At 49.9% G+C, this 284,921-nt stretch overlaps 3 protein-coding genes, 1 long non-coding RNA gene and 1 pseudogene across 5 annotated transcripts; all 5 read left to right on the top strand.

Annotated features, from left to right (window-relative positions):
- Positions 1-64,472: 64,472 nt before the first annotated feature.
- On the top strand, positions 64,473-64,664 carry LOC127200035 (zinc finger protein 120-like). Its single transcript, XM_051158084.1, has one exon. The coding sequence runs from the start codon at positions 64,473-64,475 to the stop codon at positions 64,662-64,664; it is 192 nt and encodes a 63-aa protein (XP_051014041.1).
- Positions 64,665-79,778: 15,114 nt separating this feature from the next.
- Ksr1 (kinase suppressor of ras 1) lies at positions 79,779-219,645 on the top strand. 2 transcript variants are annotated; one of them, XM_051158086.1, is made up of 19 exons: positions 79,779-80,246; positions 159,585-159,725; positions 185,134-185,281; positions 189,760-190,183; positions 191,881-191,885; positions 194,115-194,175; positions 196,366-196,449; positions 198,990-199,051; positions 199,143-199,246; positions 202,172-202,337; positions 206,617-206,671; positions 207,202-207,250; positions 207,977-208,356; positions 210,795-210,891; positions 214,304-214,437; positions 215,114-215,245; positions 215,419-215,554; positions 216,089-216,222; positions 219,437-219,645. In XM_051158086.1, exons 1-19 carry the CDS (start codon positions 80,016-80,018, stop codon positions 219,513-219,515), a joined length of 2,622 nt encoding a protein of 873 aa, XP_051014043.1. In that variant the 5' UTR covers positions 79,779-80,015; the 3' UTR covers positions 219,516-219,645. The 2 variants fall into 2 exon arrangements, with proteins under 2 accessions (XP_051014043.1, XP_051014045.1); XM_051158088.1 differs by lacking the exons at positions 79,779-80,246; positions 159,585-159,725 and adding exons at positions 173,514-174,139; positions 217,489-217,569.
- LOC127200039 (uncharacterized) lies at positions 196,456-197,491 on the top strand. The gene is made up of 3 exons (XR_007832020.1): positions 196,456-196,593; positions 196,787-196,834; positions 197,316-197,491. It is a non-coding gene; the product is annotated as an uncharacterized LOC127200039 (long non-coding RNA).
- Positions 219,646-229,136: 9,491 nt separating the features above from the next.
- LOC127200325 (phosphatidylethanolamine-binding protein 1-like) lies at positions 229,137-233,945 on the top strand (annotated as a pseudogene).
- A 19,945-nt stretch (positions 233,946-253,890) lies between these two features.
- LOC127200324 (galectin-9-like) lies at positions 253,891-274,839 on the top strand. Its single transcript, XM_051158504.1, has 10 exons — positions 253,891-254,031; positions 257,049-257,137; positions 262,718-262,919; positions 264,243-264,353; positions 266,623-266,718; positions 268,307-268,342; positions 271,544-271,632; positions 271,785-271,947; positions 274,296-274,447; positions 274,752-274,839. The coding sequence occupies exons 1-9, from the start codon at positions 253,891-253,893 to the stop codon at positions 274,440-274,442; spliced, it is 1,074 nt and encodes a 357-aa protein (XP_051014461.1). The 3' UTR covers positions 274,443-274,447; positions 274,752-274,839.
- The last annotated feature ends 10,082 nt before the right edge of the window (positions 274,840-284,921 follow it).

The raw sequence follows: 284,921 nt of genomic DNA, 5'->3' as shown, positions 1-284,921 counted from the left end.
ACCATGAAAGCTTGGACACATTGCTTTTGCTGTCGGCAGAGGAGCCAGCAGCAGCAACAGGGACATTCAACTCGTGGGCAAGAGAGATGGTCAAGAGAGCAAAGGGTTCCATGGTCTTCCTCCTGAGGCACCCTTTGAATCTGGGATGCTACCAGAAGCTGTGGCCAATGATCAGGGTCACCTTCCACATCAATCAAGACAATCAGAACACCTCTTCAGGTGGAGCTCCCTAAAACCATACCGGCTCTCTCTGCCGGACCAACTCTGAATAATGCCGTGGAGCCATGTTTATTTACAATAGCTTTAGTCCTTCATTTACTATTGTTCCCAACTTGCTCTCAGAACCTATGCTTAATCTGTGTTCTTCCACGTGGTTCTTTACCTCTCCTCAGTTTCATGTGGTCAGACTTCCTCCGTGTCTTGTAGGGGAATCTGGCCTCTCGGCTTCTTTTCCCAACATCCCTATCTCTGCTGGAAGTCCTGCCTTTGCTATTGGCTGTTCAGCTATATCAGAAGGTGTTGGAGGGAGTGTTTACAAATACCGAGGCAGGAGATGCTTCATATAAAACGACAATAGCAAAGCCAGCCTGGCATTAACACCCTGAGTACAGAAATCAGCATTTGAATAACACAAACAAGTGCATAAAAGCAGCTGCTCCCTACTCAGGTGATTCTGATGTGGCAAGTTGCTCTGGAAACCAGCCATAATGCTAGTGGGGGAGGCTGTGGTGCACGCCTTTAATCCCAACAGAGGTAGAGGCAGAGGCAGGTGGGTTTCTGTGAATTTGAGGCCAGCCAGGTCTATAGAGAGAGAGTTCCAGGACATCTGGGGCTACACAGAGAAACCCCGTCTCACAAAACAACACACACACACACACACACACACACACACACACACACACACACACACACACACGAAAGAAAGAACCAATCATAATGCTATAGAAATAACATACCCTCCCAGTAAGGAATCATTTGACAGAGAGATTAGTGAAGGAAAGGCTCTCTTATAATCGCTTGTCCAGCCCTGGCTACTGCCCGAAGAGAACCCTACCTTTAACGGATTTTACTCACTTAGGCACGCCTTAAGCACATGCAGTTCACACCCCCAAATCCAAACCCTTTCGGGAGCCTCCCACGCTGCCACATTTCTTTATCCCCTGCACACAGGCACAAGAGTCCAATTGTTTTAAAAATGACTTTTCTCTTTTCAGAAAGTATTTTTAGATTTATGATTTATGACTGTTTTGCCTGCCTGTCAGAGGAGGACTTCAGATGTTTTGGAACTGCATGGTTTTGAGCCATGTGGTGTTGGAGTCCTGTGCAAGAGCAGCAGACGCTACAATTCACTGAACCGTCTCCAGTTTTTCTGTTTTGTTTTGTTTTTGAGTCAGCCCCCCTGACTCCCAAGAGCTAGGTTTCTAGTTCTGTGTTACTATTGCCAGCTTTAATTCTTCATTTTTTTCCTTAAGAATTCATATTGATTTTTTTATATGTGTGCATGTGTGCTGAGTGTATGTATGAGCACCATGTGTGTGCCTGGTGACCAGGGAGATGGGAAGAGGCACCTGATCGATCCCCTGGAACTGGGTCTCCTAAACTGCGGTCACACTGAGTGCAGCCATGTGGATGATGGGACCAAACCAGTGCTCTGAGTCACCCAGTCATCTCTCTCCAGCACCATGCTCTCCTCTTTTTTAACCAACACTCATTGTTTCTCCCAATGGATATGGAAAGGGTATCTCAGTTTTTGTTGTAGTTTTTTGTTTTGTTTTTCTTTTTCAAGACAGGGTCTCTCTGTGTAGCCTTGCCTGTCCTGGACTTGGTTTATAGACCAGGCTGGCCTCGAACTCACAGAGATCCGCCTGCCTCTGCCTCCCGAGTGCTGGGATTAAAGGTGTGCGCCACCACGCCCGGCTTTCATTGTAGTTTTGCTTCCCTGGTGATTAGACCTGCGAGACATCTTTCCACAAGCTTGCTGGGTCGGAGGACAAATGGATGGGATTAGACACCGTGTGGGGTCTAGGGACCAAGCCCTGGCTGTCAGGCCTGCTCACGGTACAGATGAGCCTTCTCTCGGGCCCTTTGTATACACTTTCTGGCCACTTGTGCCTTTTCCTTGGATCAATGTTTATTCAAGTCCTGAATTCAGTTGTTTGATTTTGCTGCTGTTACCACGTTACAAGCGGCCTGTAAAGTGTTGAAGGTCTCAGAGAAACAGTTTGTGGCTATTTTTTTTTTTCCTGGTCTGTGACTTACACTTTCAGTGTTGCTGCTGTCTATGGAAATGACTGTAAAGGCAGAAGTCGACAGGTGGGTCGGTGGGATGAGGGGAGGAGTTTCAGACCAAGGAAGGAACCCTGGAAACACAGGCTCCTCTGTAGGAAGCAGTTTATTGTGTGCTAGCTCACCTCTGAGAGAAATTTCCACAAAGGCAGAGCACGAGATAGCCTTTTCACAGCATTTTGGGTTCTTTGTCTCCTTATAGGGTGACTTGTGTTCGGATTGGCTGGGGTTACAAAGGGAAGGAAGAGGTTTGCATTTTCAATGCGGTGAAGTTGCACACTCAAGGACATTGACCACTTGAGGGCGCTGGTGAGCCTTTGGGACTGTCTTCTGTTCTTCCCTCTGCTCTAGATTTGGGGGGTGGGAGGGGGACTGCCGCTGAAGAGCTAATACTTGGGTGTAGAGGGGATAGGAAGTGTGTGTGTGTGTGTGTGTGTGTGTGTGTGTGTGTGTGTGTGTGTGTGTGTGTGTGGGAATGTAGACCATTTTGACCCAAGGATTTAGTGGCAGCCCACATCTGTTTGGACTGGTTCTGGCCCATGATCTGGATTGGCTGAGCCCCTTCAAGACATTGATAACTTATTGCTCTGTGAGGCAACAGAAAAGGAGGGCATCTCTGAGGGAACTGGATCCTCTTTTAATGTCTTAGCCACCAGAGTCTGTAAGGTCTCTTGGGGAAAAGCACAATTATGCCCAACTAGAGAAGGAACTATAGCCTGAGTTCTGGAAGAATCTGGCGTATTCTAAACTAGCCCCTCCCTCAAACTATAAAGCCACAGATCACCTTTCTAGCTCAGGCTAGACCAGCACCCCAGCAGGTAGGATAACTTCCTAGCTCAGGCTAGACCAGCACCCCAGCAGGTAGGATACCTCAATAAAAAAATTAGACTCAGGGGGTCTGGAGAGATGGCTCAGAGGTTAAGAGCACTGGCTGCCTTTCCAAAGGTCCTAAGTTCAATTCCCAGCAACCACATGGTGGCTCACAACCATCTGTAATGAGATCTGATGCCCTCTTCTGGCCTGCAGGTGTTACATCAGGGAGAGCACTGTATACATACTAAATAAATAAATCTTAAAAAAAAAAAGAGTTAGACTCAGTGGCTCAGGTGGACAGAACATTTGAGAGCCACAATGGCCACAGGACTCCTGAACCTTGAGATGCATAGCTAACCTTGGGACGGCCTCTCAGAGTACATACCACCAAGGCACTGGGAGGATAGTTAACTTTAATGAAAAGGGACAGTTACAGCTGCCAGACAGAATGGTGAAGCACCAGGCTGTTCTCGTGGAAGGTTCCTGAAGTAACACAGCAGCATCCTCCCCTCAAGCCCGCCGCTTTCCTCGCTGAAGGGGGTGGGGGTGGGGCATTGGCATTCCTGCTGTCTATACATACCCTGGCTTTACTATACATCTCCTCACTTCCTGCTGCCTATACATATCCCCCGCTTTACTATACATTTATGCAGGCCAGCTCCTAAGGCGCGGCCTCTGCAGAGTTCAACCTCCAGATGTTTAGGGATGGCAGTTTGTCTGTTCAGGATGGAATCAGGAGACCAGGCCATGCTGTGTCGACAGAGTTTTTGAGACCCTGAGGCTAACACCCTCTTCTAGCCAGCACCAGTGCCCAGTTAGCAGAACTCAGCTCTGACAAGGGCTTTGAAGCCCAGCAAAGAAGTAAATACCTATGTGGTCTCTGAATATGCATGCTGGGTACTGTGTGCACATGGGGCCATTTCGGAAGAGAGGGATGCTGACAGCCCCCGGAGCTATCAGACACGCTGAAGAGATCCTGGATTGATTAGATGCAGCTCTATTCCCCCAGGACATTGCGGTTCTGTACTGCTGAGGCCACCAGAGAGGAGAGACTCCCCCCTAGCACTCTCCTGCCTGGTGGGATACTTACAGAACTCCTTAACAGCCTCAGCTTTTAGGAGGCTCTTGGTGCATCCACACGCCAGCTAGGGCTTATCTCGCATTGCAGGCTGGCATGAGTAGAACCAGATGGACTGAGAAGTCTTCTGGAACAATCTTCATCCAAGGGACTGGAGGACTCTAGGAGCCCCTTTGGCCACGCCCAGACGTTTTTCATGCCTGGAAGGTGTTATAGCTGTTCTCTCTCCAGTGGGACATTTCCAGGTTGTGGGCTCATCACCTCTAGTTGCCCACAGGGCATGACTCGCCAGTAGACCCAGTTCCACTGGTGACTGGTTCAATTCTGGCCAGAGGGAGCAACAGAGGGAAGGCCCTCCAGGAAGAAATGAAACCCACTAGGGGGCACTCAGTGCACACCTGGGGAGTGGGGAGCAACTGCCAGCTTGGAAGAGAGACACTCACAAGGAATGTCCTCAACTTCTGAGGTAGAACGTAAAGTTGACTTATTTCAGGAGAGAGAGAGAGAGAGAGAGAGAGAGAGAGAGAGAGAGAGAGAGAGAGAGAGAGAGAGAGAGAGAGAGAGACTCAATGAAAGAGGAATCCACAACTGGACTGGTACAAATTTTCCAAAAGCATGCCACAACTTCTGCTTGGGAGAAGGAATGTAACAAGCCCAGAAATATCTAAATCCAGATGGGGCCTGAGCTATTTTGAAGCTAAAGGCCAGCTCTCCTAAATCCCCGGGAGAGGAGGGCTAATATCTTTACTCCCAGGGGACACTTTCCCCTCTGGCAAATAGATTCCATAGCTGTCACAGCATGATCTGTTCCCTGGGAGTGTTGGGATGTGCATGGAGTTCGAGTCTTATTCTAAGGGCCTTACAGGGCTCTCAGGAGGTCTAGCTAAGGCTTTAGGAAGTTCCATGGATGTAGGAAATATGACATGGGCCACCCAATGCTCAGCCCACTGTGATGGAGTTCTGGTCGCGATCCCACCCCTCGGTGTGCCTCAGAATCGCGTCATGCATCCCTCCCTCGTCCTGGGAGCAGAGGGTACTGGAGGCTGTCCCACATTCCTCTCACTTCCCGCCATTGTCCCCTGAGTTCCTGCATCCTAATCTCGGCACTCCCCCCAGGCCGACCCCCAGCTGCGAAGAGTGATGACTCATTTCCTTTCTTCCCAGTGACTTAATCCTGCTTTAGCACGGACAGGCCCTGCTCGCGTCGCCGAGGCTCGGCGCATGACATGGCTCTCCCTGGCCGGCAGAGGGCGCCAAAGCCCGCAGCGCGTTTCCCAAGAGCCAGAACTGCAGCCAGGCAGGAAGGGGCGGTAACCACCTCGGCTCAGACCCCAGACCTTACAAGGTCTGGCCCTGGGAAACAAATGAGACTTGGGGTGTTCCCGATAGGGACTGGCAAGAGTCGGTAGGAACTCCGTAATGGATCCCTCAGCTCCACACCGCAGGTAGTGATTTCATCCTCTACTCAGGCTCTTCCTCCCGTGGGGGTACCCAGCACTGTTGGCGGACATAGTCTCTAAAGAGCGGTCATTGTGGGTTATTCTTGGAACCCTACTTGCCTAGGCCCCACCAGGAAGGAGTCCACAGTCATAGATGACCATCCTGACCCATGGCGGTCCTCTAGACTCTCCCTTTCCTTCCCTCTCAGGTTCCAGAGAACCACAGACTTACCTGGTCTGGATAGTCAGCTATTTTCCAAGAGCCATCCTTGGAGTATGAAGTGACAGCTAAGGCCAGGCAGTAGGTCTCAAACCACAGCCATCCTGCGGCGTGCCACCGCACCTCCCTGCATCGCATTGATTATGAGTACAAAAGCTCGGTGTGGTGTCTTAGGCAACCCTAGTGAAGGAACCCAGAAAGACCTAGAAATGAAGGGGGGACACAGGAAAGGGAAACCAGCCCTTCACTAAAGACTCTGATGAACAGGAAGTGATGGCCCACTCCCTTAATCCCAGCCAGAGGCAGGAGGATCTCTGTGAGTTCAATCCAGTCTGGTCTACAGAGTGAGTTCCAGGACAGCCAGGGCTACACAGAGAAACCCTGTCTTGAAAAAAACAAGGAAACCTGGGCGTGGTGGTGCACGCCTGTAATCCCAGCACTCGGGAGGCAGAGGCAGGAAGATCGCTGTGAGTTCGAGGCCAGCCTGGTCTACAAAACGAGTCCAGGACAGCCAAGGCTACACAGAGAAACCCTGTCTCAAAAAACCACACACACACACACACACACACACACACACACACAGAGAGAGAGAGAGAGAGAGAGAAAAAAAAAAAAGAAAAAAGAAAAAAGAAAAGGAGTCTGAAGACGTAAAAAAATTTTAGGACAATTAACAACACGTGTTCTGAAGGTTGCCCACAGAGACAATATTCTTTTGTATAGAGATAGTTCAAATAAGAACATGAAATAGTAATGGACCATGCTTAGGGCCTAACCGTTGCATCCAAGTATGGCCTTTCTCTTTGTCCAGCTGTAAAGCTGCACTTTTCTGGGACTCTTGCAAGCAAGACCCCAAGCTTCACTTGCAGTAGAAGACGTGGCTTAACCCTTCTCCCCTTAGCTTTTGTGACCTGTGGTTTATCTATCAGACCACAGCACTGAGCATCCTATGACCTCACTTACCAGAAGAGGGAGAAGGGAGGGGCAGTCTCCAGAAGAGACAAAAATCCTATGTGTGCCTATTGTAAAGACACTTAAGTCTCCTGAGAGGCCCACACTCATATGTGACTGTGTGCTGTTTCTTTAAGTGTCTCTTTTTCTATTACCCACTCCCCTCCCCGCCCACACACTCTGTGCTTAAATCTCTATTAAAGTCTTTTCTTTCTTTCTTTCTTTCTTTTTTTTTTTTTCTTTTTTGGTTTTCTGAGACAGGGTTTCTCTGTGTAGCCTTGGCTGTCCTGGACTCACTTTGTAGACCAGGCTGGCCTCGAACTCACAGTGATCTGCCTGCCTCTGCCTCCCGAGTGCTGGGACTAAAGGCATGTGCCACCAGGCCCGGCTCATCTAGCTTCTGATACCTGCTAAGGCGTGGCACTGCCCACAGTGGGTAGCGCCCTTCCACACCAATCATTAATTAGAAGGAAATGCCCTACACGGTTGGCTACAGGCCAATCTCATGGAAACATGTTCTCAAACAGGATCCCCTCCCCAGGCTTGTGTCAAGTTGACAGAAACCAACCGGGGCACAAAGCCCTGGGATTGGTCGCTGGCACTGCGTCAAGTGAGTTGTGGTGCAGGCCTGCAATCCCAGCCCTCAGGAAGTGCAGGCGGGAGGGAGGCTCAGAACTCCAAAGTGACCCTGGAGGGGATAGCCAGCTTTAAGACCAGGCTGGGTGGCATGAGACTCTTGGTCACAACACACAATAAATAATTAATGTTTAAGATGTTTCAGGGGTTTATTACACACATGGAAAGAAAATGTATGATGACAATAGCATAAAAGATGGCACACTCGGGAGGCAGAGGCAGGTGGAGTTCTGGGAGTTCAAGGCCAGCCTGGTCTACATAGTGAGTTCCAGGACAGCCAGGGCTACACAGTGAGGCCCTGTCTCAAAAATCAGAAGTAAGGGTGGGAAGGAAAAAAAAAATAAGAAAATGTGTTTGTGGTCCTTAGAGATGTTCAGACAGGACCATGGACCCTGTCTAGGTGTGATGACATAATGGCACTCAATGGTGAAAGGCTGCACAGACTAGAAGGGTCCCCCAGTGCCGCTTTGCCGCCAAAGGCACAAAGCAGAGGTGTCTCAGAAACTACCCCTTCCTACTCTGTTGGCATTGTGCCCTGAAAGCAGGGCCTGGGGGACAACTGTGTGCTCCTTAGAGGCCTATAAAATCAAGAGCTGTCTGTTCTGGGCTCTGTCCTGAGAAACCTTGTCCTAGATAGCTTTGACCTGGCTTGGTGGCCCAGCTGCTCCCCACACCATAAAGAATTGTGTGGAAGGAGCTTTGTCTGTTCTGGAGTCAATCGGATCTGAGTTCAAATCCCATTTCAAATGCAAATTCTTCCCTTCTTTGAACTGCAATTGCCTCAGCCCTGAGAGGGGAATTAAAAGGCTGGAAAGCCACTGGCTCAGCGGTTAAGAGCACTTGCTAATCTTGCAGCTCATCTGAGTTTGAGTTCCAGCACCCACATCAGGCAGCTTACAACCATCTATAACCCTAGTTCCAGAGGACCCAACACCCTTTTCTGGATTTCTCGGGCACCCGCACGGGCCCGGTACACATACAGACATACAGGCACATGCATATACACATACATAAAAATAAGTATAAATAAATAAATAAAAGAGTGAAATATTTGGTTCTTGGAGTTGTTACAGTGTGTAAGCAATGCCTGACCCAGAGGGTGCTTGGAGGATACCCACACTTCCTGACTAGCTTCTGACCAAGAACCAGGCCGTGCCCTCAGTAAGAAAGACACAGCATCACTCCCTAAAGGCGCCACCTGGAGTACCAGATAAACCCTTTAGCGTCTTGAAGAGCATCCAGCCGCCTGCTGAGAGAGAGAGAGAGAGCTCCTGGATTCCTTCTTATGGCATGTGGAAGGAAGTCCTGGAGGCTGGAGGTCACCTCAGAGTGTCAGCTTTCCAATTAGCTGAGCTGTCCTGTCCCCCGGAAGCCTCAGCCCTGCAGGATTACTAGCATGCCAGAAGCCATGGACTTTGGCATCCAACAAAATCCACTATGGCCCTAGCTGCTCCATTCACTCACTTAGATTGAGCTGTCTGAGATACCGCTTCCTTAGTCCAGAGTGAGGGCACCACCAGCTGCTTTGCAAGGTTGCTGGGAGCCCTGAAGGACCCACACACGCTTACTTAATAAATGATCACTGGCCTTTGTGAAGTGCTAAGAAAGGTGCACGGGAGGACTGTTTTACAGTCTCCTAGTTACTAATAACTATAATGAGGAGTGTAGATCGGGGCTGGTGAGATGGCTCAGTGGGTTAAGAGCACTTGCGGGATCCAGCTTCTGTTCCCAGGGTCCACAGGGCACCTCACAACCACCTGTCACTCTTTTGTCCTCCTTGGGCGCAGCACAAACATGGCGCACATGCATACATTCAGGAAAGACACTCATAAACACATGTAAACACAGCTAAAGGAATAAACAGGTATTGTAAAGAAAGTAGTGCTTTTTTCCTTCTGGAAAGTTCTCTGACAACTTCCTCACCTCCTACTCTTGGCCCAACTTCCCTCTGGTCCCCCTGGGAAATTCAAGGTGTGGGGAATGAAAAATGGTCCCTGTTCATCAGGAAGTTGAAGACATTGAATGAAATGGTGATCTCAAAGGTCCACACGAGGTCAGCCTCCTACGCCACTGTGACTGAAAACCCCTGCTGTGCCCTCGCCTCTCTCAGACACTTACTCAAGCTCCTATTTTTGTTTTCTCAAGCCCTTAGAAAGGGTACCAAAGATAAAGCTTTGTCACGGGGTTTCACAAAAAGGAACAGGAAGAACCATGGAAAGTGTGGGGCTTCCCCTTCCAGTCCCCAGGACCAACTGTGTTAATAACCCCTGTGCACTGATGGCACAGACCGCCAAGGCTTTTCTTTCACACATTATCTGGTACCAGGAATCCATGGGTTGCCTTCTATTCCCATGTGTGTATGTGGGTGCTAGTGTCATGCACGTAACGGTTAGAGAAAAGCTTCATAGAGTCATTTTCTCCTTCATCTGAATGCACCTGTGGTCCCCTGTATATAGAAGCCGGAAGTCAACCTCGGTTGCCACTAATTCTTCGGGAGCCGTCCACCGTGGTTTTTGAGACAGGTCTCTCACTGGGGGCTGGATGTAGTGGAAAGCCTGAGGACAAGGAGGGCAGACAGAAACCCAAGACCATGTTAGCTCTTGTGACCTCTGACCTCTATGGAGCATGTGACCTGCAGGAGAGTTGGCGAAGCACACCTTGCCCAGGTGTGCTGAGTTGAGGATCCAGGAAAGTCTATCTGCAGACCAGACTGCTGTCCTGTGACCGGTATAGGAGCCCGGGGCTAAACGACTGGGTGAGTCACACAAGTTACCCTCTCAGCCTTCTCAGCATTTAAAAAGAAAGTGTATCCATTATCTATTACTGTGTAACAAATTATTCCACAGCCCCAGCCCATTACAGCAACGTGAGTTTCCTATTTCACACAGTTTCTGTGGGCGGGAAATCTGGAAGTGGTTTAGCTGAGGGCTGTGGTTCTGACTCAGGGTCTCTCATGAGCTTACCCGCGGCAAGCCATCTGCCAGGCCTGTTATGGAGGGAAGACTGGATTGACTGACTGGGCGTGGTGAGTGCAGGCCAGCTCCCTGATTCCCAGATACAGACCTAACAAACTAAGCTGCAAGCTCCTGATGCCGGGGATGGAGGTCCAGTCACCTTGCCTTCTCTGATGGACAGAGCCCTCTTAAACCACGACCTACAGTAGTCACCTGTGGTGGGTGGCTACAGCCCTTTGCTTCCTCCACACAGCTGCTTGAGGATGCATATAATGAGCAAGGGACAGTCAGGACGTCGCCTGTGACCTAGCCTTGGCTATCATAAGCCACCATTTCTGCAATAGCTTGTCCTGTGGGTTCAGCTGAGTTCTGTTGCTCTGTTTGTGGGGGATGGAGGGTGAGGGTTGAGGCTGAGTGTGGGTACCAGGTGGGATCAGTAGGATCATCTTGGATCTTGGAAACTGGTTAACCTGAAGGGCGTCAGGATGCTACTGGAGTCCTCCGGTCCCAGGGAGCTCTGCCAGGGGGCCCTGCCAGCATCCTGACAGCACTTCCAGTTCATGGGCAGGCTCCCGGACCCTGGCTTCTCCACATGATCTGTGATACCCTGTCATCTCAAAAATCTCCAGATGGAATTGTAAGAGGCATCTCGAACTAACAGGTCCCTCTGTACCTGTAACTACTGTACCCTCCTCTCCCTCATGCCTTCCCCAGAACTTGTCCTGGCTCAGAGAGTGGCAACTCGAACTTCTGGTTACTTAGATCAAATACTCTTGCTGACAATGTCACTATCATCATCATCTTCTTCTTCTTCTCTTCTTTTTTTCTTTCTTTCCGTCCCTTCTTCCTTCCCCCTTCCCTTCTCTTTCTCCTTCCTTCCTCTTTGTTGTGGTTTTTATTTCCTCCCCTCCCCCCTCCTCTCCCCTCCTCTTCCCTGCACTTGCTCCCTCCTTCCTTCTCTCTCTCCCTTCCTCCCTTCTTTTCCCTTTCCTCTTTTTTTTTTTTTTTTTAAACAAGTTTCAGTACGTAGCCCATGATAACCTAAATCTGCCTTCCTCGTGTTGCCGCCCTAGTGCCAGAATTTCGGGGTCACATAACCAGATTCTTCTTTTCTTGCTTCCATCTGCCACATCACCAAGTCCAGCTACCTTTACCTTCAAAATAGACCCCACTTGCTTCTCATCAGCTCTGTGGCTGTGCCCCAACTGTCTACCCCCTTCATCTCTTCTTTGGCCACCGAGTGTTAACTGCCTCCAAGGATGCTCCTATTTCTCTTAAAGTCTGTGTCCACACTGCAGCGTCCTGGTTCCTCTGCCCAAAACCTGCCATAGCTCTATTGGGTGCAATTGTGCACGCCTGTAATCCCAGCACTCGGGGAGGCAGAGGCAGGCAGAACTCTGGGTTTGAGGGCAGTGTGGTCTACAAAGCAGGTCTAGGACAGCCAGGGTTACACAGAGAACCCCTGTCTTGAAACACCAAAACAAAAACAAAAACAAACAAACAAATCACAGCTGTAGGGAACATTCTCGAAAGTGTCTAGGGAGCACATGTGCTCACTGACATTGGTGTGTGTGTGTCTAGGATAAGACAGGGTCTCAGCATGTAGCCCTGGCTGGTCTGGAACTTGCTATGTAGACCAGGTTGGTTTTGAACTCACAGAAATCCACTTGCCTCATCCTCCTGAGTGCTGGGACTAAACACACCCAGCTGCTTACTGACACACATATAATTTAGGAATGCAGCTGCTGAGTCACGGGCAAGGTGCATGCATTACTTACCTTTTTCAAAGCAGTCTTGGCAATTTCCACTCCTAGCAGTGTTGAGTTCTGGTTTGTTCACTGTGTCCACTGATCTGGTACCCATCACTGTGATGGTGGTGGTGTGATGCTGCTGCCGCTGCCACCACATGCTTCCTGCTCCGGTTTGCCCTGCTCTGTTGAGGGTTGTGCCTGAAAAGTTTCTCTGCTTCTGGCCTCTCACGCTGTGGTCTTTAGCTAAAAATATTTCCACACTACAGTCCCGTGGGGGGGGGGGGTCTCTCTTTCTCTCAGAGCACTCCCTCTTCAGATGACAGCCCCAAAGAGGCCACAGGGGCAGGGTAAGGTGAAAGGAGACACATGCGAGGAGCTCCACCCCATAGCCATAAGTCATTTATGCCTTCATCTGAGGACCCTTCTCAGCTTATCAGATGCAAAACGTAGGGTAGGCGCACAGCAGTAACAAAGAGGTAAACATTGTGGCACATGCCTGTAATTCTAGCTCTTGGAGGATCAGGAATTCAAGGTCATCGTCCGGAATATAGAGCTCAAGGCCAGCCTGAGACACTGTTGAAAAGAAAACAAACTCTAGGCGGGTGTGGTGGTGGCGCACACCTTTAGTCCCAGCACTTGGGAGGCAGAGGCAGGCGGATCGCAGTGAGTTCAAGGCCAGCCTGCTCTACGAAGCGAGTCTAGGAGAGCTGAGCTACACAGAGAAACCTTGTCTTGAAAAACAAAACAAATCAAAATAAAAAATTAAAAAAAAAAAAAAGAAAGAAAGAAAGAAAACAAACTCTAAGGGCTCGAAACTGTAAGGGCTAAACTGTAAAGTCCTTAGGAGAGACACAGGGGACTCGCTGGGGTTTGGCAAGTGCCTTAGTTATAGGACACCAAAGCATAAGCCACTAAAGGAGGCCAGCAGGCAGACTGGACTTCATCGACACAGGAGAATGACATGGGTGTTGCCTGTAGCTCAGTGGCAGAGCACTTAACCCGCACACCCTGTCTCTAGAATATATGGAAGCCATCAGAATCAGGAAAAGGCAGACAAGATTTGAGAGGTCTTGTGGTCCAGGCCAAACCAGATTTCAGACTTCTGTCTCCAGAACCTTGAGAAGACGTGTGTCCGTTTTTTGCTTTGTTTTGGTTTTCCCACAGAGTTTGTGGTTCGTTGTCATGCTATCCTGAGTACGTGGCAACAAGGGATTTAGAGCAAAACCTACAAAGCACCTCCACCCCTTGCAAGGCTTCTCCTTCGACTCTTCCCACATCCCCCCAAAGCTTCCTGCCCCCTCAGCAGCCAACTGCCCCCCCCCCGTTGTTTCTTCCAGTCCTTTCCCCTCCACCCCTTACAGCCCCCCACTCCATGACACCACAGGGCGTGGCTACACGTCTCTGCTCCCTCTCCCTCCATCCATACTTCACCCCTGAGCTAAGCAGGCTTTCCAGGACACAGGTCAGAGTGGACCATGGTCCTGCATGGGCCCTGCCAGGGCCTTTCTCCCATTCCCAGGCACATATATGGTAGAGAGGCATACATGTGAGCAAACCACTCACACACACACAATAAAATAATCAAGTTATTTTATTAAAAATTCTCAGTGATTATGAGAAACAATGAAGATGGTCTATGCCCTGTGTATCAGATATTCAGCCAGGATTTAATTTGTTTTAAATAAATTGTTTATTTATTTATTTCATTTACGTGTGTGTACGTGTGTGTGTGTGAGTACACACCAGGGCCCCCTAAGGTAGCCAGAGGAGAATGCATAGGAGTTGGTTCTCTCTTTCAGTCTTTCATGTCCCAGAGAATGAACTCGGGTTAATTAGCCTTAGTAGCAAGAGCCTTAACCAACTGATGCAAGCCAGCAAATTCCTAAGGTCAAGGCCAGCATGATCTATATAGGGAGTTCTAGGTAGGAAAGCCAGGATGTGGAGAGATCCTGCTCAGACAAAACAAGACCAAAAAAATCAAAAACAAAACAACAAAAAATGAACAAACAACCCCCCCAACCCCCCGCAAATCATCGTAATAAACTCCAATTCTGGGCTAGCCATTAAACTCTTTTTTTTTTTTTTTTTTTGGTTTTTCGAGACAGGGTTTCTCTGTGTAGCCTTGGCCATCCTGGACTCACTTTGTAGACCAGGCTGGCCTCGAACTCACAGCGATCCGCCTGCTCTGCCTCCCGAGTGCTGGGACTAAAGACGTGCGCTACCACGCCCGGCTCTAAACTCTTTAAGATTTATTATAAGTTAATATTTTGTTTTAATACACATTTTATCTACCCCATGTACCCAGGCTGTGTAAAGATGTCTCAGACCCAAAGAGGTCATGTATAGAAAAGGCTTACGTCTTTCTATATATAGCAGCAATGACTAGTTCCCAAGCTGAATGTCTCTCATGGTCCTAGCAGTAAGCAAAAGATGTCAGACTCAGAAAAGTGCACGTTGTAATCCTGAGGCTACGTGGAGCACGAGGCTGTGGCGTTACTAATGAGGAGTGCAAACAGTGCTCACCCTGTAGGCCTCAGGGACTGAGGACAGATGGCACGGATCTCCTCACTGGTTTTTTTCTTAGCATAATGCTGTTCACTTCACGAACTCATCCAACAGTCCACGTGTGATTGTGGGGAGGGGAGGCATGTGCGTTGTCTCATAATAACATTTCCAACAGCAGAAACAGGGTGTGTATTATGCTGTGGTCAGGGGTGGGGTTGAGCTGAGTCTCAGGCTCAGCTGGCCGAGCCAAGGTTCTTCCTCCTGGTTGACACGACGCTGACGCTGACGGAAGGGATGTGTGTTTAAAGTGGAAGGGCTCCAGATGCAAAAGTGGGAAAGGCACAAAGCAAGTTAATCCTTCCTCCCTCTCTTTCCTTTTCTCCTTCCTGTGGCAGGACATTTGATCCCACCGTGACCCCTGAGATTGGGAACTGGGAAAACCTGTCTTTTGTTTGGTGTGGCTCAGCCCTAGCACAATCTTTAATCCAAGAGCTTTCTGTACACAGGACTTAATAAAGTTAGCCCTAGGCCAAGAGGTGGAGCAAGAAACCAGCTGACAGAGATTAAAGAGTAGGAGGGACTTTGAGCTGAGGGGTATTTAAGAAGGATAAGAAGAGGCTTTTCAGCTAGGCGTGGTGGCCAGTACTTTTAATCCCAGCACTTGGGAGGCAGAAGCAGGCAGATCACTGTGAGTTCGAGGCCAGCCTGGTCTACAAAGTGAGTCCAGGACAGCCAAGGCTACACAGAGAAACCCTGTCTCGAAATAAATAAATAAATAAACAAATAAGAGGCTTTTTCAGCTTTCAGCTAGTAAGCTTTTCATTTCTTGGCCTTTCCTCCTGGGCTATCAGCTAGCTAGCAAGCTTTTGGCTTTGGACTTTGAGTGTTTTTATTTTCCTCTGGGACGTGAGCTGAGGAGAAAGATCAGCTGGGTGCCTTCTCTGCCTCTCTGGCCTAGCAGGTTTCCCTCCAGCATCTGGCTCCTGAGTCTTCATTAGTAAAAATCAAACGGTTCGGATTTACTTTTTAAAAAACATCTCCCTCCCTCCCTCCCTTCCCTTTCCTTTTTCCTGTGTTTCCCTCCCTTCTTTTATTTGCAGTTCAAAGACCCACCATTTTCCTCCTCCTATGGAGAAGACAACATGTTAAGAGCATAGTTTACCACTGAGCCACAGGGTGGCCCTTGGTGTTCTGAGACAAGGTCTTGATATGTAGTCCAGGTTAGCCTCAAGTTCACAACCCTCCTCCCTCAGCTAGGATTCCAGGTGTGTGCCAGCAATCTGGAAAGACCTACTTCAGAAGCAGCAGCAGCTGCCAAGCCCTAGGTACACTAAGGCAAATAGCTCACAACCTGTGGCCTCAGAGAGCTCAGTCTAGCAGGGATACAGATCTGCAAAGCAGCCTGTGCAATCTTCAGCTAAGGACCCCTGAAAGACATCCATCCAAGGATCCAGGTGGGGAGACCAGCCAGGGAGGACTTCTCAAAGGGACAATGCAGGCTTAGATCGGTGCCGCTCGGGGACTTCAGGGACCCGGTGTTCCTGGCAGAGGTGACAACCAGGTATTGACCTTCTTCCTTTTCTAGCTATGGGGACATTCCTCAGAGGCGAGTACAAGAAGCAAGGGGGACCCAGGACCGGTATTGCGCCCCTGCAATCCCAGCACTTGGAGGCAGGTGGGCCAAGTGTCACACACCTGGAATCCCAGCACTTGGGAGGCAGAGGCAGGAGGATCGCTGTGAGTCCAAGGCCAGCCTGGTCTACAAAGCAAGTTCAGGACAGCCAAGGCTACACAGAGAAACCCTGTCTCGAAAACAAAACAAACAAATGAATGAAAGAAAGAAAAGTGGAGGCAGGAGGATCTCAAGTCTAAAACCTGTGTTGGCTCGAGCGTGTGTCCTGGCTCAGCCTAAATACCTTGGTGAGAAGGGAAAAGAAGGCAAACAGGGCGGCAGCGCAAGAGTAAGGGTGTAGGGTGTAGGCCAGGTCCACAGCTCTGCTGGAAGAGGCAACTATGTCCTTAACTGCCATCTAGACAGAAACCTCAACAGTCCTGGGAGCAGGAGGTGGGGGGGGGGGGGGGGGGGGAGAGGCTATGGGTGCTGGGATTAAAGGCATGTGCTCACATTCCTGCTTGGGGTAGGCTCTTAGCTGGCTGGAGAGACAGCTCGGCAGTTAAGAGCTTTTACTGCTCTTGCCGAGGGCCCAGTTCAGGCCCCTCACAACTCTCTGTAAATCCACCTCCAGGTGATCAGATGTCTTCTGCCGCCTCAGGTGTGCTCATTTTAAGACACACATTAAAATATGTTTTTAAAGAGCCGTATGGGGCTGAGAATGAAGCTCATTTGGTAAAGTGTCTACCTAGCATGCACGCAGGCTTGGGTTCCTTCCCCAGCCATCGGTTCCCAGCAGCACATAAACAGTAGAGATGCTTGTCTATAACCCCAGAAGCTCAAAGGCTCGGAAGCTCAGTGACATCCTCTGCTTCATAAGTGGTTCAAAGCCAGCCTGGGGTACATGAGACCCCTGGCTCAAAAAACCAGAACCTAAACCGGGTGGTGGCGGTGCACGCCTTTAATCCCAGCACTTGGGAGGCAGAGGCAGAGGCAGGAGGGTCTCTGCGAGTTTCAAGGCCAGTCTGGTCTACAAAGTGAGTCCAGGACAGCCAAGGCTATACAGAGAAACTCTGTCTCGAAAAAACAAAAACCAAACCAAACCAAACAACCCCCCAAAAAAACCAAAACCAAAAAACCCCAAAACCTAATAGCTTTAGGGCTCATGCACACAATACCTACTAATTTCATGAACACTGGAGCTCCTTGAAGAGTCAGCTATCAGGAACAGACACACGAATAAGACAATGCCTATCCTCCAAACCGCACAGGCTAATAACCTAATCTGTTCAGTCACCCACTGAAATGGACACTACCAATGCGGTTTTATTAGGATATTTTTGTTACAAGGGACATAAGACCCAATTCAATGAGGCCATATTGAACAGGGAACTTGGGGTTCCTAGGGCTGAAAGTCAGAATGTGGGGAGACCTGGCCTCAAACACGGCTAGTTTTGATTCAACCTCGTCTCTTGGTTCTTTCCTTCATGGGTTTGGCACCATGCTGCCTCTTGGTGGCCGGTCGTTTCTCATGGTAGCTGCAGGCTCATGCCTCAGACTACTAAAGCCAGTGTGACCTGTACCTTTACCACTGGTTCAGGTCACTAACCTGTTCCTTAACCAGACACTGTAGTAAGAGGAAGGCGCTATCCCAGTGATCCGAGGTTCCATCTAACACTAAGTGTTCAAGCCTCAGAGACTGACACCAGGGAAGGCAAACTCCTAAGTGTACGCCATGAGGAGCTGCTACAGGACGTGGGAGGGGAGATGGCTTAGTTACTTTTCTTTTCTTTCTTTCTTTTTTAATTAATTAATTAATTTATTTATTCAGATTACAACTCAAGGGCTGGAGAGATGGCTCAGTGGTTAAGAGCACAGGCTGCTCTTCCAAAGGTCCTGAGTTCAATTCCCAGCAACTACATGGTGGTTCACAACCATCTGTAATATGATATGATGCCCTCTTCCAGCCTACAGGTGTACTTGCAGCCAGAGCACTGTATACATAATAATAAATAAATAAATCTTAAAAAATAAAATAAAGTAAAGTTAGCCTGGTCTCCAAAGTGAGTCCAGGATAGTTAAGGCTACACAGAGAAACCTTGTCTCAGATTACAACTCAATTGTTATCCCATCACTTGTATCCTCCCTCCCACACCCACCCTGTTCTCCTCCCCTAGGTCCATGATGGAGGGGAATCTCCTCCCCCACTTTATGGTCACAGGCTATCAGGTCTCATCTGCCTATTCTTTTTTTGAGTGCCCCCTGGGCTCCCCACCAAGGGGAAGTGGTCAAATAAGGGGCACCAGAGTTCATGTCAGAGTCAGGTCCCAGCTCTCCACATAACTGTGGAGAATGTCCTGTCCGTTGGCTAGATCAGAGTAGAGGTGTCTGCTCAAACTGTTGCACTAACCAAGGTCAATACAAGTGTCTTAGTTACTTTTCAGTTGCTGCAATAAGACACTATGACCACAGGCGTGGTGGCGCACGTCTTTAATCCCAGCACTCGGGAGGCAGAGGCAGGCGGATCGCTGTGAGTTCCAGGCCAGCCTGGTCTACAAAGCAAGTCAAGGACAGCCAAGGCTACACAGAGAAATCCTGCCTTGGAAAACAAAAAACAAAACAAAACAAAACAAAAGACACTATGACCAAAGCCACTTACAGAGGAAAGAGATTATTAGGGCTCACAGTTTCAGAGGGTAACTGCATGACCATTATGGTAGGGAGCATGGCAGCAGGACGCAGGCAGCCAGGAATAGTGCTGAAGCTGTAGCCGACAGCGTCCATTTTGAGATACAACCAAAAGACAGAGAGATCTAATTGGAAGACAGTGTGGGTGTTTGAAACCTCAAAGCTCCAGTGGCACATCTCCTCCAAGAAGGCCACACCTTCCAATCCTTCCAAAACAGTTCCACCAACTCAGGACCAAGCATTCAAATATACAAACATTCAAATATATAAATCTATGGTAGCCGTTCTCATCCAAACTACCATGGGAGGCCAGAGTAGCCAACAGCAAGAGTTCATCACTGTCTTCTCTAGAGGCAGGGTGACATGGCATAGGAAGAGGGCAAGTGACACCTATGGCCAGGGCTGAAGGACACATAGAGCTGACTTAAATCTCAGCTGTTGACTCTGGATAGCTTTTTCTGCAAAGCCACTCTGTCCTAGTCAGTACAGGAAGGTCCTGGGGCTCCTGCTGGCTTTTTCTGAAGTCCTAAGGTGGCAAAGCTGTTGCTGCCACACACTGGGCACAGTCTGTGGCTCTGACAGGAGGTAGAACTCCGCTTCCTGTATCTCCTTTTCCTTTCTTCTGAGAAACATTCCCATCTTTCCCGTCATTGTAGCCAAGGATCCGCATGCTGCTGACTGGATTGCTGCCTCCCGCATGAGGTCATGGGGTGGTACTGAAAGCCACAGTGTCATGCTGGGACCACCCAGGGCTTGTGCACACATGGCCAGCAGAGCTTCTCCTGGCTCCCGCCCCTGAGCACCGCCTTCCCTCCTGCTGGCTGCAGGGCAGAAGGAGCAGCCAGGAAAAGCACAAGACAGTCTGGTGCCTCAGAAAAAAGAAAAAAAAAAAGCTTTCCGTCTGGGCTCTGTCCCTGAGCCCGGGGCAGCAGGCCTTCTATGATTCCTGGGCATATAGCCCACATACAAATAGTTTCATCCCCACGCATGAGAGTTGCTGATAATTTCATCCGCATGCGTGACAATTGTCAGGCGGTTTCCTGCTGCTACACACTGGTTTTGGCAGCATTTGGAGTGGAATTGGATTGCATCCTCCAAAAGTTACACGCACATCGACCCCAAATAGGACGACATTTGTTGACGCTATCAAGCTAAGACAAGATGACAGTAGCCCAGGACCTATGAACTGGTGCCGTATAAGAAAGTATGAACAGATGCAAACAGAGGGAAAACGATGCAGAAATACCGCCACACAGAGAGAGGCCAGTAAAGATAAAGGCAGATTAGGGGGATGTACTCACACCACTAATTAATTGCCCACAAGCACAGAAGTGGGGCACAGGTGAGGAGGCCCTGCCTGACAGCATCAGGTCAGGATACAGGCCCTGCAGGCTCAGGGCTTTGAACTTCCAGCCTCTGGAACTGAGAGAATAAATCCCCGAGTTTGAACTGCTCTGTCTGTGGTTGTTTGCTATGGCAGCTGTGAGAATGGAACATAGAGGTTTGAGAGAGCAGACTGATAGACAGCTGGGGGCATAGCTCCGCTGGGAGGGTGCTTGCCTCACAAGCACAAAGCTCTACACAAGTAAGTGACACAAGCCTGTAACCCCAGCAGGCAGGAGGTGGAGGCAGGAGGATTAGAAGTTCAAGGTCATCTATAGCTGCACAGAGAGTTCAGAACCAGCAGGGAATACCTGAGACCCTTTCTCAAAAAACAAACAAATAAAACAAAAACCCAAACCCCTTCCCCCCCCCCCCCAAAAAAAAAACAACAAAAAAAATTTGTTTGTATGTTTGTTTTCCGAGACAGGGCTTCTCTGTGTTATCTTGGCTGTCCTAGACTCACTTTGTAGACCAGGCTGGCCTTGAACTCACAATGATCCGCCTGCCCCTGCCTCCCGAGTGCTGAGATTAAAGGCGTGTGCCACCACGCCCGGCCATAAAAACCAAATTAATAAAGTTAATTTTTACAAAAAGGAACGAAGAACTGTGTGTTCTGAAAAACAGCATCAAGCTGTGTGGAGCAGGCCAGGCAGCCTCACCTCTGCCTGGATTTCTACAGATGGGTAGGAGATATGAGGACCAGGCTCAGGCCCAGGCAGCGTGCAGGACAAGGACTTGACAGCTGTCCTGAGGATAGGGCCTTCCATGCACTGGGGATATTAAATGGAGGAAGAACAAGCCTGAGTTGGGGCAGAGAACTTCTAGTCAGCAAGAACTGCCCAGGAGTGTCTGGGACAGGTAGATGATAAAGGCGGAAGGATTGAGCAAAGGACGGAGAAGCTCCCCAATCTGGGCGGGGTGGGGGGGTGGGGGGGTGGTGCCATCTGGGGAGGGGCACTTTTTTTTTTTTAATCACAAAGCCAACCCTTTGTCCTGAGGTACCTGACTGCAAAGCCTATTTTCTTACTATATCTCTCAGCTTTCACATCTATTCAGTAGGTGAGTTGGGACACAGAGAGAACTCACAGGCAGTGCTAGATTCTAAGATGTCTTTTTCTCGTGATGCTCCTGTGTCTTAGCATTGGTTCACATCCTCAACTGGTCTCCAGAAGGATGCTCATTTGACAACGGGTACAGGTTTCCTAAGGAACTTCTAGGAACATCAGAACTCCCTAGGCAAGGTCCCTTCAGGGAGATTGACCTACCATCTCCGCCTGCCCCATCTTCTTCCTGTATCCCTAGGAAGGCCCATTGTTCGAGGCTGCTGGTACCTAAGGGGTTTCCTGGGACATGAGATTTTTTTTCACTGATAAAACCAGGGCCCATGGTGAGCCTGGAGGTGTCAGTCAGTCTTACTTGGTGATGAGCCCAATGCAGAAGCCTCCAGAGGGCAGACAGGAAATACTGGAAGGGTCTGCAGATAAAAGCCAGGAACTGTTTTCTTCCCAATCCTGGGAGAAACAGGGTCTATGTGACCCTTCAGCGAGGTCTGGAGAGGAGTGCAGCATACTTCAGAAGAGCGGCTTATCTGGTTAGACTTAGCACTGGCGGTCACAGCAGCTAGAGGCCTCTAGCACCACGAGACCAGGTGAGCTCTGGAACCAAACCTGGGTCCTCCAAAAGAGCAGTCAGTGCTCTTAACTGTGGAGCCATCTCTCCAGCCCTTACTTTTCTTCTTCTTCTTCTTCTTCTTCTTTTTCTTCTTCTTCTTCTTCTTCTTCTTCCTGGTTTTCTGAGACAGGATTTCTCTGTGTCACCCTGGCTGTCTCAGACTCTCTTTGTAAACTAGGCTGGACATGAACTCACATCAATCCACCTGCCTCTGCCTCCCAAGTGCTGGGACCAAAGGCTGCGTCACCATGCTTGGCCTCTGATAGTTACTTTCAATGCTCAAAGAGTAGCTTACTACTCTCCCTTGTTCTATTGTTCAAACCACCTGGTAGATTTTTAGTTCCTAAGCTGCTGAACTGCTGCAGAATATTATGTATTTTTGAATTTCCACTTGATTATACTGGAATACACACACACACACACACACACACACACACACACACACACACACGTTCTCCTGCCAGCCAGATAGCTGCAGAGATGGCCATCAGACGAGGGCCTAAGCAACTCCTACCCTTGCTTTCTTTTGCACCACTTTCTTCTATTTGTACACTGAAAATTCCAGAATGTCTTACTGCTCAGGTGACAGTGGCAGGCCTCCCTGTATCTGACTTTTCCTTTGCATAAAGACCATTCAGACTGAGAAGACATTTCTATTTACCGCCTCTTATATCTTTTCTATCCTAGGGTAGGACACTGAACAAAGTACGTCGGCTCTGAGATTAGAGTGTTCTGGGTTCAAATCTTACCTCTGACATATGTGTGACCCAGGGTAAGTCCCTCCAGTTCCCACATGTGTAGGGTGACCTCAGAAGGTGACGGTGAAGATAAAGTGAGATATAGCACATTACGCTCAAAGGACAGTGGATGACAGAGCAAGCAGTCATTCGGCAGGACCTGGCTGCTCTGAGTCCGGGGTGGGAGGAGTCACAGGAAGGCAAGAGGGGGTACTGCTGGAGAGGCTGGCTTCTGGGGTGTCAGCCCTTGAAGCTGGGTTTCTTGGGCCACTTCCAGTTGAGTAGTGCAGTCAGATGCACTGGCTGTCTCCTGAGTTCCACCAGCAGAGCCAGAGCACCAGGCTAACCCATCAGCAGAGCCAGAGTACCAGGCTAGCCCTCCAGCTTTGCTTCCTCCGTTGGTGCTATCTTCATCCTTTTAAGGTGATCTGTCGGGTGAGGCTGGGAAAAAAGGACACTATGGCTAGAGGGACACTCAGCACCTGGGGCACCCAAGCTGTTTGAATTATGCAGTGACTGGATGGGGAGATTTTGAAGTTCTCTCCAGTCAGGGAGCCGTTTCTAGCTACAGAATACAAAGAGAGGTGAGAGACGCTGAAGGACAAGAATGGGAGCGGGGTGAGCGGCTGCTGCTGGGACAGGGTGGGCCTGCTTCTGCCTTGGAGCTCGGTGTGGGCTAGCAGCCAACCTCGCAGCTGCCAGCCTCTCTCGGGGAGCTGGTACCACATTGTGATAGAAATTGAAAGCAAGGAAGGGTGCTGGGGTGGGGTGACTCTGTGGCCCATTCCCTCCTTGCCAAGGAAATGCCAGTGTGTTCAGCCCTGACTGTGCTGTGCCATCTCGCCAGTGGCTGTTTTGCAAAATATTCTGGCTCTGCTTAAAATGGCTCCCTTCCCCTCCATATCCCCCCCCCCCCCCGTCCATACAGATGGAGATCCTGTGGCTCAGAGAGTAAAGTAGGAGTCTGGGGGTACACTTCCTGAGGTGGATGGAGACTTCTTCCCCTCCGCCATCCAGCCTCTGACACCCCAAGCTGTGACCTGGCCTGGTGTGAGGGAACAGTGAGGACAACTGACCGAGTCTCTCAGCTTTGTTTCTCTGCTCACACCTGGCAGGCTGTCCCTGAAAACCAACATAGGCTCTATCTGTTTTTCAGCACACAACAAAAAACATGGCCTAGTCTGCTTGTGCCAAGTGGCCGTCCCAGGCCTCCCAGCCACCAGGGGGCAGTGTGAGAGTCAGGAAAGGCATTTCTCAGGCGCTGGCTTGCTCTGCTCAGCGGGCCGCTCACTGGCTCACTGACTTCTGAGCTTCCCAGTGGAGCCTCCTGCTAGTCTATTGGGTCATCCTCCTGCTCTGACTATGTGGGGGAAGCCTACCTGCTTTCACCAGGCTGTGTCTTGAAGTTGTCACAAAGCAAGCCACTTGGAGACTGTGTCTTACTGTCATCAGCAAGAATCCATGGGATCAAGTCACGATCTCAACTCCCATCTGGTGCCATGTTCTCTCCCATGAGCCTCTAAATATACACTCCCCTGCCCCCTCCCAACACGCTGAAGCATCTGAGGTCACAGGATCCACCTGGTGCAGCTTCTGCCCTTGACTGTAGGACCAGCTGTGTGACTCAAGGCTGCATGAATGGGAGCCACCAGCCAGCTGAGCAATGGCAAGGCTCTTCCTCCTTTCTCAGTGAAAGCATGGGGGACATAGACTCAGATCTTTTGCTTCCCGTAGTTCAGGTGTGTCTGGGGAGAAGCAGGGAAAAGACAGGCGCAGCAATTGCCTCACCCACCCTGCTCTAGAGAACTGCTCAAGCATGTAGTCATGGCTAGAATGTGGCTCAGCGCTAGAGTGCTTGCTTGGCCCATGTGGAGGCCTGGGTTCCATCCCCAGCACACACAAACACACAAAGCTACCCTAATTCCTCAGTCCTATCAGTGACCCAGCAGTGGGACATAATCTCCTTATTTCACGGAGAGGCCAAGCAACTTTCCCAGGAGCACACAGCTAAGCAGGAGAAGGCTGGGGGTTGTAGGCCAGTGCTCAGGCCGTTCTGCACATTGTGTTGGCTTCTGGCCTTCCCATCGGTTCCCCTGAGCACTGCAGACAGCACAGCCCCCTCCCTGCTCCTTCCTTCTCCGTGGGAGTATTGCTCATTTTCTCCTCTACGTCCCTGGGGGAAAGTCATGGACACCTCACTTCTTACAAGAGGGGGTTTGAAGGAAAAGAATAATTCCCAGGGTCCCCTAAATAAGTTGAAACCCCCATAGTCTAGGTATTTATTTATTTTAAGATTTATTTATTATGTATACAATATGATCAGATCTCATTATAGATGGTTGTGAGCCACCATGTGGTTGCTGGGAATTGAACTCAGGACCTCTGGAAGAGCAGTCAGTGCTCTTAACAGCTGAGCCATCTCTCCAGGCCCCCCCCCCCCTTTTTAATAGTCTAGGTAATTATAAACCAGAGTTCTAGGCCTCTCTCCCTGAACAACATGAGCCGAGCTGCAAAAGCTATTTGATGGCATCCTGAGAGACACAAACGTATACAGAGAAAGCAAGCCAGAGTCTGTGAGACAAACTGCTCCGGTGGGTGCCAGGGGCCGCTGGGGCTGCTGGGGCTGCTGGGGCCGCTGGGGCTGCTGTGGCACGATTGCGGGGCCAGATTTCTCGCCACCCGTTCAGCGTCAGTCTCAGAGTGCTGCAAGCCAGGGTTATAAATAGCTGGGAATAGAACTGTTGAGCAGGGGTTGCAGAATCTGGCTCGCTCCTGGGCTGGGAAACATGGAGCAGGGATGGGAGATGGTAGCTAGCCTGAACCAGGCTCGGGGGTTGCTAGAAAGATGTCTTCTCCACTAGCAGCTGAGAGAGAGATTTAGGTGGGGAGTTACCCCAAGAACATGCCCTAGGTTATCAGGGGACCTTGGGATTTACACTCACTCTGCTTTGGGTACTAAGGGTCCCCAAACTCCACCCTAGAGGCATGCAGTGGTGTCCCAAGGCCTCTGACAAATAGAAGGATGCTCACAGGCTTTGAGCATCTCTGTGGTCCTGGGCGCATCCTGCCACCATCACTGAGATGGGGTTCAGTGGTAGACAGACTGCTTGCACAGTGTGCAGGAGGCCCCGGGACTTATCTCCCATTCAACAAAAATCACTAAAAATGTAAAAAGGCAGTCCCTTCCCCAGGAGCTCTCACACGAGGAAGCAAGATGAGGCTACATTGTAATGCTGTCCTTGTGCCGTGGCAGTCAGGAACAGGGGACAGTGGCCATGACTTTCTGAGCATTTTTTTTTTTTTTTTGTATGTTTGTTTCAAGTGTCAGAGTTGTGGTCACCACCACAAGTACCACTGCACCGGCAGCACTGGGCTGCCACTGTTTGCAGACAACTGCTGTGGTTGGCATCTATCAGAAAGTCTGTGCTTAGCCGGGTGTGGTGGCGCACACTTTTAATCCCAGCACTCGGGAGGCAGAGGCAGGCAGATTGCTGTGAGTTCGAGGCCAGCCTGGTCTACAAAGTGAGTCCAGGACAGCCAAGGCTACACAGAGAAACCCTGTCTCAAAAAACAAAACAAAACAAAAACAAAAACAAAACAAAACAAAACAAAAAAGAAAGTCTGTGCTTATTTAGGTTTTGTTGTTGTTGTTTGTTTTGTTTTGTTTTGAAACAGAGCCTCTCATAGCCCACGATAAACACAATGATCCAATTCAAGCCAAATTAGAGTATATAAATTTAGGTTTATTGGGGGCAGCTCGGGGGGGAGGGCAGGTTCACTGACAGAGGGAGACAGAAAGGGGGAGGAGAAGAGAGAGAGGAAAGAAGAGTGAAAAGCCTCCTGGGGAAGAGAAAGGCCCGCCCCAGGGCTGGAAAGTTCAAGGTAGAGAGTGGGGTATGTTAGCCATGCCCTGTAGCAGGTAGGGACTGAGGGATGCTGGGAGAACCTGGAGGACAGGTCACCTTCCATTAAAAGCTGCTTGTCCCGGGTCCGAATCCTTACTGTCCCGACCAGCCCTGAGTTCAATATGGAGTCGAGACTGGCCTTGGACTTCTGTACTCCTGCCGTCACCTCCCTGGTGCTGGGACTGTAGGCTGCATAACCACGCCTGGCGTATCAGTTATTCTTGTGCTTTGTGTTTAATTTTTATATTCACAACTCAAGGGAGATATTCTTGCCCCCATTTTTCTGATGAGGAATGGAGGCATACAGAGATTAAACTACTTGCCTAGGAGCTGGAGCAATGGCTCGGCACTCAGGAACACTGGTTGTTCTTTCAGAGGACCTGGGCTCAGTTTCCCAGCACCCACCTGTAAGGTTCAAAGCTATCTGTAAACTCCAGATCTAAGTGGATTCTGGGGGCAACAGGCATGCAAATGGCACACAGATATACACGCAGGCCAAACACTCTTACACATAAAACAAAATGTAAATTGAAAAAAAAGTACTTGCCCAAAGTCATCTGGCTAGTAAGTGGTAAATGGGAAGCTGATTGGTTGTTTGGTTTTAAATGTGTGTGCGCAGGGACCACTGAGGACCCTGGTGATGATCAGGCCTGGTCCTGAGCCTCTCCAGGAAAGCCATCAGTGGCAAGCGGCCAGCTTACCACCGAAGCTTATTATTGCCTATTCAGCAAGAAGATGGCCCTATACTGACTGTGGGTCTTGGACCATCCAAGCAAAGCTTCTGGACCACTCCCACTGAGCCTCACAGCCCTGGTATGGGAACAGCTTTGAAAGCAAATAGTGTCTAGTTTTCCTTTTGAGTGGGTTGACTGGTGGTGGTGGTGGGGGGGAGCTGCGCCACATTGACACCCCTTCTGGGCTCTCCCCAGGCCTGCCAGGGATGCCCTACATCTTCTACAATCAGATCCTAGTCTGATGGAGGTGGGGGCAGGGCCTGCCTCAGGCCTCCTGCCAGGATCCCCAAAGGGCGGGAAGTGAGTTGGCACAGAAATTACAGTGTGCTGTTAGCCGGAGCATGAGTAAGGGTGGGACTGGTGCCAAAAGTCTCTGCTCACAGCAACGTGGGAACCCGCGAGAGAAATCCAGTGCTGGGAGGCAGGGGAGCCAGAGGACACCCTGAGGTAGGTCATCTAAAGCCAGGGACCCCAGGTTGCAGGTAGCTGAAACCCCATTCACTCGGGCTTAAGAAAAGATGTTGTTGGTTTGTAGGACCAAGAAGGGCACACAGCATGGCAAGCCCATCAGGGAGGCTCCCTGCTCATCTCTACTTCTCTCCCCATGCCATCTCTCCCCTTCCTCCTTTTGGTAACAGAGGATTGTGTATTGCTTATTGCTAAGATGGGAGCTGTGCTTCCCAGCATTCCCTGCATATAGGAATGGCCACTAGAACTTAAGTGGCTACTTTTGAGCAGGGCTTCTAGAATGTTCTTTAAAGGTTTTGCTTCCCCTTGCCTCTTCCATTCTCTTTCTGTCAACAACATGGATTTGAGGATTGGTCCTAAGATAGGTATCTGGGGGTTAAAGAAAATCACATTGGGGTTAAATATTCCAAAGGAATTTTGCACTGAACCAACCCAGGAAATGGCATCTTCTAGAACTCTTTGCATGTGAAAAGTCACTGTGGTCATGTGGTCAGACCTCCGTGGTCATGTGGTCAGACCTCCGTGAATTGTGGATGAAATCAATGTCCACTTTCACCACTTGGGAAGTGGAATTTTTAGTGGCAGGAAACGAGTTCCCAGAAGCCTCGGGCTGGTTCCTTCAGAGCTGCATTACCAGAAAGAAAGGGGGAAAAAAATTCCTGGGAAAGAGCTGTGATTGGCCCAGCTTGGATCTTGCTGGCACCACCTAACAAACAAGGCCCTCTGATAGGCTTAGCATGAGTCACATGGCTTCCCTGGCGCTGCCCCTTAGAGGATGTGGGGAAACTTCAAGACCCTAAACGAAGCCAGGAGGCTGGGGACATAGCTCTGTTAGTAGAACATGTCCACCAATGGCAAAGCCCTGGCTTGAATCCCAGCACCACAAAACAAAACAGAACCACCAACTACCACAGCCAGATGTGGCGTCCAATAGCAGGCACCCCAGCAATTGGAAGGTGGAGGCAGGAGGATCAGGAATTAAAGGATTTCCTCTACTATGTAGTTAAGTTTGGGATCAGCCTAGCTACAGAAGGCTCTGACCCAAAAAATCTTAACAAACAAACAAACAAACAAACAAACAAACAAAAAAACCCTCACAAAACAAAACAAAAGGCGAGTCCAGTGAGACCTATCTTGAAGGCTGTTGCTACCATTTAGGCGCACGCCTTTAATCCCAGCACTCGGGAGGCGGAGGCAGGTGGATTGCTGTGAGTTTGAGGCCAGCCTGGTCTACAAAGTGAATCCAGGACAGCCAAGGCTACACAGAGAAACCCTGCCTCGAAAAACCAAAAAAAAAAAAAAAAACAAAAAAAACCAAAACCAAAACAAAAACAAAAAAACAAAAAACAAACCCAAAAAACCAAAAGACAAACAAACAAACAAACAAAAGAATGGCATTAGGCTGGGCATGGTGGCTCATGCACTCTGGAGGTGGAGGCAGAGGCAGGCAGATCTCTGTGAGTTCAAGGCCAGCCTGCTCTACAAAACGAGTCCAGGACAGCCAAGGCTACACAGAGAAACCCTGTCTCAAAAAACAAAACAAACAAAAAGTGGAATTAGATTTAGAAGCCGTCCTCCATCTTGTAGGGCATATAATAAAGTCCATTCCTTGCCGGCAGAGGGCTGGGACTTCTAACTGAGCTTCTGTCCCCGCCCCCCTCGCGCCTTTCCTTCCCCCGCCCCCCCTCCAGTGTCTCTTGTGTTCCCTCCCTCAGAGGGAAGAACTTTCATCCTTACCTGAGCCCTTGAGGATTTAGACTCAGGAAGCTCCCCATGAGGAGCCTGAAGGCAGCTGAGGGGCCGCCTCCTGGTCTTCCAGAGGCTCCGGCATCACACACACACACACACACACACACACACACACACACACACACACACACAAGACCAACCATTTAAAAAAAATAAGCGTAATGAACCCTTGGGCCTGTGAAAGCCAGACTTGCAAGGAATTATTCTTCTGGGTTGTCGCTGGTCCTCTGTGTAGTGGACATTGGCTCACAGATTCTCAGGGAAAGCCAGCATTGTAGAGGTTTCCAGAGAACATGATGGACTGTCCTGGCAAAAGTAATATTTTCAGTCATGCATGATGAGATATACCCACAATCAGGAGGTTTAGGACGGAGAGCTGAAAGCTAGCCTGGGCTACGTGGCAAATTTCAGGAAAAAAAAAAAAAAAGAATATCCCTTCATGAGAGTGACAGCCTTTGACCCCCAGTGTCAGGGCCTCTGCCCTAAGAGTAGGACCTTATGCCAGGCGTGGTGGCGCACGTCTTTAATCCCAGCACTCGGGAGGCAGAGGAAGGCAGATCACTGTGAGTTCAAGGCCAGCCTGGTCTACAAAGTGAGTCCAGAACAGCCAAGGCTACACAGAGAAACCCTGTCTCAAAAAACAAACAAACAAACAAAAAAGTAGGACCTTAAAATTCCACTCTAGGTGCTCCCCTACTAGAGGCCCTAACATAGCCTGGTAGGGCACTACTGTGTTGTATTGTATTGTGTTGTGCTGTGTTGTATTGCGTTGTGTTGTGCTGTGCTGTATTGTTTTTGTTGTTGTTGTTTGGTTTTCCAAGACAGAGTTTTTCTGTGTAATCTTGCCTGTCCTGGACTCGCTTTGTAGACCAGGCTGGCCTCGAACTCACAGAGATCTGCCTGCCTCTGCCTCCTGAGTGCTGGGATTACAGGAGCATGCAACCACCGCCCGGCGCTGTGCTGTATTGTATTGTGCTCTACTGTGTTGTAATGTACTGTACTTTTAGACAGTTTTCCTGTGTAGTCTAGCCTTGACTACTCCACCCTCTTCCTTCACCCTCTCCATGCTGACTGGCAGGGTTTTAGATGCTCCGGCCCCTCTTTAGTGGGCCATGGGCTTCAGCCTGGTTCTGAGAGCTGCCCCTGCCCCGTCTCCTATGTTCTAACCCTTTGTCTCTATTTTCCTAAAGGGAATGTACTTTCTCTTTTCTCTCGAACTTTTCCAGAGAGGCCACTGAGTTCTGCTTTCACTTCCTCTCCTCTCCCTCTTCAGCCTTAGAGTTCCTGCCCCTTCGTCCTGCTCCCTCCCCTGTGACTGCTCTGCTGACAGTCCTTCCGGACAGTGCTGTGGCTGTGTGACACTCCCTCTTGCTCTCCTCTGGCCTCACTGTGGTCACCATGGCCATCCCTCCGCACTTACTCTATTTATAATCAAGACAGGGATCTCGCTGTGTAGCCCAAGCTGGCTTCCAACTCATGACAATCGCTCTTGCCTCAGCCTTTAGAGGGCTAGAATTACAGGTGTGTGTCATCATGCCTGCCCAGTATAAACACACACACACACACACACACACACACACACACACACACACACACACACACGCGCGTCCAATATATTTACAATGGACAGGTCTCACTTTATAGCCTAGGTTGGCCTTGAACTCACAGCAATCCTGCCTCACTCTTCCAAGTGCTGGATTTGTAAGTGTGAGCTGCCGCACCCAATCTTACTATTTCTGGTCTTTGTTTTAGATAGGGTCTCTTGTAGCCCAGACTGGCTTCAAACTCACTATGTTTCTGATCTACCCGCCTCCACCTCCCCAGCGCTGGGATTACAGGTATGTGTTGCCAGACCCAGGACTAAAGTCAGGGCTTCACGCAGGCAACGCTCAGCGAACACTTCATCCACTTGTTCTTTTTTTCTTCTTTCTTTCTTTCTTTTTCTGAGACAGGGTTTCTCTGTGTAGCCTTGGCTGTCCTGGACTCGCTTTGTAGACCAGGCTGGCCTCGAACTCACAGCGATCCACCTGGCTCTGTCTCCCGAGTGCTGGGATTAAAGGCGTGCGCCACCACACCTGGCTTGGAGTGGTTTTTAAACTAGAGATCTTTTGACCCATTAATGAGTAATTAAATCAGTGCAGCATGCATCAGGATCAATGCACGTTTTCTCAGTAGAACAGTGAGTTCCTTATAGGAGCGCATTGCCCACAGTAAGCTGGGCATGGGCGCACACTTCCGGTTTGTGGGTCATGAGGGAAGAGTCATTCCTTCCTGTGAGCAGTAACATTTGAGAAATTCTGTTCCACAGCATGGAGGTATCCCTCAAAGCTAAAGGTAGGAGACTAGTGAGATGGCTGGGTGGGCAAAAATGCTTGCCACCAAGTCTATGGATCTGGGTTCGATCCCTTGGATCCACCTAAGGAAGAAACGAATGATTCCCACAAGTTGCTCTCTGACTATCACGTGACCTACCTCCACAACAGCCACAAACCCCTCCCCCCCCCCAAATAGATCTACACACCCTGTTTCTGGGTAGATGTCCTAAAGAAATGATGCCAGCATACTGGACAAATACCACAGGCCCATAACATGTGAAACCAGCCTTGCAGCTCATCACCAGGTTAGTGGATAAAGAAAACGCAGTGCGTAGTATATTTACACAGTGGAACAGTGTTTGCCCGGAGAGACTGGAATCCTGTCAGTTGCAGGAAGATGGCTAGGACTGGAGTGGCATGGTAAGTGAAATATAAGCCAGATGCAAAAAAGACAAATGCCACATTACTTCTCATGTTGGGAAGCCAAGAGTTGACTTAAAGGGGGCTGGGGACACGGTTCAGTGCTTGAGAGAACTTCTTGTTCTTGTAGAGGATGAGAGTTTGTTTCCCAGCACCCACTTTGGTGGTTCACAAACATGGTAACTCTAGTTCCAAAGGATCTGATCCCCCTCTCCTGGCTTTCTGGGGCACCTACATGCATGTTCGCAAAGGAACACACACACACACACACACACACACACACACACACACACACAGTAAATAAAGGGATAAGTAAATCTTTTAATGTAAAATAGGCTAGTGCAGGTTGAGAAGACTGGAATTGAATTTCATCAGTGTATACTGTAGGCATGTGCAGAAGCACAGCGCTGACCCTTATTAACATGCAGTTAATGCACACTTGTCAAAAATGAAAAGAAAGCCATGTGTGGTAAGACATGCTCTTAACTTCAGCACTTTGGAGGTGGAGACAGGAGGATTGAGAATTCAAGGTCCTATTGGCTGGCTGTGATGGCGCACACCTTTAATTACAGCTCTCAGGAGGCAGAGGCAGGTGGATTCCTCTGAGTTTCAGACTAGCCAGGGTACATAGTGAGAATCTGTCAAAAACCAACCAACCAAACAAACAAAACAAAACAAAGCAAAGCATGTGCATTCCCAGCATCTGGTATTAGAGCACTCATGTCATGTGTATGCGCCTGGGTGGTAGGACACTTGCCTAGCATCGTGAAACCCTGAGTTTATCTCTAGCACCCCAGAAAAAACAACCAACCAACCAACCAACCCAAAACCCAACTATGTTTTCAGGCTGGAGAATTGACTTAACTGAGTTCGACTCTCAACAACCATGTGAAAAGCACATGTACCTGTCAACCCAATGTTACATACCACATGAACATTTATGAATGCACCCACTCACATACACCAAGACAGCGTTTTTCTGTGAAGCCTTGGCTGTCCTGGACTTGCTCTGTAGACCAGGCTGGCCTCGAACTCACAGAGATCCACCTGCCTCTGCCTCTCAAGTGCTGGGATTAAAGGTGGGTGCCACCACGCCTGGCCCCAAGCAAACTTTTACAACAACAACAACAACAAATTAGAACAACAGATGTATTGGAGAATAGGTCAGTGGTTAGGAGCACACGTCAGAGGACCAGCGTTCAGTTTCCAGCACAGAACTGGGCAGCTCACAACTGCCTGTCACTTCAGCTCTGGGAGATTCAAAACCCTCTTTTGGCTTCAGAGGGCACCTGCACATATGTGGCACAGACTTACACAAAAACATACACATAAATAAAAATAAATCTGAGAATTAACCTGAACCACTACAAAAATCAGTCCAAGGAGTTTTGGACTGCTTTTATTGTATTTATTTTTATTTTCATGACATTTATTTATTTAGTGTGGGAAGCACATGTGTGGAAAAGCACAATTTGAAGGAGTCAGCTCTTTCCTTTATTTATTTATTTTTTCTTTTTTGAGACAGGATTTTTTCTCTGTGTAGCCTTGGCTGTTCTGGCCTCACTTTGTAGACCAGGCTGGCCTTGAATTCACAAAGATCAGCCTGTTTTTGCCTCCCTGAGTGCTGGGATTAAAGACATGCCAAACTACACACAGCCAGTCCTTTCTTTTTTGTCATGTGGATTCCAAAAATCAAATTCATGTGGTCAGCCGGGCATGGTAGCACACACCTTTAATCCCAGCACTTGGGAGGCAGAGGCAGGTGAATTGCTGTGAGTTTGAGGCCAGCCTGGTCTACAAAGCAAGTCCAGGACAGCCAAGGCTAACACAGAGAGACCCTGTCTCAAAAAGCAAAACAAAACAAAAAAATCATGTGGTCAGGACTGAAGCAAGTGGCTTTACTGGTGGAACGCCTCCTTTTTTCTTTCCTCCCCTCCCCTCCCTTTCCTTCTCTTCCTTTCTTTCTTTTTTACCTTTTTTATTTTATTCTTTTTCAGACAAAGTCTGATGTGGCTCTGTCTGGTCATGAACCCCTTGACCCTCCTGCCTGCCCTGCCTAAGTGCTGGGATTACAGCTGTGAGCCACCTTGCCTAGCTAGATGTGGACAGATGTTTGCAAGAACTTACTTTAGAAACAAAGCTCTATGGTGGTTCATCTGGGGCCCTCTAGTGGCCTGGAGGACAATGTGCTCCTGTGACTCTTGAACATTCCCTGCATGAGATCAAGATGGTTTCCTTTGGGTAGAGGCCTGAGGTCAGAACATGTGGCTGCACCACTGTAACAGTCCCTCCTCACAGATGAGGGGACAGCACCAGACTGGGTAACTGGCACACTCTCACCTTCCTTTAGCTGCACATGACAGTTAGTGATGACAAGCCTGGGTGCAAGGACGGGCCACTGGCTCCCTTCCAGCCTCACCTGGGCACCAGAAGGGGGTACTGGCCCAGCCTGTATTCATTCTCCATCCTGGCTAAGAGAGCTAGTTAAAAATAGCACCAGTTGGGACACCACTTGGGAAGCCAGATGGGAAAGTCTGGGGCTTGGTTGGTGGGGCAGACAAGGCTCTGTTTCTGGTTTCATTGCTTTCTGATGACCTTGGGCATAACACCCAGTCTTTCCTGGTCTCTGAGTGCTGCTTGTGAGGGAGCAGTGCTGAGGCAGGGTCTCTCTGTGTTAGCCTTGGCTGTCCTGGAGTAGCTTTGTAGACTAGGCTGGCCTCAAACTCACAGGAATCCGCCTGCCTCTGCCTCCCAAGTGTTGGAGTTAAAGGCGTGCACCACCACACCTGGCAGAGATGAACTCTTCTTGACGTCCATAAGGATCTCTCAGAAGCTTTTCAGCCTGGGAGACCCCTCCCTTCCTCACTATGGCTGGTGATCCCTCTGAGCTGTCCCAGCCTCTGTAGAGAGCATCTGATGCCACTGACAGTCTCCAGCTAGGTTGACTTTTAGCTATCTGACTTCTGGAGAGTCCAGAGTCCAGCTGCACTTTCAGGGACTTAGATCTTGGAGCCGATTATAGGTGCTGGCATAGTCTGGCCGGGGGGCCATGACCATAGCAGAACCAGGGTGACCAACATTTCCTGCCTTCTCCTTCCAGAAATCAGCTTCCATTAATGGCCACCTGGGTGCAATCACAAATCGAGAATTCCCTTGACAACTGGGAATTCCCATGGGACACTGTTTCCCTGTTCTGTGCCCTGGTGGTCATGAAGTCCCATCAGACCAAGTCCCCAAAGATGGCTCACACCCCCCCCCCATTGTTGTGACTTCATAGGACTTCTTCTCTGCGTTGGGCTCTGACACCTGCGGGCCCCTCTGGCTCTTCAAATAGCCTTAGTTTGTCCCCACCTCACTATCCACAAGCCTGCTGTGTGGAGGGAGCTCAGCCTAGCGCCACCCTAGGACTGGGTGGCTGAAAGCAGCTATGTCCCACTTATGGCTGCTGCCAGTGAGTCACAGGGATGCTGGCTGTTTTTTTAGGACCCCATGAGCTGATTTGCCAACTCTGGAACCATGGAAAGCGGCTAAGTTTAGTATGAGCGCCGTGAGCGGGAGGACGCTGTGTTCCTTCTTGTTCTGGCAAAGCCCGAGACGGGAGCCTTCTTTTCATCTCCCTTCTTCCTGACAAGTCTTTGCTTCACTTACCACCAGATTGGCCTCCTCCCAGCACGTCTCTGTAATTAAGGGGGGAAACACCCCCCCAATTGTGCTAGGCTGGAGAGCCTCAGATCGTTGCAGTGCTTTCGAGAACAGGCTTGGGAAAATAGGATGCTTTAACGCTTGACTGCAGATGCGTGCCTCTGGGTGTCTGTAGATCAGCTTCTTGGGGTGCAGGGACCTCCAGAATTTCGATGGGAGCATGCCTTACCAGAGAAAAGGGCTTCGATGCCTTTTTACATCGACTGCCCTTAGAAGCGGTCATTCTCAGATTGACAGATAGATGGCTCTCCTTGAGTTGCATAGCGCCTTTGATCTTTGGCCCTTCCAGGATTAGGTAGTAGAGCCTTCTCCAGGCTTGCCCCGGAAACAGTCCCTGGAACCTAATTCCAGCTGGGCAGGCTGACGCCATACTGCTGGAGATAAATCCCAGAGGCAGTACAGGAGGTCTGAAGCATTCAGCCTAGCCTGAGGGAAATGATTTCATAGGCAGAAAGAGTCACTGGGAGCTGTTGGGTTATGGAAGAGGCATTTCCGGCTAACTCAGACTCCTAATGTGTCTAACATCAGTGTTGGAAGGGCTGAGTGTGACCCTCTGCTCACTGTGCCTGTGCCTGCTCCCACACACTGGCTCGATCTGGCTCGTCCTGAGAACCTTTCCGCTAGGCTTGACACCATGGTTTCTATTGTCTGTTGCCCAATGTCTCCCATAACTGAGGTTGGCCCTGAACTTGTGATCCTCCTGCCTCTGCCTCCACGCCTCCTTCTTGTTGATTGGTTGCCTTTAGTCATTTGAACTCCTCCTGGCCCCTTATCCCATCTCAAGGACCCCTGTCCCGAAGGCACATGTCACTTGATGTGGAAGGAAGTGCTTGTGAGTATATGTCAGGCCACACGTAACTGGGAGGGGCAGCCATCAGTCAAAAGAAAGCAGGGATATGTTGTTCTGTGTCAGACACTTGTGGTCTAACCTTCTCCCCATGCCCCGTGCCAGGTTGAGAGATGATGTGTGTCCCGCCCTCCCCCAGGGCGGGGACACTGAGAAGGGCAGAATATCCTAGTCAATAGTGATCAGCCGCCCCGTCCCTGTATTGATAGCCCTGCATTCTGTTGTCAGTGGAGGCTGAACTGACTGACAGCTGCTGTGTGTCTCAAAGGCCATGTGGGGTCCCAAGACCCAGGTTCAAGTTTGAAATCACCCATTTGAATGCATATGTGCACACGCACACACACACACAGGGTTGTCGTGAGAACACAATTATAAGGCACGAGTGTCTATAGAGCATTTTATTCTGAGCACTGAGGCCACCGTAGCAAGCAAGCAAATGAATGTCTCTGTCCTGGTGGAGCTGGCACGTGGCGTGATGGACAGACAGACAGGGGATCCCTGGCCTTGAACTCACAGAGATCCACCTGCTTCTGCCTGAGTGCTGGGATTAAAGACATGCACCACCATGACTGGCTTTTTTTTTTTTTCTTCAAATGGCTCTAAAGTTCAGGATTTAAATTTTGTCCTAAAGTCACTGAAGAAAAAAAAAAAATCATCATAAAACATTTTTTTTTCTTTAAAGACATATGTCACAAATAAGCCCAAACTACTTGCTGGAAGAATGGCTGTACACATGAACTGGCACAGTATAAGAAGGTTATCCTGGGCTACATAGCCAACTCTGAACAACAAAGGCCAGCCTGGGTTACCTGAGGCCCTGTCTCAAAAACAAAACGAACAAAAACAAAAAGGAAATGAGTATCTAAGCCAGGGCCCGTGAGAGGCCTCAGCAGGTGAAGGCTCCTCCTACTGAGCCTGATGCCTCAGGTGCCATCACAGGGACCCACAGGGTAGAATCAGAGAACCAGATCTGACAGCTGTCCCCACCTTCCCACACTCTCCACCCGACCTCTAGAGTCCTCAGCAATCCTATCCACAAAGTCCCTGGGTGGAATATCTTCCATGAGATTGAGAGAGTGAAAAGACCATGTAAGCAAGCTCTGGGCCACAGGATGAAGGCACAGAGAGTGTTCTGGCCTTGCAGGAAGAGGGGTTGGCTCACACGCTCACTGACCTGCCTGGCACCCCTTAGATATCATATTTCAGCAAGAGACATAGAAGCTGAGCCATCAGGACGCCTGTCGAAGGCCTATCGTAGTGCTGTGTTGCCATAACAACCTGCCTGAGACTGGGTGAGCTATCAATGTATCCATGTCATTCTAGTGAGACTGTTATTATTATTATTAAATTTCATTATTTTATAATTTTCATTATCCTCATACGTATGCATGAGGATACATGTATCCTGAAAAAGTACATGAGGAAGAGCCAGCTTGGTAATTCCTCAGAGCCACTCTTACGGGTCATTTGACCGAGTCAGTGACATCCAAAGGCCAACCGTTCTCACTTTGCTGAAATGGTTTATACTGGATTTTGTATGACATAAGCAAATCCTTGCCTTGGGCCTGAAAGGCCCTTTGTTTTGTAGGAATTGTAGGTATTTTTGGAAAAGTCCCACAGGCAGCTCCATTTTGTTTGCTTGCAAGTTCTTCTAGAGGGATCGCTGCAGCCGTGCAGTGGCCAGACTGCTTCAGTAGCACATAGCTTGGAAGGGGAAATGGGCTGCCATGGAGTGTTTGGCCAAACTGGTTCCTCCTCGAGTGCCTTTCCAGCCCCTGTGATAGGCAGAGTGCCTTCGCAGCCCTTTGCCCAAACCTCAATGACCAACCTCTCTTTCAGTGTACTGTCACCATAGCCATTTCTCATGTTAGACTGTGAATCCTTGTGATCTGACACTAGTTATCTTGGGCTTCCATGTCTGGGTGGATATGGCATGGTATCTATACCCTTTCTCCTTGGTAACTAGTATTGAAAAGATGTGTTGGCCAGGTGTGATGGTGCACGCCTTTAATCCCAGCACTCGGGAGGCACAGGCAGGCGGATCTCTGTGAGTTCGAGGCCATCCTGGTCTACAAGTGAGTCCAGGACAGCCAAGGCTACACACAGAGAAACCCTGTCTTGGGAAAAAAAAAAAAGAGGTGTCAAAGAAGGTTCCAGAAGTATGGAGACAACCATTAAGCTGATTTGGGAGAATGTTCTTAGAACAGAAGCTCATGAAACTGTACATTTCTTGGTTACTGAGACACCATGACGAAGGCAACTTAAAAAAAAAAAAACATTTAATTGGGGCTTGCTTATAGTTTCAGAGGGTTAGCACATTATTATCATGGTGGGGAGCATGGTGCCAGGCAGGCAGGCGGGGCACTGGAGCAGTAACTGAAAGCTCACATCTTGAGACACAACCATGAGGCAGAGAGAGACCCTGGGAATGGTGCAAGTCTTTTGAAACCTCAAGGCCCACCCCTAATGCCACACCTCCTCCAATGAGGCCACGCCTCCTAATCTTTCCCAAACAGTTCTACCGACTGGGCAATACCAGCACAGATGCACTGATAGAGGTGTAGGTCAGGCTTCTTGCCAGCTGCTTGTTACCTCTGTTTCATCATAAGGAAGAGATGACATGAAGAAAACACAGTAACTGCTAGGCTGGCATGTAGCTCACTTGGGGAGAGCTTACCTAGTATGCACAAAAGCCTAGGTTTCATCCCCAGCACCAAAAGCCTTCCCTCGAGTGGTTCTCTTTAAGAGCGTCTGGAAGTGAAGTGATGAACAGCCAAAACTATCCCAAGTCTCCAAAGGCCCTGCCTCTTTTTTCTGGCTCACTTACATATCTCCTCCCAGAGTCTGTTCACAGATCTTTTCAGCTGGCAGCAATCAAGCCCCCGCATGAGGTGGTTTGTCTTCTAAGTGGATTAACCTCACCTGTTCTCACAAGACTGTTCTGACCCTGCACTTGGGATCATAACAAAAACAGGTTTATCTCTCCTTCAGGCACCTTGCCTTGAGTTCACTCAGGCAGGCACCTGGCAAAGGGTGAGGGTGAGAGGGACGCAAGGGGTGACAGCTGCTGAGAGAGGACAAGTGGCTGGGACAAGTTGGGTGGACCAAGCCAGTCTAGACTGAATGGGGCAGTATAGAGGCCTGGGGTTAGGACAACCAGAGGCCCCACTGTGTGTCAGCCACTTCTGTGCTGGATACCTGACTGGCTGCAGGTCTAGCTGGTTGACTGCCTGAGAGTTTTTCCATACTGAACTGACAAATTGGCTGTTAACTCTCCAGTGCCCCTGGACAACCCTGGAAACGACATCTTTGAGTAGATGCGTCCTCCACTCTCTGATAGGGTTGTTTTCTCAAAGCCATTACCAAGGAGTACAGTGAACAGCTGGAGAGATGGGATCAGCAGTTAGGCACACTTGCTGCTCTTCCAAAGGAGCCAGGTTGGGCTCCCAGGTGCCTCAGCTCCAGGGAATCCAACACCCAGTTCTTGCCCCCAGTGGCACTCAAACACACCCATACACATATATTTTAAAAAGAGAAATGTAGAGTGGTCGATCTAGTCAAGGACGAAATGCTTTTGACCCAGGAAGAAGGCTCAATAGGTAACCTTTGCAACCAAGCCTGACCACCGAGTTCAATCCCTGAGACCAGTGGAGAGAGAACGGACTCCCGAAAGCTGCCTCTGGCTTCCACACCTGTGTGAGCACACACAGATAAAATTTTGGGATGTTGGTTTTGGTTTGTTTTGTTTTGTTTTGAAGACAGGGTTTCTCTGTGTAGCCTTGGCTGTCCTGGATTCACTTTGTAGACAGGCTGGCCTCGAACTCACAGAGATCCACCTGCCTCTGCCTCCTGAGTGCTGGGATTAAAGACGTGCGCCACCACCACCCGGCTACAAATAAAATTAATTTTAAAAAAGATGTTAGAAATGATCACGTGCTTTTAACAACCAAATTATTTCCCAAAAGTTACTAATAATCATGTAATGATCAGAGTTCTCTATAGGCACAGAACTGAATGAATACATATTCCAAAGGGGCTTATAGATGGGCTTACACAGCAGGGGGTAACAATGGCTGCCGGCAGCTGCGGTGGTTCTGAGCCTGGGAGTGTGTCACTCTACAAGATGGGATGTCTCAGCAGTCTCAATCTGGCGCTGAAGACCTGAGGAACTAATGGGCTTTAGTTTGTGTTGGAAAGTGGAAGAAGCTGGGTTCTGATGCCACCAAAGTCTGGAGGTAGCAGCGGCGGCGGCGGCAGCAGCAGCAGCAGCACAGATGCACTCTCCAGCCAGGAGCAAAGCTAGGCAGGCAAACTCCGCACTGTTTTCCCTTGGGGCTGTTTATACTATGGCTCTGACAGGGGGACCTGCCCACTCTGCTCAGTTCCACTTCCTGGAAATGCAGAGTGTCTGGTGCCTTTACCCTTGCCCTCAAGGAAGCTTCTGCTAGCCTCTCCTGCTGTCTACTGAACCTGGGTTCCTTTTTCCTGTCAATAAATATTGCCTCTCTGGAAGGATGTGGCCCACCTGACCACAGCCATCTCTTGGCCTCACTGTCCTCATGCAAGGAAAAAAAACAAAAGTTCATCCTCAGCTGGACATAGTGGCAATCACTTATAATCCCAACAACAGGAGGCTGAGGCAGATTTCTGAGTACAAGGCTAGCCTGGGCTACATAGTGAGATTTGGGTTTTGTTTTTGTTTTTGTTTTTGTTTTCGATACAGGCTTTCTTTGTGTGTAGCCTTAGCTGTCCTGGACTCACTTTGTAGACCAGGCTGGCCTCCATAATGAGATTTGTAAGAAAAGAAAGAAAAAAAAAAAAAAAAAAAAAAAAAAAAAAAAAAAAAAAAAAAAAAAAGAAAAAAAAAAAAAAAAAAAAAAGAAAGAAAGAAAAGAAAGAAAGACAAACAGACAACCGTCTTAAGTCCTGGAATCTTACTTGGAGTCTTCCATACAGGAAGGTTCTCACTTGTTTCTCAACAGTCACATGTTCCACTTAACAACTCCAGTTTTATGAAAGTCAGTACTCTACCTGCCTTTTGTCTTTTAAATAATTAATTAATGTGCTTATGCGTGTGGGCATATGGGTGTATGGGTGTATGGGTGTATGGGTGTATGGGGGTATGGGGGCCTGGGTGTATGGGGGTATGGGGGTATGGGGGTATGGGTGTTTTGCCTGCACCTATGTTTGTACACTATATGTGTGCCTGATATGTGCAGATACCAGACGAGGATGTCAGATCCCCAGGGATTAAAGTTACATATGGTTGTGAGCCCCCATGTGGGTGCTGAGAACTGAACCTGGGACCTCTGGAAGAACAGCCAGTGCTCTTAACTCCCGAGGCATCTCTCCATCCCTTCTCTCTGCTTTTTGTAGAGGCTCTCCCGGGCTTTTCCTGAAGACGTCACGGCTTTCATCTGTCCAGGACAATGACGAGAAAATACAGGACACACAGCGCTCAAGCGTGAGAGATGTGTATCGCATTAGACCTTTGCCACGTGACAACCCTGCGGTAAGTGGGATGTGGTCGTTGGAATAAGATTGGCCCTCATAGGCTCATATACATGACTGCTTAGTCACTAGGGAGTAGAATTAAGGATTAGGATGTGTGGCCTTCCTGGAGTAAGCATGTCATGGGGATGGGCTTTGAGGTTTCAAAAGCTCATGCCAGGCCCAGCCTTCCAGCCCCACCCTCCCTGACTGAGGATCAGGATGTAAAGCTCTCAGCTACTACTCCAGCACTGTGCCTGCCTTGCCTGCCACCATGATCCCCACCATGATAATAATGGACCAAGTTCCTGAAACCCTAAGCAAGGACCTAGTTAAATTCTCTTCTCTATGTGAGTTGCCATGGCCGTGGTGTCTCTTCACAGCAAGAGAACACTGACTAAAAGCATGGGGTCTCCAAGCCTTCTCTGAAAACCATCAGTGTCTTCCTATCTGAATCCTCTTAAAGGATTGATGTAAACTTGGCTTTGCATTGAAAGCATTTTGGAGGGTTGAGGGAGATGGCCCTGTCACTAACATGCTCGCCACCCAAACATGAAGGCAGGAGGATGCCTGGAACTTCCTGGCCAGCCAGTCTTGACGTATCAGTGAGCTCTGGGTTCAGTGAGAGACTCTGATGGTTTAGAAGGTAAAGGCGCCTGACGCCAAGACTGACAACCTGAGTTTGATTCCTGGTGCAAGAGGAAATGACTTCTCTGATGGCACCATGGTGGACACACACACGCACACACACACACACACACACACACACACACACACACACACAAAGTAAAAAAAAAAAAAGGTGGTGCCAGGCAGTTTTTATGTTTAATATAAAAAGTATGACAATAAGGTAATAAGATAATAAGGTATCAGGCAGCAGTTATTATGTTATAAAGGAATTGATTAAGTGAGCATCAGGGGAGAAGGAAAGGGGGGAGGTGTACCCCAGAGAGAGACAGAAACAGAGACAGTGACAGGAAGAGGAGGAGGAGAAGGAGAAGAAGGAAGAGGAGGAGAAAGAGGAGGGGGAGGAGGAGAAGGAAGAGGAGGAGGAGAAGGAGAAGGAAGAGGAGGAGAAAGAGGAGGGGGAGGAGGAAGAAGAAGAAGAAAGAGAGGAGGAGAGGGGGGACAGAGAAAGGGGGGAGGGAGGAAGAGAGAAAGGGTAGAGAGAAGGAGTAGAGAGTGACCACAAAGAGGGTTTGTCCTTTTATATAGCAGCCCTGGGCAGGGCCACGTCCCTGTGGCAGGTAAGCAGTGACATCACAGGCAGGCCGACTGAAGCAGAATCCTAACTGGTGGTGCATGCCTTTAATACCAGCAGGCGGATCTCTGTGAGTTCCAGGCCAGCCTGGTCTACAGAGCGAGTTCCAGTACAGCCAGGGATACACAGAGGTACCCTGTCTTTGGGTGGGGGGGAGGGAAAGTGGCAAGGTACTGATGCTCAGTGTTAACCTGGCCTTCATACCATGCACAAATATAGATGTTCCCTCACACACATGTGTGAGCGCTTATGCATACAGAATTAAACATTAAAAAAAAAAAAAGAAAAAAAAAGAAAATGTCACTTTTGGATGGGTGCCTTACATAGAGTGGTGGACATTGTGTGCCCATGTGTAGGTGGGTGGCTGAAGGTTAAGCAGGTGAGGCGTCACTGCTAGGCCTGGCACATGCCAGGTGCTTCTTCCCTCTCCAGCCTGGAAAGATCTCTTTATATTTATTTCATTGGAAAATGTCCCACTCTCACCAGCTTCCCAGGAACAAGCCGTCTCTGGGGTGGTTTGCAACTGAGTACATCTCTCCGCAGATGGCAGGCTCGAGATCAGAGCAGCACACCATGGGTACAAAGTCACATGGCAGGCTCGTGGGCGGCTGACAAGATGGCCCAGTGTGGAGTCAGTAGACCCCGCTTCCCCTCCCCTCCCTGTCCTCTTCAGCCCCACTTGGGCTGCTCTTTGTGAGTGTTTGCCATGCTACCATGTTCTCTCTCCAAGCGAGCCTATGGCCCTCCACCTCATAGAGGGAACTTAATGTCAGGGCATTGTGGCCCATGCTTGTAATACCAGCACTTGAGAGGACCAGAAGTCTGGGTTATCTTTGGCTACATGTCAAATTTGAGACAATCCTGGCCTACATGAGAACCATGTTTCAAAAGCAACAACAACAGAACTGAAACAAAACGAAAAACCCAAACCCACAAAGCAAGCGAACAAAGGCCAGTCACGGTGGCACTCTCGAGGCGGAGACAGATGGATCTCTCTGAATTTGAGTCTAGCCTGGCCTCCAGAGTGAGTTCCAGGCCAGCCAAGGCTACATGGTGAGGTCCTGTGTGTGTGTGTGTGGGGGGGGGTAGAATTATTTTAAATAAATAAATAAACAAATAAAAGCTCACAGCTGGGTCCTCAGTGTGCCCACGGCCAGATGACTCTTGTTTCCTCCCTTGCTGGTTTGAGTTGTGGCTTGCCTTCTTCTGTGGTGAGAAATCCACCTGGTGTTGCAGGCTATTTGATCTCCTTGTGATCCCTGAGATTGTGAACTGTAAAAACCTATCTTCTGTTTGGTGCAGTTGAGCCCTAACACACACCTTTAATCCAAGAGCTTTCCATGCACAGGATTTATTTATTTTTTAATATTTTATTTAATCTTTAATTTATGTGCATTGGTGTGAGGGTGTCAGATCTTAGAGTTACAGACAGTTGTGAGCTGCCATGTGGGTACTGGGAATTGAACCTGGGTCCTTTGGAAGAGCAGGCATTGCTCTTAACCACTGAGCCATCTCTCCAAAACCCATGCACAGGATTTAATAAAGTTAAGCCTAGGCCAAGAGGTGGAGCAAGAAGCCAGCTGACAGGGATTAAAGAGTAGGAGGGACTTTGAGTTGAGGGGTATTTCAGACAGTGTGTAGAAGAAGAAGGAGATCCTTGGCTTTGAGCTCCTCAGCTCCTCCTCACCTCCTCCTCAGCTCCTCCTCACTTCCTCACCTCCTCAGCTCCTCCTCATCTCACCTCTGCAGCTCCTCCTCAGCTCCTCAGCTCCTCCTCAACTCCTCCTCAGTTCCTCCTCAACTCCTCCTCAGCTCCTCCTCACCTCCTCACCTCCGCAGCTCCTCGGCTCTCCAGCACCTTCAGCTCCTCAGCTCCTTGGCCTTTGGCTTTTGAGCTAGCAAGCCTTCTGCCTCCAGCTTTTTGGCCTTTTCCTTCTGGGCTGTCGGCTGAGCTAGTGAGCCATTTGGGCCTTTTCCCTCAGGACGTGAGCTGAGTAGGAAGGTCAGCTGGGTGCCAGCAGGTTTTCACCCCAGCATCTGGCTTCCAAATCTTTATTAGTAAAATAGAAAACTTGGGACTTTCATTTAAAACAACAACCTGCCAGTGTTCCTCCTGTTTCCAGTAAGTTCAGTTCAAGACTCCAAGGAAAGGCTTCAGTTGACCTGTCTAGTCACATGCGTGTTCCCAAGCCAACAGGTGTGCATGACATATGTAAGTTATGGGGAGTGTTTTGGCTTTGTGCTCTGTAGCTAGAATTGGCCTAGAACCCACCACATAGTCCAGACTGTGCGTGAATACACAGGGTTCCTCCTGCCTTGGACTAGGGAGGGCTAAAATTACAGAAATAGGTTTTAAAAAAACACTTTATTATTTTGCATGCATGTGTGTGTGTGCATGCATATGTGTTTATGTGTATGTATGTGTATGTGCACTCATGCATGTGTGTGTGTGTGTGTGTGTGTGTGTCTGTGTGGATGCATGCATGTGTGTTTGTGTGTCTGTGTATATGTGTGTGCACTCATGTGCACGCATGCGTGTCTGTGTGCATGCATGCATGTGTGTTTGTGTGTGTGTACAGGCACATACTATAGCACACATGTGGAGGTCAGAAGACGTGGCATGGATTCTCTGCTTTCACCATACGGGTTCCAGGGATTGGACTCAGGTCATTGGGTTTCCCTTTGTCAGCCTGAGGTAGGTGCTTTAACAAAGACGCTTATCTACTGTGGAGCTGGGTGGGAGGTGGGCATGCTTGCTTCCCCAGAACCACACACGGGCTTGCACCGTGGCTTGTTGTTGGGAGCACAGCCCAAAGGTTCTTGTGCCCACAGATCTCCAGGAAGATCAGGAATGTTAAGCACACAGAAGTGTCCTCTCAAAGGAATGGACATAAAACCGGCTCTTTCATCCAGAAAGCTGGGCATTGGAAGCGATTAATAGCTGGGTGATCTGCGTCATCTTGTTGGGCCAGGCCACACCAAACTCCCACAGCCAGGACTGGAGGTGACTAGCAATCTAAATGACCCTTACATTATCTGTATAGCCAGAGGCTCCCCTAAGCTCCCATAGCCAGGACGGTAGTTGGTTAATAGCACAAATGACCTCTAAGCTATCTGGATGACTGAGACCCAGCCATTAAGCTAATGCGTGTAGCCTATCTCTAGCACCCCCACCTTGGAAGAAATGGCACGTACTTTGAGTTGAGTTTCGATGTAATTATGCTTTCTTGTGCACCGGGGATTGTATCACACCAGGAAACATTTTTTTCCAAATTGTACTGTGTTTAAATATCCAGGCAATAACCCCTCTGGCATTGGACTCCCTGAAGTCTTGAACCAGGTTGACAGAATCAGAGTTCTCATTTTCACCTTTTTGAGGTTCATTTCCCTGCCGTGACCTCCTTCAGGGACCCCACAGCTTGTCAACAGCAGGACTTCCAGGGTCTCATCCCTGTCCTCACAGCTGTCTATGGCTTTCTACCTCTTATTCAGAGGGCATGGTTGTTGGAGTCGGGTGGATGTGGGCTCACACTGCAGTGCTGCTGTTCATTCAGCTGTGAGACGCTGATCGGATTCTTTTATTTTTATTTTATGGGTTTTTCGAGACAGAGTCTCTCTGTGTAGCCTCGGCTGTCCTGGACTCGCTTTGTAGACCAGGCTGGCCTCAAACTCACAGAGATCCGCCTGCCTCTGCCTCCCAAGTGCTGGGATTAAAAGTGTGCACCACCGTGCCCGGCTCTGATTAAATTCTTTAACCTGCTCAAGCTCGATTTCCTCATCTGTGGCAGTTTCTACTTCACAAACTTCCTGTGGGGATGAAGGAGCCTCAAGCCTGGCATGGAGGGTGTTATGGTTGGCATCAGAAACACCCCCATGGCCTCATGGTTTGAAAGAAAGCTCAGCCCCCAGCGCACAGTGCCACTTTTGGGAGGCTATGGGGTCATTAGGAGGTAGGGCGTGGCTAAGAAAAGTAGGTTACTAGGTACAGGTCTCCGAAGGTTTACCAAAGCCCTGCTTTGCGCCACAGGCAAGTGTGAGGGAGCTCTGCCGCAGGCTCCCACTGCTGTGGAGCCCACCGTGCCCTCTCCTCAGGATACCCTCTCCTCAGGCTTCCTGAAACAGTGAGCTGTCGGAGTTTCTGTCAGGTATTTCGTCATAGAAGCACAGAAGTGTCAACACCTTCCATTGTCTGCACGCCACTGATCCCCCTGCCTCTTCTCCTGACCCCCAGAGTTTGGGTTCTAGGTCTCAGTCTGTCTATCTTTGGAGTTACCTGCCCCCCCTCCCGTCATGGGCCTGGACTCTCAAGGCCTCCCCTGGTGGAGGAGCAGCAGGTGTCTGTAGGACGTGGTACAATGTGGCTTTTTTGTTTGTTTGTTTGTTTCATCTTGAAAAAAATGTGCAGTTTTCACACTGTCACAGAACAAACAGAACCTTGACATATGGGTATCTATTTATGAGCCTGATTTAAAAAAAATGATTTATTTATTTATTTATTATTTATACAGTGCTCTGCCTGAATGTGTGCCTGCAGGCCAGAAGATGACACCAGATCTCACTATAGGTGGTTGTGAGCTACCATGTGGTTGGCTGGAAATTGAAGTTGGGACCTCTGGAAGAGCAGGCAGTGCTCTTAACCTCTGAGCCATCTCTGCGGCCCCCACCCCCACCCCCATTTTTGAGACAGGGTCTTGTTCTATAGCCCTGGCTGGCTAATAGCTCATATTGTGTGTGCGCGTGTGTACATATGCATGCCACCATATGCAAACAGAGGTCAGAAGACATCTCTGGGGAGTTGGTTTGTTCCTTTCGCCACCTACCTGGTTATTGTTTTTTCACACAGTCTCTCACTAAGACCTGGGGCTCACCAATTAGACCAGATGGCCAGCAAGCCTGAGACTGCCTGTCTTTACACCCCTGATGATTCTGGGACTCTGGGCACGCGCCACCCCTCTCAGCTTCTCTCATAGGTTCTGGAGATCTGGGCTCAGGTCCTCATGCTTGCACAAGCAAGTGCCTTCTAACAGCGCTGTCTCCCCAGCCCCTGGGATGCTTCTTTGAACAGTAAGCACAAAGCCCTCATAGGCTGGGAGGTTGCTGCTGTGGGGCTGGAGCTCTCCCGGAGCTTGCTCCTGTCCACACTGGAAGCATAGGCTGCAGCCAGCGCCTCCTGACAAGAAGCCAGGGCACAGTGCCTGTCTGCCTGCCTGCCTGTCTGCCTGTCTGTCTGTCTGTCTGCCTGCCTGCCTGCCTGCCTGTCTGCCTGTCTGTCTGCCTGTCTGCCTGCCTGCCTGCCTGCCTGCCTGTCTGTCTGTCTGTCTGTCTGCCTGCCTGCCTGCCTGTCTGCCTGCCTGCCTGTCTGTCTGCCTGCCTGCCTGCCTGTCTGCCTGCCTGCCTGTCTGTCTGTCTGCCTGCCTGCCTGTCTGTCTGTCTGTCTGCCTGCCTGTCTGTCCGTCTGTCTGTCATTTTAGTGCTCTCACCTCACTATTGTCATTGCCATCTCAGCTGGCTTTCTGACGTCCTTCCAAGACACAGCAGGACAAGAGGCAGCTGCTTTGCTTCTAAAATCAAATGCATCGTCTTCCCCCTCAGAGAGAGGCCTTGGCTTCCACCGATGGAAGATGCAAGATCCTCTACTCCAAGAAGCCGTAGTCTGCTTCCTCGGAATCTTACATCCCACGAAATGGGTTACAAAGGCTGGTGATGTGGGAAAGGGGTGTGGCCTGGGAAAGAGGCTGAGAAAAACTGGTGTATGGTGTTTCTAAGAGGAGGGATTAGGGAGTGTGTCTGCAGAGTTCAGAGTGGGAATTCAGGGTTGGGGCGGCCCTTGTTCCACAATTTTGGCCTGTGGGGTCCCTGCCCTTCCCGCTGGGGTGAGAGAAGGCTAGCTCCTGCAGAGTGGGTTTTTTTGTTTGTTTGTTTTTGTTTTGTTTTGTTTTTTCAAGGCAGGGTTTCTCTGTGTAGCCTTGGCTGTCCTGGACTCCCTTTGTAGACCAGGCTGGCCTTGAACTCACAGCGATCCGCCTGCCTCTGCCTCTGGAGTGCTGGGATTAAATGTGTGCACCACCACACCCGGCTTACAGAGTGTTCTTATAGTCCACAGGTGGCCAGTAGGCCCAGCCCATTCTGTTGAATACTTACTAGCAGGGCACTCAGTCCCTGCCCAGCCTGTGCCAGGCATTTAACACATATAATGACTATGGCTGGAGCTTGGCACGTGGCATGCTTACGGTACAGGAAGGCATCAGCGTGTGTGGGGGGGTAGTCACACCTATGTCCAATAAGTGCAATGAAGGGGGGAAGTTTTGGAAGGCCAGATTGGTGTAGCAGGAAAGGCTCCCTAGAGAAGGCATCTTCTGGCCTGAGTTGTGGAGAAGCAGTAGGGCTTAACCAGGCTGGGGTTATCAAGCCAGGGAAGAGACCTGGGCAGAGGCAGAGAGACTCAAGAGGGCCTGAGGAGCTCCGTGGAGCTCTTAGGAGACTCCAGGCAGCAATAGTGCCCAGGCCTGGGGCCTGCCAGTGGGAGGATGCTCACAATTCAGAGCCTTCCCCTGAAGCTGCTTCTGACTTCCTTTCTGTTCCCACCCTGCTGACCTTTCCCTGCAGCTCTGGGTGCACTCTGTTCCATCCCTTCTATTAGAGCATGGAGCTGGCCCAGCTTCCAGCCTGGGAAGGAGGGGCCAACAGTCTATCCTGGAGCCCAGGATTCTTGACTCCCAGGCCAGGGCTCTCAAAGGAAATGCAATAGCTCTCAGCTCTCTCTGCCCTCTCTCTCTCTCTCCCTTTCTACCTCTCTCCTTCTCTCTCTCTTTCCCTCCCCCTCTCCCTCCTTTTTCTCTCTCCTAGTTTTTTTTCCAAACAGGCTCTTTTATGTATGCAGGTTGTCCTCAAATCCACAAGCTTCCTGCCTCCTAAGTGCTGGGACTACAAGAAGGCACCATTACATCACTGTATAAATGTTAAAACAAAACAAAACACACACACACAAACACACACACACACACAAACACACACACACACACACACACACATATGAATGATTCTCCCCCCCCCCTTTTGTTTTTTATAAGAATGATTCTCTAAAGCAAAGCCACAGGGCTGGAAACAGCACAGCGGCTGAGAACACTTGCTGCTCTTGCAGAGGACCTGGGTTCAGTTCTCAACACCCATTTCTGACAGCTTACAACCACCTAGAGCTCTGGCACAGCTGACTTCCTCTTCTGGCCTCTGGTCACTGCATGCACCTGGCACACAGACGTACATGGTAGGCAAAACACTCATACACATAAAATAAAAATTCATTTAAAATATATTTAAAGAGCAGACACAGTAGTGGTACATGCTTGTATCCCAGCCCTTGCTGGGGTGAGGCAGGAGCATTCCTAGTTTGAGGCTAGCTTGGGCTACAAAGCAAGATATTGTCTCTCTCCCTCCCCTCTAAAACAGCTTCTGGGGGACTTTGAGTCCTGATGAGCAAATAAGAGTTTCCCTCTCTAGCCCCTAGTCAGCATCTTTAGAGCCTTGTGTAGGGAATACTATGATGAGCTGCCCAGACACCCAAGTCAGGGCTGGTGACCTCTTCCTCCCCAGGAGGGCTGCAGGATGCTACTCACAGGTGAGGTTCAATGTGAGGTGAGGAAGGAGAGAAGCTGTGGGGCAATCAAATCTGTCAGCCTTGGAGAAAAGGGAACTAAGGTCCAGACCCCTTGCCTTAATCTTGACAGATGTTGGGGGTCCTCTCCCCTCCAGGTTCCTGTGGGTCAGGGTGGGACACTTGTCACTGTGATGAAGTCAGGGTGGGACACTTGTCACTGTGATGAAGTCTCTCTGTACCTAGTCCTGGCCCTGAAATTCCTTCTCGAGAAATTTCTCTCACCAGCGACACCTTCTATGACCCCCAAACCAAGATAGATTCCTTTACCATATGCTCATGTCTCCTGGGCAAGCTTTTATAAGCAGCATGCTATCTGGCCAGTGTCTGCCTCCTCCATGGACCGGAACAGCCCCACAGATGGGAGCCGTAGCTCATATGATTCTCTACTGCGCTCTACCACACCAGCGTGTGACTGTGAAATATTTGTTGTGTGGTCAAGCAACTTTACTGTCCCATCTAATCTAACCCCTTAGGCAGCCATCATCTTTACTTAGATCTAGAGACTGTCTCCTTCATTCACTCAGTAAATATTTACAAAGAAGAGCAAGGCCCTACCTCCCAACATCAAAATAATTCCAGATGGTTTAAAGATGTTTGTGTGTGAGAGAAAATAAAAGCGGTAAGTCTCTAGGGGAAAGCTGAGTAAGCTTTAAAAAAGAATTTTGAGCTACTAAGGGACTTTATAACCATGGCACAAAAATAAAATAAAATCAGGGTGAAAAAGTTATTGTTCATGATCACATAAAATATCAGACCTTAGCTGGGCGTGGTGGCACACGCCTTTAACCCCAGCACTCGGGAGGCAGAGGCAAGTGGATTGCTGTGAGTTCGAGGCCAGCCTGGTCTACAAAGTGAGTCCAGGATGGCCAAGGCTACACAGAGAAACCCTGTCTCGAAAAAAAAAAATCAGACATTTCTTCATAAGTGGGGGGAAAAAAATAAAGAAGATGGGTGTGGTGGCGCATGTCTGCCACTGGGAGGTGGAGGCAAGAAGATCAGGAGTTCCAGACAACTCTGGGCTACATAAAGCCCTGTCAAAAAAGGGTGTCAGGGTAACAAGAGCAGCTGCGGGTGTAGCTGGGTTGGTTATGCACTTGCTCAGCATCTGCAAAGCCCTGGGTTTGAGACATGACTCTAATCCCAGCAGAGGTAGAGGCAAGTAGGTCAGAAGTTCAAGGTCATCCTGGGACACAAATCAAGCGCAGAGCAGCCTAGGCCTTGTCTCTTTTTCTTTTTAGATTTACTTTATTTTTAAGTGTGTGTGTGTGCGCGTGCGTGTGCACGTGTGTCTGTGTGTGTCTGGTGGGTAAGTACCTACGAGTACAGATGCCAGTGGAAGACCAGAGGTTGTTGGCTCTGTTTTTTAATAATTAAACTTTATTATACAACCCAACTAGCTTACACAAGAAGGAAAAAAGGTTAAAGGGACAAAAGAGTGAACCTTCCGGTATCCGTTCCACGGGACGGGTCCTTAGGTGTCTCTCTGGCCCACGTGCTGGTCCAGCCTGTTCGCTGCTCCACACGTGCTCAAGCCCAGGCTGAACCTGTGGTTTTCTCCTCCCCACCTGCCTGAGTCACGTGGGAAGAGCGGTCTCCTCCCATTGAGGGTCCATTAGAAAAACAATAGCTCAGGTGGGGTTCCCAGGTCTGCTTCCTGAATTCCAGGCCCAGGATGGCTCCACTCAGTTTGTCACAAGGTATTCATGGGGTGTCCCAAGGGTAAAGTCCACCAAGACTGCTCCCACCTGTGACAAAGCTTAATCTTTCCCACACATCCCCCTTCTCTTTTTAAAAAAAATTAAGAACTATATACACACATATACATATATACATAACCAAGTCCTCTTATACTTGTTAACCTGAGAGAAAGTATTTCACTATCCTACCAAAGAGAGTCCTTTTTTTCATGAGAAATTGTAATTATCAATCTATAAATGTGTTTTTAATTCTTAAACTAAAGCTTCTAGTAACACTGTGGCTATCTAGTCTTCAATCCCATCAGAGACCCAAGAAGGAAAATCTATCTAATAAAGGAAGTGCTGGCGGGCAACTTCCAAGTTGCATAGGACAGAGAGAGCAGACCGCTTGGACAGTCACCAGATTCTCTCTTTCATTGGGGCAATCAGTCTTCAGCCTTATCGGCCCAAAACATCCAACAAACTGTTTTTTGAAGCAGGAAATCCGACGGTCTGGTCCATCTAGTCTCTTTAAAGCTGTACAGTCAACTTTCCAGCATCACTGTTGCTCATTGCAGACAGTCAGCCTGTCATCAGCAGTAGAGATAAGAGCAGTTTCTCAGTCCAGTGACCATTCTGTCACCCGCATCTCTTGAAGCCCCCATCTTCAATGATGCAAATGGAGATGTGGCCAGGAGCGGATGTCTCTCTCTGTCAGGAAAGCCCTCATCATTAAATGCCATATTCTGTGGATCTCTGAAGAGTTTGAAGACCAACTCTATCTATTCTTACAGTTATCAATTTATTCATTTGAAGACATATACAAGAAATTAAACAAACCTGTTCTATGACAAAGTAAGTTAATATCTAGTAGAATTTCTACGTAACTAAATACCAACTTTTATCCCCGATCTTCTTGAACAGATTATTAATAGTTTTTTATAAGACATTAGTAGTACATGAATAATACATTAAATAAACATTGAACAAAATGAACTTAAGTTTCTAACATACAATATATAATATTTTGTCAACATATAACATACAATACATAAGGCAAAAATGAATGACAATATGCAATTTAAGTTCTTATCAATGTGAAGCAAAAGTTGAAGTCTTAAATTTCCGCCAATCAAAAGTCTTAAATTTTCATCAATCTACTGAGAAACTGTAAAATTGTAAAATACAAGACGCTTATTCGCTTGTCCAGCCTTGCTCGCCTCTCCCAGTTCTCGTTAATGCTAACTTCAAAAGTTCCACCCGAGGTCCCAGAATAGTTACATGTAAGTTTCCATATATCAGATGACCCCAACGGCTTTCAGTAACCACTCTAGAGACCCACACCCAAGCCCCCACAAAGAGCTTCCCAATGCCAGATGTCCTAATGTCCATATGGTCTAACTTGATAAGTAACCCCACCTGCTTTGTGGTTTTAGCCTTTAAAACTAGCCTGTAACAGCTACTCAGGGTCCTTCACCTCTCGAGTGCTGAGGGACCCTGACACATCAACAATTGGGACTTCTGATGTGTCAGTAATAAATTTTACCTATACCTCTAGCCTGTGTGACTTGAGTGGTCTCTCGTGGCAACCCCCCTTCCTGAATTAGAGTCCAGGGTCCAACATTTGGGGGCTCATCTGGGATTTGGGGGGGGTCATTCTGGGACCACTGACTCACCTTGCTGAAGGACAACGAAGACAAAGTTAAGTTACTTTCGCTTCGTTAAGCTGCTTCCATTTTGTCTACACTGTCTGCATTTCTGTCTCTGATAGCAAGCAATTTGAGTTTGGATCGGGAAAAGAAGGGGGTCAGACGTGGCCGGACCCTTCTCTTTTGGCCCACTGGAGGACGCTCTGGTGGTGGTCTGAATCTGAGTTTTTGATAGTTTGATTTGTACTTTCATTTTGATTTGTACTTTTGGTTTAACACTAAAAAAACAATGCTTTACCACACAGCTTATCTTTATCTTACTCTAGGCTTCATTTTTGTTATTTGTTCTTTTATTCTCCTGTATTACGACTGTTATGACTGGACCAATATAAGACGGACTGTAACTGCCCCCCTAACTTTAACTCTTGACCATTTCTAGGACCTGGCTCTGACTACTGGGGATCCTGATTCCCAGCAAAATCGGAAGCCCATCTTGCCCTCGGATCCTGTCCAGGACCTCCTCCCCGACCTTTCATTTGTACCCTCCTCCTCCTTCTCGTTATTCCGAAAAAATTATAAGACCACTACAGGTAAGGAGCATCTCCCTGTCTATAGCCAGGCTCTGTTGGTGGGTCTCAAAAGAACCGAAAAGTGCCCTACTAATTTGGCTAAGGTATGGCGATTAGATAACATTCAAGACTTAAATAAAATCTTGGCCACAGTAATAGCAGATAATCCTAGGCCTAAAAGACAGGATAAAGAAGGTAGAGGCAGAGGACCCAGGGTAAATAAAGACCAATGTGCCTACTGCAAAGAGAGAGGCCATTGGATCAGAGACTGCCCTAAATGACCCAAAGACCGGTAAAAGGGTCCAGTCCTGGTGCTGCACAAAAATAACGACTAAAACATGGAACACATCACCTTTAATTCCCCGGCCACCCTCAACCCTGCTACGCGCCTCCCTCCCTTTCCGCCACAGTGACTCTCGGAAGGGCGGAGGCCGAGTCGGCCATTCCTACGGCTGCTCCAGCACTGCTGCTCCGGCTAAACACACTCTGAAATAGGCCGCCACACTCTGGACTCACAGCCCCCAGCCACTCCAGTCTACATAGTGGGCTCCAGGTCAGCCAGGCTGCATGGTGAGGCCCTGTCTCAACAACAACAAAAAGAGATGGATGCTTCTCACCACAGGGTCTCCAGTCTCACGAGACCTCCTCTTCTTCATTATTTTGTTTGTTTGTTTGTTTTTTGAGACAGGGTTTCTCTGTGTAGCCTTGGCTGTCCTGGACTCACTTTGTAGACCAGGCTGGCCTCGAACTCACAGCAATCCACCTGCCTCTGCCTCCTGAGTGCTGGGATTAAAGGCATGTGCCACCACCAACCACCCTGCTGAGACTTTGTCTTCAAAAGCTAAAGAAAGTAATTTTAACAGTTATGTGATAAAGCTCTGAGTGAACCTCACCCCAACATCTACCCCATGTATGACCTGCTGGAGCACATGAAGGGGCAGGACCTGCTGATGCAAAGATTAAGGATCTCCTTGACATATGGCAACAACAGGATATCTGACAGCAGTTCCAGTGAGGATCTAGTGATGATAACGTAGGCCTCCAACCAGACCCATGACTCGTAGCAATGAACATTTGAAAGTAAACATATGTGGACAAAAGGCTATACTGCGTGATACACTACAGCTTCTGTGACAAGATTTTTGTTTGTCTGTTTGTTTTATTTTACTGGGGGGAGGAGAGGGATTTGGGTGCATGGCACGTAAATCATAGACATTCAATAAAAGTATATAAAAAAGAATCATATTAATCTACTATAATAAGGAATTCTTGCAAATAAAGTTAAGATATCTGGGGGTTGGTTCAGTGGTTAAGAGCACTTGTTGCTTTTGCAGAGAACCTAGGTTTGATTCCCAGCACCCATGCTGGGTGGCTCACTATTGTCTGTAACTCCAGTTCCAGAGGATCTGATGCCTTTTTCTGCTCTCCTTGGGCACCAGTCTCACAGATGGTACACAGAGATCTATGCAGGCAAAACACTCATACACATAAAATAGAGATACATTAATCTTTCAAAATTTATTTTTAAAAAGAAAGTAAAAAAATTATAGAAAATGTGAATAACTGGACAAAATCCAGGAAACCTGCTTTGTATTCTATACTATCCAAGATGAGACAATCCTGCAATGTCATTTTTTTTCCAAGCGTGACTGAGTTAAAACCATTGCCAATAACCACCGGTTCTTGGCAAGGGTATAGGGAAGCAAAGGATTCATTTACACCCATTGGCAAAGCTTGACTTGTACTCTTTGGAGATCTTCTTGGCAATATCTGTTAAATTAAAGAGCAGTCACGTCCTTTGGCCTGGAAACCATACTTCTAGGGATGTGCCCACAGGCATGCATCTGGACAGAATGCGCAAAGCTGGTATTGCCGGGTGAGAAGGCAGGGGAACGCCTTGTCAGTGAGGATTGTTACACAAGAGGTGGCCAATCCGTAGGCCAAGGTTCCAAATATTTCAAAGAGTGAGGTAACCCCTGTTCTTGATAGTTTTATGTCAGTTTGACACAAGCTACAGTCATCTGAAAGGAGAGAACCTCAGTTGATAAAATACCCTCATAAGATCCTAGCTGTAGGGCATTGTCTTAATTAATGATTGACAGGGGGAGGGCCTAGCCCATTGTGGGTGGTACCATCCTTGGGGTGGTGGTTCTGGGTGCTATAAGAAAGCAGACTGAGCAGGCCATAAGGAGCAAGCCAGCAAGCAGCACCCCCTCCATGGCCTCTGCATCAGCTCCTGCTTTCAGCTTCCTGCCTGGCTGAGTTCCTGCTCTGACTTTCTTCAGTGATGAACAGTGCTATGGAAGTAATAGCCAAATTAAACCCGTTTTTCCCAAAGCGCTTCGGTCATGGTGTTCCGTTACAACAATAGTGACCCTAACTAGGACACTATGTACTGAAATGTCCTGCATTGTACAGAAGGGTGTGCTAGGTATTTCTGGAGACATGGACAGGCTCCTAACATAGAGAGAGGGAAAAGCACAGCAACGATATCTGAGAAGACACAAGGCTGGTGCTCCCCCGGTGAGGAGTCAGGGCCCAGTGAGCTGGTCCAGCAGGTGAGAGCACTTGCTGAGAAGCCCGATGACTTGAGGGCAATCCCTGGAACCCACGTTCCTGGCCTCCTCCCCTGCCTTTTAAAAAGACAGGGTCTGGCTGTGTAGCCGAGGTTGTCTTCAGATGCCCAGTTCTCCTTCCTGCCTCCACCTTCTGATTGCTGGGATGACAGACTTGCGCCAACGCCTTCAGCAGCTCTTACTTTCTATGTCACGCGTTGCACACATGGTGAAGAGTCATTGCTGACTTTTGTGACACTAGAGAACAAGGGTCCGAAAAGACAGTGAACGCTCAAGGCTGAGCTAACCACAGCCCTAAGGCAATTGCAGAGAGGAGACTGGCCAGAAAGGGTAGCCGACAGCCTGGGTAGCCGACAGCCTGGGAAGCCAACAGCCTGGGTAGCCCTTGCTCTTCTGATGTGAACAGGTGGCGCTATCTCTGCTTCCTTCTTCTTCCTCTCAGCTGCTGTGGCCTCCTCACGTCCTCACATCTCTCCTGGCAGCTCAACCCTGCTTCCTTCCCCACCCCCTCTTCTGGCCACACTCTCTCCTCATGGTTTCACCTATGCTCTTGGCTATAGAAACCATCTGCCTCATGTGCAGGCTCCTGTCTTCCCTTCTGCTTGGTGTTCCTCTGCATCCGGGCCCAGCATGTTACTGCCTCCTCAGGGGCCCTTCACCTAGGAGCCATCTGTCTTAGACTATTTCGTGTAGCTGTGATGGAGTGCCTGAGGCTGGATAGGTGATACAGTAAAGAGGTTCATTTGGACCATGGTTCTGGAGGCTGGCATGTGTGGTTCTGGCCCCTGCTTGACATGCGCTATAGCCATGCCTACAAAACAGAGCAAGAGTGTCGTCCCCAATTTCTCTTCTTCTTCCTATAAAGTCATTTGAAAAGGTCACCGGGCTCCAACCTCATGACCTTTTCTGATCCTAACTACCTCCCATCAGTTTGGAGACTAAGTCTCCAGCAGTTAAGTCATAGATGGCCGAGAGCTGACACAGCTCAGTGCTGCTGGGGCCATTGAAGCCCCCACCTGTGGCCCTCGTACTCAGCTGGAGCAGGAAGCCACAGGTCGAGCCTGTGCTGCACGCTAACACTCCAGCCTCTGACTGTGACCCACTGGATGGTCTTCTCCGTGTGTCAGCTTCCTGTTAGTCAGTGGGGCCACTGTCCACCCAGCTGCTCGCTGTGGCCATTCAAATCTGTTCCAGTCCCCGCTTCCCTTCTCTGAAACCCTCCCCCCCTTTTTTTTCTGCTTTTCCATTAGCAATGTTGTTTTTTGTTTTGTTTTTGTTTTCCTTATTTCCAAATAGGTCCAACCCGGCAAGATGGTGGTCTTTGGTTTCAACACTTAGAAGGTAGAGGCAGGCAGGTCTTTGAGTTCAAGACCAACCTGGTCTACATAGCAAGTTACAGGGCAATCAGGGCTACATAGAGAGACCCTGTCATTAAAAAGAAAAATTAGGCTGGCTGCTGCAGGGACGACACCCAGATGTCCACCCACCATTTGTCATTATTACGTGCAAGTATGTGATGGAGAGATGGCAGACTGTGAGTGACCTGCCCCGCCACCTGAAGCCATGGTGAGGTCTCTGTCCTTGCTGCCCCTGAGGGCCATGTCTGGGTTCATGGCCATCCAGCAGCAGGGGTCTGTGTTGATGTCCGTGACTCATGTCACCACCAAAGGCCAAGGGGACATGCCTGGTCCGGGCTGACACCTGGGACCATGTTCATGTCCAAGGGCTGTGCAGAGCTGGCCCAGCCCCACAAATGGTTGCAAGCCCTGCATTACGCCTGGGTAGCACAGTAGAGCTGATCCTGGTGGTGGGGACTCAGGTGAGTCGGCCCCAGGGGCATGGGAGCAGGAGAGCTGGGCCTGCCCCTTGCCCGATGTGTTCAATGTGGTCTAGTCAGGGCAGTGCTGCAGAGCTCGCCCTAGTGGTGTGGGTGTGGCAGAGCTGCTGGGCTGACCAACTCAGGCCCAGATCCAGGGCTTTGAGATGCCCCAGCCCAACATTTACCCCATCTATGAACTGCTGGAGCTGGTGTAGTTTGGTCAGGATCTCCGTGACTCAGGGCAACAGCAGGATATCCAAGAGGAGTCCTGGTGAAGATCCAGTATTGATGGGGTAGCAGAAGCCTGAGGCCTCAAACCAGACCAATGACTCATTGCAATGAGAGAGAGAGAGAGAGAGAGAGAGAGAGAGAGAGAGAGAGAGGGAAAGAGAGTGTTTCCCTGGCTATCCTGGATTCACTTTGTAACCAGGCTGGCCTTGAACTCATAGAGATCCACCTGCCTCTGCCCCCCGCACCACCCCCCCCGCCACCAAGTGCTGAGATTATAGGCCTGTGCCACCACGCCCAGCTGCGACGAACATTTGCAAGTAAAGATGTGTGGACAAAAGGGTATCCTGTGTGACACCAAGACACAGTACAGCTTCCATGCCAAGATTTTTGTTTTGGTTTGTTTGTTTGTTATTGCCTTTTGGGAGGGGAGGTTGCAAGGGCAGAGGGTGCATATGAAGGGATGAGGAGATAAGTGGAATTGGGGTACATGATGTGACATTCACAAAGAATCAATGAAAAGAAAAAAGAAAAAAAAATTAAAAGATCCACTTAATTCCTTGTCTCCATTACTTTTGTCATCTTTAGTTCAAATAGTGGGAATAAATGATGACTGTAGGTGGTGGCTTTTTTAATCACTCTATTGGGTTCCTATATTTACCATGCTTTTCCACCCCAATCCATTCCAACTCCACAACACTAGGTAGGTGAGAAAGAAGGTTAGAGGGGGAAAGGGGTGTAGACCTCCTTAGACTACTTCCTGCTGATCAGGGCATTGGGTTACTTGGGGTAAGTTTGACCTTTGCCATCAGGATATTCAATTTCTTCTTGTCTCTTTGTGCACAACTAGTTGACAAACTGCAACCAACAGCAACAAACTGCAGCCAGCCGACAGCAGCAGCAGTAGCCACAACAGCAGGGGGAGCAGCAACCTCTCTTTGGAGTGTCCCCAGACTCTCTCCGGGCTCTGGCATTTATCCCCTCTGGAAAGTTTCCAGAATCCCAAACGTCACACACTTGAAGAAATTATGTACGTCTGGCAAGGCTATACCCCTGCACGAGAGCAAAAGGCAAATCACAGTCACCCCGTGAAACAGCTATGGCTAATCTAAAGCAGCCCTATATCCCACACCTGAGATAAAAACAAAAACATCCACATACCATAACTGGGCTTTTAAAGAAACCAAAATTCTTGCTACATCTCTCTATTTAGTCCAATAAATGGCTTTTTATCTAACATCAATAAACTATATACAACAATTATGGGAACTATCAGGGAAGAATTATATTTACAATGTCTAGTTCATTGTATTTGGCAACCTTGCAGAAAGCCCTCCACTATTCTATCTTACTGAGTCCAAAGTTCTGTACCTAAATAATTTTCTTTTCTTTTTTGAGACAGGGTTTCCATGTGTAGCCTTGGCTGTCCTAGACTCGCTTTGTAGACCAGGCTGGCCTCGAACTCACAGAGGTCTGTCTGCCTGTGCCTCCAGAGTGCTGGGATTAAAGGCGTGCGCCACCAAGCCCAGCGACTTTTCCTTTTGTATCTGATTACAAAGAAAACTGTCAGGTTATAGCTATCTAGTCTTCTACTGCAACAGAGACCTGAGAAGGATAAATTTTACCTGGGTAAACAGGAAGTGCAGAGCAAGCAGTTCCCAAAACTATAGAAATGATACAAAGTTCCGGCTACCTGGACAGTCATCCAAAGTTCCTCAGTATGTGGTGCATCCAATCTTTTTTTTTTTTTTTTTTTTTTTTTAAGATTTATTTATTAAGTATACAGTGTTTTGCCTGCATGTATTTCTGCATGAGGGCACCAGAGCTCATCATAGATGGTTGTGAGCCACCATATGGTTGCTGGGTATTGAACTCAGGATCTTTGGAAGAGCAAGCAGTGCTCTTAACCTCTGAGCCATCTCTCCAGCCCTGGAGCATCCAATCTTTGACCAACAGGCCCAGAATATCTAATAGACTTTTCTGAGAAGCACAAATTTTGAAGGACAGGCTTACCTTGTCTTGGCAAAGTTGGAGTTGACTTCTCAGTGTCCTGCTTTCCCACAGTTTGGTCAGCGATTGAGATAAGGTCAGTTTTTGCCCAGTGGCTGGCTTTGCCACATTTGAAGCAAACTCCATGTAGAGGTTCCTTGGGAATTGCTGGGAATTGAACTCAGGTTGTTTGGAAGAGCAGGCAGCACTCTTAATCACTGAGCCATCTCTCCAGCCCCAGTTACTGCATTTTATATCTGAGGCTTTTAACAGCTTGGTCACAATTTCTTTTGTTAAAGGCCAAATTCACTGCCATTAAAGCACTGGGCGTTTTGGTATCTGAGACCTCTGGCAGCTTGGTCACAGCTTCTTTGTAAATGGCGGAATTCACTGCAATTAGGGGGAGCCAGCCAGCCACATGGCTGCAATGCTGAGAGCCAGGTGGCATCAGAGTTCAGAAGCCAGCTTATAGACCAGATGGCTGGGTAAAACCTACACAGGACCAAGACCTAGTCCTTCCTGAGGCCGCTGCAGCCAGCAACCGAACAGCGTCGAAGTCCGGAGGGAGCCAGCAGTGAGATGCAGGTAATCTTCTGGAACGTTAACTTCCTTGTAGTAACTAGAGAGTGGGGTTGTAGCGCTTCCTTCTAGAGTGCTAGAGTAGGCTTAGATGTACATGAACAGACCTAGCCAGTGCTTTGCACATGCTAAGTGCTCCCACCTATAAATAACAACCGAGTCTCTGAACCTTGGACCGGAACTATTAAACCTACAGAAAGAGCTTAACTTCTGAGGCATGGGGGTGGGGTGGGTAGGTGGTGGTGGAGGCTGAGGCCACCAGGGGAACAGTGCAGGATTCAGAAGACTGGAGCGGAGGGCTGAGTACCGGCACTGACTGCTGCACATAACCTGACCAGCCTGGCAGGGTTGCATCCCAGGCTCAGAGCCCACAGAGATGCCTGGATACCATCTCGAATCCTGCCATTGGGGAAGCAGGTGTGGTGGTGCATGCATGTAACCCCAGCATTTAGGAAGTAGAGGCCAGTTTTGGCTATCCAATAAATTTGAGGCTAGCCTGGACTACATGAGACTCTCACCAACAACAAAACAAAAAGGAGGCAGGCTGAGAGTTGCAAGTCCTTTATAAATTTGTTATTACTATTGCTATTGTTGTTAAATAGAGATGTGGCTGTGTGTGGTACATGCTTGTGTTCTTAGCACTTAGGAGGAAGGACTGGAAAGCCCAAGGCCAGCCTGGGCTACATAGAGTCTCTAAACGTAAAAAGGGAGGAGGTGGCAGGCTGGTGAGGCAGCTCAGTGGTTAACAGCACTCAATGCTCTTCTAGAGGACCTTGGGTTGATTTCCAGCACCTATATGGCAGCTCACAACCACCTGTAACTCCAGCTACAGGGGCTCCAAAGCCCTTCTGGCTTTCCACAGACCTCGACAGACACATGGCATATGTGCAGTCAGACGCACATCCACATGGTCATTTAAAAAAAAAAAAAAAACTGATTTTTTTTTTTTTTTTTTTTTTTTTTTTACCTTCCTGAGCCTTAAAGCCTGGATACAAGAACTAATCCTCAAAAGGCTGGCCATTACTGCCAACTATATGGTTAGGGAAGCGTGATATAAACAAAAAGTAAATATAAGATTCTGCCCAGCAGCAGTGGCGCACACCTTTAATCCCAGCACTCCGGAGGTAGAGTCAGATGGATCGCTGTGAGTTCAAGGCCAGCCTGGTTTACAGAGAGTTTTGGGCTGGCTAGAGTGACATAATGAGACCATGTCTTAAAACAAAGCAAAGCAAAACAAAACCCTACAAACAAGCCCTTTTATTATTATCATTAATAATAATAATAATAATAATAATAATAATAATAATAATAGTGTATGTGTGTGTGTGTGAGAGAGAGAGAGAGGAAGGGAGGAGAGAGAGAGAGAGAGACAGAGAGAGAGGTGATGTGCATGCCACTGCTCATGGCCAGAGAGTAGCTATATGGAACTGGCTCTCTCCTTTTACCTTTACAATGGTTTAGGGGCTCAAATTCACGTCAACAGGGCTGTATGCTGTACTTGCTGGTTCTGTGTCGATGTGACACAAGCTAGAGTCAACAGAGAGGGAGGAGCCTCAGCTGAGGGAATAGCTTCATGAAATACAGCTGTAGTAATTGTCTCACTTAGTGATCAGTGTGGGAGGGCCCAGCCCATGGTGGGTGGTGCCATCCTTGGCCTGGTGGTCCTGGGTTCTATAAGAAAGCAGGCTGAGCAAGCCGGGAGGCATCCCCTCTCCATGGCCTCTGCATGAGCTCCTGCCTCCAGGTTCCTGTCCTGCCTTCCATTTGGTGATGAACAGCAGTGTAAAGTGTAAGCTGAGTAAACCCTTTCCTCCCCAACTTAGTTTTTTTGGTCATGGTGTTTTGTTGCAGCAATAAAAACCCCAAGACATGCTGGGCATTGGTGGCGCACGCCTTTAATCCCAGTACTCGGGAGGCAGAGACAGGTGAATCATTGTGAGTTCAAGGCCAGCCTGGTCTACAAAGCGAGTCCAGGACAGGCAAGGCTGCACAGAGAAATCCTGTCTCAAAAAACTAAAAACAGCCACTGCTGAGCAGACTTGGATCCTTTGGCTTGATGTGCCGTGAGCACTGCTGCTGGGTGCTGTTCAGGGGCGCTCAGGAGAGGTCCTATGTCTCAACATGGATGCAGTGACCCATGATGATGTGCGTGTGAACTTCACTCAGGAAGAGTGGGCTTTGCTGGATCCTTCCCAGAAGAGTCTCTACAGAGATGTGATGCTGGAGACCTACAGGAACCTCACTGCTGTAGCCTATAATTGGGAACACAATATTAGAGAAAAACACCAACGCTCTCGAAGACGAGGAAGGTAATTGTCATGTGTATGCTGACACAAATATGCCTCTGAGGAAATTCTGCTATGTCCTGGAAATTTTAAGGAAAACAACAGTGTATTGATGATTATTAAATTCTCACACACACACACAAAAAAAAAAAAACCCAAAAAACAAAACTAAAACCAAAACAAAACAAAAAACCCCAAGACACGTGGCACGTACCTTTACCAGCCAAGCATGTGTTCCTGTATGGCACTTTCTGGTAGGAGGACCAATCACCACTTGGATGGGGTCTGAGAACAGGTTCTCTTTGTTGACTAGCAATGGAGTCCCTTTAAAGCATCGTTGCTATCCCCCAGGAACTGTGGGCTTGGGACATCCTGCTGAGCCATGTCACAGCCAGCATCTCACTATCTCACCAGCCATCCCGGCACACAGTGTCTGTGACATTCAAAGACAGGAAAAGAATACTATAACCCCCCAAAGACACCGCCACCATAACGAGATGTGGTGCCACATGCTTGCAGCCTCAGTAATGGAAAGCCTGAGGCAAGATGATCTCAAGTCCCAGGCCAGCCTCTGCCACGTGATACATAGGCTTAACTTGTCTCTAATTAATTCATGAAAAATAAGTTAACCTGGAGCCGGAGCGGTGGCGCACGCCTGTAATCCCAGCACCCAGGGAGGCAGAGGCAGATGGATATCTGTGAGTCCAGGACAGCCAAGGCTACACAGAGAAACCCTGTCTTGAAAAAAACCAAAAATAAATAAATAAATAAATAAAATGAAATAAATTAATCAGTCTAAGAGATGGGGTAAGGAGATGAATAAGAGCAAAGTATAATGACACATATGTGTGAAATGCTGTAATGAAATTACACTAAATTAAGAATGATTTAAAAGAAGCCGCGACCATAACTCGTTAGTAGAATGCTTGCCCGACATACACAGAGCCCACGCAGTGGTCCATACCTGTCAACCCAGTATCTTGGAAGTGGAGGCAGGGAGATCAGAGATTCAAGGTCATTCTCTGCCACAGAGGGACTTAGAAGTCAGCCTGGCACACTCCTTTGATCCCAGCACTCAGGAGGCAGAGGCAGGAGGATCTCTGCGAGTTCGAGGCCAGCCTGGTCTACAGAGGGAGTCCAGGACAGCCAAGGCTGCACAGAGAAACCCTGTCTCGAAAAAAAAAACAAAAGGAAGAAGTCAGCCTGAATTATATGAGACCTTGTCTTAAGATATTAAGGCGGTGGGGAGCAGGCACTGAGAAGAAACACATCACCAACATTTGGTGCAAGCAGCCTGGAATAGGGCAGGCTTGCTGCAAGCCCAGGTTTCTGTCAAGATGCTAGCTGCAAGCTTGTAAGTAACCACACCTCCCACGCCTAGCTGCATCAGCCTGCATCACTCCAACTGCAACCCTCTGGGAAGAAGCGCATGGCAGGAAAGACAGTGCATGGCTGTGGGTGGTGGGGTTCTGGGCTCTGGCTGTCCTGGTGAGAGCTTAGGGGGTGCACTGTCCTGTTCCTTTGCCTTCTTTGTGGACTGAGGTGAATCCTGTCTCTCCCCGGCAGTAAGACAGGCCCTCCTAGGACTGTAAACCCAGCTGCGGAGGAGCTTTTTAGCCTAAATTGGCCCGCTGGGTTCAAGGAGGAACGGCAAGCCTTTCGGAGCACCATGGATCGTGTGTAGGTCGCTTCCCTCAGGGGAGATGCAAAAGAAACAAAGGGTTTGGGGCGGCTCTTTGGCTGAGTTGGTTAGAGTTTCTGTCTAGAATACAGAGCACAGGATCTGGAGGCACTGGGCATGTTGGAGACTTGGAAGAAGTGATGCGGTCCAGCCTGGAGGTGAAGGAGGACTTCTAGAAAAAACCGTGATGCCTGGTTGCTCAGTGATGTCAGAAATGCCGGAGCCAATCGAGAAGGTAATGAATGGCTCGGGACTCTACAGGTGACCTATGGTTACTCTTCTGTAAAACCCAGCGAGACACTGCTTCGCTCCCGCATACATGCGGATCTGATAGTTTGTGGGGCTGAGTGTTGCCTTCATCCCTGTGCTTGTAGGCATGGACGCCATCAAGCTGCTCAAGGCCTTGACCCTGGGAAGGAGGTGGCATTACGCTTCCTCTCTGGTTAAGCCCCATCCACGCCAAGTCCCGGCAAAACCAGCTCCCCAGCCCCTGGACCCAATACCCTGTCCAGGTGTATCATTTACTCCTGCAGCCTGTGCTGGAAGCTTCCGGTTCAGGGAGTTCACGTACATACGCACACTGTGGACTGGTGTGGCCACGGCTTGCTTGCATGCTCCAGGCTCAGGGGCTGGGGGGCTTTGGGTTCACCGTTTACACCGTTGCTATGTACCCTGCTCAGTCTTTGCCAAGGAGAACGCCTAAGTAAAGTGACTGAATTAAGGCCACGTAGGCAGTGGCGTTCTGCAGCCCTGGATCTGTTTGCTTCTACTTCCGCTGGGTCCTAGAAGCAGAGGGGAGAGAGATGATCTCAGTCCTTCATTTGTCTCATTCTGTGAGACTAACATGGGACCTCAATTTCCTCCACGTCTACAGGATCAGATTTTCACGTGCTTTCATGTATACGTGTGTGTGCGCGCGCGCATGCGCGCGCACGCGCAAGGGGTAACAAATGTGTTGATGCAGACCTGTGCCTCCCAGGAACTACATAGAATGACTCTGTCCCCCAAATCAAAACCAAACGAAAATGTAATAGAAGGGGCTAGAGAGATGGTTCAGAGGTTAAGAGCGGCCCTTACAGAGGACCTGCCGTGAGTTCCTAGCACTCACAGGGTGGCTCACAACTGCCTGTAACCTCCAGTTCCAGATGATGCCTTCTGAGCTCCACAGGTGCCATGCATGCTTTTGGTGCACGTACATGCAGGCAAAACACCCAAATGTATACAATGAAATAAATCTTAAAAAAATTAAGATTCACACAGTCTGTCTGTGGGGATCCTGTTCGTTCCCCCACAAACCCCTATAGGTAAACCTATATTCTAGTTCTACCTAGTTGTGGTTTGACTTATAATTTTATTTTATTGTGATTAAAAACTCACTATGCAGCACTCAGGAGGCAGAGGCAGGTGGATCGCTGTGAGTTGGAGGCTAGCCTGGTCTACAAAGCGAGTCCAGGACAGCCAAGGCTACACAGAGAAACCCTGTCTTGAAAACTCAAACAAACAAACAAAAAAATAAAAAAATAAAAACTCGGTGCTGGAGAGATGGTTCAGGGGTTAAGAGCACTGACTGCTCTTCCAAAGGTCCTGAGTTCAATTCCCAGCAACCACATGGTGGATCACACCCATCTATACTGAGATCTGATGCCGTATTCTGGCCTGCAGGTGTACATGCAGACAGACCATTGTATACGTAATAATAAATAAATAAATCTTAAAAATAAATTAGGATTCAGTTGAATCTATACCTATGTATCTAGAGTCATTCTTCTAAAAATATAAAGCAATTCTTAAATTTTTGATTTGATCTTTCTGTATGGCATTTGCCGAGTCCTTTACTGTATATCTATTCAATAGCTACTTAGAGCTCGCTGTGTATGGTGCACTGTTTAAGTATTGAGGACATAGGAAAGGGTGACACCATTGGGCAAGATGCCCGAACGGGCTAGAAGTAAAGCTTAGAGCACTAGCTTAGCATGGACAGTGTCCCAGAGATAATCTCCAGCAATTCTGAAACTTGGTGTCCTGGACAAGCCTATAATTCCAGCACTACAGGGTGGGAGCAGGAAGATCTGGATTTCAAGGTCTCCCAACTCATACTGGATTCAAATCCATTCTGGGATACAAGACAGCCTGTTTCAAAAACCGAACAACCCACTTGGCATAGTGGTGTGCACTGGGTTTTTTTTTTTTCTCCTGGTTTTTCGAGACAGGGTTTCTCTGTGTAGCCTTGGCCGTCCTTGGGTCCAGGACTTTGTCCTGGACTCACAATGATCCGCCTGTCTCTGCCTCCCAAGTGCTGGGATTAAATGCATGCGTCACCGGGCCTGTCTCCAGCCTGGCCTGGTGACGCGGCTTCTCTGTGTGGCCCTGGCTGTCCTGGAACTCAATCTGTAGACCAGGCTGGCCTTGAACTCCCAGAGATCTGCCTGCCTCTGCCTCCTGAGTGCTGGGATTAAAGGCGTGTGCCACCAGGCCTGGCTGGAGACAGGGCTTCTCTGTGTGGCCCTGGCTGTCCTGGAACTCAATCTGTAGACCAGGCTGGCCTTGAACTCATTGTGTAGACCAGCCTTTGACTCCCAGAGATCCGCCTGCCTCTGTCTCCTGAGTGCTGGGATTAAAGGAGTGCACCATTACTGCCTGGCATGGTGTGTACTTTTGATCTCAGCACTCAGGAGGCAGAGGTGGGCAGATCTCTGGGAGTCAAAGGCTGGTCTACACAGTGAGTTCCAGGCCAGCCTGGGCTACATAGTGAGAGCCTGTCTGAAAGGTGGGGAGAGACTAACAGGGCCGATAGGGTAAAATGATGCCACAGAGACAAGGATGCTGCAACTCAGCAGCGTTGCACCTGCTACAAGCTGGAATCGCTTAGATTTACACAGGAGGCACTTCTGTGGTTCAAGCAGAGGCTGGACTCTTAGCCCAGCGGCAGGAAAGGAAAGCTGGCAGATTTGATGTGTTGGCTTCTGGTTTCTCAAGGAAGGATGAACCAGGACCCACAGCAGAGGAATGCAGGGAGCTTTGTGTTGGGAGAAGAGCGGACGGAATGTCTGCCCTAGAGAACGGGAGCACGAACTGTTTAGGAAAGGCTGGTAGAACTGCCAGGCCTCGGAAGTGCCAATTTGAGGTCTGTGGTCACACCTTTAAAGGGCAGTGGGTGGCGGGGCTGTGTACTTTCTTCCAGCATTGACAGCTGCTTCAGCCAAGGCACACAGAAGGAGGCTTGGGTGTGGGGAAGGATGGGCATTAGCTGGCTTCACTGGTTTGAAAAGGGAGTGCAGCCTTGTTGGTGTTCTAGATAGAGTCCGTAGGCACCGGTTATGGTGGAAATGTGATAATAAGGGCAGGAGGTTTGTTTATTTACTTATTTATTGGTTTTTTGAGACAAGGTTTCTCTGTGTTAGCCTTGGCTGTCCTAGATTCTGTAGAGCAGGCTGGCCTCAAACTCACAGCGAGCCGCCTGCCTCTGCCTCCCAAGTGCTGGGACTAAAGGCGTGCGCCATCATCACCCGGTTCCAAGGGCGGAGGTTTTCATGACACTTAGGGGTGGTGAGGAAGCCAGAGCTCCGGGTATATAAGGAGAAGACCCTGGTGGCCTGGGCTCTGGAGCAAACCAGGTTATAAAGGAAATTGTTGCAGGGTGCTGTACCCCAACAAAGGCTTTGAAAATAAAGGGGGATAGATGACCTTTGTCGGAAGCCAAAGGGTCTCATATCTCCTGGATTCTTCTGGCCAGTTTCTCTCTACATGTCCTGGGTTTTGCCTGGATAACTGAAAAGGCAAGCCTGAAAACTGCATGTGTGTGTGTGTGTGTGTGTGTGTGAGAGAGAGAGAGAGAGAGAGAGACAGACAGACAGACAGACAGACAGACAGAGACAGAGACAGAGACAGACAGAGACAGACAGAGAGAGAGACAGACAGAAAGAGAGAGAGAGAGAGAGAGAGAGAGAGAGAGAGAGAGAGAGAGAGAGAGGTCATTAAATTCAATCCTTAGAAGGTTATTTTTCTTTTCTTCCCTCCTTCTTTTTCTCTTCCATTTGGTATTTTGGTACAGTATCTCATTACGTAGCCCAGGCTTACCTGGAACTTACAACAATCCTCCTGTCTCACTCTCCTAAGTGTTGGTTATAATCCAGCACCTAACAAGAAGGTCATTTTTCCAACTTGGCTTCTCTCTGAGCCTGGCCTAGAGCCTGGTTCTGACCACACGTGCGCCAGTGGTCACTGGATGTTTTCTGGAACACATGCTGTGGGTCAGTTTCCCTAGAGAAAAGCCCGGTCTCGGCTAACCGAATGGCTCCCATCTTCCACATACGCAAACACCTCAGCTAACGCTGGGTAGGCAACTCTGCTTTATTCTCTGTCCCTTGGCCACTTGGATGGAGGGGCCCTTAGATTCATATTAAATGTCTAAAAGCATTATTACTTGTATGTGTGTGTGCACGTTGGTGAGCACACATGCCACAGCGTGTGTGTGGAGGTCAGAGGAAAGCTCTGAGGGGTTGGTTCTGTCCTTCCATCTCTCTGTGAGTTTTAGAGATTGAATTCATGGCCTCAGGCTTGTGTGATGTGAGCTTTATCGACTGAACGAGCCATCTCAATCAGCCCTCCTAGACCCACTTTCTACAGGTAAGGAAATAAAACCCTGGAAAGGGAAAAAAGCTTTGCCACAGTGGTGTAGGACCAACTGAGTCCAAGGAGATTCACCATGCAGTAAGGAAGATGGGTTGGGAGCCGAATTCTGGGGAGACGACTCCGCTGTTGTGATGAGGTAGGTGTCTGTGAGTTAGGTCAACAGAACAATTGGAAACATAGAGAAACCAGCTTGAAGCCTGCGCGATGGTGTAGGGCTGCAATACCAGGCCCAGGGAGGCTGAGGTGGGAAGGTTGTGAGGTTGGCTAGGGCCACATAGAGAGTAGAGATACTCTATTAGCGGGGAGGGGCATGCCGGAGGGGTTGGCAAGAGAGCTCAGAGAGTAGAGGTGCTCGCTGCCACACCTGATGATCTGACTTCAATGCCCTAGTCCCTCATGGTAGAAGGATAGAACTGGCTCCCATGAGTGGTCCTCTGACCTTTACGTTTATGCTGTGGTGAGTTTGTTCTCACACATACACACGCAGATGACTGAAGATTAAGCAAGTCATCATGACATGGAAGTCAACCATGTCCCCCCCTCCAGGCCTGAGACTGTTGAGTAAAGGGAGTGAGGACCAACTGTCACATGGGGTTCTGGGGTTTGTGGGGAACCTTCAGCGGCCTGAAACCTCCTTGCCCATATCTTATCACATCTGAGGCTGTCTGTGAGTTGCTTTTTCTTGAGATGTGCTTTTTAGTTCTATCAGATTCTTAAGTCAGGCTCTTGACTTGAAACAGCCTTGGGTAGCAATAAGCTTGAAGACGCCAGCTGGACCCTGGCATGTGTAGGCTTTGACTGGAAATCGCAGTTTGCTCTCTAGTCCTCAGGCAGCCTCTGAAGTTTTCCATTGAAATTACTGTGGAAGGGACTTGGGAAGACAGCACAGGCTCACTGTGAGCTCCATAGCCCAGCCCTGGTTTCCTACCAAGCATTGCTAGGTGTGGTGTGGCTCACGGCTGTAATCTTAGTGCTCAGGAGACTGAGAAAGGGGAACACTGAGGTGGGGGCCAGCAGGGCGTATACAGGAAGCAGAAAGCTAGCCTGGGGTACAGACAGTGAAATCTTATCTCACAAAAGGTTTCAAGCCGGGCGTGGTGGCACACACCTTTAATCCCAGCACTCGGGAGGCAGAGGGCAGGCGGATCTCTGTGAGTTCAAGGCCAGCCTGGTCTACAAAGTGAGTCTAGAACAGCCAAGACTACACAGAGAAACCCTGTCTTGAAGAAAAAAAAAAAAAAAAAAGAGATTTCAAAAATAGATTGTGTCTGAACTGCATTGGTGTGGATGGAACCCAGGGCGGTGTACGTGTTAGGCAAGAGCTCTTCCACATCCCTCACCTCACCTCGTAGACTTTTTTTTCTTGTTACCTGGGTAACACAATAGAAAAGCCCTGTACACAGCGTTGGCACTGTTTGAGTGTTCTAGACAATCTGGAGATGTTGAAAGTGTAGCGGGGTGACCGGAGGCTAAGGTAGGAGGAGACGGGCAACTACTAGTTTGTATTTTGTTGTTTTTAATCAAAGTTGGAGCTTACTAAAAACAAAACAAAACAAAACAACAACAACAACAAACAGGTTTGTGGGCCAGGGCAATGGCTAAGCTGGCTAGAGCTTTTGCTGTGCAGGCTGATGACCCGAATTCAACCCCCGGGACCCATATAAATGTAAAAGGAGAAAACTGACTCCACAAAGTTGTCCCTTTGACCTCCACATGCATGCTTGCATGCTAACAATAATAAACAAAATTAAAAAGAAACGAGTCTGGTTTTTTTTTTTTTTTTTTTTTGGTTTTGGTTTGCTTTTGTTTGTTTGAAATAAGATTTTACATATCCCAGGCTTGCCTTGAACTTGCTTTGTGGCTGAGGATGACCTTGAACCTAATGATCTTCTGGTCTCCACCTGTTCAGTGCTGGTTTTACAGGCATGAGCCACAGGGCGCAGTTTATGTGGTACTGGGAACTGGAATCTAGAGGTGTTAGCTGAGCTCCAGCCCAAGGAATAGTTTTAATACAGATTTAAGCATAAGTGTTAGGAGAGAGAGGGGTACTTAGGCAAAAAACAGTGGACATCCAGGACACTGGCGTGCTTCTTGAGAAAGTCACCCATTTTCTGTTCAAACAAGAGTCAGAGAGATGACTCAGAGGGTAAAGGCAGTTCCTACCTGAGGATCGAGTTCAATCCCTGGACCAGAGTTGTCCTCTGACCTGTACACACACACACACACACACACACACACACACACACACACACACACAAAACCTTTCTCTCTCTCCCCCCCCCACTCCTCTCTCCTTTTCCCTCTCCCTTTCTCCCTATTCCCCACCTCTCTCCCCCTTACACACACACACACACACCACATACACAACCTTTCTCTCTCCCCCCACACACTCCTCTCTCCTTTTCCCTCTCCCTCTTTCCCTATCCCCCACCTCTCTCCCCCCCCCCCCCCCCCCACACACACACACACACACACTCACACAATGTTACTTAGGATGGTCTTGAACTTGCGGGCACAAGTGAGATGACAGGTGTATGCCACTATACGCTGCTCTAACTACACACTTTTCTCTAAGAGGCTTGATCACCTGAACTGGGGATCTGTAGGAAGGCCTGGAGCCAATATGCTGAAGGCATGGAGGGATGACTCTCCTAGCCCCTTCTGTATCCCCAGAGCATGGCCCAGGGCTGAGCACAGCTTTGCACCTCAGTAAATATCAATTGAATGAATGGGATGAGGAAAGTACACACACACAGATATGTGTAAGAACAAGAGAGAAAGTGCAACTTGGCGAGAGATGACTCAGAGGGTGGGAGTGCTTCCTGTACAAGCATGGGGGTCATGAGTTCAATTCCCAGAAGCCGTGTGAAAAGTTGAGTGTGGAGACATGTGTACCTGTAACCCCAGCACTGTGCATGAAGGTTCATGGGGAGACAGAGGAATGCTGGGGCTAACTGGCTGCCAGCTTAGCTTCAGGTACTTTAAGAGACCTTCTTGGGGGCGGGAGGGATGGCTCAGTGGTTAAGAACACTTGCTGCTTTTCCAGAGGACCTGAGTATGGTTCCTAGCAACCATGTTATCCAACTCACAACTGTCTGTAACTCTAGCTCCATGGATTCCAAAACCCTCTCTGGCCTCCCCATGTGACATACATATACACATAAATTAAAAAAAAAAAATCTCTTTTTTTATTTTAATTTTTTAGTTTTTTGAGACAAGGTTTCTCTGTGTAGCTTTGGCTGTCCTGGACTCACTTTGTAACCAGGTTGGCCTTGAACTCACAGCGATCCGCCTGCCTCTGCCTCCCGAGTGCTGGGATTAAAGGCATGCACCACCACGCCTGGCTTAAAAATCTCTCTAAAAGAGAGACTGCCTCAAACAAATAAAGGAAGAGGGTGGTAGACCAGGGCCCTTGATATCCCCTGGCCTCTGTGAGCACGCACACACGGCTGGGCACGCATCACATACACACCACACTCATACACATACAAACATGGTTTTTATTTTGTTTTTTCCTGAGACAGGGTTTCTCTGTGTAGCCTTGGCTATCCTGGACTCGCTTTGTAGACCAGGCTGGCCTCGAATTCACAGTGATCTGCCTGCCTCTGCCTCCTGAGTGCTTCAAAGGAATAAAGGTGTGAACCACCATGCCTGGGTGAAACAGATTATTTTAACATGAGCGAATCTTATAAGCACAACACAAGACTAGCAAGAGATGGGAAAGGACCTAAAAGTGCACTAACAGGAAAAGTCAATCTACACTATTGGAAGGAAATGGTCTTGCTGCTGTTGTTTTGTTTCTGTGCTGCTAGGGATGAACGCAGGGTCTCAAAGTCGCTAGACAAGCACACTTCCCTGTATCCCTATAGACATGTAGTAAATAGCAATAAATAATGCCATTTGCATAGGATGGATGCCACTGCCTCTGCCTCTCTCAATGCTGGGATTACAGGCATGTGCCATCACCTCTCAGTTTTCATGCATACAGTTTTTAAGTGCATCTAGAGGGCTGGGAAAGTTGCTCAGTGGTAAGAGTATTTGCTTAGCATGTGTGAAGAAGGAAGGAAGGAAGGAAGGAAGAAGGAAGGAAGGAATGAAGGAAGGAAGAAGGAAGGAAGGAAGAAGGAAGGAAGGAAGGAAGAAGGAAGGAAAGGAAGGAAGAAGGAAGGAAGGAAGGAAGGAAGAAGGAAGAAGGAAGGAAAGAAGGAAGAAGGAAGGAAGAAGGAAGGAAGAAAGAAGGAAGGAAGAAGGAAGGAAGGAGGAAGAAGAAAAAGGAAGGAAGGAAGGAGAAGGAAGGAAGAAGAAGGAAGGAAGGAAGAAGAGAAGAAGAAGGAAGGAAGGAGAAGAGAAGGAAGGAAGGAAGGAAGAAGGAAGGAAGGAGAAGAAGAAGGAAGGAAGGAAGAAGAAGGAAGAAGGAAGGAAGGAAGAAGGAAGGAAGAAGAAGAAGGAAGGAAGGAAGAAGGAAGGAAGGAAGGAAGAAGGAAGAAGAAGGAAGGAAGAAGGAAGGAAGGAAGGAAGAAGAAGAAGGAGGAAGGAATCTCATACTAGTATTATGGCGCACTCTTTTAATACCAGGAACAAATACCTGGGACAAAAGGACCACTATAAACTTGAAGCCAACCTAGACACTACGTAGTGAGTTCAAAACCAGCCTACGTTATGCAGGGAGGCCTAATGCCTTCTCAATAAACAAACCCCAAGAAAATTCCCCTCTCCAGGGTGACTGCACACATTTCTTGGGTTGAAGATGGAATCTGGGCGCTCCCAGCTCTGCGTGTGTTACCCTTGACTCCAACAGAAACCTGCTGGCGCCTGCTGTGCCACTGAGGTGGAGGTGACTGCCAGGAGAGCAGATGTGAACCCCAGGGAATGCTGCACACCTGGTGCACACCTGCCACACACCTGGCTGTGGGGCAGTACTTCTCAGAGCTCAGTTCTGAGGAATGGGCCATGCCCTCTGTCAGTCTCTCATCCTCGACCCATACGCTTGTCCTGTTGAGTCTGTCTCCGCCATATGTGCTGTTTTCTTTTCCTGCTTTGCTGCTCTATCCAGCCCTGGCCACTGTAGGAGTCTCAAAATGGGGTGCCCTGTTCCTGTTCTGGTCTCTTATTACTACTCTTTAGGCTGTAGTCAGAGGGGTGCTTTCAAGCATAGTAGATATGTGTATACATTCACACACATGTATCTATACATATGTAGCTATACATGTATGTATATATATTCACACATATGTATCTATACATATGTAATGTATATATATATATTCACACATATGTATCTATAGTACAGAAGCAGTTTAAATATATTTTTAAATATACAAATGTTATTGTATTATATATTTTCTATATATAATTATATTTTATGTAAACATATGTAGTGATTTTCATTTTATGTGCTTAGAGAGCTGTGTTTGTTTGTTTGCGACAGGGTCTCATGTAGTCCAGGCTGGTCACAGAACTCTGAAACTGACCATAAACAGATGCTCCTGCCTCTCTAGTGCTGACAAGCCACTATACCTTCCTTCATGCCCTCCACCCTATGTCTTTACACTGTGTGTGTGTGTGTGTGTGTGTGTGTGTGTGTTTGTGTGTGTGTGTGTGTGTGTGTGTGTGTAAATGTGTCAGGGCACACATCTAGAAGTCAGAGGACAACTTTCAGGAGTATGTTCTCTCCTTCCACCATGTGAGTCTCAGGGATTGGCCTTCAGGCTTGGCAGTAAATGCTGTTTTCTATGCACTGAGCCATCTTGCCAGCCCCTGCGGCACTTCTGAGAGGCTCCCAGGTGATGCAGTTGCTATCGCTCTTGTGACACATTAGGAGTGATAAAGACTTAGACACTGTCCCCAGCCTCCCTCCTATGCCCTGCTTTATCTAGGCCTGCCCAGTTTCCCTAGACCATCTCTGCCTGCTCTTTGTCATCATGCTGTGGTGACGTGAGCCTTTCTTCTCTTACTGCAGTATGCTAAATTCCTGCCTCTGGGCCTTGGCATGCACATGATCTCCCACACACGATCTCCAGGCCCTTCCCTGGAGAACCATGCACATGGTTCCATTTCCTTACTCAGATCTCTGTCCAGCCCAGGGCGGTGGAACACACTTGTCATCCTTTCACGTGGGAGGCAGAGGCAGGAGGATCAGGAGACCAAGGTCACACTGTAGGCTACATAGTGAGTTTGAGTCTTGGATACATGAGCCTGTGCCTCAAAAGCAAACCAAGGCTGACAAACCTCAGTTCTACGATCGGAGCATACCTCCTCGGCCACTTCTTTTTCCTCCTTTATAGCACCTGACACTCTCTGAGTTTCTTTGAGTAACATATTGTTGACCTCTGTGTGTGTGCATTTAACTTAGATTCCTTTTTGTTTTTACTCGTGTTTATATGCGTCTGTGTGAATGTATGCATATAGCCAAGAGGTTGACATTTGTTTCCTCTCCAGCCCTGCTGTTGCCACCATGGTGCCACAGATAGGTATGAATGCCACAGGCCCTAGGACAGCAAAGGATCTTTGCCAGGCTTCAGGACAAAAATGGTCCCAAGAACTGGAGAGATGTCTCAGTTGGTAAAATGCTCGCCATCCAAGCCTAAGGGCCTAAGTTTGATGCCCTAACACCCATGTAAAGGGCGAGGCAGGAGGGCATTGCCTATCGTCCCCAAGGCTCCTTAGCCTGATAGTCTAGCCGAACCAGCTGGCCAAGCAGGGTCAGCGAGGGACTCTGCCTCGAAACAATAAGGTGGAAAATGATTGAGACCTTCTGCACTGTGGCTTCTCAAAGTGTGCTGCCCACGCTAGCAGCATCAGTACCACCTAGGAACTTGCTAGAAATGAAAATTCTCAAGGCCCGGGCTTGGATCGGTGGATCAGGAAACTTACATGCTCTGGGCCTATCATTCGAGGACGAACAAGTCCTCTCTCCTTGATTGTGATGCTTGTTAGAGCTTGAAAAAGCCGCCACTGCAGTTTTATTTCAGGGTAGACCCTAAGGCAGGGTCTGGAGTGGGGCTGTGGTAACAGTCAGGGCTGGGGGATTTGTAAGTACAGCACAGGGGTCTTGTTCACACCGTGTGAGAATCGCTGTGTTGTCATTCTCTGAGACAGAGTCTTACTATACAGCTTAGGCTGATCCCAAGTGAGGCATCCATCTGCCTCAGCCTGTTGAGTGCTGGGATTATAGATGTGAGCTACTGCACCTGGCTGTACCAGTGATTCTTTTTTGTTTAGCTCTGTCAGATTAAGTTTATTTTATGGGGGGGGGGAATGAGTGTTTGCCTGCTTATATGTATGTGTACTGTGTGAATACTTAGTGCCTGTAGAGTCTAGAAGGTACCAGAAGCCCTAGAACTGGAGTTAAAGATGGTTGTGAGCCATCACATGGGTGCTGGCAACAAAACTCTGAGTCTTCTGCAGGAGCAAATGCTCTTAACTGCTATCTCTCTACCCCACCCCCTTTTGAGGCAAGACCTCAGTATATAAGGAGAACTTGAATTCCTTATGTAGACCACATTGGTCTCGAACTCACAGAGATCACTCTGCCTCTGTCTCTGGAGTGCTGGGATTAAGTGTGTGAAATATGTGTGCCACCGCACTTCAATTTGATTTCACTTTTTTTTTTTTTTTTTTTTTAAAAGACAAGGTTTCTCTGTGTAACCCTGGCTGTCTTGGAACTTGTTCTGTAGACCAGGCTGGCCTAAAACTCACAGAGATCCTCCTGCTTCTGCTTCCTGAGTGCTACTATCACCCGGCTCATTTTCACTTTTTTTTTTTTAATTGTTAGAACATGAGACAGACTGATAGGAGAGTGAACAGGTGTGTTAAGGCTTAAATGCTGGACTGAGATGTACAGGGACACACTCCTGCTTTGACCACTGACTGCTTAGGTTCAGTTGCTCATTTAAAAAGCCTGGGTCTAGAAAGGACTAGCATTCATGCATGACCACACACCCCAGTAGTTAATCTGGGTGCTCTACAAACGTAACCTCCTTTTTAGAAATCCTCTGGGATAGATGGCTATGACAGCCCCGTTCGATGTGAGGGAGAAAGCTGGGCACTCAGAGGAAAGCTATTTGCCCAAGTTCACACACCAGGCAGTGGTGTGGTAGGAATCAAATTTGAACCCAGGTTATCTCTGTCCCGAAACTCTTAAGTGTTCAACAAATTAATATGCTGCCCACGTGTCATCTGCAGGGGGTGGGACGCTAAACTTACTTCGTTGAGTAAACAGAACATAGAAGAAAATTCTTTTCCCTTGCACATCCAATAACTTTGGATAGACAATTCAAGGTCAAGGGCTATGTGAACACAAACACAACTTAAAGTCAAGTGTTGTGAGGTTTAGATGAGGGTGTGTGTGTGTTTCTTTTTCTTGTCTTTCGATAGTGTTGGGGAATCAAACCTAGGGCCTTGTGTTTGTCAGGCAAAAGTTCTGCTATTGAGCTACATTCTTAGCGCATTCTCATACACCTCAGCCCCAAAGCTCACACAAAAATTTTGGGTCTCTCAGTCTCCCACATGATAGGGTTTATCTGGGTCTTAGCTATCAATCAGCCTCTGCCCCACCCCATTCACCGGTCTTGGGAAGCTATTAATGTGTGTGCGCTTGCGTGTGTGAGAAGTGGGTGGTAGTGGGAGGTGAGGGTAAAGCAACTGAAGACGATTGGGAACCAAGCTCCCACCACGACGCACACGAATTAGAGCAGGCGCACAGCAGCCCCTTCCAGGCATCAGGCGGAACCAGAGTGCGGGCGGGGCCCCGAAGGCGCGGGCCAGGAGACAGAAGCGTATCGCGGACTACAAATCCCAGCATGCGCCGCGCCCACGATCCGGCCCCGGCGGCCGCTTAAAGGCTCCCACAACCGCAGCCGTCGGGTCGCGGAGGCTTTCGCTTTGCCGCCGCGTCTTAGCGGCGGGTGGAGCGGACTAGGCTGCCGGCTTTCGGGACTCCAGGCTTTGGCGGCGCCGAGAGGCTCTCCTATTGCAGCCCGCCCACCCCAGCTCGAGGCTTCCCTGCCGAGGCGCCGGTGCCCCCGGGCTCCTCGCCTCGGCCCCCAGTGGCCCCGATGCCGAGGCATGGATAGAGCGGCGTTGCGCGCGGCGGCGATGGGCGAGAAGAAGGAGGGCGGCGGTGGGGGCGCCGCGGCGGCTGCGGACGGGGGCGCAGGGGCTGCGGCCAGCCGGGCGCTGCAGCAGTGCGGCCAGCTGCAGAAGCTCATCGATATCTCCATCGGCAGTCTGCGCGGGTTGCGCACCAAGTGCTCGGTGTCCAACGACCTCACGCAGCAGGAGATCCGGACCCTAGAGGTAAGGGGCCGCTGCGGCTGAGGTCCCGACCCGGCTGTGCCCCGGGAGCCGCCCCGCTGCTTTCCTTCCCGAGTTGCATCCTGCAGCCGGGTCTGCTGGCTGGAGTCTTCCTCTCTTGCCTGAGCTCGCTGCTGCGGCTGCATGAGGACCTACGACCGGCGCTCACCTTGGAAGGATTTGGGGGAGGGGGTGTTAGTGTGGGACTGGAGCGAGTCTCGAAGACCAGCGTGCCGGGTAGGGGGTGTGCGCGGGCATCCCACGGCAAACCCCTTTCCGCCCTCACCCGGTTTCCAGTGCCCACAGTAGCCATTGTCCCACTGAATCACGCGCTGGACTTTTCTCGGTGTGCTAAAGCCCGGTAGCGTGGGCTGGGGTGATGGGGTGGGGGCGTCCCCTGAAGTGTGAGCGTCGGCCGGTGGCACCGACTTTCCCACACAGCCCGCTCTCCTTTTCCCTTCCTTTTCTTTCCACCAGGTCTTGTCTGCCGCCTTTCAAGAAGTGTTTGCTGAAACAGCATTTTTGCTGTTCGGGTGTTAGGGTGCTTTTCTTTGGCGATGTCACAGCGGTTCACTGATTAAAATGAAATGACCCGTTCACTTCCACTCTCCATCCCAATCAGGGCTCTGGCCTAGGAAGGATTATACTGGGGTAACGAACCGTTGGTAAGAACACACTACTTAAGGGTGTTGCTGGCAGAGATGACCTGGAGTGCAATAAAGAAATAAGGTGTGTGAGCTCTCTTCTCTCAAATTATAGCTGGGAAGTGCAGCATTAAAAGGATTTGGAAGAACCAGCCAGGAAGGTGGTTGGGATTTCAGAAGGGGGAGGACTCCCCCACCCCTTGGAGGAAAACTAGTGCCTTCCCAACTCACTTTTGTCCAGAGACTGGAAGGCCTTTGAAAGTGCAGGGGGTCAGTTAATAACCCTGCTCCGAAGAAGGGTCTTTACCCACGTGGCATTGCCACATCTGGCTTCTGTAGGCCTGCGGATGTCTATTTTATTAGATATGTGATTTTACACGTGTGCACACTCCCGCCAGTGCGCGCACGCACACACAAGCACACACGCACGCGTGCACATATGCACGCGCACACACGTGCATGCACGCACACCATTGCTAATTGCATCTGCCAGCTGTCATAGATCCAGCCGGTGATTGCTGTAATTATTACAAGACCAGCCCTCCCTCCTCTCACACCACAAGCCTGAATCCTTATTTGATCCAAACTCTCTCTTAGTTGTATTTCCATAAAAGCTATGAAGCCAGGGGCATTGGGAGACTCCAACCAGTGCTGGCTATTACTGTTTTTTATTAGAGTTGCTGTATCAGGACTGACCAGGGCTTTGCTTTTAAGGCAACCAACGAAGCCCTGAACCTAGTTTTTCTGCATGTAGATTTCTTAAAAACAGCTGAGTGCGTGTGTGCCCAGCAAAGTTTACGTTTAAAGCTGATACGATAGGAGGGCTGTGTGTCAGAGTTCCTGGGTTGCTGTGCTGCTGGCCTGGCCAGTGTTCTCTGTGTTGGCCTCTGTGGCTCCTCTCCATGTCCCATGGAGGTGCTCCTGGATCCCAGGGTGTAGGTAGAATGGCTTACTCTTTATTCTGCAAATTCTCTTTGTCCTCTGACGTTGCACATTTTGACAAAGTTGTGGCAGCAGGATACCCCAGAGCCTCCGGCTCTTCAGGTCTCTGAGCTGGTCAGGTCATCCCTGGTGGCTTTCGAAGGCCCAGGGGGCCATTTGCAGTGTAAACAGGACACGTGCCCTGTTCTTTGCAGTGTATTTGAAGGGTCCTTCTGGTCCCTGAAAAGGCAGGACTTTGGGTGCTCTTTCCAATGGGAATTTTGACCTTGCAGCTGGTTCCCTAGAGTTGTTACCAGCTAGTTTGGTGTGAATCACTCCATCCCTGGGGCCTCAGCATCCCCATCTGCTCTGCAAGAGGTTGGAGCGGCTCCCTTCAGTCTGCTTCTGAGATACTCTGCATTCTGTGGTTTCGTGACGGGGTGGTGGGGATGACAGGACGGCGACTCCGTTGGCTTGAGTTAAGCATCTGTGTATGTTATTCTATGTAGACGTCCCTGTCTAAGAACAGCAGCACTAAAACCCAGACGAACCAGGCAGATCGCATAGGAAATGGCCTTCATTACCGTGACCATCTTGACCACAGGAGGATGAGGGAACAGGAGGCTCACACAGCTTGGCAATTGGTCCTGTTTCTGTCCAGATGACCTTAGGGCAAGCCTGAGAATGTCTACTCTCAAACTTGATCTGTTTTGGGTTTTGGTGGGTTTTTTTTTTTTTTTTTTTTTTGGTTTTTCGAGACAGGGTTCCTCTGTGTAGCCTTGGCTGTCCTGGACTCACTTTGTAGACCAGGCTGGCCTTGAACTCACAGAGATCTGCCTGCCTCTGCCTCCCGAGTGCTGGGATTAAAGGCGTGCGCCACCACGCCTGGCTCAAATGTGGTCTGTAAAGTGGGAATGCAGTGCTTTCACCTGTAGTGTTTGACAGAGTCTGGGTTCCCTGGTTGGGACCTGGTGACATTCATGCCCAGGGCACACAGAATGGATTTCCTACAGGTGATGGCACAGGGCAGGAAGCAGTCCCAGAAGGCTGCATCAGGGCAGCCCACTTCAGTAGCATGTAGGAAGTCAACTAACTCGGGCCAGTCTCAATGTCTCCTTGAATTTCTGATTTAAAAACAAAACAAAAACAAACAGTATTTGTGTGTGAGCTTGTGTGACTTTATATGCAGCACATGTATGCAGGGGGCTGAGGATGCCAGAAGAAGGCCAAAGAAGCCCTGGAACTGGAGTTGTCGTGTGGGTGCTGAGAAATGAACTTGGGTCCTCTACAAGAACAGCAAATTCATATGTGTGTGTGTGTGTATGTATATATGTATTTGTTTATGTATATGTATATATATGTGTGTATAATCAGATATAGATATCTGGCTGAACTCGGCATGTAGATCAGGCTGTTTTTGAACTCATGGCTATTCTCCTGTCTCTGTCTCCTGAGTGCTAGGATTACAGGTGTTTGGCTGGAGAGCTTGGCTTATACAATTATATCAGACTTCTGTCATCAACCCCAGCCCACATTGTCCCTTCTTAGCTGAGCCCATGGTTGGACTGGCAGTTTGTGGGATGTCCTTTGTGGGGCCCTGAGCAGGGCAGGCTGCTTGTGAAGATCCCAGGTCACAATGATGATACACTGTCTGCTGATGGTTCTGCCCCGTGGAGCAGTTCGACTTGGCTTGAAAAGGGAGTTAAAAGGGATGGGGAGCATAGCTTGGTGGTAGAACAGTTGCTTTGTATACTTAAGGCCCTGTGTTCAAATCTCCAATACTGCATTTAACAGACAGAAAAAGGAGCCAAGGTGCAGTGTTCACTTCCTACCTACCCAGCAGTGTGCTGGCCTCTTCCGAATCTCTTAGAACTCACTGGAGCTCTACCGACTTCATCACACACAACCAGAACTCGGTGTTTCTTCTGCAATGGACTTGCAGGGCTTTGCCACTGGGGAGGATCTGGTGCCCTGTCTCTGGCAGGCTCCCTCGAGGTCTGATTGCTACATGAGGCAAGCGGGGGTTGTCACTCTCCAGCTGTGCTCCTGGAGGGACACCTGGCCTGCTGGTCCCATCTGTGGGCTCCCTGTGGGTACCATCTGTGTACTGGGGAGATGGTGGTGTGCAAAGCAGGTGCTTCCCTGGCCCTACACTCGTTCACTTTGTTGGTGCTCTGTAATCTGTTCTTTCTTGCCAGTGTACCAGTGCCTCCCAGAAACAGGCTCCATCTTGGCTGGGTGTCTGGTACAGGTTGCAGGGCTCCTAAAGGGCTTAGCTCATGAGGCCTTTCTGGAGGGAAGGATAACAGAGACATGGGTGTGGGTATAGGCTGTGCGTTTGGCCACTTCCCTGAGCAGAGGTACCCTGGAGGCTTTGCTGTGCCTGAGAATGCAGAGAGGACTGACCGTCATCCAGTGGCCTGGGCAGAGTTCAGAGAGTCCCCTGTTAGGACCAGCTTCCTCATGGCTGTTGGAAGTGTCCAGTGGAACTGCTAAAAGTGGAGGGGCGTGTTTACTGGCCAGGCCTTCCATCACTACTGATGTGTTTATGGCAATCCTAGCTGGTGGCTCCCTTGACTTTGGTAGGCGGGGTACCATCCTGGTCTTTGGGTATGAGGGGCATGTTCAGTCTAAAGGGGTCACCAGGTAGGTGAACAGCAGGGCTCCACTACCGCGGCTGGCAGAGAGCTCTTCAGTGTGGGCCCTGGATTAGGCATCCCGTAGAATCAGTTAGTCTGGCCTACTGGTTCCCTAGGAGACATTGCCACAGAGTCTTGGTGACTGCCTTCCCCGGAAAAAGCCTAGTCCTCTTCTAGCCCAGGTGGTAGCTGGAGAGTGACATTTCTCTGCCTTCGGTTTAACCTTTTGCCTGAGAGACTGCAGTTATCACCAACGGGACATAGAGCTGAGGGCCTGTCTCCTTTAGTGTCCACTTTCACCTTGGCTACTTTTACCCTGGACAGACCCACTTCCCAGCCTCCCCTCCTAGGAGGCCTAAGGAGGACATGTGTTTATGAAGGCTGTGAGCGGAGGAGGCCTTATCACATCTGCTCCCAGAACCTGTAGACTGGGGCTGCTGCCTCCTAGCTGCAGGGCTGTTCCTTCTCTCAGATACCTGGCTTGGCTCACAAGCCTGGGAAGCACCATTCCATTCCAGATGCTTCCCTGCTTGCCTGCCTACCTTCCTGCTGGCGGCAGTGGTCCAGAGAGGGACCATGCGCAAAGGTGCTGGCCTGTGGTGATGCTGTGACAGTGTCTGCAGACCTGATCTTTAATTTCTGTTTCATTACATTTATTTATTTATGGCATGCATGTGGTGATCAGAGCACAACTTTGTTGAGTCTGTTCTCTCCTTCTACTATGTGGGTTCAGGGAATTAAACTCAGGTCATCAGGCCTGGCTGAAGCCCTTTTACTCCTCAGAGCCATTTTGCCAGCCCCCTAAGCTTTTTTTTTTTTTAACTTAAATTTTATTTTTATTTTTTTAAAAGTTCTTTCAGGGCAGGCTATCTAGACCCTAGGCCCGTTTATACATTTAGTTCAAAGGTGTTCACTGTCACCTGGCAACTTTTACCCTGGACAGACCCACGTCCCAACGGTCCTTCAGAGGAGGCCTGAGGAGAATGTGCTGTTGGTGAAAGCTGTGAGCCGAGGAGGGCAGGGATGCTGGAGAGAGGCCTTATCACATCTGCTCCCAGGACCTGCAGGCTGAGGTAGAGACGGAACACCTCCTAGCTGCAGCCACACCAAGGTTCATGGGAGCGACCTCAGCAAAGAGAGGTCTCACATACGTGAGGACTGCTCTTGAACATGCACCGTGTGGAGTTCTCCAGTAGGCCCTTGGCCACAGATCATTTGCTGCAACCCGTGAGGTAACTGGAACTGGGAGAGCCAGAGAGCCTGAGGTAGTAGATAGCTGAACCTGCGTTTACTGGCATTGAACTTGAAGCAATCTTTCTGCCTCAGCATCCCTGGTACTGGAGTTCCAGGCATATGCCACCACACCCTGGTCTTGAGAAATGCATGTTGCTGCCTCTAGAAACCTTGATGGTGGGAGGGTTGGGGGAGGAGTGGTGGTCAGTCATGACTGCTGACACCAAGGGAGTGAACCGTCGTCACAGGACTGGCCAAGGATTGGATCAATGAGTGACTGCCCCGTACAGCCTTAGCGTTTGAGTGTTGGGTGGCTTCCTTCCCCTTCAGCCCAGCTCATCCTCAACAGCAGTTGGTGAGGCAACCAGCCCTGCTGGTTTCATTCTGAGAAAGGAGAAGCTGATTTAGATCCACTGACTCATGGTTCATTGTTGTTATTGTTCAGGTAAGGTCTCTCTCTATGTAACTCTGGCTGGGACTCGCTCTGTAGACCAGGCTGGCCGCGAACTCACGGAGATCTGCTTACCTTTGCTTCCCGACCTTTGCTGGGACAGAAGGCATGTGGCCACCGTGCTCAGCCCGCTCAGTTTTGTTTTGTTTTGTTTTGTTTTTCTTTTAAACAGCTACCCCCTTTATTCTCTCTGAGCAAGTCTCAGGCAAGGGATATACCCTCTGACTTGCTACGGTTTTTGCTGACTCCCTGCAGCTCTTCACTGTGTATTTGCATGGCAAGGTGCTCACGCAGAGCTCCAGAGCTCTCAGCTGGTGCCTTCTAAGTGTCTCTATCTCAACATATACACTTTGCAGTATCATCAAGTGACTTTACCGTGGGCTCATACCACACGTTCCTTTAAACAGATCCCAATTTTCTCTCTTTTGTCTTTTCAAGACAGAGTTTCTCTGAACAGCCTCGTTGTCCTGGAACTCCCTCTGTAGATCAGGCTGGTCTGGAATTCAGAGATCCACCTGCCTCTGCCTCCCTGAGTGCTGATCCTGGGATGAAAGGTGTGTGCCACCATGTCCAGCTTGTGTCCCAATTTTCAATGCTTGCTTATTTAGACACACCTCTCTCTCTCTCTCTCTCTCTCTCTCTCTCTCTCTCTCTCTCTCTCTTTCTCTCTTTCTCTCTCTTTCTTTGCATGCTGATGTGAGTATCTTCCTACAAGTAATATTTTGTTGAATAAAAATACCTGAGTACATTTAGTATCTGTCCACTTAAAAGTGGAATTAACAGATGCCTGAGCCACCACATAGGTGCTGGGGGGTCAAACCCAGGTCCTCAGGAAGAGCATCCAGTCGTTGTAACTACTGAGCCATATCTCTAGCCATCTGGTATCTATCTTAAAAAGTCTTTTTTTGGGGTGGTGGTGCCTGGAGAGATGGCTCATCGGTTAAGAGCACTGGCTGCTCTTCCAGAGGACCCAGGTTCAATTCCCATTGGTGTGCATGGAGTCAGAGCAATTATATACATAAAATAAACAATAAATAAATCCTTAAATTTCTTAAAAAGTTAAAAAAATTTTTTTTAAATTACATTTAAAAAAATGTATGTGTATGGCTGGGCGTGGGTATGTGTGCCACAGTGCACAAGTGAAGGGCAGGGGACAACTTGGAATTGGTTTGCTCCTAAAACTACATAGGTTCTTGGATCAAGCTCAGGTAAATAAACTTGGTGGCAAGCGCCTTTGCTCAAGCTGAATACCTGTTAGGGAGAATGAGCAGAGTGGTTGGCGAGCACTGAGCTAGAGGCTCTTTTCCCTGAGTGAGACAAGCTAGTGCCTTGAGCTTGCCTGACTGACAGGGAAGATGTAGGCCTTGTCCTAAGGAGTTCCTGTCAGAGAAAGCATGCCTTGGCCCTCTCTACTCCATCCTGTCTGAGGGACCCTGGGGCTTGGGTGGGTTCCAAAGCTGTCTGAAGTATCGAGTGTAGGCCTGGCTCAGCCTAATGGGAGATCTTTTCTTTCTGCACCACCAACGCCCAGGTTGACTGGACTGCCTTTGGCCCGACTGTGTTCATTTATGCTCTCCTGAAAACCTCCCGACCTGTTGAGCCTGGGGTTGGAGACTTTCACGTAGATGTTGGGGTGGGTGGGGTGGGGTAGGGGTGGGTTTTCCTATCCATTGTTGGTTCTGCTGTCGAGATAATTGTAATGGGCCTGGAGAGATGGCTCAGAAGTTAAGAGCACAGACTGCTCTTCCAGAGGTCCTGAGTTCAATTCCCAGCAACCACATGGTGGCTCACAACCATCTACAATGTGATCTGATGCCCTCTTCTGTCCTGCAGTTGTACATGCAGGCAGAGCACTGTGTACATAATAAATAAATACATCCTTTTTTTTTTTAAAGCCTTTTTTACTGGCGTTGGTGGTGCACGCCTTTAACCCTAGCACTTGGGAGGCAGAGCCAGGTAGATCTCTGTAAGTTTGAGGACAGCCTGGTCTACAAAGTGAGTTCAGGACAGCAAGGGCTATACAAAGAGACCCTGTTTTGAGAAACAAAAAAACCAAAACAGAACAGAACAAAACAAAACAAAATGCCGGACATGGTAGTGCATGCCTTTAATCCCAGTACTCGGGAGGCAGTGGCAGAGGCAGAGGCAGGCAGATCACTGTGAGTTTGAGGCCAGCCTGGTCTACAGATTGAGTCCAGGACAGCCAAGGCTACACAGAGAAACCCTGTCTCTGAAAAACAAAAACAAACAAACAAGAAAAAAGATAATTGTAATGACACTCCTGCTTTCAATGACTGCATTCACAGAGTGGGCCGCATCTCTAGTTCAAGGCCCACCTGAACCCTAGGCTATCGAGTGAGTTCTAGGCCAGCCTGTGGGCTGTGAGGTGAGGTCTCTGTCACATGACCTGCTGCTTTCCAGTTACTCAGAAGAGCATAACTTTCCCTTTTCTTTCTCTTTTTTTGGAGACTGGCCAAAAGCCTGCTTTCATGCACTTGCTCCCTGAAGCACCCCTCCCTGCTGCTGCTCGCCAACCTCCATTGCTGAACCCCATCATTTTCTTGAGGGCATGGTTTTTTTCTCCTTCCTCTTCTCCATCTTCCTCCTCCCAGCTGCTCCCACAATTTATAGCCTGCCTGCCTTGTTTTTCCTTTCACAGTCTCATAAAATTGTTCTAGAGTTAAAAGAGATAAAGATGAGGAGAGCAGGGGGGTGGTGGCACAGAATTTTTTTCTTAGTTCTTTCCAGATTTGGTGAAGATCCGGCTGCGCCATAGGGGCTTACCTTACATCTGAGGAAAGCAAGCCCTCTGGGTCACTATGTTGCCAGTTCAAGTGTGAGGTTGCTACTGTGTGGAGACTTGTTTCTGACGCCTTCTTTGGCTTCTTCTTTTATCCTAAAACGCAGGTGGAAATGCAGAGGTTTACTCTGGGGCCAGCTGTTGAGATTAAAAAACAAAACAAAACAAAACAAAAACAAGACAAACCCCCATGCTGTGTATTCCTATGCACTGAGGAAAAGTATCACTCTAGTAGACTGCCACCACTGTCACCACCGTCAAACCTCTGTATTCCAACACATCTGCATTTTCTCTTTCCCGGTATTGGTGGGCAGCGGAGCATTTTTACTGGGCAGATTACCCCTTTGAAACCATCTTTCTTACTTGTGTTCTTTCCCCACCCCATCTTTTTTTTTTTTGCCCTGGGAATAATGAGAAGAATGAGCTAACACTTGCATTCACGATTTTGAGGCGGGGGAGGGGGGAATGGAGAATAAAATATGCAGCACAGGAACCAGCCAGCTCCTATTAGGAAGAATAAATTTCCACCCAGCACCAGCTTGTGTTGGCAGGATATTGACCTGGGATGGATTTGCTTTCCACAGATGTGAGGTGAGAGCTGCTGATGGCGTGCTGGTGGGGTCTTCACCACGTCTGGAAGCTTTGAAACCAACTTAGCTGATTAATTTGGCTTTAGATATTTGTTTTTTCACTTTTAAGAAGACAGTGTCTACCTGTTTAGCCCCCATTGCCTGGAACTTGCTATCTAGACCAGACGGTTCTGTTGTAGTGCTCCCTCCAGAACCTTGGTCTCCTCTGTGCTGGGATTTCAGGCCTACACCACCAGGCCCAGCGCACACAGTTTCGTTGAAAAGAAAAAAAGCAAAAAACAAAAACAAAACAAAACAAAAAAAACATTAGAGATCATTTGTTAAAGGTTTATTATTTTATGTGCATGTCTTAGTCACTGTTCTGTTGCTGTGAAGAGACACCATGGCCACAGCAACCCTTAGAAGAAAAGCCTTTACTTGGGGCCTTGCTTCCAGTGCTGTGTTTCTTTCAACAAAGCCATACCTCTAATCCTTCCCAAATAATGCCACTCCCTCGATGTGATTTAAATAATATAAGCCTATAGGGGACATTCTTATTCACACCACCACAGCATATGAATGTTTGTGGATAAGTGTGTGTGTGTGTGTGTGTGTGCGCGCGCGCGCGCGCGTGCGCACCCGCGCTGTGTGCATGTCTTGTATCCACAGAGGCCAAAAGACAGCATAGGATCCCCTGGGACTGGAGTTACAGGTGATTGTGAGCTGATATGTGGGTACTGGGAACTGAACTGGGGTCTTCCAGAAGAAGAGCCGCCAGTGCTCTTCAGTGTGAAGCCATCCTCCAGCCCCTGTTGCTCGATGTTTTAAAAAAGTGTTTTGAGTGTCTCTGTCTCGCTGAACAGAGCGTTAGACTACTGTCCCACTAAGCCTGGGGTCCTAAAACACTTAAATTTTGTCTCTCCCACAAAGTGGGTTTTAAGTAGAGAAAGTATTCCATTAGAATGTCCCTCCCCCACAACTTCAGACTCTAAGGCACTGAGGAGTCCTGCAGCTGGGTTTCCCAAAGGACTCATCTTTGGGCTCCTTTTCCCCCTACAGCTGAGGGACCGCCTTAGCCTTGAGCAAGGAAAGAGACTGTAGGCCTTGCTTGAACTAGTATCCTAGGTGTTTTATAAACTGGGGTTCCCATTTGAGGTTTGGTGGTGGTGGGGAGCCCAAGCCCCAGTGGACTCAGCCATAGGGAGAAGTGGCTTTTTGTTGTGGGAGGTGCTTTAGATGTGGAGGGGGGAGGGGGGAGGGTCTCCTGGCATCTTAACCCTTCCACCACTGGTGCTCAGAGAGATCTGCCTGCCAGGGCATCCTACCCCCTTCCCTGCACCCCCACTCCCCATTCCTTGTTGGACAGAAAACAAAGCGGGAGACTTACAGATGGCTGTGGGTGCCTTTGAGCCCAGGGCTGGAAGTGGGGGGATGGGGGGGGGATGGCGGGAGGGCTGGGCGGCAGACAAGGAATGCTTTTTTAAAACAAAAAAGGAAATGCTGGCTAGGAACCAGAGGAAAGGAAGCAGTTTCCTGTTGCTGGTGGTGGCTTTTTCTGTGAGAGGGGCGGAGTTCGTTCTGTCCCCTAGGCCTGAAGAAGCTGGCTGGGGTGCACTCCAGCCTTTGCTCCCACTCTGTGGCCCGAGGTTTCAGAATTAGGGCTCTGACGCCACCCCACTTCATCTTCCCCAGATCACCAAGCCGAATGGGTGTGTGGTTTACGCACTGCTCCTCAATACCTGCTACACAATGGATGTGTCATTGTAGCTGACATTTTACTGTCTGCTCATTGCCCTGGCCTCTGCTAGGAGTGTTCTCGGCATGCAGGCCTCACACCAAGTGCCTGTGGCAGGTCCTCCCCTCATCCTCTTTTGCAGAGAAGGACTGTGGTGCAGGAGGAAGGATTTGTACAGCCAAGGAGGTGCAGAGTTGTCACTTGAACCCAAATGGTCTTTTTTTTTCTTTTGAGATAGGGCCTCAGGTAGCTCAGGTTAACTTCAAACTCACTTTGTAGCTGGGGATGACTTTGAACCTTTGATTTTCCTTCTTTCACCTCCCAAGTGCAGCGATTATAGGTGTGTGTGTGTGTGTGTGTGTGTGTGTGTGTGTGTGTGTGTGTGTGCGCGTGCGCGCGCACGCGCGTACACATGCATACACACTTGAGTGAATCTGTTTTCTCCACTTCCACATGGTTTCTCAGCATGGAGCTCAGGTCTTCAAGCTTGCCCAGCAAATGCTTTACCTGTTGAGCTTTTTATTTTTAATTTTGTTTTCAATTATGTATCTGTGTCTCTCTGGTATGTGCAAGTGAATGCAAGTGTCTGGAGGCCAGAGGTTTCAGGTCCCCTTGGAGCTGGGGTTGCAAGCAGTTGTGAGTCACTTAACATGGCTGCTGGGAATTGAACTTGTATCCTTTGTGATACAAGATACATCAGAAAGACGGCTCTTAGCCAGTGAGCCATCTCCCCACCCCTTGCTTGTTTGGGACAAGATCTCTGTGCTGTAGCTTGGGGCTGACCTCTGAACTCAAGATAATCCTTTCTTCTCGTCCCCCTGAGTTCTGCTCAGCTACACATTTTAAAATGTTATTATAGAAATATTCAATCATACAAAGGTAGAGCGAGTGTGTTGAGAGACCCCCTCCCCCAATACACATGCACACTCACTCTCCCTCTCCCCCCCCCCTCTCTCTCTCACACACACACACACACACACACACCCCTCAGTGATTCCCCACCGGAGGAAGCTTTGGCCGATCTTGTGCAAGTTCCCTGTGGGGATTGCCCACATGTGCAGTGGTGGCCCTAGGCAGGTGGTGTCTGGGAAAGAGAGACCTAGGAAGGTTTTGTAGCCCAGCTGTCTGCCTTCAGACAGAGCTCTGCCTGTGTCCCTAGACTAGGAGGCCTCTCCATGCTGAGATCCCCAAGCTTGCTTCACTCCGTCAGTACTACAGGATCGTCTCCTGTTCTAGCCTGGACCTCTCAGTTATGGGGGGGGGGGACTTCCTTATTCTTAGGGCCCTCCCTCTCCCCAAGACCTAGCTAGGAGTCTGTACTTATGTGAATGTGACTCGGGGTATACCCGGATGGCCTGTCTGTTCTTCCCCGTGGCTCAGGCATGTTTTCTTACCTCTCCTTTATCTACGTCATTAGATAGATGAACGTGCTTTAACATACGTGAAGTAAGCATCTCAGAGCAGCAGGCGGATGCTGACCTCTGCCCAGCTCTGCTGGACCTAACTGGCTGAGAGACAGCACCTAGAAGGAGCTCCCCTTGGCCTCTGCAGTTCTGTGTCTTGGCTCTGGCCAGTTGTTCCAGAAGCTTGGTTTTGCTGACTACTCCCTCAGTGCTTTTCTCTGGGGTCGGTCTCTGGACTAAGGCGGTGGCTAGCTTTTTGTCCCATTCTATGGTGTTCCAGGTGCCGGTCACTTTTGTTGGCTGTTGGACACTTCCGGATTTGGCCTTTCAGGCATAGCTATGATGCCCTTATGGGAAGGGCCACTCTGAGGACACAGGGTGTACATGGGATATGGGGCCAATGTGACACAGTCATTTCCTGACTCCTCCTAGCCAGTTCTAATCTTAGACAAGTCGCTAGGCTCTTTGTGTAGAGCCCCCCCCCACCCCCGCCCCAGTAGATAAGGGAAACACAGATACTATTTTGGACACTGTGAGAATTCACCCAGTTTAGAGGGTGCATTGACTAGAACCCAGTATTTAAGAAGAAATTCATTCCACATACACATTTTTTCCCCCTCATTTGGCTTAGCATTAACGAATCCTTTTGCAGGCTCGGGGATTAAACCTAGGGCCTCACAGATGACAGGCAAGTGCTCTACCACTGAGTTATGTTGGTGTGTTGTCCTTGGTTTGAGATCGGGTCTCATCCAGTCACCCAGGCTGACCTTCAGCTTACTCTGTAGCCCAGGCAGGCCTTGGACTTGTGAGCAGAGGTCTCTAGAGTAGCTGAGATTTCAGGACTAAGCCACCAAGCCTGGCTTCTGCTCAGCATTGTTTTAAAACATGGCGCCTTTCACTGTTACCTTCAGCTCTGTCATTTTAATCGCTGTGCGATCTTGAGTTCTGTAGTTGTGCTGTCGCCTTCCAGACGGTAGCCTGTTTTTGGACATGTCAGTTGTTTCCAGAATTGTGCTATTTAAACAGTGTGACTGGAGTCACCCTCACACAGGCACCTCTTTTGTTCCCATCCTGACTGGAATTTTTTGGTTAAAGGGTCTGGAGTGTCTGCCTGCCTCTGTCTGTCTATGTCGTGTGCTCCCTGCTGCAACCACCCCCGCCCCCGCCCCATGATGCCCAGGATGGTCACCTCCTAAATTCTGGGAGTTTGGGGCTTGTCCCCACTCCTGGTTTTCTAATCTGTTTATTTTGTGCATTTCTTTCTATCCACTCTATTAAAAAATTTTTTGGGGGCGGAGGAGGGGGGTAGGGCTTGTTAGATCTTCATCTTGCGTTTGCTTTTGAATGCTCCCCCCCCCCCCCCCGTGCATTCATTCAGTATTGACTGAGCCCTTACTAGCTGTGTGTGAAGCCTGCCTTAGACATTGGAGGAAGACAGGCAGGGAAGGGGCAGCGCTCCTGTAGTGGAGGGAGACAGATGGGGAGGCAAGGACAGAGAAGTGGTTAGAATAGAAAAGTGAGAAGTGAGGAGAGAGAGGAGGTGGAGTTTTGGGCCTTAGTTTGGGGGTGGGGTGTTGGGAAGCGCGGGCTGTCCATGAATGGATGGAGTCTGGAAAACGTAGTCCTCTGCAGCTGGAAAGAGGGACTGTCCTGTGTGGCAGCCTTGAGGCAGGACTGGGCACTTGGGACACAGTGGTGACAGGAAGGGTGTTCTCCCCACACCGTCTTCTTAGCCTTTTTCTGGACCCTGCTCTCTGGCATGGCGTAACCCTGTCTAAGTGGTGTAGCAAGTTGACTGGCTGGGCCGGGCACAGGAGGCTGAGTAAAACCGCAGGAGGTGCGAGTGAGGTGCGAAGGAGGTTGAGGTTCTCCAGGCTGCCTGGCTGACTCATCTCTGCACCGAGGTGAGGTGTATGAGATCTTGGGAAACGCACCTTGTGCTGCCAGCCTTCGCTGTGGGGACCAGCGTACTGTCCCAGCCTCGCTAGGGGCACCGTGGACTGCTGCCAAGGGAGGAGCTGGGAACCGAGATGGTCTGCTCTGCTGCAGGGCTGTGGAGACCAGGTGTGGTTACCTGGCAGCCACTTATAGGAAATGACGGCTAAGAAGTAGACATGGGAAAGCCCCTTCTTCCTCTGCTGCCCTGCCCTTCACTAAGACTGTAGCTTTAGCTTGTACCAGGAATATAGTCCTGGGGGGGTGCTCTCCTCTCCTTCTCTCCTCCTTCCCTGCCTCTTCTTCTTCCCCTCCCCCTCCCATTTAGGGCTTTGTACATGCTAGGCAAATATTCTGCCATGGAACTATATCTCCAGCCCTTGGTTTTCTGAGATAGGCGCTTGCTATGTAGATGAGGCTGGCCTTGAGTTCTTGACCCCCCTACCAATGCCTCCAGTGTGCTGGGCTTACAGGTGGGTGCCACTACCTTTAGCTTGACGTGGTGGTGGTGTTTTCATAGCGTTCTTTCCTTAGGGTGGGCAGAGAGGGCATGTAAAGTCTGAATGGATGCTTCAAAATGTCTTTTATCTTTTTTTTTTTCTTCTCTTTTGAGCCAGAAGCTCATGTATCCCAGGCTGGCCTTGAACTTGCTATATAGATGATCTTGACCTTCCACCTCCATTGCCTCTACCTCCTGAGTGCTGGGACTGTAGGTGTGTACCAACATGCCTAGTTTATGTGGTTCTGGGAAGCCAGCCCAGGGCTTCGTGAATATTAGGTAAGCACTCCGTAAACTGAGCTACAGTCCCAAACCCTTCCCAAATTCTCTTTGGACAGGTGGGTTTCATGACAGTTCCCGGTAGTGGGCTGGTGGTTGCTTGCTGCCATTTTGTTTGGAGGGGCCTAATGGCTCATAAGCTCTGTTGCCATTGGGATGGGGGCAGGGATGGTCAGAGTTAAGCAGCTCCTGGGCTCCCTGCAAATGAGTTTCTTGCTAAGTGGGAGGAGAATAACCTGGGCTCCCTCTTTCTTCAGGGGAGCTCACCTGAGACAGACCTGACTGATTTTGATACAACACACGTTTCCCAGGAGCTCTCTGAATTTTGGGTTCATGATAACTTTGGGAACCCACCTCAGGGATAAAGAAATCAGGCTTGAGTCTAGAGTTGTTTGAGTTTGTATTGGTTTGTTTCATTCCACCCTTCCGAAATCTGCGGTACCTTGGGGGCATATCTGGGCCCAGAGGAGACCGGGAAAGGCTTTGGGAGCGATGCTTACTGCCAAGCCTGACTCCAGAGTTTGATCGTCAGAGCCCACGTGGTGGAAAAGGAAAGCCAACTCCCACAGAATTGTCTTCTAACTTCCCCATGGGTGCTGTGACACATGCATGCCTGTGTGCCCCCAAGCCCCCAGCCATGGGTGCTGTGACACGTGCATGCCTGTGTGCCCCCAAGCCCCCAGCATTTACTACTACATGGAAAAAGGTTGCTAGTGCTTAGTAATTTGAAAGAAATGCTGGGAGAAAGGGTTTGAAAGATCTCCCCGCTTTGTTGCCATTTTTGAAGACTGTAAAATTGTCAACAGACCCCCCTCCCGAAAAAAAAGAAGCAAAAAACAAAAACAAAAAAGCAACACAACCCTCTCAAAATCCCAAACAAACAAAGGCGTCTTAAAACAACAACATCAACAACAACGACACCTCATGGTGTTGGAACCTGAATTTACCAGAAATGAGTCAGGACCAGAGGTGGCTGGCTTCTGGCAGAGATGAAGCTGCAGGGGTGGGGGTGGGTGGGTGGGGTGGGGGGGCGGGGGCAGGGGCAGGGAGGCTCTGGTGAGGAACAGGCTCGGTAGCACAGGCACTGGATTCCACAGAGCCAAGCACAGGTTCGAATCCCGCCATGTATGTTCCCTGTGAAAAGCGAGAGAGAGAGAGAGAGAGAGAGAGAGAGAGAGAGAGAGAGAGAGAGAGAGAGAGAGAGAGAGAGAGAGAGCGCGAGAGCGCCTGGGGGCACATGGCACAATTGTGTTTTGAATGTCAGTGGCTGATCTTACTAAAAAGAAGGTGGCAAGTGCTCAGGGAGAGTCCCCTTCTTGGCCTTGACTCACCCTGGCCAAGGGGACAGAACAGAGCAAAGGATAACTCCATTGGCAAATGGAAACTTGTCTTTGTGGGGACAAGAAACCTTCTCTGTGTGGTTGGCTGGTGGTTTCTGAGGAGGAGGAGGAGGAGGAGGAGGAGACTGAGCGTGCACCCGTGATACCTGTGTGCAGAAAGCCACGTGTGTGACAGCTTGCCACGTGACTAATGGAGCCGTGGTCGTTTGCACTCAGTCCTCCCACTTCACTCAGTGGCTTCTGATTCTTCGTAGAAAGGTTTAGTGGCCTCCGCCATCCAGGCTTCGTCTTGGACATTTTGCATCTTAAACTCAACTTCCTCTCTGGCCCCAGTTTTCCTTCAACAGTTCCTGCTTGGCAGAATAAAACTCCTGGCTTGAGCAGGGCGTGTGGTGCGCGGCCTGTAATCCCAGCACTCTGGGAGTTGAGGCCAGCCTGGTCGATGAAGTGAGTCTGGGACTACACAGAGGAAACCCTATCTCTGATAAAACCAACAAGACAAAACAAAACAAACCCTACCTGGCTTGTTGAAAGCCCCAGTTGCACTTGCTGTAGCCTACTGGCCCTTGTCACTTTGTGGCTGCCGAACCAGGTTCTGCTTGGCTCAGAAGTCAAGTTTGTTGCTCCCTCGGAGGAAGTGGGGACAGATTAGGCTCATGGGCCAACTGCCGGGCCTCACTGCCACTGCCCCCTCCTCTGACCTCTTGTCTTGCTCCGAAGGTCTGCTACTCACGGACCATATCTGTCTTTGGCTGCTGAACCAGGGGGGTGAGCAGCACCCGCCATAGTCAGTGAGATCACCTTCCCTTCTGTCGTGTGAAGAGCTGGTCTCTGACCGTGCTTTGGGACAAGTTGCTTAGCTTGCCTGGCCATTCGTTTCTCTTTAATATCTTTATTGTTTGTTTGTTTGAGACAGGGTTTCTCTGTTGTAACCTTGCCTGTCCTGGACTCACTTTATAGACCAGGCTGGCCTTGAACTCCCAGCGATCCGCCTGCCTCTGCCTCCCCGAGTACTGGGATGACAGGTGCGCACCACCACACCTGACTTTGCTCATCTTTAAATGAGGGTTATAATAGGGTTGTTGTTCATAGCCAATAAGATGAGCCACATGCAGCACAATGCCTGGCCGAGAGTAAGAATGTTTTCATAGGAGAATTTGCTATTTATTTTTTAGTTTCTCCTTTTCTTCTTTCCCTTTCTCAAGCGGCCCAGGCTGGCCTTGAACTGGCTATTTGGCTAAGAATGACTTTGAACTCTGATACGCCCTACTCCATATTCCAAGTGCTGGGATGACAGGTGTGCACCACCATGTTGATTTGATCGGGTGATGGGATCAAACCCAGGACTTCACGCATGCAACTACCCCAGCCTGTATTTTCTCTTCAGGTATTTTATTAGCACCACTTGGGTTGGGCACTATTATGAATCTGGGGTGTAACTGTGCAGACAGCAGGTAAAACTAAGCTTTATGGAACTGATGCTTCCGTGCTGAGAGGAGACACAGTAAACGAAGGGGTAAACTATGCTGTCCAGCAACTGAGGGATGGGAATGCAGAAGCCCAAGGGTGTGGACCTGGCTCACTGGACAACCTTGATGGAGGGTGGGGATGGGGCGGGGAGGCATGCACGGAGCTTGTCACATGCCCACCTCTGTCCCCAGGGTCCAGAGTCTAGAAGAGGAGGAGGGAGGAGCCATGAAAATAGAAGAGTGTGTGAATGCTTCGGTGGGCCCTGCCTCTGTCCGGTAGAAAGCGGTTTTGAAACTTGCTTCGTTCTTTTTTTTTTTTCTTTAGACAGCATCTCACTGTGTTGACCAGGCTGGTCCTGAACTCACATAGATCTACCTGCCTTGACCTCCTCAGTGCTTGGAATAAAGGTGTGCGCCTTGTTGTTTTGAGACAGGGACTCCGTTGGCACTGGCTAGCCTCTCACTTGCTGTGTAGCCAAGTATGCCCTTGAACTACTGACCTCTCTGACTACTGCTCTACCGTGTGGTGCTGGTGGTGGAACCCAGGGCCTCCCGCGTGCTAGGCAAGCCCTCTGCCGGCTGGGCCACATCTAACTTTTTCCCCTACGTTTTAGTAATGAACAGATTTTGGAGCCTAGGACGCAAAGCTGCAGTAAAAAAGGGCTGTGTCTTTGACTTACACTAAGAGCATTTTCTGACTCTGGGCATATGGTGGAGCCCTGGTCTGGCAGGCTTTGGGTCTGCCACCTGCTAGGGCATCATATGAGTGAGTCACCCTTAATCCGTGAGTGTTTGTCGAACATCAGCAGTGTAGATCTCCCCTGGGCTCTTCCGATGCCCCCTTTCCCATGTGGTTCTATAGGACACAGTACAGAGCATCTGGGCCCAATCCTGTCTTCCCTAGGGAGTTCCTCCCAAGGCAACAAAGCAGTATTTGTGAGGACATATTCAAACTGTCTATAATGCAGGAGGGCGAAAAGACAGCAAGACAGCTGTCCAGTGGCAAGGTTAATCACACATGCCGTAGCCCAGCCTGCAGAGCCCAGATGCTGCTTAAGAAGGCGGGGAAAGAACACTTTGGGTTTATGACATTACATTGAGAGAAAACAAATATCCAGATGGCAGAGTTGTATGCCTGCAGCATTTATAGTTATGTGAGTTGGTAGACACGTGTATGTGGATGGGAAAACCGGAAGTTAAATAGATTGGGTGGGGGCCGCTCTTTTGGAAAACTCCCTTCATCGTCCCCATAGTGTCACACTCTTGCTTATTGCTCTATAGCTTGGAGGGAAGGCTCAGTGGTTAATCACACTGGCTGTTCTTCCAGAGGACCTGGGTTTGATTCCCAGCACTCACAGGATGGCTTACAATCAACTGTAACTCTAGTTCCAGGGGATGTGATGCCCTCTTCTGGCACCCGAGGGTACTAGACGTGAACATGGTACACAGACGCATATGCAGGCAAAAATGTTTATATACATAAACTTTTGTTATCATTGTTTCGTTTTTTCGAAACAGGGTTTCTCTGTGTAGCCCTGGCTGTCCTGGACTCACTTTGTAGACCAGGCTGGCCTCGAACTCACAGCGATCCGTCTGCCTCTGCCTCCCGAGTGTTGGAATTAAAGGCATGTGCCACCACGCCCGCCTCACATAAACTTTTTTTTTTTAACAAAGTGATAAATTTGGGTGCCTACAAGTCACTGAGCTGGTGGTTGGATATGGTGTGTCCCAGACTAGAGTCCCCTGTCCTTGCTGAGGGCACACTGCCATAGGCTGGATGGCTTCTCTCCTTGGTGCTCAGAGAGACCACACAAAGTTTAGCCTTTCTGGAACTGAATGAAGACTTGGCCTGTAGTTTTGCCTCTGGCTGTGTAGGTCTGTGTTGAGACAGGCTGTTGGTAGCCCAAGCTGGCCTTCAACGTAGGTTCTCCCTGCCCCTTGACTGCTGGAATGACAGGCCCGTGTCACCTCTGGCCACCCAGACCTTTGCCCAGCTGGTCCTGGATTCTGTCGAGGTGCAGTTCCCACAGTTGCCTCCTCCTGAGCTATTTCTGGCGGGCAGTCCTACGGAACAGAGCTGGCCCCCTGCGGAGAAAGCTTCCCAAGTCTTGCTGCCTCGGTTTGACCAGTGACGACTGTCATCTGTAAGCCAGGATCCCCGAGAAGAAGGTCTCTCTGCATCAGCCATCTTGGAAGCAGGACTGCTGTGGTCTTGGCTTCATTTTCAGGGGGCCCATACTGCTGGAAGCCCGTGCTCTGTCTCTTAGAAAGGCCCAGGGTGTTGGGTACCAGCGATGAGGAGGGTGGTTATAACTGTAGTATACACTTGGGAACTGTACTCTGCTCAGGGCTCTGGGCTCACTGAGAGCACTGTACTCTGCCATCCTTAGCTGCCCCGGGAGTAGAGTCCATCCAATCCTTTTTTTTTTTTTTTTTTTTTTTAAACAGGGTTTCTCTGTGTAGCCTTGGCTGTCCTGGACTCACTTTGTAGACCAGGTTGGCCTCGAACTCACAGCGATCTGCCTGCCTCGGCCTCCCGAGTGCTGGGATTAAAGGCGTGTGCCACTACACCCGGCTCTCCATCCAGTTCTTACCTAGATCCCACAGGAGGGAGCAGAGGTCCAGAAGGGTAGCTACTGAAGAGTCGTCGCTGGTCGTGGTTGTAGCCTGAGATTGAACTTGCAATCTGACCGGGCCCTGTCACGGCATGCTGGACCATGATGGTGCAAGTATGAAACCTGGCCACACAAGGAAGACTGCAACCCCGTGACCCCTGCCCTGCTGTCCACTTCAGCCCTCCCAGGGTACCAATCGCAGCTTTACCAGCCATTTCAGTGATGGCTGCCTGGTCTCCACAGAGGGCGACCTTACCTACAGGGGAATTCCTCTCCCCTTAAGGATGAAGACTGACTTTTTTTTTCCCCGCTTTTTTGATGTTTTCAAGATAGGATTTCTCTGTGTAGCCTTGGCTATCCTGGACTCGGTTTGTAGACCAGCAAGTTGGCCTTGAACTCACAGAGATCAGATTGCCTCTGCGTCGAGTGCTGGGATCACAGGCGTGCGCCACCACTGCCCGGCTTGTTTGATTTTTAAACAAGGTCTTTGCCATGTAGTTGAGACTGTAGAGACTGGCTTGGGAATGGGCAGACCCCTGGAGTCAGCTTTCTGAGTACTGTGATTACAGGCACAGGCTACAGTGTCCAGCATGTGTCGTCATCAGTTCGTGTTGTCCCTGTCCCCTACCCCCTGTGTGTGTGTGTGGTGTTTGTGTACATGAGATTCCATGTGTACACATGTGGAAGCCAGAGGTCAATATCAGGTGGCTTCCTTGGTTGTTCTCCACATTTAAAAAATTTAAATTTTTATCTGGGTGATGGTGGCGTACACCTTTAATCCCAGCACTCAGGAGGCAGAGGCAGGTGGATCACTGTGAGTTCAAGGCCAGCCTGGTCTACAAAGTGAGCCTAGGCCAGCCACAGAGAAACCCTGTCTCTAAAAAACAGCAACAAAACAAAAACAAAAATTAAATTTTTACGTCTATGAGTGTTTGCGTAAATGTACATGCTACACCATGTGCATGCAGTGCTGGTGAGGAACCAGAAGAGGGCGTCAGAGCCCCCAGGATCAGATGTTTGTGGCCTGCCATGTTGCTGCTGGAAACCAAACCCAGGTCCTCTGCTCAATATATTTATTGTGTGTGTATACGAGGAGGGCGGGGGAGGGAGGGAGAGAGAGAGAAAGAGAGAGAGTGAGAGTAGGAGTGGGGTGGGGCACAAGCATGTAGCTCTTTTTAAAAAATGTATTTATTTATTGTATAAGAGTACTTTATCTGCAGAAGAGGGCACCAGATCACATTATAGATGGCTGTGAGCCACCATGTGGTTGCTGAGAATTGAACTCAGGACCTCTGGAAGAGCAGCCGGCATTCTTAACCACTGAGCCATCTCTCCAGCACAAGTATGTCACCCTTTAAGACACAATGGGAGCTCAGGGGAGAAGGCTCAGTGGGTCACGGTGGTTGCTGCCAAGCCTGCTGACCCACGTTCAGTCCCTTGAGTCCACACGGTGGAGAGAGAGCCAGCTCCTGGGGCTTGTCCCCTGACTTCCACACACCTGCCCTGGCATATGTGCCACCCCCACCCTGTCCTATAAATGCATGCATACTAACCGAGGGAAGGCTCTAGCCTTTGCAGTTGCTGTGGTAGACTCCTGTGTCCTTCCTCTCTGCTGATAACCACCTCAGCCTGGAGGGCCCCACTCTTCAGGTTGTTGGGGAAAGCATTTTGTTTCTGAGACAGAGCCTTGCTATGGAGCCCAAGCTGGCCTCGAACCAGATCATTTCTATAGGAGCCTCTTTCCTCTAGGGATTTGTAAACATTTGCAACCGTGCCCACCTGAGGCAAGCTCAGGAGTCATTTGAGTAGAGGCACCAGGGCTTTGTGCTAAGGGCTAATGAGTACTCAGAGAATGTGACCCCCAGGGATCTGAAACACAACATGATTCACACAGATGGGGAACTGCAAGCAATCGAAATATCTAATATCCTAAACACACAGCAGTGGAGTGTTATGCCAGCAGGATGAAACACATTTGGATGTCAACCTTTAAAACACTGTGTACTTGCTATGAAGAATTAAAAAGTGCTCCTGGTTTACCACTGACAGAAAAAGCCCAGAGCCAAAAACCCAAACCAACCAACCAACCAAAACACAGATCATGAAAGAGCTGGAGTCCAACTAATTATTATAAAAATGAAATAATAGCCAGGCATGGTGGTGGCATGGTGGCACACACCTTTAATCCCAGCACTCAGAAGGCAGGGGCAGGCGGATCGTTGTGAGTTCGAGGCCAGCCTGGTCTACTAAGTGAGTCCAGGACAGCCAAGGCTACATAGAGAAACCCTTCTCGAAAAACAAACAAACAAACAAACAAACAAAAAATGAAATAAGCTGGGTGGTGGTTGCGAATGCTTTTAATCCCAGCACTTGGGAGGCAGAAGCAGGCAGATGTCTGAGTTCCAGGCCAGCCTGGACTACACAGTTCTAGGACAGCTAGGGCTATAGAGAGAAACACTGCCTCAAAAACCAAGACCAAAATAAAAACAAAATGACAGAAAAATAAATAAATGCTAAGGCTGTCCAGAGGTACTATTGAGGAATGGCCTTCTAACTGGCTTCTTGTCTTCTTGGCACTTTTTTTAAAAATTTAATTTTATTAATTTATTCATATTACATCTCAGTTGTTATCCTATCCCTTGTATCCTCCCATTCTTCCCCCCCTCCCATTTTCCCCTTACTCCCCTCCCCTATGACTGTGACTGAGGGGGGTACCTCCTCCCCCTGTATATGCTCATAGGGTATCAAGTCTCTTCTTGGTAGCCTGCTATTCTTCCTTTGAGTGCCACCAGGTCTCCCCATTAGGGGACATGGTCAAATATGAGGCACCAGAGTACGTGTGAAAGTGGCACTTTCTTTTTCTTGTTTTTAGCTCTAGAATTCAGCCCAGTGGCCTTGGCTATTCTGTATTCCCGCCCACTTGAAATTTTGAAGAAATTTGAGTCAGGGTGTCACAAAGTTGCCCAGGCAGGCCTTGTACTTTCAGTCCTCCTGCCTCAGACTCCCCAGGAGCTGGGATCATAGGATAGGCCTGTGCCATCACACTTAGTTGGTCATTTTTCTTCCTTTGTCAGGCTTCCTTTGGTAAACCTGCATTTCTCCTGTCAGGGAAAAATCATGCCATATTTATGTGAAAAAATGTTTTGGATGGATTTTCATAGAGTTTAATGCGGCAAACATTTCTCAGGTTTAATTTTGTCCCCACTGTGAAGTTTTAACCATATTGTTGCCAAGACCTGGCCCGCAGCTCACTATGAATATTCATGTGACATGGCTTGAGTCTACAGATCAAAAAATAGCTTTTTTTCCCTCCCAGGTGTGTGAAGCAGGGGCTTGAGCACGGTGAGGAGGAAAATGGAAATTTCACAGAGCAACTTGTCGACAGTTTTTTTTTTTTAAGTGAAATTATGTGTTCTTAAAAATAATCTAAAACCAGGACCGAGAACATTAGATCCTGTCAGATCCATTGTGAGTGACAATGCGCTTCTCCGTGACTGCATGCAGGCACAGTATCTTTCTGAGATCCTTGGACTGATTGATGCTCTGCTCTAGGCAAGAGCCGCTTAGGAGGCTGGCCTTGCTGCAGAGGTTGGGATGTGCTGCAGACCCCCTCAGGAGCCTACTTCCTGTCTCCTGCTTTGTAAGCATTGACTACTGATTTTAGCCATGTCATCTTGGAATTGCCTTCAGCCAAAGGGACTGTCTTTGCTGAGGGAATACCTTCTCCAAGGAACGTCCACCGCCCCACCCCCCATCCAGAAACATAGGAACAAATCATGGCATCTCCACCAAAGACCAATCCAGACGGCCTTCCTTGCTCCAGAGGTCCCCACAGGATTGTCTGTGGCCTGGGTTGTACCACTCTCTGTCTCAGCCTCCCCTGTCTGGGCTTCCTTCCTGATCCCCACTCTGAACATCCTATACACAGACCTCTCTCTCAGAGCTTGCTATCAGGGGAACTTACCTCAGACCCAGGTTTGAGGTGAGTTGTGGAGGGGAAAGTGATGGCATTTCTGTCATTTTGAGTGTATGTGCACTATGTATGGTGTGAGTGTGTACAGAGACCAGAAGAAGACATGGCCATCCTAGTCTGTCACTCTTTCATCTTATTCCCTTAAGATGAGTCTTTCACTAAATCTGGAGCTCACTGTTCTGGCTAGCCTGGCTGCCAGCATCTCCCATGAGTCTCCTGTTTCTGCCTCTCAAGACTCTTTATCTCCATTTCCCAAAGTCCTGCTCATGGGTGTTGGGACTTCGAGCTCTGGTCCTCATGTTTGTGCCCTAAGTGCTCTTCCCACTCAGCTGTCTTCCCAGCCGCTGTTTCTGACATCTTTAAGAAGGAAGATCGTAGTCTGGGGTGGCCATGCCCTCTCAGCCCATTCAGAACGTGAGGTGTAGAGTCTTGAGATGTGCAGGCATGGGTAGGGTCCCAGCGCATCTCAGCCTTCCACTGGGCCTACTACCACGTCCGCCATCTTTGCCCTACCTACTTTGTTCTTCTCAGAAAGTAGCCTTTCACTGCTGGGAAAGACGACCCAGCCATAAGCCCAGCCCTCTGAGAATCTGTGGGTCTCAGTCTGAGGGCCTCTTTGTGCCTAGAGTGCCAACCTGTGCTTCAGCTGAGATGGCACTTTTGTCAGTCTTGTGCACCGGGGCTTTCCAGGCACCGAGCTGCTTCCATCTTCTGTTCCTCATCATGGCACCAAAGGAGGTGACTGTTGATGGGTAGATGGGCATCCTTTTATGGGGGCTGCTCCTGATGCCCTCAGGAGAGAGTCACACCGCTCCAGTGTGTCACTGTGCCAGCTTCTCAAGCTTTTGCTCAGGTCTCCTGGTCCCACCCTAGTGTCTTTGTCCACAACACGCTGGGTTGCCTTTTGCCGTTTCGGGCTTGAGGTTGCCTCTCCACACTGCCTGGAGCTCTTCCTGTCTCACTGGGTATCTTCCCTCATCTGTTTCCTTTCTCTTTCCTGTCCCATGTTCCCTAGCGGGGAGGGCGCCAGGCCTGGGGCCCTGGACAGCTAGGTTTTGAGACTTGCCGTGTCTGTCCCTGTGTGGGCCCTGCCTGGTCAGTGCTGGCCCCTCTTGCTGACCTTGCTTTGCTGTGTCGTTGGGGTAGATGAGATATATTCCCATATGCCTCTCTGTGACACATTCGCATCCCATGCTCGCAGCACGCAGGCATCTTCACTCAGCAAAGCGTAATTGTATATTGCCCTGCCTCTGTGCAGTATCCATAGAATTGTGTGCCTACAGAAACAGGCTTTCAAAGGATAAGCTAATGAAAGGTCTGTTTTTGTCACACAGCCCTTTGTGGCCTCCCGGTAGGACCTCCGACATCAAGAACTCCCTTGGTGTGTAGGAAACTGGGCATAGTCTGGTTGGTTGGTTGGTTGGTTTTTCTAGACAGGAGTTTCTCTGTGTAGCCTTGGCTGTCCTGGACTCACTTTGTAGACTAGGCTGGCCTCGAACTCAGACATGCCTGCCTCTGCTTCCCGAGTGCTGGGATTTGGGCATAGTCCTTTGACCATGTGTGTTCTTTCTGGAGGTGAGGCCAACTTTGCTTCATGGTGAGGAGACGGCGTTTTTGGGAGAGCGACATTCTCTGGGAAGCTGACTGCAAAGGAGGTTCTAGTTTAGTTGTCTTTGGTCTAGTCGATGCCAGCATTGGGATCCTGCCATGTGTCACCTCCAAGGAGAGTTCTGTCCATACCTTTCAGAGGGTGATGATAAGCTTGGAGAACCCTCGCTGGGCATCTAGTGTGTGCCAGACACTTGGATGCAGGTGCACCGAAGCGCATTAGTTACTTAAGGGAGTCCTGACTCCAGAGAGGGTTGACTGGTTGATGCCTGGTACCAGCTCTGGCGGGGTGGGGTGGGGTGTACCTGGGAATTCTCCTCTGCTAGGTGGTGACCCTGGCCTGGTGTCAGTGTATGCCTGGAATCCCCAGGGCCCCTGGTCTGAGCCCAGCACCCAGGTTGCTACATAAGCAGCTGTTTAGACCTCCTGGGAACCACTGTGTTCCCCACTCTCCAGATCCTATCTCTGCCTGCTTGGCTTGCCCCCTGGGGGAGCCCCTTCCTGGGGCTCTGGTGGATTGGAGTCTAGAAGTGGTAAGTCACCAGCTCTGCTGTCTTGCTGCAAAACAGTGGGTTTAGAGGCTGTGTGGTACTCTGCCAATGGGGAACCTCCTTCAGGCAGGGGAGTGTCTTGCGAAGAGGGGGTGGTGGTGGAGGGGGGGGTCTTTGGAGCTAGACTGGCCTACTCGCCTTAGTTCTGGAACCTGGGGTGAGTTAATTCATCGCAGAGCCTTGGTTTCTCCCTCTGTAAAATGGGATCATACAAGATGCTCTTCACAGGCTCCTGGGAGGACTGCCGAGGGCCTGTGTGAGAGGTCCTTCACGGCATGTGCCTGGTGTAGATTAATCTGTGTGGTTCCTATTTTCCAAATGGCAGTCATTCTAATTATCCTTGGAACTCCAACCGTGCCTGGCCCTTGTGGGATAGAGTTTGTTAGCATTGGCTAACTAGGTAATAAGTATTAAAATTTGGACTGAGTTTTTTTCTGGCCACCAATAAATAAAGTGGGGACTGGTGGATTTTTGCTGCAGGGGACAGTCATCGTGTTTTCTTGGTTTCCCTCGGCCTCGGGATTTTATGATCTCCTGCACAGCTCTTCAAGGTTTTTCTTCAATGTAAACATGCTGACAGGAGTGGTATTTAACGAGGGTGGTTTGGCTCTGGGTCGTCACCACAGGCTTGGGTCTGGCATCTGAGGCTGTTCAGTTGCTGGGTTGCTGGCATGAAGGCATCAGGGTGATTTTTGGCTCCCAAAATGTGGTTCTGATTGCAGAGTGGTCAGTTCGTGCACCCAGTTCCCCACTGAGCTTGCTGGGCTGTGGTTAATTGGCAGGATCCCCGCGGAGGACACAGGAGTGGCTGTGCTGGCTGGCCCTGGTGCTCAAAGTGACAGGATTGGAGGTAGCAGCACTCTCCCGCACCGCCACTCCCCCCCCCCCCCCCAATCTGTGTGCTTACTCTTAGAGGCAACAGCCCTGGCTTCTCAGCTTGGTGCTCTTAACCATGACTGTGTCCTGACTTCCCCTCATGGACTTGTGGGCCCCTTCCCTCCTCAGCCTCCTCCATGTGCAGTTGACGCCTGGGAAGGGATGTGGCTACTACAGGAAGGGTTTGACCAGGTCAGGTCAATCGGGCATCAGCAGCCTGAGTCCTTGGTGGAGAGAAAGCAGGAAGTAGCGAAAACGGACGTACACACTGAAGATGAGGTTTCTCTTTCCAAATCTACCACTTGCATGCTACGTGCCCGGTTTGCTGTTGTTTTAAAGTCTCACTGTGTAGTCCTACGTGGTCCGGAACTCACAGAGCTCCCCCTGCCTCTGATTCCCAAGGGCTGGGATTAAATTAAAAGTGTGTGCCACCGCTCCCATCTTCCCACTGCCCTTCTCCCTCCTCTTCCTCCTCCTCCTCCTGCAGGCTTTCAGTATCCCTAGATGGCTTGAAGCTCACTAGACCAGGCCAGACCTGAACTTGCAGAGGTTTTTGTGCCTCTCAAGGGCAGGAGTCATAGATACGCACTACTGCCTCTGTCACCAGGGCACTCAGACCCTGGGCTGCAGCATTAGCTACAAGTGGGGAAACCGATGGTTCGGGTACTTTCCTGTTATATGGTGGTGAAACACTCTTGGAAAATCGCCAGCTACTGCGTGTTGTTTTGTGATGTGTACATATATTCAATTTAGACAATTTATTCATGTAGTAAAAGACACTGGGAAGTTGTAGAAGACTGTAGAATAAAAGAGGAAACCTCCTTCATATAGACATTTTCCCCACTGTGGTGCCACCCCCTCCTGGCCCACTTTCCCTTTTCAGAGATGTTCACGCTTTAAAAATTAATTTTAAATTAATTTTATTACATGTATTTATTGTGTATGTTAACACATGCCATGCTATGGGGGGGTGTGTGCGCGCGCGTGCACGCACGTGCGTGCGCATGTACTCACGCATGCCCTTGTGTGCACATATATCAGAGGATAACTTAAAGGAGTTGATTCTCGCCTTTTGTTTTGTGGGTCCTGGGGATTGATTTGCGGGTGACCACCTTTACCCATTGTGCTATCTCACATCCCCCTACATATATTTTTTGTTGTTGGTTTGTTTGATTTTTTTGAGACAGGGTTTTACTGTGTAGCCCCTGGCTAGGCTGGAACTCCCTGTGTAGACCTGGCTGGCCTTGAACTCATCAAAATCTGACTGTCTCTGCCTCCCAGGTGCCGGGATAAAAGGCGCGTGCCCAAGCCCATCATTTTGTTCTTTTTAAAAAATAGCTGAATACTCTTTCCTCTTTGGGCCTGTGTCATTATTAGCACCAGGGACTTTGTGTCTCGAGACGGGGTCTTGCCAGGTAGTGGCAAGCCTGGCTGGCCTGTACTCAGTGTGTACTTGACGTTGTCTTCCTGCTGCTGCCTTCCCAGTGCAGGACCGTAGGCATCCACCCCGTGTAGCCTGTCTCCAATGGATGTGTAGGGCGTTTCCAGTCTCTTGCAGTTACCATCAACACTGCAGTAATTTCCCTAGCTTCCAGGAACTGACGTTAGTCAAAGCACACTCTAAGAGGCCCTACTACATTGGCGTCAGATCTGTCAGACAGCTACAAACCAGGTAGACACTCAAGGCAAGGGACCCCTCCTGGCCCTGGTCCATAAGGCAATGTCCCTTGGTATTCTCTGCACATCTGTTGGTACTTGTATATTCTGTCTGGTGACGTGTACCTTCCCCAAGGCCTGTGGAACCAGAGATGACTGTGGGACACCCCCCTCCCCCAAGCCAGATTGTCACCATGCTCACTGTAGGGGGGTTGTGGAGAAGCGCACACACGGGGGCTCAGCTGCAGGCTACACTCCAAGGAGAAAGTTCCTGTTCGTGCGTTGTGCAATGTTCCTAGGGCCTCCCTTCTGCTTCTCCTCCACTCTCTGCAGAGGAGCACGGGCGGGAGGGCTGCCGAAGGGTACACGCCAGGGCACCTGTATTTTTGAGGTGAGCCTCATGTTCCCATGTGAGTTCACATGCCTTTTCCTCCTCTGTGCTTTCTCATCTGTCTTCCTCTGGGTCTTCTCCCCTTCCGTTTGCTCAGTAGACTAAAGTCCCTGGCAGCCTGGCTACTTCTGCCATTCACCCCGTCCACCTTTCCTTCCTCCCTGTTCCGTGTGTGGGAGATGCCCACTGTGAAACTATAGCTGCTCTCTCAGGTGAGGTCCCAGTGGGTGACGACAGGAATCTCCACTCTGTTTCTCCCTCTGGACGAGGGCTGGTTGCTGATAATGTAACACACCAGGCACACAGCAATACTGCCTAAATGCTAGCAACTATTAATAACTTTCAAGCGATCCTGGTGATATTTACTGGGGTAGATGTAACAGACTAGCTCATCTGTGATGGAAAATAAAGTTTGATTGTAAAATGTTAAAAAACATTCTGGCTTCATCATTAAGAACACAGGTGAGGGCTGGCGGGAAGGCTCATCCAGTTAAGGCACTTGCCACCATGCCCACGGATGCCGCCATGCCCACGGATGCCGCCATGCCCACGGATGCCGCCATGCCTGCCAACCCAACTTCAGTCTTTGGGACTTACATGGCGGAGACAGGGACTCCACAGGTTGTCCTCTAAGATCTTGGTATGCACTGTGACACACACGCACATGCTTACACAAGTTCTGCAAAACACAGGTAATGACAAAACTTAAAAACCAAAAAGTAAAACCACAGGCAAGAACAACCATAGAGTTTATTCAGGGCTCCATAAAGCACCTTCTCTCCTAAGTGCTGCTCTCAGGTAGCTCAGGCTAGCCCCCAACTTGTGGCTGAGGATGACCTTGAACTTCTGATCCGTGTGTCTCCTCCACCTCCTCAGGGCTGGGATTATAGCCATTCCCTCACCACCATGACTGAGCCTGACAGTGCTTGGGATCGAACTGAGGACTTTGTGCCTGCTAGGCAAGCACCCTAACCAACTGAGCTTTCAGCCTTTTTTTTTTTTTTTTTTTTTGGTTTATTTTTGAAACAAGTTCCCCCCATGCAGCCCTGCCGGTCTGGAACTTTCCATGTAGACTAGGTTGGCCTCGAACTCACAGAGCTTTTCCTGTCTCTGCTCCCCAACTGCTAGCATTATGGTATGTGCCATCATGCCTGGCCCGGCTCAGGCTGGTTCACATTTTATGGTGTAAGCAAGGATGTTCTTGAACGGTTTAACTTCTTGTTCCTAGTTTCTTTGTTTCCAGTTCCAGTTGTTTATGCTTCCCAGGCATCCATTCTCCCTGCTACCACTGCCTCAGCACTGCAATCACAGGTGTGTGCCACCAGGCCCGGTTTCTGTATATTTATTCATTTGTTTTATATTTATTTACTTATTTACTTATTTATTCATTTATTCATTCTTAATGTACATTTGGTGTTTGGCCTCTATGAATGTCTGTGTGAGGGAGTTAGATCCACTGGGCCACGAGTTACAGACAATTGTGAGCTGCCCATGTGGGCGCTGGGAATCGAACCCGGGTCCTCTGGAAGAGCAGCCAGTGCTTTTAACCGCTGAGACATTTCTTTAGCCCCTATTTTTATTTTTATTTTTTGATGTTGTTAGATTTTGAGACAGGCTTTTACTATGTAGCTCAGCTTAGCTGGAAATACAGATGTGAGCCACTGGGCTTGGCCCCGTCCTGCCTCACAAAGCATCCATGTATCTGTCCTTCCTTTGTGGGTCTGCAATATACACACGAACACAGATCACTACCATGCGCCTCACTTTGGTGGGGAGATGAGATGGAAGCTGGACTTTTTACCCCCCCTCCCCAGGCTGCCCATAAAAGGAAATTTCACTTTCTAGTTGAAAGAAAGGGAAATAAAAGGAAGCGTGTCATTTTAGTCCCGAGAGGGTGGTGCCTTTGCCGGGGCGCTACAGATCTTTGCTGAAGAGCCAGCGCTGGGAAAGTGTGCAGGATCTCCTGCTATTGAGATAGTCCTGCCTGCTGAACCAAGGCGCCTCGCCCTGCCCTGCCTTGCCCCTGGCAGGCTGCTCTGTGGGCTGCTGTGCTCTGCTCACCATCTGTTGAGGAAGCAGTTGTTAAGCTGTTAGCTTGCCTCCCTCCCATGTCTAATTTAGCAGGGCTCCCTCCTCTCAATAGGCCTCCACCAGGGCTGTGGGATCGCCCCTTAATTATTTACTGGGGTCAGCCGCCTGATGGGGCTCCTTTGCCCACAGACAGTCAGCGTCCAACAAGCAGTTGAGCTGCACAAGGGGAGGAGGGGGAGCGACTAGGAGGGTGTGAGGGACTAGGAGTAGGTGGCTTCAAAATAGAAACCCGTGAAAGCATCTAAGAAGGTAATTTTAAACTCGGATCTTCGAGAGGCTGTGGTTCTGGCTGAGACGCACTGCAGGCAGCAGCCCTCAGAGGTCAGGCAGCCTCGCCCTCCCGGCATCCCCCGTCCAGCTCACCTTTGCTCTGCATGCAGCTGCTGTCTGCCCAGCATACCCAGCACTGTATTTGTCTGGGGAAGATCCGGCAGCTGACAGCAAGGTTTTTCTCCAGAGTCATAGGCCTGAGACAATATTCGCCTATGACCTGCCATGGCGTCCTGGACAAGTCACTTCCCTTCTCTGGGCTCGGTTCTTGACACTTCTAAGTCATGGGATTTGGTGGTGGTGGGGGGACTGTGTCTCTCACAGCTTTATAACATTTTGGATAATAGACATGGATACTGTTGCAGCCTCTTGCAGCAAGAGAGCCAGAATCCAAGACCAGTAGGCAGACCTGGCTGTGAATTTTTTAACCTGCATTGAAACTTTGGGTCAGTAGGAGGAGGTGGGACAGATTTCATGCCGGGGTACCTCATCTACACGGAAGGGCTAACTGAGGGTTTGGGGAATACGTTTAAATTCCTGGTAGGTGCTCCTTAAGTGGTAACGGCAAAAGGACTTGGCTTTTGAAACTACTTTTTTGTCTTAGCTGGATAGTGTTTCACGTAGGGAGGGAACCGGGAGTGACCTTGCTTTAAGGATGTCACTTGGTTGAAAGCATCCGCGTGGGAGTCTGCCAGCCTTGCCTAGTCTCCTCATCATTTCGGTTCCAATTAGCACTCCGCACAGTTGACTGTGTGTGGCGTGTCTGACACCCTGATCTTTGAGCCTCAGGAAGCTCTATGAACTAATAGGCACCATTGTTTGTTGTGCCTTAAAAAATGACCAAGTTGAGTATTGGTGAACTGCCCAGTTGTGTCTAAGACCACCCAGTCATAGTGGTGTTCAAGCAAGGACTGAGCCCCAACTGTTAGCTCTTCCCCACCCCCCACCCCCCTGAGTTAGGGTTTCTCTGTGTAGTGTACCTATCCTGGAATTGACTCTGTAGACCAGGCTGGCCTTGAACTCACAAAGATCTGCCTGCCTTTGCCTCCTGAGTGCTGGGACTAAAGGCGTGCGCCACCGCTGCCTGGCAGTGGTCAACTCTTATTCTCTACTTCTTATGCTCTTTCTTTTTTTTTTCCTTTCTCTGAGACAGGGTTTCTCTGTGTAGCCTTGTCCATCCTGGATTTGCTTTGCAGACCAGGCTCGTGTTGAACTCACAGAGATCCGCCTGCCCCTGCCTCCTGAGTGCTGGGATTAAAGGTGTGTGCTACCATGCCCTACTTCTTTTTTTTTTTTAAGATTTATTTATTAAGTACACAGTGTTCTGCCTGTACGTGGGGCAGCAGGCCAGAAGCGGGCACCAGATGTTATCATAAATGGTTGTGAGCCACCATGTGGTTGCTGGGAATTGAACTCGGGACCTTTGGAAGACCTGACAGTGCTCCTAACCTCTGAGCCATCTCTCCAGCCCCCTGCTTCTTTTTTTAAAAAAATAATTTATTTACTTTTATTGTATGTGCATTGGTGTTTTGCCTGCATGTATGTCTGTGTGAGGGCGTCAAATCTTGGAGTTACAGACAGTTGTGAGCTTCCATGTGGGTGCTGGCAATTGAACCCGGGTCCTTTGGAAGAGCAGTCAGTGCTCTTAACTGCTAAGCCATCTCTCCAGCCCCATACCTTGCTTCTTATGTCCTTTTCAAGATATGTTTTGAGAGGGGGTGAGAATCTAGTTCTGGGGCTACAGCTGGGAGCATTTGGCCCCCCACAGGAAATCATGCCCTTGAATTATTTGGGCCAATAGGTTTTCTCAGCTACTCTGATGATCACCTCCACACCGTGTCTATTTGTGCCTGCCCTACCAGGCCCACATGTACCACATAATTCAGCTCTTGCCCCTTCCCCAGTCCAAATCAAATAAACTAAAAGAGCTGACTCCATTTTTATGATTATCTCACAATACAAATGAAAATTGCATTTTGTTTGTTTTTTGAGCCAGGGAGGGCCTCACTCTGTAGCTCTGACTGGGCTGAAAGTCACAGACTGTGGAGATTAAAGGCAAGTGCCACCACACCTGGACAAATCTGCACTTAACATTTTAAAAACTTTATTATTCTATGTGTACAAATGTTTTCCCCCCTGCATATATGTATGTGCATGCCAGGTGCCAGTGGGGGAGGGGGTCAAAAGAGGGCATTGGTTTCCCTTGAACTGGAATTACAGATGGTTGTGGACCACCACGTGGGCGCTGGAACTCAAACTCCAAGAACAGCCATTGCTTTTAACTGCTGATCTCTCTCTCCAGCCCACCAAACTGTACTTTTAGCTCCCACTTCTTCCCAGGAAGCAGGGTTAGGAGGGGTGTCTTCCTTGTGACACTTGCAAACATTCAGGTGAGGGACTGTGGTCTGCTGGTGGAATAGGACAAACACTACAGCTGCCCCTGTCACGTCGACAGCGTGACACCTGCCTGGGTGGGCACTGTCATGGGTCAAGTGCGCGATCTCACCCTTGGTGGACTGGTTCTCACAGGCACGCAGTCTCCCATGGGTGGCCTCATTTCAGGAGCAGGTGCCACAGGCATCATCCCAGGAGGAGAACCCATCATTGGCATCAGGGGAGGGACTCCCATGTGGGGCACAGACTTATGCCAGGGTGAGGAGTACCAGAGAGCCTGGGAGGAAGTGGGGACCACGGCCCCTGCCAGGAGGAAGAGCAAAGGCAGGCTGGAGGTGTCTGTTGTTGTTGAAATGCCGCTGATGTTTTGTCAGACGGTGGGTCTGCTCTTCCTCCATATCCGGCCATAGTCTTTCGCATTCTCTTTTGTGTTTCCTATCATTGAAGTGTCTCTCAGATGGAGAGTCAGTGGTAAGTTCTGTATGGAAGTCAGCACAGTAGAACCCAGTATGTTGCTCTGCAGCCTGTTGTTAGCTGGGAGCAGGATCCCCACTTTCTCTGTCTTGTTTCTCGGAAGTGACCTTGAGTTGCCTAAACTCAGGGAAATGTGTTCTTGCTTTGCCCTTCTAACGATGCCTGGTTTTCCTTTGCAAGTTGGATTTAAATAACCCTTCCTTCTGTGTTGTCATGTACTTAAAGAGCAGCATTATAAAAATAAAAAAAATTTAAAAAAAGAAAGAAGAGAAATCCCAACCCTGACCGTTAATTATGGGGTATGTTGAGGAGGGACGGGAGCTCGGGGAGGAAATAATGGGCCCCCCTGGCAAGAGTGGAGACACACTGGGGATCGTCACCAGCAGGGATGAAGGACTTGCCCGCTGCTGGGAAGTCAAAAAGCAAGACAGCCCTAGTCTCAGTGGAGCGAGGTTCTGTTGTGTAAAATGATTCCCTTTAACTTTAGGGGACCCATGGTTTGTGGGGTCCTGAGGCCTTTTGATTGTGTCCTTTCCACTTAAAACAGTTGTCATCCACATGGATTTTGTGGTGTTTTTAATGTCTCTCTGTGTGTGTGTGTGTGTGTGTGTGTGTGTGTGTGTGTGTGTGTGAGAGAGAGAGAGAGAGAGAGAGACAGACAGACAGACAGACAGACAGACAGACAGACAGACAGACAGACAGACAGACACAGAGACCCTATGTGCCACAGAGTAGTGTGGAGGTCAGAAGATAGATAACTCGTGAGAGTTGGTTCTTTCCTTTCACCATGCGGCTTTCCTGGGATCAAACTCAGGTTTCAGGCTTGATGGCAAGCACTTTACCCCACCTGACCATCTTGCCAGCCCCCACAGGGACTTCAGCGGCCACTGTGGTTGGAAGCAGAGGCGTGGACATGCTGGGGCATCGTGAGCGTGCTCCTTCTCTCTCTAACTCTCTCCAACAGCAAGGGAAAAAGTACAGGTGGGATGTGGGGTGATAGCTCCGTTGGTAGATTGCTTGGCGTGTAGGCATGGAGACCCGAGTTCCATCCCCAGGACCCACATACAAAAAAGCCAGACGTGGTGGGATGGTGGTTACCCTGCCAGCATAGAGAGGCAGAGATGAGACGATCTCTTCCACTCACAGACCAGCAAACTTAGCTTACTTGGCAAGCTCCAGACCAGTGAGAACCTTGTCTCAAAAAAACATGGTGGATGGCTCATCCCTGAGCAAGGACGCCAAAGATTTTCCACATGCACCCACGAGAACATACACTCACACACACACCCATACACAAACACACAAGTCCAGAGAGCTTCAGGATTCATATGAGAGGCCATCTAAGGCCTTTGGACAAACACTTGAACTTGAGGGCCAAGCTGCCCAGATTTTGTGCAAGGACTGTGCATTTCTTCCTGCTGTGGGGGTGGCGCCATATGCACTGGGGTCCCAGAGGTATGCAGAGCCTGAGAGTTGGAGCTGGTGGCTTTCTGGGCGTGGGAAGGAACAGCAGGTGGCAGTAACTGGAAAGCTTGAAGTCTGTCTATCCTGGTCATAAAAAGTGAAAGGGCCAACTTACCCACAGTCACGTGCCTGGCCAAGTGTCCTTAAATGGACCAGGGTGCTGAGCCTGCTGTTTCTGACTCCAGCACAGCTAATGTTTGCCCACAGACAGCTGGGGAGGAACTGATATCTGCATTCTAGAGACGTGAATGGACAGGTCTTAATTTACATTTAAAGGTAATAACAAGAGGAAAAGGTTTCTGGCATTTGTGCAGTTAAAAAAAAAATCTTGATGGAGCTCTTTTCCGTGTCCAGTTGGCAGCCCTGTCTGAGCTCTGATAGCCATGCCTGAGCCATTGGGCGGTGTCACAAGCCCTCCAGGAAACTGATTTTGGACCCTGGCCTCTGACTCAGTGTGGCTGGCTGCTGGGTGACTCCCTATGCCTGGTAGGTAGCCATGCCCCTGCACTGCCCTGCCCATGAGCAGGTGCCCCAGGTGATCCCACTCGTGCCCAGACGCCCAAGTGAGAGAGAGACTGCTGAAGTGGCTTGGTGGGCCCAGCTGGGTAAGTGGAGCGGTGGGGGGGGGGGGGGGGATGGGGCACACAGGCAGCCATTGGGTGGAGGCCCAGGTGTTCTCAGTGGGCGTGATTTGTGCACAAAGCTGGAGGCTTTTTACCTGTTGAGCATGGAGAGGAGGCGTTTTAGAAACCGTGTCTGCTGGAAGCTTGTGTTTTAGTCACAGAGGGGACATGGTGGGTAAGGACCGGCATATATAGTAACTATCACTTCCTTGTCCCCTCCCTACTCTATGTCTTTTTTGCCAGGGTGTAGGTCTTTGTGTGACACTCTGCATGTGTCTGTGGGTTTCTGTAACTTGAGAAAAGTGCAAGGGATAAGGGAAGTGGACAGCCTAGCCCAGCAGCCCAGGGTAATCATGCTACCTCTCCCATGATGCCCTAGGCCTGGTTCCTGCTCTCCCCATGACACAGTCCCCTTGTGAGCCTTGACAGGTGCATACAGACCACCAGAGGGAGGCCTGCTGGTTGCTTCTAGCTTCCAAATCCCAAGAACAGTGTTGTGTGGTGAGCTGTCCCCACTCGGTAACACATGACTGCCAACTGGGTGTTTTAGTCTCTGAGTTGAGAGTCATAGGATGAGGCCTCAGAGGGCTATTTCTCTTCATCATCACACAGGCTTTGTGGAACCAAAGATTATGTCAGTCCACAGCTAGAAATTCTCATAGCAAGCCCCGAGGAGTCTCCTGTCTACGTTTGTAGTGCTGGGGTTACCGTGCACACCACCTGTGCACCTGACTTTTCACCTGGGTCCTCGTGCTTGCATGGTAGGCACTTTACTGACTGAGCTATCACTCCAGCCCCTGGACTGTAAGTTACTTATTCTTTGTTTATTTGTTTGTTTGTCTTTTATCTTAGAGGTAGGGGTTTTAGCCCTGGCTGTCCGGGACTCACTTTGTAGACCAGGCTGTCCTCGAACTCACTGTGGCCTGACCCACCGCCTGGCAACTCTGAAAAAATTATTATTATTATTATTATTATTTTCAAGACAGGGTCTCTCTGTGTAGCCTTAGTTGTCCTGGACTTGCTTGTAGACCAGGCTGGTCTCGAACTCACAGAGATCCGCCTGCCTCTGCCTCCCGAGTGCTGGGATTAAAGGCGTGCGCCACCACACCCGGCTACTCTGAAAAAAATTTAAAGGCAGGGTGTTATCTGCCCATTATGGTTGGTAAAACTTGTTTCCTAGTGTGGCCCCAGAAGGCAGAGGGGACAATGTGAAAAGTGCTTCCTTTCCTGGATACCATGTGGTAGTTCTCAAGTACCTTTCTGTAGCAAGTGCTTCGAAACCTTCTGAACTCTGCCCTTCCTCCCACGAGGGAGCCCCAGGCTCTGGCCTATAGGGACCTCATTGGCCAGTGGCCAAGCTCCGTCTACATCTTGAGTGCTTCGCAGCTTAGCTCCCAGGATGGGACTGTCTTTTGTTTAACAAACGCATCCTGGACAGGCCTGCAGTGGGGTGCAGGGCTCAAGGTTTGCCTTTGAGCAGGGGGTCTGCCTGATTTTAAGTCTCTGAACTTATCACAGCCAGAGATCCTGGTGGTATCCTGTCTCTTGCTGTCACCCCCACCTCTAGCCCCACCCCTCACCCCATGTGTTCTTCTGAGGGAGGGGAAGTGACCCCTGTTTTGGAGAGGGATACCACTCTGAGGGGCTATGGTGTACCAGTGAATTTGTTGACACCCACAGCCCTGCTCACTGAACCCCTAAAGCAGTGGTTCTCAACCTGTGGGTTACAACTCCTTTGGGGGGGTGTCAAACAACCCCTTCACAGAGGTCACCATTGGAAAACACAGATATTTTTACATTAAGATCTATAACAGTAGCAAAATTACAGTTATAAAGTAGCAACAAAAATGGTTGTGGAGGGGGTGTGTCACCACGCCATGAGGCACTTTAAGGGTTGCATTAGAAGGGTTGAGAACCACTGCTCTAAAGAGAGCATGAATGGGCAGGTTAGAGCAGTCGGTGCCGTCCATCCTTGTTATGAGAGCCAGCTTCTTTACCTACACAGAAAGTTTAAAAAGTGCCAAGTTTATCTTTATTTTGTCATGAGAGCTTTTTGTTTGTTTGTTTTTGTTTTTATTGTTTTTGTTTGTTTGTTTGTTTTGAGACAGGGTTTCTCTGTGTAGCCTTGGCTGTCCAAGGCTCACTTTGTAGACCAGGCTGGCCTCGAACTCACAGTGATCCACCTGCCTCTGCCTCCTGAGTGCTGGGATTTTTCACGGGGAGCTGTAAGGACTTTTCTGTCTCCCTTGGCACAGGGGCTCTGAAGCTGCTTGGGCCTCCAGTCTCTCAGTCACCCCTTCTGGGGTGAGGGCCTCCCAGGCTTGCTGTTCTGTTGTCGATGATCCCTTTCCGGCGTGCACACCTATGCAAGGTCAAGGGTGTCGGCCTCACGTGGAAGCCCTCAGCCTCAGTGGGGAGGACTGTTACAGCATCCTGGTCTCTGACGTGTCCCATCATAGGAGGGAGTCGGGAGGGACATCAGACTGTTGCCTGAGGGTCCAGACTGTGCCTCCTGCACCCCTCCCTGTGCTCCCTGCTCCATGGATGTGATTCTGCCCCAGCTGTACAATCTAAGAATGTGCTAGAGAACACAGTGGAAGGTCAACTGCGGAAAATCACCCATGTTGGGGAGACTGTTCAGAGATGCACCTGTATTGGAGGCACCCACACTCCTGTAAGTGACCCCTTACCGTGCTCCTGGGAGTCAGCCCAAGAGATCCCCTCCCCCCTTTAAACAACCAAGCTAGCCTTGGAGAAGTTCAAGGAGGAGTGTGTTCACACTTCCTCAGGAAAAGCCTATGCAGGGGAGATCCAGAGTTAACAGCGTGATTTGCCGCCTTAACCCAGCACCAGCAATCCAATGTCTGTCACTTCTCAGTGCTGTTGTTCTTCTGGCAGACCCATGTAAGGACAACCTAGAGAGTAGTACCCAGGTGGTTTAGCTGATGCTTGGATGTGACCCTGATTGTCTTAGGTCCTGCTATGAAGAAGCCACTCCCCTTCCACCCTGGTTGCTGCCGCTGCTGCTGCTGCTGCTGCTGCCGCCGCCACTACTGCTGTTTCTCCTCCTCTCTTCCTCTCCTCCCCCCTCCCTCTTTCCCTCTTCCTTCGCCTCTTCTCTACTCCTCCTCTTTTTGCACAGCACTGGGGGCTTGAACCTATATAGGCTTATGTTTGCAGACCTTGAATGCCTTCTCTCTCTCTCTCTTTTTTTAAATTTTAAATGATTATTTTATATGTATGAGTGTTTTGCTTGCATGCGTGTATTGCACCACATGCAATGCCTGATGCCTGCTAAGGTTAGAGGAGGGGGTTGGGTTCTGGGAATTGGGAGATTCAGTAAGAGCAGCAAGTGCTCTTAACCACTGAGCCAACTCTCCAGCCCTCTTGAATAGTTTCTAACATAAAGTCTGAGTGTGACATTCATTTTCAGAAACCACAATGAGGCTTGGATAAAGCAGGCCTCTGACTCCCAAGCCTTTTGCAGCAAACAGTGCACAAGAAATTTAATAGCATTTTAATTTTGGTTATTATACTTGATTTTCTTTCTTTTTTTATTCCACTTCTTCCTTTCTTCTTTTTCTCTTTCTTCTTCTTTCTTCTTCTGGCGCTGGGGTTCAAACCCAGGACCTTGGGCATGGTAGGCAAGTGTCGTGGTACTGAGCTATACCCCTAGTCCTTGGCTACTTGAAACAAAGTCTCTCTGTAGCTCAGGCTGGCCTTGAACTCATGATCATCGTGCACCAGCCTCCATAGTGCCAGATTTCAGGTGCATGGCCATATCCAAATAGTTACTCCTGATTTTATGGAAATCTTCTCTTTGTGGCATGAGAACTTAAGCCCTTCTATGGGGAAGACGTAAAGTGCATTTAAAAAGTGAGTTGGTCTAGGCCAGCACGATGGCTCAGCGTGGTCAAGGCATTTGCCGCCAACCCCAGTGACCTAGATTCTATCCTTAGGGACCCAAGTGGTAGAAGGAGAGAACCAGCTCCACAAAGTTGTCCTCTGGCCTCTCCCCTTCCTCAGCATTAAAAAAAAAATGAGTACATTTAAAGGAAAAGAAAAGATAAGTAAATGCCAGTACTGGTGGTCTGGTGCCCAAAGTGATGAGCTCTCACTGTTGGGGAAGCCTGCTTGGAAACGACATGCTTGCAGGTGGGGCGGCCAGGATGATTGGTGAGGAGGCCTTTCAGCACTGGTCTGCGAGGGAACACTACCTTTCAGGAAGCTGAGCAGTTAGGCATGTACACACAAGTCTGTCAGGGGGACAGCGGGCTTCTGGGTTGCACTGGCAGGCTGGTACAAGTTTACTGCGAGGAAGGTGTGTGTGTGTGTGTGTGTGTGTGTGTGTGTGTGTGTGTGTGTGTGGGTGTGGTGTGTGCTCATGTGTCCTCTAGTTGTTGTCATAGTTGGCCTCTTGAGCCCCTGTCCTTACTCATGGCTTGCTTGACGATTCTATTTAGGGAAACAGCTGGGTGTTCCCAAAGAGGGTGTCCCAGTGGATCTTTTTCAGACTGACTGACTTTCCAGATAGTCCAATGATTCTTCATCCTTGGTCAATATCAAGGTCACTTGGTGGATCTAGTACATATCAAAAGGACAGGCCTGTACCCCACTGTGCCCTGCTAGCCTCTTATGTCCCTAGGCTGGTGGGGGTGGAGGGGAGGGGGAGAGAACATGGCGACACAAGCTTGTGCATGCTAGCTCAAGGTACACCCATAGCCCAAGCTCTCCCCTTTGCTGTCAGTGTGAGGAGTAGTCTGGTAAACTTAGACCCCACGGGAGTGATATTTCCAAGGCCATGAAAGTGATCGCTGTACAGGTACTCTGATGGACAGTGCAGGTTGGAGGCTGTGAAAAGATGTAGGTCTCTGCAACTGTCACGTTCCAGGTGGCTGTGTACTGCTGTGTTGGGCACAGCAAAGGACATCATGAGCTGTACTGACACAGGTCTGCTGTTCATAGTTGTCAGAGGCAGGTGAGGGCGCTCCCACACCTGGCCGCTCTTTGTTTTTAGCTTAATTTGGCGACATTGTTTGGAAAGAGTATCTAAAGGATCTAGGCATAGCCTTATAACAACTAGAAGTCTAGGGAAAGCTTGGAGGGAAGGGCCATCCTTTGGAAGAGATGTGGCCGAATGGGGAGCACAACTGTGAGCACAGAAAGAACTGATGACCATCGCCGTCAGGAGGTAGGAAGCCTTCTAGTTAGGAGACGAGAGGGAACTGTGGGTCTTGGCTCTGGCCAGTAAGCCTGGTCCCCATTACTTACACATGTGGACCCCAAATTCTCTAAAGGCACACAATCACAGATGAGACATAGGTGGTACCCAGGCTATGGAATTCCCACCAAAGGGCTTGCGAGTTATGCGTGGATAATAATGGCTGATGTTTTTTCCAGCCCTTCCTTCCTCAGTGCCAGACATTATATGAAGATTCTACTACAAGCTGCAGAATGGACTCAGGCCAAGCCTGCAGGTCTGTAAGGATAATTGCTGATGTTTGTTGAGCTAAACTCCCCTCACGCATTGTTCATTTAATCCTTGTTGAGTCCCACCAGGCAGTTTATAGGCATCTTTTGGTTGCTCTGGTGACGGGGCATCGACCAAGGCTATAAATTAAGTCATTGTCATCCATCAGAGGGAGCGATCCTCATCCAGTAATTGCTGAGGGAGGCCCCGATGGACACTTTGTATACGCTGTCATTGTGATTTCTGTGGGAGTCCCCATAGACACTTTGTATACACTGTCATTGTGATTGCCGTGGGAGTCCCCATAGACACTTTGTAAACGCAGTCATTGTGATTGCTGTGGGAGGCCCGATGGACACTTTGTATACACTGTCATTGTAATTGCTGTGGGAGGCCCCGATGGACACTTTGTATACTCTGTCATTGTGATTTCTGTGGGAGTCCCCATAGACACTTTGTATACACTGTCATTGTGATTGCTGTGGGAGGCCCCATAGACACTTTGTAAACGCAGTCATTGTGATTGCTGTGGGAGGCCCCATGGACACTTTGTATACACTGTTATTTTCTTAGCTTGCTTTCTGTTATGACAAGCACTATGACCAAAACCAACTTGGGGAGGAAAGAGTTTGTTTTAGCTTACAGGTCAGAATCTATCATTCAGTGAAGTCAGGGCAGGAAGCTCAAGCAGGAGCCTGGAGGTAGGACCTGCTGCAGAGACCCTGCAGGGACACTGCTTACTGCCTGCATCCCCTGGCTTGCTCATTCTACCAACCTGCCCAGGGAGTAGGCTGGATCCTCCCACATCAGTCGTGAAAATGCCTCACAGACATGCCCATAGGCCAATGGGATGGATGGAATTCCTCAATTGAGATTCTGTCCTCCCTGGTGTGTATAGGTTTTTCTATGACTGTCATAATTCCTTTGATGATTTGGGGAAGAATGGCGGATTAGGCAGGTCACCATTATGCTTGGAATTACAAAGTGTTCCTGAGTGAGGGGCATGTGGGATGAGGCCAGTTTGATGAGACTTGTGTGAATTAGGTTCTTGCTTCCACGTTAGGTCCACGCACTGGTCTGCTGGGCCACTGACTTAATGCCGGGTACAGAGACTGGACCAGTGCTTTCAAGTTGGGTGCTTGGCCAAAGCCCCCTAGGTAGAGATGGAATCTGAAACCAGCTCTGCTGATTCTGGAGCTGAGCCAGAGAGCTATTATGATAGGCTCATCAGAGTGTCCTGGAGGGGAAAGGTTAGCGAGTGCGATGCTTGGGAGGAGGCTGGCCTCTGCTCACTGCAGGAGTGTGGGAGACTGAATGCCTTGTTGAAAGCTTCTCCCTGGGCAGATACTTGTTTGTCTTTCCATGCTTGCCCACATGGGATCACCAGCATGCTCCTGGACCGGCGTCCTCTGCCTGGCAGGATCACCACCCAGATGTTGATTCCGCTTTAATTGTTGGAGCACACGGCAACAGTTCCCCACTAGCCTTCCAGCCGTGGACTCCAACTCAGCTGGTTTCCCCTGAGAACAGAAATCCCCATCTCTTCTCACTCTGGACGCAGTGCCAGAGGCAGGACTGTAATGCGACCATCCAGTCACAGAGTCCTCCATGGTGTACACCAGCCCTCTGCTGAGCAGTTCACCACAGCGGCTGATCTGAGCCTTAGAGTCATCAGTAAAGACAGAGCTGAGCAGGAACCTGTGGGAGAAGGATGAACGTCATCATTCTCTGTTTTCTTCGAAAGATTATTCTGCTTCCTACCATCTAAGGCAGAAGTTATCTTACGCCTCCCCTCCTGCCGGGGACATTGTGTTTTGGTTGTCATACTTCGGAGAGGGGTGGTGGCTGCTGGCTACAAGCCAGGGATGCCACTTAATACCCTGCATTGTCAGGACAGACTCCCGTGACAAGGAATGATCCAGTTTCCAAGTGTTAATAGGTAAGAGACTCAAGTTAGGTGTCCTGGCTCACACCTGTAACCCCAACATTTGGCGTGCTGAGACAGGCGGATTGCACCATCCTCACAGGAATTACAAGTTCAAAGCCAACCTAGACACATATACCCTGTCTCAACAAAGCAACCCCTGCCCAGACGCTCTCTCAGTCACCGAGCTTCTGTCACCGGCTCCTTCTGGTTCTCTTCACTGAGCAACTCATGGTGGGATCATGTTTTTCTGCCTTCCACACTTTAGGTATAGCCATGTGACTTATATTAGCCAATGAGCTGTTAGCAGAAAGAAATATGGTGGGGTCCTTTAAGAGCTCCTGTAATTTGCCAGTTCTCTCTGTGGATTCCATCAGCCTAGACTGGGAAGAGCTGCGTAGAGCCTCCCTCAGGACCCAGTGCCATGTACACCTTTGTCTAAACCACTGAGATCTGGGCATGGCTGTTGTACCGCAGAGCCTCTCCGATCCTGACTGGTGCTCACTGAGTAGAGCAGAAACGTGAGGTTGAGATTGGGATGGAGTGGCTGTCTGCCAGCTGTGTGCAGATGTGCCGGCCCACAGCATTTACCTGTTGCTTTCTGCAGTGAAGAGGCTGTGCTGGTCTCCAAGGATGCTAAGGCCGCTAGCAGGCTGTTTTATAGAAGAGCAGCATAACTCCGCCACAGGGGCTTTCCTTTCGGGATCTAACAGCCGTGCTCGCTCTACTCCTGTGTGAGTGTGGGCCACTGTCAGCCAGCCACGCTTACGCCACTCAGTAAGTGCTGTTCATCAGTTGCTGCACAGTGAGTGTTTTGAGGGCGGAGTTTATCTTCACCTTCCCAGGCTCTCTCACTACATGCCTGGGTAATGTTGCTGAGTGTAGAGCTGCAGGGTGTACCCATCCACAGGTCTGGTTTCTCTCTTGGCCCGAGCAAGCATCCCTGTCGCCGAGCAGCATGTATCTTGGGAGGGGTGTTATTGTGCAGGCAGTGTGCCGAGGGCTGTTAATTCTGCTCATCTCGTACAGAGGCTCAGGCATGATTGCTGAGTGCCCGGAGCAGACTTACACTGGCTCAGCACTGTGGAACAATGTCAGCCTGACTCATGTCCCTGTGAGCCTCAGTAGTCCCATCTATAAAAAGGGCACGATCAGGAAACAGTCTCCACTTGCCTCCTGCTGAGGTCATCATGCAGGGTAGGGATAAAGACTTTGTCCTGTAAAGTCAGGGACAGATAACCCTAACACATCAGAAGGAATGAATGACTGCCCAGTTCAGGTCCTTAAAGAACTCTTGCCTGGAGGGGAGAGTTGGGACAAGAGCTTGTGGACAGCTTGTCCTGAGGGGACCTGCCAGCTGTGTGCAGGAATGCGTCAAGAACACAATGACTGACCCTTTGAGTGTTTGGCAGCTGCTGGGGCACCTGCTTGCTTTTCTGTTCTCCATGCTTCTTACCTCAGGGGTTAGCGGGAACTGGTTGCGGGCTCTATAGTGGCCCACCTGCCTAGCCTGGTACCTTTCCCTGCCACCTGTGGACCTGCCTCTGCCCCTTCCTCCACCCTCATTAATCCAAGAGCAATTAGTTCTTTATCCAGGAAGGTGCCAGTGGCCTCAGCCTCAGCAGGTGACTCACTGGGATATAGGCCCCAGACATTTGTTATTGCCGTGGTCAGACAGTATAGTAAAAATGGCTAGGAGCCAGGCTGCCTGAGTTTGAATCCCAGCCTGCCACACCCTGACAGTGTGATTTTGAGTGAGTTATTTATTTTTCTGTGACTCAGTTGCTTTGTCAATAAAGTGACTCTGAGACTGGAACCTGCCTTAGTAGGGTTGTCCTGTGGCTGGACGAATTAATGTATTCAGTGCTGAACATGGTGGCAGTTCATGGCTTTTTGTGTTTCTCCCTTGTGGTGCCAGGTATTGGTGTCACCAAAGGGTTGGCATCAGCCATACCTACTCCTGCTTCTTTGACATAAATAATAAATGTGTTTCTAATTGTGCCTAGAACATCAGGCCAGCTCTGGCCTCTAGATCTCAGGGGTGAACAGGACAGTTACGTGAATGGCTGGTCGGTCGTCTTGGTGCTTTCCATGTGCTTCCTTTTTCAGAAAATAGTAGCCTCTAAAAGGATGCACTGGGCCTGGAGGTGGCTCAGCAGGTGGAGGGGCTGGCAGCCATGCCTGACACCCTGGGTCTCACATAGAGGAAGGAGAAAGCTGACTCCCACAGTTTGTCCTCTGACCCTCTGACCTCTACACATGCATGGTGTGTGAGCATGTGCTTGTGCACACAGACATATGCACAAGCAATAAGTAAATAAATGTAATTGTAAGACTATTTTGAAGGACACATTACAGGTGCTAGAGAGGCACTGCGATGCTTGAGAACATTTGCTGCTCTAGTGTTGGACTTGGGTTCAGTTTCCAGCAGCCACAGTGTGGCTCACAGCTGTCCGTGACGCTAGCTACAGAGGATCTGATGTTTTCTGGCCTCACAGGCACTAGGCATGCGTGTGGCATAAATCCATCCATCCATTACATATATATGTATGTACACTTGTACACATAAAATTACTTTTTTTAAGAGGGTAGAGTGCATGATCAGCGTAGAAGCGAAGACTCGTTGGCTTGTGGCTTCCTCCCTAACCAAACTGTGTAGTCCTGTGTTCACACTTCCTCCCTGCCCTGGGGTGTGCTGTCAGATGTGTAATGTGACTAAAGAGTAAAAGATACTTCTAACGTTAAAGTCCATCGGGGGGGGGGGGAGGGGGCAGGGAACAAAACAACAACAACCAAAAAACCACTCTAAAGGATAGCGATATAGTAAAACTGAGGACTGGAGTGTGGTGGGATTTGGTCAGTGTGGCCTGGGCCCCCTTGCTAGCTGACCTGTTCTGTGCAATTTAGCATCACTTTGGAGAGGTGGCTCTTGCTGCCTCACACGTTCTAACTCCTGACATTGCAATAATGACAGTGGTATCCTGGCCCCGTCTAGCCACCCCCTTGCTCAGAATGGCAGTTTGACAGTCTTTCTTCTTGTTAGCTGTACCAGCTGGATGGTACAGGGATGTCACACCTCCTCCCTCACCCCAGCATATGTAGCATGCTGTCTGCAGGAGCTTGTCCTGCCAGAGGGCCAGCCTTCACCTCCCAGCCCCACCCTACCCCCCCACCAGAAACCCCCAGGCTTGAATTTGTTCTGGTCTGGGTATTGGTTCAGCTCCCTAGAGACAGTGCTTTGGGCTCTGCAGATGTCAGGGAAACCCCCCAGCCCTGCCCAAGTCCAGGAAGCCAGAGGGGAGAACTTTCTCATAGCCAGACAAACAGGTATTTCCTGTCAGCCCCCAGCTGTCAGAGAAGTCTGCCCCTGTGGGAATTCAGAGGGGAGCCCCACCCGTGTCAGCCTCCTTCCAAGTACTCAAGATTTAGCGGAGAACAGTGGCGCCATCCAACAGAACCTCTGGTGCCCATCGAGGTACCCGGTCTATTCCCCAGGATGGTAAACACTAGCCCCGTGAAGCTGGGAGGATGAACATAAAAGATGTATGGCTGGCCAGGATGGGGATGGGCTGTGGAGGGTGGACTTAGAAGACAGGGGTGACAAAAGCATATAAAATCACTCACTTTTGAATGTCGGGTGTGGTGGCAGGTGGATCGTTCCAACCCAGCCTGGTCTACAAAGTGAGTCCAGGACAGTCAAAGGCTACACAGAGAAACCTTGTCTCAAAAAAACCCAAAAAACAAAAAAAAGCACTCACTCTTGGTGTGTTGACTTTTTGTGTATTGTGTTACCATGTGTAGTGTAGTTAGTATATTGTAGACATTTGATTCCAAACCATGGGTTGGGCGTGTTCGGTTAAATGAAACACATTATTAACATTAGTAAGACTGTAGCTCCGTGGGTACAGTGCACGTCCAGCCTCTGTGAGGCTCTGGGATGCAATCCCTGGAACTGCTTACACTGATTGGGTGTGGTGGCACACACCCCCAATTCCCAGCACTCATGGGATATGTGCAGGCAAGGAGGATTGAAGTGGGAGGGGGTCGCCAGCAGCTGCACGGGGAGCCAGGCCTTCATGGACTGTTGTCTCCGGAATAAATAAACAATAGCTTTTATTCCAGTTCCTGGAGCAGAATAAAGCCCACAGCATTTTCTGTTACATGTTTCTGAGGCAGAGCTGTCTAGACGGTATGGACTGGCATCGCCCATGAAGGGCGAACTGGAGCTGGGGAGGGACTGGGCCTGGGCCTGCCTCCTGGCTTAAGGAGACACAAGGGCCCACCCTGGCAACCATCCTGGGGATGTCTGTAGAATGCTGGGAACAGGAATTCTCTTGGGGGTGGAGCATATGGGGGGTGATTTAGAAAGGACTGGGAAGTTACCAAGAAGCTAGGTGCTCGGTATCTGTCTGAGGTCCCCTCAGGTCCCGTGTAGAATAGATGGGGAAAGGCCAGTGTCCCCTGCTTCCTAGAACATTGTAAAGCCCCCCCCCCCCCCCGCATCAGTGTTTGTGAAAAAGGCAAGCCCTGTGTGTGCCTCCTGATCCTGTCTCCTATAGGCATAAGTGGTAGTGGAACCCAGGAGGCTGGGGAAATCACCCTAATCTGCTTGCAGAGAGCAGGGCTATCTCCCACCACTACTTTCTCGGCAAGGCTCTCTCTAATACTCTGGGAAAGTCTTTTTTATCTCCCTAGCCTCAGTCTTCCTCCTTTGTAAAATGGGGGTGTTAGTGAGGTTCAGACAGACCCTGAAAAGTTGTGAGGATATATAAAAGGCTTGGCCGCCGGAAGAACGTGCCTGGCACCGGTGGTCACTGCACTTAATTCTAGGCACGTTTGTCAGACAGAAGAGAACTGGGGAGAACAGATCCAAACTAAGGCCAAATAGCAAGTGGCCTCCACTTAAGGTAACTTTAAAAACACAAAAACAAAAACATGCTCTCCCCTGCCTTTGGTGTTCTTGTCTGTAAAACAGGCTTGCTGAAATGGTTGGACCAAGACTGTGGTGCCTGGTAGGTCTAGAACAGGGGCTCAGTCTCCACCTTTTCCCAAGTGACTGATTGGAGACGTGGGGTCCGCTGAGCCCCGGGCCACTGGGAGAATGCTGCCCATCATCGCCTGCAAGTGCAGATCCTGCTTCCGAGTCTCCTCTGTGCAGCAGCTGTCAGTGTCCAGGCCTCAAGGTCATGCACGGATCGCAAGTGACAGGGTTATCATGTCCCTTGATACCCACAGCCAGGAGAGGTAGCATGGCCACTGTTCTTGTCTTAGACGGTGGGCGTGGCAAACAGCTCTTGTACAAAACCACGCAGAAGTGTTAAGTTTTTAAAAGCCCCTTAGGCCCGTTGAGATGACGCAGTGGGGAAAAGTGCTTTCTGCCAGGCCTGATAACCTGAATTCAAAACCCGAGACCCACGTGATGGGAGGCGAGAACTGACACCTACAGATTGCCCTCTGACCTCCACACCTATGCCATACCCGTATTAATTAGATAAATGAAAATTTTAGTAGAAGAAGAACCGCTTATTGTCAGTTGCCTTTTCTGCTTGCTCTTGCTCAAGGCAAGAAGATGATGAGGAGGAGGAGTCTCCAGGTTAGAGATCCCGTGCGCTTCATTCCCTCAGAAGTGGCACACAGTGCTTGTGGGACAGCTGCTGCCACCAATTTACTGTGTTCCACAGATAGGGGACCAGCTGTCCCAACCTGACACTGCGGAGCCCTGAAGTGTCTCTTAACCTCCCCTGTCTCTGGGTGTTTTGTAGGTTCTGAGGAGGGCACAGGTGAGCCTGGGGGAGATGAGGCTTAACCCCACCTCCCCAGTGTAAGGAATTAGAGGGTGTGCCTGGGCACCACAGCTGCCTAGCGCTGCTGGGCAGGAGCTCAATGCTCTTCATGGCTCCTAGGGACCCATAGCTGAGAAAGGCAGAGTGACAGTCGGTCTTCTGGAACCCCAGAGGCCAGGCTTCCTGTAGGACCAGAGCTGGGTGGGGGCTCCGGTTGGCCAGAACACAGCTGTGGGCAATGGGTTTAAGACAGCTTGGTGAGCCATAGTTCAGAGAAAGGGGCTCTGGAGATGCCTTAGCAGTGTCACCAAGCACCCCAGGGGAGAGGCCACTAACATGGGAACTCAGGCATTCCCACACCCTGGCAAAAGCCCTGTGCCACAAAACCTGGCAGCCTGGTGTCAGGCAATGATGTTTTCCCAGGAAGCCAAGGCTTCAGTGAGAGTCTGCTCCCTTGGGAGGGTGTACTGTGTAGGTGGGCCTTGTAAGAGAGCAGAAGCCACTGCAAAATGTCAGAGAGGCTCTGTAGGACATGGCCTTGTGACGCTGAGTTAACTGGAAGCCTCCAGTGGGAGCGGGAGCAGGCCAGACTGTGGCCTCGCCCTGTCTTCTCGCTGAGATCCCAGCCGCTGCCTGGGTGAAGGCTTTGTGGTGCTGGTTCTGCTCGCTTGCCCATCTTCCTTACAGTGACCTTCATTGTACTGGGGGGAGGAGCTTCTTTGTCCATCTTTGATCCAGAGAGGAAATACCTGTGCATTTTTCAAACCATTCCATCCTCGGAGAATCGTGTGGTTCCTGCCGGGGGAGCCTAAATAACCTGAAGGTTGGACAACTTGCTGTGCTCTTGTCACTTTCTGGCTGGAGTGACGCGGGTGCCAGCTCCCTGGAGGGGCCCAGTCAAGACATGTTGAGGGCCCACAAAGGCAGGCTTGTATCCAGACACAATCTTTCCCCTTCTCTGTTGTAACTGCTTATCATAAGATACAATACGGACCCAGAGCTCATGGGCTGTTAATGTACAGCCGAGGTACAGTCACAGCATGTGGACCCAGGTGACCTGTCAGAGCACAGGAGTCTCTCTGATCCTCACCCCTTTCCTGGCCGTCACAAGTGACATTAGCCTGGCTCTCAGAGTCATCAAGGTCCTGCTTCAAAGTCGTATCCCTTTGGTGCTGGGATTCCCCTTGCTCATTTCTTATATTTCCCATCAGAAGATGTGTACACATTCGTGGGAGTCTGTCTCGCTCAACACTATAAAATTCATGCAGCTTTGTTGCACGTAGAGCCGTGTTCGCTCATTTTTGTTGCTATGTAGTAAGTAGTCCAGCAAATGCTCACAGTTAAAAACTTTTCTCCATATTTGCTTGTTGAGTATCTATCTTCTTCCCCTCTCGCTCTCCACCTTGGCTTTTCTTTCTTTCTTTCTTTCTTTCTTTCTTTCTTTCTTTCTTTCTTTCTTTCTTTCTTTCTTTCTTTCTTTCTTAAAGAGTATCTCATTGAACTAGCAGCTCACCAATTAGTCAGACTGGCTGGCCGGGAGCACCGGGGGTCTGTTTGTCCCTGACCCTCGCGGTGCTACCATGCCCAGTTTTTCTCTTGGTGCTGGGCTTAACTCAGCAGGCCCTCAAGTTTGCATGACAAATACTTGACTCACTGAGCCATGACTGCAGCCATAGATAGCCTGATTTCTGTGCCATTTTCCTCCTTGATGACTGATTGTTTGGTTCTGAGATGCTACCCAGAATGCCAATGTGATCATTATCAGACATGTCCTGGTGAATCTGTGCATGTGTGTGTGCACATGTATGTTGGCCTGGGCACACACATTATCGGCCACCCCTGGCAACAGGATAACCACCACCTTCTGTTCCAGTTTCAAGTCAGTCTTGTACACAGGTGAAAAGATTGCTCAGTTTAGTGAAGGATCTGCCAGGGCCCCTGGGGACCTCTGCCCACTGTCCTATCTCTGTGCTCCCGGCCTCTCTTCTGAGCTCCTTGGAGGGACACACTTGCTTTCCAGATGTTCTGGGACCTTGAAACATGTGTGCTGCCTGTGTGTGTCGGAGTCAGGGTGGGAGGTGGGGCATGGGACTGGCATGTAGCAGACACAAGAGCCACAGAGAAGGAGAAGTGGGCCTTTGGGTGGTGTGGGGCCCGGCTGGTCCATCGCAGTGCAGTGCTGACCTGTGTGTGGGGCTCTTTAAGCTTTGCTGTCTGCTGGAGTACCGAGCCTGTCTTCAGTGTTTCTTCCTGAGTGGCTCTGGAGGCCTTCCAGGGTACAGGGTCAGGGGGCCAAGGCTTCCTGGCCATGGCTTTTGGGGCAGCTCAGCTTTTAATGTGTTTTCATAATCGAAGTAGAAAGGTCCCATTGTGGCCCTCGGTGTCCTGTCATAAAGCACTTTTTGTTTGTTAGCAAAATTCCAAGTTGCAAAACCAAGCCAGCTCAGCAGATATAATACCCGCGAGTGCCCGTTGCCCCTTATAGCACCAAGCAGGATGCCTCCAGGAAGGGTTAGGCAAGCCTGTGCGTATTTGAGTACCCCAGGGGTCCCCTGAGGTTCACAGGCTACTCACAGGAACAGGGTATGCTACCAGGGGCCATGTTCATCGCCCTGGAATTAGGATTTGATATGGATGTTAGGATTTCTTTGGCCCATGTGTCAGAAACCCTAGGAGCAATACTGGGGAAAGCCAGGAGTTGGTTTCCCAGGAAACAAAAGGTCAGAGGTCAACGGTCCCCAGCTTCCATGCTGCCTCCTCTTGTCTGCTGTGTGGCCTAGTCGCAGGGCTCCACACAGGGCTTTAGGCTCTCAAGGTGGCTGCTTCTGTGTAGGCTTCATTCACATCTGCATTCCAGGTATGATGCTGCTCTTGCTTGCACCTTAGTGAGGAAAAACGGCCTTGCTGGAAGCAGCGCCCATCTCACTGGCTGCAAGGGGCCTTGGAAGCTGAGCACGCTGTCTACCTGAGCAAAATCACAGTCGGCGAGGGAGGGAGGGTGGTAGGTAGGGGAAGGCCAGCTACCAGCAGGTGCCCTGACTTATTTATTGGCTCACATCAACAAGGGAACACTGTGTTTCACATTAAATCAAATTTATTTGGTAGTGGAGAATTACGGCATTTGGTCATTCCGTCAGCGGTCACCAAAATGTATCTTAAAGTAATTTAAAATAGTTCAAGAAGGCATATACAGCTCCCCCCCCACCCACACACTTCCCTACCCCGACCCAACTATGTAACGACTTCCTATCAGGGCCAGACTCTCCAAAGACCATGTTGACGTGTGGTTCTTACTGCTGTTTTGATCCCAGACAATTATGCCCCTTCCAGTTTTTAAAAATAAATTTTTTGGTAGTGCTGGGGTTTGAACCCCGGGGCCTCACATTTGCTAGACCAATGTTTTACTACTGAAATATATCCTCAAATCAAAGGTCATGTACTTTTTTGTTTGTTTTTTGTGTTTTGTTTTGTTTTGTTTTTCTCTTCCCTTTGAGGCAAAGTCTTTTCACGCAGCCCAGGCTGGCCTAGAACTCATGTCTTCCCAGCTCAGTCCCCTGAGTGTTGGGCCACCTACATGCGCCTCCATGCTGGGCTGAGATGGTATTTTCTGAACCTTGTGCTAGCTGTGCAGTGTTTCCCACATCTGTTTGCTGCTGCCTTCCCGCACCTTCCTGTGGGCACCATGGTTCTTTTCACCTTCAAATGTTGTGCTTTGTTGGGGCAGGTTACCAAGCAGACCCAACCACTGGGGGACAAGTCTTGGGGAAAAGAATGACACATTCTCTTGGGTTAGTTAGTTACGGTGTTCGATCAGGCTTTTTCATTGCTCAGGTCTCCTTGGACTTGCTATGTAAGAGGGTATGTAATACCCACCCACCTACCGGCCCACCCACCCACCTGCCCATACTTTAAGAAAGGGAGGGAGTTTCCAACATTCCCTGACCCTGATGATGGTGAACAACCAATTCCCATGGCTGACTTGTTTCCTTTTCCATCTCCACTCAGAGTAGCTTTCTCCTCACTCCCCCTGTCTGCTATAAAGCCCCACTTCACTAAGGGACATGTTGCACCCAGGCTAAATCCAAATGAGAGAGTTAGGAGAGGCAGCTGGGTGGCTTTGGGCAAGATACCCAGTCACTCTATTTCCTCATCTACACCGAGGAGTAGTGGTTGTGTCACAGTCACTATAAGACCCAATATTACAACCACCCGACACCCCCCAAAATTGTGTAAGGCAGCAGCAGTAAAGGACTGATGATGAAACACCAAGAGGAAAGTCTTTGGCACAGGGTTTGAATCTTGCCTCCACTCCTGAAAGCTGTGAGCCTGAGATGCTCTTCCACCACTCAAGCCTCAGTTTCCCCATCTGGGACTTTGGATGTTGGTACTGGGCCTTGCAGGACTTCCCCGTTAGTGTTGTGCTTGGCTGGGGGAGAGAGCACAGCAAGCCACAGTGGCCTCCAGCCCTTTATGTCTGGCTGCCCTTCGCCACTTTGGAGGTAGGCTGGTCTGCTCTCACCTTCCGTAGGCAAGGGTCCATTTTCCACACTCGCAGCCCTCATGGCCCCCTGAGTGAGCTATGCTCTTATAGTCTCTCCAGCTCGCTGTGGGGAAATGCCTCTTCCTACTGAAAATTACAGTAAGAAGTTGAGGTCGTACCCTGGACACATTCCTAGACCCAAGTGGGCCTCTTGAGTTCTGTGGTTAAAGAGTCCTTCTGGGGGGGGGGGGGAGTGGGCATAACCTCTCAAGGCCCCAATGACAAACCAAGGCACCATCCCATCAAAGATCACTGTGGGGGAACCAGTTTGTTTATTGAGCCTAGGTGAAAGGCTGCTTACCGGGGGTTGTAGGTGCACCTCTCTAAACAGATAGCACCTGCAGAATCTTTGCCTAGCAGGGATGAGAGCTTTCCTGTAGCCAGAAAGATGGTGCCCCTTCCTTTAGTCTCTTCTGGTCTGTATCCTTTAGCCTGTTCCCCTAGGCTAGCCCATCCCCCAGGCTGTGTGAAGTTAAGGCAGAATTGAGTACAAGAAGTAGGGGGCGGCTGGGTACTCAGGGGAGGGTCCTCCATAAAAGGGTGTAAACAGTTAAGAAGTCCAGCTAGGATGTAAGGGATACCACTGAACTCTCCAATATGGCAGTTGCTAGGCTCCAAGGACAATCATGCACAAGGCTTCTCACAGGACTGAAAGCGGCAGACCCAACCAGGTAACTGACCCTCCGTAGACGGCTCACACATCTCATAGAGTAGACAGTTTCCTTCCCCTCCCCGGACATGGACTTGGGAAAGCTCTGATTGCTGTCCTTTACTCGACCCTTTCTCTTTTCTCTTTCTTTGGAGGCAGGGTCTCACTGTATAGCCCAGGCTGGCCTGAAACTTACAACCTCCCCACAGCCTCGGCCTCCCGAATGCGGAGATGGCAGGTATGGGCCCGTGCCTGGCATGAGCTACTATTTTGAAAAGACTCAGGACTCTTCCTGGCCTTGCCCACTTCTGGCCTGCACTGCCTTTCCTTGGCTGGGTACACAGATGAGCCACTAACGAGGCCACAGGCCCCTCTGCCCCTTGGCTCTTGCTGCTTTTCCCTGTCCACTGAGCATCACAATGTGGCTTTGTTTCTGTCCCTTTGTCCAAAAACTCATCTCGCCTCTCCTCTCCTCCTGGCTCCCACCAAGCAAGGAGGCTGCCACAGTTTCCCAGGCCCTGTGGATGCAGCTCATCTGTCTTCTTTCCCTGAGAGAGGAGCCTGGCTGGTGCCTTGGAAGGTGCTGCCTGCATCTCATGCTACTCACTGCCTTTTTAACGGTCAGAAGGAGCCAGCAAGCCTTGGCTAACAGCAGGAGGGTCCAGGTGAGCTTCGAGCAGGGTAGCACCCTGTTTGTTGGCTTCCCTAGAGCCCCTGGGAAGGGGACAGGCGGCCAAGGTGGCCCCTGATCATCTTCTGGGAGCAGGTTCTGAGTGGTCTGGGAAATGGGGTTCCTGACACACTAATGGCTGCCACTCTGGGGTGTTGTTTTAGATGGTGGTTCTTTTTCCTTCTGCATTGCTGGGGTGGAGCCCTCCTCACATACCTCAGGTGATTGCTCTGCAACCGATCTGTATCTCCCAGCCCCACCCCTTTCCTCCTTTTATTTGGAGATAGGGTCTCTCATCAAGTTGCCCCGGCTGGCTTTGCACTCTCAACCTCCCTGCTTCAGCCTTGGGTGTAGCTGGGATTAGAGGTGAGTAGCTGGGATTAGAGGTGAGTAGCTGGGATTAGAGGATGTCTGGTTTACTATCCCACCCTCTCACATGGCTTTGGAGTGTTTATTTTCCTTGCTGCAGAGCACGGCTTTGTGCTTGGGTTATGGACAAACACCAGGGCCTGAACTGAGCAAGCATCCAGTAGACCTTGTGACATGGAAGGGTGGATGCTGGCTGTGGCTTTGCGTTGGACAGTCATCTGTCTCTTATCTGAGCTTCTAGTGGAGTGCACGCACAGGCGGCTGCCTCATTTGCGTTTGGGGCACATCCTGATGAAAAGTACGCGGCCGTTCAAGAGTTGGGACACACAGGGCTGGTTTGGGGCTGTGAACATGATCCTGCGAATACTGGCTTCCCTAAAAATAACCCATTCCAAGGCTCTAGCCCCTTCCTAAGACCTACCTCCCAGCTGGCTTTTTGCAGTGAGCCCAGCCAGCCAGCATACATGTCGCAGCTGGAATGTGGCTGCCTTTGGAAATAAACAAGTTGGCCCTTCTCCTTGCCTGGGACTTTCCTTCATCAGGAGACAGCTTCTGAGAGAAGCTGAGATGTATCTGTGCAGCCTACGTGTTCTGGAGGAAAGAGGTGGGGCTCTAAGAGAGAGTTGTGTGGGGGGGGTACCTTGAAAGCTCTTCATGTTGGATAAAGGCTTGAGATCAACTGATCTGAGAGGTGGGGGTATGCAGAGGACTGGTCTCCTCCACAGATGCCTGCTGACAGGGGAAAGAAAGCCCCCCCCTTTTTTTCTTCTGTCTTTCAGGAAGAGTCTGTGTGTGGACTAGCATGTGCACTGGCTCTGGGGTCAGCACAGTGTTGCCAGGGAACAGGCAGGAGGAGGTCTGTATTTGTGTTTCTGCTCTGACTAGTTTAGATTGTGAGGAGAGAGTGTAGAGGCCTGCCACACATCATATGACTGGGGTTGGTGGTTCAGAGCTAAGTCCAGCCTGGTCCAAGGAAGCCCCCTGTTTCTCCAGGCCTGCGTGTGAGGTCTGTGTGTTCCTAAGTGGACAATTGTCTGGTGAAGCTAAGGGCGCACATCTCCCACTACCGCGAAGTGCACTTCGGACGTCAGTAGAGGCAGACCTGAGGTGCAAGTATGAGACAGGCAGGAACATGCACTGTGGCACTTTCTGTGGTGAGGGGAGCTGGGAGCAGCCCCAATGTCTGTGGGCAGGAAGGTGTTATCAGTGAGCAGAGCACAGTTCAACGGCCCCGCCTTCCTCATGAGTCATCCTGACTGTACTTAAGGAAAAGATGGGTAGGAAGTCAAGTTGCAGAGTGTGTGTGGTAACTTCCTGTCAGGTAAAGCAAACAGATACCACCGGCTGCAGTAAAACCAGGGTGACAGAACGGTCAGGGGGGCCAGCCAAGTGCCTCAACGGGGGCAACAGCATCTGCCGGGAAGACTGGAGACCTGGTTAGAGCTCCAGGACACATGGTAGAAGGACAGACTGACCCCTGAGAGTTGAGCTCTCACTCCCTCGTGAAAGCTGTGACGGCCGTGTGCATGCACACACAGTGAACTAAATAAACAAAGAGCCTGGCCAGGAAGGATACACTGCTTGTCATGTTTGAAATAGTCACTTTAAAAAAAACGAGAGACATGCTCCTTCCCTGAAATTGCCTGTAATTAATGAGGAAATTAGTAAATAAACAGCTAAGGGTTCCAGAACATTGATGTTACCGGCCAAGTTAGGGAAAAGACCCAGTTGGATGAAGATTGGTCTTATTTCGGGAAAACAATGTTTAAATGACAGCATTTCAAACAAGTTCCTTTTTCGCACACGTGAAGGAAGCCCGGATGGTAGAAAGCTGATATTGGTGTGGCCACCAAAAAGGCATATCCTTTCCAGTTTACTTCTCTGTCATGTCTTGTCTGTATGTTCCAAGATGGTTGCCAGAGCACCAGCCATCAGATTAGCTCTCCAGCAGTAGACGATGAAGGGCTGGTGTAAGTCGTATCCTTGAAATGCTCTTTCATAACCACCATGTGAGAATGCCATATATATATATATGTATGTATCATTGGCCAGATGTTAATGTCACATGGGTGCACCAGGCTATGAGGGAGCATGGAAGATGGATCGAATGGGTTCAGGCCTGTTGAGTTAGAGGGGGCCTCTGGGCCCTGTACGTGCGTATGGGGTTCCTGGTTGAGAAGGTGTATGTTTGGAGATTGTAGAAGGGGAGCTGGAGAGGTGGAGGGGAAGCCAGACCCCCCAAGACAGCGTATGCGCAGGGAGAGAGCCCCCAGGAAGCCAGCAGCTGAGGTGGGTTCTGCAGCAGCAGGCTATGAGAGGCAGGAGGTCCAGATCCAGGGGGGCAGGCCCTCGAGGGGAAGGAAGGCGGGGAGATGAGGTGGAAGGGAAGTACCTCTTCATGCCTGCAGTCAGGCTTCGTGTCAGAGACTTGGCTGTCAGCTGAGAGGCTTGAGGTGTGAAAAGGTCACGAGCGCCCCCATCTCAGCCGTGGGTTGACCTTTGACCACTCGTATCTGATGGTGTTATTGGGAGGTGTGGGTGGGGCAGTCTTTCCTCACCCCTCTTCTTCTCTGCTTGCTCCATCTATCACGCCCCGCCCTGATGTTCCTGGTAGCCAGGCACGGCCGGGAACCTCTGCAACTGTGACCCAGATCAGTCCTCATCCCATTTAAATGTTTTACCGTTTGTCACAGAAAGGGACTGATACAAGCTCTGTGGCTGAAGGGCAGCAGACGTCTGCTCCCAGCCCCTTCAGAAGAAAGGAGGTGGCATGAGAGGTGACAGGGTGCAGGGGTCAGGCCTGTGGCCTCGGGTGCCTGCAGAGGACCTCGGTGAGCTAGTGAGAGCCCCATATATCACCTGTGCACTGGGAGGAGCAAAGGATTAGGTTGGAGTTACTAAGTGACAAATGGGCTAGCCTGGGCTCAGAATGGCCTCGCTCACCTGTACTTAATAGTTTTCCCCAGGAAGACAATTCACTCAGGGGCAGGAAGGGGCTGAGGTCGAGACTGCTTGAGGGGTGGTTTATGAAGCCGGGTGGAGTCAAGGTAATTAAATGATACCTAGTGAACTCTGCCCAAAAGGCGGGATCCATTTGCAAACAAACATTCCTGTTGGAAATTAATGTAATGTGATGTGGCTGGAAAGCTGACCACCCTGCTGCATACAGATCTGCCCCAGAGCTGTGCTTGACTTTAAATGAGCGGGAAGGTGGTAGCGGTGGCCATGGGGGTGGGGTGGGGTGCACACATGCCATGGCATGCATGTGACGGTCCAAGAACAGCTATCAGAAGTCAGTTCTCACCTTCCACTGTGAGATCCAAGCATTAAATGCAGACCGTCAGGTTGTGCACCAAGTGCACTCACCCACTGAGCTGTCTTGCTGGCTCTGAACTGTCATTTCCTCTCTAGGGCACGCACACATCCTGGGACATTGGAACCATTGAGAGCCGTGCTGTTGTAGCAGGCTGACCGGCGCTCTCTCCTGCTTGTCTCACGTCATAGGTGTGTTTCATAGCATCTCTGATGACCAGGGCACAGTGTGTGGTGTCCTTAGCAAGCACACCGCTAGTTTTCCAAGGATGTTCTTTTTTTTTTTTTTTTTTTAAAGATTTATTTATTTATTATGTATACAACATGCTGCCTGCATGTGCGCCTGCCTACCAGAAGAGGGCATTAGATCCCATTATAGATGGCTATGAGCCACCATGTGGTTGCTGGGAATCGAACTCAGGACCTCTGGAAGAGCAGGCAGTGCTCTTAACCTCTGAGCCATCTCTCCAGCCCCTCCAAGGATATTCTTATTAGGTTGATGGAGTATCTATCCAGTGAGGGCCCTGCCCCCCGCGGCTGCATCCAGGTTAGATCTGGTTTCGTTGATCAGCAGAAACAGTTCTGACTGGGTTAGCTTTCCAGAGAGACCAGTGGACGCTGCATAATCTAACATATCCAGTCGTCAGAGGAGGCGGATGTTCAGGGGTTTCTGCGGAGGGCAGGACTCCAGCCAAGATCTGAGGGAGGTTCAGTCCTTTATTCCCCCAGGCTCTTCGCCCTGGCTTCCGGTATTTGCAAACTTAGGAAGCCCACTCTCCTCCCATTGAAACCATGTTTAGTATTCTTGCGTTCTCAGTGAATGACATTGTTTCATGATTACAAATCTTGCACAGTGCTGGCGAGTTGGTTCAGCAGGTAAAGGCACCAGCTATGCAGGCCTGGCGACCACAGTTTGGTCCTTAGAACCTCTGTAAAGATGGAAGAAGAGAATTGGTACCTCAAAGTTGTCCCTAGTTCTTGTGGCATGTACCTGACATATATGTGTGCTCTTTTAACAGCAACAATTATTATTTTTGTTGTTATTATTACTAGATTTACTAGTATTATTATTATTAACCTTTAAAATTTCAAGACAAGTCACACATGTTCTTTGGAGAAAATGCAAAAAAGTAAAAACATCAAATAAAAGACCCTTTATTTCCTGTTGGGGATGGCTCAGGCTTGCCATCCTTGCATGCAAGTGAAGCTAGCCTGGGCTACATAGAGACACCTCCTCTATTTCCAGTGTTTGTGTTTGCTTTGTTTTGTTTTAAAACATAAATTGGCCTTGATGTAAAAGAAAAGGAAAATGATACATCAAGGTCTAAATACAAAGATGGCCTGAGATTAGTCCGTGAATTCAGCCTTCTCTGCTTGAGTTGGAAATTTGCTGTGGTGCATCTTGTGGGTGCAGCTCCCACTCCCCCTATCTTTAGTCCTTTCCCACAGGACTTTGGTTAGGGGCCTCACTGCCTCACTGTCGCTGTCACAGACGCACATGCCAAAGCAGTTTCTGTGGTCAACTCTTCCCGGTTGCACTTCTGTGACTCTCCCAGTTAGCAGGCTTGTTTCCTTAAGAGAAATTCCTAGAAGTGGATGTGGGGCTCAGAGGTTCCGGCCTGGCTTGGGAAGCTTATGCCGCATGCTGGGGCTCCCATCCCATCTGCCTTGAGGGGGGTCTGCCACAACCCCCCCCATGCATGGGGACCCTTGAAACCTCTGAAGCCTCTGCTCATGTGTTTCATTTTCCACTTGCTTGTCAGTAAGAGGGGCGCTGTGGTCCCTCACACTGCCCCTTTCTTTCTTTGTGAGGCATGTGATCTCCCGGGAGAGCTATACCCCAGATCTTTTTAAATTTCAAGGCTTGCTTCTTGAAGTTGCTGGTCCTGATCTTTCACTCCCCCGCCCTCCTAAATAGTGGGGAGTACAGACCTGCACTCTGCGCTGTCTGTAACTTCCCACTGAGAATATCCCCCCTGGGTTTTCCCTGGCTTTCCATGATCCCAGGCAAAGCCTTCTTTTTCTGTGAACTCATTCCTGACCTGCTATTTTCCTCAAAAGAAGATTGTGTGTGTGTGTCTGTGTGTGTTTGTGTGTGTGTTTGTGTGTGTGTATCTGTCTGTGTGTCCCTCTCAGTGTGTATATGTCTGTGTGTATTGCGTGTGGTGTGTTTGGTGTGTGTCTGTGTGTGTGTGTGTGGTGTGTGTGTGTGTGTGTCTGTGTGTGCTTCTCTTTGTGTATGTGGTATGTGTGTCTTTTTGTGTGTGGTATGTATATGTGTGTGTGTGTGTGTACATGTGCTGACATGCAGCACGGGAGGATGTTGGGTGCCCTGGCCTGTCTCTCTGTCTTACTCCCTTGAGGCAGGTCTTGCTGAACCTGGAGCTAGGATGGCAGCCAGAACTCCCATTAGTTGTCCTGTTAATCACTCCGTGCAGCTTCTTACGGTTGCACAGGGATGCTAGGGATCAGCCTGAATCCTCACGCCTGTGCAGCAAGCACTCTCAGCCACTGAGCCTTCTTCCTTCCACCCACAAGCTCTGTGTTTCAACTTTTGCCTTCGGGTTTTCTCCGCGACAGCTCCTTTTGTAGAGTCCTGTCAGATGCCCTTTGACCTGAGCTGGAGTCAGGGGCTTTGACGTGTGTGGTGGGACTTACTCGTTTTTCTGATATCGCCAGGCCTGGCACAGTGAATGCCGGGAGTAGCCTCAGGGGTGGGGGGGGGGCGGGGGAGGGAGGCCTGGCTTGGCTGTCCTACATCTCACCCACCCCTGCCATGCTGTAAAACAGCTCCTGGCTGACAGGCTGACATTGTATCACCACCAGTAACAGCCTCCTTGCACAATCGGCCCCACGTGATCACAGTGTTCAGAACATGGAAAGACTGAGAGAATAGAACAAGTGCCCGCTCTTCCCACTCGGCTCCCTTGTGCCTGTCAGCCCTCCCTGCCTTCTTCCCTCCCTCCCTCCTTCCTTTACTTTCTTTAAAAAATTTGAATTATTTCATTTGATGCGTTTTGCCAGCACGCATGAGTTGTGCCGCGTGCATACTTGGTGCTCATGGAGGGCAGAGGAGGGTGTCTAATTGATCCCTGGGAACTGGAGTTACAGGTGGTTGTGACCTCCTTGTGGATGCTGGGAATTGAACCTGGGTCCTTTGGAAGAGCAGCCGGTGTTCTTAACCTCTGAGCCATCTTTCTAGCTCTACTTTCTTTTATGTGAGACAGGGTCTTATGTAGCCCAGGTTGACCTTGAACTCACTGTAGCCCAAACTGACCTTGAACTCCTCCCGCCCTGGGCCCCCTGAGTGTTGAGATCTCAGCTGTGTACCACCAGCGTTCTTGCTTTCTAGCCAGAATCGTATGTTAATTTTAAATTTTTATTTTTATTTATTTGCTTATTCATTTATTGCCCCTAACATGGTTTTACTCATCTGCCATGCTGGATTTTTTGTTCTGCCTTTGTCACTTAATAAAATGGCACACAACACTGTGTGTTGAAACTCGGTCAGTGGTTTTGTCATAGTTTAACTAAGTGGTTTTATAGTCACTTTCTTCACATGGCTCCCAGGCTGTGTCCTTAGGCCGGTTCCCTTGTGAACATCCCTGAACAGGCAAGGCCTCACACCCTGTCTCCTTGCTGGCTCTTAGCTGAACCCCAGGTTCAGTTGACCACAGTCGACCTCCCCTTCTCTGCTTGCATGCGTGTACCCCATGCATCTCTTGCTTTTGGCAACAGATTGAGAAATGGCTTCCTTTCTCAGGAAGAGAACACAAGCACTTGGGTCCATAACCTCATGCCCTGCAGGGTCGGAGCCTCAACCCTGCTTTCCTCATGGTCAAGGATGCAGCCCTGCAGGGCAGAGGAAGCCAAGCTTTTGGCGAGATCTCGGGGACAGCCAGGAAGGATTAGTGGTGCTGGCCCAGGGATTGGTAATAAATACTCAGCTCCATTTTCTGCCTCGTCCTGGCCTCCTCTGCCTTAGGGGAAATCTGTTCCCAATGTCTTGTGGATGATTCTTCTTGTGGGGAACACTCTTTGGGGGCGCTGAGATGGGAGCTGCCTTAGGCTTGAGTTGAACCCCACCTCTGTGGAGAGCCTAAGAGCAGGCTGAGAATCCCAAGACCATCAGCTGACTGACAGCCAGCAATCCAATCTGGAAGTCGGCCGGCACAGCGGCGGGACATCATGTGGCTCTTATTCTCCTCTGTTGGCTACTCCATGTCCGAGTCTGACTTTCATCCTGACATGAGACAGGTACCGAACTGACTTGCTCCGTCAGAGCCAGTGAGCACTCGGGTACTGTATAGACCAGCCCTTGACGTGTAGCTGAGCCAGGCGCGGTGGCTCACGCATGCCTGTAATCCCAGCGCTTCGAAGGCTGAGGCAGGAGAATTGAGAGTTTGAGACCAGTGCAAGACTCTTCATCTTTTAAAAACTAAGCTGGCAGGGCTGGGGCATGGCTCAGTCAGTAGACTGCTTGCCATTGCAATCTTGAGTGTCTGAATTCAGATCCCTAGCACCCACAGAAAAAGCCCAGATGCTGGGGAGGCAGAGATAAGTGGCTCCTGGTCCTGGGGTCTTGCCGGTTGGCCAACCCAGGCCGTCAGTGAATTCTAGGTTTGTTGAGAAGGTGATAGGCAGTAGGGAAAGGCACACAGCATTGGCCTCTGGCTCCACACGTGCACACACAGACACCGACATAAAAGCCATGCACATCCACACGCACACAGGCAGAGCTGCTAACCACTGCTCACACAGCAGGTACAACCCAGGCTTCTGATGTCCAGTAATAGGGAGATGCTGAACTGTAATTTTGACTAAGCCACTGCTGTTGTGTGGACCTCAGTTTGCTCGTCAGCTTGTTACCTTGAAGACCATTCTCATATTAGAAACTCCAGGATCTGGGGTGTTAGGGTAATTCCTAATGCTTTGTTGGGTCTAGCCCTGACAGTAGCCCCTGCTGGCTGGCAGATCCCTCTTGGGGCCAGCTGGGCAGACTGTCGGGCAGAGGCTGCAATGCCCTTTGTGGCCCACCAGCATTCCCCCTATACAGGTGAGCGGTTCTCCGGCTGGCCTGTTCATTAGAGTTTAGATCTGGGTCACCTGGGAATGGCTCTAGGCAGTGAGGCTCTTGTGTTGTTGCCTTGTCTGGTGGAGTGAAATTTGAGGTAAGCATTACTTCACCATATGGGCCGCCGTGTGTTACAGCCCATGATGGCGCTTGCTGCTTGCACAGCCTGAGGTCTGTACGTAGATGAAACCGGGTCTTATGCAAGAGTGTGTGCACGTGCCTGCGTGGACCTCAGAAGATTACTCCAGAAGGTTGAGTACACAGAGCTCCTGCCATAGGGATGGGGCAGGAGGCCTTCAATCTGCTTCTTTCTGCCCATGTGTGCGAGGGAGTAAACTGTGGCTTGCGAGCCCTGGAGGGGAGGAGGCTGTACTGACAAAGGAGGTTGAAGCTGATGTGTTGTCTCCAAGGTAGAGAACAGACCTTCTGGAAGGTTCTAGCCACTCCTGGTCATGTGGCAGAGCAGATGCTAGTTGTCTCTCTGGGTTTGTCCATCACCAGTGATGAATCAGTGTGTATGAGTGTGGTGGGGTGTGGCCTAAAGGGTCTGTCCCCAAGGCAGGGGTTTACAGTTGGGAGGCCTACTAGGTCCAAGACGGGAGGCACAACACAGGAGGCACAACACAGGGTATTTATTAGGCATGAGGGAGGGTGTTTGCTGTGGCGAGGACCCAACTGAGTGGTGTTGGGATTCAGTTTCTTGACCTCTGGGTCCTTGTTTACAAGTGATCCTCACATGAAGATGCCCATCACTAGCCCACCACCCAGCAGGTCCCCCAAATTCTGCCATTCAGTGTTGTACACAAACTAGAGTCATTTGGGAAGAGGGAACCCTAGTTGAGAAGCTGCCCCCACCACGCTGACCTAGGGGCAAGCCTCTGGTGCATTTTTCTCCGTTGATGATTGCCGTGGAAGTGCCCAGTTCACTGTGGGTGGCGCCATGCCCGGGCTGGTGGTCCTGGGTGCTATAAGAAAACAGGCCGAGCAAGCGATGATGAGAAAGCGAGTAAGCAGCGCTCCTCCATGGCCTCTGCCTCGGGGTTCCACCTTGAGCTCCTGCCCTGGCTTGCCTCATCGAAGCACCCTTACCTGGAGGTGTAAGTATAAGCTAACCTTTTCCTCCCAAGTTGTCTACTCTCCTGTGGTAAAGAGGCAGGGCGAGGCAGCCACCCTGGCTCTGTTCAGGTCCTTCTTTGCTTATGAGTTGGGTGCTTTAGGACTGTTTGCGGCTCAGCACCGGCTTTGAACTAGCTATGGGAGGCGGGGAAGACAGCATTGTGAGTGTCTAGCTTTGTGGGTTACCTGGACCCCACTGTTTTTTTTGCTTTTTGTTTTTTGTTTTTTAATTTATTATTATGTATACAGCATTCTGCCTGCAGGCCAGAAGTGATGGCTGTGAGCCATCATGTGGTTGCTGGGAATTGAACTCATGACCTTTGGAAAAGCAGTCAGTGCTCTTAAGCTCTGAGCCATCTCTCCAGCCCCACCCCACTGTTTTTTTTTTTTTTTTTTTTTTTTTTTTTTTTTTTTTTTGGGAGGCTGGACACCATACCCGAGGCATGTTTATTTTCCAGTGCGTCCCTCTTTTTGTCCAGGCGGAGTTCCTCTGGGGTGGCAGCTGTATGCTCATAGCTGTGTCTGTATGTCACCCCAGCCTAAGCCTAGAGAACAGCCCCTGTTCCTGTCTGGAGCAAGGCCACCTACGGCTGGGTAACTTTCACGGTTTGTTGGACTCTCCTGCCCAGGACTCTGTTTTACACACTCTGGCTTGGCCATTGAACTGCTCTTGACCTCCTGGGAAGAGAGTGACCCCAGGAAAGTCATCTTTCAGGGTGCTTGTGAGGCAGCTGGGCCAGCCAACCTCCTCCCACCCCCACTCCCCACCCCCTCCCCCACACTTACCCACTGTCAAGGAATGCTCAAAGATAGCTTGAGATGTGGCAGGAGACTGCTTAAGAAAGACCCTGCAGGCAACGATCAAGTCATTCTGTAACCGTCTTCAAAGACATCAGGCTCCCTCTGCCCTCCTTTTTATATATAAGGAAACTGAATGTGCACACAGCAGAGCAATGGTCATGTGAACCCAGGCCTGTAGGACGCCCAGCAGCAAGGGTTCCTGGCTGGCCCTCCCTGAACACCACTAGCTGGAGCGCTGTCTACAGTCCCGTTGTCTCCCCGAGCCCTTCCACACTCTCACTGATGCCTGGTTGGTGAGCACAGTTGCAGCAGGTGGTCAGGACTGGAGGACCGGCCTGCATGCAGCCTTCTGGCTTCCGCTTGCTGGAGTAGGTGGCCTAGCTGTTCTTTTCCTTCCCTTACCACAGCTGACGTCATCGCACTCTTGCCCTTCCTTTCCTTGGGCTTCTGTTTATTTTTTAATGTCACATTTCCCTTTCCTTTAGCTGCCTGATAAAATGGCCCCAAGGGGGGAAGAGTGCTAATGATACCCCCAATGGAGAGAAGATTACAACTAGTTGAGTGGCCTTCACAGGTTCCCTTCTGAAAAGAGGGATGATTGTCTTATCCGCCCACTCCCAGCTTTCCTTATAGCTACTCTTCTTGGGGACTCAGCTTAAAGACATACTTCCTTCCTTCCTTCCTTCCTTCCTTCCTTCCTTCCTTCCTTCCTTCCTTCCTTCCTGTCTCTCAGCTTAGAGCCATTCTTTCTTGTGGGGGAGGGATGGTCTCCTCCCACCCTGTTCTGTGGCTGCAGGGAGATGGAGCTCAGTTCTGACAAGAGGCATGATGAACAAGCGAGCACTCCTTGTGTGGGAAGCATTGTGACTCGGCATGAGGGTGTAACACGTGGCATTGGACACTGTCAGCACAGTGGCTGGTCATGCCACTGGTGGAAGGCGGGGTCCATTTTGGTCTCATTGTAGGTCTGTCTTAGAGGTGCTGCTCAGGCCTTGGGGTGCAGAGTGGACTGTAAACAGGGCACTGTACACAGAGCCACTTGCCTTCCTTGCCCCTCAAGTAGCTGCCACGTGTGTCCACAGCTCAGTAAGCCAGATCCTGCGTTTGGACACCAGCCATTGGAAGTCTGCCCCACCTCCCATCACCTGATCTCCCCGTCAGGCCTATCCCATGATGCAGGCTGCAGAGGTAGAAGACAGGTGGGTACCTGTGGGGTCCACAGCATGCCAGCTGCTCAGAACTCAGTGACATTTTGTTTGCCCACACATCTTTTCCCTCACTTAGAACAGAGGAAGTCAAGGGCCAAGCGGTCTGCCAGCTGTCTGAAGCCACAGGTAGCAAGTGGAAGTGAGACATGAGCTTGGGGCTATGTGGCTGTGAACCCCGTTGGTCTTTGTAACGAAAAGACAGGAAAGATGCTCTTCCCTTTGCAAAGAGGGGTGGGACAGAACGATGTGACAGGCTGGCTAGAGAGGGCCCACTCAGGCCCCACCCAGCCGGCAGGTGTCTGGCTTCACCTAAATCACTGGGAAACATCAGCTTTTATTTTTGACAAGTGCAGGGCCCCTCTGCCTGGGAGGTGAGGCAGGTGCTGTGTTCAGGAGTTGGGGGGGGGGCACCCGGGCTATTGAGTCTGCAGGCTGTGCCCTGCCTGGTTGCCCCACCCCCCAACACACACAAAGTACCATGTTCTAGTAAGTCACCCACCCAACCAGGCTCCACGTGGCTAGCTGTTTGCTCCGAGCCTCTGTGTTCCAGCTTCCTGCATTCCAGAGTGCTGGTATGCCAGAAATGCCGGGACGGGACGAGCAAGAAGGATGTCTTCTCTTCATAGTAAAAAATGCCAATAAAACATCTCTTGGATCTGCTCCTTCATTCCACCCACACCGCCACTAGCTAAATTACCATTTGTTCTCATCTTTTGCCGAGTTGGGGTGGGGTGGCTTCTTGGTTGATTTTTCCTGTCTCTGCTTTCTCCACACCCACTTCAATCTGCTCTCTGCACCGTTTCCAAACTGATGGTCATTCAGAAATATAAATCAGATCACATTTCTCCTAGTGCATGTCCCCTACCCCCCACCCCCCCATACCTACGTGATTGCAGCTATTTCAATGCTGTGGTCTTTCAAGATCTTCTAGAAGTTTCCTGAACTTTCTAGGACATAGATGAGCCAGCATTGTCCTAAGCCAACTCTGCTGCCCTCTCTTCTTGGTCCTTCCTAGTCTCCAGCTATCTCCTCCCCAGCCCCCTACCCATTTTAAATCTTCCATGGCACTCACCTTTGCTCATAAGATGCCCCCACCTGGCATACTCTTCCTGCCTTTCCCTCAGTGTGTGCTACACCCTGGCTCACTCCAACCATTTTAGGAATGCCCTTCTTTCTGATGCCTTGTGAGGGTCCCAGGTACCACTCCACCTCACAGTTGGACCGGTCCCCTGGAGATCCCATAGCATGTGCACCAACCTCCGTGACTGACGAGTAAACTAAATTCTTTGCAGTGTTGCGCTGTCTAATGAACTTCAGACAAGTGCATTGGGGGAGGGGGGTGTTTGAACCAGGACACAGGTGAGCCTGAAGACCTTGATGTCTGTGTAGTACCTGACCTGTCAGCCCTCCTCTCAGTTTCCCCATAGAAATACAAAGCGCCAGGGACCTCTGTGTCAGTGACATTCGGAGGGTGGCATACCTGTGCCCACCAAGGCTACCGAGTCCTGGATGCTCAGAGGGTGGCATCCCTATTCTCCTGTGTTCTGCCTTTTTGCCTCTCTTGTTCCCCAGCCAGGCCTGCTGGTGAGCACACCTGTTGTCCCCACTGATCCTGGGAAGTGTGCTGCTTATGATAAATGCCATACCTGACTCTGGAGGGATGCGATGTGACTCTCGAATGACTCGAATGATGGGCGGATACACTTCTCTTCCTGACCCTGGGCAGTCACTTCGGGACACGGGGAGTTCAAGGGTAAAGTGAATGCTTGCTCTGCCCTGATTCAGTCCAGTTTGTCTCTGAGGCTCTCCAGGGGTGCTGACACTGAGCTCACACAGGGTTTAGAGGTCATAGTAATGAGTCGGGGCAGGAAGCAAACCTTGGAAAAACAGTCTTGGGGCAGATCGCCCACAGGCTTTCCAAGGCTTTGCGAAGGGCAGTGTGCTTGCCTCAGTTCTGGCTGCCCGAGTGGAGGCAGTCCAAGGCTATCAAGGTCAGACAAGTCTTGTAGGAGGCTCACAGTCTCGGTGGAGAATCAGATGGGTCAGTCAGACAAGTCAGATCTGTAGCTGTCCTGTCAGCCTTGCCTGGCTTGCACTTGGGGTTCCTCAGCAAGCCACGCTGGTGCTTTTGTGCAAGCCGGTCAACTTCCTGGCTGCAGTAGGTAGTCTCAGGGCATTTAGACCTTGTGATGTTATCTGCTTGCACTGAGGTGTGAGCTGGCTTAAGCGTTTGTTTCAAGGGCAGGGTCTCTTGCCAGCAAGGCCAGGGTGCAGCCTGGGGGTAGACCCTGGTTGCATGTGCAGCTTGGGATCAGATTGCAGAGTTCAGTGCAAGCAGATGAGGACATGGCACTCTGCTTCGCGCTCCCAGCTGTGGCCACTCTCAGCCTGGGCCTCCTTGGGAACATCTCCACTTGTGGTCTGGGGCAGACGTGTTTGTTTGTGTTTGAAGTTCCCTGACTTGGAGTTTGACGTCAAGGCAGGATTGCTAGTTGGGAGGCTTGCAGGGAGGTTGTCTCTGCAAAAATGCATGGGGCTGGCAGCTTCCCTGAGGAGCCGGCCAGGGAACCAGGGAAGGTTATTGCAAAATGCTCAGCATGGGGTCACTGGTGTTTTCTCTTCTGCTTACCCGTCAGTCCCTGGATGATATGCGCTCCGTCTGTCTGTCTGTCTGTCTCTCCCTCCCTCCCTCTCTCTCTCCCCCCTCTCTCTCCCCCTCTCTCTTCTCTCTGTCTCTCTCTCTTCTCTCTCTCCTCTCTCATCTCTCCTCTCTCTCCCTCACTCCCTCTCTCTCTCCCCTCTCTCTCCCCCTCTCTCCTCTCTCTCTTCTCTCCCTCTCTCTCTTCTCTTTCTCTCCTCTCTCTCATCTCTCATCTCTCCTTTCTCTCTCTCTCCCCCTCCACACTCCCTCCCTCCCTCCCTCCCTCTCTCTCTTTCTCTCTCTCTCCCCCTTTACTGTTAATGTCAACCCTTCAGAGACCCTGCAGGGTTATATTGAGAGCCAAGGGCCACCTCTAGGGCCAAGTGCTGTGGTCAGCCTGTGCTGCTAAGTGGAGCCAGAAGCAGTATGGCAGCCCCCAGCGCCCTCCTTGCATTCCCAGAAATTGTTTTGCAACACGTTGGCCATGGTAGCCAGGCCAAAGTATTTAGCCAGCCGGGTTGGAGGCAGTCTCCAGAAGCATCCACGGTTGGAGGCAGTCTCCAGAAGCATCTAGCTTTGGAGAGGAGCTGGAAGCTGGAAGGGCACATCCTTGCAACTGGGTAGAGGGGGGCAGTAGGCGAGGAACAGGGGCTTTCGGAACCATTGAGGCCGTCCTGGGTATAGCGGGCCGTGGCAGCTTCGTTGACTTCCAGAGGTTAGAAAGCTATAGTCAGGGATTTGGCTGCGGGCATCCACTTAATAGTGTGTGTATGTGGTGCTGCCCATGTGGGAGGAAAGACACAGGGTGCTGGGGAGCCTGGGACTGAGGCAAAAGCCAATGCCTATTGGCTAGAAGGCTATGCTGTGCAGCTCCAGAGACCAGGGATGAGTGAGTGGCCTCCCAGCTCCTTTGCTCAGGCTACAGAATATGCTAAGACTTGAGAAGGGTGGCCACAAGTGCCAGGCAGTGTGGTGACAGGCTTGAAGACACCTGAAGCTGATTCGGGGCCAGGCATCAGGCTTAGCTCAAGGGCTATTGTAAGTCAGACCAAGATGGTGGCCTGCTTGTATGAGTAGAGCTATTTAGGAGGAGTGGGGATGCTATAGCTTTCATGCATAGTTCTGTTGGCTGACGTAGTCCGAGCACTGCTGAATTTGAGTCCCAACAGAAGTAAGTCTTTCCCAGGGCCATCTTAAGTGTAGTGTTCAACAGAGCTCAGCCAAGCTGAGGAAGTGGGTATCAGGAGTCAATGTTTTTGGTGATTCTGTGGGACTCGGGCAGAGCATCAAACTAGATCATTTCTTTAACTTCGTGATTGAAAAATTACAGCAAAGTTCTTGGTGTCCTTGTTCGTAGGCTGGGAACAGTAAAATACAGCTAAATGTCGCGTGGACTTAGCATATGTTGAGCTACTGTGATGAGCTTGTCACTGTGCTAAGCTGTTGGGCAGGTGTCCCTTAGCCGGTGAGGGAGCCAAGCCAGTTTGCTCAGCACCCCTACCTCAGCATGGCTTTGTTAGTCATTACTCAGTTTTGAGTAAATGAGAGTCCCATCCGAAGCAAATGAAGGGGGCTGGAGGGTGGTCCAGTGGTTAAGAGCACTTGCTGCTCTTGCAGAGGACTTGACTACAGTCCCTGGCACTCATGTAGGGTGCCACCTATGATCCTAGCTTCAGGGGCTCTGACACTGCCTGCCAGCCACAGAAAGCCCCACGCACATAAATGCACACAGATGCACACATGTACACATAATGTAAAACTAAGTCCAGGGGTGGTGGCGTATGCCTTCTACCCCAGCACTTGGGAGGCAGAGGCAGGTGGATCTCTGTGAGCCGGAGGCCAGCGTGGTCTACGTACTGAGTTCTGTGCCAGAGGGAACTACATGGTGAGACCCTGTCTCAAAAATAAAGTAAAAACAAGTAGAATCCTTTTAAGTGCGTAGGAGCCCATAATATTTTCAGTTTTCGTGTGCTTGTTTTGTGAGGAAAAAAAATACTCCAGGGATATGACTTGGTCTGGAGTCATGTGACAACTGGGATGTAACTTTGGTATTTATTAGGGATCTAAAAAATCCTTATCTCCTGAAATTGCCATTGAGAATCCAGGAAGAGAAAGAGATGTAGATACTACCTGAATGAGGAGATGGTTCCTACTGCCAGGTTTGTAAGTGAGCATCAATGCAATATTGTGATTTTCATAATGCAGGGAGCCTGCCTCTGTACAAGACACTCTGGTGTCTGGCCCAGGCTGTTCCTGGGATCCATTGGCCCCTGTATATCCCAATACCGGTCACATCTACTGCCAGAGACTTAGTCTCTTGCCCTGCATTTGGACATGGAGACTTGGGCCACAGGGAGGGCCCTGCAACAGGCAACATCAGAGTCAGGGTCAGGATGGCAGGTGGCTTGACATCTGGCCACTCACCTGGTCCAGGTCTCTAGTTTATAACTCTCCTAGGGAAGGGACCTCACAAGCCCAGGCCCTGCAGCCTTAGGGTGGAGCTGACGTCATTTGCACCTGGGGAGGTACAGGTACGAGGTATGGCTCAGACAGACACCCACTAGAGGTACGTGTGCCTCTTCACACTGAGGTGTTCCTGCTGGCTGAGTGGAGTGGCGCTCACAGGCTCCTGGTTCCTGAGCACTTGCCATGCCCTGGGTGTCGGAGAGAGCGCTGGCAGTGCAGTCCACAGGGAACGAAGCAGACAGACAGGGAAACTGATCTGGTCCCATGATGTGGGCGGTGGCCTTTGGGCTGAGGTCTGCCTGCCTGACCCAGTGCCTCCCTCGGGGCATGGATCAAGGGCCTTAAACAGGCAGGTCAGGTGTTAGAGACCAACAGGAGGCTCGAGCCTCCTTGCATGTGGGTAGGATGCTTGCCTGACATCAGCCAGTCGCCTGATAATGGCTGACCAGCAGCCAGCTGCCCTGTGCAAGCCCGTGGGTGCTTTAATAATAAAACTGTCAGAAGAGCCCTGACTCCCAGAGCATCACGGCCCCAGGATTGACCATGACATCTGCTAAACACCCTGTGGGGCCTGTAAAAGATACATTTGTCTTGTGTTTTTTAGGCTTGAGTTTGGGACATACCTGCAGCAGTTAGAGTGTAGCAGGTGCTGCGGGAGCTTGATCAAAATTCTCAGGTGCAGGGTACTCACCCAGGAAAGCAGCATTCCCAGAATCTACGCCATTCCAGGGCAGTCATGCCATCTAGTGCCACGGGTAGATAAAGGAGAGAGCACTCTGGAGAGAGGAGAGAGACCAGAGGTACCTGGGTGAGCCGAGATTTTGGGCTTCCCGCTTTTAAAGGTAAATGCAGCTGGGCCTGGGAAAACGGCTCAGTCAGCAAAGCACTTGCTGAGTTTGGATTCCCCAGAACCTCTGTAAAAAACTGGATCCGACGGTGTACTTCTGTAACCCCGGAGCCTGGGGGAAAGCAGGAAGTGCATCTCCCTAGCTCACTATCCAGCCGGCCCCGCTGGTTTAGTGAGAGACCCTGTCTCAAAAAAATAAAGTAGAGAAGTAATTGAATAAAGGTATCTACCTTTCCTCTAAACACAGGCATACACACATGCACAGAAGTACATACGTCTGTACATAGAGGAACATATGTGACAACACGCATTATAATGAACTATTAAACGTTCTTGATCTGTAATCCCAAGCATTGTTCCGAGGCCAGCATTAGAGCTCAAGTTGTCCTTAGCCCTTAGCCCAGAGATGGGGAGCCCCAGAGATGGGCAAGTGCTCACCTGTGTAGTCTTTGCTCTTGAGGTGATGAAGAGGACCTGAAGACCACTTGACAAGAATGACACCCACCACTGAGCAAGCATTTTCCATGGTCAAGCAATTTACTTGGTGAATTGCTCCCCTTACCCACCCACCCACCCATCCACATACACACCAGGGTCTCATGTGGCCCAGGCAGGTGTCAGACTCATCATATAACCAAAGATGGTATTAAACTCATACGTTCTGCCTTCACCTCCCAAGTGCTAGGAGTACAGGTATCCACCACTACCCTGGCTCAGTCTAGGCAATTTAGCCTTTCAGGTAGCTCAGCCCTGTTGTAACCTGAGGCTGGCGCTGGTTGTCCTTTGGCTGTGTTCTTCACAGGGAAATGTTGCAGTGAGGAACTTCCAGGCCTGTCTCTGGTCTCAGAACTAACAGTATTCTCCATGTCATTGTGTCTTTTTTGTTTGGTGGTTTTTTGTTTTTGTTTGTTTGTTTGTTTGTTTGTTTTTTGAGATGGGGTTTCTCTGTGTAGCCCTGGCTACCCTGGAACTCACTCTGTAGACTGGGCGGGTCTCAAACTCAAGAGACCTGCCCACCCCTGTCTCCTCAGTGCTGGGATTAAAGGCGTGGGCCACCAGGTCTGGCTTATTTTTGGTTGCACACACATGCGTGTGTATGTGTGTGTGTGTGTGTGTGTGTGTGTGTGTGTGTGTGTGTGTGTGTGTGTGTGTGTGTGTGTGTGTGTGTGCATGTGAGTGCTGGTGTCCTCAGAGGTCAGAGGCATGGGCTCCTCTGGAGCTGGAGTTACAGGCAATTGTGAGCCGCCTGGCATGGGTGCTAGGAACTGAACTCAGGTCCTCTGGAGGAGCCCTAAGCTCTCCTAACTGCTGAGCCGTCTCTCCAGCCCAATGGTTAAGTTCATTTGACGTAATTCTGCCTAGCTAGAGCTAACAGTCTTCCTCATGTCACTGTGATCTTCAGAGTTGGCCTGAGTAGCTGCAGCAATGCTGTGGGACTTGCATTTTTCTTCCTGGTTCCATGCATTTTTGTAGGTAGAAGTTTATCAGCCTCAGCCTTCAGTTGTCTCTGTCTTTCCCAGGTTGAAGCTGAGCCCTGGGGCTTTTTTCTAAGATCATTGATCTTAACTGTCAAAACTCTGAGCAGAAGCCAGGCCGGTGGTGCACACCTGTAATCCCAGCACTCGGGAGGCAGAGGCAGGCAGATCTCTGTGAGTTCGAGGCCAGCCTGGTCTACAAAGCAAGTCCAGGACAACCAAGGCTACACAGAAAAACCCTGTCTTGAAAAACCAAAAAAAGAAAAGAAGAAGAAGAAGAAGAAGAAGAAGAAGAAGAAGAAGAAGAAGAAGAAGAAGAAGAAGCTCGAGTAGAAAGTAAATCTTTCAGTCCAGGCTGCTTAATGAATGCTTGCTGTATACAGAACCTACCAATTTTTTTGTGGGCTCACCGAAGCTTTCACACTCCATAAACCTGGCTGTGTGTTGAGAACAGTGAGGCGCATACACTCTTAATGCAAGTGACTATTGAGGTGGGCAGACCGAGGCCCTCGCCTGTGGCCAGCTTGCTAACGACTCCTGACACTGTCGGTCATGTCACTGGAACCTCAGGTGCTTTTAAATTCCGGAAAATTTAGATCTTGTGGGCTTTGTGGTAAAGAGGAAATGGTACCACCAATGAGAGGTCCCCTGGGCTTGGCTGGCAGGCCCTGCTGCGGTTGTCTCAGAAAGTGGACATTTGGTGCTTCTGCGACTGCCCTGACTTTCAGAAAAAGCGAAGGCAGCATCATTTCCTTGTGATGGGAGGCCTCGAGTGCGAGGCGTCACCATTTGGCTATGCATGGGCAGGAGGGACCTCTGCTCCTCAGTAGAGAGAATTCATGGGAGACAGCAGCACCAGCAAGCCAGGGCCTGTGCCATGTTCTTCAGCTCAGGCCCCACTGGCAGCGTGAGTTGTGACCTAGGTGTGATGAGGGGGTCACTTCAGGTTTTATACAGCCCTGCCCGTGGTGGCTTTGGAGTATTTGGTCAGATCTCCAACCGCTTTCTAAAAAAGATGAGATTAGGGTATAGCTTGGTGGAGTATGGAGTGAGTGCAGCTGTGAGGCCTATGTCATGCTGGGAAAAGGTGGGAGGTTGGTTGGTTGGTTGTTTTAAACAGCGTGCTGAGCTTCCTGGCAGGTAGTGGTAATCAGAGACGCAGACTAACCCTCTGTCTCTGTGGGACTCGGGACTAAAGGAAAAGAGGCAGACATGCTGGAAGGACTGAGAGGCATCTGGGCAAGGGCCTAGAGGCTTCCTGGAGGAAGGGGTGTGGTAGCCTAGGCCCAGAGATTCTTGGCAAGGGACATCCTTGACACAAGGATGAGTGGCTGAACAGGGCTTGGGGAAGGCAAGCAAGCGGAACTGGGCACCCACAGGCTGGCTCAGGCCGAGGTCAAGCTGGTGCTTCCTTGCATTAGCTGGCCACAGCCAAAGTCCTGTGGAAACCAGCTAAGTCATTAATCATTCTGCATTGGTCCAGCCTGCGAGACCCACACTGTGATGGGAGGTGGGAGGAGCATTATTGCTGAGCCCAGTCGCGTTCATTAATGTGGAAAAGGGTAGTTTCAAGTCCACACAGGCATCTGCTGGCTAGGCCTGCCTCTGGGTCAACCCTCTGAAGCCGTGGTCGCAAGGCGTTTGGAGTAGAGGGAGGGACTGGCTGGAAGCTCTGAGATTAGGACCTTGGCATTTCTTTCCTCCTTCTGCCCTCAGGCGTTTGTGAGCACACCATCACACCCAGGTGCAGTACTAGGCATGAGGGGACAGAAATGAGTGACAGACAAAGGCCCTGCCTTCATGGTAGGGGGGGACCTAATGAGTTACTTGTGGGGGCTTCATATCCTAGTTCAGTCTAAGCTAGTTATTTGGGGGTGAAGTAAGACTCAGAGAAACGACCCATCTTTTTTTAGGTTACAAGGTGAGTGGCAGATCTGACCTGGTACCTGTTCATCTAGGAGGCAGCTATTCAGCTGCTGTGTGAGAGGGCGGGAGAGGACTGGCCGGAGGTGTGGGGATGAGCTAGGAGGGAGTTTGGGGCTCTGATTTTAGAGTTTTCCTCTGTCCATACTGTAAGGAATGGATTAGAGCCTAAGGGAGGGGTGGGAGTGTCCCTACTTCGGCCTCTGCCTAGCAAAAGTGACGGCATTTGTGAACTCTGCCTCTGAAGATGTTTTCAGGAGCTTAGGTTTCCTGGTAAGATAGCAAACAGATGGGTGGAAGATGCTCAGTGAAGTAAGCAGTGTCTGCCCTGGGCATCGGGGCAGGGTGCAGGACTATCATGGGCTCACCGTGACATTCCAACTGCATACCTGAGTGGATTATTTTGATTCTGTTTTTCCACTATGACTGGTTCCAGTTATGACTGGCTGTCCTGATACTGGTTAGCATGATTTGGGGCCTTGTAAGAGGGCCAGTAACTCTTGAGTGGGCTCAGTAGAGGTTTGGTTTGTTTGTTTTTGTTTTTTAGATTATTGGTGAAGTCAAAATATCTATCTATCTATCTATCCATCTATCTATCTATCTATATTTTTAAATTTTGATTTATGGTGTGTGTGTGTGTGTGTTCTTGTGGGCATGTGCATATGGAAATCAGAGTTGATGTCAGATATTTTCCTCATTTTGTTCTCTACTTTTAGAAAAGATTATTGTCTCTGTGTGGTGTGTGCATGCGCCAACACATTTGCACATGTGTGTACACAGTCCACAGCACACATGGAGAGGTCAGAGGATAATTTTCAATCCGGTTCCCTTCTCCCTTCATGTGGGCCCCAGAGGTTGAACTCAGTGTTAGTTTGTCAGTCTTGGTGACGAAAGTGCATTTCCCTGCTGAGTCATCTGGCTAACCCATCTCTACTAGTTTTCTGGGTTGTATGGTAACAAGGTAACAGACGTCAGCAAATTCATGAGAAGCATGCTGAAATCTTTCCAGGTAGTGGGAAGGGAAAGGCACCACCCAGACGGCCCTGGGCCTGAGTGTTCTAAGTGACAGGGTCTGGCTTTTAGGTGGAGCTTGCCTTTTGGGGACCCTGAAAGTTACAACAGGTCCTGAGAGTCTGCCTTCAGAAAGTCTCCTGGTTTCTGGATACCACGGGCTTGGCCAAGCCAGGTAGCTGCTCTCCTTGCTTCTCTCTGGGTGGACCTGGTCCCCTCTGTTGGAGCCTGCTGGGTAGCCTGAGCCAGAGTGAGCCTCTTCTTCAAGCAGGCCCCAGCTGCGCTCTCCTGTGTGTGTGTGTGTCGTGCCACTGCCCTTGCGTTCCTCAGCACTGGCTAGAGCTCTGTGCTTGACCCGGGTCAGTCCGTCCTTGTTCAAGCTTATCTTACTTGAGTCTTTTGAAAGCTTTGGACATTCTTCCCTTGGGAAACATAGGCCCATGTGTCTGGAATCCACCAACATCTCAGAGTGTAAATCTCCGATAGCCTGCATGGAGGCTCTAGTCAAGGGCTGTTACCACCCGTACTGTCCCCACCCACCTAGTAGTCACAGCCACGTGGGGCGTTCTGTGCAGTGATGGGCTGAGGGCTTGTCTCTGAAACTCTCTGAGAGGGAGCAGCTATGAATATCATCTTGGGGGAGGGGTAGTGTGAGTGTGCGAGTATGTGTCTCTCAGAGGGGAGCATAAGTAACATCGTGCCCAGCATCCCAGAGCCAGGGGAAACCCTCTGCCCTGGCCTAGGCTGTCTGAGTCACAGCTGAAGGATGCCGCATCCTTTCAGGTCCCCCTCCCCTCCCCTCCCTTTTCTCTTTGGTTATCAGTTACCTGTATTTGTTTATCTGCCCCCTGTTCTGACTAGTCATGACCTTTCTGTTGAGGGGCTGGTTTTGAAGGCAGTGCAGTTGGCCAGCCTCAGTGAGGATTGGGGGGGGGGGAGCTCCATGCTTGTGACCAGACCCTCCTAACTCCCCTCCCCATTCGTAGCCTTTCTGCACCACGAGTGACAGCAACAGCAAAGGGTTCCCAGGCCCTGCTGGCTCCATTCTCAGCACATCCCTGGCATCCCTGGGGGCCTGAACTCCCCCAGAGGCCACATGGCTGCCACATGCTTTGTGCTCCCCATAAAGGTGACCTTTCCTTTGCTGGACTTCCCACAGGCAAAGCTGGTGCGGTACATCTGCAAGCAGCGGCAATGCAAGCTGAGCGTGACCCCCAGCGACAGGACTGCGGAGCTCAACAGCTACCCGCGCTTCAGTGACTGGCTGTACATCTTCAACGTGAGGCCCGAGGTGGTGCAGGTATGCAGCAGGACCCAGGCCGGGGTCAGGCAAGAGGGGGACCAGCAGAGGCGACATCCAAACCTGAGAGTGGCAACGTGGGAAGGGGGAGAGGGTGGCATGGGGGCTAGGGGACAGCAGCACCCAGAAGGAACCCATGGTATCAGTGGCTACAGCAGGGGCCCCAGGTGCCGTTGCCTCCTAAACTGCGACAGCTGGGCACAGTGGTCATTCATTTGACCGTCATGAAATGACCACCTTTCTGGACTCCTCGGCTCTATGGCAGACATTGTGTTAATACGTTGACACTGTGTAACATTGGGGTTGGCGAGATGGCTCAGAGGTTAGGAGTACTTGCTGCTTTTGTGCAGGACCCAGGTTTGGTACCAGGGCCCAGCACCCATGTGGTAGCTCACAAACATTGGTAACTTCAGTTCCAGGGGATCAGATGCCCGCTTTTGGCCTCTGCGGCCACCAGATGTGCACGCGGTTCAGACACAACCATGCAAACCAAGCATTTACCACATACTAAAGGGAAGTGAAATTGTTACCTCTCTCTGCCCAGAGTTCCATAAAGAGGGAGAAAGAGCCTGAGCTCAGCTTACTCTCCCGACGGCCCAAACTGTGCTTTCTCATTCTTCTTTGTCAGTCCATCTTCCTGTCCTTCCACACCCTACCCAACCACAACTTACCGCTTAACCAACAGTATAACACGGAGAATGTGTCAGGATGCTGGGCCGCCCTCAGGAAGCTGACATAAGCAGCCATGTGGGGAGCGGTGCTTCGCCAGGTCAAGTCTCCGTAAAGTGTCCTATGTCTATTCTGCAATGTGAATGGCTGGCCCTCGCCAGTCCTTAAAGCGAAGCCCAGTCAGGGTGGGTCCTGAGGAAAACAGAACGGGAGAGAGGTCGCATACGTAGCCTTGCCACTCAGGAAAACCAAACCAAACAAAACACCAAAACAATCCTTTGAGATTTTGATCTTTACTTCCCCACAGTGTAAAAACAAAATCTTTATAACGTTCTTTGAGGGTTGGGACCAGGCAGGCAGGCAGGCAGGCAGGGAGGGAGTCACTGGTCTCATGCTGCTGTTGTGACTGTGCCTTTAGAGATGAGAGCTGTAATCTGAGGCCTGGATACCAAAGAAACAGTATAAAGTTACCATGTGTGTGACTTTTCCTGCCTGTGGCATGTTGAAGGAGCAGTCTTTTTTTTTTTGCACAGATGAGGGCTTAGAACGTTACTAAAGTTAATCTCCTCTGTGTATTTGGTGCGATGTTTTTGTTTGTTTGGCTGGCTTGCAATGCTGTATGTAGGTCAACAGAGTGGCCTCACACTTGAGGCAATCCTCCTGCCTCTGCCTTCCACATGCTGGGGACAGGCGTGCATCACTCTACTCAGCTGTTACTTAGCTGCTCAGATTGGAATGTGAGTGTGCAGCTTGTCTGGTACTTCTGTGGGGCAGTTTCTGTGGGCCCATCCAGAATAACCTTATGTTTTGCTCTCATCACTTGACAGTTAACCCAGTGTATTTTTCTCATGTTTTCCCACCTTGGTGTCTTATTTATTGTTTGTTTATTAATGTTTCCTGGTTTGGTGTGATACATTGGCAGACAACGATCCAACTCCAACCATTGGCTATTAGCTAGGAATAACCAGTATTACTGTGACACTCTTTGTAAATACGCTGTGCTTTTCCTTAGAAGACATTCCTGGATGGGTAATGACACCAACATAAAATGTGCCGGTCCTCTCATGGAGTTGGGGGAGGGGTGAATCGCGCTGTCCTAGGCCCCAGTTACCCTCAAGTGTAGTGTGGTCCATGCTGTAGGCAGAAAGGGGTGGAATTAAGGCAGAGGGAAAACGCTTTGTGCAACAGGCTCCTGGAATGTTAGCAGTTGCACGCCCGCACACACGTGGGTGCATATAGCATACACACAGAATATAATGAGCTACAACCTCTGTCTGTCTCCTCGCCTACCTTCCTGTCCATCAGTCTTCTACCGTACAGGAAGGAGGTTGGACATGCTATGTGGGCACAGACTGAAGTACATAGACTTGGCAGTTGTGCAAAAGCAAGTCTCTCCCCCAGCCCGCCACACTGCACCATCATCTGAGTCTCACTGTACCTCCCCCATCCTCAGGATCTATGCCACTACCTCCTGCTGAGGGAACATCAGCCCAGGCATGTTCACAGGGCTGGTTACAAGGACAAACCCCGCGCATGGTTCCCGAAGTCCAAAATGCTAGACTCCAGAGCGTGCCTTTTCACCTCCTGTGCTCTCTGAAGATACCACTTAGCAGCTGGTCTGTGCCCCAGAAGAACTTGGGAGACTCAGTCTTTGGGGAGATGGGGCTGGGTGGTGTTGCTGCTGTGGCCCCTGGAGAGCTGTGTGATGGCAGCCGGGTTAAAGGCCTCCCAGCCAGGCCCAGCTGTGGCAGATGCTGAGTCAACCACTGGCTGACTCATGTAGCCCCAGAGTGACTCAGCAGAGCTGTGTGCCCAATGAGCAGCCAGCTCCTCTGGATCCAAGGAGTTGATTGATGATGGACGACCGACCGGGCCCCCAAATCAAGTGGATGATGGGAGCCAGGATGGCTGTTGGGCTGGAGAGCTCTGGGAACACTGCCTGCTGCCCGTAACCGCTCACCTGGAGACTGTCGGCACCTGAGAAGGCACGCACTCAGTCAGAGGTTTCGGACTGCCTGTTTTCATGTGTGGATAGAGGCTGTCTCCCTACCTCAGTATCTTGTTAGACAATAGTTGGGACCCTCTCTCTTCCATCCAATCTCTGGGTTTTCCCAAGAAGTTTTGTGCCTCTGTGCACATGGACTCTGTCATAGAGACCAGGATCCTAGCCCTTGCCAGCCCTCCACCCCGCAGGAATAGCACGCCTCTTCCTGCCCAGACTGGCCCTGGGTCATCAACAATAGAAGTTAAGTAGCACTATTTCCTTGGCCTGCCCGAGTGCCTTAGCCCACCTGCCCACCTACCGTTAAGAAAGCTAACAACTCCCACCCCCCCACCCCCCACACCCACTGATGGAGAGGAACACTGAGGTCCTGCTGATGACCTTATGAGATAGCTCCGACCTTAGTATCCCAGCCTGCCACAGAGAGGTCCCAGAACCTGTCAGCCCCTCCAGAGTGCCGGCTGGAGGTCTCTATGTGGAATGTAGATCCTTCTGGAGAGACCCCCTCTGCCTGACCTGGAGAGAATCTCCTCTGAGGAGTACAGACTACAGAACTCAGATCTCTTTAAAAAAAAAAAAAAAAAAAGCCCCTACTGGGCATGGTGGCGCATGCCTTTAATCCCAGCACTCAGAAGGCAGAGGCAGGTGGATCTTCGTGAGTTCGAGGCCAGCCTGGTCTGCAAAGCAAGTCCAGGATAGCCAAGGCTACACAGAGAAACCTTGTCTCAAAAAACGAGTCCCCAGTGCATATGAGCTTATGATTTGGGCAGAATTAGTGGGCCAGGCAGCCACGGCATCTACTCCTTATTCTGGGGAGGAGTTTCACATTCTGGGTCGTCTGGCTGAATGCGCCCGCTGAAGGGAACGGCTGCTGGAGTTACTTTCCAGTGAGATCAGCACACCCCCGAGTTCTGTGGCCATGCATGGGAAGTGTGAGGGCACCCAGAACCCCTCAACCTTCTCCGTCTGTGTATCCCTGAGCAAGTCACCTCATCTCTCTGGGCCTCTGTTTACCCACGTGAGAAATAGTTTAGAGAGAGTTTGCTCAGCCCTCTCCTCAGGCAGGTTCTGTGGGAGACAAAGGAAGGCCCGAGCAGTAGAAGTGTGTACTGTGAGGTGGTCTGGGGGCCTGCATCACTGAGCCCTCCCAATGGGCTGTGCTGCGCCTCAGCTGTGTGTCTAATGACGTCTTTCAGAAAGGATTTTACACTGTTCACCCAGTGGGCTCCTATGGAACATGTGTCATTTGTGTGTCCCCTGGTCATCGCTGGGACTCCTCCCCCACAAGCACATGGTCACCTCACAGGCCCACGCCAGGCCATGGATTCTCATGGGTCGCCTTGTGTGTTTTCGCCCCTTTGTTTTTTGCCATTGTTACTTATCCCACACAAGAGATGATCAGGTAACAAGTCATAGACCCGTGGATAATGGGAGGGACTTAGGGTGCCTTTAAGCTGCTTTCCACACCACCGCAATGGCAGGAGCTGTTAGGAAGTGAGCAAGCGGAGGGCTCCCTGCTCCTGTACCCTGAGATAAGTGCCTCGCTCACAGCTGCCAGGGACCCGGCCAGACCTCCCCGTGTGTGCCGCAGCCATTGAAACTGACAGTCCCCACTTGTTCCCTTCCTGCCTTTTGTTTGCTTCCACGGGATCGTGCAGTGTGCATTCTGCATGGTGTTCAGTCTTGTTCTTGCCTTTGTATAAGTCCAGAAAACCCACTTCACTCTTCTCGAAAAGCACAATAGCGAGAAAGTTCTTTAGGATGTCTGACAATGGGCTGGGGATGCAGCTCAGTGACAGAGCGCTGCTGCCTGCAAAGTGACAGAGCACACTTCCCAGCCTGCTGATGAAGGGGCAGGGACATCCCCAGGGAATTGAAGTTGAAAAGGAAGACCTCTCCAACCCCCTCCCATGACTGCCGGCCACACACACACACGCACACGCACACACTATGAGTCCCAGGGTTCTGTCTCCAGCACTGGAGGAAAGGAAGGAAGAAACTTGTCGTTCTGAATGACTGTGTTTGGATGGGACCACACTTGCTTACATAGATGCTCACAGTGGCACAGTGACATCAACATCTGGATAAGCCTGTGCATGAGCGCGTGCGTGCACGCACGCGCGCGCGCGCACACACACACACACACACACACACACACCTGAAGAAGCCATGTCCTTGGCAGGTAGGAAGCCCTTGGAAAGTCTTCTGGTCAAAGGGTGGTAGAAATGGACACAAGTTAGTGAGGATGGAGATTGAGGGTGTTGGGGTTCCTCCTGTCAGTATCTCTCCATCTCTTTGCATACCGGGTCCAGGATGTCTGGCAGCTGAAGAAGACTCTAGCCTTGGCATCTCAGCACAGGATGATGTGTCTTAGGGTTGCTTCTGAAGCCTGGGAGGGGGGTAGATGGGGTCTTTATATGGTAGGATTTGTCTGTTCCACCTCTTTTGTTTTTTAAAGAGTTATTTATTTTGTGTATATGAGTACACTGCCTTCATGCACACCAGAAGAGGGCACCAGATCGTATTACAGATGATTGTGAGCCACCATGTGGTTGCTGGGAATTGAATTATGGAAGAGCAGCAAATGCTCTTAACCACTGAGCCATCTCTCCAGCCCCCTTCCACCTCTTGAATGTTGTGCTGACCTTGGCTGAGGTCACGTGCATATGAAGCCGTAGGAAGAGAGGCTTCCCTTTACAATGTTACCTTGCTAGGGTTGGCTAACCATCACCTTGGCTTTATGCTGTAGGGTTGGGCGGTGTTTATGGTCACTCTCAGTGCCCCTAGTGGGTGAAGAAAAGGATGTCAAGCCAGCCCTACATGGCAGCACACATCCTTAATCCCAGAATTCAGGAAGATGAGGTAGGAAATTTGCAAGTTTGAGTCTAATTTGGTAACTATAGCAAAACACTGCCTTAAAAAACTAGTTAAGGAAGTCAGGGCAGGAACTCAAACCAGGCAGGAACCTAGAAGAGCCAATGCAAAGGCTATGGAGGGGTGCTGCTCACTGGCTTGCTCCTTATGGCTTGTTCAGCTTGCTTTCTTATAGAACCCAGAACCACCAATCCAGGGGTGGCCCCACCCACAATGGGATGGGCCATCCCACATCTGTTAACTAATTAAGAAAATGGGCCTAGGCTTCATGGCCTGTGGTCCCAGTACTTTGGAGGCAGAGGCAGGCAGATTTCTGTGAATTTGAGGCCAGTCTGGTCTACAAAGTAAGCCCAGGACAGTCAAGGCTACACAGAGAAATCCTGTCCAAAAAAAAAAAAAAAAAAAAAAAAGAAAAGAAAATGGCCCACAGTCTTGTCTCCAGCCTATTCTCATGGAGGCAATTTCTTTTTCTTTTTCTTCTTTCTTTTTTCTTTTTGGTTTTTTGAGACAGGATTTCTCTGTATAGCCCTGGCTGTCCTGGGCTTACTTTGTAGACCAGGCTGGCTTCAAACTCACAGCGATCCGCCTGCCTCTGCCTGCCGAGTGCTGGGACTAAAGGTGTGCGCCACCACGTCAGGTGGGGAGGCGATTTTTAAATTGAGGTTCAGAGGACTCTAGCTCCGGTCAAGTTGACATAAAACTAACCAGTATAACCTGAGTGGATCCTAGCCCTCCACAGCCCAGGGCCTGCTGTGGCTCTTACCTGGGAATCTTGGCGGCTTCTTCTGTCCCCACACCTGTGCAGTCGCTTTGCCCATCACTGACATCCCTCAGTGATGGGCATGTTCTGCCCCGTCCAGTGTGGTAGCCCAGGAAGTGATGCACTGACAACCTGCATGGTTCTATATCCGTGGTCGTGGCGACCCCTCGGGGCTGGCATCAAACGCCCCTTCCACAGGGGTTGCATTTCAGACATCCTGCATATCAGACATTTACACTACGGTTCGTAACTGTAGCAAAATCGAAGTTATGAAATAGCAATGAAATAATTTTGTGGTGGTGGTGGTGGGTGGGGGTAACCAAGACATGAGGAACTGTATAAAAGGGCGGCAGCAGCAGGAAGGCTAAGGACCACTACTGCTCTATATTAATATGAACATTAAATTATGTGGGTGTTGGGCTGTTTTCTGCACTTGATCTGTGCAGCTCTTGAACCTGCCTGAGAGGGCTTGTGCCAAGAGCTTGGATGCTCCGTCCCTCTCTCTGGCCTTCTGGGCCTCCAGGCTTGGGTAAAACACAAATTGAGAGCTGACCAAAGGTGCTCTGATGGAAGCCAGCATAAGATGTGTGCGGCCAGCAGTCAGCAGACAGACCCATCCTGGCCAGGCAAGGAGAGACAGCACCAGGAAAGTCATTGTTCAGCCCCCAAGTAGGGCAGGAAGAGCACAGAGGCAAGGGAACAGTATCCGTGGGGACCCTGAAACCAGAAAAGCCAGAGCTGTGCTCATAGGAGAGAGGTCTGGGAGGAGGCTGGGGAGAAAACCTGGCTACCTCAGGAGCTCTACGTGTGTGGAGGACAGGGCATGCATGGGTTTGTCCTAAGGGAGATGACTGAAGCGTGTGAGAGAGCAAGGGAGGGGAGGTTGACTATTGGAGTTGTTTTGAGGAAAGTAAGTCTTGTACTGGTGAGCAGGCAGAGTTCGCCATGGGGTTGCTAGAGAGATGTAAGGGAGAAGGCAGCCGCCCACTTGGAACTGGGGTCCCTAAGGCCTGTACAGTAGAAATACAAGGGATGGGAAAGGACTGGAGGCAAGTTCGCAGGCAGCCCCCGCTGTACTCCTCCACCCCCGGCTCCCACACTGACCATTTCCAACCACCCCTGCCCCACAGGCTAAGTCAAAACATCACAACTTTAGTTTCCGGCTGCAAGTGGGGAAATGATTTCAGAGCCTGCTGGCCGGGGCGTCATTCTTCCCCTCTGCCCCGCCCCACTTCAGCAATTTCCCTGTTGGAAGTTGGGAAAGGAAGTGGGAAGAAGGGCCAGCTGGGATCAGTTCTAGCAGGCAGAGGTGGAAGCTGCGCAGAACCTGCTGTCGTCCAGCACAGAGCCTCACTGTAGGTCCCTGCGTGAGCTCTTGAACCTGGTACTTCAGAGCTGAAGATGTCCGTGGGTCTGCCCTGGGCCACACAGGCAGGGCTCTCGGCTCCCTTTGCTCTGTCCTCGCAGCCCTAGATTGGAAGAGGCCCTCTCTGGGATGAGCACCATCCTGGCCTCCTACTGGTTTTTGGCTGTGTTGGCCGGGGAAGAGTGGCTCCAAAGACAAGGTTCTCTAAGAAGCAAACCAAACAATCCACATTGCCACTTGGCTCTTGAGTATAGATCAACAGAGTAAATCCCATGGCCCTTTCTCCCAACCTCTTCGCTCTTCCTGTCAGCCCCACAAACCCGCTGGGAGCCAGAGGCCTGGCTGCTCTCTGGCAGCTGGGAGCCTCCCCAGGAAGCAGGCCCACTGTGCTGCCTTGAGGGAGGGATCTGTACAGAAATGTCAGCCCCAGCTGCCTGTGCCAGAGGAAGTGAGATTGTTGCATTGGATGCTGGGTCTCAGTATGGAGGCCGGATCTCAGGCACTGCTTGGTACGCTGGACCACAGAGTCGTCCCTGCTTAGGAGGGGCCAGCAGAGGCCCAGCAGGTGGGCCAGCAGGCTTCTGTCTGTTGGCATGTGGACGGCGGGAAGATGCAATGCCAAGGCTAGCTTTTGTATGTGTGATACATGCACATGTGCACACGTGTCACAAACATGCATACACACACACACACTCTCTCTCTCCTGTTTAATCTTACGCCTGGGGAAAGGGCAAAGGATCCTCATTTCTTGGGCTAGCAAACTGAAGCTCACAGAAATTGAGTGACTTGTCAGAATTGTGCACTGAGTTAGCTGATGGTAAGGTCAGAATTCAAACTCCGGTTGTTGTGATCCAAAGCCATGGGATCTACCCTGCCCCAGAGCAGCCCGGTTCATCGTTACCGTCTGTGGTGGTGTGCCGGACTTGGCTGCCTTTCTCCCGCATTCCTTCCCTCCTTCACTACCCTGTTCCACTCTTCTTCTTTCTCTTCTTTCTGCCTGCTCATCATGGTTATCAATTGTTTACATTTTGTGAGGTATCCAGATAAATTATCTCAGGGATTCATTGATGAAAAAGATAGCGTGCCCCGGGCCTTGCAGCCGGAGAATGCACTTATAACAAATAACCACCATGCAAAGCTAAGTGACTGAGGGCCGTGGATGCCAAGCGGAGGGTGTGCGTGACTCTTACACTAGTAAATTCACTCTCTGAGCACGTGTTTAGCCGTGGTTGTATGCTGGCTCCCATCTAGGTATATGCCACTTTCCAGTTGATAAGAGTAGTGTGTTTTTTCTGACCCTGGACCAAGGTATGCTTTAAGTTCTAGGGTAGGGTTACCACTGGGCTCTGGCAGACTGTAAGGAGTCGCGGGTAACCTTCATAACCTTGTGTTGTGTGCTGTGACCTATGAACCCATCTCCCAGCTCTTTGGGGTTCTAGGTTGTTGAGTGTAGGACAAAGTGACCAGACTGGATGTGCCGTGAGACAGGGATCTGGTGCTTTCAATCATAGCTCCGTTCCCAGCATTTGCACACTGGTATGCTTTCTGTTTGTTTGTTTGTCTGTTTTTCCAGACAGGTTTTCTCTGTGTAGCCTTGGCTGTCCTGTAATCACTTTGTAGACCAGGCTGGCCTCAAACTCACAGTGATCCGCCTGCCTCTGCCTCCCGAGTGCTGGGATTAAAGGCGTGCGCCACCACTCCCAGCTGGTATGCTTTCTGAATGCTTGCGTTTGGATAACAGCCCAAGCCTTTTTGCTTCTCGGGCTGAGATGTCACAGGAGCTCGTCATCTGAACGAGTAAAGGTGGCACTCAGGTGATCTCTGGGGAAGCCTTGAATTTGCCAGTCATCGTGGCAGCTATTTCTAGGCTGTTGTGTCTGAGGACCAGAGGCTGGCCTTGACCAACAGCATGTGCTCGTGGCCCGTGGTTTGGAATGCTTTGTGCTCAGCCTCCTCTGGACACTGCTAGCATCCAAGCTGCCAGCTTGCACGTGTGCTCTCTCCTCCTCTGGGAGGGCAGCGGTGAAGACAGGAGTGCGCTTAAAGAGACCTGACAAGCCAGAAGGAAATGTGTCAGCACTGCTCTGCTTCAGTTATCATAAAGCACAGTTCCTTCCTTGGCTAACTTTTGCGTATGTATAGTGTGTGTATATGAGCTGGTATTGTGCGCATGTGCGGAGGCCCAGAGGAGGCTGGGTATTCTGCTCTATCACTCTCCACTTTACTCCCTAGAGACAAGTCTCTTGCCGAATTTGCTGGTGACCTGCAATCCCGATGATTATCCTGCCTCTGCCCCCACAGTACTAAGGTTCTTGGTATACATGCAGCTGCCCTCAGTTTTTTTTTTATGTGGGTTCTGGGGATTTGAACTCCGGTCCTCATGGTTGTACACACACTCTTAACCAATGAGCCATCTATCCTTAGTCCTTCACCTTTCTTTTTAATAACTAGCTGCAGGCAAATTCCAGGGTTCCTTAATCCCAAAAGCATAAAGGCAGCGGGCTTGGAAAGGAAGTCTGCTTAAGAACGTGACCCCTGGACAGGTGACCCAAGGCCTGCCTGGGGAAGCAGACACAATCCTGAGTCGCCATCGGCCAGCTATGTGCTTGAACAAGTCCCTCCACTTCTCTGTGTCTGTTTTCTCATGGCGTTAGTTGTTCTAGTGAGAAGTGTGGAGTCTGGTCTGGTACCTTTGCCTCCTCAGCCCCCACACTCAGTGAGCTTGCAGTTCCCACTGGCTCTGTTTCCATGTGTGTCCCAGATCCATCTGTGACTTTTCCATTGGTGGCACACCTCTGTCACGCCCATGTCCACTTTTCCCTTCCCTCCACTGCATTTTTCATGAGCCCGGCATGGTTTTGCTTTAACCCCATACGCAGAAAGCTGGCTTTTCTGAGGTCAGCCCTTCATCAGTGTCTAGCCCTGTCACCATTCCCTTTATGACCCCGAAGTGTTCAGTGTCTGTCTCCTTCCACACTTCCTGCCTCTCCTCCCTCTGCCCAGGCATCAGAGCAAGGCAGGCTGTTTCCTGTCCCAGCCATGGGCCCTCGTATGCTTATTTCTTCTGCCCGCATGTTTCTATGTCCCCAGCCTAGTGCCTGCTCTTCCTCTGCAGGGCTGAGAAGTCAGGCCCCAGCGAAACTGCCCTAAACCAGATGCCTCTCATACCCACCAGTATTGCTCAGCACTTTCCTTCCTAGCGCTTACTCACAAATGCCAAGTACACATTAGTTTTGAATGTGTTCTTTATACTGGCTCTTGCTGGAAGACTGTATTGTGCTCATTCTAATATCCCCAGTGCTGAGCAAAGTCTCCTGTACATATAGCTCGTTATTGTTTGAATGAAGGATGGGTAGATTTAAAATAGAGCCAGGGTACCAGGGACATAGTGAGTATTTATCACGTAAAGCTCTTGTGTTCTTCTCCCGTTAGTTGGTGCTTCTCTGTAGTAAATGTAGCTATCAGTAGACTTAAGGCACAAGCCTGGAGAAGCGTGGGTAGAAGGGTGATAGATAGCATTAGGAAGTCCCTCCTGGAAGAACAGCCCTGTGTGGCAGGCGTGCACGACTCAGGGCCATTAGGAAGATGGGGAGCAGGGGTAAAAGGGACTAGCCTGCCCGGGCGGTGGTGGCGCACGCCTTTAATCCCGGGACTTGGAAGTCAGAGGCAGGTGGATCTCTGTGAGTTTAAGGCCAGCCTGGTCTACAAAGTGAGACCAGGACAGCCAGGGTTAAAACAGAGAAACTCTGTCTCCAAAAATAAAATTAAAAAAAAAAAAAAGGGGGGGTGGTGGGGGACTAGCCTGGGTGGAGGAGCCTGAAGGGTCAAGGGCCACCTGCACTCAGAACTAGGCTCCCAATTTAGGTGTAGTGGCACAGCTCTACAATATTAGCTACTTAGGAGGCTGAGGCAGGAGGCTAGCAAATTCAAGCCTTGTCTGAGTGTCTCAAAACTTCAAAGGAAAAAGGAAGAAGAGCCCCGCCTAGTCATCTTCAGTGCCGCACAGGACAGTGGGGCTACCAGAAGGGACAGATGTGTGCACAGCAGGACAGAAGGCTGTGTCTACAGCCTGGTGTGGTAACAATTGCTACTGTAGCTTTCGTGGCATCTGTGCCTCTTGTCCCCCATAGGAGAGAGTCACCTGGAGGCTCTCGTGGCATGGCCATCAGCTTCCACTTCCCATCAGCAGACAGGGCTCCTGTGCCCCAGCAGGAGCCACAGGCCTCTGGCTCACACACATGGCCTAGCAAGGCTTCTCAGCTCCCCTATGGCTCTGCAGAGACCTTGCTCCTAAAAAATAGTTAGCGAGGCCAAATATTTTTTCCTTCCTTAATTAGCATTTCTCTCTGTTTATTTTAGAAAACACAGAAGATCAAAGAAAACAAGACCTATAATCACATTCAGAGGTGCTCGTTGGTTCTTGGGTTTAGCATCCCACCCCCGCCCCCCTTGTGATGGCATCTCATGATTCCGGGCTGGCCTTGAACTCACTAAGTATCCAAGACCAGCCTTCATTTCTCCACATGCCCGAGTACTGGAATTACAGGTTTGCACTACAGTGCCCAGCTTAGAATGTCCTTGCTATTCGGGCCTTAGTCATGTGCTCAAGTTCAAAGTGTGCAAAGTTTAGGAAGCAGTAATAGTTCTGAGTACTAATGGTTTGCCGCAGGGTCTTAGTGCTGCGGGTGGGTGGGTGGTGGTGACACTGGGACAGTGGCCGTTTCCTTCCAGACCGACTTCTGCATTACTCTTCTTTTTCTTCATCCTGTAGCTCATGTGTGGATTTAGGCTGTAATTATTTAGCGAGGACTCCCAGTGCTCCTGTGGCTGATGGGAGCTGTACCTAGATGTCATATTCAGTTCTCCCAGCGACCCTTAAGAAAGCATGCTGTGATGCTCCATGGGCAGAAAACGGGAGGCAAAGGAACCTAAGTGGCATGTCACCTACCTCAGGCCACAGAGTTGGCAAGTGGCAGAGCCAGGGTACAGCTCCAGGAAGTATGGCTGCAAAGCTAGGACACAGAATTGGCCTTCTCTTCTTTGTACTTCTTTGGGCCCTGGTCGTCACTTTCCCCTTATAATGCCGGAGATCTTTACACTATTTAATCTGTTTCTGGTGTGTGCTCGAGTTCACACGTACATGTGTACATCAAATCACATGTCTTCGTCGCTTGCTCTTCGCCATATTTTGTTGAGACAGGGTCTCTCGGGGAATCTGGAACTCTCTGATTGGCCAGACTGTCTGGCCAACAAGTCTGAGACATCCTCCTGTCTGTACCTCCCCAGTCCTAGGATTACAGATGTGCACACCTTGCCTGGCTTCCTCTAGTCGGGGGTCTAGGGATCTGAACTTGGGTCTTGATGCTTGTGTGGCAAATACTGTACTGACTGGTCCATCTCCCCAGTACTCTGGAACCAGGATTTTTGGCTATTTCATTGGGTTCTTTCTCTCTCCCTATACTACCCCTATCCCTTTCAACCTCTAACCACTAGGTAGAGAAAAAGAAGGATTGAGGGGGGAAGGGGGTGTCAATATCGTTAGACTATTTCCTGTTGACTAGAGGCGTCAAGGTCCGTGGGATGTCGAGGTCCTTGGGGCAAGTTTGATCTTTATCGTCAGGCTATTTCCAGCCAGCAACCAGCACCAGGACCAGGAGCAAGCAGAGGCGGCGGCAGCCTCTCGCCAGGATCTGGTATTTATATATACCCTCTTCAGAGTCTCCAAAATGTCAAACAAACTCTTTTCAGCTGGCAGAAATCACACCCCTGCTAGAGCACGAGACAAACCATAGTCAGCTACTGTGGGCAATCTGAAGCAGCCCCATATACCTGGGATTAAAACAAAAACATATTCCCAACATAACTGGGTTTCTTAAGAAACCAAAATTTCTCACTACAGTACCCTTACTCTTTATTTATTGAAAAAAAAAAAAGATTATTTACTGCTTTAGGGAAATATTCCCCAAAATCTAATTCTAAGTGTTCATTCTAAGAAAATTAGAAAGTACAGAAAAACTTCAAAAAGAAAACAAAATCTTCTCTCCCCCCCACCACCCCAGATGCTGGCAGTCCGCCCTGACTTCTTTCTCATTATTTTCTTACTTTGAGAGAGGAAGAGTCACTGGCCCTGGGGTCATGTGTGACTCTGTGACAGCTGTACGTGCTCCTTTGCCCGTCCTATCTGCTGTCCAGGGCAGGCTGTATAACTCTTAAGGCTCTTGTGTGCCCCAAATGTGTTAGAGGCTATGGGGGTTGGAGGGTGGTTGCAGTTCATGTGGAAGTGGGGAGTCCCCAGATGACTCAGGGGAGGTAAGAGATAACCGTGCTCCCCTCTGACTCAGTTCTTGCTTTTGCAGGGGGAAGGTAGTGAGGCAGGGAAAACTGGGTCCCGGCATGCTGGGTCCCCACCCCCTGCTGTGAGGCCACACAGAGCCTTGGTCTCTGCCTCACGCCCAGCACCTGCTCCTGGAACTATGTGCTGACTCCCCAGCTCCCAGGCACAAACTATTTTTGGCTACAGTGACCATTCGCTAGTAATGAAAACAGAAACCCCTCTCCCGGCCTTGGTCTTCCGTGGGTCGGTGCACTGGGGGCCAGGGCTGCTGTGCTCGGGCCCCCTCACCATGCATTGCCTGTGGAGCTGGGTGGTGACGAAGGCCTCAAGGGTCCCAGAAACCCCGCCACCCACCTTGCCGAGAGAAGCCCAAGGCTCAAGCCTGCCTGCACCAGATGAGAGTTATGAGGTAGGCAGCAGAGAGCCTTTCCATGGGTCCTCAGAACGGGTCCCTTTGACTGGACTCTGAGTCCTTGCTTTACCTGCTGGCTATAGAACACACCAGAAAAGTGTGCATTTTAGGGGAGGTGACTGCTGTTCCATATCCCGATCTCTTCCTTTATTATAATGGAGAATAGCTAGGGAGCAGTCAGAGTCTTAGAAGTTGATGGCTCCTATCTTTATAATGAAGAGGTTGGTTGTTTCATGCGTCTGGTTGAAACGGGACACACTTGTTTTGAGTCTGCTGTATCTACAGGAGCTGACCTGTTCCTCCTATGAGCCTGCCTTGCCCTTTAGTCTCCTGGTCGGTCAGGACAGGGAAGCTGGGCCACACAGAGAACCTAAGAGCCGACTGTAGTGAAATGGAGCCAAGGCCCGAATTGCTATGGCCCAAGATGAGTAATTGGATAAGCCTCGCGTTTTATAGCCAGCAAACATTTATGCCTGGGCCACTTACTGAGTGGTGGCGGTACCCATGGTTGTTATTTCTGTGTTTATAATCTTGTTGGAAAGGAAGAAACGTGTTGAGAAGCTGAGTAAGAATCAGTGGGCCGTGGCTCCTGTCCATCTTAGACGTTGTCTTGGAAGCCAGGTGTTGGGTATAGCTGGCGCTTTAAGGTTTCCATCTTCTTGCTATAATAAAAAGTGTACCTGTCACTGAAGTGTGGGGGCGGGTAGGGCGGGCAAGATTTGTTCCCTTCTGCCGTCATCTGTGTTAGGGACTTGGCAGGCTCTAAAATGACACCTCAGGACTGGTGGCTTTGGGTTACATAGAGCTCTGGTCCCACGAGTCCAGCATGTGGCTTGGCACCACTTGGGCAGTTGTCTTTGGAGAAGAGGCTCAGGACAGAGGTTGGGGACTTCCCCTCGGCTTCTGGAAGGAGTGGGGCTTTGACACCCGGGTAGGGAGGGCTGACCGGGAGCTGGGAAAACCCTGAGTGGGTGAAGTCCTGAGTGCATGTGGGCACAGCCATGCCAAGGACAGCAGAGCCTCGGGGTCCCTTCTCCACAGAGTGAGGCTAGAGGGAAATGTCAGAGCCTTCCTTGGGGGATTAAGAGCAAGTGCTAACAGTGCGTGCAGAGACCGCCTACCATAAGCCAACCACCCCCCACCCCATGTTTATGGCTTTAAGACACCTCCCCTACAGACATGGCTCCTACCTGGATTAGCCAAGCCTGACTCCTTGATCTAGCTGTATCCCATAAGCCTGCCTTTTTGTTTATTGTATAGACTAACCCTGCATCGCCGTTCAGCTGGATGCAGTGACGCCTCCTCCCTGCTCAGCTCTGTGTAACAATCACACCGAGTGTCCAAGGTTCTGCAGTTTCTCCATCTACCAGCCCCAGCCACCCGACCCCAGCTGGTCTATCTGTCCGTCTCTGTCTTGTCTTCACTCTCTTGCGGCCTCCATTCGTGCACGGACATGGTGAGGGCCGCCGTGGAAGGCACAGCCTATTCTGGTGTTGATTCCTGTGGGTGCAGATAACCAGGGCCTTGTCCCTGTTTAGATGATACAGGCAGGTTTCCTCCTCTGGATCCTGTTTTGGTTTTTTTCCCTCTGTAAATTCACTTTGGGGCCGCATTATCTCTAGGGTCCCTTTGAAGTCTGCCTTTGATTTTGGCAGGCATTGGGTTTCTTCCCATTTTATTGGGTATCCATTGGCTCCTTTCATATCCTCAGAACCTGGTAGCCATGGTGACAGCCCCCTGGCTTGGGTCCTAGCCATCCTCTCAGAAGCTTTGTTGGGCTCCCCTAGCTTTGGGGCCCAGTGCTGCTGCAGGGCCCTGGAAAACTACAGAGAAGGCTGCTTTCCCCAAGGTCTCCTGAGAGATCTCTAGAGGCTCCCTGTTTGGGTGCCCCTGGGGAGCCTTAGACAATGCACCCCTTGTCTGTAGGCAGAGAGTCTGCTTCTCAGTTCTCCAGCCCTGGGCTCCTGCCTTCATGCTAGTTCATTCCCTGCTGGGACAGACAAACAAACTACCCAGAAGACAGACCTCTCATGCTGGCCACTGATGGTGGCGATCTGCGGGGGGGGGGGGGGGGGGCCTGTGATTAGGTTTCTGGTCCTGCAGGACAAAAGCCGGGTCCAGCATGCAGCCGTGATCCACTTGCCACACTGGCAGGCTGTACGCCAAGTCCTCGTCCTGCAGACCTGGAGGAGGCAGAGGTAGGTGGGGGGATTTGGGGCTGGACATATACATAACTGGTAAAATGCTTGCTTAGCACATGCAGGAGTCTGGGTTTAGTCCTTGGTACAGAGAAAATGGGGGGAGGAACTTAGGCAGGGCCCAGCAGACAGTAAAGATGGCTGGAGGCATGGCCATGTCTCTGTACTATCTCAGGGGCTTAATTGTCTCTTAGGAGGGCTTGGCTGGCCGTAGGAAATGTTTCAGACTAGCTCTTGGCCCTTTGCAGCACCCTGAACTGCTGGGGCAGACCCCGCTCAGGCCTGTGGTACAGCTCCCCACTTGGTGTGGTGGCACAGCATGTGTTTATATGTCATCCAGCTGTCACTCTCTCATTCCTCATGCCTGCTGCATCAACAGAGGAGACCAGGGATGCCTAAAGATCTGGGAAGCTGTGCCCTAGAGCAGGGGAGGGCCGGGGCTGAGTAACTGAACCTGGCCAACTCAGGTCTGGCCCCTCTGCACAACCCTGTTTAGTGTGGAATGGGAGTTTCTCGCTTGCCAGTTCCCCAGAAGCAAAGTGTCACGTAACGGTTAATGTAGCTCTTTGGCTATAGTGTACCCTAACCCCAAGACTTCCTTTCATAGGGTCTTTAATTTAAAAAAATTTTTTTACTTTTATTATTTTAAACCCTGTGTTACACACACACATACACACACACACACACACACACACACACACACACACACACACACACACACACACACACAAATGCGGGTCCCCATGGAGGCCCGAGGTGTCAGATCCCTGTGGAGCTGGAGTTATAGGTGCTTGTGAGCTGTTAGACACAGGACCTGGAACTGAACTCCAGTCCTCTGCAAGAGCAGTAAGTGCTCTTAACCCTCAGCAGGCTCTCATCTGGTCTCTGGCTAGCGGAAAGGGTATTCCAGGGCTGTTGTGGTGTCATCTGCTGTTTCACGTTGTAGATTGAACCCAGTCTTGAACAGGCTATTATATTACACTTTTGGCTTGAGCTTTACTGTGGGGTCTATTGAGACAGGGTCTCCCTCTATAGCTTAAGCTGACATTGAACTTACAACCTTCTCTACTTAAGGAGGGTGGGGAGTAAGGGAAACAGCAGCCCCCCCCCCAAATTTGAGTACTTGGGTGTTTCTCTCATGGGCCGTGCCTGGCCATTTTCAACTGGCAGTAGAATGGGTCTGCTTGGAAATGTGTACCGGTGACGTCAAAGCTGATGGACACAGGCTGTGGGTCTGGCCAGAAGGCTGTCCTGGATGACCCCCTTCTGCGGATGTGCCGCGGTGGCCCAGGGATGCCAGTGCAAGGGGAAGCAGGAAAGGAGGGACAGTGAGGCCCAGGGCTCTGAGAGATAACGCCTAACAGAGCTGGCGAGCATTATGGAGCCACTGAATAAACCCACATGATCAGGACCGAAGAGCAAGCTGTGGTCCATAGGCCAAATCTAGTCCACCATTGTTTAAGGAATGAAGTTTTTTGTTGTTGTTGTTTGTTTCTTTTTTCCATTTTTTTAAAGATTTATTTATTAAGTATACAATGTTCTGTCTGCATGTGTGCCTGCCCACCGGAAGAAGGCACCAGATCTCATTATAGATGGTTGTGAGCAACCATGTGGTTGCTGGGAATTGAACTCAGGACCTCTAGAAGAGCAACCACTGCTCTTAACCACTGAGCCATCTCTCCAGCCCCTCTTTTTTCCATTTTTAACTGGTGGAGGGGGAGAACAAAATATTTTGTGACAGTTGAGTGTCCCTGAGTGTCATTTGACCATGGCCACACCTACATGTTGTCATTGGGATGTTTGGGTACAGCCATGGCAAAGTAGAAGGGGCCTTTCTGTGTCTGTGTAGGGAATTGGAGCTGCGAGACTGCTGTGAGACAGGCCCTGGCAGGTGGCTCAGAGGCTGGACTGTGACACCGTGTGCAGCCTAGAGCTGGAAAGCTGTACCAGGCAGTAGTAGAAAGCAGCAGTAAGGGAGCTAGCAGGCATTGCTGAGGAGCTTGAGGCAGAGGTGGGGCTAAAGGTGTGAGGGGGAGGAGCCCCCACCCTTTGGGAGCCTTTCTTCACCCCCCGGGAGCCCCTCACAACTGCTTTCATCCCCAGTGTACGAACTCAACCTGACTAGGCTCTCACTCCAACCGTCCCCTCAATTCTGGCTGGAGTTCCAGCGCATTTGTGTGTATGTGGCCCTCGCCAAGCAGAACGGCCCCTGGCATACCCACTGTCCTCTCACTGGCCCACATGAGTGTTGGATGGCTCCCTGTGTCAGCCGGCACAGTTTCTAAGTATAGACCCAGGCTGCCCCGTGGCTGCTGGTAAGTCCCAGGACACCATCTGATACCCAGTGTGACCTGTGACCCCAGCCGCTGCCAGCTGCTGGAGACAGGGAATGGGGGCATATGTGGCCAAACCATTCCCCGCCTCCAGCTACAGAGAACAGAGGCTAGCAGGCTTCTCCTGTTGATGGCCTGGCTTAATTGTCACAGGCTGGGGCGACCTCAGTTTGCAGTTGGCCTTGCTTTCTCATTATTACCAGGAAGGAGAATTTAATGTCACTCACTGGAAAACATAAGTCATGGTTTGAGGGAAAGTGGCAGAGCCAAGGAGGCAGTGTTCCCGGTCCCCTACTCATGCGCCATGCAAACCCAACCCCAAGGCATGATGGGCCCATGGCTGGCCATACGGCTTCTCTCAGCGTCTAGTTAGCACATTTTTTCTTGGCTCAGCAGCTGGAGTGAGCAGCAGTTCTTCTAGAAGCAGTGTGGCCTCCTTCCCCATCCCTTCCCTAGCTCTCTGGGGCATGCAGAGGGAGGCCGACTTTGCTCTTAGCTTTCAGATGGCCATAGCTGGGCAGGCAGCCAGGCAGCCTCTCCAGGCAGCCAGGGTTTCCCAGTGGCACTCCCCATGAGCTCGCCTCCAGCTGGAGGCGAGCTGATCCCTAACCTGCTTCTGGTTGTCCAGTGTATATCAGAGTGACTCTAATTTGCGTTCCTTTCCTCACAGACTCCTCTGTGCTGCACCCGTCTTGGGGGGTCACATCTGTTGGTGAGGTCTGGGGGCTTTAAGTTGCTTTGGTTGAGGCATGATAGCAGGACCACTCCTAGCGGGTAAGCTGGGGAGGCTCGCGTCACTGTGGGGACTGGGCAGCCCTAGGTTCTTTCTTCTGTTAGTCCCTCTGATTCCAGCATGCGTGTCTCATGGGCCTTCCCTTGGTTAACATCGGGTCCCAAATCAGTCCTAAGATTGGACTGGCCGCACACTTCCTGTGCAGGGTGGCTGGCTCATTGAGATAGCCTGGCCACCCAGAGTGCTCACGGCTGGGTGACAGGCCTCCTGTGCCAGCACAAAAAGGCTTTAGAAGTCACTGGTCAGATCCGCTATTGGACATCGTCTCAGTCTTCCATCCGCCCGCTGCTCTCTGTCCACAAACGCAGGCTCTTTTCATCTTAATCAGATGCCACCAAGTGAAAAACAGCCACTCGAAGATCAGACAGAACCAGGGCCTCATGTAGCCCAGCTGGCTTTGAACTGCTATCCTGCCTCCTTCATCCTTTCAAGTTGAGGCAACAGGCACTGTGCACCAAGCCCAGCTCAGTTCTGATTTTCTTTCTTTCTTTTTTTTTGTTTGTTTGTTTTTTGTTTTGTTTTGTTTTGTTTTTTCGAGACAGGGTTTCTCTGTGTAGCCTTGGCCATCCTGGACTCACTTTGTAGACCAGGCTGGCCTTGAACTCACAGCAATCCGCCTGCCTCTGCCTCCCGAGTGCTGGGATTAAAGGTGTGCGTGACCACGCCCGGCTGATTTTCCTTTTTTAGTGCCGGAAGTTCTGGCACCCTTCCTGGCTTTCTCCATCCCCATGACACTGAGAGCAGTGGGTGGTTTTCTGGTAAGCCTTTGCACTTTGTGGCAGAAAACCCCTTATCATAAACAGATAGGTGTAGAGATAGCTCCATTGCTGCAACTTCTGAGGACCAGGGCTGCCTCCCCTCAAGTTCCCCATCTGCCTCCTCATGCCAGGGAGATGAAGTGATAGAAAGGACTGTCACTCGGTGATGACAGCAGACTGGTGTAAATGGGAGTGCTAAGCAGCCTGGTTGCATCCCTAGAAGCCGTGCCGAAACACTGGGCAGAAATGCTGAGCAGGTGCTGGGGTAGGGGTGAAGGCTCCAGCGTAAGAGGGGTCTAGGGTGGCTTTCTTGTCCAGTGTTGCTGCTGCCCACAGCTTGGTCATGCCCACCATTTAGCATTGTTTTGAATCATGAAGAGCAGGGGTGAGGGGGCTAGTGAGGGGAGGCTACAACAGCCTCAGCCCTGCCTTATTCAAGGAGGGGCAGTTGATCCCCAGCCTTCAGAGGAGTGAGAAACACGTCTAGCTAATTCAAAGCTATAAAAAAAAAATCCATTTTCTTTTTCTTTTTCCTTAAACAAAATTAATTAAACTAATTGAACATATTATTTCTCTTTCCAGGGAAGTTAGTTAATTCACTCAGATAAAGAACAAAGGACCTTCCGTGTTACTGGGTGGCTTTGTTGGCATGTAGGTAGAAGTTGGTTACTTGGAAGTAACCCTCTCCCCCAGAAGGCAGCTTCTGAGTTCCAGGTTAGCAATTGACAGTGTGGGACAGTGGCAGGAGCCCTGGCCTCTGACAGGCTGCTGTTTAAGTCATGTGTGCTCTTTAGAGCTTTGATATGTGGACCGAGCAGCTTGGATTTCCTGAGTCAGTTCAAGTGGAGATGGCACACACACAGCAGTGGGCATATCCTGCTGGCAAATGGGTGGGTGGTAATGAAGGTAATTATTTTGTTTGATAAATTGAAAGGGTGTGGTTGATGAAGAGGGAATAAAAAGGAAAGAGAAAAAAAAAAAACACCTTTCTACTAGCTTTATAGTTAGGTTGGAAGTTGGGGTTCCCATGCCTGACTCCCTCATTACTGGGGCATATGTCTCTCATCTTCCAGGAAGCTGCTGAGTCAGCTTTCTTGGCAGAATGTGTACATGTGGGTGTGTACATGGGTGCCCATGCGTGGGTGTCTGTGGGTGACCAGCTGAGGACATCCCATGCAAGAAAGAATGTTACTTTGTGTAGTTAGTTGTCTTGGGGGTTTTGTTTGAGGCAGGATCACACCACGTGGCCCAGGCAGGCCTGGGATTTAAGATCCTCTCCTGTGCAGTCCCGAGTTGGGATTACAGGTGTGTGCTGCGTCTCACCTCTGCTGTCAAGTGCGACTGTGTGGAGGTTAAGGTCATCTGTCCCTATCCCAACAATATCGCCAAGGGGATGAAGGGGAAGGATGCCCAAGCTGCACGGGATGACGAGCGGTTGCTGGGGACGTACAGGAAGACTGGAGGGCAGCGGGGAAAGTGCGCCTCCTCTCCCTGAGCTGCTCTCAGCGGCGGTTTCCTGTGGGGTTTCACATGATGGGTAGAAGGATTTCTGACAGCCAAGAGTTCGTCTGACCAGTGATGATGATCTTTCTCGGTATTGCTTCTTCCTCACTGTGGTGGGAACTCTGTTGCAAACAATACTGAGCCCTGGAGGTGGAGTAACCACTGCTGAGACACAGGTACCTGCCACAGGCGCTATTTATGAGTGGAGGGACATGGCCCACGCTGAGTCTCCAAGGCTCAGTCAGTTCAGTTTGACCCTTGAACCTAAGATTTGCAGCATCGTGAATGCACTGACAGTGAAATTATTCTTTTGCAATAATTTGATCTGGGTGTGGTGGTACAGACCTGTAGTCCAGCGCTTGAGAATTTGAAGCAGGGGGATCACCTGGAGTTGGGAAGCCAGCCTGAGCTACAAAATTGGTTCCAGGCCAGGCGGTGGTGGCGCACGCCTTTAATGCCAGCACTTGGGAGGCAGAGGCAGGAGGATTACTGTGAGTTCAAGGCCAGCCTGGTCTACAAAAGCAAGTCCAGGACAGCCAAGGCTACACAGAGAAACCCTGTCTCAGAAAAACCAACAAAAAACAAAAACAAAAACACAAAATCGGTTCCAGCCCAGCTGGGATATAGTATATAAGGCCTGTCTCAAGAAAACAAACAAAGCTAGACTCAAGCTTTCTGGACTTACTTGATGTGGGATGTGCAGTCACCCCAGCTACTGCAAATGTGACAGACAGACAGGCAGACAGACAGACACAGGCTGGGCTATTAGCCCTAGCGGCCATAGATGTTGTTTGTTGTTCTTTGTATCTGTGGACTTCTTGGGTGGGAGAAAAAGCCCAGCTTTGAAGTCAAGGCTAACTCAGTGTTCACGCTTTGTATTAGATGGGTACCATCTAGCAACTTTAGGCACTCGTATGTATAAGTTCACACTCTATAGGGGAAGGGTGGGGAGGAGCCCAGCCCCAGGCCAGTGTTGCAACCTTCCCTGCATAGGCTCTTATAAAGCCAAAGAAGGTGTTAGCCAGGCTAGCCAGCCTTTTTTCTGGAAGCTTTGGGGGGGGGGGGGGGAGAAGAATCCATTTCCAAGTATATTTCTGTTGGTGACAGAATCCAGTTTCTTGTGACTTTAGGGGCAGAAGGAAATTCTTCCTTCACCCCGTAACAGTCCCTAGGAATAAACTGACAAAAGATGAATGAGAGAAAAGCCACAAGAACATATTGTGCACAGAGATGCTGTTGAATTATCTCCAGTAGCCAAAAGATCCCAAAGTCCATTTGGCCTGTTTCTACAGGGGAGGGGGAAGGGGGCAGCTTTGGGAGGGTCCTTGAAGATGACTAGGGACATAAAAGAGCTCCGTATTAAACGATGCTTTTGGAATTTAAGTGAGACCGATGCCATCTTGCAGAGGAGAGGAAGGCGGGTGAAGAGATGGCTCAGTGGTTAAGAGAGCTGGCTGCTTTTCCCGAGGTCCCAGGTTCAAGTCTCAGCACGCACATGCAGCTTACAGTTGTCTGTAACTAACCCCAGTTCCAGGGAATCCAGTGTCCTCTTCTGGCCTCTGCAGGCACTGTTCACACATGGTGCACAGACATACATGCAAGAAAAATACCCATACATATAAAATAAAAATTAAGGTTAAAAAACAAACAAAAACTCTCCTAAGGCCAGGCATGGTGGCTCATGCCTTTAATCTCAGAACTTGGGAAGCAGAAGCAAGTAGATCAATATGAGTTTAAGGCCAGCCTAGTCTACATAGTAAGACCCTATCTCTGTCCAAACAAACAAAAGTGTCTTGTAGCTACTTTTCCCTTTACTTCCAAGGAGATTGTGTGTGTGTGTGTGTGTGTGTGTGTGTGTGTGTGTGTGTGTGTGTGTATGTGTGCACATGTATCTGTGTGTCTGCATATAGGTGCATCCCGCTACAACCTTATGGAATCCAAGAATGAAACTTACGTTGTCATGCTTGTCCTCAAGTTGTCTGAGCATTTTGCTGGCCTAAAAATAGCAGCTGCTGCTGTTGTTGTTATTGTTTTGTGGTTTTGGAACTTGCTCTGTAGACCAGGCTGGTCTTGAACTCACAGAGAGCTGCCTGACTCTGCTTCGTGAGGGCTGGGATTAAAAGCATGCACCACTACCACCTGACTCTAAAATAGCTTTCTGAGTTCATTTTATTATTAATGTGCATGTATAGAGTGCCTGCACATGTGCCTACTACCACTCACACGTGCGCAGACTCCTACTCTCACATGTGTACATACTATCACACATGTGAATGCTGCCACATGCACAGGCACACACTATAGTATGCATGTACATGGGTCTGGGGACATCTTTATGGAGTCTGTCCTCACCTTCTACCTTTATCTGGGTTCCGGGACTTGAACTCAGGTCCTTCGGTTTGCAGGCAAACTCCATCTCGATGCCTCACCCATACCTCCCTCAAGGCATTTTGTCCAGCAGTGTAGCACGTTGAACCTTATTCTCCAGATATAATGTGATCCCAATGACCCTGCAAGTTTACACATCCAGCCCTGTTTCCCCAACATCTACCCCCCCCCTTTTTTTGACAGTCCTATGCAACACAAGCTAGCCTCAGACTTGTGTGAGTGAGGATGACTGTGAGCTGGCGATCCTGCCTCCACCTCCTAAGAGCTGGAAGCCACTGCGCCTAAGTTTATGCAGTGCTAGAACCCGGGCCTTTGTGCCTGGCTAGGCACACTGTCGGCTCAGCCACCACCTCAGCCTTCACTTTCTTGAGACAAGGTCTCACTAAATTGCCTTAGCTGGCCTTGACTTGGCTCTGTGATCCGGGCAGGCTTTGAATTTGGAATCCTCCTGCGTTAGCCTCCTAAGTGGACAGAATGAACAGGCCATGACCAGTCTAGCTGACCTACTTTGACTGAGTTAAATACAAGTCAGTACGTTTTGGGTCTTTGTTATATTGTTGCTGTTTGTTTGTTTTGTTTTGTCCTTGTTAAAAGCAGTTTATCTTGAGATTGCTCTTATGATTCATATGCAGTCAAGTTGTGAAGAGCTACCAAAGGTGTCAGAGCTCCCAACTTTTCTGTACCGAAAGAGTAAAAATAAATAAATGTCTCAGAGAGGCTGTGAGTCTTCATCCAGACTTTTCTGGTGTTTTCTTCCTCCTCTTAACCCCAACCCAAAGGTGACACTCCACCTCAGCTGCTGTTTCTGCCACATACTGAGGGAGGGGGTGAGAGCCCTCTGCCTGTGTGCTCCACAAGTGGCCGCTTCTAGTCAGAGGCTGGCTGAGCCGGCAGCTGGCTCCTGCCACTCAGCTGGGAGGCCAGTCCTGCCCTGGGAGGCCAGTCCTGCCCTGCCTAGGGCTGAGGCTCCTCACTGCTCCCTTCAGTTTTCTTTCCTGCCCCTTCTGTGCCCCCCCAGGAGATTCCCCAAGAGCTCACACTGGATGCTCTGCTGGAGATGGACGAGGCCAAGGCGAAGGAGCTGCTGCGACGCTGGGGAGCCAGCAGTGAGGAGTGTAGCCGGCTACAGCAAGCCCTCACCTGCCTTCGGAAGGTGACCGGCCTGGGTAAGAAGGGCCTGCTTCCTCCCCTTGGGCCTCTATTCCTGCCTGTGCCCCCAGGGAGGTTACCTGCCTGTTCCAGGGACTTCTGCCTTAGTAGGCCTTGGGGCAGGGAGAGAGTGTGCTTCAGGGTTTGGGGGACAGCTTTGGTGTGACTGTTTAAAAAGCATGCTGGACCTTGGCCCTGAGGGAGCCCTCTCAGAGTCCCCAGGGCCTTGGGAGCCCAGTTGATCTGTCCAGTCTGACCTCGGAAGCTTCAACCATTGTTAGGAATCCCTACTGGGTTTTCAGGATTGGGCCGGTATGACACGCCTCCGACATGTACAGGAAGGCATCTGTGTTGCTCCAACCCCCCGACCACCACCAGCCTCCTGCCCCAAACAGCTTCCCTCTTGCCCCTGTCCTCATGAGCAGCTTCGGCTCTCTGCTCACAAAGCCTAATATCATAGTGGCCCGAATCCAGCATAGTTAAAGAAACTGCGCACCCCCAGGGCTGTCCCAGGCAGCGTATAAATCCTGCCATTACTACAATCTCCTCAGGGTTTATTAACAGGCATTTTATGTCCTCCCTTGGAAACAGTTTCTAACGCTTGACTTAACATCCCCACCACCACCCAGACAAGGCACTGGAACGAGCCTAATGAATAAAAGCAGGCCTCATTTGAAAGATCCGAGCTGCCTACTTCATATCTAGTCTCCTGAGACTGAAAAGGGAGGCTCCCAGCTTTATGGCTTTTTTTGTTTGTTTGTTTTGCTTTGTTTTTAAAGACAGGGTCTTACTGTGTAGCGCCGGCTAGCCTAGAACTTCCCGCGTAGACCAGGCTGGCCACAATGTCACAGAGATCCACCTGCCTCAGCCTCCCAAGCCTGCTACCATGCCTAGCTAGTTTATTTTATGCCCAGAAGGGTAGGGTTTGCATTCTTTATTCACGGCGTCTGAGTGTGCATGGCACTAGTTATGTCTGTCTGGGGTCCTCTGTGCCAGGGCACAGCCCTAGGGAAAGAACTTGCGCAGTTTTCTTTCTTGTTCGCTCTCGACTGTGAAACTCCAGCATCCCTATGACAGACTTGGAGCTCCCCATCGTCCCTCACAGCTTCTTCACTGGCCACCAGGGTAGACCGGAGTCAGAGCATCTTGCTTGAACCCCAGCAGGACCTGGTGAGAGGAGCCCAATCACAGCAAAGAGGAGCCACGGAGTCAGCCCCCACTGGCCTCCCTGTGCCTCGGTTCCTCATCCGCACACTTAGGCAGAGCAGCTGCACCTTTGACAGGACTGCCGTGATAATGACATGAACTAAAGGTCACTAAAAGTCAGGCGTGCTTTTCACTATTACACCTGTGTAGGATGGGAAATGCTGCCAGTTTCCCCACCCCTGTGATCTCTGGTCTTTTTCCCCCTATGTAGTCTAGACCGGCCTTGAGCTCATCCTCTTCCTATGTCAGCTTCCTGAGTGCTCTGGTGTGGATAGTGTGCCACCAAATCTCCTATTTGGCTTTTGTTTCATGTTTGTTCTGATTTGTTTTCAAGACAAGGTCTAATTCTATCATCGAGGTCTCTTCAGGCACGCACCGCCACACCCAGCTGAGGTTTGAAGATTTTTGTTTTCTTTCTCCCTTTTTGGCTTTTGAAACAGGGTCTCTTGTAGCCTAGGCTGGCCTTGAACTTGCTATGTAGTCAAGAGTGGTCTTGAACCTTAGCTCCTTCCACCTTTACCCCACTGAATACTGGGATCACAGTTGTATACCACCTCCCACCCCCACCCCCCAGCTAATGTCCTTAAAGCAGAATTTTCCCCTCTGAACTCACACACCTCAGCTTTTTTCAACAGGATCTGTCACCTCTTCCCTTTCTGAGGTCCCACTGTAGGAAGGACATCCCAGTATTCCCTCAGTACAGTGGTATCCCTGGACCTAGCTTAGGCTAATCCCTGGAAGATTTCATGTCTCCCTTTCTGCTCTATAAACATCTCTTTTAAAAGCATAACTAGCTAGATCTTTTTACAGGATCCTTTTACCGGTCAGGTTATTATTGGATTTTTATTAGATACATTTTATTGGATGCGTATGCTGGTACCCCATCACTTTCAATCTGCAAAGGCATCTTTCATACAACCATGATTCCTAACAAATGTGCAACCATACAATCGGTCTTTTCAGAACTCAAGGCAAAAGCCCATTGAAATCTTGAATAGGTATCAGTTGTCCACCACCTTAGCCATTATAGTTCGGGGCCAGGTTTTCATATGGCTGACATAAAAACCTCTCCAGTCTCTCAGAGTTATATGATTTTACGTGGCTCAGTTATTATCTGTTTTATGTAAGGTAAATACGTGCCATAAAATATTATTGCTTCTTATGTCTCTTAAGTCTAGTGCCTCTAATGGGCTGCGTCCCGGATTCTTGGTAACCTTGTGGACTTTGTTCATCTGGAATTAACTCTTTTTGCTGTCGCCATAGGCTTCAGATTGGATTCTTCTGAAGGTTCTTTATTCTGATTTGAAGAATCCTCTAATCTCTGTTCTATGGTCTTTAACAGTAATTCATTCCTCGGGTCTTTCCTTATCTAAGTCTCCCTTATTCTGATATATAAAATTGTAATCATTACCAAATGTATTTTATTTATTTATTTATTATACAGTATTTTGCCTGCATGTATGTCTGTACTCCAGAAGAGAGCACCAGATCTCATTATAGATGGTTATAAGCCACCATGTGGTTGCTGGGAATTGAACTCAGGACCATTGGAAGAACAGCCAGTGCTATTAACTTTGTCTGAGCCATCTCTCCAACCCCCACTTTTCTCCATTTTTCTAACACAGAAAATATTTTCTTTTTAATCTCTCTAACTCTCTCCTTCATAGACTTGACTTTAATTATTTTCAAACTAATCTATTTTCCCCCCGGAAACAAGGTTTCTCTGTGTAGCCTTGGCTGTCTTGGATTCACTTTGTAGACCAGGCTGGCCTCAAACTCACTGTGATCTGATTTAAAGACGTGCACCACCACGCCCAACCTAATTATTTCTTTTTATGATTTCTAAACCCCATTTCTTTATTCTTTTGCTGTTTTCAAACTTAATACGTTACCAGTTAAGAAGTTTGAGGCTTCTCAGTCACCCCCATGGCTCTGGGAAAGCGTTCCTTCTGCCTTTCTGTGTTTCTGTAGGCTCCTCAGGCCAGTCTTTGGCATCTGGCTCCACCCCCTCCTCTTGGTCTGGCAAGCTGCCCTTGCTGGTCTGGGAGCTGGAGGCACCATTTGGCCTTCCATGAGAGCCGCGCCTTACACCTGCAGGCATGGGCGGGCAGCCATGCCTATCCGCCCCAGCTCTGGGCTGCACTTCTGCATGCTGCATTTCTCTGATAGCACCAGCGAGCTCCAGCAGAAAAGGTTACTTGCTATGCCCTGAGGCTCAGGTTCAGGCCTCTCCTCAAGTGCCCAGCAGCTGGCCTTGTTGCTCCAAAGGGGCTCTTAGAGGAGCCATGCCTCCACACTCCTTCCCTGCTGCCCTTGATGGCTGGCTTGCTTGGTTGCTAGGAAACCTCTTCCTAGCTGCTTCCAAGGCTTCCATGCCTGGTTTGGCTTAATGCCTTAATCTGCCTGAGTTTGGATTTCTCTTGCTACCACGTTGGACACCATTTATCACCAGACTGTCTCGAACCGCCAGATCCTGAATAGCGACACACAGGCTGTTCATTATTTATGGAAGCTTAAGCCTTAGCTCAGGCTATTTCCCAACTAGCTCATATAACTTAATTAACCCATCTGTATTCTAGTCCGTGCCTGCCACGTGGCCCGTTACCTCTCATTCAGTCACTGTATGTCTGACTTACTCCCTGTCTGTCTGGCGAATTTCCTGCACCTCTCAATTCTTCCCACGGTTCCTATCTCTGCCCGGAAGTCCCGCCTTTCCTCTCCTGCCTAGCTATAGGCCATCAGCTCTTTATTAAGCCAATCAGAAGGTGAGGGAAGCGTGTTTACGAAACACTGAGAGAGGTGATGCTTCATTAAAAAATAACCATACCAAAGTCCAGACAGTACTCAGCTCTCTGCTGGTACAGAAATCAACATTTGAGTAATATAAAGACTAACTTCATATGGTACACAAAAAGGTTATCCCAGCCAGGCATGGTGGCGCACGCCTTTAATCCCAGCACTCGGGAGGCAGAGGCAGGCGGATCACCGTGAGTTCAAGGCCAGCCTGGTCTACAAAAGGGAGTCCAGGACAGTCAAGGCTACACAGAGAAACCCTGTCTCGAAAAACCACAAAAAAAAAAAAAAAAAAAAAAAAAAAGATTATCCCAACCCAGTGGAGAGTGTGAGGTCAGAGCTGATGGCCTTGTGTCACGTGTGTACCATGGAAGGTAAAGCTGGGCGCATAGTCCGCTTCAGAGTAGCAGTGTCACCTCAGTCAAGGTGTCATGCTTTCAGATAGTAGTGGCACTCCAGAGTCCTTTGTATTTCTGACTGACTCCTTGGCCCACAGGAGGGGAACACAAGGAAGACTCTGGTTGGAGTTCCTCAGAGGCACAACGAGAAAGCAGTTCGGGGCCTTCGGTGGACATGCTTTCCCCACTGGGCAGAGTGGGCATGGGCACGCAGGGCGCTCGCTCCATCTCTGTGTCCGCCCTGCCCGCCTCAGACTCTCCAGTCCCCGGCCTCAGTGAGGGCCTTTCGGACACCTGTATCCCCTTGCACACCAGTGGCCGGCTGACTCCCCGGACCCTGCACAGTTTCATCACGCCCCCTACCACACCCCAGCTACGACGGCACGCCAAGCTGAAGCCACCAAGGACGCCCCCACCGCCAAGCCGCAAGGTCTTCCAGCTGCTGCCCAGCTTCCCCACGCTCACACGCAGCAAGTCCCACGAGTCCCAGCTGGGAAACCGAATCGATGAAGTCAATATGAGGTAAGTTCGCCCCGTGGCTTCCCCTTAGGCACATAGAAAGGACTGACAAAGCATGGAGAAGAAACAGGTGTCTGTCCCTCTCGCCCAATAGGACTGAATCCCAACAGATCTCTTTCTGTTCATACATATAAAATTATGCCGTGTATCAGTCAGAATGGGCTAGACTAAGCCACAGTAACAAACAGGCCCCAGATCTCCAGTGTTTAAAATGCCAGAGACTTGATTCTTATAGGCTAGCAGAACAGCCACCTCCCCACCCACCCCAAATCTGGAACATTACTTATTGGTCACTGGCAGGCTAAACAGTGAACTCTAGATGTTGTTTACTGGCAATTAAACAGAGTTGCTCCTGAGGATCCAACCAATGAAGGATTGAAAATACTGCAAAAGAGCCGGGCATGTGGTTTCATGATAGAACACTTACCATGTCCAACACACAAAAAGAAAACATTTTGGGGGGGGGGGAAATTCCCTGTTGCTGTACTGAACGTGTACCTTTTATCCTTATTTCTTAACCAATACAATATAATAATTTAAATACTTAACTATTTAAACAAATAACTATTTAATTATTGCTATATATTATATATTAAATATATATAGCTATTTAAATAGCATGTACATATGGTCTAAAGGCCATAAAAACTGTGCTTTCTCCCCACCGCCAAATCCATGCTAATCAAAGCACCCGACTTAAAAACCTGTTTGTGGCATACTGTTGTATAACTTAGCATGTCCCTTCCGGTGGCCATTTACATCATTGTGGGTCTTGCTGTTTTCTTTGGGTTCTTTTTCTAGTTTCCCGGGGTGTTCAGGCACCTGGCTCTTCTCTTTGGTATGGCACTCCTTTTCTAGAGGGTTCCTAGGGCCTTAGCATCCCTCTTGCTTTTCTGCTTGCACAAAACTTGTCCTGGGTCCGTGATGTGTCTCATCCTGGATGGCTGAGATGACTTTGCATTATGGAGCAGACACCCAGGAAATCCATGTGCTGCCCTCCCTATCTAACTACGCCACCCCAGATGCAGCTGTAGAGCACAGGATCGTTGTTGCGGGCCTCAGGTCCTTCAGAGAGGGCCTCACAGTGGCCTGCAGCCACTGCGATGCCTTGGTTTTCATTTTCTCCTCAGAAGAGCTTTGTCTCGATCCCATGTTCAAGAAGAGAATGGATCCTCAAGCCAGTAACACCTCTGGCTTTGGACCTTGGGGTTCTGAGTCCATCCCCCACCCAAAACCCAGTCACCTGATTCACCTGACAGGGACTCCCTGGTGAGCTCCAAGGGCAGCAGAAGTCCTTATTCTCCCTAGCTCCTGCCTCCTTTGGGAGAGGGAAGCTCCAGAAGAGAAGCCAGGCTTGTCTCTTCTTGGCCCTTCCTAGAATCCACCCTTCAGCCCTTCATGGCTGATTTTCTGCTCTCCTAACAAGTGCCCTGCCTCTGTGACACACCAACCCATCCCCTTCTTCCTGCACCTTGGGCAACCCCCCCCCATGGGTCACATGACCTGGAAGACCCTGTGTCTTCGGTGGTGAAAGAGGGGGTGAATCTACTATGTTGGGTGGCAAGCAAGGCTTACACAGGGCAAGGTCTCTCTGGCCCTTGGCCCAGCCCTTGGCCTGCTTTATTACCAGATAGTTTTCCAAGCGCCGGATGAAGCAATGTTGTGACTCCACCCCCTTGCTCTCCTTTTTGTCTCTCCAGGTTTGGTAAGAACCATTTACTTTCATCCCTTCTGTCACTGGCAGCCGTGTTCGAGTTGCTGTCCCCATGTGTTCGAGTCGCTGTCCCCATCCAGGCTGGATTTCTCTGACCCCACTTAGCCCTGTTGGCTGTGCCATGGTCCTGAAACAAGTGCTGGAGACCACCTCGTGAAGTAGCTCTGAGGCGGCTGGCCTTAGCCCAGCCCATGGGAAGTAGAGACTTTGAAAGTGTCTCGGTTTTCCCAAGAGCCCCTTGCCAAGCCTGTCTCCACCTTGCCATCGCTGTAGCAACCCCCGTGTCTACTGCTGCCTCAGAAAGCTGTGCCCTGAGTGGGACAGGGCTCCACCTAGAATCCTGCTGATGGAGACAAGAGACAGGAATTCCCCCAGGCACCCTCCAAATCTGAGGGTGCAAATCCTTAAAGGGAAGGAGGCCCAGGCAAGCCTGGAGCCCCCCTTCCTCTTACCCCCTCCCCATCTTCCTCACACATACTCATTCACAAACTGTGGGGTCATGTGACTCCCAGCAGAGGGATCAGCTGGGCCTCCTGAGCCAGCTCTGGGTGGTCTGAGTGTCCCAGGAATGCCTGGGGCTTCTCAGTGAAATAGCAATGTGTTTTTCTACCCGCTAGATAATGATAGAGGCTGGGGTAAGGCCTGGGGAGAGAGGGCAGGCAGGGCTTGGCAGGCAGTAGCATTCCTAGAGGGAGATGCTGCACAGTCCTAGGAAGGCACCTGCACTTCTCTCTCTAGGACCTTACCAAAGCCTGCACGGCTGACCCCAGGACATCCTTGACTATCAGTACTCACTCTCCAGTGGCTGTGGTGGTGTAGGGACCATAGCAGTGAGGCTGTGGGGATCTCAGAACCAGTATTTCGTCTGGATCCAGAGCAGTGCTGCCTGGCACAAATGGTTGCATCCTTGTGGCCGACAGGTCAAATCAGAGGTCAGGCTCTGAGCTCGATGACTGGGCACTCAACTTTCCTGCTCTATTTTCTGGAACTGGCAGCTCATTCACACCTCGCAGAGTGCTGTGTTTTGACAGCCTTGGCTGCAGACGGAGTGGGGTGGCCCTAAGAGGAAGTTGAGGGCAACAGCCTCCTGGGGGACGTGGCAGGAAGTTGTAGGTTCCCAGTCATCCCGAGGGTGGCAGAGGACCTTTTGTCACAGTCACAGTTCTTTGGTGTGTGAGGGAAAACCTCCGCCCCTCCTTGTGCTGTTGGATGTGTGGTGCCTGGCCTTAAACCAGTCAGTGTAATGTGAACACCAGCTGTGTGAAAGAACGTTAGGAGAGAGGGGCAGTAGCTACCCTTGCTTAGGTATGGGCTGACTCAAGGGACATATGTCACCTGAGTACTGTGCCCTGATTTTTCTGGCTTATAGAGCCCTTTGATACATTGGATAAAAGTCTAGATCCTCTCTATTAAGCAAAAGCCAGCAGTAGTCTCTGATCAGGGGAGTCTGGGCCCCTAAATCTTTCCTTAGGGCTCCGAAAATGGGGCACGAGTTGGTCATTTAGGCTATGAGTGATGGACACTACCCAGCTGTGGTGTGCAAAGCCAGCCTTGCCAGAAACACTGGGACATTTGTTCTTAGAGGACCCATGTCTGGGGGGCCGGGGGAGCTCCCAGGGGGACCTGCATAAGGTGAGGAGAGGGGACCTTCCAAGACTGTTATCCTCCTTAGCAGAGAAAGAGAAACGAGTATGTCCCCCAAGGCTCAAGGGATAGCCCAGAGGAGCCATATCTTCTCCTCGCTCTTCCTGCCTAGATCAGCAAGGACTGTTCCCAAAGTGTCACTGGCTGGAAGGGTGCAGGTGGACTTGCATGGATGACCAGCCCAGGGCCCTCCACTGAGGTCGAGTTTCCACCGGTGTAATCAGAATTAGCCAGAACCGAGTCCTAAAGGCGATGCCCGTGAAAGGGGGCAAGAGGCTGGCATGCATATGAACTCCTCTCACCTTTGTACTCCTGCTGCCTCTCACCAAAGCAGACCCAGCATATATAGACAAGTGTGCTAAAGGCAGAGCTGGCCAGCATGAGGGTGACCACTACCTTGTCTAGCTGGGCCTGGCCCATCCCTGTCCGGTGGATGTCAGTTCAGGGCAGCATGCCTGCGCTACGCAGCACAGCCGTGGGCCCCATCTAGCCTGTGATCGCTGAGCTAGAGTGTCAGGCATGAGCCGGCTCCACAGAGCCTTCCCAGTCCACGCAACCTGGCATCTTTTCCCACAGATCTCCCTCATGGGTCCCCGCAGCTGGTACGAAGGGACATCGGGCTCTCGGTGACACACAGGTAGGTTCAGTTGTGAGCAGGTGCAGAGCTGACCTGGGCTCCCCGGGGCACTGTTGGGTCTGTCTTGGTTGCTCTTTGCCCCTGGCCCATCTGCTGTCTTGTAACAAGACTTTCACCTACCTCGAGCTCCTGACTGACTTAGCCAGACAGCTTTTGGGCTTTCTGGGCCCTCTTTGGGTCTTGTTCTCATCCTGCTGAGGGAAAACAGTTTCTCCCCTTCTCCGGGTTCAAGAAAAACAGAATCACAGTCCTGGGAAGAAGCCACAAGCTTCTTACACACTTACCTCCATGCCATGTGTGTCCTCTGCGGCGCGTATAGAAAGCCCATGCTCCCACACCCTGCCCATATGCTTCTCCGCTTGGCCATCTGGATTTATTTTGTTTTATTTTTTTGAGACAGGATTTCACTGTGTAACCCTTGCTGGTCTGGCCTGTCTATGTAGACAGGCTGGTCCTCGTGCCTCTGTCTCCTGAGTGCTGGGATTAAGGGTGTACGCCACCACGCTATGGCGTTCTAAACGGCTTCCAGGACAGTGCCTGTGGTCGCTCATGCTAAAATCTGTTGTAACCACAACAGGGAACACTGTCAGGGACTCGAGGGCATTGCAACTTGCTAGGCCCTGTGGTTTCCATGGAAACGGTGGGGCTCTCTTTCAGCTGTGTTGATGCTGGCCTCAAGTCCTCACCTGAGGGAAAGTTTTAGCTCCTGAGGGTTGAACAGTGCGCGTGAGGTCACTGTTAGAGGGCAGAGCCTAAGCACCAGTGTAGAGGACCTCCGCTTGGAGTCTTGTCCATACCAGAGTCCCACAGCCGCTGTCTGAGGGAAGACGGTCTGGGGCACACACAGCTAGGACAGGCCATTCCCCCCCCCCCCCCCCGCCCCCAAACACACGCCTCTCTGAGTTGGTTTTCGACATTCCTGGTTCCATATAACTCCTGGAGGTGGTGGCATCCTGCTGTTACTTAGACCTATTGTGTATGCATGGTGGTTTTTTTTAAAGATGTATTTATTAATTATTATGTATACAGTGTTCTGCCTGCATGTACACCTGCACGCCAGAAGAGGGCATCAGATCACATTATAGATGGTTGTGAGCCATCATGTGGTTGCTGGGAATTGAACTCAGGACCTCTGGAAGAGCAGTCAGTGCCCTCAACCTCTGAGCCATCTCTCCAGCCCCGACCTACTGGGTTTTAAAAAAAGAACATTCCTGTCTGTGCTTTCCCTGGGCTGGTTTTGTGCTGGAGGATGTCATCCATTTCTCCTTCTAGTCTGTCTATTACTTTGTTTTTGTTTTGGTAGATTTTAGGCTGAAAAAATCCTTATGCTCAAAATTCAAGAAGTTTCAAAGGGTAGAGAGGAAAATCACTCACCCTCTTGACCCTAGTTTCTCAGTGTGCCTGCAGATAGGTCGTGTACCCATCCAGAGACGATTTATACAGGCACGTGTGCATGGATGTTCTGTTTCCACAAAACTGCACATATTACAGCTCCATGCTTTGCTCTGCCCCCTCTTTAAATCCATGTGATTTACATGGAGTAAAACACACGCATGAGATTGTAGCTCTTCCCTGTGTGGTGCAGATGAGGGTAAAAAGCATCTCAGCGCCTTGAGAGTCTCATCCTGGGCTCTGCCCAGTTGATCATGCTGCTGTCTGCCATCACTCTCCGGGTCTGTCATTACAGTTGGGCTCTTGCTGGCTGTGTTTGACCTTCACAGCAACGGCACTGTGTCCTCTTAGTCTTAATTTTGTCACCTTGAGGTGACATTTGGAGGTTGTTGCACTTGTGTGTGTGGAAATAGCTCCCGTATCCCAGCTCTATGTGCTCCTCCGTTTGGAGGGATGGCACTGTGGTCACCTGATGGTGGGCGTGGCTCTTTCAGCCTTGCTGTGGTCCATGGCTGCAGCAGCACTGTGTCCGTATGTCACATGGCATCTCATCCTGAGGACCAACGTGTTGAGGACCAACGGATTGGAGTTGCTGTAACCGAGGGCACGCGCACTGGTGCTTTGATTGCTGGTGCCACCCTTGCTGCCACTGACAGCACCAACTTTAATATAGTGACAGCAGCTGGGAAATGGGGGAAGCTGTGACCCAAGCCGAGTACACAGCTCCTGGGGTTCTGGGATCAGGCCAAGTCTCTCTTTACCTGGGCCCAAACCAGCGCACGTTTCTTCCCGCTGCAGGTTCTCCACAAAGTCCTGGTTGTCGCAGGTCTGCAACGTGTGCCAGAAGAGCATGATGTTTGGCGTGAAGTGCAAACACTGCAGGTGATGGGCGAGGGCAGGGAGCGGGCGTGACGTGCACACACACTGCAGGTGATGGGCGAGGGCAGGGAGCGGGCGTGACGTGCACACACACTGCAGGTGATGGGCGAGGGCAGGGAGCGGGCGTGACGTGCACACACACTGCAGGTGATGGGCGAGGGCAGGGAGCGGGCGTGAAGTACACACACACTGCAGGTGATGGGCGATGGCAGGGAGTGGGCGTGAAGTGCACACACACTGCAGGTGATGGGAGAGGGCAGGGAGCGGGCGTGACGTGCACACACACTGCAGGTGATGGGCGAGGGCAAGGGAGCGGGCGTGACGTGCACACACACAGCAGGTGATGGGCGAGGGCAGGGAGCGGGCGTGACGTGCACACACACTGCAGGTGATGGGCGATGGCAGGGAGCGGGCGTGACGTGCACACACACTGCAGGTGATGGGCGGGGCAGGGAGCGGCGTGACGTGCACACCACACTGCAGGTGATGGGCGAGGGCAAGGGAGCGGGCGTGACGTGCACACACACTGCAGGTGATGGGCGAGGGCAGGGAGCGGGCCGTGAAGTGCACACACACTGCAGGTGATGGGCGAGGGCATGGAGCGGGCGTGACGTGCACACACACTGCAGTTGATGGGCAGGGCAGGGAGCGGGGCGTGACGTGCACACCCACTGCAGGTGATGGGAGAGGGCAGGGAGCGGGCGTGAAGTGCACACACACTGCAGGTGATGGGCGATGGCAGGGAGCGGGCGTGAAGTACACACACACTGCAGGTGATGGGAGAGGGCAGGGAGCGGGAGTGACGTGTACACACACTGCAGGTGATGGGCGAGGGCAGGGAGCGGGCGTGACGTGTACACACACTGCAGGTGATGGGCGAGGGCAGGGAGCGGGCGTGACGTGCACACACACTGCAGGTGATGGGCGAGGGCAGGGAGCGGGCGTGACGTGCACACACACTGCAGGTGATGGGCGAGGGCAGGGAGCGGGCGTGACGTGCACACACACTGCAGGTGATGGGCGAGGGCAGGGAGCGGGCGTGACGTGCACACACTGCAGGTGATGGGCGAGGGCAGGGAGTGGATCTTGCCCATTACAGCAGCCCTGTTGTTTAACTCTTGGGGTCCTGTCACATCAGAGTCAAAGGGCTTCTTCTAAGCAGCTGTTCCCAGTGCCACTGGGCACACCAGGCACTTGGGACACCTTGGTGGGTAAAGTGAGGCACTCTAGGAAGAAAGGAATATTAGAAGTGAGTTTTTAAGAAGGAAGAGAGATTCCATTAGAAATTTCTAAGTAGAGCAAAGAGAAAAAAGAATTCAAAGGCAAGGGAGAAAAGAGGACTCCTGGGATCTAGAAGGAGTTCTGGAGTTGAAAGATGGGCTGCCTGACCGGCAGCAGCAGGAGCGGAGTTGCCTCACGACTGAGCAGAGTGAGGGGAGTAGGAGGTTTTATACTAGCCCAGCTTTGTTGTGTCCTAACATACGGTTCCCAGTGGCAAGGACGATGAGCAGGAACAGCCCGTTGGCTGCTATCTGGTTGTCCGCACACCTTACAGAGAGAGGATGGCCTGGAGTCTCCCTTCCCAGCCACCCTTGCCCTGACGTTGCTGTGTGATGTGGGACAAGGCACTTGCCCTTTCTGGGCTATGTGTTTACCACTTGGACATCTTGGGAGCTGATCCGTTTAGATTATCTGAGCCACCATGAGTAATAGCCCTTGGGCTATCATGAGGACTGAGGCAACCATGTCTCGTGTGCAGGTCAGCCTGATGGATCATATCCTGATGACTGCCCCTGGCCTCTGAGGAGCTCCTGGTCATCTGACTATACATGAGCTCCTCAGCTCCAGTCCAGGTGTGGCCAGCACATTGGTGGCCCCTACACTGTACTGCACTTGCTGTGGTAGGGTAGCCCCGCACCCTATTATTAACAGGAACATTAAAATCTGTAGGACAAACTCGCTAGACCCAAAAGAGAACCCAGCTCTTTCCACTCCTGGCTAGGGACTGCCCATCAGGCCATGTGGCTAGTATCTGAACGAGGGCCCCTTTGGGAACCCCAGGGTCTCTGGTAATGCTGGTGTCTTCTCTAGACCGTTTCTTTTCTTTTTCTTTCTTTCTCTTAAAGATTTATTTATTTATTTGTTATACAGTGTTCTGCCTGCATGTGAGCCAGCAGGCCAGAAGAGGGCACCAGATCTCATTATAGATGGTTGTGAGCCACCATGTGGTTGCTGGGAATTGAACTTAGGACCTTTGGAAGAACAGGCAGTGCTCTTAACCTCTGAGCCATCTCTGCAGCCCCCTTTGGAGTGTTTCTTTAAGGTCAGGTTTTCCCTGAGCTTTCTGAAGTGGAGAATGTTACCCCCTTTAAAACCAGGGGAAGGGTTTTTGGGGGCAAAGAGGAAAGTAGCTACAGCATGTAGGGTGCCCCACACCTTGGAGCTAACAGTTGATGAGATCTTTGGGGAAACTGAGGCCATAGCAGGGTCATCTGGGCAATGCCGGGAGGCCCCTTGGACCGCTGACTCTGCCTCCTTTGCAGGTTGAAGTGTCACAACAAGTGCACAAAGGAAGCCCCCGCCTGCAGAATATCCTTCCTCCCAAGTGAGTGCCCGCTGTCCCCTTCTCCCACTTCCGAGGACCAGGGTACATCTTGTGGCATCTGTTTCTAACAGATTCTCTCCTTTCTAAACAGTAGCCAGGCTTCGGAGGACAGAGTCCGTCCCCTCAGATATCAACAACCCAGTAGACAGAAAAGAGCCCGAATTTCGAACCCTCCCTAAGGCCCTGACCAAGAAGGTAAGCTGATAAGGCCCTGCGGCCTACGCTCCCTGTGTAGGGAGCACTACCACTCCCATCCCTGGACTCCCTTCCACAAAGCACCCCCTCATCAGTCTCAGCGGGGAAGGACGCCATGCTGCAATGCAAGATCTGTGGCACAGGCAGGGTTGGGGTACTCCAGAGGTCCCCGCTTAGCCACATAGCAAGTCTGGTTCTGTCCATATTGGAGTTGAATGTGGTGATCTCCCAACACACACACACACTCTCTCTCTCCCTCTCTCTCTCTCTCTCTCTCTCTCTCTCTCTCTCTCTCTCTCTCTCTCTCTCACACACACACACACACACACACACACACACACACACACACACACACACACACACACACACACACACACACCTGTGAGCCAGAAATTCCTGAGCACTTCCTTTGTGCCAGAAACCTAGAAGTCCCGAGGAGCACGTCCATCTTACAGATGCAGAAATTGAGTCCCAGGCTCCCGACAGCCCATTCCTCATGGTGTCCCTAACTGTTTCCTCACGTAATGGAAGAGCGCAGCAGGTTTCCCCCTGGCCTCTTTGGTAATGACAGTGACCCTGTCTGTGAAGACCCCTGTCCTGATGGTCTGAGCAGCCCCCAGATCCTGCCCACTAACACTTAGCCCCGTGGGGCTGGGTTTCAACATATTGACTTCTAGGGGAATACAGATACTTGGGTCCTCAGGCCTGGCTGTGAGTGTTCACTGTTCCCTGTTGTGCTTCTGTGACTTTGAATAAGTGACAGGACCTCTCTGAGCCTCAGTCATGGGTGGTGTGGAGCGGGGATGACAGTGCTTCATGCTCAGAGTGCTAGAATTGGGGACACGGTGCTGGGTGGTGGGTGTATGCATCCTGATTTTAACTCCTACACTAGCCACCTTCCCTTCCCTTCCCCATTTCCTTTGGCACTGATGTCCCCAGAGATCCAGGCAGAGCTGTCCCTTCCCACACGTCCCTTGCATCCACACTGTCTCCTAGCTCATGCAAGACTGTCAGAAGCGTTTGCATGGGTCACTAAGTGGATGAGCAGCCTGCACAGTAGCCACTGCTGCCCAGTCTGTGGGTGACAACGCAGCTGAGGTCGCAAGTACGTCCAGGGCCACACGGGTGCAGAGAAGCTCAGCCTGCTCTTGTGGTCCATACACGCCTGCTCAGCCTGTTCCAGATGATGGGCATCTGGGAGAGGGCGGGGAGGCCTGGAGCCTTGGAGAAAGAATGAGGATGCCGTTTTAGTTGGTGCCACGTCGGGGCAGCCATCCTGTCCAGCAGGGCTGACTTCAGCTCTGAGTTTCAGAGCATACTGCACACCCCAGCCTTCAGGTCTTCAGAGAGAAACCTGTTATCCATGGCACTAACTGGTTTGACCCTGTTTTGTCTAAGGAGTTTTTTTCTGCCCTCGGAAATAAAGACATTGGGCCAAATCTGTAGAACACCCAACCCAGAGTGCCCTTGGACACCTCTTGGGCCTTTTGGCCTGGTTAAATCTCAAATCAGGATCCCAAGTACTGTTTGAGCCAAGGTAGCAGGCCTACAAAGGATATTTTTTTTTAACCTATAAAAGATTTGAGCAAGCATTAGACACCTGCTGTGTACTGCATACTTGGCCTTCGTTTTACTGCAAATCCACACAGCAACCCTCTGGCATAAGTGATGATGTGTCCACTGTGTGGCTAAGGAAACGGAAGCTCAGAGAGGCCAAGGGAGCTGCCCAGAGTCGCCCAGCTAAGCAGTACCAGACCCCTGGTGGGATTCCCAGTCAGCCTGCATCACAGCTGCTAATGCTGCATGTAGCTGCAGACAGAAGAGCCGAGCCTGAGCCTCCTCCCCAGCCCCTGCCACCCTGGCCTCCTTTGCAGGCTGCACCCCTGACCCTGGGGTTCCCTGGGACCACCCTGACTCACTGTTGAAAACCATCTACCTGGCTCTGTCCTCACAGGCACAGCCAAGACTTATACTTGCTGACCAGAATCTACTGGTACGTAACCCTCATCATCAGAGCTAGAAAAGCCCTATTTCCTCATCATCACATGATTAGAAAAGAAAAAAATCACCTCCCACAGGTAGACGGTACTTGATAAAATAAATGTCTCTAGGGCTGGGGAGATGGCTCAGCTCATAGAGTGATTGCTATGTGAGTGAGAGCACCTGGACTGCCCAGCACACACGTACAGACCCAGGCATGAGAGCCATAAACACACCGGGCAGTGGTGGCGCACGCCTTTAATCCCAGCACTCGGGAGGCAGAGGCAGGCGGATCACTGTGAGTTCAAGGCCGGCCTAGTCTACAGAGTGAGTCCAGGACAGAATTGACATAAACACTGGTCAGAGTATAGATTCAATTCACTAAGAAGCTGGGTGCCCAGCTCAGAGCCAGGCAGGTGCTGCAGTGGGAGAGATAATTGTCACAAACCAGCCTCGGCTGTCTGCAGCTGACGACTGTACGTTTAGTTGCCTTAGGTGCAGAAGTTCTAGAAAAATATAGTTCCAGGCAGGGTTCCAATGGGCTTTTGGGGAGAAGTAGGAGCTGCAGTAAGAAAGATGGGCAGCGGCTGGAGAGATGGCTCAGCAGTTAAGAGCACTGTCTGCTCTTCCAGAGGTCCTGAGTTCAATTCCCAGCAACCACAAGGTAGCTCACAGCCATCTATATACTGGGATCTGTTGCCCTCTTCTGGCCTGCAGGTGTACATGCAGATAGAGCACTCATATACATAAAACTTTATTTAAAAAAAAAAAAAAAGATGAGCAGGAATCTTTTAGGGACGCCCTTTCATCACACAGTGGAGTCCCAAGGGTCTCCTGTCTTGAGCTCCACCCACGCAGATGGAAGGTGTAGGGAGCAGAGGAAGGTTCCAGCAGGGCTAAGCTGAGCTTGCAGCCTTTCCCATCCTGGCATCTCTGGTCTTGCAGGAGCACCCGCCAGCCATGAACCTGGATTCTAGCAGCAACCCATCCTCCACCACGTCCTCCACACCCTCATCACCGGCACCCTTCCTGACCTCGTCAAACCCCTCCAGTGCCACCACGCCCCCAAACCCCTCACCTGGCCAGCGGGACAGCCGGTTCAACTTCCCAGGTACCATGCTTTTGGGCTTTTCTGGGTCCTTAGCGATTCCCTCAGACCCTCTCCCCATCTCCCCCCGAGAGCTGAGTCTGCAGAGCATCTGTTGAGAATGGGATTGATGCCACCGTGCCCTTCACATGGATGAGGATGCTGGAGTTAAGGAAGGGGGCGCGGCCAGCCCTGCCTTGTACATTGGCAGAGCCTGGGTTCTTGGGGGGTGACCCAGGCTGCCAGCCTGTGCTCCTGGCAGCTCCTGCCCAGCTCATCCTCTCTTAGGGCTGCCATCTAAGCTCAAGGGTGATGTGACAGGCACAGTAGGGAGCACAAAACCTACAAAAGAACATAGGGCCTCTGTTGCAAATCCAGTTCTGTGATTGGGGCTAGCTACTCAAAAAACAAAAACAAAACAAAACACATATTCCTTCTTGTGCCAATCAGATACCATAGGGAATTAGAGTAAGGTGGTCTCCACTGAACTAGTGAAGACATTGAGTACCGGGGCAACTCTGAAGGAACAGAGCTGAGCCCAACTGCCCTCAGATGCTGTGCACAGACCTGGGTGCTCTGGATCCGTGGGGAGAGGCCAGGATTACATCCTTTCTTGCTCTGTGTTCTGGTCAGCTACCCGGGGCTGCCTTGTCTCCAAGGAGCACAGCAAAGCTCGCTCACCCACATGGCACTGAGCTGTTGCCTTGGCATCCTTGGCAAGGGACCTCAAGCCTCAATCCTGGGCTTTCCCTGTTTGTAGCCATGATGCTTCTGTTTGCTGTAACCCACAAAGTCCAGAACAGTCCCCCATCACTGGTTGTGAAGTTCTAAGCCCAGAAAGACAGAGTGCCACCATGCATGCCCCTCAAACCCTGACCTGGCTAGTGGGACCCACACCAACCCTATACACAGCCAGCAGCTGGCCAAGTAGCCTCTGGGCCTACTGGGGACTTTGAGACTTGTCTTCGGGGTGGCGAGGGACCTAAGGGAAGGACTCTTCTGTCGCTTGTTCTTTTTGTTTGTTTTGTTTTGTTTTCCGAGACAGGGTTTCTCTGTATAATAGTCCTGGTTGTCCTGGACTCTTTGTAGACCAGGCTGGCCTCGAGCTCACAGAGATCCACCTGCCCCTGCCTGCCGAGTGCTGGGATTAAAGGCGTGCGCCACCACTGCCCGGCTCTGTTGCTTGTTCTTGTGCCTTACTTAATATTAATACGCATGTACCTGGAATGCTCTTGACAGTGAAGTCTGCCCTTCACACCACCCCACCCTGCAGCTGAGCCATGGCCCCTGGATCAGCTTCCAATTCTGTTCCATTCTGCCTTTATTCTCTGAACAAATCTTTTGCTAAAACATCTAGTTTGTTTGTTTTCTAAGAAGGGCCAGTTTGAAAAGACAAAGGACACAGAAAATGTCCTTTTTCTGATATTGATTGGACCCTGTCCACTTACACAAATGACCCATGAGGAAGGTGGGTCCCCATTGTCCCCCGCACAGAAACCTTACCTTCTCCATGATGTTAGTGGACTCACGAACAGATCCCTAGAGGGCTGGGACGGGCCCACAGGGGAGGACTTGAATGCCTCCGGCCACCTACCATCCTGTGCTGTCCAGGAGTCTCACAGCTGACCTGCACAGAAAAGCCTGGGCAAACTTAGGCGTTTCCCCACTCACAGTAAGGCACTGAGGGGTTAAGCACCTTCCTGAGTCTTAGCATGAAGTAGACCCAAGGTTAGACTCACCTAGAGTCCCAACTACTGGCAAGGCCTTGGCGGGAAAATGGAGCCCGTGTGTTTAAAGCCAGCCTAGGGAAGATAGCAAGCATCTCAGAAACATAGAACAAATGCCATGTGATGGTCCCCTGTGTGGAGTCACAGCACTTGGCAGGACCCAGAGCTCAGGCAGTGAGGTCAGGGTGCTTCCGGGTGGGGCCAGAGTGAAGGGAAGGATGCTGTTCTGCAGACACAGTTGAACATGGCGGAAGCCACTGTGTTCCCTACTCTACCTTAGCCTCTTGGCTCCAGAGTGTTTTCTAGAACAAAGCTGGCCCAAGCTTTCCCCAGTGCTCACTGGCCAGGGCTGTGCGGCAGAGGAACACCGAGATGCTCCGCTGCCCCGTCTCCTGGGCTCACCATGCCCCAGTTCTCTCCTAGTTTGGGTCCTCTTTCCTGCATGGCTCCACCTTTTCTCACCAGAACCTGCCCCTCAAGTCCACGCACCCCCTCCTCCCGCGCTGCCTTTGCACTGTGTGACTCACCTCCTCTTCTGTTTAAAGCTGCCTACTTCATTCATCATAGACAGCAGTTTATCTTCCCAGGTGAGTCTTGTGCATGGGTCCGCTACCTGCCCCTTGCTGTGACCCTCTGTCCATCACCCCTGCAGCTGGGCAAGAGGGCGAGAAGTCCCCCTTACGTGGGCTGGGACCCTGGAGTCCATCCTGTCCAGCCTCTTGCAGAGACTGCAGGGAACTGGTTTAAGGTCACACTGCTAGGAAGCGACAGGAGGATAAGAGCTTGGAATGAGGGCTGCGGCCTTCTTGGTGACGGTGCCTGATGAATAAAAATAACAAGCGATTAGAGAAAGAGAATTTGGGAAAGTCTTAGAGGCATCAATCAGTCAGGTTGCTTTGCCTTTCCCAGCCTTTAAGACACAGTGCCACCTGCTGGTCGTCAGTGGAACTACCACCTCACTGCAGAAAGTTTGAAGGGAAAACTTTCCTGTTCAATAGGGCAACCCGTGGATTCCTGTCTACAAAAACTATTTTTGCACACCTCTGCATTTGGCCATACTCCTTTCCCTCCTGGCTGTAGAAGATCAGTACTTTTCTCCTCCCGCTGGAAGTACCCAACATGGCGGGCCGCTGTGCGTTAGACTACTCTAATCGTCTTTTCTCTTAAATTGCCAAGGCTGGAAGCCCCAGTGTTTTTGGTTATTCCAGGCTTTTCTGTCCCCCAGATGAGCTCTGTGAGCTGGAGCATTTGGTAGCCCTTATCCCTGTAACTTCTCAGGTGTGTATGTAGGCTGCCAGGAGTTTCGAGGAGATCCGTCCCCTTTGTGGGGGTTCTGCCCTTCCCAAGAGCCTTCCTAGTTTCCAGCTCTGCGATATGTACACTAGTGTCCCCCACCTCAAGGGGGGAACCACAGCACTTTTTCCTGAATGGCTTGTTTTGCCCTGCAGGAGCGGGTAGGGTTCCACGTACTAATTGTAACGGGGACACCTGGGAACGGACGCACTACACAATGCACTCTTAACTTTCAAGGGCAAGTGTGAGGCTTCCCAGACATCTGCCCATACCCCACTCCTACACCTCATCTGAGCTTCTGGAGTGGCCTGAGCGTGTGTGTCCATGCGGGCCTGGTAGTCTGGAGGCCATACAGTAGTGGCTGGAGAGGCCATAACAGATGTTTCTGAGGCCCATGGACCCCCCCACACACACACCCACAAGCCCACCCAGGATATTGGGCGAGTATGTTCATACCCTCTTAAGCAGCCCCACAGCGAGTCTGAGTCTGGCTCCGCTGAGAAAAACCTTCCAGCGAAGGAGATTAACTGGGGGCTGGGGGGGGGGGGGGGTCTTTGTTCAAGGCAAGAAAGGGGCCACTGATAGCTTCTCTTTGTTGAGGAAAGGGAGCACTGACCCCTGCTGCTACTCTTCACTGAGCACGTTGGTTCCACTGCAGGGGAGGGGGACCATCTGTTTCTGGTATCCTAGAGGTGGGTCTTCGCGCTACAACTAGACCACCTAGGGTCAAGGGCTGGGCCTCAGCTGCCCAGTCTGGAGCCTTTCAGCGCACAGACAGAATTTCCTCGTCTTACTCAGAGTGGTGACACCAGCCACCCAATCAGGGGATCAACAGCTATACCAGCTGCCAGTCTCACAGGTGTTATTAGGATCCATAGAGCTTCGGGCTCTGACACTGGCTAGGCAAAGAGTGTGTCCCTGGTTTCAAAGAAATGACGGCCAGCCCTGATTCCTACCAGAAGGACCCTCTGCAGCGTGGCAGCATCAGCTCTTACCACTTGTGGAGTCCTTTGGGCCCAGGGCAGTGGTTTGAATTGTTGGAGGGGTCTCTAGAGTCACTCGCCTAGAGCCCCTCTGCCTTGGGCAGCCCGTAGACCAAAGGCTGTAGAGACGGAGTTTGTGTCAGCACTCGAAGTACAAGCTGATCCTGGTGTAAGTGGCCTGAGGAGCGGTGGCAGCTCAGAAGCAAGGGTGTGTCCCTGGTGTGGTGGCTGATGGGGGGGGGGATGTGGGAAAGCTCTCTCACACTTTGCTCCCCTCCCATTCTGTTCTGTTTCCTACAGACATTTCAGCCTGCCCTCAGGCAGCCCCGCCCTCCAGCACGTCGGACAGTCTGCGGTATGAGCCCTCCTCCTCCTCAGCCACCTCCCACCCCACCCCCCTATATTTCTGACCCTCTGGTTCTGGGCCAGCCTGGAGGAGAACGGGGCTTACCCTGTGGGGGTTCATTTGCCTTCTGTCCCTGCAGTGAGCACTGGGTGGGGCTGTGTATCCAACAGCAGCAGGCTTGTGGCCCAAGAAGGAGCCCAGGTGAACAGAGACCTGCTAAACCTAACTCCTGTCTCTGGATCCCCTCCCCATCGGTTTCCTTGAACACTTGGCTCCTGGCCCCTCAGTTCTCCAGCCGGTGAAATAGGCCTCCCAGAGGGGTTAAATTTCACAAGTTCACACAGCAAGGAGGCGGTAGCCAGGTCTCAGGTGCAGGCGTGTGAGGCCCTGCACTATGTGCTGCCAAGGGCCAGGGTGGTAAATGCTCAGCCCTCACCCTCACCCTCACCCGCTCCAGTCGGCCTCCTGACGGTGTCCACAGCAGCCACATTGCCTCACCCAGCCCAGGATCTCCTTGATAAAGCCCACTTCCCTCTTAGGCTCAACGACCAGCCCAAAGCAGACGTGCTGGGTGTTCACGACGCAGAGGTGAGTGGGAGTGACATGCGTGCATGAGACCCAAGGTAGCTGTCCCCCGCCTCCTCTCAGAGTGTAGGTGGGGCCATGGGGGACTAGGGTGCTGAGCCTGCTGCAGCAGGTGTGGGTAGATGTGCACTGCAGGGGAAAGTAAGCTGTTGCCAGCTAAAAGAACCTCTTTATTCTCCTGTCTTTGCAGGAGAATACCTTTAAGAATACCTCACTCCCAACCCACAGACCTGGGCCGTGGCCTGGGAGCTAAGTCAGTCAACCTGGGATGGGGGTTGGGCATCTCGTGTTCTCAGAGCTTGACAGGTGGTTCTGATCCTTGCCAAGGACCGCTACCGTCATTCTAACCAGGTGTGGTGGTGCATGCCTGCAATCCCAGCCCTTGAGGAGATGAGAGGTGTAGGAGGGTCAGAAGTTCAAAGTCATCCTCAGCTACATAGCAAGTTAGAGGCTAGCCTGGGCTACGCGAAGCCTTGACTTAAAAAGGAAAGCCACTGGCTTGACCTTCAAACAGAAATGTGAACTAAGCCTGGGTCTCTGCAGGGGGCCAAGGCTTAGACTGTTATTGCTGTTGAGGGCAGGGAGCATAGGCCTCAGAAGCTGTGCATTCAGACCAGAGGGTACCAGGAAGAGGCAGGCAGGGTACCAGGCATTGGTGGTGCCTGGCCCGCATCCCAGGAAGAGACGACCCAGATTCACTCCCCTCTCTGTTTAATCTTGTTCTTTCAGGCTGAGGAGCCGGAGGCTGGAAAGTCGGAGGCAGAAGATGATGAGGACGAGGTCGACGACCTCCCCAGCTCCCGTCGGCCCTGGCGGGGTCCCATCTCTCGAAAAGCCAGCCAGACCAGCGTGTACCTGCAAGAGTGGGACATCCCGTTTGAGCAGGTGGAACTGGGCGAGCCCATTGGGCAGGGCCGCTGGGGCCGGGTGCACCGAGGCCGATGGCACGGAGAGGTGGCCATCCGGCTGCTGGAGATGGACGGCCACAATCAGGACCACCTGAAGCTCTTCAAGAAAGAGGTGATGAACTACCGGCAGACCCGGCACGAGAACGTGGTGCTCTTCATGGGGGCCTGCATGAACCCACCGCACCTGGCCATCATCACCAGGTAAGCCACCCAACCTGGGCCCAAGAGCAGCACAGCTTCCCTGTCCCTGCAGCCTGCTGCTTCTGTGGATGCCCTGGAGGGTGTGGAAGGGTTATCAGAGAGAGGAAGGAGAAAGCCAAAGATCCCCATGGACCACTGACATTAAAACATCAGAGCTGGGCAGGTGCCGTGGCTCACTCGGGCAGGCAGAAGCAGGCGGATCTCAGTGAGTTCAAGCCCAGCCTGGTTTACAAAGCGAGTTGAGGACAGCCAAGGCTACGCAGAGAAACCCTGTCTTGAAACAAAAATCAACCAAACAAGAAAGCCATCAGAGCTGGATGTGGCAGCATACACCTGTAGCGCTAGCACTTGCAGTTTGAGACAGGAGAATTTTGAGTTTAAGATAGCCTGGGCTAGCTGGGCGTGATGGTGCACACCTTTAATCCCAGCACTCGGGAGGCAGAGGCAGGTGGATCACGGAGTTCGAGGCCAGCCTGGTCTACAAAGCAAGTCTAGGACAGCCAAGGCTACACAGAGAGACCCTGTCTCAAAAATCCAAAATATTAAAAGATAGCCTGGGCTATGTAGCAAGACCCTGGTCTCCCCTCAAAAAAATTAAAAATAAGCACATGGGAGGCAGAGGCAGGCGGATCTCTGTGAGTTCGAGGCCAGCCTGGTCTACAAAGGGAATCCAGGACAGCCAGGGCTACACAGAAAGACCCTCTCTCAAAAAACAAAGCTCATTTAAGCTTGAGGGTCTGAGATCAGATCCCAGTGGTGGAGTTTACAGGGTTCTCTCTCTCTCTCTCTCTCTCTCTCTCTCTCTCTCTGTGTGTGTGTGTGTGTGTGTGTGTGTGTGTGTGTGTGTGTGTGTACAGCTGATCTCTTGGTAGGGCCTTAGCTGTCCTGGAACTCACTATGTAGGCCAGGCTTGCCCCAGTCTCAGATTCACCTGCCCCTGCCTCCTGAGCGCTGAGAATACAGGTGTCCACCATCATGCCGGCTTTCACACTTTTTTTTTTTAACCATTTATTTATTATGTATACAGTGCTCTGCCTGCATGTAGGCGTGCTGGCCAGAAGAGGGCACCAGATTTCACTGTAGATGGTTGTGAGCCACCATCTGGTTGCTGGGAGTTGAACTCAGGACCTTTGGAAGAACAGGCAGTGCTCTTAACCTCTGAGCCATCTCTCCAGCCTCATGCTTAACTTTTTAAGTGGGTGCTGGGACCAAACTCAGGAACTCATGACTTGCATTCCGTGAAGCCAGGGGAACCCCCAGCACTATGAGGTGCCCTGGACCTGGACCCTGTGCTTTGGGGGAAGCAAGAAAACCACTTCCAAAACAAACAACCATTTTTTTTTCTTAATGTAATGAATAAGTAAACTTTGCCATTTTTGGCCTGGAGAGATGGCTCAGTGGTTAAGAGCACCGTCTGTTCTTCCAAAGGTCCTGAGTTCAATCCCCAGCAAGCACATGGTGGCTCACAACTATCTGTAATGTGATCTGATGCCTTCTTCTGGCCTGCAGGTGTGCATGCAGACAGAGCACTCACTATATACATAATAATAAATAAATAAATCTTTTTTTTTTTTAATGCCATTTTTCTCAGAGATAAGAGAAGTCCTGAACAGGTAGGCATGGTGGCGCATGCCTTTAATCCAAGCATTTGGGAGGCAGAGGCAGGTGGATCTCTGTGAGTTTGAGGCCAGCCTAGTCTACAAAGTGAGTCCAGGACAGCCAGGGCTACACAGAGAAACCCTGTCTTGAAAAAACAAAAAACAATAGCACATACACACAAAAAGAACTCCCGACCAGTGTCAGATCACTAGAGTTCCCTGACCCACTTTGTAAAATTCCAGCTCAAACAGGACAGCAAGTCTCCAGGGCACTCCTATGGCCACCCTAGCTCTGCAGCCTCTTCTGCCATCCATCCACCCCTCACTCAAGCCTCCAGTTCCAGAAGAGCTTGGAGTCAGTGAGAGGGGCTACCCAGAGAGGAACAACAGGACACACACTTAGCAACAGGATGCGATGTCCTCGGATCTACAAATAATGAAAATGATAATCTTTGTGTTGAGTCCCAGAGCCTTAGTGTGGCCTGTTGAGAGTCCTGGAGGCTGAGTTCACCCCCAGCTGAGCTCTCCTGTCTGGCTTGTGTCCCGCCATGCCCCTTGACCAGCTGCCTTGACCAGCTAGAAGTGTGGTGAACTGTCTCCTTGTGCAGGGAGAGCTGCCAGACCCTGCACCTGCAGGAGTGGATGTGCATCTATGTGTGTACATGTGTAGCCGGGCTCCAACAGGAGTCTTGTTTAACAACACATATTCTTTGGGTTGTGTTTGTTGGGATGGAGAACCTTCCAGAAGCAGGTGGGCGCAGTTCCTCTCAAGGGTTGCATGGTGTGGAGCTAGCCTGTACCAGCTCCAGGCCTCTTACCAATGGCCACCACCTTCCACAGCTTCTGCAAGGGGCGGACATTGCACTCATTTGTGAGGGACCCCAAGACGTCTCTGGACATCAACAAGACGAGGCAGATCGCCCAGGAGATCATCAAGGTAAAGGCGGGGTTGGGGTTCCAGCTGCCTCAAGAGCTCTTGGTCCTTCCCCGGGGCCATATCTGCCTATGTCAGGTGGTGTGTGGCACTGCTGCCTGGGTCTCTGTCTTTTTTTTTTTTTTTTTTTTTTGGTTTTTTGAGACAGGGTTTCTCTGTGTAGCCTTGGCCATCCTGGACTCACTTTGTAGACCAGGCTGGCCTTGAACTCACAGCGATCCGCCTGCCTCTGCCTCCCGAGTGCTGGGATTAAAGGCGTGCGCCACCACGCCCGGCATCTGGGTCTCTGTCTTATCCTGTCAAATCCAGAGCTTTCCACTCAGTTGGTGTTAATAGAACGGAATTAGTTGGGAAGAAACGATGCGTGCTCTAAAAACAGTGTCACTCAAGCTGTGTGACCTCAGGAAAGTTGTTTCGTGTCTCTGAGCCTCTGCTTCTTCCCCTGTAAATACCAACACAACCTCCTTGATTAGGTCAGAGCCGAGACAGAATGGGGTCATTATACAGCAGTCGGCATGGGGCTGCTTGGTGACGTTTCCTTGGTATCTGAGGTGGGGAGCAGAGTGTTGCAACTCAGGCCAAAAAAAAAAAAAAAAAAAAAAGCACACTTTTTGCAAACTTGTGATTATCCAAGTCCAGGTATCCTGAAAGCAGGCCCTTTCATTCAGTGCAGGCAGCTCTTTTCCACTCTCATTTAAAAGAGTAATTAAAGTGAGCCTCTCACTCATTGCTTATACAAACTGTTCAGAGGACTGGAGACGGGGCTCAGCGGTTTAGAAGTACTTGCTGCTCTTGCAGAGGGCCTGAGTTCAATTCCTAGCACCCAGCACCCACTCTCCTCTGGCCTCCCTTCCCTTCTGAGCCCTCCTCCTCTCTCCTGCCCCTCCCTTCCCCTTTCTCTGGGCCGTTTTGTATCTATGGCTGTCTTTAGAAAGGAAAAGACAAGCCGAGTGTGGTGGCGCACGCCTTTAATCCCAGCACTTGGGAGGCAGAGGCAGGCGGATCCCTGTGACTCTGAGGATAGCTTGGTCTACAAAGTGAGTCTAGGACAGGTAGGGATACACAGAGAAACCCTGTCTAGAAAAACCCAAAACAACAACAACAAAAAAAGAAAGAAACGAAAAGATAGTCACAGTGGCATTTGGGGACAAGCCAGGATTTGTGTGTGCCCCTTTCCCATGGACATGCTTCTCAATTAAGCCTCCAAGACCAAAACCCCCAAGGTGTCACCTCTGCCTCCAGTGTGGTCTGTGGACTTTCAACAAGGACTGTGTTCTATCTCCTCCCTCCCACACCTGAATCCTACTCCTCCCCGCTCCCCCTCCTCCCTCAGAACTGGGAGCCCTCTGAGTCACAGGAGCCAAGGTGGCCAGGGTGGCCACTTCCAGGACCCAGGAGGAAAGTGACTCAGGGCTCTGGGGCTGCCTCTCCCTCCTGCTGAAACCTCTCCTCTTCCCCCTGCCTCCCCCCACTTCCTTTTTGGAGGCATCTGAGGTGCTTTGAGAGTCAGAAGTAGAGCAGAGGGACTTGACCCTCAGTGAGAGGGTTTGCAGCTTTTGGGGTTGCCATGGAGACCCTGGGAAAGGGCTGGTGGTCCAGACTCTGCTCTATGGCCTGTCTCTTCCACCTGTTCTTTTGCAGCCGTCACACCTGGTTTTTGTTTATTTGGATGGTTGTAGTTTTGTGACAGGGATTCATGTAGCCTAGGCTATCCTCAGATTGACTATGTAGCTGCCTCCACCTCTTAGGTACTAGTGGGATCACAACTGTAGCCCACCAAGCCCCACTCAATGGCCACGGTGTGAGTAAGCCTCAGGAGATGGGCAGCTGCTTGTCCTTGTCAGTCCACTGTGGCACCTGGAAAAGACTTGTGCCCTGGTTTAGGAAGTGGTAGGGGGTTATACACATACGTACACATGTACATATACACACACACACATATATAAATACATATTATATGCGTATGTGGCTTGCATTCCAGTCATAGTCTGGGGAAAGGCAAGGGGCCTGCCTTTCATGGGAAGACAGGCTTGAGGGGAGGGCCTCGGCTCACATCTTCTTGCGTCTCAGAGCAGAATCCACTTGGGGTTAAGCTCTCCTCCGAGACTCCCCACAACAGCTTCCTGTCTCGTGGATGATAAGGTTTCCTAAAAGTGGCTTTTATGTTCTTTAGCATGTGACCCAAACTTTTTTATAGCCAGGGACACTTGCGGGGAAGCACTGAGTGCCCTCATGGAGGTGGGCTCAATCTGCAGACAGGCCATTTCTTTTCTTTTTTTTTTTAGCCTTGGCTGTCCTGGACTCACTTCGTAAACCAGGCTAGCCTTGAACTCAGAGATTTGCCTGTCTCTGTCTCCTGGAGTGCTGGGATTCAAGGTGTGTGCCACCATGCCTAGCTCAGACAGGCCTATTTCTATTGTGAGTGACAGTGTCTTGCCCCAGAGGTGTCAGGGACCTCCAGGAGCCCTAAGAATTTGGGGATTGGAGTTGAGCAGCTGTGGCTTTAATAAGATCACGTTGTCAGGTCATGGGCTCTGTGGAAAGGAGCCTTGAATGGTCAAGCCAGAACACGCGCTGGTGGGAGTCCTCCACCACCATGTTTCACCTGATGAATGAGGAAGCTCAGAGGGGCCAGCACAGTGCTAGCCTGTGAGGGAAAGGCTTCATCTGGGGGTTCTGCTACCATGATTCTCACCCCACCCCACCCTCTGTGTGTGTGTGTGTGTGTGTGTGTGTGAGAGAGAGAGAGAGAGAGAGAGAGAGAGAGAGAGAGAGAGAGAGAGAGAGAGATAGAGGCCGGAGAGGAGAGATGGAGAGAGAGAGAGAGAGTGAGAGAGAGCGGAGGAGAGAGAGAGAGAGAGAGAGAGAGAGAGAGAGACACTGACACTATGGCTAGTGGAAACTGAACTCTGACCTCTGACCCTCTGCAAGACAAGGAAGTGCTCCTAACCACTGAGCCATCTCCCCAGCCCCTGACCAATTATTTTAAAACCTGCAGTGCTGAGTACTGGACACAGGCCCACATGCCTGCTCAGCACACACTTTACTGCTAAGCTACATCTCTAGCCCGTGTCGCTGGTCTTCACACTCCTTGACTCCGCCAATCACTCTGTCCACACTTCACACCTCAACCGAGGCCAAGGAGGCTAGTTGGCTACAGAGTGGCATAGAGAGCATGAACTGCCTTGAGGTCAGATCTGAGCTCTGTGTCTTAACTGCTGTGTGGCTTGGGGCAAGTCATTTTCCCTCTCTGAGCCTCGGTTGCTTCGTGTACTGTAAGCTGAGGGCATTATTCTGCCTGCTGACTGTATGAGGATTTGGGGGGGGGGAGGGATAATATGTCTCATCCCAAATAAAGTTCAGCCTCCATCTCTTCACATCCCCACCCCCTGACGCAAGGCTGGCTGTCTTCCAGGGCATGGGGTACCTTCATGCTAAGGGTATCGTGCACAAAGACCTCACGTCCAAGAATGTCTTTTATGACAATGGCAAAGTGGTCATCACAGACTTCGGACTGTTTGGCATCTCGGGCGTGGTCCGAGAGGAGCGGTGAGTTGGCCGTGGGTGTCTGCGGGAGTCAGGGGTGGGGGGGAGGAGCTTGGAGCACTATGTGGAGTACCCCTGCCTGCGCCCTGGGGGGAGCCTTCCCTGCACAGGCTAGGTTGACTCGGGTCCTGGTTCTGCCCACACGGGGTTCAGTCCAGATTTGGAACTGGGTGACGTTTAGGTCTCTCCCAGTGCTTGATGATTTCCAGGAGGGTCCCTGTGGAGGCTGAGCCCCCTCTCCCCCCCAGCTCACATTCAGCTCGGCCACTCAGTGATGGGTGCGGGACTCAGCTTATAGCTTCTTAAGGAGAAAGAGCATTGGGTTTTACTGTAGGTGGTTGTAAAGGGTTTGGAGTGGCAAGAAAAGCTCCTCCCTAAGAGTGGGGGGCCGGGGGAGGGGGGGTGCTCAAGGAAAAGTAACAGGCCAGAGAATCAGCATGCAGGTTTGACATCTGCAGACAGGCCTGAGGTACTAGACCTAGACAGACCAGCCCCTCCCTAAGCACAGGGACAACGGGGGGGGGGGGGGGGTGCCTCCCTTGCCCTAAAAGCATACGACGAGCCTGTTCAAAGGCGAGACCCCCGTGCTCCTCTTAGGCTCTCTGTGTACCACGTGTGAGTGCAGGTGTATACAGTCAGGCCACCTGCTCCCCACTGAGGGGCCTGTGTCCTTGTCCAGGCGTGAGAACCAGCTGAAGCTGTCCCATGATTGGCTGTGCTACCTGGCCCCTGAGATCGTGCGAGAAATGATACCCGGGAGGGATGAGGACCAGCTACCCTTCTCCAAAGCTGCTGACGTCTATGCATTTGGGTGAGGAGGCCACAAGCGTGGGCGGTGTGCCTCGGAGAGCTGTGGCTGTGCTGCTTGCTGGCAGGGTGACTGTGTCCTCTTTGATCTTTTGTCTCTGGCTCCTAATGTGCCACAGGAGCGCCTGTGGGGTTTTGTGACGGTCTAATAGCTCACACTATGGTGTGTCTCTGCAGGACTGTGTGGTATGAACTACAGGCAAGAGACTGGCCCTTCAAACACCAGCCCGCAGAGGCCCTGATCTGGCAGGTCGGAAGTGGGGAAGGAGTGAGGCGAGTCCTGGCATCCGTCAGCCTGGGGAAGGAAGTCGGAGTGAGTAGAAGGAGGCAGGTCCAAGCGTGGGCTGGACACGTGGCTGGACTGCCCTCCATGCACGCATCTGAAAAGGACCACAGACAGGGTCTCTGGCTTTCCTAACGATGCCTTGTGTTGGCCACATGTGCAGGCCACCCTCCTGGGTGTCAAGGCTGCAGAGGGCGCTCTCGGGCTGAGTGGACCCTGGGAAGAAAGCCTTCCTTTTGCTGTGGTGGCAGCTGTTCTGAGGCAGGGGGTGGGGGTTGGGGAGGTGGGGGCATGGGGGAGGTGGTCAGCTGCTGCACCCATATTTGGTCTGTCCAGTCTCCACTCTGCTAATACTGAGGCGCCCCCTTGTGGCGGCCCCATTCTATGTACATCCCGAGAACCTTGCGTTTTGACTTGGAAGGTTGGTAGCTCATCTGAAACACTTCCCAGAGTTCTGCAAAGTCCACATGTGTGCCTGGCTCTCGGGAGCTTCGTGGAGACCCTTATGAAGTGCACCTCACTCCCCAGCTGCCCCCACACCACCAACCTCAGTGCTCTTTGCAGGAGATCCTGTCTGCCTGCTGGGCTTTCGACTTGCAGGAGAGACCCAGCTTCAGCTTGCTGATGGACATGCTGGAGAAGCTGCCCAAGCTGAACCGGCGGCTCTCTCACCCTGGGCACTTTTGGAAATCGGCTGAGTGAGTACTCGCTCCATGAGCCACACCCTGTGGGCCTTGTCTGAAGTGTGTGTGGGCGCCCTCTGGTGGTTATTTATCAGACTGCGATCTGAGGCTTCCACAGGGCAGAGTAGCTGAAGGAGCCTCATCTGCCCAGTTGGTGTGCTAGAAGTGCCCAGTAACAGGCCAGCACCTCTGGTTTCCACCTTTGTAAACCTACTCACCAGTGTATTAAACCATCACTGGCACCAAGCCCAGGGTAGACCAGGGTGACAGAGTAGTTCCTGAGAGAAGGGATCAGAGGTCAGGACCATGTGGGTACCAAAAGAGCCCCAACAGGCAGCATCAATATTGCTTAGGCTGACACCCACTTAGTCGCTGAACCTGTGGAGCACTGGAAGCTTGCTGCCCCTCAGTGGGTCATACCACCGAGCTGTGTGGCACTTGTGTCAGAAGCCTTTTCCTATCGTGGTCCTTTGTGCCTCGAGGCACAGAGCGGGGTCCACTGTCATCGTCTTGTATTCTGTCCTGTTTAGCTCTCTGGCTTCCTCTCCCAAAGACTCCTCTCCAGCCACAACCCTTCATCTGGACCTGGGGCCTTGTCACTTGTCTCAGTTCCCACAGCAGGGGGTGGGGGAGGGGAAGGGAGGATCTCTGTGAGTTCGAGGCCAGCCTGGTCTACAAAGTGAGTCCAGGACAGCCAGGCTACACAGAGAAACCCTGTCTCGAAAAAAAGTGTCAGGCGGTAATGCCCCCGAAAGTTTGTAAGCAGGTGAGGTGCCTGCGTTGGCAGTGGGGCAGGGGTGGCGAGGCTCAGAGGCTGAGCCTTGTGCTGCTGTAGACGTTGGGCCCTCTTAAGCACAGGCTTCCTCCTCTATCAAACCGTGCCTGACCTGGTGGCTCCTGTTCCCGGAACCCAGTCAGCCCCACCTTCTCATCACAGATGAGAAACCCACACCAGGCCACAGCCACCAGCTCCCAGGCTTCCTGTGACAGCCAGGATGACAGGCTCATTACAGGCTGAGCTTTGTGTCCCTGGCCCGCGCTTCTTTAGACACGATGCCTCTAACTTTTGTTTCTCTCCTTTCTTTCCCATTGGCTTTGTCACGTTTCGTTTTTTCGGGGTGGGGTGGGGTGATGGCCTATCTTGTCATCTCCCCTCTCCCATCGTCCTAACTTCTCCATCTGTCTGCTGGCTGCCATCACCCTGCCGGGCTGGACCGAATTGGATGGCTCTCTTCAACTGCTGGTGAAATGGTCTTGGGCACCCCCCACCCCCCCCGCCAGCCGCTGGAGGAGCCGCTACTACGGAAAAGGACGCTATGGTCACCCTGACTTTAAGAGCTCCTGTCCAGTTCTGGAGCAATAGTGTGTTTGTCACTTCTCTCGTTTCCTGCTTGTGTGTGGCTGTCCCACTGCATAGCTGCCTTTCCCATTCTGTCTCTGCATGCCAGCTACTGTGACCTTCTGCAGCTAAAACAGCCACCAGCAAGGGCCACTAGGCTTGTGTTCCTCACAGAGGGTGAGAGAAACCCACAGCGTGTGGCAGGCAGTTCTCCCCTCTCTCTCTACACCACATGAGCTAGCATGTGGGTGAAGGGGGGATTTAGCTCATTGAACCAAAGTCCCACAAATCCTACCTCTGGCCAGAGCTCCAAAGAGAATTCAGTGAGCCAGTTGTGGCAACATATGTCTGTCATCCCAGAATCCAGGAAGCTGAGGGAGGGTAATTTTATGTGTGGGTCCAGCCTGGGATACATAGTGAAATCTCAGAAGTCAAAGCAATGGCAGCTAGGTGTGGTGGCGCACACCTTTAATCCCAGCACTCAGGAGGCAGAGGCAGGTGGCCCCTCTGTGAGTTTGAGGCCAGCCTGGTCTACAAAGCGAGTTGCCAAGAGAGACCCTGAATAGCTAGGGATGTGACTCAGTGGTAGAGCTCTTGCTTAGTGTATATGAGGTTGGGGGTTTGGGCCCCAGCACTACAAATATTAATAACAGCAATAATAATGATCAGTGTAGAGGGAGGAAAGAGCAGGAGTAATAATCTCTCAGAAGCCAGTTTGATTGTCACAAGGAGCTGTGGGTGCTTGGGAAAGCTTTCCTGTGCCCATGCCACCTGTTAGACTTGCCCCACTGTCATTCTGAAGGGTGGATTTGGGACCCTATTCCCTACGGGCAGGTGGGTCCCTGGGCAGCTGCTCTGGCCAAGCCGCCGTGCCCTGGCTCCTTTAGGCTCAGGTTCTGATCCCACTCTCTCCTCTGTCTGTAGGTTGTAGGCCTGGCTGGCTTGCATGCCCTGGGGCTTCCTTCCTCCTAATCGCCAGCTCAGCTCCATGATTTCTGCTAAGACTCAAAACGCGCCAGCAGGCACTAACCCAGGGGACGCCACCTCTGCCGCTCCAGTCTCCTCCTTGCGCTGTTTTTTTTTTTTTAACAACGGCCCCTCCCATCCACGTGGCCTGTGGGTGCCTGACGTGTGTCACTGCCAGGGAAGGATGGCACTAACAGGGTGACCCCTCAAGACGGAAGAACAGCCTTCAGCTGCCTTCGCGGATGAGACGGTCTTTTCTCTCTTGTTCTCCCAAGAGTGGCTCTTGCTTGCGTTCCTCTGGTCCCAAGCCCTTACTAACACCTTCATGGACCCCCTGCCAAGCATGCTCAGAGGATGGGGAGGAGGAGCTTGGTGACTCTGAGACATTGTCCTGCAAGGGGTGTCGTGGTTCAGAGCTAACCGGAGCCAGCACTGAGGTTGTGGGCCCTGTCTAGGTCCTCAGGAGCCACACTCAAAAAAACGTCTTAAACAAAGTGATACCTGTCACCGTTGGTAATGGAGGCAGAGCTGCTGTCAACCAGATTCTGCAGTTGGGCTCCGAATTCTTTTCCATAGTGGCCCTAGTGGACCCCACACGAGCCTTGTTTCCAAAAGGAGTGTGTAACACCCCTGGTCCTCAGGTCTCTCTAACTGGAGCAGCCAGTGAGGAAACAGCCTCTGTGAGCCCACGACGGCTACCGCCATGCTGGGTGCTGGGGAGTCAGGTGAACAAGCCGTGTCATTGTTCTCCCATTCCCCTTGCCAGGTAGGCACCACAACTTAGGGTGGCCAGGAGCAGCTCTGCCAGGGCTGTGGACCAAGCACTTGTCACCACTCAGATCCTCAGCTAAGCTGAGCTCATGACACCTTGACTCTGGGCGAGACCGGCGGGGCCATAACCCGCGTCTCTGCTCCTCTTCGCAGCATGAACAGCAGCAAAGTCATGCCCCGCTTTGAAAGGTTTGGCCTGGGGGCCCTGGAATCCAGTAATCCAAAGATGTAGCCAGCCGTGCACGTTCATGCAGAGCGTGTCCTCCCTTCGGAACCATGCAAACCACCGCCACGAGGAGTCGGAGAAGCCTCGCACCCCGAGCTGCAGACTAGGAGAATGACACGTCCATGCAGAACGTGCCTCAGAGAGGTGTATGGGGCTCGGGCCCCGAGCCATGCATGCTACTCCAGGTGACACCACGGCAGCAGTGTTCACACAAAGGTTCCTCCCCAGCAAGCTTGGTATTTTACAGGAGACAGTAATAATTCTGCAGAAGGGTGCTGGCACTGTGGAGCAGCGGAAACGCTCCCCCACCCTTCCGGGGGGACCCCTGCAACAGTGAGGGGCCCAGAGCTGAGCCAGAAGGGAAAAAAAAAACAATGGCTGTGGCTGTTAATAGGGGAAGAGGACATGGCAAGAGGTTTGCCCTGGCCAGTGCTTGGGCCTTGACCCCCACCGGTCCCCTCTGTCCCATAAAGGAACGCCAGCCCTTCCTTAGGTAACAGAGGGAGCTCTGGCTAGAAATCCATCTGGATTATAGGCGTTAGGAGTTCCTGGAGAGCTTGGATCCAGTTCTGGCTGTTCTGGGCTTGTGCTGAGGTACATACAGAATCCGAGTGGCCGCTAGATGGATCTGATGGCTCTTAGCCCAGCTTCTACCACAGGGGGAGGAAACAGTCACACATCTGGGGTGACATGTGCTACTTCTGAGGACTCCAGATGGGCAAGAAGGTTGTGCAACTCAGCCTCTATCGTCATAAGCTGCCCTGCCCGGCCCCACCCCGCCCCAACCCCCAGTGCCTCATATTCACCCCCCAGAGCCGAGAGCCAGTCCATCAGCTAGCTATGTGGACAGTGAGTTCTTGGCTGAGAGGAGAGAAGGTGGCAGACGCAACCTGCAATGGCCCTAGCACCTTCAAACCCATTGTTTGTCATGCCAAAAGGTTCTAGACCTGCTACCACTTCTGATCCCTGTGTGCGCTTCTGAGCTCAGCTGGGGGCATGAGACCGTCCAAACACCTCAGCTAGATAAACTATCTTTGAGCCTCAGACTTCCGTTTGTGTTCATTTCAACAAGCAGAAGGGGCTGGAGTGAGGTAACTCAGACATGCTCTGAAAGCTGTCATCTACAGAGCAGAGTGGCCCTTGAACAGAGGGTAGGCAGCGTCAGCCTCCACAAAAGAAATGGGAGTGGTCCCGCCGTGGAGTGGCCATGTCGCTCCCTCAGTTAAATCTGAGTAAACCTCAGTTCTCAGAGCTCTCCCTTGCATCTGAATCTGGTCCAGGTGTCTCTCTTTTTGTTTGTGTTTTTTTGAGATAGGGTTTCTCTGTGTAGCCTTGACTGTCCTGGACTTGCTTTGTAGACCAGGCTGGCCACGAACTCAGAGATCCACCAGCCTCTGCCTACCGAGTGCTGGGATTAAAGGCGTGTGCCACCACCGCCCGGCCCAGGTGTCTCTTGCCCACCTCCTGCCAGCACAGTTGTTCATGTACAGGAGATCTGGGACAGTAACATCTTGACCCTTCTGCCTCAGTGTGGGGAGGAAGAGCTATCAACCTGTGTTCAGCAACACATGGGTCATGTGTCCTCTGAAATGGGACTGTCCGTCATTTCCCCCATCCCTTCACGTGACCTCCCTGCTCCTTCCTACTCATTCTCCCTACTGCCTCTGTGCTGTTGGCACTTTCCCAAAGGCCACACACACAGTGCCTAGCCTCCGGCCATTCTTTCACTATGTGAATGTTGTGGTGTTGGCCTCCCCTCACACGAGCCATCAGACTAACAGCCGTGTCAACTCTTTCATCCCCTTGACACCAGCCCACAGAAGGCGTCACACACACAGAGCCCTCTGACAGTGAGCCTGGGTCTCGCTCTGTACTGTGAACATCGCAGTTTGGAAAGCTTTAAACCCTGTGGTGAATGTGGTCCTGTGCATGTGCTGGGGACCAGACAGGAATAGCCGTGGTCCCTGACCATGTCCTGGAGGCCCGACCTCTGCCAAACTCAGAGCTGTAGTCCTAGGACCCTCCCCTGCCCTCTCCAAGGCCTGCCTCTGTACCGCCCTTCACTTAAGAGTGTTCCCCATCATGGTCCCTTGCTTCCCTTTCTACTTAGGTGACTGTGAATTGAGGTTAGGAAAGCTTGCCTCCCGTGTGCTCTCCCTGTCTCCCAGGAGGCACAAGAAGGATGAGATACTGTGAATTCAGCCCCCATAGCCACTGTGAAGGCAACGAGAAAGGCTCTGGCCGCAGAGGGCCTACCCGCCTATTCCAGGCACTCAGTTCCCAGCCTCACCCCTAAGGAAGCCTTTTCCCATCAGAGTGGCCAGTACTGAATCCTAGCTAGTGCTGGTCTGGCTGCTCTGATGCACCACATCAGAGCCCTCGGCCGTCGTCTCGTGATCCAGGCAGGGAGTGGCAAGCCCTTGTTGCCCTGTAGCGACAGAGTCGGGTGGAACAGCCGTGCTATGCTGCAGCACTAGCCAGGATAGCATCTGTGTGTGTATACACCTAATATCTTCTGTGGTGTCTATTCGCTTATTTTGAATGTGATGTAAAATTTGTACAGTAAAGGTTTTTTTATATTTTCTATCAATTGCATTTGTCTTCCAGAAATGCTTTAACTTAAATTAAAATGGTTAGTCTTGACAAACGCGTTCTATTTGGGGTTTTTGCCACTGCTAAGAATGTACCCTCTGACTGAGCCAGGCCTAGGGCTCTGGAGTTTGTGAATAAAGTTTTACCAAGGTGTCCTGGGGCTTGTGTTTATTTTGACCAGTCCTGATGACTGTTGGGGACCATGTGGGTGGGTGGCCCAGGAGGACAGGAATGGAGGGTCAGGGGTCTGAACCTCTGCCAGGAGTTGAGGACCTCCCTAAAGAAGGTGGTATGGATCCAGGGCTGGGGGACCAAGGGTTCAAGTGCACCCTCAGTTAGCAAGTACCAGGCCAGCTGAGGCTACATGGGACCCTAACTGACAGATGCAGGGACAGAGAGACAGAATCTAGATCTCAGGACAGGCGTCTCAGGGCTGGAGAGATGGTTCAGGGGTTAAGAGCACAGTCTGTTCTTGCAGAGGACCAGAGCTCTGTTCTCAGTGCCCATGTCAGTAGCACCTGCTCCCTGGGATGTAACGCTGGCCTCTACAGGCACCTACACTCTTGTGTGCATGCACACACAATTAATTTTAAAGTATCTTTTAAACAGAAGGGGGCAGAAGGAGGTGATGGGGCTGGGGCCCACAGAAAGAGTGGCATCCTCAGCTGTTACATGTGATGCAGACCCAGTGGGTACCTGTTAACTAAGGTGCCTTTCATCTGGGTGGGGGGCGAAGGGGCAGGGAAGGAGCAGAATTCAGCTGTTTTGGAGAGTAGCAGAAGCAGAGCAGATAGGAGATAAGGAACCATTTGTGGGGCTTCTACTGTAAGCTTCTATCTCCCCTAACCTCCTAAGCAGCGCTGCTGTGAAGCAAGAGTTGTGGCGTTCAGCTGGGAAGGCAGGTAAAGAAGTTGAGGCATTAGCTGGAGAGGACAGCTGTGGTACCCAGGAGATGCTCTGACCCTGGCCCATCATCAGAAGCCAGAGATCCTCCTGCTCAGTTCTGGAGCTCCTGCTGTGTTCAAAAGCGTAGTGCTGAGGCTGGGGAGATGGCCCAGCGGCTAAGAGCACTCACTGTGCAATCCTGAGGACCCAGAGATTGGATTCCACTACCCATGTCACAAGCCGGAAGTTACACAAATGCCTACAGCCTCAGCTCCTAGGGAAGGTAGGAGGAGGATGCCTGTCACTTGCTAGCTTCCAGCCCAGCCAAGGAAACATGCCTCGGGTTTGAGAGACTCTGACTCAAAGGTGTAGGTGCAGAGTGATGGAAAGAGATACCTGGCTCTCCTGACGCCCACGTGACAGCTCACAACTGTCTGTGACTCCAGTTCCAGGGGCTCCAACACCCTCTTCTGGCTTCTGCAGGCTCCTGGCATACACATGGTGCACATACATACAAAACATCCATACACAGAAACCTTTAAAAAGAAAAAAATTTTTTTTTGCTTAAGCAGTTAACTAAAAAAATACTGTATAAGGCAGTGCTGAGCCAAGTGTATATTCTTGTTACCCCAGCACTTGAGAGCTAGAGTCAGGAGTTGTTCAAGGTTAACATAAGCCAGGTGAAACCCTGCCTCATCCTGAAAAAATTCACAAATTGTGAAAAGTAAACAATATACGCTTTTTTAAAAAAACTAAGTCGGGCTGGAGAGATGGCACAGTGGTTAAGAGCACTGACCGCTCTTCTGAAGGTCTTGAGTTCAATTCCCAGCAACCACATGGTGGCTCACAATCATCTATAATGTGATCTGATGCCCTCTTCTGGCCTGCAGAGGTACAAGCAGACAGAGCACTGTATTCATAATGAATAAATAATTAAATAAATCTTTTTAAAATAAGTCGTGTGATGTGAGTATGGGTCCACATATGCCATAGTGCATGTATGGAGGTCAGAAGATGCCCCGGCCTGCCGGGGTTTGACTAACGGTCGGGAGGAGAATTTTCCTGTATAGAGACAGAGCACAAGACACGAAAAAGGGGGCAAGTCTGCATTCTGATCAAACCCCGTTTATTGAGAAATTTCACAGTTTTTATAAGGCAGGAGGCAGGGAAGCATATTGCTATGGCAACCCAGCTGCAGGCTATCTCAAGATGCAAGGAATTCCAAGCAGGTCACAACATCCTGCCACACCGAATATTTTGCTAGCTTTATCTAATCTAACTGCTAAACTACAACTGTGCAATCCTGAGGATCCAGAGATTGGCTCCGTCTAAATCTTTAGTCTAACTGCTGAACCATGACAGGGTCAGCTGGTGTCTGGTGAATGGCAGACTACTGGAGAAATAGGAACATAGGCTCTGACAAGATGGCTGAACATTGGCTATGTAGCCCGTCCCCTACAAGAAGACAGCTCTCAAGAGTCGGTCCTTCCACCATGGGTTCCAGAGAGGGAACTGGCTTATTGTGCCAGCCCAACAGCACCCTCCTAACTGTGGGCAAGAAGAATGCTTATAAACAAAGCCGCAGCTTACACACTCCTCTTCCAGAAGCCACCTTGCATGCTCTGAGTCCCCTTCTACTGAGCAGTTCATTCAATCTCTGAGACCCCCCCAACTCTGCCTTGTGAGACAGAAACAAAAGCAAATAATAACAAAAAACAACCCGCAAAACTGTTGAGCTGCTGTCAAAAACAAACAAAAGCAAAACTGCTTAATGAGAGATTTGTTGCTGTAAATGCTTGTGAGAGAATTTGTTGCTGTAAATGTTCATGAGAGAGAACAAGATTAGAAGCCGGGTAGTGGTGGCGCACACCTTTAATCCCAGCATTTGGGAGGCAGAGGCAGGCAGATCACTGTGAGTTCGAGGCCAGCCTGGTCTACAAAGCGAGTCTAGTACAGCAAAGGCTACACAGAGAAACCCTGTCTCGAAAAACCAAGTAAATAAATAAAAATTAAAAAATAAAAAAGATAAGAGTAGAGATGGATGAATAGGGGATGAGAAACTGCTAAAGATCACTCAAGTCCAAAGCTGGTTCTTTGACAGGATTTAGCAAGATTGATAATCGTTTAGGTGGACTAAGAAGACAGAAGACTGAAATTGTCAAAATCAGAATGAATACGGAGACATTACTACCAATATATATGAATGTGCGTCAACAAACGAGGTTAACTGGATGAGCCAGACACAACGCCCACCAGGACTTAATCAAAGAAATATATTTGCAGTCACATCTACAGAGGAGAAATGAAATTAAACCGATCACCTAAACTCTAGGCAAAACCCTGGACCTGCTAGTTTAGCATGTGAATTCTACTTAAACATAAAGATCCAATGCCAGTATTTCTTAAAGTGGAGAGCACTTACTAACTTGCAAAGCCAGCATCACACCGATACAAACTCGTATTTAAAAAACATCGGGCAGTGGTGGCGCACCCCTTTAATAATCCCAATACTCGAGAGGCAGAGGCATGAGGATCTCTGTGAGTTTGAGGCCAGCCTGGTTTACAGAGAGAGAGTTCCAGGACAGCTAGAGCTACTACACAGAGAAACCCTGTCTCGGGAGGTGGGGGTGGTAAGTCCCAAAATCAGGAGAGCTGAGATGGCTTAGCAGGGAAATGCATTCACTGTGTAATCCTGGTAACCTGAGTTTGATTGTCAGAACTCAGTAAAAGTAGAAGCAGAGAACCAACTCCACAGAGTTTTCCTCTGGCCTCCACATGCACAGCCCCCTGCAACATGATGATGACGGAGGAGGAGGAAAATCGTCAACAAGATGCCAACTAAGCACAGCATATTAAAAGATTACTTGCCGCCGGGCATGGTGGCACATGCCTTTAATCCCACCACTCAGGAGGCAGAGGCAGACGGATCACTGTGAGTTCGAGGCCAGCTTGGCCTACAAAGTGAGTCCAGGACAGCCAAGGCTACACAGAGAGACCCTGTCTCAAAAAACAACAACAAAAATAAATAAATAAAAAAAATAAAAATATTATTTGCCAATCCCAAATGGAATTTGTTCCTGGAATGCAAGGATGGTTTGATATAGGAAGCTGATCCTGAGATTACAAGTATGTGCCACTGTGCCTGGTTACATCCCCTGATTTTTTTTTCCTTCTGTCTCTCTGTGTATGTGTGAGTCTATGTGCATTTTCATGGGTGTACAGGTACACATGCTTGAGCATGCAGAAGTCAAGCTCAGGTGTCCTTTTTTATGGGACATCCGTTTTGTTTTGTGAGATGAGATCTCTTTTGGGACATGGGACCTGCCAACCCCAGAGGTTGAGTTCTCAGCCCACAGCACGTAGAAGTGAGGAAGCATTCACCCTCCTCTGAACTGGTGCTCCATTCTGGTGGTGAGCAGACCAGAGACCCAGGGGCTGCCCAGGTTGTAAATATGCAAGTCAGATTCCTGCTGTCAGCAAAATGCAGCACGCTCTGGAGGAACAACAGCGGGACAGCACACGAGTGGCTGGTTGCTCAGGCAACTGCCTCTAGCCATCTCTGGAGCTAATAGGCGGTGGTGGCCAGGGCACCCACAGACTGAGGCATCAGACTGCCCCATTTGTCTCCTGATTCTGTCAGTCATCACCTGCCTTGGGGTTCTCTGATTCTTAGATTTGTCCGTTGTTGAACTCTACAGGGCTCTCGGGAGCGTCACTTGAAATGTGAAATTTTTAAGTGAAAAAATCTCCTGTGCCAAGCACTGCTCAGAATGCAACCTGGCATCAGAGCAACACTGGCTTCTTTCCTGGGGACAGCCACAAGGCACACAGGGGGACTGGGTCCCCTGAAGCTGGGTAAAAGGACAAACAGGAAAATATTAGCAGCGTAGGCAGGCGTGACCTCTGTAAAACACCCTAGCATCCGCCATTTGTCATTGTTTCTCCCAACAGAGATAAGAGCTTCACGTGGGGGCTGGAGAGATGGCTCAGAGGTCAAGAGCACTGGCTGCTCTTCCTCCGGAGTTCAATTCCCAGCAAACCACATGGTGGCTCACAACCATCTATGATGAGATCTGGTGCCCTCTTCTGGCCAGGCAGAGTACTGTATCCATAACAATAAAGAAATAAATCCTTGAAGAAAAACAAAGAGAGCTTCACCTGGGAAGCATGCCGCCCTGTTGACAGGACTGCTTACGGTTTGCAGGTGCTTTACAGCTGGGGGCCTGGGCTCAGTTGGTAGAGTGCTTGCCTAGCATGCATGAAGCCCTGGGTTCCATCCCTAGTGCTAAATACACAGGCACAAGCAGTGCTGTGCCCTGTAATCCCAGCACTCAGGAGGTGGAGGCAGAAAGTTCAGAAGTTCATTGAGTTTGAGACCAGTGTGTTAGGATTCTGCTTCAGTCTGCCTACCTGTGATGTCACTGCTTACCTGCCACAGGGGCGTGGCCCTGCCCCGGCCCATAAAAAAGACACTCTCCACCTGGTATGTGCGCTCTCTCTCCCCCTTTCTCCCCCTCTCCCTCTCTCTCCTCATGTGTGTCTCCAGAGACGGTTCCTGTATCTTATTTAAGCCTTTTAAGTGGATCTGTTGCGTGGTGTGATTCCGTCCCTTGTATAGCTCCACCGTTCACCTCTAACTTCCACCACCCACTTTTAACATATGTTGCCCGACATCGTGGAGGCCCTTCTACTGGAGATCGGGTTGGAACTCAAGAGTTCTGCCGGTGTTAATCCCCAAGTGCTGGGATTATAGGTGTGCACCACCATGCCCTGTCACAGAGATCTGTCTGTCTCTGCCTTCTGAGTGCTGGGATTAAAGACATGTGCCACTGCGCCTTGTTTAATTATTTCACTCCAATTTTAGTAAAAAAAAAAAAAAAATCTTTAAACATCTTAAACAAAAATTAATCAAGGAAACAAGAAAAATTTTAAATCTAGGTAGTTAACTACATTCCCTAGTCTAGTTTAGAAATCTATCAGCCTCCTAGTTCCGCCTCTCCAACTAGCCACGTGTCTGTAGCCATCTCTGTTCTATAGGAGTCAAGCACACAGATCACTAGGAGCAGTGTCTGTAAAATTATCTGGCCCAAGGAAATTTTAGCCCTGGGCTTGTTTAGATAGTTGGATCTAAGCTGGAAACTCTCAGCTGTAAATGTTTGTTTCCAAGGACAAAACTAGTTTATCTCTCTTTTTTGAGCATCTAAAAATTTTAGAAATATCTCAAGTAAAAATTAAGCAAAGAAACCAGAAAATTATAAACACCTTGTAGCTAAGGAATTTGTAATTAACTCCATTTCCTAGACCAGTTTGGAAAACTGTTAGTCACTTACAAGCAAAAAACTAAGCAAGAAATTCTAAGTTTTAGGCAATAAACTCTATTCCTTAGACCGTACTTCTCCAACTGGCCACCTGTTCGCAGCCATGCCTGTTCCTCAAGATCAGCCTCCTCTTCAGGAGAGAGAGGTGTAGCATCAGGAGAGGGCTGTTGGAAACCCCTTAAGACAGGATGAATTGACTTTGGAGGGGCATAGGGTGGAGGGTTAAGGTCCACCCCTTTTTTAAACATCATCAGGCATCGGAATAGAGACTTAAGGGCAATTAGAAGATATAGGGGAGGAGATAGGAGTCTGTCTTTTACTATTAGATCGAAGATATTCCTCTGAAGCCTGAACAACCTTATTAACGTCAGGTTGGAAATAATGCACCTGAATAATATCATTAATGAGATTCCAGTAAGATATGGCAGACACCGGGACCTTTTCAGGCCCAAAAGACCTATAATAATCACGAAGGCAATCCCCCACTCATTGTCAGCGTTTTTCATCCACAGTGCCTTCTAGGGGAAACCAAGGTCAAATATCATCGATAAAGAGGAAAATTTTTACTAAGTCCTTTTTCTTTACCCACGTTCCTAGTGTCTTGAGGGAGGTTTTGAGTCCCTTAATAAATAATTCATGTTTGTGAGTGACTGTCCCATGTGTGTGTCACCATCGCTTACCTTGGTCGATCGGTCTCATGATTGGGGGAGTCATGATTGGCGATCCAAGTCGATCTGTCTCATGGGTGGTTATTTGTGGCGATCCAAGTTGATCTGTCTCACGTGCACGAAGTCCGTGGTGATCCAGGGTGACCGGCCGGTCCAGAAGGGCGATGGACAGGTGAATTCTCCGTTCCTCGAGCTCCTGTCATTGGGCGCCACTTGACCGCCCTGCCGGGGTTCAACTAAACGCTCAGAAGGAGAATTCTCCTGTATAGGGACAGAACACAAGACACGAAGAAGAGCAAGTCTTTGATCAAGCTCTCAAACAGGTAGAAGGTTTTATAAGGCAGGGGGCAGGGAAGCATATTGCTATGGCAACCCAGCTGCAGGCTATCTAAGACTCGAGGAATTCCAAGCAGGTCACAACGTTCTGCCACGCCGAATATTTTGCTATCTTTATCTAATCTAACTGCTAAACTACAAAGGATGGCTCCATCTAAATCTTATCTTTAGTCTAACTGCCGAACCATGACAGGGTCAGCTGTCTGGTTTCTGGTAAATGGCAGGCTGCTGGAGAAATAGGAACCTAGGCTCTGACAAGATGGCTGAACATTGGCCATATGGCCTACCGTCCCCAACAGTGATCCTTACCAGATTACCCAATAAAAACCACTAGGATCCTCTTTCCATCTAGGACCTACCTACTGCCCGCTTACAGATCCACTCCCGAATCCTGATTCCAGCTGCTCATACCCACTTCCTTCACAGCAGGTTTATAGGTAATAATTTGCATAACCACCAACCCTTTAATTACCCTATGGAAGGAAAGGTCCCTTTCATCCCAGGTTAGGACAACAGTGGGATTCCTGGTGTGCACAGGTGCTCAGTAGATGTTGTAAGACTTGTTGGCTTCTTCTGGAAAGGCTTTCTCTTTCCTCCAGGAGACACTCCCCAGGGGCCAGATAGGCTCCTGGAGAGCTTGCGAGGCTCAGCGACAACCTTTTCCTTTACTGGACCACAAGAGAAGACCGGAGGCAGGTGGATAGGCTTGAGTCCCAGGCCAGCCTGGTCTACGAAGTGAGTCAAGGACAGCCAAGGCTCCACGGAGAAACTCTGTCTCAAAAAAAAAAGCCAGGCATGCGCCTTTAATCCCAGCATTTGGCAGGCAGAGACAGGCGGATCGCTGTGAGTTCGAGGTTCGAGGCCAGCCTGGTCTACAAAGCGAGACCTGGACAGCCAAGATAGCATAGAGAAACCGTGTCTCGGAAAACCAACAAAACAAAAACCAAAACCAACTGGCTGAGACAATAGACACTGGCCAGGTCTATACCCAAGATTCCCAGGGAATGGCTACAAATTATGCTAGTCAGGTGCTTGTAAAGGCAAATCCCACAAGACTGCATACTATCTGCCTTTGTTCAGTTGTGTCGCGTCCCTTCCGACCAGCGGAAAATAAGGACACGACCCGAGCGTTCTTCTCCAGGTGGTTTATTCAGGAACCTTTTCAGCAAGCTTCTTCTTCTCCCGTTCGCTCGCTTCTCCTCCCCCAACACCTCCGCGCCCCTTTATATCCTCTGCCTCAACCAATCAGCAGCCCTTACGTCGGTCGCTCCAATTGGTTCCCGACAAGGCGGGATGCATACGTCAGAGCAAAGCACGGCCCACAACCCGAATAAGGACTTGTTTACCAGGAGCAGAATTGCAAGTCATCCTGCCTGGCAGGTTGCCAGGCGCCATCTTAGCGAGGGCCATAGCTTCAGCTTCCCACACAGTTGGGAACCAGCGTACATCCTGATGTTCTTCCTGCTTAAGTACCTCCCACCTACATGTGTTCAAGCACAGCTGCCCCTGTGCAGTTGGGGGGCAAGAGTCCGAAAATCGCTGAAGGAAGACCCCAGAGTCAAATAGCATGTAAAAACAAAGAGCACTTACTCTGTAGAAACAGCCTGCATGCAGGGGTCAACCATTTATACAAAATGGCGGTGACCCTGAGGGGGAGCTCACAGGCTCTTTTAAAGGCTTCTAGGGAAATCCTGTCTGTGGCTGTGTGACGCTAGCTGGGACTGGCCGGTGCCTGTGGAGGCTACATGCTACATGACACTGGCCATGAGCCTTTTTAGCAGTGTCCAGTCCTCTCACAGGCAACCAGCCTTGTTTACAGAAGTGAAAATACATGACTTGCTATCTTACATGAGTAGCCGCCCCCAACATTCCAGGAAGTTACCTAACCTTGGGCGAGTGGGCTTACAGGGTAGAGAGACATTTTTGTTTCATAGGTCTTTTAAGCACAGTAACTGAAACGTAAAACTTTGGCCCTCACAGCATCATCCTAAGTGTGTAACTTGAGGGGACAATAGTTTTGAGAAATGCTAATTTCCAGTCACACCCTCCAATTACACAGCCCTGTTGAAACTGCTGGCTCACTCTCTTTGGAGCTTCATTACCCTAACAGTCCCTCCCTAACCACAGCTGGCGTGTTTGCTTAAGGCTTGTTGGAGCACTATGCCTGCTGATAGCTGTCCCCTACCCCCTCCCACACACTCTGTTCCTGGAAACCTCTCCCTGCGGGCTTGTCCCTGAAAGATCCAAAGGACAGGCTGCAATGAGACTTTGTCCCTGTTCTACCTCACAAAGGGATCCTGGATCCCTCATTTCTGGTGTGTGCTTCCCACCTGTTCAGCTTCAATTCCCCTAGGCCAGAAGCAGCTGCCCAGAGCAGGAAGTGTGGGTCTGTGGTACTGGTGGTTCATGATGTGTGTGTGTGTCCTGGACTTCCTCCACCCCCCAAAACCAACCTCGCTGCTCCTCTGGTTTCCCTGCACATGACTTCAGTGTCATCGGTCACATGAAACGGTGCCCTGTGATTAAGAAGGCACAAATGTAAACACCAGAAGAAGCAGCATCTGGGAAGCTGAGGCAGGAGGATTGCTGTGAGTGTGAGGCCATCCTGGGTTACCCAAGGATACCTTGTCCCCACAAACCAAAAGTTGGAAGAGGAGCTTCTGTGGGGCAGTGAGAAGGCAGGCGTCCTGTCCTAGTGATGCTTGTTACCCGCTGTCTGTCAGCAACCCAGGGATCTGGCCCCCAGTTCCTCACTAAGGTGCTTTGTGGGGGTATGGCTACCCTCGTCCCTGGTGGTCCCATGGAGTTAAGAAAACTCAACAGACACTAAAAGGGCCCATTTAAGATGGAGGATGACAGTGAGGGTGCTTCCCTGCTCATACACAGAGAGGCATGAGTTTTGTTTTTTCGTGGTTGAAGGAACCAGCCCCACCTCCTTAAGGACCCCCATTAAGGCCAAAGTCTGGGGGAATGTAGAAGCTGGCCTACCCAGTCCTCCCTTAAGGACCTCCATTAAGGCCAAAGTCTGTAAATCTCCTCTGCTGAAGACTACTTTAATACTTCCCTTCTCTGCCAGTAAAATAATTCTAAGAGGAGCTACAACTGATAACTGACCCTAGCCACCTGCCAGGGCAGAGTGTCCCAAGAGTTAAAGAAATACACTGTTTAGACTAATAACACAGCTAGCTCACCTCGAAAAAGTCCAAACATACTCTCTCCTAGTCAAGCACACAACAACAACAAATTAGGGGAAGCCAGGCCAAAGTTCCTAACGCCCCCTGTGACTGCTTCAACCAATCTTTCCCATAGGTCAACTTGTCCCTCCACCCCTTACCCACCCATGAAACACCAAGGCTTGTAACGCCCTGCTTGCAGCTTTTCTGCCCAAATGCCAACCAATCACATACTGTAAAACTCATTTGTTTGTCTAAAACCTATAAAAAAAACCCTACGAATTTGCTGTTCAGGGTCGCCTCACTCTGATGTGTGGGCAGACCCCAGTGCCCTGGAACAATAACCCTCTTGCTTTTGCATCGATCTGGTCTCCATCTCTCGTATGGGTGCTTCTAGAAATATACTCCCCCGAATAGAGTCCTATATGGTGATATGTCGGGAAACCCCGCTGTTAAGGTTGCTGCCTGCCATGACAGGAGAGCTCTAAGCTCTGCGTAAAATGGGGGACTACCTTTGTTAGTGAGGCTTTTTCTTATCTGCCTGGGGATCCTGGACCCTCCCCTCCACACACACACACACACCCTCTACCTGAGGAATGTCACTTAGTCCTTAGGGAAATCACAGGTTCAACTTCAAAGAACTCTTTGAACTATCGTTCCTGATGTGGCTACGTCCCTATGTTGGCGAGTCAGGCCACTGAGCCTGCAGGAGGTGGGCGAACAGTGCAGCCTCTGCTGGGAAGGCCAAGCTGGGCAAAATGCTGACCGCCACCAAGGTTAAGAATAGGCCCAGAACCAGCCTGGTCTACAAAGCGAGTCCAGGACAGCCAAGGCAACACAGAGAGACCCTGTCTGGGAAAACCAAAACAAACAAACAAACAAACAAACAAAAAACAAAAAACCAAAAAAGAATAGGCCCAGAAGCATTTCGTGGGATAGCCTTGGTCCAATGAAACTACACCCTAGTCCTTATAGACCCAGATGCTCCTAGCAGGAAGGATCCAAAAAAAATCAGGGCGTGGCATCATTTTCTATGGTCAACACGAAGATTAATAATGATATCAGGAGTGGCACGGTCCTGTCAGATTCCGTGGGCTCCGGGCCTCCCAGTGGCACACACCTCCACCGCCAAGTCTGCCTGCTGTACGAGCAGGGACAAGACACTGCACTGCGATGAAGCTGTCCTCAGCAACAGGTCTGGAGACCACCGTGGCGAGTTCAAGGCAGTGGCCTTCCACAGGAAGTATCTATCACCTGGGAGCCCCGGTGGCAGGCACGTGCTACCAGGCAGAGTGGGATGGCTAGGTGCCCAAGCTGTATGCGCAGCTGTCTGGGAAGGAGGGGTGCAGCAGAGGCCAGCAGCCCCGGGGACCTCCCCCGACCCCCAACAGTATTGTCAAGCTGTGCAAAGCATGCCTAACCCTGAGTTTCTATGCCCTCATGGGGGGTCCTGAGCTGTGCTAGGATAGTGGGTTAGGGAGAGTCTTCGCGTGCTGCCCATCTTTATGATCCTAGACACATCCCAGTTTGTATTTGATTAGGCTCCAACTGGGGCGGGGGTGGTGGTGAGGGCGTTTGGTATCCTGATGGGGTCGTTATATTGTTGATTTAAGAAGAGCAACTCTGAAAGAGAAGACCTTCTGCTGGGACCAGGACCAGGTCCAGAGGACGAGGGCCAGCGCTAGTGTTAACTGATGGTTTAAGAAGGAGACTCAGTCCAGCACTAGGCAGTGGCATCTTTTGAGGTGTCTTTAGGGTCCTGTCCCACAACTGAGGCAACCCAAGGCTTCCATCTCAGCTAAGCTATGACAGTTCAGCCTGGTCTGGTGGCTGCACAGGTGGTGGTGTCCTGTAGCTCTAAAGAACAGGGCGTGGCCATGGAGAGAGACCCTGCTAAGCTCTTGCTTTTTACTGGAGTTGCCAGGTGTGTGTTAATCCTGCTCATCATCAAGTAAAAAATAAAGACATTGGATTCAGACACAAACCAACCAACCAACCAAACATTCAACAAGCACTGGCATTCCTGAATGCTTCTCCATGTAAATGAGGCATCTCAGTTTCTTAGCTCTCCTGCCAATGATTTTTTTTTTTTTTTTTTTTTTTTTTTTTACCTACCCTGGATATCCCTGCCCCCTCCCCAAAGTTCTACATAACTCTCATTCACCCCAATGATCTGCCTCCCTGAAGCTGATGCCCAAGGGTCGTCATTTTCGTCCATACTCTCGGGGCTTCCGGACTACAGTCCTTTGCCCCTGCACCACTTGCTCTGTGGACCAGTGTCAACAGCCTTCGAGATGGAGAGTGGGGCAAGATCTTTAAGATACATATAGAAAAACTGGAGAGATGGCTCAGCTCTTGCAGAGGATCTGCATTTGAATGCCAGCACCCACGTGGTTGCTCACAACTATCCGTAACTCCAGTTCCAGTAACTGCAGATCTGACACCACCCTCTTCTGATCCCCATGGGCATTGCAGAAACTGATGCAATAAATACATACAGACAAAACACTTATATACATAAATACAAATAAAATTTTTTTTTTAATTTAAAATATGGCAGGAGCTGAATGCCCTCTTTCTTTCTTTCTTTCTTTTTTTAAGTTGCTTTGCACCTTAACCTATGAATGAAAAACACAAGCTCAGCTGGTGTGGTGACCCATGCCTCTAAATCACGGTGCTTGGAAGACAGAGGCAGGAGGATTGGGAGTTTAAGGCTACATAATGAGCTTAGAGATAAAAAGCCTAGACGACATAAGACCTTGTGTCAAAAACAAGACAAAGACAAGCCGGGCGTGGTGGCGCACGCCTTTAATCCCAGCACTCGGGAGGCAGAGGCAGGCGGATCGCTGTGAGTTCGAGGCCAGCCTGGTCTACAAAGTGAGTCCAGGACGGCCAAGGCTAACACAGAGAAACCCTGTCTCGAAAAACCAAAAAAAAAAAAAAAAAACAAGACAAAGACTAGGCATAAAGAAAAGCACAGAAAAAAAAAAAAAAAAAAAAAAAAAAAAAAAAAAAAAAAAAAGAAAAGAAAGAAAGAAAGGGAAAAAAAAAAGAAAAGCACAGAAATCAAGCTATAGAGTTTATTTGCTGGTGTTGATAGCACTGCAGTGGGGCCCAGGGCTTCATGCTAGGCCAACTGCTCTACCACAGTGCCACACCAGCAGCCCCAAAGCACATTTAAGGGGTGTGTGTGTGTGTGTGTGTGTGTGTGTGTGTGTCTAAATTACTGTGCTTAAGAGATTTATACAATAAAAGCCTCTACCCTATAGGCCCCACTTGCCCGAGGTCAGATAACTTCCTAGAATGCTCTAGAATTCTGTGGTTCTTATAAGATAATAAGCCGTGTATTTTTACTTCTCTAAACTAGGAGCTGGGCGGTGCTGGCGCACGCCTTTAACCCCAGTACTCTGGAGGCAGAGGCAGGCAGATCTCAGTAAGTTCGAGGCCAGCCTGGTCTATAGAGGGAGTCCAGGACAGCCAAGGCTATACAGAGAGACCCTGTCTGGAAAAAACAAAACCAAACAAGCAAACAAACTTCTGTAAACAACGTTGGTTGCCCTAACTACCCAGGATATGCTTGGCAGCGTGTAGGTGGGAGTCACTTAGGCAGGAAGTATGTTAGGGTGTATGTTTGCCCCCAATTGGATGAAGGGGGAAAATATATAGCCTTGTGGGTTTTGCCTGTCCTAAGCACCTGACTAACATAATTTGTAGACATTCTCTGGGATGGACCTGGCCAGTATTTAATAAAGCTTGTTTGAAATTTGGCTAAAAAAAAAAAAAAAATTGTCTTTTTTTTCTTCTTCTTCTTCCTGAGACAGGATTTCTCTGTTATTGAAGTCCAGCTTTGACCCCAACTGGGGAAAACTGAGGTGGGACGTGAATCCTGTGGCTGGCTGGCTGGGGAAGCTGTAGACTTTCTCTGAGGGCAATCTTCCAAGCCAGAACTGATAGTTACTGGCAGTAGCTTCCACAGATGGTAGCAAGCTGGGGCTAGGGCTGATGGCTCCTAGTTGGGGCTAGAGCTGATGGTGGCAAGTGTCTAAAAAAGAAAGGGAAAGAAGGAGAGAAAAGACACACACACACACACACACACACACACACACACACACACACACGACAACGAAGTACGACAGACTCCAGCAAGTAGGTTTCAACAAGCTGCTTCTTCTTCTTCTTTTTATTATTATCTCCTTATTTTTATCCATTTTCTTTTCTTTCTTTCTTTCTTTTTTTTTTTTTTTTTGGTTTTTCGAGACAGGGTTTCTCTGTGTAGCCTTGGCCATCCTGGACTCACTTTGTAGACCAGGCTGGCCTCGAACTCACAGTGATCCGCCTGCCTCTGCCTCCCGAGTGCTGGGATTAAAGGCGTGCACCACCACGCCCAGCTTTATCTATTTTCTCATCCTTTTTCTCACAGTTTATATACCCCATCACACAAAATCTTTCAAGCAGAACAAAAATCACAGTGTGTTTATATTCTATCTCTCTATAAGTAAATGATTACAATGGATACACATGAGAAAATCATGTTCCCCAGTACCTTCACGTGATCAAATGTTTTACGTATTATGGGTGAGGAACAAACATGAATAACAAGTAATTTTTTTAGAACCCACATCCATTTGCACATAAGCAACTTCTTACATATTAACAGAGTATAAGCAAGCAAGGGAATTTCTCAGCCAGCTTTTCTCTACTGGCAGGCTGCGATGATTTTCGCTTACAAAGAAAGAATCAATTATCTTAAGAAGCAATCTTACAGCTGGGCGTGGTGGCGCACGCCTTTAATCCCAGCACTCGGGAGGCAGAGGCAGGCGGATCGCTGTGAGTTCGAGGCCAGCCTGGTCTACAAAGTGAGTCCAGGACAGCCAAGGCTACACAGAGAAACCCTGTCTCGAAAAACCAAAAAAAAAAAAAAAAAAAAAGCAATCTTATGAAGATCTTAAAGGAATCACAAATCTAAACTCCTACATAAAAATAACCAACCATTTCTACTTTAAGTCCTAAAGGTGGTCATCCACTCATTAATATGTTTTATTAAGTCATGTCAGGAAGCTGAGGGCAGAAAAATAGAATAAAGAAATCAATCGTCATCTCAGTCACCAGCCCAGCTTGAAAGAGTCACATCAGCCAATGGTGCTATGGGCCATTGTTCTTGCTTTGCCAACCTCAAAAAGTCCCTAGCTTTACTGATAAGAGTATACATTCTCCTAACTTCAATTGTCCCCTAGGATTTCCTGCATCAGGGCCAACAGCAAAAACATCTTTACCTTATTTTGCTAAACGATCTATTTTTCCCTAAGACTTTCTACATCAGAGCCACTAGCAAAAACATCTGTACCTAACCTTGTTAAACAATCTGTTTTTCCAAATTCTTTCTAAGGGTAGTGATTATCGTTAGTAATCTACATCTGCAGGTTGTTTTCAGAGATGGGTGTTGAATCATTAATCTGCTCCAGCAGCAACGCCTGAAGGAGATCACGCATCGTTATTGCGTATGCCAATGATCCTGCCCAGCGAGGGACTGGGGGCCCCCTTTATATAGTGCTCACACAATTCACATACTAAGGAGATTATTTGTTTTGTCTTGTTTTTTGGTTTTTCGAGACAGGGTCTCTCTGTGTAGCCTTGGCTGTCCTGGACTCGCTTTGTAGACCAGGCTGGCCTCGAACTCACAGCGATCCGCCTGCCTCTGCCTCCCAAGTGCTGGGATCAAAGGTGTGCGCCACCACCGCCCGGCTATACTAAGGGTATTATAAGGACCGCAAAGGTAACAAGCAGAGCGAGGTTCCCATTACAGCATGGCGTCCTCAGGACACGCAGTTCTTGGGGTTATGCCTCGCCGAGACACACCCATCATGGGTTTGCTAACAGGTGGGCTGCATTCAATGAGTTCTAGAGCTGTTTTGCTGTTCCTCTTGCACGGCTCCCAACACTCTGTGTAGCCTTGGCTGTCCTGGACTCGCTTTGTAGACCAGGCTGGCCTCGAACTCACAGCGATCCGCCTGCCTCTGCCTCCCGAGTGCTGGGATTAAAGGCGTGCGCCACCACACCGGCTAAAAAAAAATTTCTTACTGGTCTTAGTCTCGCCTAGTGATACTATCACCTTCCTCAATATTGAGAATCATCACCTCAGAAGGGTCCCTTGTGCCACTACCCAGTCAGCCTGCATTCTTCCCAGGTGTAACTAGTGCTCAATATATTTTTTTTTTTCATTCCAGGGCTCAGAAGAGCCACAACACAGGGATGGCAGGATGGCTCAGTGGGTAAAGATGCCTGCTTGCTGACTCCCACTAATTGTCCTGTGCCTCCCATGCCTCCTGTGGCTTATATATTCCCCTCCCCCACCACACCCAAAATAAACAAATGTAACCACTTTTTTTTTAAAAAGAATCCAGACCATAAGAGTCTCTTGAAATTTTTACATTGATACAAAACACTGTGTTCTAGTAGCTGACAAACTTTTTTTTTTTTTTGGTTTTTCAAAACAGTGTTTCTCTGTGTAGCCTTAGCTGTCCTGGATGACCAGGATGGGTTGAACTCACAACCATTCACCTGCCTCTGCCTCCCCGAGTGCTGGGATTAAAGGAGTGCACCAAGGCACCTGGCTAAGATGAAGGCTCTTAAATACTATGTCTAGAAAGTCCAATTTTAGTCCCTTTATAGTTGCTAAAACACAAAAAGTTGGGGATTGACAAGCTCAGTGTAGAAACTCACAGTGGAAGGAAAACACCTGTAGAAACTGAGACATGACCATTCTGAGGTACGGTCAGCGGGAAGGCTTGTGTTGTAGAGCTGAGAGAGAACAGGCACAGGCATCTGGAAGAGTGTATAGCAGAGAGAAAGAAGTAGACTGACCATGGCCAGCAGACTAGGCATGGCCAGGGCTCTCTGAGAGAGAAAGGAGAGTGTGGTAGGGGACAGAGAACAGAGAAAACATAGTGAGAGAGGCGGGAGCAGGGCACACACACAGATGTGGGGGCATACACAAAGACATGGGGGCACACACAAAGACATGGGGCACACACACAGACATGGGGCACACACACAGACATGGGGTCACACACAGAGACTTGGGGGCACACACAGAGACATGGGGGCACAACACAGATGTGGGGGCACACACACAGATGTGGGGGCGCACACACAAACATGGGCCACACACAGACATGGAGGCACACACACAGACATGGGGCATATACACAGACATGGGGGCACACACAGAGACTTGGGGCACACACATAGACATGGGGGCACATACACCAACATGGGGGCACACACACAGACATGAGGGCACACACAGAGACTTGGCGGCACTCACACAAACGTGGGGGCACACAGAAAGAGACATGGGGGCACACACAGATGTGGGAGCGCACACACAGACATGGGGGCACATACACAGATGTGGGGCACACACACAGACATGGGGGCGCACACACAGACATGGGGGTGCACACATAGACGTGGGAGGCACACACAGACAGACGTGGGGCACACACACAGACATGGGGGCACACACAGAGACTTGGCGGCACTCACACAGATGTGGGGGCACACAGAAAGAGACATGGGGGCACACACAGATGTGGGGGCACACACACAGACATGGAGGTGCACACACAGACATGGGGGCACACACACAGACATGGGGGCGCACACAGATGTGGGGGCACACACACAGCTGTGAGAAGGGCATGTGATAGAAAGCGGAGAGGTAAGAAGGTTGAGATGCTAGCATGGCCTTTGGAATGTGTAATTACATGTGATACTGAAGAAGCCTGGGAACCCACATGGACTATGACATGCTGATAAGCACCATGGTCATATGTTAATGGGAGAGCCCTATGCCCCTTCTGCCAAAAAAAAAGGGGAAATAGCTCCTTTTGGCATGTGGGAACCAATTTCACAAGTTTCTGAGGAAGGCTGGGTTTTATCTGACCTCCAGAAACCCCTCTATAATCCAGGCTGATCACATTTCCGATATTTGCACTGCCCTTTTTTTTTTTTTTTTTCCAAGACAGGGTCTCTCTGTGTAGCCTTGGCTGTCCTGGACTCGATCTGTAGACCAGGCTGACCTCGAACTCACAGCGATCCGCCTGCCTCTGCCTCCCGAGTGCTGGGATTAAAGGCTTGTGCCACCATGCCCCTGACCAAATAAAAATCCCAGCACTTGGGACGCAGAGGCAGGCGGATCTCTGCGAGTCTGAGGATAGGCTGTTTTACAAAGTGAGTTGAGGACAGCTAGAGCTGTCCTGTCTCGAAACCCTGTCTCGAAAAACCAAAAGGAAGTCAAGGTTTTCAAATAATATATTTGTCGTAGTATAAACTGGAGCAATGTGATTATTCACATAATCTTTTGATCACCATGAACTTGTAATTTTACATACATGGCATTTTTATTAGATTTATTTATTCATTTTTTGTTTGTTTGTTTTTTGAGGCAGGGTTTCTCTGTGTAGGCTTGGCTGTCCTGGACTCACTATGTAGGACCAGGCCTTGAACTCACAGAGATCTGCCTGCCCCTGCCTCCCAAGGACTGGGATTAAAGGCATGCACCACCACTACCAGGCTCCAAAATCTTGATCTTTATTATAAATAATTGCACTGAATATGTCCATTTAAAAGTTTTATTTGGGTTGGGCTTTTAATTAAAGGCCTGCGCCACCATGCCCAGCTTTTATTTCTTTTCTTTTCTTTTTTTTTTTTTTAATATATTTTATTTAACTTTAATCTATGTACATTGGTGTGAGGGTGTCAGATCTTGGAGTTACAGACAGTTGTGAGTTGCCATGTGGGTGCTGGGAATTGAACCCGGGTCCTTCGGAAGAGCAGGCAGTGCTCTTAACCACTGAGCCATCTCTCCAGCCCCTTATTTCTTATTGTATGTGTATGGGTGTTTGTTTGAACAAATGTATGTGCGCCACAAGCATGCCTGGTGCCCCTGCAGTTATGGTTTCTGAAGGTTGGGAGCTGTCATGTGGTGATAAGAGTTGAACCTGGATCTTTTGCAAGGGAAGTAAATGCAAGGGCAGGTGATGGTGGCGCCCACCTTTAATCCCAGCACTTGGGAGGCAGAGTCAACCTGGTCTACAAAGCAAGTCCAGGAAAGCCAAGACTACAGAGAAACTCTGTCTCAAAAAAACAGAGAGAGAGAGAGAGAGAGAGAGAGAGAGAGAGAGAGGAGCGAGAGAGAGAGAGGCGAGAGGAGAGAGAGAGTGAGAGAGAGCGGTGAGAGAGGATGGAGAGAGAGAGAGAGAGAGTTGGGGATTGGGGGCAGGGAGGGGAGCAAATGCTTGAGCCATCTCTCCAGCCCCCACAACTTTTCTTGAGTAGGAAAAAAAAAAAGTGGGTTAGATGTGGTGGTGCACACCGTTGATTCCCTCCACTCCTGAGGCAGAGTTAGTCGAATCTCTGAGTTTAAGGCCAGCCTGGTCTACATAGTGAGTTCCGGGACAGCCAGAGCTGCACCGAGAAACCCTGTCCCCAAAACAAAAGAAAAAAAGAGATGTGTTTCAGCTGAGGCACTGGTACTTTTCCATGAGAAAGTATTGCATGGGCAAGCTCTAGTCCAGTCAATGGCAAACCTCAGACCCTGTCTCGAAGATAAATACTTCCAATAGAAACGTGTTTCTGCCATTCTGGAGACAATAAATCAGCTGATTCTAATATTTACATGGAAAGACTAATAGGACTGGGCAGCTCACTGTTACAGCGCTTGGCAGACAGCCTTGAGTTTGTTCCCAGCACTCCTCCCCCACCACACATGACACACTGTCTGGATGAGTTCAAATGATCTTGAGTTCATTTGTTTGGTTTGGGGTTTTTGTTCATTTGTTTGGATGGTTTGGTTTTTCGAGACAGGGTTTCTCTGTGTAGCCTTGGCTGTCCTGGGCTCGTTTTGTAGACCAGGCTGGCCTCGAACTCACAGAGATCCACCTGCCTCTGCCTCTGGAGTGCTGGGATTAAAGGTGTGTACCACCACCGCCCGGCTTACATTTTCTTGAAAAAGGACAAATGTGTATCCTTCATGCCATGACGGTGTCCTGACTTGCTATGATGCTGGCAAAACCAGGACAGCAGGATAGAGAAACACACCAATGGAACGAAACACAGTCGATGCCCAGTGAGGCAGCAGTGTGGAAAGCAAAAAAAAAAAAAAAAAAAAAAAAAAAAAAGTTGCTTAGGCTGGTTTTAACTCACTGCGTAGCCCAGGCTGGCCTCTAATGTAGCCCAGGCTGGCCTCTAATGTGTGATTGTCCTCCTTCAGCTTCCAGAGAGCCCAGGTTACAGACATGAAACATCATACCCAGCAAGAGCATTCTTCCTAAAAAAACAGCAGTATTGGGGGGTGGGTGGGAGAGAAAAATGTAGAGTTCGTGCCACATATCAAAAACAAAACAAAAACCCAGAAATAGATTTTAGAACCCCCCCCTATATAAACTAAAACGCTAAAGCTTTTAGAATAGGAAGATAGGAGGGTCCCTGGCCCCCACAGTTAGGCATATCCTTTCTTGGCATCCCAAGATACCAACCTTTCAAATAAAACAGATGTCATCAAAATTGGAAGCTTTGGAACGCAAATGTAGCTTACCAAGCATCTAAAAGAGGCCTGCTGGTATTATCTCTAGCACATAGCAAGTTAAAAGCAATATTTTCACCGGGCAGGGTGGCGCACTGCATTAATCACAGCACTTGGGAGACAATGGCAGGCAGATCACTTTGAGTTTGAGGCCAGCCTGGCATATGAAGTGAGTCCAGGACAGCCAGGGCTACACAGAGAAACCCTGTCTTGAAAAACCAACAAAACAAACCCCAGAATTTTTAGCTTGCTAAAACAGCTAAAAGCAGAGACTGACCACACTTAGCATGAGCAAGACCAGGTAACAGCTGATCTTTTCATCCATCCCTGTGAAGATCAATAGTTCAGGTTGAAGCGCAAGAACAGGTTTATTGGGTACCACTCTTGGGCAGGTTCACTGGTCCCAAGGAACGAGGCCAGGGAAGTCACGATGCAGAGGGAGACCCAGAGGAAGGGGAAGAGAAAGAAAGAGTGTATGCATCCAGGCAGACAGAAAATGCAGGAAGAGGGAGGGGACCAAAATGTCTAGATTATATTTCAGGGTAGGGGGCGGGGCATGCCAGCCATGCCCTGTAACAGGTAGGGCCTGAGGGATGCTCACCCACTGGGAAGCTGTCTCAGAAGTTTCTCATTCATAAACCTTCCTTATGACCTAGACGTTCTATAACCAGGTGTTCTTCAAAGCAATTATGGGCCTATGGCCAGACGCTGAGTTTCTATCGTTCGGTTGGTTGAGTGTTTGCTTAGGTGCAGGAAGCCCTGGGTTTTGATTTCCTGAAACACACAAAGCCCTCAGTACAGTGGTGGAGGCAGGAGGATCACGAGTTCAAGGTTATTCTTAGTATTTAAGAGTTCAAGGCTGGCAGGGCAGTGGTGGTGCACGCCTTTAATCCCAGTACTTGGGAGGCGGAGGCAGGCGGATCTCTGTGAGTTCGAGGCTAGCCTGGTGTACAAAAGTGAGACCAGGACAGCCAAGGCTACACAGAGAAACCCTGTCTCGGGAAAAAAAAAATCCTAGGTCCTCCTCAGTGTTGTGCTTACAGATGTATGCTTTCTTTTTATGTGGATGCCGGGACCTGAACTCAGCATAAGGTGGCTTAGCTGCCTCTCCAGCTACTTTTCTAGTTAAAAACCAAATAAACACAAAACCAAATGAGATTTCCTTTATTGTGCATGTGTGTACGTGTGGGGGCTGCAGGGAATGCGTATGAGCACCCTGGTCCCTGAGGCCAGAAGGGGATGTTGGACTCCTTGGAGCTGGAGCTGGTTGTGAGCCACTCTACACGGGTGCTGGGCACTGAACTCTCCCCGTCCCCTGAAAGAGCAGCAAGTGCCTTAGCTGCCCTTAGCCATCTCACCAGGCCACAACGGTAGCTTTTTGTATGTTATAAACTATAAAGCCAGGATTCTCTGCAGACTGCCACAGTTCCTTGAATGTATTTCCCTGCTGCAATAATTACTCTAAAAATAAATTAGCCTGTGGAGTTGCAAGTGGACCCTTCTTACAAGGCAGAGGGCCCTGGCTCCCTCCTCTGGGGAACGTGGGGAATGACTGACAAATTAGTGATACAGCTGACTGTGACACCTCCAGATCAAAGGTCACCCCTAAGAGGTTTTTGTTTGTTTGTTTGTTCTGTTCTGTTCTGTTTTGTTTTCCCCCTGAACTCACCTGGGCTCATATCTTGGCTCTAGGAAAAAAATTTTTAAACCTGTGATCTATTAAGGTATTACTACTTAGAAGGAAATATACAGATGTTTCTGATAGGTATAACAGAATGAGCTAAACGGTGAGACAAAGTTATATATAGCTGGGCATGGTGGCACAGGCCTTTAATCCCAGCACTCGTACTGGGGGCACGGGGCAGAGGCAGGTGGATCTCTGTGAGTTTGAGGCCAGCCTGGTCTACAAAGCAAGTCCAGGACAACCAGGACACAAGAAAAACTCTGTCTGGAAACAAACAAACAAACAAACAAAACAAAACAAGGTTATATACAAATGCAAGTTTATTGGGAGTAGTGGGGGAGAGGGAGGGAGGGAGAAAGAGGCCACAGGCAGAGAGGGCTGAGAGAAGAGAGAAAGGGGAAGCAAAATGTCTGGATTATATATAAGGGCCTCTGGGAGAAAGGAAGCTCTGCCCCTGGGCTGGAGGTGGGGTAGAGGACAGGGTATGCCAGCCATGCCCTGCACCAGGTAGGGACCTGATCCAGCATTTAATGCCTTCAGAAGTCTGCACCTCTCCCAGGCAGCAAGCCCGAGGCTAACCTGCTGCTGATGTGCATGGGATTGCCACCCCACAGGCTCCGCTGTGTCAGGCTCTTTCATGTATTCCTCACTCCTGTGGGGCTGAGGGCTCTTCAAATGCAGAAATATCCCAGGGAAAATGCTTAGCCGTGGAATAGCTGGGGCGTAGGGGGAGCAGATGTCTGAAGTACTAGTCCTGCGCTGGATTCTTTTACACCCCAACTTGCAGGGACCGGGACTTCCAGTTGCCCCAAATCCCAACTTGTTGGTAGTTGTCTACCTTGACAAAACTGTCTTTGGTGTCCGTGATACACAGAGGACTGAAGAATTTTCCTTCCATTTTAATCCAACGGGATTGTCTGCTTTGTTTGTTTTTTTGAGGATGGGGTTGTTTTTGGTTTTGTTTTTGTTTTTGACACAGGTTTTCTCTGCATAACAGCTCTGGTTGTCCTGGAGTCGCTCTGTAGATCACATAGCTCCACCTGCCTCTGCTTCCCGGATGCTGGGATCATAGGGGGTGCCCACTGTGCCTGGTTTGCATGCTCCCTAAATCCAGTTAGTTCCTGTTGAAAGGGGTACATGTGACTAGGATTAAAGTAAAAGGAGGCATCTGGCCTCTAAGAAAGCATATCCAAGAATTAGTCTTTACAAATTTTGGTGGGTTGGGCCGGGGGTGGCGGCGCATGCCTTTAATCCCAGCACTTGGGAGGCAGAGGTAGGCGGATCACTGTGAGTTCGAGCCCAGCCTGGTGTACAAAGTGAGTCCAGGACAGCCAAGGCTACACAGAAAAACCCTATCTCAAAAAACCAAAACCAAAACCAAAACAAAAAACAACCAAATTTTGGTGTGTCTCAGATGAGCATAAGAAGAAAGAGTGTCACAGACAAATGCCTGGCCTGGCACCTGAAGGGCCATTTTGTGACACTATAGCAGAATGTTGTAGGTTGAAAAGGCATGCCTCTGTCTCACTATACTATGCTGGATGGAGGCTGGGAAGCACAAACCAAGATTCTATCTGACGAGGGCCTTCCAACTCTATCGCCCGTGGTGGAAGGCAGAAGGCTGAAATATAGGCAAGAGATCAAATCTGCAGCCACACTTTGTTTTGTTTTGTTTTGCTAAGTCACACCAACCCATGTAAAAGGATGTCTCTAAACTGCTTCAGCTCCTATGGTTGGGGGTGCCCTTCTCAACACTGATGCTGTGGGAATAAGTTTGGTTCTCTGGGAATAACGACACAGCTGCTCCCTGCAAGTGCTCCTAGGCAACCTCCTAGTTAGCAGAAGTGCAGAGGCAGAGACCTGAATGACTCCAGGAAAGTCTGTTTCTGCGCCTTCCCTCACCCCCACAAGCCTGTCCTACAATTCTTTACTTCATCTGATTATTTCCCTTAACACACAATCTCAACTATAATAGCTGGCTTTTGCTTTTAAGCAGGGGAAGGCTGGTGATGTAACTATTTCCTGGAGTGCTTGCCCAGCATGTAGGAAGCCCTAGGTCTTAGCCCCAGTACCCGCAGTTGCAGGTGACCCACACCTGTAATGCAAGCACTTCGGAGGTAGAGGCAGAAGCATCAGAAGTTCAAGGTCATACATACTGAGTTCAAAGCCAGCCTGGCCTACATGAAGAAGGAGGAGTGGAGGAAGGGGAGGACGGGGGAGGGAGGAGAGGGGAGGGGAGGAGGTATGTGTGTATTAGACGAGGCATGCTGGGAATACATGCTGTGCCATCATGCCTAGCTTCAAAACTATTTCAAATATTCCCTTGTCACTTGGGATTTTCTACTTTATCAGTGACTTTTCCTCTTCTTACCTCAGAAAAGGAGGGAAAGAGGAGAGCAACAAGAAAGCAAAACCAAAACCAAAAACCAAACAGGTAAATTCACAATTCACGGGCAGATGGCAGACAGAAATGAAGCTCCCAGGGTACCCCATATTCCACGTCAACAATCACAGTGGTCCTGGTTTTCTTGCAGGACAGTTCTTTCTATGATGTTAAGCTTTTATGCAAAGAAGAAAGGCATCTTGGGAAGCCTCAATCTTCAGAGACTTTGGAGAGCCCGTAAAGAGCTGAGCATCTTGCTCTTGCCCCTTGGGCTTCCTGAGCATCCCTTGCCTTGCACACAGGATGGACTGAAGCAGGTCTTTCCTACAGCTGCCCACACAGAGGGAAAGGGAAGGCTGTGCTTTGCAGGAAAAGATGATGAAACATGCTCAGAAGCACAGCCACATCCGTCCAAGGGCCAGCGCTGTTGCGGAACTCCTATGTCACTTTGAAGCTTCAGAGACCAAATGGGACTGGTTCTCTGGGCAGAGCACAGACCTGGGGAGGCAGGGAGTCTGACCAGGGAGCACAGAGTCCCACCTCCTGCCCTCCACTTTACTTTCTGCAGACACTTCCTTCAGGCACTGATTCCTGGCTCCTCCCCGTTTAGACAAGTGGGAAGTGGCTTTGGTTTCTGTTTCCTCCCCAGACCCCGCCCTGTGCAGAAGTCTGTCGAGGAGGAGTGAGGAAGAGAGTGAGTCCTGGTTCCCCTGAGAGAGAAGAGATGGCTTTCTTTGGCTCCCAAGCTCCATATGTGAACCCGGTGAGTTTTGGCCTGCGGTTGTGGGATGATTCAGAAAAAAGCTAATGCCACATCCAGGGGGAAGTTGCTCTGGGTCGCTGGAGAAACAACGGAGTGGCATGGATAGCAGTGGGAGGGGCTGTGTCCAGCAGACAACACTAGGAGGACAGACATACAGGGCAGGGTCACCCTGGTGCAGCTCTTGTTCCATGCTAGGCTCACTGTGCCTCTGGGGAGCCAAGGGTTCCAGTCACCATGGTGGATCATGAGGTGGATCAATGTGTGGCTGTTCCACATTAGTAGCATCTAGAAAGGAGATGGTTTACGTGCAGATGTGGATGGGCTTGGGTCGGGGATGTGGGTACCAGGCAACCACAGGACACGTGCAGTACTTGCTTTAGAGAGAACCTTCATTCTGCCATTTACACACTAGGAGACCTCACCCATGGTACTCTCTTCTCTCTGGGCCTCAGCTACCAGTGTAAAATGGGATAATACTTGAGTCTGTCTTCTGAGGCTGGGGTAAGGAGAAAGCAGATAGAACATGCGTGTGTTTAAACAGCACCTGGAACCTGGAGGTATTTCCGGAGTAGCCTGGGGGCAGCAGGGACAATAACCCAAGGACGTGTGTGCCCGCCTGGGCCAGGTCAGAATTCACTTAAAAAACATCTGTAGAATGTGTGCAGAAGGGCAAGGAGGCAGGGACTGTCCTTTAGTGCAGTGTGCAAAGGGCTGCCTTCTGCTGCTTCTTCTTTTTTTTTTCCCCCTTTGGTTTTTGAGACAGGGTTTCTCTGTGTAGCCTTGGCTGTCCTGGACTCACTTTGTAGACCAGGCTGGCCTCGAACTCACACCAATCCACCTGCCTCTACCTCCCGAGTGCTGGGATTACAGGTGTGCACCACCACTGCCTGCCTTCTGCTGCTTCTTTTGTGTCTGCAGGTGGCCTTGTTTACACACTAGGAAACTTAGCCACACTGTGTGTGGGGAAACTGAGGCTTTAACAGGTTGAGGTCTGGCCGGACATGGTGGTGATGGTGGCGCACACCTTTGATCCCAGCACTCAGTAGGCAGAGGTAGGTGGATCACTGTGAGTTGGAGGCCAACCTGGTCTACAAAATAAGTACAGGACAGCCAGGGCCACACAGAGAAACCTTGTCTTGAAAAACAAAACAAGGCGGGCGTGGTGGTGCACGCCTTTAATCCCAGCCCTTGCGAGGCACAGCCAAGTGGATCGATATGAGTTTGAGGCCAGCCTGGTCTACAAAGTGAGTCTAGGACAGTCAAGACTACACAGAGAAACCCTGTTTCAAAAAACCAAACCAAACCAAAACAACAACAACAAAAACAAAAACAAAAACAAAAACAAAAAAAAAAAAAGAAGGAAAGAAAGAAACAAAGAAAACAAAACCAAAAAAACCAACAACAGCAAAAGGGTTGAAGTCTGGCCACCGTGTTCTCAGATTGTAAGTGACAGTGAAGGAGAATGCTTTGATTTATTCTCAGAAAGGCAGGGTGGGGGTGGGGGGAAAGGGGGGAGGCGGAGGGGGCGCAGTGCTCATAGGGAGATGGCAGTGAAGAGGGCAGAGTGAGTGCTTCCCAGGAGCCTTCTGTAGTGTGCCTACTGTGTGCAGGGTGGGAGACAGCAGTGTGCTGGGGGTGACCTTCCTGCCAGGGCTCAGCATAGGTTCTAGATTCTGCCTGGTGCTCCTGGAAGTTGTCATTGTCACCAGCTATATTCTGACTTGGGACCTGCTTGTAAACTGATGGGGAAAGGCTGGAAGGGACTGTCCAGAGCCTCTGGGGGCCGCCAGGGGCCGACTGTACTGTAAGGGGCGTGATATTCCCACTGTGGTTCCCGTCACACAGGGCTGACACCACTCTGGTTTCCCAAAAGACAGGGCGGACACTTTCAAATCAGGCATCTGTGCTTAATTAGGATTTAGAAGGCAGATTCCTCAGCACTCAGGAGGCTGGCAAGAAGGTCTTCATGCACTTTAGGCCTGGATGGATTGCATAAAGAGTCCAAGTTAGGTTGGGCTATAGGATTAAACTCTACATTTAAACAACCAAACAAAGCCAAGACTCGGGGTGTAGAAGCAGGCGGATCACTGTGAGTTCGAAGCCAGCCTGGTCTACAAAGTGAACCCAGGATACCCAAGGCGACACAGAGAAATCCTGTCTTGAAGAAAAAACAAAACAAAACAAAAACACAGTCAAACAAACAGGGAAGAGGAAGAAGAAAGCAGCATTTTCAATATGAAGGGAAATCTTCCCACAGGGAAGAAGAGATCAAGGGGATCTTGGTGGGGGCCATGAAGGCCATGGGCAGTCCCACAGCACGGGACCACATTTCCTTCCTCCTCACTCAGTGACCCACTGACTTCTGCCACTGGGGCCTCTCATCCACTGAAATGCTGCCTGTGTATGAAAGACACATGGCTTCTGTCCCAGTGAGGGACTGTATTGTCATGGCCCGAGGGCCAGGCTGCATTGCTGACTGCCACGACTAAGTTACTCTGCAAGGTCTCAGAAGAAGGTGGGGCTAGTCAGGATGACCCAGTTGTGTGACCCTGGTGAGCCAGGGACCAAGGACATGTATGTGCTTCCTAATGAAAGGGAGCCTGTGTCATTTGTGGCTGAGAGCATGAGTTCTAGTGTTCAAATCTTGGGCTTGTCCTTAAGGAAACGTGTAGCTCTGGGCAAGTGACTTTAGTTTTGCACTTCCATTTCCTCATTCACAAAGACACTAAAACCAAAGCTGTTAGATTGCTTAGGGAAGTAATAGTGGCCGGTGAGGTACTGGCAGAGCCTTTGGACTTCTGGAACAGATGGGTGTTTAAGCTTGAAAGCATGCCAGATAGGTGTCCTAACTGCCAATGCCTGGCCTGTGGCTCCTGTGGGCCATCTGGCTGACCACACTCTGGCTGTAGCTTGTTGGAGGACCCTGCTGCTTGAGGTTGCAGTCCTCCCAGTCCAGATAGCCTTTCTGAGCTAGGCAGTAGATAGAGGACTCCCTCTCCCCAGCAGGGCCTCCTACTCTCTGCCTGACCTTATCTGGAGAGTGTCTTTAGACTTAGATGCCTCTAACCATATGTGGTATATGACCTTTGGCACAGTTCCCTGCTTGCTCTCCCCTCCCTGCGCCTATAGGATAATTAGGTACTGTGTTTGCGTTCATGTGATAGGACAGTGCTGCAAATGCAAGCAAAACCATCCCTGGAGTCCCTAGCCTTAACTGATCATGCACACCTACCCTGAGAGTTCCCATCCCCACTTTCCCAAGGACCCCAAATAAAGTTGAGCTATCTCGCTGAAGTGGTTCCCGGAAGTGATTCCATCTTACTTGCTGGCCTTATGATCCCCAGTTTGTCACTCCTGTTCCCTTGTTCCTGAGGAATGGTGGCCAACACCCCAGGAGTGAGGGAGAGCCACCTAAGCTCTGCCTTCTGCACATCCCAAGAGCAAAGTGAAGGAAAAGGCCCTAACCTCTGAGTAGAAGACAAGTCTAGCTGGGGAGGAGGGTGCAGTCTTCTTAGCGTGAACAGTTGCACAATCAGGGCCCCTCTGTATGAGGGACGACCCACTGGCATCCTGTCTCAGCTTGTCACTTCTTCCCAGAAATGCTTCTGGCTGCCACTGCTGCCCCACTAGTCCCTGCAGGCACCAGGTCATACATAGATGAGTGACTTGTCCAGGGTCAGGACTCCCAAAAGGAGATGGGAGCCAAGACCTATGGGATCATAAATCCTGAGGAAAAGAAAACACCAACACCCAGCCACTCCCAGGAGTGCCATGGATCAAATGCAGGTCCCATTGTTTTTTTTTTTTTGTTTGTTTGTTTGTTTTGTTTTGTTTTGTTTTGCTGAGATCCTTTACTGACTCACTAGAGATCTGAGTTCCATGGGGTCCCCAGGTTGAATTCAACACCTTGGTCTGTCACTCTTCAGGAGGGGCAGGAGTCTCAAAACCGAAAGTTGTGATTTAGTGTTTCCAGATCAGCATGTGCAAGGCCCTTGGTTACATGCCCAGCAACAGATGCCCCCTGACCCCTGCCACCTTCCCCTGGCTGCAGCAGCAGATGCCCCCTGCCACCTTCCCCTGGCTGCAGCAACAAATGCCCCCTGACCCCTGCCACCTTCCCCTAGCTGAAGCAACAGATGCCCCCTGACCCCTGCCACCCTCCCCTGGCTGAAGCAACAGATGCCCCCTGACCCCTGCCACCTTCCCCTAGCTGAAGCAACAGATGCCCCCTGACCCCTGCCACCCTTCCCTGGCTGCAGCAGCAGATGCCCCCTGACCCCTGCCACCCTCCCCTGGCTGCAGCAACAGATGCCCTCTGACCCCTGCCACCTTCCCCTAGCTGAAGCAACAGATGCCCCCTGACCCCTGCCACCCTCCCCTGGCTGAAGCAACAGAAGCCTCCTGACCCCTGCCACCCTCCCCTGGCTGCAGCAGCATCGACAGCAACAGCTCACGCTTCCTTTGAAAAATATTTGTAGCTATGCATGGTAGTGCATGCCTTTAATCCCAGTACCCTGGATGCAGAGGCACGCAGATCTCTGTGAGTTGGAGGCCAGCCTGGTCTACAAAAGGAGTCCAAGAGAGCCAGGGCTACATAAAAAAACTAGGTCTTAAAAAAAAAAAAAAAAAAAAAAAAAAAAAAAAAAAAAAACAACCCACAAAATAATTGTTTGCTGTGTGTGTATGTGATAGAGGTGAGAGAACAACTTTGAGGGTCTGTGTTTTTCATGTAACAAATGAGACTGGGTCCTGAGAGTCCAACTTGGAGGCAGGTGGATCACTGTGAGTTCGAAGCTAGCCCATCTGAAAAGTGAGTCAAGGACAGGCAAGGCTACACAGAGAAACCCTGTCTCAAAACCAAAAAGAGAAAAAAAAGAAAAAAAAAAAAAAAAAGAGAGAGAGAGTCTAACTTGGGTCATCAGGCTTGGTGCCTAATGCCTTTATCCATTGGTCCATCTCACTAGATCAATTCTCTTTATTCTATTTCAGAGCCTGTCCCCCACCCTCACCTCTCTCTTATAAGGACACTGGTGATTATGTAAGGCTGGCTAGAGTAATTCAGCAACCTCCCCAAGTCAAGAGACTTTAGCACATCTGCAGAGTCCCTTTCTGTCACTTAAGTCAATATAGTCCCAGGTTGTTCTGGGTCACTTCTGAGGGTATGATGGGTGGGGAGGCGTGCCACTCAGACCTCCTCTGTAGTCTCTCCTGCCATCCAGTCTTGGAGAATTTCTCCAGAGATCGTCTATCTACAAATGAGTAACCCAGTACAAATAGCCCTTCCCACTTTCTACACAAATTACTTTATTCTAGTTGGCCCAGTAGGTGAAGGCTCCTGCCACTGAGCCTGGTGGCCTGAGTTTGACCCCTGGAGCCCACAGGGTGAGTCTATAGGGATACAAGGCAGTGTGCTTGTCTAGCAACTTTGAGATCCTCGGATCATCCCTAGCAGCACAGAAACAAAACAACAGCAGCAAGACCATTTCCTTCCAATAGTGTAGATTGACTTTTCCTGTTAGTGCACTTTTAGGTCCTTTCCCATCTTTGGCTATTCTTGTGTTGTGCTTATAATGTTCACTCATGTTAAAATAATCTGTTTCAGCCAGGCCAGTAGAGGGCGTCAGATCCTCCTGTTGGAGTTACCTGTAGAGAGCTGTCTGGTGGGGGTTCTGGGATCTACATTTGGGTCCTCTGGATCACCAGGCTGTGCTCTTACTCCTCCAGCCCCCAGGAGGAGTTTCCAAAATCCTAGAGACACAGGAAGTGTATTTATCTAGCAAGTTTGAGACCCTTGGCTCAATCCCCAGCATCACAGAAACAAAACAACAACAACACATTTCCTGCCATGCCCACACACAGTTCCCTCAGGCTGGCTGTTCTCCACATACCACAGGTGTGTTTGCCCGTGGGGATGAGGGTGTGAACAGAGGAACTCACACATGGGCAAGCTGTGATTTGTTTGAGGTTACTGAAACACTCAGAGACAGGGTCAACATGAGATATGGGAAGCCACTTCCCCGACTTGATGACAGTGGGGTCGGTACAAATGGGATTGGAGCATCCAGGGTAGCATTCCAGGCTTCCATAGGTTCTGTGTGGCCACACAACCCCAGGCCAGAAGGCAGTGCCAGTCAGGTAAGGAGAGCTGCATGGGTGTTGGTTAGTGAGCAACAGGAGCTGAGACGTGTCTGGCAATCAGATCCTTAATAACAGCAGCAGGAGGAGCTGAAGGAATAGGGTGGAGACCCAACAGCAGCACAGCACGAAGACCAGCAAGTGGCTGGACAAAGGAGGGTCTTGGAATCTATGGACTCTAGAGGGGAGGGGGGCTGACCTTAGAGGGGAGGGTGAGCTTAGGGCTTAGAGGGAGGGGTCTAAGTTTAGATGGAAGAGGTCCTTGAGCTTATGGCTGAGCAGTCTCTTTGCTTAGGAGGGAGGATCAGTGGAGGCAGGTGACAGCCACAAAGCAGAGTCTAGGGAGCGTGTGCTGTAACCCCTGTGCCCAGAGTCCCATCCATCTGCCTTGAGAAATGACACAAGCTACTTTTTCTTTTCTTTCCTTTTTTTTTTTTTTTTTTTTTTTTTTTTTTTGAGACAGGGTCTCTCTGTGGAGCGTTGGCTGTTCTGGACTCACTTTGTAGACCTCACTGGCCTCGAACTCACAGAGACCCACCTGCCTCTGTGTTCTGAGTGCTGAGATTAAAGGCATGTGCCACCATGCCTGGCCTCAGTTCTGCATCTTAGGGAAGATCTAGGAAGGATATAAGGTGTGGCAGATCCCTCCTACTGGTGGTCTAGCAGCCAGTGTGTTGAATTTGGTGGGCGGGTGTTCCCTGTAGAGATTCAGGGTGACAATTTGAGGATGCAGAGAAAATCATAAGTGGACAGCCATCCAAGGACCTATCTTGCTTACTCTCTTGTGCCTTCACTTTCCTTGACAATCTTAGGCTACTTCAAAACAATGCCTGTTACATTTCACTGAAAATATCCGCTCACATTCTATCTTGACAATAGAGAGTGTACTGTTAATTAACTAAATAAAATTGAACCCAGATCTTCCTACATCTGCTTTCCAAATGCAGAAGTCACAGGTGTGCGGAACCAGACGTCACAGGAATTTTTTTTTTTTTTTTGGTTTTTTCGAGACAGGGTTTCTCTGTGTAGCCTTGGCTGTCCTGGAGTCACTTTGTAGACCAGGCTGGCCTCGAACTCATAGAGATCCATCTGCCTCTGCCTCCTGAGTGCTGGGATTATAGGCGTGTGCCACCATGCCCGGCTCTTCACAGGAATTCTTATAAACTTTAAGGAGTCCCCAGCACCCCAGAATCAGAACATAAAATACTCCTCATTGCCCAGATTTCTCTGATCCTGTGAACCTGGGGCAGCTCCCCTGCCCTTGGTAGGTGTTTCTAGGTCTTGAAATCTTATCCAAAGAGCTTAATTCGAGGGCTCACAGCAGTTTACAATGGAAGCCACACAGCTGTCTCTGAAGAAAAGCTTCATGTTAGAGTGGGAGTTTCTCAATATTGACAGGGGAGCAAGTACACCCAAATACTCGGAGGGCCCAGCTGAGGCTCAGGGCTTCCTTTTTGGGGTTCAGGAGAAGGAGCTGGCCTCTAGAGGTTGTGGTATAAGCTGTTCTCCGTCTTGATGGTTTGGTTCCTACATTCATTTGTCCTACTGTGGACATCCTTCCCCCATGCAGACGCGCGGGACGGTACATGGGAGGTTCTTCCTTTCACTACTTTGCCTTACTGACACACCCCATCCCAAACCAGTCCAGACCGGATGAACCCTTCTCTCCTTCCCACCTGAACACGTTAGAGATCCATTTGCCTAGGAGCTGTCTAGATTTGGTTGTCACCTAGGGGCAGGAAAACTTGTTCAGCTGTGGGTGTGGCGTAGCCCGTGACTGTTCAGCTGTAGGCGTGGCGTAGCCCGGTTCGCGAGTGAGTTCCAGGGTTCTAGCTGCATTGTTTGGACAGCGGTGTGTGCACATAGTCTGTTTGAAGGAGTGAGGCTGCCAAGTGAATTACTTAAACAGATTTGGTGGCATAGTCATAAACCAAATATGGTGCCAGGGTTCTAAGCTGTCTCTTCTGTTTGCCAGCCTCATCTGCCCAGCACTGGGCCTGGGTGATGACCACTCATTAGACTTGATTGGACAGTGTCCTGCTATAGAAACAGTGTGAGGCAGGCTCCGTCCCAATGCCCACCTGTGCACTTCACTCGACCCCATCACCTTCCTGGCTCCTAGAGCATTTAATTTCCAGAGGATCTTTATGAAAAGGACCTGTTAGAAAAGCCATTAAACACCCTGGAGTGGCAGCCGGGTGTGGTGGTGCACCCCTTTAATCCCAGCACTCGGGAGGCAGAGGCAGGCGGATCGCTGTGAGGTCGAGGCCAAACCTGGTCTACAAAGCGAGTCCAGAACAGCCAAGGCTAACACATAGAAACCTTGTCTCGAAAAACCAAAAAAACAAAAACAATAACAACAACAACAAACACCCAAAACATCCTGGAGTGATACGTCAACCACCCAGGGGACAGACCCTGCAGATGGCAGAGCCACACTTGGTGTAAAAGGAAGGGTAAGTCATCAGTTTGGGAATTTGGTTCTGAGAGGACAAGGCAAGGCTGGTTTCCTTGTGAAGAAGCCGAGGAGGTAGCTTATTCCCATTTACAAATGAAGAAACCCCAAGCAAAGAGACTAAGTTCAAAGGCCATGCAGATACTGGTCTGTGACTAGAGTTCAAACCTGGAATCCTGACTCTAAAACAGTGTGACATTCCCTGGGACCCAGTGCTTGGTCAGGACACTTGGCAGAGTAGGGAGAACCCTGATGGAGGGATGGCTGGTGGGGCCTGAGATGGAGCGAACACTGATGCTCACAAGCTCCTGGGGTAGCTCTAGGAGAGAGACAGAGGCTGAGAGTTTCAGGGGCAAGGCTGCCTCCACACCCCCACAGCAGAGCAGGCCTCACAATGGCTGTGTAACTAACTGGATTGGGCCTGCTTCTCTGAGGGGCCCTAACATCTCTGTGGCTGGAATTCCAGCTCCTTGATGGCCATGCCACCCTCCCCCCAGCATTTACTGGGTTCTGTCACACCAGACAGGAGCCAGCCAACTGATTTCTCACTTCCCCTTTGCAGGCCATCCCCTTTACTGGTCTTATCGAAGGAGGACTGAAGGAAGGACTTCAGATCACACTCCAGGGGATCATCTACTCCTCTGCAGATAAGTATGTGGATGCCATTGATGTCAGTCTCCAGCCTTAGCAACCATGGAGCTGCAGGAGATGGAGGGATGGCCCTGCCCACACCTCCTGCCCTCCAGGCACCATTGAGAGATCTCACAGATCCCTGGGCCCTGAGCATCCTGTCCCCTGGGAGCTCACCCTGTGAGGAGGGAAGTGACATGGCCAGAGCAGCTGGTCACAGGATTTGCTCTTGACACTGCTGTGGTGATGCAGGAAGAGAAATTTCTTCAGTTCCCACAGCGTGTGTGTGTGTGTGTGTGTGTGTGTGTGTGTGTGTGTGTGTGTGTGTGTGTGCATGCCATGTGTGTGCTTGTGTGCGTTGGTGCCAGAGGAGGTAGGAAGAGAGTGTCAGATCCCTGTGGAACTGGAGTTCCAGGCAGTTATGAGCTGCCTGGTTGCAGAAAACTGAGCTAGGGTCCTCTGGAAGAGCAGGAAGTGTTCTTAGCCCCTGAGCTCTATCTATTTAGTTCTTGACATCAATTTTTGAGTCCTAGGAAACTTGTCAGGAGTAACCCCATGGGCTGGAGAGATGGCTCAGAGGTTAAGAGCACTGACTGCTCCTCCAGAGGTCCGGAGTCCAATTCACAGTGGTGGCTCTCAAACATCATCTATAATGTGATCTGATGCCCCCTTCTGGTGTTCAAGTGTACATGCAGACAGAGCATTGTATACACAATAAAGAAACAAATCTTAACAACAAAGAAAAGTAACCCCAGGATGGAGATGTAGCTCACTTTTGGAGTGCTTGCCCAGCACACACAAAGCGTTGGGTTAGACACCCCCCCAAAACTACATAAACTCAATACGGTGGTGCACACCTGTAATCCAAGTGTGGGAGTCGTTGGTATGGGAAGATCAGAAGTTCAAAGTCGCCGGGTGGGGTGGCGCATGCCTTTGATCCCAGCACTCGGGAGGCAGAGGCAGGTGGATCGCCGTGAGTTCGAGGCCAGCCTTGACTACAAAGTGAGTCCAGGACAGTCAAGGCTACACAGAGAAACCCTGTCTTGAAAACAAAAACAAAAAAAAACCCCAAAAAACAGAAGCTCAAAGTCACAGCTGAATTCAAGTCCAGGCTGGTCTACATAGTAAGTTCCAGGGAAGCCAGAACTACGTAGAGAGACACTATCTTTTTCCCCCACCTGAGATAGGGTTTTTCTGTGTAACCTTGGCTGTACTGGAACTCTCTTTGTAGACCAGGCTGGCCTCAAACTCCCAGAGGTCCACCTTCCTCTACCTCCCGAGTGCTGGGGTTAAAGGCGTGCACCACCACTGACCAGTGTGAGACCCTATCTTGAAGAAAAAAAAAAAAAAAAGGCTCAATGTCAACCTCATCTATATAAAGAGTTTGGAGCTAGGTTGATACATGTAATATACCTACTATCTTTAAAATAAAAAACTAAGCCCTTGGTGGGTTTATTAACTCAGCTCCTGGGATAGTTGAGGCAGGAGGATCTCAAGTTTAAGGCCTTCCTATGATACTGAGGACATGATATGAGTTCGAGGACAGCCTCGGCTATTAAAACTCTATTTCAAAATAAAAAATAAAAAGAGAGCAAGGAGGTAGGCACAGTCATGCATGCCTGTAATCCAAGCCCTCAGGGAGGCAGAGGCAGGTGGATCTCTATGAGTTCAAGACCAACCTGGCCTACAAAGCAAGTCTAGGACAGTCAGGGCTGTTACACACAGAAACCCTGTCTTGAAAAAAAAAAAAAAGAAAGAAAGAAAGAAAGAAAGAAAAAAGAAAGAACACTGTTTATTGTAAAGAGGTGATTCCAGCACCTTTAATCCAAGAGCTCTCTGTACACAGGATTTAATAAAGTTAACCCTAGGTCAAGAGGTGGAGCAAGGAACCAGCTGACAGAAACTAAAAAGTAGGAGGGACTATGAGTTGAGGGGTATTCAAGACAGCATGTAGAAATAGAAGGAGCTCTTTGGTGCTTTTAGCTCTTGGGCTTTACTCTTGGGATTTTAGCTCTTAGCTCTTTGGCTCTTAGCTCTTTAGCTCCTGAGCTCCTTAGCTCCTTGGCCTTTGGCTTTTTGGGCATTGAGCTAGCAAGCCTTTGGCCTTGGGTTTTTTGGCCTTTTCCTCCTGGGCTGTCAGCTGAGCTAGTGAGCCTTTTGGGCCTTTCCCACTGGGATGTAAGCTGAAATAGGAAGGTCAGCTGGGTGCTTTCTCTGCCTCTCTGAGCTAGCAGGTTTTTCACCATAGCACCTGGCTCCTGAGTCTTACCGTTCTGGGATTTATGTTAAATCATCACTGAGCCATCTCCCCTGTTCTGAACTTGTTTTTCCTTTCCCGACTGAGCAGGCTATGGTCTAGCTTCCAGCAGTGCCTGCTCCTAAACACTGTCTACCTGGAAAAAGGACTTTCCCGGGAAACATTTTTCTTTAATAATACTTTAAAAGTTTTATTTTATGCCTATGAGTGCTTTGCCTTCATGTATGTCTGTAGGTTACGTGTATGTTTGCTGCCTGTGAAGGTCCAATGAAGCCATTAGACCCCTGGGACTGGAGTAACAGGTGCTGTGAGCCACCACGTGGGTTCTGGGAAGCAAAACAAGGTCTTCAGCAAGAGCAACAAGTGCTCTTAGCCTCTGAGCCTCGCCAGCCCCCAATGGGCAAAATTCTCCTCCTCCTCCTTTTTCTTCCTCCTCCTCCTTCTTCTTGTCCTCGTCCTCTTCCTCCTCCTCTGCCTTACCTCCCCTCCTTCTTCTTCTTTTTGAAGATTTCTTTCTTTCTTTTATGTATATGAGTGCTCTGTTTTCACACACACCAGAAGAGGAATCAGATTCCATTACAGATGGTGTGAGCCACCATGAGGTTGCTGGAAATTAAACCCAGGTCCTCTGGAAGAACAACCAGCTCCACTGCTCCACTGCTCCACTGCTCCATCTCTCCAGCCCTGGGCAAATTCTTAATGTTCATCTTTGATATCAGTTGTAATTAATTTCTAAACATCATTTTTCTCTCTGTTTTAATTGTTGAAATGTCTTTATTAGCATATTACTTGTGACATTTTCCTGCATGTGCATACTATATTATTATTATTATTATTATTTTGTTTGTTTGTTTGTTTGTTTTTTCGAGACAGGGTTTCTCTGTGTAGCCTTGGCCATCCTGGACTCATTTTTGTAGACCAGGCTGGCCTCGAACTCACAGCGATCCGCCTGCCTCTGCCTCCCGAGTGCTGGGATTAAAGGCATGCGCCACCACGCCCGGCTTGTGCATACTGTATTTTGACCATAATCATCACCATTATCTTCTCTTGTTCCCTCTTACTCCTGCCTAACCCCTTCCCAACTGTCCCTTCCCCCATTCCATGTAAGTGTGTGTGTGTGTGTGTGTGTGTGTGCGTGCGCGCGGGTGCGTGTGACCCAGAGGGTTTCATAAAGATTGTTTCCATAAGTGTGAGCTAAAGTGTTCTTCCTTCCTTCTTCCTTCTTTCCTTCCTTCCTTTCCTTTCTTTACTTTTTTTTTTTTGAGACAGGGCTTTTCTGTGTATCCTAGACTGTCCTGGACTCACTTTGTAGACCAGGCTGGCCTTGAACTCACAGTGATCTCCCTGCCCCTGCCTCCCTATATGCCGGGGTTACAGGTGTGCACCACCAGCCCTGCTTGAGCTAATGTGTTCTTTCAGGAACATGAGCACTTGAGTAATGTGGCTGCTTCACTGAAGGGAAATAACTTCTTGTCTCTCCCCCACCCTCCTCCACCATGGACCTCCTGAAAATCCCCAGGGGAGGGAGGTGTCAAGAGCCCCTCCTCTCTGCAGATGGAAATGCTGTCTGACCCAGTCTTGAGCAGGGCTTGTCTGTAGTCACAGCTGCCCTGAGTTCACAAATGCAATGGCTGCATTATGCCTGCAAGATGGTGGTTCACAGAGCTCCTCCCTTCATGGGACACCACTCCTTCAGTCTTTCTGTTCTCTCTTACAAAATGGTCTCTGAACCTTGGAAGGGGTGATAGAGATGACCCATTCAAGTTTATGGATTTCATTTTTTGCTGTTACCATTTATGCCCATTTAGAGCTGTCACTTTTTCTACAGTTACCACTGCGCATTGAAAGAAGACATTTCTTTGACCAAAGCTAACAGCAGCATTATTAATACACTAAAATATATTTAAGTACCTGGGTGTGGTGGTACACACCTTTAATCTCAGTACTTGGGAAGCAGAGGCAGTGGGATCAATGTGAGTTTGAGGCCAGCCTGGTCTACAAAGCAAGTTCAGGACAGCCAAGGTTACGGAGAGAAACCTTGTCTCAAAAAACAAAACAAAATGTCCAGGCAACGATGCACCAAGAGGATTGTCTGCTCTTCCAGAGGTCCTGAGTTGAATTCCCAACACCCACATGGTGGCTCATAGCCATCTATAATGTGATCTGATGCCCTCTTCTGTCCTGCAGGTGTACATGCAGATAGAGCACTCATTCATAAAAATAAATAAATAGTTAATAAAAGCATAAATAGACATAAACATGGGTATATGGAACAATTTTTATGTGCACACAGCTTGCCTGCTAGAGCCAAGACCTTCCAGCTACAGGCATTTGTCCAGGTTTACAGTACCAAATGTGAATTCCCATCCGATGGGATGGGCCTCAAATCTCATCAGAAAGCAGTTGGTACCACCATAACAGACTTGCCGCTATTTACATCTGGCCTGGCCCGATGGTGTAGTTGTATTTGTTGCCTCCCTCTTGCTGTGATAAAGCACTCTGAACAAAAGTAACTTGGGCAGGGAGGGTTTATGTGGCCTGTAGAATTCAGTCTATCCCTGAAAGGAGCTCAGGCAGGAAGTGAAGCAGAGACCACAGGGGGATGCTGCTTACTGCCTTGCTTCCCCTAGCTTGCACCATGCACAGTGGGCTCGGCCCTCCATCGTCAACCAGCAAGCAAGAAAACACCCCACAGACAAGCTCCTGGGTCAACCCTTGGAGGCAGTTCACCAGCTGAGGTTCCGCCTTCCCAGATGTGTCACAACTAAAACCAACGATGACAATAGAGTTGCATGGCTGAGTCGGGTGCTTGGTGACATTTCTGTGCCACAAGCCTGCTGAGCACCTTCCACTCATCATGTGCCACGTCCCAAGGTGTAGCCCAGTTCCAGCCTGATGTCTCTGTATCCTCTGACTGGGGCCTGTGACAGAAAACTTGTGTGGTTTTGGTTGCTTTATGTCATTATTATTTCTTTCTTTCTTTCTTTCTTTCTTTCTTTCTTTCTTTCTTTCTTTCTTTTTTCCAAGATAAGGTTTCTCTGTGTAGCCTTGGCTGTCCTGGACTCACTTTGTAGACCAGGCTGGCCTCGAACTCACAGAAATCTACCTGCCTCTGCCTCCCAAGTGCTGGGATTAAAGGCATGTGCCACCATGCCCAGCTCAGTTTTCATTACCACTTGTTTACTTTTTAAGAACACAGGAAAGACAAAATGTGATAACTGCACAAAATACATTAGGTCTAAGTTAGATGAGCCCAAAACATGCTGACACAGCAGGCAGTGAGAGGCGCTTCTGTCTGACCCTGGTGGTTCCCATGCTCCAAGAGCGCCATTTCTCTGCTCTAGGCTTGCTGTGAACTTCCAGAATGGCTTCACTGGAAATGACATTGCCTTCCATTTCAATGCCCGGTTTGAAGATGGAGGGTATGTGGTTTGCAACACGGAGCAGCAAGGACACTGGGGTCCTGAGGAGAAGAAGATGCAGATGCCCTTCCAGGAGGGGAAGCCCTTTGAGCTGAGCTTCCTGGTAGAGAGGTCAGACTTCAAGGTAAGTGGGGCATCCCTCCCCCAACCCACTCCCTGAGGAAACCACATTGAAAAGGCCACAGTCATTGAGATCAGGTCTCAGCTAAGCCACAACACAGATGTGAACTTTGCCCTTTGCCCTTTGCCCTTTGCCTTACACACTCCAGTCTGTATCAGCAAATGCACCTCTTGATTTTAATCCTTAGAAAATAAGACTTCAATCTGTCACCATGTTCCTTTTAGACCCCGAGTATCTTAAAAAACCAACCCCCCAAAACACACACACACAAACCCCCCCCCCAAAAAACCCACTGTATTTATTCTTTGATAACTTGATATACCCATGGAATGTATTTTGAGAACACATCCTGCTCTGCCATTTAGCTACACCCCAAGTCTTAACGTGTACCTGCTGATACACATTGCTCTACCCTTTCTTCGGGTTCTGCTAAAGGCAAAGGGTCCTTACAGGCCTGGCGCTGTCCCTGGGCTGGGGTGGGGTGAGCATGTCGGTGTGATACTGGGGTTCTTCTGGACTCCAAGCACAACATGAGGTTGCCTTTCCTCTGGAAACCAGCATTTGGGTGATGGAGGAGCAAGGAGGTCAATGTCCTCCTTAGTGACACAGCAAGTTTGAGGCCAGCCTAGGCTACATGAGACCCTGTTTCGACCACATCAGCAAAAAAAGCTACCTGACATGAACCAAGTTTGGAAAGATACACCTAGGGGCTGGAGAGATGGCTCAGGAGTTAAGAGCACTTGCTGCTCTTGCAGATGCCCAGAACTCAGTTCCCTGCACCTACATGGCAGCTCATGAGCATCTGCAACCCCAGTTCTAGGGGGATCGGCACCCTCTCTTGGCATGCATGCGGTACACACAAACACTCAGAAAAATACGTATACACAGAAAATAAAATAACTCTAAAGGGTCTTCTAAAAGTCAATGACAAATGTGTAGTAATAAGTGAATGGCTCTGAGTGCAGTCTCTCACACATCTGTCCTTGGCTCTGCACTGAAGGCGATTGCCCCTGCCTCGATGTCAGAAGCAGATCCTTGGGCTGGAGAGATGGCTCAGCAGTGAAGAGCATCGACTGCTCTTCCATAGGTCTTGAGTTCAATTTCCGGCAACTACATGGTGGCTCATAACTGTCTAAAATATGATCTCACGATCTGATGTTCTTTCCTGGCTTGCAGATGTACATGCAGATAGAGCACTTTTATGAATAAATAAATCTTTTTTTTTTTTTTTTTTTAAGAATATCCTTATTTCTGAAAGTAAAGCTCAGCTGACGCTCAGGTGTCACCTGGCCTGGCACTCCTCTCACAGTGACTCTCTTCCATCAGGTGATGGTGAACAAGAGCTTCTTCGTTCAGTACTCACACCGCGTACCCTACCACCTCGTGGACACCATTTCTGTCTCTGGCTCCCTGCAGCTGTCCTCCATCACCTTCCAGGTCAGGAAAAGCTGGCATTGTCCCAGGGTGGGAGGACAGTGACCAGTTGGGCTCTTGCCCACTGCACAGGATACCCGCAAGTATCTTCCCACGGTAGCTCTGGGGCTGCACCGGTCCCCTGATCTGGTGTCTCTCTGCCACTGCCTGTCCTTTGTCCCTCTTGGGCTTGCTTTCTCTGTGATGAGCAACAGTGTCTTGTTCTCCATGATGCCAAAGCTACTCCTTCTCTGCAGCCGTTCACTGCAGGACCAGGGAGTTCTGAAAGGACTGTGCTTAGGGAACCAATGAAATTCAAAGCACAGGACACAGGGTGGCACCTGCAGCCCAGTATGGGCTTTATGGTCCCTTGTATTAAAAACAAACAAGCCAGGCACGGTGGTGGTGCACACCTTTAGGCCCAGCACTTGGGAGGCAGAGGCAAGTGGAATTCTGTTAGTTCGAGGCCAGCCTGGTCTATAAACCTAGTCCAGGACTACCAAGGCTAAGCAGAGAAACCCTGTCTCGAAAAACCAAACACAAGACAAAGCAAAAACAAATAAACAAACAAGCAAAAAAACCCAAACAAACAAGCCAACCAAAGGAACAAAACCAAAACAAACACCAAAAAAACCTTTCATGCATGTATATGGTTTTCTTGTTGTTGTTTTGTGGCAGGATGTCAGTTTGTAGCCCAGGCTGGCCCCTATCTTATGATCCTCTGTTTCAGCCTCTTGATGCTGAGATGACAGATAAATGGTCCCAGGCTCAGCTCTGAAAGCCAATTATTTTACTTAGTTTGAGACAATGTCTCATGACTGTGTGTCAGTCCTCCTGCCTCAGTCTACCCAGTGCTGTGGTTACAGATGTTTAGCACCAGGCACAGTTCTGAAAACATACATTTTGTTTTGTTTTGTTTTTTGAGACAAGGTTTCTCTGTGTAGCCGTGGCTGTCCTGGAACTCACTCTGTAGACCAGGATGGCCTGAAACTCAGCGCTCTGCCTGCCTCTGCCTCCTGAGTTCTAGAATTATGATCTGTGCCACTACCCCGTGACTAAATCTATTTCTTTTATTAAACATTTTTAAAAGATTTATTTAGTTTGAGTGTTTGAATACTATATCTGCATATCCAGCTGCAGGCCAGAAGAGGGCATCAGATCACATTAGAGATGGTGTGAGCCACCATGTGATTGTTGGGAATTGAACTCAGGACCTCTGGAAGAGCAGACAGCTCTTAACTGCTGAGCCATCTCACCAGCCCTCTAAATCAATATTTTGTTTTGTTTTGTTTTTGAGATAGGGTTTCTCTGTGTAGCTTTGGCTGTCCTGGACTCCCTTTGTAGACCAAGTTGGCCTCGAACTCACAGCGATCCAGCTGCCTCTGTCTCCCAATAAATCAATATTTTTTAAATACAGATTTTTTTTTTTTAAAACTGTACAGGCTGGCCTTGAATTCTGTGTAACCCAGATGGGCTCTACCTTGTGATCCTCCTGCCTCAGCCTCTTCAGTGCTTGGGATTACAGGCATGCAAGACCACATAGGGCAGTGTTTCAGAAAACCAATTGAAACAGAGTCTCCCTTTGTAGTCTGGGCTGTTTTGGGACTTGCTCTGTAGACTTGGCTGGCCTTGAATTCACAGGGATCCGCCTGCTTCTGCTTTCTGAGTGCCACTACTACCTGGCTTGTTTAAAAAAACACTTCGTTTATTTTTTTATTTTTATTTGTTTGTTTGTTTTTGAGACAGAGTTTCTCTGTGTAACCATGGCTGTCCTGGTACTCACTCTGTAGACCAGGTTGGCCTTGAACTCACAGACATCAACCTGCCTCTGCCTCCTGAGTGCTGGGACTAAAGGCGGTGGCACCACGGCTCAGCTTTGTTGTAAGATTTTTAATGTGTTGCCGACATCTCAAAGTGGAGCTGGGTATAGTGTCTGAGGCCTGTAATCCCAGCAGTAGGATGGTTAGGAGTTCAAGGTCATCTTCATCCTACATAGTGAGTATAAGACTAGCCTGGGCTTCAGGGGCTTCAGTCACAAGATACCAAATACAGTAAGTAAACAAATGCTGGGAGTCTGGGGTGTGCTGGCCCCTTTCCCTCTGGCCTTCTGCTCACACCTGCTGTTTCCTGATTCCCTGCAGGAGCAGAGGCAGGAGGGAGGCTATAAAGGGCCAGCTTAACCTGTTTCTGGCCTCATTCCTGCCGGTTGCAGCCAGCCCTTGCTCTGTGCTTGCCCTTGCTTTGGCCATGCCTCCTGCTTCCTGTCACCATGACATGCTTTTGTTTTTAACAGAACTCCCCAGCAGCCCTTGTCCAGTCTGTCTTCTCCACAGTGCAATACTCCCAGCCCTTCCAGTTTCACCGGAAGCCCAAGGGGCACAAACCACAAGTGAGTTAAGTGTGGCTCCCCAGGTCTATCATTAGCAAAGGATAGACTTTGGAGCAGGTCCAACCAACAAGCTCTCCAGGGACCTTCAGACCCCATCACATCGACACAGGGTCCTCTGCGTTCAGCTGCCCACAAGTGTGTCCCTCCCCCTTTGTTGGTCTCCCATGCACCATCCTCTATCCCTCCTCAAAGCCACTCCTGGGGTCTAGCCTATGGTAACTCCTCACATGTGTCAACTGGGGCTTGGTTCTTCTCACCCACTGCCACCCACCACTGCACAGTGACCTCACCTAGCACGTTCCATCTCACCCTCCTCACTAAAAATCTTGGGAGCTAGAGCCTAAAGTCTTTCTTAACAGAGCTTAAAGCCTGGTGGATACCCAGAATCCTAGTACTTTGGGGGCAGAGTCTGTAGGGATCAGAAGTTCAAGACCACCCTTAGCCTGTGTCAAAAAACCAAAAACATAAATAATAAATCAACACAAGCTCAAATTCCCCCACAAGACGTAACCCTCCTTAGTCTGGGTTCAATGCAATTCCTCCCTCTGCTCAGCCATGCTGCCTCCACAGCTTACTCAAAACCCTCTCTCTCAGGTCACTTCTCTTTTGCACAGGCTGCCCCTTCTGTCCACCCTGCCCTTGGCTTACTAACGATTACACTATAATTCTTTGTTTAAATGGAACTCAAGAATTTCCTGTGACTCCTCTCACATCATGGTGAACTGTGTACTTGTCTGTGCTGCCTGGGTCACAATACCCTTCGTATGTATTCCTCTGTCATGCTACCCGCCTTCTGCATGCCAACAGGCATCATGGCTTGTATGTTCACTTGTGTGCTTCCAGTCTCTCACATGGTGCTGGAATGCAATAGGGACTCAGTAAATGGATATTTCCAACAGTCAGGATTAGGAAGCAAGCAAAGGAGGGGTCTGCTGGGGAGGGAGTGGGATGGGTAGGGAGGAAACACCAGCAGCCATATGGCTGATCACTGAGGTAGCTGTGGTTCACGATGGCCCAGGTGGGGACCTGCCCACTGCCATCCTAACTTTAGGACTCATAGAGTATTTGGGAGCCTTTTGCAGGGTTGGCCCTGGCTGGGGAGCATGTAGGACATAGCAGATACAATATGAGCCAGCTGTGTTCCATGTGGGATCGTCTCACTCGGTACCTGGGCCACCTGGGCAAGTTGCTTAAGCTTTCTGAGCCTCGGGCCTCACCTGAGCGATGGGAGTCAAAGATGCTACGCTCCTTGGAAATCCATGGTGCTCTGGGCTGAGCACATAGCAAAGCTAAATGCTGGTGACACAGGGAGCCGGGAGTGGAGCTCTCACATCTTGGTGCCCAGAGAAGCAATGGGGTCATCAGGCTGGTTCCTCTCTGGGAAAGCCAGGAGATGGCCTCCCTCCCTTAATCCTCACAGTTCCTGTGTACGTGAGGGTGGCAATTGGGGTGCAGCAGGCTGAGGAAGGGGGTGAGTGTATGGGAAGGTACAGATGACCACAAGATCCATCACCTGGAGGGTGAAGTCACCTCTCATCCCAGGTGACCCCAGAGCTCACATTGCCCCTCCCCCCTTGTTCCTTTTCAGTATCAACGCAGGTGGCCTGTCCACCAGGCACCCATGGTAAGTTCCTTGCTCTCTGCTTATTGCTTGGAGCCTCTTCTCAATGTCTCTAGCTGTGGGTTTGAGGGAGGAGGCAGGCTCAGCCTCCCCATAAAGGCAGACAAGGCTAGACCCACTCCCCACTCACCAGGCCTCAGGGATGCAGTTGGGAAGAGGCTGCAGAGATCTTTATAATGTTGAGAAAGCATTTCTTTTCAGGAGGTTCAAACTGACATCAGCACAGTTGACGGCACCCTTGGACAGGTGTTTCCTGTAAGTCTAAAATTTTTGTGTATCTCACAGCCCCACCATTTTCCTTTAGTCAAAACCAGAATTCCCTAGAGTCACAAAGTTGGAATCAAAGATGATGGAAAAAGGTGGGCATGGGTCCTCTGCTAGGAAGGGGCCGGGGAGTGGGGCGGGGTGGTGGTGGGGGGTGGGGGGTGGGGTGGGGTGGTGCTCCAGCTCTCCTTGGGGCAGCAGAGACCTAGAAGCAGTCTTCAAAGGGGTAGGACTGGCAGACACACTGGTTACCCAGTTTCCCAGGCTGGAGTGTGGCAGCCCCAACCCCTCGTTGGCTTACTAAGGTCAAACCCAAGTGACTACAGATAGCCAGTCTAACTCTCCATCCTTCAGCACAGTGCAGGTGGGGGACCCCAAGTTGGTGGGGCTGCATGGGAAGAGGCTAAAATTCAGGGGACTATAATGGGCTCCAGGTAAACAGCAAAAAATTCCAGGAATGCTGATGGGACAGAGAAGCAGTCTGGGAGGCCTCCGGGGCTAGATACTGGAGGTCCCCTGAAGTTATGTGTCACTTGGATACACTATGATCCTATATGGAATCCTGTTCTCTTCCACAGACTCCTGGAATCCAGCCCGTGAGATACCCTGCCTTATCCCAAGTGAGTGAATTCCTCTGGAGGCAGGGTGAGGGGCGAAGGGCAGCTTTGGGGATAATTCTCTAATGTGCATGATCAATGAAGGCTCCTGCATCCAGGTGAACAGTTAAAATAGCCATGCAAATTAGTAAACAGTTGAAAAGACCTTTCACCTGCAGGACCTGGTGGTACATGCCTGTAATCCCAGCCCTTGGTGTTGGAGGGTGGACTAATGTATTTTGAAGCTAATTACTGCTTGCTGTCCCTGTGACCCACCTTTTGGCCAATAAAGGCCACATAGCAGAGCAGGGCAAAAGAGATAGGCGTGGCTGAAGTTCCTAGGCTTGAAAGACAGAGAGGATTCTGGGAAGAAGAAGGACTAGTAGGGAAGAAGAAAGGAGACCTGAGGAGAGAGAGGAAGAGAAAGAGGCCATCATGGCGTAGGTGGAAGAAAAACACGTGGCTGGCATGGATGGAGAATACGGCCCAGATGAAGAACATTAGCAAGTATTTGGGATTATGGATGGGAGGGAGCGTGATAGAAATTATTAAAAGCAGATGGCATGGGATTGGGGCAGGTATGGGATACCTGCCCTACTATGGGCAGTAGTTTAGAGGATTAATGCCTGCCCCGTCCCAGGTTAACTAAGCATATTTTAAAATATAACAAGTGTCTATGTCTGGATTGATTGCTAGTGGGTTATACTGATGTAGTAATAATAATTATAGGCCTGATAATAAATGTTATTAGGCCATATTGATAAATTAAAAACAACACTTGAGAGGGAGAGGTCAGTAGATGTTGTGAGTTCGAGGCCAGCCTGCTCTACAAAGAAAGTCCAGGACAGCCAAGGCTACAGAGAGAAACCCCACCTCAAAAACCTACCACCAGCACCAGCATCAGCACCAGCACCAGCACCAGCACCAGCACCAGCATCAGCACCAGCACCAGCATCAGCATCAGCACCAGCACCAGCACCAGCATCAGCACCAGCACCAGCACCACCAAGAACAAGAACAACAAGAAAGAAAGAAAGAAAGAAAGGAAGGAAGAAAGAAAGAAAGAAAGAAAAGAACTTTCAGCATTAAAATGGTCCCATTCAGCCAGCCAGACAGGCAGGCACAGCCCTGGAGCAGTAGGTGGGGAACACATTTCATAGGGGGCTAAAGGGGGAGGGAAGGAGAGACTGTGAGTGGTTTAGATAATTTGAAACGTCAAAGCTTATCCTCAGTGACACATTTTCTCCAACAAGACCATACTTCCCAATTCTTCCCAAACAGTTCCTTCAAGAGGTGACTTTTTTTTTTTTTTTTTTTTTTGTATAGGCTTTCTCTGTGTAGCCCTGGCTGTCCTGGACTCACTTTGTTGACCAGGCTGTCCTGGAACTCACAGCAATCCTCCTCTCTCTGCCTCTAGAGTGCTGGGATTAAAGGCATGCGCCCCCACATCAGGCTCAGGGGACCAAATGTGCATTTGTTTTCTTTCCTTCTTTTTAAAATTTATTTTATTTACAGTGTTCTGCCTGCAGACCAGAATTGGAAACCAGACCTTATTATAGATGGTTGTGAGCCACCATGTGGCTGCTGGGAATTGAACTTAGTATATTTGAAAGAGCAGCCAGTGCTCTTAACCTCTGAGCCATCTCTCCAGCCCTTATTTGGTTTCTTTTTTTTCTCTCTCTCTTTTTTCTTTCTTTCTTTTTAATTTTATTTTCTGAGACAAGGTGTCCTGTGTAGTAGTGGCTGTCCTGGAATCACTTTGTAGACCAGGCTGGCCTTGAACTCACAGAGATCCACCTGCCTCTGCCTCCTCTTGCATATGGCTGTTAAGAGGCCCTGGACCCTGAGGTTGAGTTGTATTAGACATCCCTAGAGACCTGTTAGAAACTAGGACCCTTTCTGACTCCAGCAGCCAACAGGCAGGGCCCGCATGTGCTTAGATGACAGTACAACAGGAATCATATAGCGTGACCCACCACGCCTGGCTCCCATTTGTTTTCCTTCTTTTTTTAAATGTATTTATTTATTATGTATACAATGTTCTGCCTGCATGTACATTCACAGGCCAGAAGAAGGCACCAGATCTCATTATAGATGGATATGAGCCATCATGTGGTTGCTGGAGTTGAACTCAGGACCTTTGGAAGAGCAGCCAGTGCTCTTAACCTCTGAGCCATCTCTCCAGCCCGCCATTTGTTTTCTTTTGACATTTAATGAACCAAGAAAAGGAACCTTGGTTCCTTCCAGAAGATGCAGGACTCGTGGGGGTGACTTTAGAGTCCATAGACACTTGTGCTGCGTCCCCTGCTTGGCTGCTGCTGATCTGTCCTCCTCCTCCCAACAGCTTGCACCTTTCATCACACTCATCCCAATTGGGCTTCACCCATCCAAGTCCATCACCGTATCAGGCATGGTCCTGCCAGATGCTACGAGGTAAGACAGGCCCCAGGCTCTTAGGAGGACAGAGGCGCCAGTGTCATTCTGGCCAGCCTCTGGCTCTGAGCCATCTGGGACATGAGTAGAGGCTGAGCCCAGAGCTCAACGGTCAAACAGGGTCTATGTGAAGTGTGAACCACCCATTGCAGGTTCCATGTCAACCTTCGCTCCGGGAATGACATTGCTTTCCACTTTAACCCCCGTTTCAATGAGGACACTGTGGTTCGAAACACTCAGATCAACAACTCCTGGGGGCCTGAGGAGCGAAGTCTACCCAGAAGAATGCCCTTCAGTCGTGGCCAGAGCGTCACAGTAAGATGCTGGGGTTCAAGAGGAGGGTGCACGGGTCTGTGATGGGATGGGAGCGGATGCCTGTAATATGAGGGCTGCACCCTAAAGAAGAGAGAATGTTGTGCACACTGGTATGATTTTGTGAGTACTGTCGGTGCTGAAGTAAGCATTGGTATCTGCTTATACCCACTTCCCCTGTTCGGGGGACTGATGTGCAGCCTTCTGCATGCTAGGCCAGCACAGTAGCACTGAGCTCTCCGGCTCTCCTTTTCTGTTTGTTTGGCTTTCCCTTTTTTTTTTTTTTTTCTTTTTTGGTTTTTCAAGATAGGGGTTCTCTGTGTATCCTTGGCTGTCCTGGACTCGCTTTGTAGACCAGGATGGACTCAAGCTCACAGCGATCCACCTGCCTCTGCCTACCTCAATGCTGGGATTAAAAGCGTGTGCCACCATGCCAGGCTGGCAAGGACTCTCTTTAGCCCAGGTTTATTGCCTAGAGCTCAGGTGATGACTCAACTTCAGCTCTTTCTGCCAAGGGCTTGGGTTACAAGCCTGAGATGCCTTGACTATTTCCCAGCCTTTCTTTTCATTTCTTTTTTCTTTTTCTTTTTCTTTTTTTAATTTTTGGTTTTTCAAGACAGGGTTTTTCTTGGCTGTCCTGGACTTGCTTTGTAGACCAGGCTGGCCTCGAACTCACACCAATCCACCTGCCTCTGCTTCCCGAGTGCTGGGAATAAATGCATGGGCCACCACGCCAAACTTTCTTTCTTTTCATTTCTTTTTTCCTTTCTTCCTTCTCTTTCCTTCTGAGACAGGATCTTGAAAGGTTGGTTTTGAACCCACTCTGTTGCCTCAGTTTCCTGGGCAGGTTAGAGAACAGTGCTGCACTACTTGGCCTGGTTCTTCCTGCTTCCTATAAAGGGGCAGAAAAACCCACAAGGATCTGTCACTTGCATGAGGTCACACAGCCAGTTTGTGCCAGTCAAAGCCAAGAGTGAAGTGCTATTCACTCCTTTGCTTATGAGAGCATGTGTTAACAAGGATGAGGAGGATGAGGAGGATGAGGAGGAGAAGAAGGAGGAAGAAGAGGAGGAGGAGGAGGAGGAGGAGGGCATGGCTGACAGCTGAACTAGAGCAGCAGCTGGAAGCCTGATACCCTGGACAGGCCTTTTGCACCCCATTATGACATCAGATTAGCCAATAAACTTAAAACAGAAAAATCAGTGGCTGGGCCCCACCCCTGGGGCAATGCCCAGCCAATATTGAAATTGTAATGGCAGCAATCCAGGCACAAGGCTGAGAGTGTTAGAAAACGTGGGTCCTAGAAGGAGCTTGCATTTTGTTATTGCTGTTGAGAGTTGTAGCCCAGGTTGGCCAACACTTGTTATATATTCAAGGCTGGCCTTGAACTCCTGATCCTCCTGCCTCTCAATTGCTGGAGGTGAACATGCTCGGCTTTTTAAAAAGCCTAACCTGACCTGGAAAACACAGCTTCTTGACTGTTAGGATTATAGGCATGAGCTGCCACGCCCTGCTGAGATTTTTTTTTTCAAATGTCTGAGTGGTTTTCTGCATGGATATGCACCATTTGCATGCATGCCTGAGGCCCTCAGAAGTCAGAAGAAGGCATCAGATCCCTTGGCACTGGCATTACAGACAGTTGTTAGCTGCCAAGTGGATGCTGGGAAGTGAACCAAGGTCCTCTGCAAGAGCAGCCAGTGCTCTTAGCTGCTGAGCCGTCTCTCCAGCTCTCCTGAGCTTGGATATTAATTTAGTGAGAACACAGACCTGATAGAACTGAATCTCACAGAGCAGAAAGAATGAGACATGGCAGCGTCTGCAGCATACTTTGGATAGTGCCCACACACAGTGGGACCTGAATGTTAGCCTGGTCCTTGTACAATGCCATGGGAGCGTTGGCAGGGGCCATGGGTCACGATGCTTCAACATGTGTGTCAATTGTCTTATTGAAAATGACTTAGTGGAGACCAGGCATGGAACACTGGAGACACAGTAGCCTGTGCTAACTCCTGTCACCAGGGTTCAGCTGGAGAGTGAGAGTGGGTATAAGGGACAGTGTCTGAGCAGAGAGTTGGGGGAAATGGGTGGGGGTCAGGAGGTGGGAGGGGCATGGGAGGTCACTGTAGGGGATGGACCAGCACTTTTGCACTTATGGAAGTGTGCAAGAGGGGAACAGCATTCTAGGCCTGGGACCAGCTCATGCTAATGTACTAGGCAAAGAGAACACTGTAGTAAAAGGCAGGCTATTCAGGTTGGCCAGAGGCCAGATGTTGCTGCTGAGGAAGGAGAGAGCTGTGGGTGGAGACACAAGCCTGGGTTCTCAGGTGCCCTGCTCTGGTGTCTCTGTCTAGATGTGGATCTTATGTGAAAGTCACTGCTTCAAGGTGGCCGTGGACGGTCAACACCTGTGTGACTATGCTCACCGTCTGATGAACTTACCTGCTATCAACAATCTAGAAGTGGCCGGTGATATCCAGCTCACCCACGTGCAGCCATAGGCAAGGTCTCTGGGCTGGGGATGAGGCTGGGTCGCCCTGCCTGTCTAGTTACCTCTTCCCTGTCTCAGTCCTGTCCTCCAAAATCCCACCATCTGAGGAGAGGATCACTGACCGGAGTTCTAGGAAGGTGAAGTTCCCAATTGACTCCCCTCCACCCAGTGTGTGCCCTGGGCTATGTGTCATATGGCTGTCAGCCCACAGTCCCAGCCATTGCTCTGAGCTAGTTGTATACTGAGGAAGTGACCTTCTTGGGTTTGGCCCTGTCTCTGATCTTTAACCTCTCTTTGTCCCTTTTCTTTGCCCCTCTAGGAAGGCCACCCTGATGTCATCCTGCTGGCCTCCAGCTGACCAGAATGTCCTCTTTCATTCTTCCTCATCCTTGCCTAGTGGCCTTAAATAAAGAAATAAATAATGCTTCTCTGCACACATATGGGAGATGGCTGGGTTATTGAATGGGTCTGGGCACACTCTACAACCTATCAAAGGGAATAGGGAGGAGACAAGTCTGTGCCCCCACCTTCTTACAGGGGTCCTGCCTCCCAGACCCCCGCAAGGTGCTGGAGTAAGTGGGCAGGAGCTGGGGCCCAGGGTCTCTGACAGGAAAGCTGGCCTCTGTGTAAACCAACCTTATGCTCCTGAGGTGGGGGAGGTGCTGGGCAGAGGCTATGGGAGCCTTGGCAGCTTGTGCTGGGTGAGAGGGAAGGTCATGGGGTCAAGAAGTGCTGATTCACTGTGGGCTCCCCAGCTGAGAGCGCTGGGGTGGCGACCCGCCACATGTGGACCCCCAAACCCTCTAATTCATTCAGGCTCCCATCCCTCAGGACCAGGTTGGGTGGGGCATAAGGCAGAGACCTCAGATCATCAGCACCAGCAACACCTGGAGCTGGTCAGAAATGTAGCGGCTCACCTGGGAGGCTGAGGCAGGAGGATGGCAAATTCAAGACCAAGTTGGGTACATAGTGTGACCTTGTGTCACAAAAAAGACAAATAAAAGAAAAAACAGCATTGCGTGCTTCCTAGAGTTACTAAGCTAGAGTCGTGTGTGTGTGTGTGTGTGTGTGTGTGTGTGTGTGTGGTGTATATGTGAGGGTATATATATGTGTGTGTCTGTGGTGTGGTTTGTGTGTGGTGTGTGTGTAGTATGTGTGTGGTGTATATCTGTGTGATATATGTGTGTTCATGGTGTCCATGTGTGTCTGTGGTATGTACATGTTTCTATTCATGCAAGTGAGTGATAATGTGTGTGAGATTGTGGGGATAGCAGAGGCAATTAATAGTGTCTTTTTCACTCGTTTGTTTGAGAAACGGACTCACTCTGTAGACTAGGCTGGCCTTGAACTCAGAGATCTGCTTGCCTCTGCCTTCTGAATGCTAAGATTAAAGGGATGTGTCACCGCCACCCAGCCTAGGTGTCTTCCTTAATATCTGCCCACGTTATCTTTTGAAACAAGGTCTCTCATTGGTCCCGAAGCTCCCTATAGGCTAGGCCCACGGCCACTGAGCTCCAGGGGTCTGCTTGCCTGTACCTTCCCAGCATGTGGAGATGATGGGTACACACCACCACAGCTAGCTTAGTTTATGTGGGTGCTGGGGGTGCAAACACATAACAAGCACTTTACCAACTGAGAGTGTCCCAGCCTCCAGTCTCCACTCCGCATTTTATCAAGATTCCCCAGGTGACTCAGGGCACGTGAAAACATGGGAAACCATGATCAGAGTGATTAGAGTCCAGGCCATGCTGTGCATCGCTGCCAGAGGCAGGGGCTTTCCCTGGGCAACAAGAGACTTGAGGGCCCCTCCCTCCTGCCTCTTCTGCTCCATCTGTTGCTCCTGTGGAAGGGGACCAGGGAAGCTGGTAGGAACCCCAGCTGAGCTCCACCTGGTGTAGGGCAGGGAACAGAAATGATGCTGTGGGGTAAGGAGTTGTGCTGACTGGTGTGGGCAGGAGCTCATGGCCTCCCTGCAGGTGAGGATGGTGGTGCCCTTCATGCCAAGGTATCAAGTGCAGAGAATGAAACCTGTGCTACTTGGGTGCCAGAGCATGGCTGGCTAAACTCATTAAATGGGTCATTGGGCACAACCATGGTCAGATCACGGTGCCTGGCATACTCCCTTCCTATTGAGAACTGTATCTGTGTGGTAGGAGTCATGGAGCCTCTGCTGTCAGAACCTTCATAAGAGAGCAATGCCTGTGCCTGTCCCAACAAGGATGCAAGGCCGGGATGGGTCCTCAGGGTAGCTGGAAGCCATCAACACTGCAGCAGACAGAAGGAGAAAGACCCCGGTCTCCAGACGCCCCGAGCAGAAGCACGTGCAGGACAGGGCTGTGGAGCTGGGCACCTGTTAGGGTGGCACTGTCATGGATGGAGGGGGACACTGATTCCCAAGCCCTGGGCACAGCTTTGTCCTCCCTGCCTGGGCACGCCATCTTCTCACACTCTAGTTCTTTGGTGAAGGATCCAGCCTTGCTGTATGTTCTCTGGCTCCCACCATGATCATTGTTGCAGTTATCTTATCTGAATGGCCTAGCAAGCCAAAAACTGATACAATGAGACTGCAGTGTACTTTAAATCTGCAAGCACCATGCTGGGCAGAATCTAAACTAATCTACTCGTAAACTAAACTAAACTATTCCAATCCTATGTCCTCATAACCTACACATATCCCAATCACTTGCCGATCTCATCCTCCTCAGGCGGTTTCTCTTGGGTTATTTAGGCTGTTCACAACAACTAACGTGCTTCTGTTAAGGAAGCCTAGACAAACACATGCTATCCCTATTAGAGCTTGGGTTGGGTACCCATATGGTATTTTAATAGGACAATCTCAAAATTTACATATCATTAATATGGGAAAATCCTTTCATATACGGTGTTCTGAATATATTCTCACTCACTGGGTAGATTGTTCTTTGGACATATCTTACTCTGTCATGTTGCTTTTAAAAAAGACCAAAATATGCCAACGGACCTTAAAGAAGATCCATGGTTCGATAATGTGGCTCTGCAAACTTTTGAAAGGCTCAATGAACTCATCAGGCCTAAGAGATTTGTGGCTGTTCTTATTCTAGCAATTAGCACCCTGATAGCCATCCTTACAACCCTTACAATGTCAACTGCTGCATTGGTTTCAGAAGTTCAAACTGCTCCTTTTGTCAATTAAGTTAAACAAAAATATCTCCCAGGCCCTTGCTGAACAACAAATTATAGAAAAAAGTTAGAAACAAAAATTAATGCTCTTAAAAAATGTGGTTTGACACTCAGGGAGGAAATAAAAAATATCAAGGTTCGGTTATCTACCCGATGCCATACAAGTTTTAAATATGTGTGTTACACCTCTTCCTTATAGTAAAACTGTTAATTAGAATCTTACTAAGAATCGTTTATTAAAAATTTGAAAGAATAATGATCTTACTCAGGACATGCAAACTCTTCGAGCACAGATTACTGATATCAGCTCACATAGATTCTCTTAAAATAGAAGACCTAGCTACATCATTAGGAGAGGGGCTTGCCAACTTAAATCCTGACAATTGGCTACATTGGCTAGTTTCTATTGGAGTCCTGCCTGGTGTTGTATTTCTTCTTTTGCTTTGTCTCCCTTGTGTCCTCAAACTGATCTTCATGTCTATTTCCACAGCCAAACTAGAAATTTATGAGCTACAATTAAAAAAACAAAAAAAGGAAGAACTGTCACTGTAGGGGACAGGTTATATGGCCAATGTTCAGCCATCTTGTCAGAGCCTAGGTTCCTATTTCTCCAGCAGTCTGTCGTTTACCAGAAACCAGCTGACCCTGTCGTGGTTTGGCAGTTAGACACCTGTTGTGGTTTATTGTGGGGGAAGGTTACTCTAAGACCCCCGAGCTACTCCTTTCTGGCTATAAACTAGCTTTTCCAGTAAGACTACTGGTAAGATCAGATTAAAGACTAGCTGCCTGCGAGCAGCAGTTCCGGGAACTCTTTCCTGACTAACCAGATCTTTCACAACTTCCCTTTCTCTCTCTGGAATTTCTCTCTCCTGCAATTATGGCAGCTGTAAAGGTAGACGCCTGCTGGAGCATTCCAGAGTTAGGTATCCATAGCAACCCTTGCTTACGCAATTACCCACGCCTTTGTGCCTATAAAAACTCTGTGAAAACTTTCAATAAACGGGGCTTGATCAGAATCCAGACTTGCCCTCATTTCTTTGCGTCTCCTGTCCCCCCACTTGTCTACCCCCTCCACAGGTACCCACGGAAGACCCTGCGGACGAAACATGTCACGACCCCTCCAGTGGAGTCTGTGAGACAAATGCTGCTGCACAATCTGAGGCAATGACCCCGCCCAGGGAGAGCCTCCTGGTGTGGGTCTGATCTTCCTGCCAGGAGTCAATGACCCCGCCCAGGGAGAGCCTCCTGGTGTGGGTCTGCTCTTCCTGCCAGGAGTACTTGATTGCAGCCTTTATTTTTTTCCCCATGGTGTTATCATAGTCTGTCTTTATTCTTTTTCCTAACCTTACTCCCATACCAGGTCCCTTCAGACATGATAACATTTCAATGAAACGCTCTAACATGAGACTGCAGCCAGGCACCATTCAGTCCTGGAGTTCACCGCCAAGGTCTGCTGGTCTTCTCTACTTATTAAAAGAAACATGGATGAGAATTATTCATTAGTTAATGATTTATATTATGGCTTACAAAGAAGTAAAGGTTTCAGAAAGATCCAAATAGTGGTGCTCAGATATTAGACAGGAGAACTAAGAAAAAACTGTCCTGGTTCCCACACCCCCAGTACACGAATGCTGGGCAAAAGTTAAATGAGAGAACATGTGCATGGATACTAAGCCAATAACTTAAGAAAGACGATGTCTTTACTCTGCATTCTGTACCTTGTATTGTTTCATTCAAGTCAGTAACTCAAAAATGACAATACTATTACTTTGTACTGTGTATGCCTGATTGCTTCACTAACTCCCTTGAAATTACTCCATGAAAAATGTAGTCAGAAAACACCCCTGGTTTCAAAAAATGTGTATAAAAATCTAGACTGCTTACCTGCAAAAACTCAGAATCAAACTACCTCTGGGTTTGACTCTGTCACTCGCCGAATCCTTGCCCACTGATGCTTCACGAACTCCCGTTCCCAAGGACCTATACCTGACTGAGATGGTCCATGACACAGGAGCTCTCTTTGAAGCTCTCCTCGGAGCCGGTCTGTTCTGATGAGGAGCAGCAATGAAGCACTCGTAGCTGTAACATGAAGGGTGCATGACGTCCGTGTCTCAGCATGCTGGAGGATGAATCCTGTCACGTCTGATGCAATGTCAGTGTCCGGTTCTGAAAATGTAAAATTTCTCACAAGCATCTGACTTTTAACCTGCTCTTTTTGATTTATTGGCATCAGTGTAAAATGTAGGAGCACCAGAAATTGGAACCCTATTTACTATATGAGGAAGAATCCAATTAGTTCTTTTTATCAGTTGAAGTTGCTTGCTTTTGGGGTATCTGTTGTTAATTTCTCAAAAAAAAAAAAAAAATCACTGCAAGGTCTCTGCCAATGCCCACTGTCTGACCACAATGAGGCAATCTCAGCATTAGTAATAGGTACCACCGTCTCAGGTGGATCTATTCCAGCTAACCGGCGAAGTTTCATTTTCCCTTTATAATCAATTCAGAAAACTTTTTTACACACATTTTTAATTTTCACTTTGTGTAGTAAGCATATCCACGATAAGATACAATCTTCCCTCTGCATAAGAATTCCTGTGAGAAAATGAGTAGAAAACAAGATAACTAAAATATAGGCTTTCTTTGGATCAGGCTGACTATGTAGGAATCTTGTAATTTCCTTTCTACCAGAACCAATTCCTATCAGCTTCAGCAGATAACTTTCTTAAGCTATTTAAATCCTTATCACCTTGTAAGTTTTGGAATAAATCGCTTGGTTCTTGAGTGGTCAAACCAATTGTAGGCCACAGCAATTTTTGAAAATTATTAAGAGTTCTTAATCAGTCTCTCCTGATTTGTACTTCCTGTGGTCTAATTTTCTGCAAGCTTATTTTGTACCTTAAATAATAATCAGAATCTCCTCTTTGTGTTTTTTTTTTTGGGGGGGGGCAATCTGTAGTCCTCAGCAGAGCAAAGTTCTATTTATTTCATCAAAAGTGTGTTCTAATATCCTTGCATCTGATTCAGGCAATAAGATATTGTCCACAGAGTGGTAATTTATGGATTGAGGAAATTTCTTACAAATTATTTCCAATGGCTGTTGCACAAAATATTGAGCCAAGGGAGGCCTTTTTTTTTTTTTTTTTAACATTCCTTGTGGTAAAACTTTCCAATGATCTCTCTTTATTGTGCAGCTTCTATTAAAAGTCGGTTCTGAGCAGACAAAACTGTTTCCATCATGTTCATAGAAAGGAATCGTGAAAAAGCAATCCTTTAGACCAATCACTGTAATAGGCCATTCCAAACGTAACAAGGAATGCAGTGGGATTCCAGGCTGTAAAATTCCCATTGGCTGAATAATTTTATTAGTTGTTTTGAGATCTGTCAAAATCTTCCATTTGCCAGACTTCTTTTGGATGACAGATGCAGGAGAATCCCAAGAGCTGTTGGATTCTTCTATATGTTGAGCCTCCTGCTGTTTTTGGACTAGCTTTTCTAGTGTCTGTAACTTTTCTTTAGTCATAAACCATGGTTCAATACAAATAGACTGGTCAATCAACTACTTTAGTGGCAAAACTATAGGTGTTTTTTTTTTTTTTTTTTGTTTTGTTTTTTATCAGCAGTGGTTTCCCAATATAAATTAGAAGATTTGACCCCTGCTGTATCTTGTTTATGGGCAACTTGGACAGACTGTAACTGTCTTGTATAACCCCTTAAAAAAAAAAAAAGATCAGGAATATCACCTGTGTTTTGGCTTATCTCTGAAATTAGAGGGATGTAAATCTGGGTTTTTCATTGTTGTAACAGATTTCCTCCCTATAAATTTAAGGCTATATCAGCCATATATGGCCTTAATGTTTCTGTTTGGCCATATGGCCCGTGTACATTTAAGCCATCTGACACTTTGTTTCATTTGAGAGAATGTTCCAGTCCCTAGGAATTGTGTAGATACCTTTTGAAGTGGCCGACCTGGACGCCAGGAATCTTGGGAAATGAGAGTAACATCTGGATCAGTATCCAGTAATCCCTCAATATCAGTGCCATCTAAATGTGTTTGTTTGGTTTTTGTTTTTTTTTGAGACAGGGTTTCTCTGTATAGCCTTGGCTGTCCTGGAATCACTTTATTGAGCAGGCTGGCCTTGAACTCACAGTGGTCCAATCTGCTTCTGCCTCCCAAGTGATGGCATTCAAGGTATGTGCCACCACGCCGAGCCTAAATCTAATTTTAACTTTGGCCTCTTATAATTTATAGTAGTTTTCAAAAATATTAGTTTTTTTTTAGTATCTTCAGCACCTTTTATTTTTATCCCTAGGTGCATTTTTATCTCCAGTAAATGAGGTCTCTAAGTCTTTGGTAGTGCTATTTGTCTTATCAGACCTTGACTTTTCTTGTTGTCCTTTAGATGAATCCTTTTTTGGTGAACAGGAAACGAACGGCTCATGTTGGTTTTTTGTTGCTTTTGTTGTTTTTGTTGGGCTTTGAGCATAGCCTCTTAGTTTTCCAAAATTCTGGAATTGCCTTGGGTATCTTTGGATGACCTACATTCATGAGCCATATGACCATTCCTTCCATATCTTTTACATTTTATAGGAAATCTTTTCACTGAATTATTACCATTGTAGAATAATTTATCTTTAGGAATGGTTTGTTCATTATCCTTTAGGAAATGATTTGAATTTTCACAACCTCAGCAGTGAGCATTTTGTGTTTTTGATGTCTCCTATAGTTTTTTTTTTTTTTTTTTTTTGTCCAACCATAAGTGAATCATGAGTATTTATTTCTATGCCTGCAGTAATTTCAATCCACTCATGAAGAGGTGCAGATCTTGCCCTCAAGGGTCTAATAGCTGTTTTGCACTCAGCATTAGCATTCTCAAAAGTTAGAGATGAAAGTACAAGGGGTCTGCTATGGTTCTATTCAGAGCTTTAATTATTCTCTGTAAAAAAATAACCTTGGGTTATTTTTGTAAATGATTCCATTTGTCCTTGCTGTTCAGCCTTGTCCCAAGCATTCATGGCTACTCTTCGGCATTGTTGTAAGATAGCATCATCAAGAGCAATCTGTACTCTTAATTCAGAATATAGGCCTTCACCTAGTAACTGATCCTTGACAATATCAATGCCTCTAGTCCTATTGCGCTGCTCCATAAGTGAGACCTCATCTTTCCACCATGCCAGCCATGGTAACTGGGGACCCAGCTCTAAGATGGCAGTCATCAAATCTCTCCAATCTTTTCAAATTATGCAATTCCATGTGGCCCAGTTACTAAGAATCTGTTTGGCACATGGTGAGTGTAAACTATACCTGCTTATTTTCACCTTAAACCCTTTTAAATCTTGTGCATCTATAGGGTGCCAATCAAATCCCTGATAACCTGGTGGGTTTTCCGTAGCTCTTGGAAGTTCCCTTATCAAGGTTGGGGAAATAATTTTTGTTTTCTTTTTAACAAAAAGTGACTGCCCTGTAGTCTTGTTACAAAGTTGTGTTGCATGTTCTGGCCTTTTTTTCTTCTGGTTCTATCTCAGTATTATTATTCTTAGTTATAAGCCTTTCTAACTTCTAAGGTTTGTTTCCAAAATTCATATTTTTCATTTTGCATTTTCTCAGATATCCTAGCATTTTGGATATCCTAGAAAAATAAGATATTGGCCAAGCGCTGGAAAAGCTAGCTATATCTGTTTTTGTCTAGTCCTTTTGGGATTGATCCTTTTGGCTAGCTCTTTTATTGTTAATATGTAATAATTTCTTGAGGAAACAGTAGCACCAGAGGCAGAGGTTTGGTCTTCATTATTGTCCTGTTTTTTGCTCTTGTTCCTTGTACCGGAGGAAGTCTTTTGAGGTTAAATCACCCAGGCTGTCTGTCTTGTCTTTATCATTGTCTTGTTTTTTTGCTCTGAAAATAAGCAAACATGAAATCATTAGTATAGGTGTATTTGTGTATACATGATTTTTCAAGCAATCAAAAGTTGAGGCACCTTGTTTGTTGTGACAGAGGAAGGTGTGCAAATTGTACAGGGCTCTGCCTGTATGTACATCAACAGGCCAGAAAAGGGCATTAGTTCTCCAAGCTGTATGAAATAATGTTTGTTATATGGTCAGACCTAATCTTTGTAAGTTTTGTTGGTAACCAATTTTTTCACTCCCTGTGGAAACATACACATATCCACGACCCCATCTCAAAACTATTGTAGGTTCTCATTTCATACTTGACAAATCTTTGTAGAATATTGCTTGTCCCAGTTCCTCAGTTTTTTTTTCTATCATCCAATGTCTCTCAGCAGCTATTGTCCCTTCATCATTAACATTAAGAAAATTTAAAGTCAACAAAGCATTATTTAATCAGTCCCTGAGGGTCTTTACCCTTCCCTTTTGTTTAATAAATATTTTTTAAAGGTATGATTAGTTCTTTCTACAACTGTTTGTTCTGTGGGGTTATGAGGTGTATCAGTAATGTGTTTTATATTATAATATATAAAGAATTTTTTTTATCTTAAGGGACACATACGTAGGAGTATTGTTAGTCTTAATTTGTGTAGGTATTTTCATAATTGTCATTATTTTTAATAAATGAGTAATTACAGTTAGTCTTTTAGAACTTAAGGCAATTGTACATTGAAAACTTGAATATAGTGGGTCCTCGTGGCAGGTGCAGGTCGGCGCGGTTCGAAAGATGAGGTCCTCATTGCAAACTGAGGAGGAGGACTGTGTTCCAGAGCCTCACAGAAATGTTCACCCACGAGAGCGGCCTGATTGCGAGGAAACACTAAGCACAATGTATTAGAAATACTCAAGCTGAGGTCATCCAAGATGGCATTGATCGCACACTGTGTCTTATCTGTGGAACAGCAGTGACTGCACAGCAACCAAAGGACCATACTGAGAGCTCCAAAACACAGTGCTGGTGTTTCCCAGGAAGAAAGAAATCCTGCCATGTGGATCATCCATGCCCTCCCACTGCAGGACCACGGGACCAGGCTCAGGTGAGCTCCCAGGGACTCTGGGCCGCTGCCGCTGCTGGCTGCCATCGCCACCACTTTTCAGGTTGTGGCCTGGCACAGTGTGGGCCAAAGAATGGCATTCGAGGAGGGGTTGCCATTCGAGTGAGCTCAAGCGAGGACTGTACTGCCCACACCACAGGCCTCACGGACCTCCTCTCACTGGTCGGGGCCATGCTCAGTCCCAAAAACTGGATCGTGCAGACATGGATACTGGAGGCAGCACCGAGGTGGGGGCCCATGGCAGATGGAGCATTCGATGGAACCAGAGACTTGGGAGGTACGAACCAACAGAGCCACAAGTTCCCTGGGACAAGAAGCTGAGCTGGGCCAACAT

This window comes from Acomys russatus, chromosome 16 (genome assembly GCF_903995435.1).
Source record: "Acomys russatus chromosome 16, mAcoRus1.1, whole genome shotgun sequence".
Lineage (NCBI taxonomy): Eukaryota > Metazoa > Chordata > Mammalia > Rodentia > Muridae > Acomys > Acomys russatus.
Note: the sequence above shows the minus strand (reverse complement) of the source record. Positions and strands in the feature narration are given on the sequence as shown.

Coding starts and splice junctions, on each gene's coding strand:
- LOC127200324 (XM_051158504.1), top strand. CDS start 253,891: ATGAGATATGGGAAGCCACTTCCCCGACTTGATGACAGTGGGGTCGGT. Junction 254,032..257,048: donor CAGAAGGCAGTGCCAGTCAG/GTAAGGAGAGCT, acceptor TCCCCTTTGCAG/GCCATCCCCTTTACTGGTCT. Junction 266,719..268,306: donor CCAAGGGGCACAAACCACAA/GTGAGTTAAGTG, acceptor GTTCCTTTTCAG/TATCAACGCAGGTGGCCTGT.
- Ksr1 (XM_051158086.1), top strand. CDS start 80,016: ATGGATAGAGCGGCGTTGCGCGCGGCGGCGATGGGCGAGAAGAAGGAG. Junction 199,247..202,171: donor CTAAGGCCCTGACCAAGAAG/GTAAGCTGATAA, acceptor CTGGTCTTGCAG/GAGCACCCGCCAGCCATGAA. Junction 216,223..219,436: donor CACTTTTGGAAATCGGCTGA/GTGAGTACTCGC, acceptor TCCTCTTCGCAG/CATGAACAGCAGCAAAGTCA.
- LOC127200035 (XM_051158084.1), top strand. CDS start 64,473: ATGGATGCAGTGACCCATGATGATGTGCGTGTGAACTTCACTCAGGAA.